Source organism: Hydractinia symbiolongicarpus, chromosome 3 (assembly GCF_029227915.1).
Source record: "Hydractinia symbiolongicarpus strain clone_291-10 chromosome 3, HSymV2.1, whole genome shotgun sequence".
Lineage (NCBI taxonomy): Eukaryota > Metazoa > Cnidaria > Hydrozoa > Anthoathecata > Hydractiniidae > Hydractinia > Hydractinia symbiolongicarpus.
This window is the reverse complement of record NC_079877.1, coordinates 10,433,449-10,721,806: the sequence shown is the minus strand read 5'-3', so window position 1 is coordinate 10,721,806 and position 288,358 is coordinate 10,433,449. Positions and strand designations below refer to the sequence as shown.

Sequence of the window (288,358 nt, the reverse complement as noted above, 5' to 3'; positions counted from 1 at the left end):
CTACCATCCTCCTTGGAGTAGACTCAATTGTCAATGACATGCATTTTGGCTCGAACGATACTCTGAAAAATTGCACATCGTATATCTTTCCCCCTCTGGATCCATCATGACAGAGCGTAGGGAACTGAAAGATCTTGGTGTCATATTATCAACCAACTGCTCCTTTCATTCCCACATATTGAAAGTAGTAAATGACAGTAAAATCATGATGTCTTTCATTTTAAGAACTTTTTACATCAGAACGAAGGATCACCTTCTGACTGTGTGGAAATCTCTGGTTCTTCCTCTGATAGAGTATTGTTCAGTCCTACGGAGTCCACATAAAGTTGGAGAGATACAGATGATGGAGCATTCCAATGGTTCTATATACAAAAAATCAGAAACTTGACCAATCACAACTATTGGAAAGCATTGATGGAACTGAAATTGTATTCATTGGAGCGTAGAAGGGATACCGAATAATTTATATTTGGAAAATCATGGTACAGTTGGTACCAAATGTCAATCTGAAAATCCAAAGCTATCATCATCCTCGGCATGGGCAGAAAGCAAAACTGGTCCATACAGTAGGGTGGCAGAGTTCAGTTTACCAATCCATGGAATAAAGCTCTTTAATATTCTCCTCAAATCCATCCGTAATATGTCTTGTTGCACATTGGACCTCTGTAAAGACAGCCTTGATAAATATCTATTCCAGATACCAGATGAACCACAGCTGGTAGGATACACCACATTAAGACGGGCTGATTCAAACTCGATTATACACATAAACACATTGGTGTAAACTGGATGTCCAATCCAATGGAGGACTGACACACAATTGCTAATCCTGAAAACTTTCTTCGAAAGCCTACAAGAAGGTACAACAAGGTACAAGGTATGCATGCACACAGGCACACAGGCAAGAAATATAGAGAACAGACCACAACGATCGAAGAAATCAAGTTAAAAAAGCAACTTACTTTTTGAAATAATTAAAACCTGATCTTATAAAGAGAAAATGATAGTTAGGAAAAACCATCCCAGCTCTTGTTAGATCGTTTATGATTATACCACAGTACCAATGCTGTATCTTGGTACTCTATGGGAACTTACTAAGATAGAAAAAGCATAGAATTTTTGTTAACAAGAATTGTGTGAGTCTAGCATGTTATCCTAGTGGCATTAATGGTACTACATCAAAGCTGGTATTACATTGCTCCAGCACATAACTTTGACACACGTCATAATAGCTGATTTACTACGAATGGTACCACAAACAACTTGTCCAAAGTCCAAGAATTTGTTTTTGATACAATAAATATATGGTTAGTAAAGTTAAGTCAACAAACTTGAGGGGATGTTTTGTATTTTGAGAATAATTTAGTAAGCCTTCCAGAAAGTGTGAGAATTTTTAGAAGAACCCTTGGAATTATATTAAAAAGTTGGTCTGAGCGTTTGCGACTTATCAGCACCCATGTTCTGTAGAATAATCTGCAATTCTTTGTGTTTGATGGAAGGAATATTGTTAGCTAGTGTATACCATCCTTATTACGTAAATGTCTAAAGCAAATAGGACGTTGTGACCAATACATTTTTTGTCCATGTGCAATTAATTGTCCGTTTCACTTGCATTTGCAAAGTTGTTTTAAGAAGATCGGTTATAGTCATAGTTATGGCTTATAGTTTGTTTAGGGGTCATCTACAAAATTCGTAGCAATTCGTATCAAAAAAATTCGTATATGCTATACGAATTTTCTTTTGCCATACAGTAATTAAATTCGAGTTTTAAATTAAATTCGTATGAGTTTTAAATTAAATTCGTATGAGTTTAAAAAAATTCGTATGAGTTTTAAATTAAATTCGTATAAGTTTTAAATTAAATTCGTATAAGTTAAATTCGTACGGGTTTAACAAAAAATTCATATGAGATTTTAATTAGATGCGTATGGTTTTTAAAAAAAGAAAATTGTTTGACATTGTATTAAATTCATATATGAGTTTCAAAATAAAATATTTTTTTAGATCGCATTTTAAAAGTTTAAAAACGAAAAATGGCGATAGAAATGTTTTTTAGATCGCATTGTAAAAGTTTAAAAACGAAAAACGGCGATAGAAATGTTTTTTTAGATCGCATTTTAAAAGTTTAAAAACGAAATATAATTGGTATGAAAATTCGTATAAAAGAGAATATAATTCGAATGACAATTCGTATGAAAGAGAATATAATTCGTATGACAATTCGTATGAAAATCGTATAAAATTCGTATTAGATTTTTTAAGAACCGTATAACTATTTAACACTATACGAATTGTATAAGATTTTTATATGAATTAAAAGCAATTAAATTCGTATATATTCGTATAAAATATCATACGAAATTTGTAGACGACCCCTTATATGATCACCAAATCAGATTGGTATGCTAGATGTATGTAGTTCACGTGTTATTAAGACTAATTATTGTTATTAAGTTTTTAATTCTCCTGGATATTCCAATAATAATTTTGTGCCCTTTTTTCAGTAATGTTACAAATGCCAAATATGCCAATACAGCTATGTAAAATTTCTAGCCCAACCAGCTTGATGTATGGGGCCCTTTGTGAACAAATAAATGAAAGAAGCTATAGGATGAATGTTGGGTAAATCTGTGCAATTTTAGCACGAAAGACTCTTTAACTGTATACTGGTTTTGACTATTGTTTTTACTTTTCTACTCATCGTCATAAAGCTTCTGCTCCTTCAAAAAAGAGAAAAAAAATTAGAAGAGTGTTTTAACTCCAGCCAAGCAAAGATTGAAAACAAAAAAATCTCTATTCCACCAGACTTTGTAACATTTTTTTTTTTTTCCTTTTTATTTATTTTTACTTTGCCCATCTTTCTTCTTGTGAATATGTTTTAAGTGTGAATACGAGCATACACACGTTGCACAGAAATTGTTAAAAACACCGCTAGCGACCATTTAACTACACGAAGGTGATAATATTTTTAAAAATCTTTGAAGTTTTTTTCGCAATGTTCATTTTTTGTGTTAGTACTGCTAGCCTTTTCATCTTCATTTACAAAACTATAAAAGCTAGAAGGTGGAGGGTGAGTGGCTTTTAAAGACAGATGTTATATCTAAAAATGATTTTAAATTTAATTCGTAAGTGTGAACAGATTTCGAGTTATGACGTATTTTTTAGCGAATTATGGTTTCTTTTAGGAAATTTTATAATCTTTCAGAAAATATTAAACAACAATATTACAGCTTTCACGTAATTTTAGTAGAAGGTATATTTTAAAACAGTACACTTTTTCCCTTACATCTTAAGAGTCTTAAAAACTCCAAATGGTAAAAAGCTAAAAAATATTAAAGAGGACAGAAATTCTTTCTCAGGTTTGGAAGGAAGTTAATGCATAATGCCTCACTCCCATGTATTTTGTACTTTAGAGCAGGTCAAATTAGGTAGTATTATATTTTGTACATTTCTGCACCTTCTGCTTTTTAGATAATTATAAGATGGAATCCCGTGAAACGGCGTGGTCTTCTTGGGAAGAATGGCAACAAGTCCGAAAACTTTTGTATAGTTTTGATGACATAAACATGCTTAAAAATGGTGTACATATGGTAAATGCATGGAGAAGTAGATTACGTGTTGGTGCATTACCAGTGTCAGTGGAGTTAACAGCTAGTTTAATTGTATCCTATTTAGTGAGTGTCCAACATAGTGATACAGATGACCACCTACGTTTGAGCATTGCTATGGCTCTTGTTCGTTTTGTGAATGGCATAACAGATCAGCTTCAGACAGGTTTATATGCACAATCGGTGCAGTTAATAGCTGATAAAATTAACATCCCTGATTGGTTAGTAGATCTCCGACATCAAGCAACTCATTCGCAACTCCCTGGTGTAGAAGTACTGCAATCTGGTCTGATGGTTGCGCTAACGTGGCTTGATGAAAATTATTGGGAGGAGACTTCATTGATAATGGAAGAAAAGTTTAATGATCAACATGCTGGAATCAAGGAGGGTCTGGCGAATTATGTTGCACTCATACTTCATGTAAATAGTGATGAATCAAAAAAGGATGAGAACTTCAAGCTAAGAAAAAAAAATGAAAAGAAATGTGCTGATCAATTTACTGATATCTCGAAACGTCTATTAAAAAATCTCCACAATGGCAACCTTAAAATCTTTATTTCTTATTTTCTTGCTGAAGGAAACTTTGTGCCAGATCAGGATATCTTACGTTCATTGGGCATAAAATATTTTAAATTTCGTGTTGATGCCGATGATGACATTTTCTCCAAAATTGATATTCTTGTTGAATTCTGGAAGCCATTATTTGCTGTTGTGACTAAACAGTTTTCTTCATTTGTAGCTCTATTGTCAGTGGAATTGTCTTTAAAATTTAAATTAAGCAAAACCGAAGACCTCTACAATTTGTATTTGATATCAATGTACATGCTGTATAAAATAGATAAACTATCACTAAAACACTTCATGCCAAGCCTTGTAAGGTGTCCTAGTCATTTTGGGTTTCAGGTTTTAAGGGTGGTGCTAAGGGCTGAAAATAATCCAAATAAGAACTTTACTAGTTTGTTAGACGTTTTCATGCCAGTTACAGATTCGTTGCAAAGAAGTCACAGTGTTGACGAGGTAACTAAAAGGATTTATCTTGATGATAGTGCTAACTTCAAGAAGTCTTATGAAATACTTCAAAAATTAAAATCAATGCATGAAACCAAATCCAGTGGTACTTCATCAGCAAGATGGAAGATGTTAGATGAAAATGAGTTGTTAGAGTTACCACCTATGGGCGAATTTAAAGACATACAACATAAACAATATCTTGATTTGTCTAAACATCCCGTGGATTTAAATGAAAATGAGAATGTTATGGAGAATGAAAACATGGGAGTTGATTCTATAGAAAATATTTTAACAGGAGAGTCTTTAACTAAATCTATTAATCAACTTTTTACAGATGATGTTATACGAATCTCAGATTACGACAGCAGCAACTGCTCAGATGAAACAGATGAATATCGCTTGGAGAAAGAAGCATTGTGGGATGTTGATTTTAAAATTGGATATGACTCATTGGGAAAGACAGAGGAAGAGGAGCAAAGTTTGAAAAACATTTTTGCCAATATTGAGCACACAAATATTAATTTTTTCTAAACATTGTATTTTTACATTACTGATATTCTGGTTCATAGAAATGTGAATACAATGCCTTTCTTGGTAAACAAATGTTTGTGATTTTTTGTATATGTGCAGGCATCTTGTAGGTAGAATAATGATTAAGGTGCATTGGCTGTTTTTTACCAACACTGCTCCTTTAAAAAAAACATTTCACTAATTTCAGTCAAGATTAAATTTTTGGTTAATTTGATTACACTTTTTTGTTTAAAAGCATTCAGGTAAAATAGAAGATAAAATCAATATGCTTACAATTTTTAAAATTTGAGCCTAAAAACATGCTACAAATATGCTTATTTGTTGCCATGGTTGCAGATTCCATTTTTGTAGGTAGTTTAGTTCAAAGACTACATGCAAAAAGATGTTCTTTATTATGATTAACTCTGATCACTATTTTTTATGTATTTTTTGATTTGGGAAGAAATAAAAGGGAAGAATTCTTATTTTTTTCAAAAATATAAGGTTAAATATAATGTTGATAAAGAAAGAGTACACATTAAATTAGTGTGATTTTTTGTTTATATTTTGAACGCACCAAAATATGCTTGCATTGTTCCTGATGCAAAATCAAAACATGCCTTAAGAAAATTGTTTATATTTAGATATAAAAAGGAATAAAAGGTAGCAAAGATGATTTTAGTCATATCAATGCTTATTTTGTCTTTTTTGGCTGGTATTCATTGGTCGCAGTTTCACACGGAGGACTTTGTTAAGTTCGAGCCCAAACTTGTTGATGGGGTTTGTGATAAATGCAAGTTGTTTATCAATGCCATTCATCAGCTCATATCAAGTAATTCAACTCGAACAGAAGTATTGTCAGCTTTAAAAGATGGTTGTCAACTTTTACCTCCTAGTTTGAAATCTCAGGTAAGCTTATTTCTGCACCCTAAACAACGAGACATTTTTTATGAATCATCCCTAAAATAAAATACAACATAAAAGAAATGTCAGGGGGTAGCACTTGGCTTATGGTTTTTTTAATGGTGAAGTATTTTAATGTTTTAATGGAAGTGTTGAAATCGTGTTCTCAGTGAATCGGAGCTATGGCATTCCGGTTTTACAATGGTGTATTTGAGATAAAAGGTATGTATATCAAAGGTGTGTTTATGCTAATTAGTAAAAAAAAGTGAGTATTTTCTATTTCTAGTGTGTGGAGGTGGTGACAACTTACGGTGAACAATTACTCAACATATTGGATGAATTCCTCGCGGATCCTGATGTGGTATGTTCAACAATTGGCTTCTGTAACTCCACGCGTACTGCCGGGATGGACAAGAAGTATCTGAAAAAGGTGTTGGAAGAAGTATTCCGAAACTCGCAGCCACACTTACCAGCCCAGTTAAAAGGTATCAGTAACTGCGCTTTGTGTGAAATGATACTCGTGATTATCCAGGGTATATTTGAAGACACTTCCACGCAGATGTTTGTGAAAGAAGAAATTGGAAAGCTTTGTGCATTGTTGCCAACACCTGCAGATGTTTCTGAATGTCACAAGGCAGTGGATTTGCTGGAACCGAAAGTCTATGAGTACATTGTGAGGACATACTTCGCGCCAATGAAATTTTGTCCCGGCATTGGTTTGTGCTAGAACGTAGGAGGGTGTTTTTAGTGTAACTTCTACAACTTTACCTTTTTAATTAAAAAGCTCGCGTAATTGCAGATCACTACCTGACTATTTGACATAAACTGAGGCGATCCAAACTGCCCGCCCAGGCGAGATGTTTTGTTTTTTGAATTTGTGATTGGTTGACTCCATTCATATAATATTACTTTGCCGATAAAAAAGCATTGCACATTGCGAGTCGAAACACAAGAAAAGCAATCATTTTCACATTTCGTGTTGTCAAAAATATGTCAGTAGTTTCTGTATTAATTGATTTCGTTAAATCAAAAACAAAAATAGAAAGAAAAAAAGGATTTGAATTAACAATTTAAAATACTCACAAAGAAAATCTCAAGAATAATTTCAATTTTCCTTTGCTGGTTTGTTTATGCCTTGGAACTGTCATTTAAAAAAATAATGGACATTTTATTTCAACCTGGCAAGGTTTTCTCCCGCTTGACTTTTCCTGTAGAATATTTTTTTTTCTTCAAACAAATTAAATAACCGAGCAAACCCGCTCTAAAATCATGCTCTAAAAAACTTTTGACTCGCACGCTCTTCTTGAACGAAAACGTAATTTTGAGAAATTTTTAATTGTTATGGTTGATACTTATTTATTACGTCACAATCTTAACGACGACGAAAAATTAATCTTCTTTTCTGATCCAATTTGCTCCTCCCAGCTATCATTGTGTTCACATTCCTACTTTATTGTTGTATAGATATAATTTATGTCTACTTTCACACGACGTTGTCAGCAAAAATATGATAAATTTATAATTGTAAAATGTTTTTTGAATTGATGTTCTTTTCTAATATATAGAAATATTTAATTATGGCATTTTTGATGCAACATGCACTATTCGACTAAACGCAAGATTATGAGAATGTATTCTCGTTTAATCCCTAGACTCTGCACCTGTATTTCAAACAACCCGAAATTTCCAAAAGGAGAGGTTAGAAATATCCATTCTTTTTTTTCACTGACAATTTTTCGTCTTTGAGCCCAATTTCTTGACACCTGCTGTCTCAACTTGAGCTTTCCTAGATGGAAAATATTTTTTTGTATGATTCCGTCTTTCTTATATCTCAAAGTTGAATGACCATTAGTTTTTACTTTGTCCCCGCCATTTTGCGTCCCTCTGAGTCTAAGGGTTGAGCAGGTTTGGGTTTCCCATTAGAAAAGTATTGCTCGTGGCCATGTCACTTTAAGACTGCCTTACTATCATTCTCAGGAGTCAGTCTAACCTCTTAATAAAGTTTTTTTGATAGAATTTGACAAACAGCCGCATAGTAAGAATTCACGATCGCTCGAGGATATTCAGTTACCGAACGACGCAACGTGACGTGACGTGAGGGTTTGTATGTCGTGCTTTAAAAAGGGACAAGCAGCATTGTATGTTTTTATTGATTCATTTTAAACTTAGTTTTAATTTTTAGTTAGGTTTAGTCCTTTATAGGTTTTGAAGGACTAAAATATTTCTTTTGTGTTTAAAGAAATATTTACTAGATAGGTCTTAACCATTTTCTTATTATTTATTCATATATTTGCAATGTTAGGGTCTAAACGATAAAATAAAATAAAATATAAATGTTATCCTCTATTTAGTCTACATTCACATGTATTTAGTCTCGTTTGTTATTTGTTTAAGTATGTTTTGTCATAAAATCTCAAAAAAAACTGCTGTCAAATCACTCGCAAGACTAAAAAATTTGCTTTAGCGAGACAGGACAATACAGGAAAAAAACATGTTTTATATTTATTTAGCAACCTCTTCTCCAGGATCTCTTTTGCAAGATGCTACTCTAGACCCAAAGCAGGAGGGTTAATAAGCAGAGGATTCCGGGAGGGAAGGGGGAGTGGAATAAGGAGGGGGAGCGGTTGTTCGGGACCTTAGAGTATTGTATTTTCAAGTAGGAGATTTCATCAATACCTACATATAAATAATATTTTTTTTCAGAAACGTGGAAAATGTTTCCAAAGTATAATGAAGATGTAATTTTCTAACCATGCTGATAAAACATGATCTTGTACTTTTTTAGATTTATAACACAAGGGGAAAGTGCTTTATCCTCCAATAAAAAAGGGTTAAATGCCCTGGGTTTAAGAGTAATTTTATACTCGTATAGATCAATTTGTGTAGCTGCAGATTTAATCCTGTTTCGTAAAATTTCTCAAAAAAACATTGTAAAACTGAGCTGGGATGCGTGTGTCGGGTCAAGCAGAAGCTATCGTAAATTTTAGGAGGAAGACCATTATTCGAGAAGAAGCACACTAATTACGGGGCTTAATGATAAGACAATTAGAGTCTTCTACTTGCTCCGGTCAACTGTATCTGTAACTTGTAATATCTTATATTGAAGAAGAACTACTTGGTTCATCACTAACACACTGCCAAGCACTGAGCGGGATTCGATCCGCGGTCCCCAGAACTGGGAGCCGCAGACAAACCCACTACGCTACGTGCGGCAATATGTTAGTGATGGACTCAGATAGTTTATCCGGATGGTGTGTATACATATAGGTGAATATTTATCATAGCACATACGTATTTCATTCTCAACAGAGAATGGTTCACCCTGATCAGACCTCTGATCATGACGGGCGAGTATAATGCGTGTAAGTCATATTGAAGAAGAACTACTTGGTTCATCACTAACACACTGCCAAGCAGGGGTAAACTTACGGTACTTTTTGCCAAAAAAAGTGAACCCGCGCCGCGGGATACAAGGGTCAGTTTTTTAATTTTTTTTAAAATTTAACCTGCAAAGACAACCCGCAAATAATACCACAAATGCTGGGCAAACTGTGATGGACGAACGAAAAAACAAAACAAAAACAACCACACAAAAATGAGAAAGAAATCGTGAAGTCAGAAGTGTTGTTGTCTTATTCATTTCTAGGAAAATACCTTATTTTGTTTGTTGTTTTAGGCAGAATTTTCTAGGCCTCTCACCTCAACAAAAACTAACTTTTTTATATCGCAAGAGGGGGACCACACACACATGGCAACAGAGACAGCTAAAAGTCAAAGAAATGTTCACATTATTTTTTATATTCATGTACTTATGAAGCTACTAAAACTTTGTGTTGTGTTGATTTTGTGCAGAATCTGTGTCAAAAGTAAACAGAACCTTGGGTGTCATTAAACAAACGTTTGAATGCAAAACCAAAAGCAACTTGTGTATTATATATATACAAATCCCTAGTGAGACCTCATGTTGAATACAGCATACAATCATGGAGACCATCTCCTAAACACGATGTTGATAACATAGAAAAGGTCCAGAGAAGATTTACCAAGATGATCACAGGTATTGGTACTTTTAAAGAAAATCTTCAGGATTGGCAGTTGTGTGCCATTCCTCCATTGAAATGAACATCCAGTTTACACCAATGTGTGCATATGTACAATCAAGTTTGAATCTGCCCGTCTTAACGTGGTGTATCTTACCAGTTGTGGTTCATCTGGTATCTGGAATGGATATTTATTTTGTGGCGCCCTAGATTAGTGGTTATAGCTCTCGTACTCTGTGCGCGGGAGACCAGGGTTCGATTCCTTTTGACGTCGATTCAAAATGAGCGAGTGAATGTTACCATAGTCCCAGGTTAACCCAAGCCATGTGAGGGAAATTGGGGATATGGCACACTGTGTGGGCTGTTGGATGTTGTCGGGAGTTGTCTAGTAGAGTGCGGGCCCTAATTGGGTCTGCGTAGCTCTAAATGAGCAATAAATACTCTAGGACTCTCCATCTAAGCCATATCCCTATATATCTATCTATCTATCTATCTATCTATGGATCACACACAAGTTTCGCTTTCCACCCATTCCGAGGATGATGATAGCTTTGGATTTTCAGATTGACATTTTGTACCAACTGTTCCATGATTTTCCAAATATAAATTATTCGGTACCTTTTCCTTCTAAGCTCCATTGAATACAATTTCAGTTCCTTTAATGCTTTCCAATAGTTGTGATTGGTCAAGTTTCGGATTTTTCTTATATAGGACCATTGCAATGCCTCTATCATCTGTATCTCTCCAACTTTATGTCAACTTCATAGGACTAAATAAATAGAGAAAGAACCAGAGATTTCCACATGGTCATAAGGTGATCCTTGGTTCTGATGTAAAAAGTTCTTAAAATGAAAGACATCATGTTTTTACTGTCATTTACTACTTTCAATATGTGGGAATGAAAGGAGCAGTTGGTGGATAATATGACACCAAGATTTTCAGATCCCTACGCTCTGTGATGATGGATCCAGAGGGGGAAAGATACGATGTGCAATATTTCAGGGTATCGTTCGTGCCAAAATGCATGACCTCAAACTTTACATCATTAAATTTCATGTTTGCATCTTCTGCCCATTTATAAATTTTCTAAAGGTCACTTTGCAACTTGCCCTTGGTAACCCTTGTATCATCGGCAAATGACTGTACAATACTGTCACTGACATTTGAGTCTATATCTCCAAGGAGGATGATAGGGATAAGTGGTCGAAGCACACTACCTTGGGGTACGCCTGGAATAACAGCAACAGGATGTGATTCCATGCCATTGACAATGACTGATTGGGTGTGGTTTGTCAGGAAAGTTTTAATAAAGTTAAATAATTTTCCTTTGATTCCAAGTTTTTCAATTTTTTTGAGGTAAAATCCACTTTGTCAAAGGCTTTTGCAGAGTCAAGGTATACAATGTCACAATTTAGTTTTCCATCAACAAAGTGTATCACATTATCAAAGTGGTCTGAGAGTTGGCTTAGACATGACGGGCCAGAACGAAAACCATGTTGATTTTTGTTTAGTAGCTTGTTTTTTTCAAAGTAGCAGGTAATATGATTTCGGACGACTTTTTCGATAATTTTAATAATATGAGATGTCAAGGCTACTGGGAAGTAATGGGAGGCATCAGATTTCTTTCCCCTTTGAAATCAGAGGTGATTAGTGAGTTTGAAATTTGAGGAATTTCACAACAGTCCATACACTTTTGCCATAACAGAAGAAGTGGTGCAGATAGCGACGTTTTACACTTTTTCAGAAAAAGAAGCCATCCGTGCCTGCTGCAGAGTTGTTGGAGAGTTCATCGATTGCATTGATAAAGTGTTTTTGAGAGAAGTGGAGTTCTGGAATTTCTGATGTAGGTTGAGGTAGGTTGATTGTTATGTCTTCTACATGGCTCACTGAATACTCTTTGATATTGACAGGAAAGGATTTCAGCCATGTCTCTGCTCTGATGTGTTAATTTGTTGCTTTGATCCATAAGCAGTCCAATTTTTGTTTTTATTTTTGAAATCTTTTTGCATATGAATAAAACTATTTAGGAAGCTGTTTTTTCTTTTTGTAGATTGCCATTTAAATTTAGATTTTTGTAAAAAAATTTTAATTTCAAGGAATTCCACGACTAGTTTTTCCTTTTTTTGCAGGTGAAGTGGTATTGTTCAATATTTTGTGGATTCATTTTCTCCTTCTTGTGACATTTCGGCAGTATCTTTAATGTTGGTTTAATCTGATTGACTTTGATTGTTTTTGCAGATTTGCTTGGGACTATTTCAGAAGACATATCATAACATATAGCATAAAGAATAGATAGTATTTCATTCACATCTTTTTTCGAAGTTCATTATGCCAATCATATTTGTGAAGATTGTTGTTTTTCCCAGTCTATATCTTCTTTAAAATTAGTAAGTGACGTGAAAAATGTTAGGCACTCTTCAGGAGGTGTTTGCTTGCTTTGTTTTACTGTGAAGAGAGTTACAGTCCTGCTTGAATGTAACTTTACATGTTTGCAAGTTTTATGACCTCATGTAACGATCTCATGTCTACATAAAGAACGTTCAGATATCTTTTGTTTATACACTAACCTAATTGCTTTTTATTGTTATCGTCTTGTGCGAGTCAGAACAATAAAATTTGATGAATCCTTTTGTTGTAACATGTAACAGGCATGTTATTGTTTAAAAGTTTTAAAGATCACAAAGGCTATTGAAATATTATTTTAAAAAAATGAACAAAAATAACACGTTAAAAGCATTTCTATCGCCACTTTTCATTCTTACATTTTTAAAACACGATCTAACAAAGCTTTTCTATCACCGTTTTATGTTCTTAAACTTTTATAATGCAATCTATAAAGCATTTCTAACGCCGTTTTTTGTTCTTAAACTTTAAAATGCGATCTAAAAAGCATTTTTATCACTGTTTTATGTTCTTTAACTTTTATAATGCAATCTAACGAAACATAAATCTTTGTTAAATTTTATTTTCTTTTGTTGATCTCTTGACGACTATAGCAATTAAATACAACAATGGGACACACGCATATCACATGAGCTAATTAAATTTCGCGAACAAGACATGAACTCTATTGTTTTCAACATGCAAAAAAAGCTCATGTATTTAACAATAGGTTAACTATAACAACGAAAGTTCTGACGCTACTGAAAGCTCATGTGAAGGTGATAACTATCGCATACATGTAAAGTTACATTCGAGCGGTACTGTAGTACTTCAACAAAGCTATGATGAGATATAGTGAGTAGTGTGGAAATAATTTGATAATCAAAAGACATGTCAATGTTGTTCAAGAATACCAGATCAAGAGTGTTACCATCTTTGTGCGTCGGTTTCGTGATAATTTGATTCGACATGAAGTCACAGCAAAATTCGTTGAGATATTTGATCATGATTTTCTCCTCTGTATTGGCTCCTGTTAATAAAGTTCCACTGGGCCAGGCAGTAAGGTGTAGACTGAAATCCCCGCCAAAAATTATTTCGGGGAGAGTCGCATTCTGAATACCAAGAATGCTAGTTGCAAGTCTGTTTAATGCAGCCTTAAAATCAGATGGAGTTGATGGGTGATCGTGGGTTTTGTCATCAGGTTGGCGGTATAAAACAGCAAGGGCAAAATAGACATAACAATTGGATTCTGAGGAATATGTAAAAGCTCCTCAAGCTAGATCATCTTGAACAAAGATTGCCACACCACCAGATTGACGGCCATTCTTTGGTCATCCACCATATAAATAAAGACATAAACACTGTAATTTGATGTCTCTGGAAATGAGGGGATTAAGACCTGACCTCATAGAAGTATTTAAAATAATGAATGGGTATAAAAATTTGAACCTGAATGACTTTTTTGAACCGTGTGAGAATCCACTGACAAGGGGACACTCTAAAAAGATATGGAAGCCTCATAGTAGACTGAATAAAAGAAAATTTTTATTTGTTCCTCTGGCTATTAATGAATGGAACATTCTACCAGAGAAAGCAGTGTCTGCTGCTTCAATAAACAATTTTAAAAACTTTATGCAACCACATTTCGAGACTGTTAAGGGCTTTATACAAGTCAAAGAAGACTGCCTGCCCCGGGTCTAAAATGAGCACTATCAATAAGACTCTGCTAATTGACAAAGAAAGTGTCAGTCTGAATCTTTTTTCAAGCAGTTCCTATTCTGCAAAACACTTTAACATTCTTCTAACCAGCCACTGTAGCGTATTAATAAAGCAAAAAAACTTTGTTTTCTATAATTCTAATGCCACCTTTGCAACACTTACATATAAGCTGAATACTAGTTCTTTTAAGCTTCCTGTTGTACTCCAACTGCAAGGTCATCACTGTCTTTATTGCTACTAATCATGACTTAACACTTCGCTGCATTCACTTTATCCTTCTTTTCGGATCTTTTTTCCCCTTCTCAAACTTCTCAGCTAATTGTTCCATTACATACTACTTTCTTAAGCTCTATAATTACCTCTTTTTCTTTCAAACTTGCCCTCATATATTTTTCACAAATACTTTTTTGGGAGAAATTTTGGTGAGAGAAAATTGTTATGGTTGGTGTACTACAATTAATTTTTTATCTGACATTAATTTGTTTAAAAAAATATGGATTTGACATGATTTATTCTACTTTCTTAAGTATTTTATATATATTTATTTATTTGTATTTGCATAGATTTTAAAATTTAATTTTTGTCCTTGGTCTGTCTTAACCTTTTGGTTGACAACCCCATATCTTAGGATCTGCATGTCAGTTTTCAATTGAATTCAATTGAATAATAGTATTGGGCATATATGTTTGTGGAAATCATAACTTCTCAATAATATCTAATATTTTATAATATCTATGTATTTTTCTGCAAGTAAGACCATACTACAAAATCTGATTTTTTTACTCATTTGTATCATTATTATAATAGTTGAAATCTGTGTCAAAAAATCCTTTAGATTATGCAAGCATTTACAGTGAAATATTTTCACAACATCATAGTAAAACGATTTTTCAGAGATTTGTTGAGCAATTACTTTCAATGCATGTAACTAGAAACACTGATCAAGAAAATGTATAAAGATAACGTTTTTTTTTTACTCTTTATATTTAACTCATTTATTATAGAGTTATTTACCAAAGAAATTTAATCATTTTAGCTTTTGCAATTAATAGTGATTGGCAAGGAAATATTTAATTCAATGAAAGTTAAACCTGTATATAATAAAGCAAGTTAAACAGCAGTATAAATTAACAGTGAAAACATGGTGAAAATTAATTTTATAATAGTTAAGTTACAGTGTGTTTATTCACACCTGTAGTGAACTTCATATCTCTCATTTCCATGTCTTTTTATCATAGGCTTATAAATAATAAATGCATATGAATATGTATCCAGTATCAACTCTTAAATTAATAAACGCAATTTAAGACTTTAAAAATTTAATGTATATTTAATATTTCCTTTCTTTTTCTAAGTTACTAGCTGAAAAAGAATTGTGCTTTTTTCTTAAATTAAATATTGAATCTTTTTTTTTTTTTTGCTTAAAATAAATAAATAAAGAAAAAAAATATGAAATGATACATAGTATTTTAAACTATGTAATAATGTGTTTATTAGTATGAATGCATATATGTTTCAATATGTAGCAAAAGCCTGTTATTACACATTGATACCATGAGACTTTCAGTTAACAGTTTATTCAAAATTGATCTTTTCAATGAAGGTGTCGACACTTACATAATTCAGTAATTTTGTAGTCAGATTGGTTAATGTGTTTATCCAGTCTAAATGCCATACATTAAAGTAGGTGTTACGAGCAAATAACACAAATACATTTTATGACTTTGTGGTCATAAAAATCTAACCGTACAAACTTTCATTTAGCTATAATCTTTTTTTCTAACTTTTTATGTTTCTTAAAAAAAGTTTAATATTTATTTACTGTATATATTTAGCTAACAATCTAATATAATTTGAAATGTCTACCAGTATCAGTATTGCATAGTATGAATGACCAAAATGGATTTCCGTTGCTTTGCAATATTTGGAATGGTTTTATTGTTCAGCTTCAATGTGTGCTGTAATACTTGCGTTGACCACCGAAAAATATTTGTAAACAAAACAGGTGTTATAACAGATGGAGAAACGAAATACAAACATATTGCGAGATGTGAATGGCTGATAAAGGGTACACTGTTTATGTTTTCTGTATAAATATGTGTGTGTAGCAGGTTGTTGTGTTTCTTTTTTGTTACAAACATTGGAAATTTGTTGCAGCATACAGGGCAATGCCACCACATTTGCTGCTGATTTCGTAGTTTATATGCTTTGCAGTGATAAAAAAAAATGTTGGAAAATTAAAAAAGTTTGTGTATTACAAATGATAATTAATCGACTAAATTCCATTACAAATAATTTGTTTGAGTGAAGCACTAAGTAAAATTAGTTATTTAAAAGGATATCGAATGTGTTTTTGCAGAAAGAAAATGTCCCTCTAGGCTCATCATAATACCACCTCTGTCATTCTTCTATTTTTTTTAATGTTGCCAAAGACTACAATTGATTGCTGTTCTTTTTTGTAATATAAAGATCTATTATTTGGTAGGCTAAAATTTATATTACTTTGCATCATTAAATACATATATTTGGGAGAATATGTCTACACAAAAATACAATCATGGTTGAAACAGTAATCGTCACTTTGGTGTATATAATTATAAATAAGAACCCAAAATAGATTTGGCAAGGTTGACTTTCTTAAAAAACAAAAATGCCTTAACAATAATAAATTTCTGCAAAAGGCTTATTTTTGTAAGGGGGTGTTTTTTTTGATTTTGTGTAGATTAAAGATTTGTAAAAATGTTGAAAATACAGTTTTCTGTAAATTTCACAAATTTTAAATTGTGAAATTTTTTGTTATATGACATTTCTTGGCATTCATTATTTTTATTTCACAATAATGGTAAAAAGTCATAAATTACCGCTGCAATTCTTATTTTATCTTTTTTAAATCAGATTCACCTTTTTAATAAATGAAGTTCACTTGTCGTGAAATACTAAAAAACACTCCATTAAACACACATTTATAGAATCTTTGGATGTCATTGTTTTTTAATTGTTTTTAAATTCAGGTGAAGATGATGAGACTGTTACGGTTAACATATCTAAGTTTCACATGGAATGTGGATACGACTATCTTTACATTCATGATGGCTCATCTCGTTCTGACAAACTCCTTGCAAGGATAAATGGACAGCATTCTAATATAATAATTTCCTCAACTGGACCAATGGTATGTTATTTCATATTCTGCTAGATTGTTTTAACAATCCCACTTTTTTTAGTTACTCAGAACAACACTAATACATTTTTCAAATTTTTTTGTAAGTGTTTGACAACTGTACTTATTTACGGCTACTTAAATTGAAGAAAGTTTTATAATCTCAAACCTGAATTATTGTAGGATGATAACATAGTAGGAGCAGAAAGGTTAGTGTTTTAAAAGCATGCGAAGGTCACACCTCAGAAATGTAATGGTAAACTCAACATAAGTGTCCCCGTAGTACTTTAGAAAGAAAATCGTTATTGTATTACATGTCTTTAATACTGTCAAAGTGGTGAAACAGTAATATTGATAAATTTGAGGACATTTTTATGTTGACATAAAATAAGAATCTTTAACATTTTTAGATGTATTTCATTTTGTATTCTGATGGTCACGTGGACGATCATGGCTTTTCTCTTAGCTACAAAATTACTAAATGCCCAAGAGACTGCTCTAATTCCGGTTCCTGTAAAGATGGTGTCTGCATTTGTTTCGGCACCAATTATGGGTCATTTTGTCAATATAATGGATGTCCTAACCGAGATCTGACTAGTGGAAACTGCAATGTCGTGAGTAATTGTATTTTTAATCACTGCAAGTGATCTAACTATATAGGTTGAAGGGAAACAGGTCCAAATACATTATAACTTCATATTCTCTGTCAAATTTCCTATTTATTGCCTAATATGTAATTTAAGTTTCTTTATGCCAGCACATATCTGCAGACACAATAACAAGGCAAGCAGGCTAATAGCATTTTTCTGTAGCCAACTTTTTATCAACACGAAATAAAGTTGAATTAGGAAGGCAGTTTTAAATCATAATTTTTCTTTTGCAGACGAAGAAGAAGTACACATGCAGTCCTGGCTTTTATGGAGAAGCATGCTCAATATCCTCAAAACCTAACACTGGCCTAAATGTGTGGGATTATGTATCCAGCGGGTCTGAATTTTTTATTTCACGAGCAAGCCATGTTGCTGGATATATACCATCTTGGAATGTACTGTTAGCACATGGAGGTAAAAATTGTTTACCTTTTTAAACCTTCTGTTATTTTGTTATTCAATATGTTCTTTATGTTTTATGGTGGATTTTTATAATTAAATTTTTTGTGGTTACTGCAGGTTATTCACTAAATGGATTACTTGATGATCTTGTCATGTTTAACTTTTCCACAAACACTTGGACTGTCATCCAAGTTAATGAGGACAAACCAGTAAGTCTGACGATATGTTTTTTGTGTAGTTTTATAACCCTAAGCTCTTTCCTTGATTGTTATGTTTGCTATTATGCATGCATGGAGCAAACATGGAGGCTCTTTAAATTGCAGCTGCCAGGCTTAGGGAATTTTTTTATGAATAGAAATTGTGTTATTAAAACCAAATATTTTATTAAGCAATGCAGAAACTGAATTGAGATGATTTAGGTAAGAAATAATAAAATAATGAGCTCGAATTTCTGAAAAATTTTGTTAACTAATATGTGTATTAAACATTGTTGTACTCTGAATTATTACAAGCTTTATAATCTGACTACTTTAGTACTGGACTTCTATCTCTTAGAGTGCAAGATCAGGTCACTCAAGCGTTGTTTATGAAAACTCACTGATCATATATGGTGGCGTTCTTGCTAATGAGTCTCTGTCTAATGAACTTTGGTGTTTTAACAATTTGTCTCTTTCCAAGTGGACTTTGTTAAGTAAAGACCCTAACATACCTGGTCTTGAAGGACATACGGCAACCCTTGTTGGTTCAATAGTTTACATCTTTGGCGGTAAGAACTTTGTTTGCCATCATAAACATTGTTACCCTTGTTAATCAGAATGTCATATATTAATTTATTTTACCAGCAGAAATAAGGAAGGGGAGAGATTGCTTGAGTTTGGAATGGCAACGGACATGGTGGTTTGTAACACATCATATAGTAAAGACAGAGTAGGCTGATAACATATGAGTCAGGTGGCTGTGAGACACAGATAGATTACTTCCTGGTTAGAAAGTCAGACAAGAAAGTGGTGAAGGACGTGAAAGTTATATCGGGGGAAGAGTGTGTTTCCCAGCAAAGATTGCTGGTTTGTGATATTATCTTGAAGAGTGTTAAAGAAGCCAAGGGAAAGTGCAGGCCCCGTCGTAAAGTCTGGAAGCTGAAGGAAGAGATTGTAGCAAGACAATTTAGTGCAAAAGTTCAGCAGTTAGCCCGCAATGGTCAGTGTGATAGTGACAATGTTGAAAATACTTGGACTACTTTGAAGAATTGTCTTCTAGAAACTTCTGATGATACCTGTGGGTGTACAAAAGGACCAGCTAGACATAGACCTGGTGGTGGAGTAATGAGGTCGACCAGTGTATAAAGGAAAAGAGGAAACTTTGGAAAGAGTGGAAGTCAGGTGGTAGTAAAAATATTTACTTAGAAGCAAAGCGTTGTGCTCGTACAGCAATGTATAAGGCAAAAGGATTTGCAGATGTGTTAAGAAGGGAAGACCAGCGCAATGAGGTATTCAAGAAGGCAAAGCAAATGAAGAAGACCAATCAAGATGTTGTAGGTGGGAAGTGTATACGTAATGATGAAGGTGTTTTGGCTAGCACAGAGGAGGAGAAAAGGGTAGCTTGGAAGAATTATTATCAGAAGTTGCTTAACACTGAGTTTGATGAGGATAATTTGTCTGATGATGATGTTGTAGAAGGGCCAGCCATGCAGATCAAGACAGAATGGATAGTGGCTATTAGGAAATTGAAGATTGGCAAGGCTGCAGGAGTATCAGGTATTGTCAGAGATGGTAAAAGCATCTGGATATATTGGAGTTGACCTTATTACAAGTTTTGCTAATCGGATTATAAAGGATGGTGCTATTCTGAGTGAGTGGCAGTCGAGTGTAATAGTGAATTGTTTCAAGAGCAAGGGTGATGCATTAGAAAGAGGTAACTATAGAGGCTTGAAGTTGGTTGATCAAGAGTGACTGATAAGTTACTTAGAGAAAAGAATTGATATAGTTAAGATGCAATTTGCTTTTGTTCCAAGGCGTGGCACTACAGATGCAATATTTTTACTCAGACAGCTTCAGGAAAAGTATTTATGAAAGAGAAAAAATCTCTATTTTGCCTTTTTAGATTTAGAAAAAGCTTTTGATAGAGTGCCATGTAAAGTTATTTGGTGGCCTATGAGAAAATTAGGTGTGGATGAGTGGCTAGTTACGATGCTACAGTCTATGTACAGCAATGCTAGAAGTCGTGTCAGGATTAACGATTCACTTAGTGATGAATTTAGTGTAAATGTTGGTGTACATCAGGGTTCTGTACTTAGTTCTTTGTGGTTTGTTCTAGTCTTAGAAGCGCTGTCGATGGAGTTCAGAACATGTTGTCCATGGGAGTTATTGTATGCAGATGATTTCGTTCTCATAGCAGAGTCGATGGAAGAATTAGTTGAAAAGTTTGAGAAGTGGAAGAAAGGACTAGAAGAGAAAGGGCTAAGGGTGAACACAGCAAAGTCTAAATTCATGATTAGTAGCATTGCAGCCAAGTGTGACCTTGTAGTTGGAAAGTGGCCTTGTGGAGTTTGCACGAAAGGGGTTGGTAGTAACTCAATTTTTTGTCAGACTTGCAAGCATTGGGTACATAAGAAGTGCAGTAGTATTGGTGCAAGGTTAAGAGCTGACATTCAGTTTGTATGCAAGCGTTACAAAGGTGAGATTATAAAGAATGAAGTATTTCCAGCTTTAATGATGTACAACAGTGGCTTGTTAGAGATAGTTGAGAACTTCTGTTACTTAGGTGATATGTTGGGCAGTGAATTAAAGATGTTATCCAGATAAGAAAATTGAATTAGCTGGGGCACTTGGAAAGATTGGAGGGGGATAATTGGGTAAGAAAGTGTAGAGACTTGATAGTACCTGGGGCAAAGCCCAAAAGGCAGACAAAGAAAGACTTGGTAGGAGGTTATAAGGACAAACTTGATACAAAGGAAGTTGAGTTTAGATTTAAGACAGTCTAGATCAGATTGGAAAAGGGTCATTAATATACCCTGTCCAACCCATGCTAGCATGGAAAACGGACGTTAAGCCGAGAATGATGATAGTTGTACTTTACCAACACATTTGCACGAAAATACTTTAAGGGTCAATATAACAGAGCAAATTTTTTCTTTTGTAGGAAGAATGGATGGGGATCTCGTATCATCTCAAATGCTAGCATTTAATTTATCTTCCAATCAGTGGTTACATTTGCCACTACCAACCTACGCAAAAGAATTTGATCTTCGATTGCATAGTCATACTGCCTGTTACTATGAACAGTTGCATGTTATTATTGTTTTTGGAGGATTTCATTTAACGTCAATACGGTATGTAATAGGACACTATTATTTTGCTTCTAATAATGTCTTCTAAGAAATTGAAAATTATTTAATTTATTGGGCATTGTAGAGAAATAACATACCCTACAAACCAGATGTTGATGTATGATATTGCAGCAAATGCATGGACAAGATTGCACACTATTGGATCCAATCTACCACCACCAATTGCACTTCATACAGCTGTTATTACTGGTGATTATATGATCATACATGGTGAGTAATCTTTTGTATTTCCTTTTTTGCATTTATTACTTACCATGTGAAAAGCATTAGGAATTTGCTTCATATTTTCAAGCTTTGTTGGACATTATTATTAGTATACTTTTAAGGCTTAAAATAAATGCTATGTGACTTTTTTAAACTTTTGTACATATAAAGGTATTTGATAATACCGGTATAAAATTTTCAAAAGTAGTCAGTATATTGTCCTATTTGCTAAAATACAGGACACTAGTTGCTGCTAATAAAATTATTGACTAATGTGATTGCCATTTGTATGCCTTGAAATAAAATAAAATCCTGACTGACTGACTGACTGACAACCGACTTAGTTGTTGTTGAAACCCTAACATGTATTTTTTCAGGAGTTATTTTTTTAAATTTGTTTTAGGTGGTTGGATTAAAGCAGAAAAAAAATGTGGTACCTCCAAAAAGCTATATTTTTACAATTTAAAATGCCAAACTTGGGTTTCTGAAAAAGTCTTAACTTCTGGCCATTTGCCAAACAGTATCGCAGCTCCTCGCTATTCTCATTCAGCAGTAAAAAAAGACAATCAAACGTTATTGTTTTTGGGTGGTTATGACAGAATAAATGTTCTGGCTGATCTAATTTCGTACAAAGTTCCGAAAACCATTGTTTACATAAACGAAACAACGAGCATGATAGTTTACGGTCAGCATTGCAGTTTATATGAAAATTTAGGTAAGTATTTTCTCTGTATTTAATAAAGTTATCGATCCTTATTTTTTTTTAAAGCAGTTGCTTTGTGTTGTGACATAAAATAGTGCGTATAAATGCACCGTTGACTCTCATTATCTCACATATCCGCTCTCTTCATCTAAAATTCCAGCTATCTCAAACTCCACTATGTAAACTCAAATTAATTTTTGTTCCATGGTTGTTATCTCAAACTTTTTAGATAATGCCACTCTGTAATTTGACATGCCTAACTTTTCCCTAACTGCCTAACTTTTCTTAACAGAAAAATGTTTGGAAGATCCTGCTTGTATTTACTGCGATGAAGACATTGGGTATTGCTACCCAAATACTCCAACTACTTCATACTCCTGTCCAATCTCTTCGCAAACAACATCCTCTGAATGCATTGGTATTTGTCAACATATGTCAACATGTATAGCTTGTGCAGCACAGCCAAGTTGCAAGTGGTGTCCCCTTAACATGAAATGTTTTAATAAATATACCGCTCTGTCAAGTTGCTCACAAAATATTGAGGGCTGGTGGGGAGGCAAGTCTATGAACTTTCTTGATAATGTGACACAATGCCAGGTTGAGGATAAACCACCAGGTTTAACATACGTTATTTATCAGAAATCAGAAAATATGGATTACCCTGATGACGTTGGGATTGTATTTAGTACATCTTTTAGTAATAGAATTGTAGTAAAACAGAAGATTATGTTTCATGGTTTTGTGTATCCTTACTTCAGATTCAGCAGAACATATGATACAAACTTTATAATGACTTTAAATGGGAAAAATATTCACATAAATTTAAATATATCAATTGAAAACTGGAACAGGTTGCAGGTAATTTTTATTTGAATTGTTAATGCAAGATGTCAATAGGCTTTGAATGTTGGCTCATCTGTATTGCTTGTCATCACAACACACTAGTTTCTTTAGCTTTATTCCCTCATTTTGTTTCTTACTAAATATTTGATACAAACCAGCTATAAAACATGAAGAGAATAGAATTCATTTGATATAATTTTACAAAACATTTTTTCAGAGGCGTGTGGCAGTTCTTCCCTATAGTATTGACTGGAAATCAATTAAAGTGGATAATGGACAAATTTTCCCTGTTGTTAGTGGAGATGAAAGAAAGAAATTACTCTGGTATTACTTAAAGTTAGAAGGGGATGCATCCTCGCCGCCTCAATTTGAGTTACGGTGGAATCATTCTGATATTACCAGCTTGAGTGAATATGTAAGCTTGCATGTTTTATTTTTGCTTGTTTCTTAGTTTTTTTCTTTTTTTGTTAAGTTGCATTCAGTTTACTTTTATGATTTTACATTTTTTCTGCTCACAAATAAATTTTCATAGTTTATCACAAAGAGCTATCTGCAACCCTTTTACGATGGTAACTGCAGCAAGCGAGGTTCCTGTGCTAGTTGTATGATTGATTCATCCTGTGGATGGTGTCCAGTAACCAATAAATGTATGTTACGAACTGACTGGAACATGTGCAAAACAAAGACATTGTCCCAAGTTTATTTGATAAGAACATATTCTGAATGCGCTATATGTAGCCATCACATGACATGTAATTTTTGTTTGCAGGTAATATTTGTAGACTTTTTGTGTGAATTATATAAAAGTTGTATCATCTAATTAGTGTATGCATGTTGCAATTTGTTACATGCAGGGTGTTTAGCAAATTATTACTAAAATTCAAATGTCTAGTTCTCCTTATGTAACATCTTCTAATTAAAAAAAAAAATGTTATTGTTGTTTTTATTTGCGTTTTGTATAGGATCAATTCTGTTCATGGTACTCAACTAAATGTGGCAGAAAAAATCTTACTGGGAAGCCTGTTGAGAAAATTGCAGATTGTCCTATATCTTGTGAGAAGTAAGTTTTTTGTTTCAACCTAGTATTTATTAAGAAATCTATATATAACCAAGTGATTTAAATTTTTTTCCAATTCTGATGAACCTTTTTTGTGCGTTTAAGACATACAATGGGAATTCCAATAGTTATTCTGATACAAGAACGCAAGCCCTTTTGCAATAGCCTCTACTGAGTTTGACAATGGGGAACACAGATTTTTCCTTACGGAAGAAAAAGAAGTATTCCTATTTCTTCTTATACATTTCTGAAAAGTAATTCAATTTCATAATTTTGGTTTTTTTTTAGTATTGACTATTTTTTTTTTTTTAATATTTTTATTATTCTTAGATAAAAAAAACATGTTTACTGGGACATTTAAGTTTGTTAAGCTAACCAGTCTCTTAATACAAGAATGTCAGACTTATTACTAGTTTTCTTTATTTTATAGACGCAAGAGTGAAATGGAGTGTGTTGGTGGAATGGAGTCTCAAGGGTGCATGTGGTGTACAGAGAAACAAGTTTGCATTCCGTATTCACAGTTTGGACCAAAAAATCATTTTGGTCAATGTCATGGTTTTCACACCGAGTATGATAATTCATTTTTGTTTTGTTAAAGTTTAAAGAAGTTTATAAATTCCAAGGATGTATAAATGATCAACAGAATGTCCAAATTATTATTTAAAACACTGTAGTTAGCACAATTGGTTAATAGTTTCTTCATCCTTCAACACATGATAATACATGCTAGCTCATTAAGGATTTTCTTTAAATAAATTGATAAATAGTATTATTTTAGCTAAAAAGAAATAAATGGATATTTATTTTTCATTTTTAAAGCTGAAAGCAACACAATGCTATAATGAAATGTACTAGAAAAGGGAGATAGATAGTTTTTTAAAAAAAGAGAATCATGAAAATGCGCACACAATTATTTAAAAAAAACATTTCCTAAGCATATGCAGCACCAAATTATTTCCTATGAGCATGGAGGATGAGCAATCCATAATAGAGCAATGCTATGTTTTGAATTAAACCACTTTTCATGTTGTTTATAAATGTTCCTATCCAACATAAAAATAATGAACCTATTATCTGGTAATTTTAAATTAAATATAAAAGAATTTTATTTCCTGCTTCTAAAATTCATTTCCAACGAAGAATACCCCCACTACTGTACATTAATTGAAATATTTGACGGGTATGATTATTATCTTTACTTATAGAAAGAAACAGATGCCGAAAGAATGCACACAGTTCCGATCATGCTCAACCTGCTTAGATCATTATAAATGTGGTTGGTGCTATGATCGAAGTGATCCTAGAAATGGAAGGTATACATTTTATTCTATCTGTTTTCTTTTGTTATTCAATATTCCTATCTTTATTTCTTTAAGGCAAGATAGGCAATACATCTCTTAAACAAGCTTGTACTTTGAAGCATTTTAATAGGCCTCACTACCGATAACAGGAAAGTCAGAGTTCAACTCCCCTGACACAATAAGCCATTTAAGGTGGAATTCTGTGAGATACAACTAGCGGCATTTTTTCGTGCTGTATGATTTTTTTAAGAAGTAATTTACAAATTTATTTTATTGGATTTCAAAAATGTAAACTAAATTAATTAAAAGATCAAGAGAAGTTTTAGTAACTTTGTCAAATTGTCTTGAAACAATAGTTTAACATAATCAAACCAAAAAAGTAATGAGAACAAAGTAATATGTCAGTTTATAAACAAATCAGTGTACACAACAGAATCTTAAGGTAACCACAGACATGATCTAATGGAAAAAAGGTGGAATTCTAAAGGTAGTAAGCACAAACAACACAGTCCCCGAATTTAAGTTACATGCACACTGAACTTGTCAATGGTCTTGCCTAATTTTTGCCTAATTTTTCAAGCCTTTATGGGCCACGAGGTGTGTTGTTCCATAATACAAAAATTGTGGAAAGTCCACCACCCCTGCCAAATAAAACGTTTGCCGCATACTGCCAGCAGGATACTGGAGAAGCAATGATATTTGGCTATATATAGGGAAATAGCCTAAACAGGGAATTTTCCAGAAATATTGTGTCCAAGGTTGTATTTTTTCGACAAGATTGTATTTTTTGTACAAGATTTAAATTAGGTTTTAATAATCTTATTTTTAGCTGTTTTAGTGGAGATTTTTCAGGGCCAGAAGTCAACTGCTCCTTGGTATTTTACTACGCCAGTGTGCCATTTAATGCCAGGTACGATGTTTGGGATGTGGAAGATTGGCAAATCTTTTAGCATCTACTTTTACCATTGCTACAGTTTATGATTTTGAGGAGAATAAATTTTGATTATTTTGTATGCCATTATAATATAAATATACAATATAACATTTTACAGGTTCTAAACTACAAAATTAAATTCCAAAAATTGATATTTTTTAAATTTCAAGTTTTAAGGTTGTGTTTTCATTGTACTTATTTGCTAGTTATTGTGTTGTTTTTAGCTCTTTATTGGCTACCGTTTTTTTTAATTTCCCAATGTAAGAAATTTACAGTTGTCAATTAATTACAGTGAAACCATGCCACACTGCCACAGGGTCAATCAGTTCCTCAGTTTCTTGAATCTGATTAAATTGTGTCCAGTTGATCATGTTGATCATTCAGTTGGAGAGTGGTCTTGTTAGTTCGATATTCATTATTTCTTTTTTTCATTTATTTATTTTTTGTTTAATTAATTTACTTTTCTAGTAATTCATCATGGGCTTATAATAGATGTCCAGATGTTAATGAGTGTGCATTGGGGTTGGCTAAATGTGCTCAAAATTCTACTTGTTTGAACGTTTATGGAAGTTATCAATGCCCGTGTGATGATGGGTTTGAAGGTGATGGTAAAAAACTGTGTGAAAAGACGTAAGTTTTACAAAATATATTTCTGCTCTGTGTTTATTTTTGTATCGATCTTTTTATTACTTTTTCTTATATTTCTTAGGTGTTGGCCAAAGTGTGATCATGGCACATGCAATATGACAACATATCAGTGCAAATGTGACTTAGGTTGGAAGGGCGATAATTGTTCGATAGATTGTGGCTGTAATGGACATAGTAGTTGCGTCAATCAAACTGGTGTGTGTGACAAGTGTCAAGGTATACAAGTATTTTCAATGTTGTTACGAAATATAATGACAAATGAACAGAATTGGATTTACACTTTAACTCCTCAACAATAAAAAATAAATATAAATAGAGTGTTTTATTAGTATAACATAATTGTGTTTTTAACGTGTTCTTATTTTTAAAGAAAAGCTTTCAAAATACGTGTTTATAAAGTTTAGTATCAACCCTTTTATTTTTCACAGTATTATATGTTTAACACCTGCTGGTTAACATTAGAAAAGTATTTTTCTCAGCATCTCATACGTTGTAGTAAAGAAGATATATAGTTTAAATCTACCTGAGTTAATCATCTTTTTTTACCAATCAAAAATTGTTAACAATATTTCAGAGGATTTAAAACAGTATTGTGTTATAAAATTTCTTTTTCGCACTGTTTACCGGCAGTAAGTATAAAGGATTACTTGTTTATTATCAACAGATTACACAACTGGTGAACATTGTGAGTTTTGTGTGAATGGATCATTTGGAAACGCCACCACATTGCAGGGCTGTAAAAAGTGTGACTGTCATGGTCACGGTGATCCATCATTGAATTATTGCAATGCAATTGATGGCGCATGCTTTTGTCTAAACAACACCCGTGGAAACGATTGTTCCACCTGTCTTCCTGGATTTATTGGTGATCCAAAGCGGTAATTCCTCTAGCTTTTTTAAATGTCAGCTTATGTTGCAGCTTATTTTAAAAATTTAAATCTCTGTAATATCTGTACATTTTATTTACTGCAAAATGTTTATAACTTATATATAGTGGAATTTGTTTCTTGCCATGTGAACGAGCTAACCTCATAACGAACGAAACATCCGGTTATTTGAGCCCTTACAACTATGGAGGTACTGTCTATTCAACTTGCTTGTGGGTGATCTCCACTGTTAATACAACCACACATGGCTTGATATATGAAAAGCATGCAACCACAAAGAACATCCTTTTTAAAATAACTAAAATTGATGCTTCTTGTTATGATTCAATGCTGAGCATCTACGACAGTGTGCCACCAAATCCTCGCACATTGGATGTAATATTAAAGTCTCCTTACAAAAGTAAGGGCAAAGTTTGTGGAGTTAAGAAAGACTTGTATTTTCGTTCTGAAACAGGAACTCTAAGTGTATGGTATAAGGGGAAATCTTCAAAGCTTGACATTAGCCAAAAGTTTGAATCATCAGGCTTTCTAGCTACCTATGCTATATTAAGTTGCCCAGATCAATGTCCTTTACCATACATATGCAAATTAACTGCTAATGGAGACATATGTACCTGTGCAGATGGTTGGTTTGGAGTGAAGTGTGAGCATGAAAAATGTCCAAAGAATTGTAGCCAGAGCATTGGCCAAGGTGTATGCGACCAGGTATGCTAGTTGTTAATTTTTTGTTTCGATGAGCAAATGCATCATTATGTAAAAAAAATCTCCATAAATGAAAAAAATTATAAAATGTTTTTTCTGTATTTGCATACATTTCTCATTCCAGAAAACATTTCAATGTTCTTGTGAAGCTGGTTTTACTGGTAAAGATTGTGGGGAGTTGACAAACAACAAGTATGTAATGACACATGTACATGGTGTATCAATTGGACTGAAAAATGTGGAAATTGAACGTTTTGCTGCCACTATGACTTATTACAAAAACGCACTATATGTGTTCGGTGGTGTTGGGAGCAGCGATAACGTTGTGCTTCAGTTTGACACAATCCTAAACAAGTGGTTAAAATTAGATGTTGTTGGATCTGTCCAACCTTCATCAAGATATCTGGCATGCTCATTTTTGTACAAGGTATAGTGTGAATTTGCAGCCCAAATGTCAAACATGCTCATAAAATACCATCCTAAAAGAAGCCTAGAATTGTGATATTTAAGCTCAATTATCCTTTTATTTTGTTTATTATTTTGCCCCTTTGTACTACCTGTCAATATTTTTTTAGGATGCTATTTATTTATTTGGTGGAGTGACTAATGAGGGTGTCACAGATGAGCTTTGGAGATTGGATATGCTGACAAAATCATGGTCCTATCTGAATGTAAGAAATAAGAAATGTTTGTTGCTATTGTGTTTTCCATTCAGGGTTTTAAATACAATGCAAAATGGTTCAATGGAAAACTTTGTCATGAAGATAGGATTGTCACTCTGAAGTGGCTGGAATACTACACTTTTAAAAAGTTTGTTAGAAAAAATGAAAAATATTTTTCTATGGATTATTGTTTTCCTTTAGTTTAACATAGGTTAAAATTGAAGAAAAGTTTGTAAATTGTGTTGGTCTGTTCATTGGTCTGTTTGTGGTGTTTTTCATTTTTTTATTCATTCCCCAAAGATTAGTGTAGCCTTTTTTAAATGTTTTATCGAAGCAGCGAATATTAGGTTGACTATAAAAGCATAATTTAATTTTATAACAAGCGCACAAGACATCAACCGCAGCACATAAATTGCATCGTTTTTAGCTCTAGATTTCTCTGTCTCAGGACCAACCAATCTTGCGAGCCCTTTGTTTATAACAGATTTACAACAATGTCATGGTGTTTGTACATTATGATTGCTTAAGCTTCCATTTGCAGGAATAATTGACTGATTTCTTTTTATTTACATCTCCCTTAACTCCCTCCATTTTTTAGACCACTGTCAAGAATCTTCCCAGGATAGCAGGACATTCTTGCACATTGATTGATGACACTGTGTTTCTGATTGGAGGTTACCATCCCTTGGATGGCTTGCACGAGTATATAACTAAAATTAACATGGACACTTTGATAGATGACGAATTAAAGTTTGATGAACTGGAACCAGCAGGTATATATATCTTGTACTCAGTTTTTTAACCAATTTCTTTTTTCAGGTCAAAAAATAGTAGTATGGTACATTTGTTTTAACTGGTTCATGTAACTATATAAACCGAATATATCAGTAATATCATTTTCTGGCCTGTCTTGTGATCGATGTGAGAAAAATGTACTGAAAATTGTGATACCATATTTGGTATTAAATTTTACTGGCTCCCACAACAATCTGAGCAAAAGATTTTGTATAGTTATTTGTCATAAATTTACTTCTTATTCTTTTTGCAAGGTATGTATGGTCATGTAGCAGTCTACGACATTGCAACAAAGAAAATATACATTCATGGTGGAATGGCTCTTTCTAATGATAAAATTCAGCCATCTAACCGAATGTTTGTGTTTGATCCTTTCAACATAAACTGGAATATACTTGATCAGATGCTGAATGAAGGGGTATTAATTGATATTATTTTTTTGTGATTATTGAATAAATATTTCAGAAGAAAGTTTTACCTTGTTCAGTGAGTTGAGGATCATTGGACGGATTTCTTCCATGTTTTTGAAATATTTACCAATAATATTTTATCCTTGAAAAGACAGCAGTTGCATTCGCTTAGTGTAAAAATGCTTATCAAAAAATTTGTTTAAAAAAAAGGCATATGTGCGCAAAAAAATGGTTTTATGTTTTTGCATTTCTGTAGTTTACCGTTATTTTTTATCAGGCTTTTCAAGTATGGAACATTTTTTACGATATATGAATAATAATTCTTAATAAGTTAGGCCTTGATAAAACTTTGCAGAATATATATATCAAAAAAGAAATTGATTGGTAGGAAAAAATGTGCTGACGTACGATTTTTAGTATGACGCTACCATATTCCGAAAACATGTGTTTTACTGCCAATTATTAAATCATATTGTTTGTGGATAATTTCTTTCCATAATTTATCCTTACTCTGTAAGAAACAAAAAAATTGTTGTAACAGAAGACTTTTATTTAGGTGCCAGCATTAGTCGGTCATACTGTGCAAATGATCAATGATACTGCATATGTATTTGGTGGCTACTACAATGACTTTAACAAAGATCTTTATGCATGGAGAATCAGTTGCAATCACTGGACGAAAATTGATAAGCAAGGTAAACAGTGGTAGAGTGTTTTACTAAGGAACTAATATGTTGACGTCAACCAACTAACGTAAGACTTCTCTGCAATGTCTACTGGAATAGTACTAACACACTATATCAGGTTATTAAAGAAACCAACACTAACTTTTCTGTAGCCGTTGTTAATGATATTTGATTGATATTTAGATTGGTCGGGCAATGGAGACTCTAACTTAATGTTTAGTTCCTCTACTCGAGTAAACAAGACAATATATTTGTATGGCGGATTTAATGATCACATATCATCTCAAGTAGTTACCGTCAATGTAGCAAGAGATCTATGCAATCGTCATGTGACAAGAATTGAATGTTTGTCTCAAAGAATATGCAACTGGTGTCAGGACCCAATAACCAACAAGTCGTCTTGTTACGAAACAACTGCACCCTCTTATTGCAGTCTCAACACATCAATTGTTGAGAATGGTGTCTCGTGCACATATTCCGTTCAGAAAGAAAGAGCTTGTGGTACATTCTCTTCTTGTTTGTCCTGTCTAGCAACTCACCCAACTGGACGTCAAACCTGCAAGTGGTGTATATGCACACAATCTTGCATGCCATTAAACTCCCTGTGTAGTTGCACAAACCCTGTGAAAACAAGATTGAACGAATGCATTAATTTCTATTGTAACACAGCTACATGCAGAAACTGTAACAGTGATTGTATATGGACATCCTATTTCGTTACATTGTCCGAAACTATGGTTGATCATTTAAGACTCGGCTCCTCTACGTACAATTGCTTTCCCAAATCACTCATCAAACAGCTAAAGTCAGAAAAAGATCAAAACAATGTGAGGAATGATGCTGCATCTTGCAAACCAACATGTAGTACTCACCAGTCTTGTTCAGAATGCCTCAAAGGGACAGGTATGTAGGAAAGCAGAAGTTGTATCAATAAATAAAATCACTTTTGTTGATCAGACTGAGTTTTACGTAGCACTCAAAGGCAATCAGTTTTGTCATTTTTTTGTTGTTGTTTTTTTTCTGCATGAGATCTTCATTGTCATTAAAACCTTTTCAAACGTACACGTTCCCTGTTTAAAATGTCTTGTGGATTTTGAGAAATCTTATTATAATCAATAAATACAGGTGACTTTGCTGGCACTCCTTCGTGTTTGTGGAGCGAAAAATTATCTCAATGTTTATCCCATACATCACTCGCTGTCATGTGCACCTTTGGTAGATGCGGGCAACTCTACGTACCAAGTATGCGAGAACAGTGCCCCAAAGCATGTTCAATGTTTGACCGCTGTTCAGCTTGTGTGAAAGAAAACCATTGTGGCTGGTGTGCAGAAAACGATCAAGGGAAGGGAACTTGTATGTCTGGTGAATACTCAGGTATGCTGGTGTTAAAGATTGAAATGTAGACAATTTTAGCTGTAAGGTCAAAAAATTATTTAGAAGTTTTTTTAGCAGAACAAGCAAAACTCGGATGTATGTTCTTATATATGTATATATTATTCTATGAAAAAAAATACACTTTGGAATCTTCTGCTATACAGCTGGCTTAAATTTCTTTTACATTAGACTGGAAATAAAAAGGGGACAAAATAGCACAATTTCAGAGCGTTTGGAAGCAAAGGGAAAAAACTATATCTTAATCGAACAAAAAACTATGACTACGAGCTCACAAATAAAGTCTGAAAAATCAGGGAGTATCTAGAAAAAAAATTTTTTTCTCCAAATCAGTCGAAAAAAAAGATTGTATTGGGATGGGATAACTATCAGTGAAGCGTTTCTGTGACTATGAACCCTTAGCCTCCAGCTTAAATTGTCAATTATAATATCATCAATTCTCTCTTAACCGATTCGAGATTACTTTGATACTCTCAAAGCAGAAACATGTGTCAAAGTCAAGAAGAATACTGTCTGCTGCACATCTGAAAGTCAGGGAAAAGCCGAAAATTTGACACCTCGTTTTTTGGTAGTGGTTTTAGAAAAAAAGTTCTATGAACCCCTAACATTGTTAAGTTCATTCTTAATATATATTCATCGAGTGATCATGTGCATACTTTTCAGGACTCCTGTAAGTTTCCTATATCTTTACTACTAAACTACTATTTCTTAGCGCCCTGTAAATTATGATACAAAGCAAAAAATTGACTAACTTTTCTTGTGAAATTTACAATAATACTGCCTGGAGGACGTACAAAACGCACAGTTGTGAAGAGACGAAACCTGTCACATTCAGCAAATGAATCAACTTTTATCAAACATAAACTATTTTGAAAAACTACGTTTAACTAAAGTGAACAAAAATTTTTAAAACTTCTCTCACATAGCTGGTAACTATTTTAAAACCATTTTCTCTTTTAGAGCCATATTCAGAGAAGTGCGGTGTATCTCTAACGAGTATAAACGAACCTCAAGTGATTATTTCAAATTCATCTTCCAAATATACTTGGGCGTATGCTCTGTGTCCATTAGAGAATGAATGTTTAAACGGGCATCATGATTGTGGAGAATATGAAGATTGCACAGATCTACCTAATAGATTTTCATGCACGTGTAAACCGGGCTATAACTCAACTAGTATTAATGGGTACGTTGTGTCTTTCAACCTTCATTTTTTATTATTTTTAGGACGTGTGTGGAAAAACTTACATGAGTGACCATTTATTTCTCCTTGCGTCTTTAAAGTTTGGATATTTTCGTTTAGTGTTTAGAAAAAAGAGAATAAGTTCAAAGAAATTTGAATTATTTAATTGCGATGCAATTATTTTTTAACGCACTTTCTTGGGAAGAAAAATCAGAAATAGTCTGAGTTTTATATTGTTGGGTTTTTTTAATAAAAAAACATGTTCCTTGTCTGTCTAAACTTTCTATGCTCAAATTTTCGTCGACACTATTTACCCTAACTTATGTCACCTCGAAATTTTGAGAGGCTCATCAAGAGTTGTTGACATCTAATTATTTGTTGTTTTTTAGTCACCAGCTACTTGCCTTTTAAGTTGTTTTAGCATTTTCTAAATCGATGATGAAATTTTAATGTAGCTAGGTATATTTTCGAAAATTTGAGACCGATAAGTTTGCAGTGAACTAGATACGATGTTAAAATGTCAGGTAAAATATCAGGAATATCATTAATTACTTTCAAATACTCATTTTCCCTGTTCGTTTTTTTAATGTGCTTGTGTCAGGTTTTTCTTTTTAGAGATAAACCGAGGTGCAAATCAAATTATACATAACCAGCCAAAATTGTCGAGTAATGTCAAAAAATAATGATTTTTTATTGCCACCATGTAATACTGGATCCTACCATTGTCCCTGAACTTGGGCAACAAATAATGTTTATGGTCCTTGGCATCCTTAAACTTACATACATGGTTTTTTTTCTTTAGAAAAGAACAATGTCTGCCTGTCTGTAACGATGGTTGTGTGAATGGCAAGTGTATCGCACCAAACAATTGCACCTGTTCATTTGGATGGACAGGAAAGAATTGTAGTACGTCGTGTGAATGCAACCAACATAGTCATTGTGATGATCCGAACATTTGTTTAAAGTGTCTGAATAATACTCAGGTACTGAATGGTGTAGTTGATATAGATATGATCGTTTAGCAGTTTTCACACGCGGGTTGCCATTCCTTTCTATTATTACGTGTTTTTACTCAGGATAGCTTTTGAAACTGTTATCAATGAGGGTCCTGCGAAAGGGTGTCCTAATGCATTTAAATCTCCCATTTGAGCTACGAAAGGCGTGCAATCACAACAATCGCTCAACTAGACAACCACCTAAAATATCAATGTTATTCTCGTGCTAACCGTTAGCAGAAGGGAGCGATTTACACTTTTTAAGGTCTTTGGCATTGGTCGGCCAGAGTTTGAAATTATAACCTTCTACACTAGAAGCGAATGTTCTACCATAAGGCCACCAGTCCATTTACGTAAACACGATTACATTATTTCTTCAGAGCTCAGAAGTTTTATCTACGATATCAACTTTGAAAATTTTATGCAACTCTTTTACAGGCAGGTTAGTAAAACATGCAATTTGTTTTTTTAGGGCAAATCATGCGAAGAATGCAAACCCCTCTATGTTGGAAACTCAACAAACGGTGGAGTATGCACCCCATGCTTGAAAATATGTGAAAATAACGCAGCCGTATGCATAACGAGGGCTGAGAATGTTTCTTTTTCACAAGAAGTCAAAGAGAACACGACGCTATTAGTATGTTTATTTTTCTGTCTTTACATGACACCCAGTAAAAGAACTTTAGAGATTATGCAGTGCCTTTATATTACCCTCCCTTTAACACCAACCCACCCCTTCTTTTCTGACCATTACAAACTTGATTTTCATTAATTTGAAAAATCACCTAGTTGAAAGCATTTCAAGAAATATTTAATGCTAAAATATTACCTCGTTAAGTACAAAAATAAATTCTGACAAACGAAATGTCTAAAAATATTAACGTGCGAAATTTTAAACATCTAAAATGACCCCTTTTTTGAATTTATAAATGAAAATAACGTCTTTGTCTTTGGCATCGCCATTTTGTTGTTTATTAGAAGGGTACATGGCAAAGTAATAAGAAGCATAAGTACAGAGATTCATTGTTCGAATTTTACTTCAACTTAGTGTAATTTGATAACGTCCCGCATGTTATTTAATCGTCACTTTTTATTAACACTTCGACGTCACACATGCAGTTTTTTTTAGTCCCCTTCTCCTCTTTATTCCAACCCTATGTTTCTTACAAAATGTAATGAATTTTCCTAAATAATCTCAATATTTAGAAAGAGCGACTCAAATTCGGACCTAAAGATTCGTCGGATGCGGTGTGCTTAGATTGTCGTGACAACAGCGAGGGAAAATTATGTGACACTTGTGTTGATGGTTATTTTCGTACTATTCTCAAACATTGCATTAAGTAAGCTCATCCTTCACCATGTTTTGTTTGTTTGTAGTTTGTACACACGAAATAACGAATACGACGCGGGCGAAGTTTTGTGAATTTCTCACGGGATAACAAGTGGACCATCGATTGTGACTGTGACAAAATTGTGACTGAATCGGGTGTTGTTGTGTTTGATGATGTAACTGTTCTGACGTGTGTTTGTCTCTTCTCGTTCTAATAGATGTATGTGTAATGGTCATGCATTCACGTGTAACAAGACGACAGGAACGGGGTGCGATTGCAAACAAAACACTATTTCCGACTTTACTTGCAAGAAAAATTGTTATCAACATCAGGTATTGGCTGCAAATTTTTACTTGGTTGTTGCTGTTTTGTCTAGCATTGTTTGTTTTCTCTGAACTTTAATGACTGGGTATCTAAACCTAAAAATTTTAAGAATATAATAGGTGCGATAGCTGATAGTATTTCTAGAATAGATAGAAGTTTCGGAAACTGTGCTTAGTTCTTCTAGTGTGTGGACAGAGAGGAGTGTATAGGGTGTGTCTTGTTGCCCAACAGCATCGACACCCACTTGACACCCACCTGTGATTATATTTTCAGTGTACAAAGTGTGCTCCAAAGTTTGATGGCGAGCCAATTCAAAATTATCAGTGCTACTTGAAAGTGGCTTCTCCGTTTGAAAAAGCAGTCTTGTCACCAGAGAAGACCGACTTCTTTGTTGTCTCTCCCGATTATAAAAATGTCGACATTCGGTTGATTATTGATGTTCTAGTTGGAGACATGGACATTTACCTTACTGACTCCAAAAAGATATTCAAAGTTGATGTAAGCAAGACGAATTTAACCCACGTGTTACGGGTTGAACCTGTACCTTCCTTTCGAAGAAGACGCTCTCTGGATAACATACGTCGCATTCAAGCTTCAAAGGATCTTGTCATCACTTACACTGAGTACGGCGGGGGCGTGTTACATGTTAGTGGCGTCAAAAAACGCCTCATAGTAACGGTGCGCCACAACGCCCATAACTTGAGTAACAAACGTTTCTACATCGCTTTGTCGGCGATCAATAAAACTACAAATTCACAAGCTTTAATTTACTACCGTCAAGACTTACCTAGAATTAACTTGCTTTTATTTTTTCTCGTACTGACTGTCATCCTGTTATTAATATTATCCGGTTTTATACTTGGTTGGAAAATACGTGCTGATTACGCCCAACAACGCGTCATGCAGCAACAACGCATTCAGATGGACACAATGGCTAGAAGGCCGTTGGCAATGTATAAACTAAGATGCGAACGTAACGAAGACGTAGAAACTTTAAGGAGGCGGAAGCGAAGGAATAGATATAAACTTCCGCATATAACGCCCTTGGCGGTACAAAATACAGAGGACGGTCACGCTGCTATAGTCACCAGCATGATCCAATTTCCAGGGAATGAATTATCACCGTGGAATATCCATCTTGCTAGCGGCTTGTGTTTTGCACAAAATCAACACTTAGTACATGTCCGGACTGTCAATCAGGGAATACAAGGCAGGCCTGTCAATACGCGAATACTTAACACTTTAACGTGAATATTCTGATTTCTTTCTACTAAATTTTATTATATGTTTTTACTGTATTTTGTCGCTTTTATTAATCTGGTTGTTGCTGAATTTTTTTTATTATTTTCTTTTTTATTGACGCAGTTTATTACGAAATGTGATTTTATTCTTTATATCGAAACGAATGTGTTTATAGGTTCTAATGTTGGTGAGTGACGATCAGTTTGGTAGGGACATGCTGTTTAAGTTGTAAGAAAATCTTAACATCGTTTTTTCTGGAAGAATCAGGCCATCTTTATAGATGGTCTCAAAGCTTACCTCTCATTTAAAAACAAGTTGATTTCATACGAAAGAACTCTAAAAGCTGTCTCTGAATATTTTTTTTTGGAAATATCTTGATTTGTTTTCCAGATATAGGGCTTAATCATTTCTCTAGTTTTATGAAATTATGACATCATCAAGTAGTCGAAAAAATTAGTTAATTCTACCAATCATGATTGTAATTGCTAAATATAAAAATTGATGTAAAATGTTTTAAAATCGAACTGAGTGGCTAAACACACACCTTATTCAGGAAACTTGGTGACGTAACGCATAATTAGTGACACTTGGAAGTCCTAAACGATATGCAAATTTCTAGACAACTTTTAAGCGTATTTCGTATAAAATCGACTTGTTTCAAAGAGGTATGCTTTAAACACTTAGAAAATGAACCTTTTTTAAAAAAGTAACAAGAAGCCCTGGGGGCTCTAAGAATTTCCGCGCGCTACCAAAATATTTGATGAAAACCTGCTAATTCGTTGTGTTATTGTGCCAAACATTCGAAGGGGCTTGGTGCATGAACCTCTGAAGATAAAGCCCATCAGTGACATTATATCTTACAACAAACGCAAACAAAACGAAACGTGTCATAATAAACTCACATTTTAAAAGAAATTGCTAACAAAAAATACAGCCTATCATTCAAGGTTGAAAGTCTTGCGATTGAGACGTTTATGGTCTTAAACGGTATTAGTTGACAAAAAATCAAAATTTTGATGTAACCATCATTTTCAGCATACTTTTTTTATTAACTGTGTCAATTTTTGTCGAAAATAAAGCAGTTTTAATTTTTGGATAAATTTTGGCCTGAAATGACATTTAGGTGACAAAAAATCAAACTTTTGTACCATCATCATTTTCAGCATACTTTATTTGTTAACCGTGCCAGATTTAGCCGAAAATGAAGTGGTTTTAATTTTTGGACCAATTTTGGTCTAAAATGGCATTTAGGTGACAAAAATCAAAATTTTGATGTCACCATTATGTTTAGCATACTTTTTTTGTTAACTTTGCTAATTTTTGTTGGAAATGAAGTAGTTTTAATTTTTGGACCAATTTTGGCCTAAAATGGCATTTAGGTGACAAAAATCAAAATTTTGATGTCACCATTATGTCAGCATACTTTTTTTGTTAACTTTGCAAATTTTTGTTGAAAATGAAGTATTTTTAATTTTTGGACCAATTTTGGCCTAAAATGACATTTAAGGTGGCAAAAAACCGAAATTTTGATGTCACCATCATGTTCACCATACTTTTTTTGTTAATTGTGCCAAAATTTGTCAAAAATAAAGTAGTTTTAATTTTTGGACCAATTTTGGCCTAAAATGACATTTAGGTAACAAGAAATCAAAATTTTGATGTCACCATCATGTTCAGCATACTTTATTTGTTAACTGTTCCAAATTTTGTTGAAAATAAAGTAGTTCTAATTTTTGGACCAATTTTGGCCTAAAATGACATTTAGGTGACAAAACTCAAAATTATTATGCCACCATTATGTTCAGCATACTTTTTTTGTTAACTGTGCCAAATTTTGTCGAAAACAAATACCAATTTTGGCCTGAAGCGTCAATACTAGACTTCCCAGTAGTTAAGGAGCTTGGGTACGAAGTTTACATCTGTGACGGACCAACGTGAAATCCCAGGGTCGATTTTTTCTCAAAAAATGCTCCGAAAGAAAAAACGACGGTTTTAAAGAATTTCCTACGCCTTCGGGCGCGGAAATTCAACAAAAAGTGGTTCTTAATTATCATGCCTTTAGAAGAGCTGTTTTCACTTTTTTGCTTGCAGAAGAAATATATATATATATGCTTATATATGTACAAAAAATTTTTTATCCGTCCTCTAGAATTTGTTAGAAGCAAAAACATTTTTTTTTAAAAAATTTTGTAATATAAATATAGAGCCGTGAGGTGTGTCTCTCACTGAGGGACTTTTATATACGAAAATTTCTTTGCAGGACAGATGTATAAATTGTAAATTAAGAATGTAAAAAAAGAGAAATAATAAGCTTGATATTGTTTTTCTTCTTTTCTCTTGTGAACACTCGATTACGCGTTCCTCTTTCATTATCCCCTCCTCTTTAATAAGCGCTTAAAGATTGTAATGGCGCACTGTCGAGAGATGCTTACTCAAGTTTGGAAAAGTGACTATATTCAATAAGAAGGCACTTCCCCTCCTGCCTAAAAAGAACAGAACCAAAAACAGAACAATTTTGCAAGACTTCAAAGTTTGCTAGTCTGTCTATTTATATGTCTCTTGTTCTATGTGTAGTCTAATACTTACTCCATTCGTTTGGCGGTCGCCTGATACGTCGCGGATACGTTTTCCGAAAAACTTCCTTGGTCGTCGTATGTTCTTGTTGTTGTAATGGTGGAATTGTTTGGGGTTGTTCGACTTCAAGGTCAGTACGGTCTCCGCCATGGTTTCCTTCATCTTCTTCCTCCTCTTCAAAGTCAATATCAGTCGGTTGTTCCTTGGTTTCCTCCGGGATTTTCTTAACATGCGATATATTTCGGGAAAGTTGGCACTTTGTCCTTTGATTCTGGGCGTTGATCATCGTACCTCTTGTGTCGGTGACTCGGTATGGAATTGGGTTATATGGCGGTGTAAGTTTATTTTTCCTCTTTTGTTTAACGAGTACGCAATCTCCCACTTGTAACTCCCTGTGTCTCGCTTGATTGCGATTGTCTCGATACCTTTTCGAGCGTTTTTTTGATTTTTGATCGTTGTGAGTAAGTTTTTCATCCATAAACTCGTCTATACTGGAATCTGCCGGAGGTATGTTTGTAGCAACGTGAGGAGTTACTCGGTAAGCCATGAGAAACGCTTCAACCTCTTCAATATACGGTTTATGTTCGACGTGTGCCGTACATATAATTTTCATTAGAGGTAGCATAAGTCGTTCAATTTCATTGTTAGCTTGTGGACATAACGGGGTCACCCTTCTATGTTTGATCCCTTTTATTTTCATGTATCGTTTGATTTCATTTGACCGAAAAGGTGGTCCATTGTCAGTAATTATTGTTTCTAGATAACCAAACTTTGTAAAGGCTGTATTTAGAATTGAGATGAGATTTTTTGCAGATGTTCTTGGTGTGATTGATACGAGCGGGTATCTCGAACGTTGATCGATCATTGCTAGTGCATACTTTCCGTCCGGCAATGGTCCTAGGTAGTCCATGTTTATGATTTGCCAAACTTTTAGTGGAATCTATGTTAACTGTAAAGGCACATACCGTGTTTTCTTGGAGACTGCTTGACAAGGTATACAACAATCTATTTCCTGAGCTACTAGGCTGTCCATGCCAAAGAAAAATATTTTGCTACGCAGTAGGGCTTTGGTTTTTGATAAGCCCCGGTGACCTTGATGTGCATGTTTAATGGCAAGGTTCTGGTAACATCTTGGTAACACTATGCGATTGTCTTTAAGGATGAAGCTCTGCTCTGAGTTCACAGTCAGTGTATCTTTGATTTTTCTGTATTGTTTCAGCGATCGTACTTCTTCAGTATCCAACATTTGGTCTAGTCAGCCAACCGGCTTGTGTAGCAGGCAAGCCAGCTAAAGCCATACTATGTCTATATCTGGCGGTAATGTAACATAGTTACAGTCTAAGGGAAGGAAAAGTCATTAGGATGGAATTCCGAGGGACATTGAAACTTTCTGTCACTTACTTTCTTTTTCTCTGTTATGTGATAAAGATCCTATTTAAGGAAGAAAATATCTAATCAAGCGAGGCGAAATTGACCCTTTTGTACATCCAAACTGGTGTAAGGCATGTTTTTCTTTCCTTTCTTTTTTCTTTTATTTCTTTTCTTTGTTTTTTTTCGTTTTGTAATCTTTTTTCAAGTTTGCCTACAAAAATATTTTTACTAAACAAAGACACACACACAAAACGCAATTCTAGGAATTACACCTTGTTAGCAAGCAGTACCAATAGAAACAGAAGATGTGATTTTCAATAACAGATTAACAACGACAATTTTAACAACTGTTTTTAAACAATAAATGAAAAATAAAAATAAAAATAAATGAAAGGGAAAAATAAAAATAAATTAAAATTTAAAAATAAATAAAAAGAAAAAAAAGAACAGTAAAAAAACGGTTTATATTCATAAAGGGCATTCATCATATCAGTTCTGTGTTTTTTTTGGTCGTGTATTTTTTATTGCAAACGCGCGATGTTTATCTAATCTATCATACACCCTTTATTTAAAGCTCAAAAGATTTATCAGTAACCCCCGTGATTAACCATAGTTACTAAAATTATAAATAGAAAATAAAAATTATAGTTATTATATAAGAAATGAATACGATTTTTAAAATCTATCAATAACTAAATAATTAATTTTGAAATATTAATTTATTAAATAATTTGGATTCTTGTTAGTTTGAGTAAAGTCAGAAAATGTGAAGTAAAGTTTTACAGTTACGAAGGCGTTTTATGTAGTGTTATTTTTGTCCGCTACCTCAAATCTGCATGTAGCCGTAGGCTAACTTAGCAGAAACGTTTCTGTTGTAAGTATACTTTTTTCACACAATGTGAATGACTTCTTTTCTTTGAAATAAGCGGATGTTGAAACATTGAATACTTAAAACAAGTCTATCACTGTTGTTAGCCTCTATAGCTGAATAGGGTAAAAAGCAATCTCGTCCCCAGAGCTTCTTTTTCCCGTTCTGATATGCGCGCTCGGCCACATATCAGAAAGCGAAAAAGAAGCCCTGGGAACGAGATTAAGTAAAAAGAAAAATTTGTGAAGCACGGCATTAAACAATAAATTGGCGCCACATTTCCAATTTAATGGGTCTAATACTTATTTATTTATTTTTTTATTTATTTTTGGTAGACGAAATAAAAAAGTTGATTTGTCATGTTATACTTTAAAAGTCGATCCCCAGGGCCCGTTACAGCTATCTTCAACCTCGTCCCCAGCGTCATGTGACCCCTGAGCCGTTATTACGGAGTGGCCGCCGCTATCACCTTCTCAACAAGGCAAAATGCCCTGGGAACGAGGTTGAGCTATCTTTATCAATTTTCGAAGTATTCAGAAAGTGTATAGTATACGCCATACATGTCGGGTCCCGTGTGCAGAGAAATATGTCTTGTTTTACTGAGAATCGCGCCCCGTTGATTTTGTTTGTTGTTTACACCGCACTTAAACAAAACAAATCACATTCATAGTCGCGCGGGACAGGCAAAAAATACAATTGCTTACAATTTAAATTTATTTGTTATTACATTGATACAAGGGTAAGAGTTAGTAAGTATATTTTGTTATGTTACTAAAATGACACAACTATAGCTAGCTAGTTAGATGCAAAGCAGAACTGATTTTTTTGCGACGTAATGTTTTAATTTTGTGCTAAGAAAATGCGCACTTATTTCAATGTCAGGAGGGTTTTTCAAAATTTTGGCTGGCTGTCTCACAACACATAGTTTCAAAATTTACTTCTGTTTCAGGCTGTCTATCGTGCCAAGTTGGTCCTTATATCGCCACCTTTAAAAATAAACAAAGGATCTATTGAAAAAACTATTTTCAAAATGCAAACCAAAACAAAAAACATTCTTATTTGAGTAATTTTAGAGTGCTCAATTTAAGCATGTCTTGTTCTAAGTGGATTGCTTCTTGCGCTCCCAAAATTAGACTATTCAATTAAAAATAAGTAATATGCATCATAAACAGTAGGAAAAAGAGCTTTGAGATGGAGTTGAATCATGAAGTTAGATGTTCCCTGCATCTGTTTATACCAAAACAACAATCCATAGACAAAATATTAGCTGGAATCACACATATTTTTTTCAAGTAGTGATACTAGGAAAGTGGTGATAAAAGGGTGGTATATATTTATGCTATGTTGGAAATTTGTGCAAATTTAAAAATATTATTATGTCATGAACAAGCAAATTTGTTCTAGGCTACGTTTCGGCAGCTACAGCTGCCATCTAATGATAAAAAACATATGTGGCTATTTATTAGGTTGAGATCACATTAATTGAAGTAATTTACTTTTCTGGAGACCTGATTGATATTAAATTGTTTAAAACTTTTCCTTTTTCTAAAAGTTTTTCTATATTGTAAAAAAAAGCTAACTAGAAGATGTAATTATCCCAAAACATAAATAAAATTATTCTAGGACAATGGCAGGAGACATACCACAATTTATTCTTAAGTATTCCCTTACTTTATATATTCAGAATTTGTTTACTTACATCACACAAGTTAGTAATTTCCTAAGCAGAAGTTTTTATCTAAACTGGTATGGTGGACCTTAAAGGAGAATTGAGGTCAAAATTGACTTTTTTGATTTTTTGCTATAATTTTATTCATACCATAAAAATAAAAATGCTCCCAAAAAATTATACAATTTTATCAATTTTTGAGGGAGATATGAGATTACAAAGTCATTCAATGATGACGTCACAAGTGCGAGAGCGGCTGAAGCGCACAAAACACAAAGTTGAATGTTTATATTGAAAAAGTGCAGCATGACAAAAGGATGCCTGAAACGCAGAAATATTTAGTATATTTGCTTAGATTTGTCTATCAATTAACATTTGTTATTTTTATTTGTATATTTTTAATATATCTTCTGAGTCAAGGCATTTGGGTTTTTTTTACTAACTCGAGCGAATAAATTAAGAAAGAATAAATATCTGTCACTTGTTTGTTTTTAAAAATTATCTGCCTTTCAGACCTAATAATAATTTAATTAAGCATAAAGAAACTATGTCGTTGTCTGAGGACGCCATCGCTGAATGAATGTCTAAACCTGCGGCTTGAAACTGTCTCAAACTAGTGACGACACATTTTTAATGATGTGACTTTGAAAAACTGCTAATTTACAGCTACATATAAACTTTTAAGAATTTTTATGTGCACTAATACATTCAGGAAGATAAAACGCTCATTTTAAGCTAAGGTTATGTTTTGACCTCAATTCTCCTTAAAACATTGCAAGAACCAAGACTTACAAATATCATTGTGATTGATTTTAATAATGTGGTAATTAAAGCTGTCACAACTTTCTTATTGCATTTCCTGTCTATCATTTTTTCTGTATTGTCTTGCTCAGCTGAGTAAAGAGATAAAAACAAGATTCAGGGCACTGGACTAATGCCTATAAAGCAATTGGTCAGTATTTTATTAAAATAGCACTGATAATATCACTGATGCTATGATGTACACAAAACATTTTGGGCTTTATAAATATTTTTGGATAATATGCGAAAGGAAAAAACAAGAATAACTTTTTGAAATGATGAACTTTTTCATGCATTTCAAACTGAGGTATGACTTAATTTACTCTTTAATAAGTTAGACATTGCAAAATGTTATCTAAATTCTATTTGCTATTTTAAGTGCTATTTAAGCTGAAAAATCTCATACAATTGATCAAATTTTGGTTTGAGCTATTGAGAACTGCCATTAAATAACCAGGATATCTGTATAAAGATATATATAGCCTTTTTTGCTGAGGTTAAGCATGGCTGTACAGATTTTTTCAAGTGGTGTCAACAATATTTTTTTTAGCAAAAGTATCAATATGGATGAGCATAGACGATTGCGCTCTTTGCTTCAATATGAGTAAGTTTTAACATTTGTATAATTCTCTTGTTGGTTGGAAAGAGATTTCTAGCCTATGCCTAAATATTACTGAAATTGAAAAATTTAAGCAACAAATTTATGCTCTGTAAATTATATGAATTGAGTATGAATTTTGTCTAATTTGTAAGTAAAATGCAACAAAAATAATAGCATTGCATTGTGGTGCAGTTTTACTCTGTACTTTTACTGTGTTCTTCATTAATAACAATTGAGATCTTGACTCCAAAGTAATGTAATAATTAAAACCATAAAACTTTTAAAGAAAATCATAAAAAAAATTCATTTAGAAATAAAACTTGTTGTGTTTAGAGTTGGAAAGAATAAAAGTAACATCGTAATAAAGGAGCTCGACAGGTAAACGGTTAAACAATTAAATATTAAACTTAAAAATAAGGAGGGACACAAAGAGAGAGAAAGTTAACTTTAATTTCTGGATTTTTAAAAATTAAAAAGTATCTCGATTTATTTTACGACTTTGAAAGTAGACACATATTTAGAATTAAGCAAGTATAATTTTTAATGTAACTAATAAAAACAAGTTTTTCTTTTAAAATTATATATACAATCAAAAAATTTTGTGTTGTTAACAGTGAGGAAAGATTAAGAAGAGTGGCAAAGTCCATTTATTTCGTTTAAGCGTCCTTCTCAATTTTAAATAAGTGCCCAATGCATTTACAGTAATTCTACTTATTCAAAAAGATGCAGTGAATTCACAGTCTCAAATTTCTGATCCTTTTCTAAGTTTGTGTTATTCAGTTTTAGTTTTAAAATGTTTCTTATATGGAATGACGCGATTCTTTTAATCATGCATTTTTCCTATGAAAAACAAAAATATGGTTCAATAAGATAATTTTCGTTTTTTAATCTAATCTCCTTTTTTATGTGTAGTTTTTTTAATGTAAAGACTAAGATATTAGAATATATAAAGGATATTGAAATAAATACAAATGTCAATTGCTAAATCATTTTAATTTTACATTTCCCAAACTTCCCAGATTTTTTTTTATAGAAAGTCTAAAAAACAATATGTAAATTGTTATAAATTAAAAAAACACACAATACTGTTAAGATTCAATCATTTAATTACACATTTAATAAATGTTCAACCCACTTTTAAGAATAATTAATGTGGAAGTTGTATGTAAAAAATAGATTTGTTCCAGCCTTTAAAGAATGATATCAACTCTAAATCATCTGATAGAAGGCTTAAGGTTTTATGTCCTTGTTTTGTCAATGATTTTTCTATATAGAAATGTGAAGCATATGAAACAGTCATCTGATAATATGGAAAAGGAAAACTTAGATATGGAGAAAAAATTAACCTCCTTAAAAGAAAGACTAATAAAAGATAGAGAAGAACAAACGTAAGTAAACCTAACTTATGATGTATAAAGTTGCTGACGATATTCCTTTTGTTGATTTAATATTGTTCAACATGCAAATTAGCCATTATAGCCATTTCTTGATTCAGAAGAAAATCTGTATTTTACAATATTCTCGTATTCTTCCAAATTTTAAGTTACCTAAGTAAAATTTTAAAATTTGTATGTATTTTGCGGATTAGCGTTGTTTCCAGTGCTAAACAAAAAAGATAGGTTGGAATGTAGACAAAATATATAAAAAAACATATACATTATTAAGGATAATTATTCTGTATCTAATGCAACATATTTTCACAGGAAAAACAACAATTTCAGATTTGTGGAAGTAACTTCACGTTTTAGCGTAAATATTTTGTCTATGAGCAGAAGGTTCTTCGACATAGATTGTCACCTATTGATATTTTTGAAAACTGATGATAAGATATGTAAGATAACATGGATTTATAAGACAACAAATTTATAATACACATACCTACATTTCCTGAAATTCTTCTGCTTTTTTGTTGGCACATTAGCTTGAGTTGAAAATTTTAATTTTAATGTTTACTGTGGCCTAGCCTTAAGCTGCATGTTTTTACACAGTGAACCTTGCACACTTCTTTGTTTAAATACAGTATACTACTGGCCGCCACAATATTTTGTTTTTGTCAGTTATAATTATACTGTATTTTTTATTTTATTTTTCTTCTTATTAAACGAATATTTATACTGGATATACATGTCAACTAAAAGCTGCTATAAATATGTGTCAAGTTGAAATATATAAAAAGAAATTGAAATACAAATATATATACATAAATAATAAAACCATCAAAAACCTTAAAAAATATCTTCCAAAAAATGTTCGTCATTCTTCCAAAAGCTGCTCTCACCTGTTGCATTGCAATTTTTACTGTAAAATGTGCAATTTTGGTGATCCTGTATGATTAAAAATAATTATATACCCCATTCTTTAGACTTTATACCTCTGACTTTTTATTAAAACATGAAATGCAATGAAAATAGCACTAAATACATTTCTTACGTCTAGCGTTGTAAATGTGTGACATTTTGTGTCCTATGCATAAATATTGCTGTTATTAAAATATCAGTTGGAATTATTCTTCGTTATTGAAAAAAATCTTTCTTAGGAAAATGATGTGTATGAAACAATTACTCACAACTAATGTGCATAATGTGGAACCGTTACATCAATGTATCTTCTGCTGTTATTAACAGAATATAAAAAGTTGGTACAGGGTTGCCGCTGTGGAAACAAAAGCTCGAAAAATGTATTCTAATAATTTCTTTTCTCAGAAATCTGAAAATATTATTTTAATAAGGGTTGTTGTTTTGCGTTTTTTAAAAATGACATACATTGGAATGCGCTTTCGCAGGGTCAGTGTTAGATATATAATACTGGTATATACTATATATTAATAATAGCAGCCTATTGCACTAAGATATAACCAAAGAGATACCTTGTTCTTACAAATTTGACGTGCATTTAATTTGGCGATGGAAAGATTTCATTTTTTATGTTGCTTACAAATTTTATCATAAAAGTTTAGAGGACAAAAAGGATAAAAAATGATTTTTTAAACAAGAACATGCTTTATATCAAAACAAAGAAAAACTATGTAAACAAATATTGTATATAATGGTGTTATCAAGTAATATGTATTACAACCTAGTTTTTAAAAACGACAACGTTCTGAAGTACTCATATTTTTGTCTATGAAAGAGTTATATTTTTATGCAAGACGAGAAAAAAAAATTTGGCAAGCATTTAATTTGGCAATGGGTGAAAAAAATAAAATTTGGCGAGCACTTAATTTGGCTAATTTCAGACCAAAATCGCCAAGTTTAGTGCTCGCCAAAATTTGTACGAATAAGGTATTGAAAATTTAGAGTGGTAATATAAAGTTATTGTTCTTCATTAGTAAATCTACTTCTGACGTATATTTGGATTTATTGTTGACAATATTCCATTTTATGCACATTCAGCAGAAATTGGAATTACTTTTTAAATAACTTGGTTCAAATACATCACTAATTTCAGCCAATTAAGGGTGTAAAATAGTACATTTTTTAGCTGAAAAAGCTAAAAAAAAAATTTAAAAATAGTTGAAATCCTGTTTAAATCAAGATAGAGATCCAAATGACTGAGGTTTTTACTATGCTGAATCTATACTATACAATATTTTCACTATATAACAAATTTAATCATGCATAAAAAGAATTTCTGATTTGTGTATAACTAAAGGCACAATGTTTTAAGGTCAAATTCTGCTCAGATTTACAAAGACAAGGAAGTATGACACTTAGCTGCGCCTGGCAAGCAAAAAAGACACACCATAGAAATTCATAATGGCTGTGCAATATGCTTAGCATATATTAGAGAGATTTTCCATTCTGAGTCTGTATAAACCTGTGGTCTTTCAAAACATTTTCCAGTTTCCGGAAAAAAATTGTTGTGGATGATTGCCCCAGTCGAAACATAAGCTAAAATACGAGCTGTGAACTTGTATTTTTTAAAAAAAAATTGACTAGAAAACTAATTCTATCACTGTAAAAGTATCTAGGGACAAACAAAGTGTTAAATTTATAATAAAAGGTATATCTGTATAGCCAGGAATTATTTTCATTCCTTTCTTTCTTAAAACTAAAAAAAAAAACAGTCGGTACTTCGCTTTCACATCGTTTGCTTTTTACAAAGAGAATAGAATAACAGTGATAAATAAAATCTATTGATTTTGTTGAACTGACAAAATTTATTATAATGTTTTGGCGATGAAAGTTTTCTTTAAGATTATTATATATGCTAGCATGGCAAATCATAAACTCATTCACCTGCCCTCTTTTCAAATTGTCAAGGAGGACCAACAAAGATATATTGATAAGATATTAATGGACTTTGGACAACTTTACCTCAGTATAAATAAAATGTTTCTTCATCCGTACGTTGAAGTGTTACGTTTTATCATGCACCTCTCCCCCACTGAAACTTTTAGCATTAAGATTGTTAATGTGACTTCTTTTTTTAGGAAAATGATTGGTCCAAGATGGAGATCTAGTCAACAGTTGAAACGGAAGCCCGAAAAACAAAATGTAACGCCTCTTTTATTCTTTGTTAGCCTCACTTTATTTCCAATCCTTTTTTTTTGTTGGTTAAGCCATGAATAATAACGCCCTTGGAACATGTCAATTCGGTTTATGCACCACTAAGCTAAGTACAAAAATGTCACCTTTAATTTTTTTTTTCGAACTTTAGGAATCACTGATAGTCTTTTGCAAAGATGGCTCTTCATATGCAGGAAGCAAACAAAATAGAACCCTCTTTCGTTTTTTTCCTTCCTTTTCTTCTTAAGAAGAGCACCTAGGGAAAACAACAAATGATTTTATCAAAGAAATTTACTTTCTACTCACAACAAAAACTTTGTTTACAAAAAAAATTTATATATTGGGAATTTTACTTTGATTTACAAAATGTGTGAAGTATTGAAATATATTTTTGTTATAGAGATTACGAGGAGGGATTAAAGTTTTGACGGATCAACCAGTCGGTGTGTATTTTCATTTATGATCTTAAACACTTCAGAATATTAGCGTTTTTTTATTCCAAAATCGCACAAAAAATAGGATTTTCTCTCCCTAATACTAATAAATTGGGTGTTGACACCCGATACGCGTCGGAAAACTTAGTTTTGCAATGATCTATCTGTGAATTTGTTTTTTGTGCCCAAAGTTTAGTGTACCCTATTGCGATTTAGTAAACTAGTAACAATTTATTCGGACTTGCCAGCTTCTATTAATCTAACTTCTGATCATTTTATATATTCTCCAATAATGTGATATTTTAATTTCAAAAGAATTGTTTGGAAATTGCTGCCTAACTTACAAAGCTCACAGTTGATTGGTTCTTTCATGTTGTTCTCTGTTGTTCGTTGGTGTTCATCTCCAACGCAGAGTCTAAATTTGATTTAAACATAAAACCTGTGTATTAATTCTTTCACTTGTTATTGTTATCTCTATTGCGAAAAAACTTTTTTAGAAAACTACAAAGCTTCGTCTAGAACATCGAAAACATCTGACTTTCGTTTGTGTGGTCAATGCGAGAATCGGAAGGCGAAAGTAGTACGTTTTTATCTCGTATCTTTCTCAAGTTAGTAAGGAAATATTAAACCCTCCTCTATTTATCTGACTACTGAGAGAGGACCTACTCGCTGTACTCGCTATCTTGTTGTGGACAATGCATACTAAATGCTATAATTTCTGCCATAAATTATCAGAAAAGCAAAAAAATGTCCCTCTATCCCTTTTGGTGATGACTTTTACAAGTCTTTTTCTCAAACAACATTTCCTGGAGCAAGGAGAGGAAAGGGGGACATAAACTACAAGATATGCAACCTTGGAGTTCTCCCAGGCTCTTGTCTCTTTTCTATAACGGGACGGCGAGACGTGTTTCTCGCCGTGCCGATATCAAAAAGAAGAAAGCCCTGGGATCGAGGTTGCACGATAGGGGCGTTGTGTGGATATAGCAGGGAATTGCAGCTTTCTATGTTTTCTTTTTTTTATTAGGAGTGCAACGAATGCGCAGAATTGTACTGTTCACTTTGTTATAAGCAATTCCACAGCAAAGGTGCTTTACGAAAACACACGTGGAAATCTTTGGAACAGGTAATATTGGGTACATTGGGTGATGCATGCTAACTTATTAGGACCTAGTTTAGGAATGATTGTAACATGAAAAAGTGCATTGAAAAATGTTAAACGTCAATCTGACGTCAGAGGAAAAGGTTAATGCTGTGACGTTAATCTGAAGTCAGAGGGAGTGGGTAAAACCTGTATTGTCAATTTGACGTCAAAGGATGGGGTAAATCCTGTGAAAGGGGTAAATCCTGCGACGTCAATTTGACTTCAGAGGGAGGTGGTAAATCCTGTGATGGTTAAATATTTATACCCTAAAACATCGATTTTTAGAGATTAAATAGAATAAAAAAGTATTTTGAATGCCTTTCCGAAGGTAAAAAAACAATTGGATTCTTTAAATGCAGTTTATATGTCGCTCATATAGTCTAGGCTCGATTATCCCAAATATACTTTTATGTTTGTTAATAAATTCGTGCACATTTGTTCAAGGAGGAATGAGCGAAGCCAAATAAGATGGAAGTTGCGGTACCCTAAAAATATGTTTTTAAGTTTGTTTTTTATTTCTTCTAAGTTTGCAATAGCAAAATGTAAAAATAATTGTAATTTAAGAGATTAAAAATACTAAAATAAGTTAGTTTTTAAATTTTCATGTTTAAAGCAGTGGAATGGATCAAATCTAAACGTCATTTCTCGATTTGTGACTCATATACGAAATAGAAAGTTAAACTTGGATCCAGTTTTCAAAATGTGCGCATTTGTTGTTGCCAGTTTTTTTTAAAAGGTATTTTAAGATTGTTAAGTAAAGAAAGTAATAAGGGTTGCATAAGAACATAATAAGAACAATTTAAGCCTCAATTTCTTCGCAAGAAAGCTCACCATCCTTGGCTAAAATAGCGAGGGTTGCATAAAAACACGTGTAATTTATTTTCGGTGATTAATTATTATCTGAGGTGATATGTTTTGTTTAAAGCGTTTTTTTGTAGTTTTAAGACGCACGGTAGCAATGTTTGTTGATTTCGGGAGTGAGACGTTTTTAAAGTGTTGGGGTAATTAGAGTAAACTCTACCAAACTAAAAAACCACATTTAAGCTGATATTTAACCCTTACATTACCAACCTCCGTCGCATAGTTGTTACAAAGCGGTTAAATCTAGGCGGTTTAATGACTGTTAACTTTTTTATCTTTTTAGAATACAAAAGCGCACTTGATCAAATCTCAGCATAGGTAGGTTCATCAAAGATTTTGGAAATATGTATCCATTTCTAGCCAGGAGATCCAGTATAATATTTTTTACCACCAGGAAATTGGAATAGTTAAGGTGGGAAAAATTACGCTGGGTCTCAAATGATTTTTATCCGCTCAGAATACTGACCGCGCATTTTGATTAGTTAATTCCATTGTTTTTTGCTCACGTGGTCAATGCGCGAATGGCCTCACTCACCAAACAAATATGATATTTTTTTTTTATTTAACAGGTTAAGATGTGGCCACGCCAACTTTCGTTCATTGGGTGATTGTAATTCGGGGTTTGCTATGAGGTAGATTGGGATTTTAGGGATTTGCTCTGACATTTATTTGCGTCTAAGCTTTTGTTTAAGAGAAACTGAATTTGATGTCCTTGAAGCTTACTTAACTAAACTAATTTTATGACGTATTACTTATGTAAAATGGTGGACTAGTTCTTGCAGGAAGCACTGATAAAACAACTGTTCAGGTATCCCAAGAGGGAAAACAAATGTAAATAGAGAATTCTATAAAATAGTGCATTCTATAAGCTTCATAAAATCTAATTTAGTGTTGCCTTTACAAGATCAGTTTTCTTATGTTTTTCAGTCCAACCTCCAATACATGCAAAGATTCTGATGATGTAACGGTATGTTTGTTAAGAGTTTTAACTCGCCTTTTGTTATAAAAATTATTTCGAGTTAAAGTGTAAAAAGCGTTGATCAAAGAATAAACGAGGCCATTTAAATTTATAATTCTGCAGACAGCGTGGAAGACAATGATTTAGAGAAATCTTCGACCTTTTAAGCTTTTTTTTGCCAAATTCTTTATATATTAACTAGTCGTTAACCCGTGGAAAATCCACGGGTTCGCCCGTCCTTTTTATACCGCATTGCGTGCTTCTCGCTGTTGTGCAGCTAAGCTACCATTTTGCGTGACAGACAGACAGACAGACAGACAGACAGACGTATACGGGTATTAGTAAAACCATTTTAAAATGGTGACCAAAATTGGGTCACCGACTAGTATTGTGAAAGTATACATAGTAATTAACCCTAACACATGTGTCATATTTTATATTACAATTACAATACAATTACAATTTATATTAAAATAAATTTTCAAACAGAACCTTATGTTTCCATGCTAACCTTTCTATTTTTTCGACTGTGCTAATGTATTAAGGCCGGTTCACACTTCATTCGCCGTAGTCGCACGAATAAGCGACCATGCTTCTGCACATGCACAAAATCTATTTTTAGTATATTACGTAATTTTTGCTCATTCGCCAGCATTCGTCGCAGTAGTTGAATCTTGTTCAACTATCACGGCGAATGAGTATTATCGACCAATCAGATGCCGTATTTTTTGCTGAGTTGCAAAAATCAAAATCAAAATTGCAGTTAAAAATAAAAACTTACGGGGACAAAAATGGAGCAGCAGCAAACAATTAATTACATTAATAGCCTTTAGCTTTTAAGGATACACTTCATCAGGAGACTGTGGTTGGAATTACTAATGGCTCTCATGAAGATAAGAATGAATCTAAGTAACTCCTCCAATTTGGAGGGTGTCATCCTAAAGTGGCGAAAAAATAGCTCTCTATCAAATAATTTAAGATCCTGAACCAGGAGATGATATTCTCCTTTTATTTTTCTCTCCTTGTAGGTTTGACGAACCCAGAATCTTCTTTTAGCTACGCGAGTAGTTTTACGTTTCACCCGCCTTCGCAACAAAAGCAATAAAATAATTTGCCTTGCTGTAAGAGCCATATTTGTTTTAGTTGAAACGATTTTTAATTTAAGGCGCTAATTATGAAAGCATTCTTCCGTTCACAGCGAATAGACTTTTTAAAAATCTCCCTATTCGAGCGACCAGAGCGAATGACTGTGAACCAGCCTTTAAATTGCTAATATAATATTATGTTGATAGAATATTTGTTGCCTCCTTAAAAATATTTATCATGGACGAAATATGGAAAACTATCAAATTATAAATCTCTCTCTATATCAATAATACGCGTATTTTGCTTAAAATGGCAGTTGAATCGCTACTTTGTGCTAAGATTGCACGAAATAACGATGTGCGACGGGCGATAATCTAAGGACCGGAATATGTACGACATGCGATAATCAAAGGACTGGACTATATGCGACAAGCGGGCTAGCTTTTCTTATAAGATTGCAAAGGCGATTTGTAGTTTAAGTTAAATTAATTTAAAAAAATACTGACATGCTTTGTTTTTATTTAGTTGATACTCGTCAGTGGCAAACCTGCTCCCCAGACTCCTAAACCTCCGCCGTTAACTTCAAGTAGATACACGCCTGTGAAAAGAACGTCATCAGAGCTTTCCTACAAGCAGATATCTCCTGATTCTTCTCTCTTCGATCAAGATCAAGCCATTCAAAAGTGGAGAAAAGACTGTTACGTTGCAGCTAGTTCGGGTTGTCAACCAAACTCAACACCAAAACAAAGTGGTTTGAATAATGATGAAAGGAAAGGTAAGATGGAAAAAACTAGCCCTGGCAGAATTAGCACTGTTGCTGGCAATGCATGGTGGGAAGGTACTTATGATGAAGAAGCGAATGCTGCATCGTTTAAAGATGCTTTGAATGAATGGCGAAGAGGAGAAAAGGAATTGAGCGTAAATTCAGCAACAGAGAGAGGTGTGTGATAAATAAAGCTTATGGAACTTTATTTGTTTATTTTACATAATAGTTAAGATTTTTAAAACTCCGTAACATACGTGGGAAATGTTAAAACACGCTAGGTTCTTGTTTTAATTGCCGAGGTGGGTGTAACGCTTTGTGTTTGCGTTCTAGAAACTTCAACACGTTCAACAAGTGTTGGGACAGAAGAAAAAGTGCCGAATGGAAGCAGAAAAGTCGACATTAAGTTTACGTCAAAGTCGACATTGTCCTACATGGATCGAATTATTATGAAGAGATACAGAAAAAATCCAGATACTTGTTTTGCAACTGTGAATGGTCACTTCTCTCTTGGTATGGCATCTTCTCCTGGTATGAAATCCTCTCGCACGCCTTCACCAAAAGAAACAACAATAGAACCAATTGGCTTAACTCCTAAGAATAATTCGTTGAAACACCGTATTTCATCTGTGACTCCTAGTTCTAATAATATCGCTATTAACCCTTTACAAGAAGAATGTTTTGGAGGTGTAGAATCCGACGCGATTCCGATTATAACTCCTGCTCCATCGGATTGTGATATAAAGAAGAACGATCAGCTAAAGCCTACTACTATTTGTGTTAACATTGTTGAGTTAAACTGTTGCGAGCAGGCTGATAATGTCTCCAAACCTCTCTTACCTATGATAACGCATGAACGTGTTACTAATGAAGTTCAACAAAAAGAAAATTCGTACCCAGAGGAGAAGAAGGAGAGAGAATATGTGGACATCTCTTGGAGACCACCACCCAGACATCAGAATATGGATGATTATTTCATGTTAGGAATTACAAGAACGTCTTTGAACAAGAACTCTGGTGGTATTGTAGAAATGCAACGCAAGGAAGAAAATGTTCTCGTAGACGGGAACAAGCTTATTACAGCTGGTAGTGTTTGGAGTCGTGAGAGCAGTTACCCCTCCGTCCCTGGAAGCAGCAGTAGGGAGGATGAAACGAAATTAGATGAAGAGATATCATCGTGCAGGGAGGAACGTATGTATTCGTACGGACAGCTACCTACCCTCACCGTAGGTTCGTACGACTTTGTTCATGCTCCTCCACCACCTGTGAAAGGAGACAACTATCATAAGGTCCATCGAGCGTCCACTTCATTTAGTTTAAGCGCCCAACCTGTTGATCCATGGGTAGACAGCGACGCTTCACTTCCAGGTTCAAGACGCCCTTCTCATCTGAGTACGTTCACTCCTTCTCGAAAAACGTCGAGAGAGTTTGACGAAAAACCTATTGTTGAATTCGAAGAAGAATTAAAAGCTGGTCTTGAAGACATTATTAGTTCAAGACAGGAACAGGATGGAAGAGAAGACTTTCAAGCAATTGACATGTTAGCTGATCAGGTGTCAATCATGTATGGTGACAACGACGATGACAGCATTGAGGATAATGACGAAGGATCTGGACTGACAACACCAGACAGTCTCTGCAATGAAAATCATTGAAACATTTTGCATTGAAAGATTACTAAAATGTACAAAATGCGAGCCTTGACCTTTGAAATTTTTAAACAGCACTCACACTAAACGTTTTGTATTACTGACATCGATGGGAGAGACAACTTCATGTCAACTTCATGACAACGGACATCTCATAGCTTGAGTAACAATTTATCACCATGTCAGTGAGGTCTCGAAATTTCGTCTACTTTTCTTTTCTCCCTAATCTTTGTCTGCTAGACATTGTTTTTAGAAACTCTATAAGTAACTTTAGGCCCGGATTTTGGAAAAGTTAAGAAACCTTTTAAAAATTTAAACAGGCTGAACTATCTGGGCTTGAAGGGTGTAAAAAACGATGCGTGGCTATTTTTTAAACCTCCTAGCAAATATGTCCGTGATTTGAACACGCAGTAAAAACAAAAACATTTGAGGCTAAATTATAAGAACCTCAATTCCAATGAAAGATGTAGAGCTTCGAATACTTCTGTTTCTCTTTTTTGAGACGAGATATCACTCGGCTTTTTATTAATAGTTTCTTATAAAACATTCGTTGTTCTGAGATGTGTTTTTTATATCTACTTCCATTTTTTTATAGTCTTATATTTCAAATTCGAATTTTCAATAAAAATGCGTTTTATTTCAAAGAGATTGCTTAGAACGTTTTTTTGACACAAAACTTTTATAGCGACAGGTTTAAGATGAAAAAAAGGCCAAACCATGACATTGCAATTTCTCACAACTTAGGGTCTGAATAAACGAGACAGTGAGAAAGAGACAGAAAGTCTATGTCAACTATATTTATTATAATTATTATTATTATTGTCATTTATCATTCATCATTATACAGATTAATAATTTCAGAATATTTACAGTTCTGTTATTAATTTGCGACCTGTATTGAAGAAAGTCTGTTGTTAAATTCTGTAAAACCGTTTAAGAGATACTTGTGTTTATTTCGTATGTTTGAATATGTAAATTATTAAAGTTATTGTACAGAAGTTAATTGAAGTTTAATATATATCTTTATTTGTGACATGGTACTTGTTAGGAAATCTCAAGTCACCTTTACTTGGAATCTAAAACGTTCATTACGTTGGTAAAATAATTTCTTTTCCACAGAGCTGCAAGACGCAGTTATATAATGTCAAACATATTCGTAAACTCGTACAGCTCATCGCCAGCGTAATGTATCCAGTCTTAGCCAGTATTTTGATTTCCTCAAGGTCGAAAACTTTCGCGAGAAAAAATCCCGCAGAATTCTGGGCATCAACAATCTCAGAGAGACCACTTAATCTCTTTTATTACCTTCTTCGCATTCATCGCTCCTTTTACCGTTATTTAGGCGTTCAAAAGAGGAGAGGAGGAGATGTGTCACCCTCCATTTCAAGGCTTTGTACGAAGAGCTGTTATTCTTGTAACATGTACCCCGTGCCGTATACCAAATTCGACGTGCAAACTGTTTGTCAAATATACAAAAAGAGACAACTGGTTCTGGGATTGAGGTTGCGTTTAAAGCTAAAAAAATAATAAAACAGTATGTCGCACTGTGCTGCAAATTTAGTTCTGCAAGCCAAAAATGGCACGCTACTAACACTTATTTTAGGATGCTAGAAAAATCAAAGAAAAAATAGGAAAACAGTTTCGCGGCTTTTTGGTTCTAAAGCAAACATTTGTGAAAAAAGTCCGAAATGAAACTTTCTGTTATCGGTTATGGCGTGGCAAGTCGGAGAACGTCACTGGATAAAAAAAGAGAAAATAACTAACGTAAATACTTTAATTGTGGTAGAATTTTTTCGTTTTTCTCTTAACAAATACTTTCCTAAATGATTATACATTAACTTATTACATAAGTTAAATCTTCCAACTAATGTCTGTTAATTTCGGCTGAGATGTTCTAACTTGAACGCTCGAAAATGTCATTTAATGGATTATCTGCTTTATAATAGAAGTGTGTTATGAAAAAGATTAATCGAGGATGTTTTCGCCATGGACGCGCGGGTTGAAAAATGTGCTACGCATAATCTATTCCGCGCTTCTTATTCGGTAAATTACCACGTGTTGATCGCTGCCATCTTTTCAGCTCCGATCAAAACAAACTTTCTTTTACGACCGGGGAAAGAAATACCCAAGCCTTGGTAAGTCAACTATTTGCATCTCTTTATTTCTAACCAATATGATCAAGAAAATTTAAATTCTCAGTTATTTATGGTTATTCTATGACTCTTTCGTCTGACTTTAGCTATATTTTGTCTCTAAGTTGATAACAAAACAAAATATTTAGTCAGAGTATCATGATAATTTACTGCCTATAACTATATTTAGCTGTAGAAAGACTATTATTACTGTTATTAACCCGTAGTTATGGCAAGATAGTCGCCAACCTTTACAAAACATTAGATTTTGTGAGGAAAAAACAAAGTTTTTTTACCTGGTTTTGTGGTTGATTGATTGATTTCCTGGCCAGTTTAGGATGGGTGCAGACAAGTAAACAGTTTTCTTATTGTAACCCTCTGAAAAAATATAACCAAGAATAACTGTTGAAAACATAAATAGTTTTGCCTGCTTAAAATAGCTATAAGACAGGGGTAAATTCAATAAACAAACCAAACAAGGGTGCCTATAAGCAGCATATGGCGTAAAAATTGTGGGCTTTTTCGGGAAAGATCGGCGTTTTGAAAAAAATTAAAGTATTCGCCCGAAAAACCTGCATAGTCCCACACAATGCCCAAAAAAAAGGAAAACAATCAAAGAATCACAACAATGATTAAAAAAACTATAAAAATTAAAATTAACTTATTATGTTAGCGAAAGAGGGTGCTGATAAGCCGCAAACGCCCGCATATATAAGAGCGAGTTCGGGCGATTTTTCGAATTAAATTGACGGTCAAAATGCAACACCTTGTAACATAAACATGGCGGACGACAGTTGAAAGAACGCGCTTGAAGGGAAAGGAGGTAATAAAGTTTATATATAAGTTATTTATCAAGTAAGTCTTATCAAAAGCCATAAAAACAGTTCTTTTAATATATATAGTTATAACTCATATATAGTTCATTTTAATTTTTATACTTTTTTTAATAATTCTTCGAGAGTCGTTTATGGTGAATCTTTTTTTCCGGGCATTTTTCGGGACTATGCGGGCTTTTTCGGACGAGTACCTGAATTTTTTTAAAATGCCGAAGACGCCCGCACTTTTTACGGCGTATGCGGCTTATCGGCACCCTCGTGTTAGCGAAGTTCTTGAAACACTGTATTTGATGGTTTCTGATAAGATTTACTGGATAAAGAACTTATGTATAAACTTTAAAAAAAATCCTTTCTCTTCAAGCGCCTACTTCCAACTGTTGCCGCATGGTATGTTACAAGAAATTGCATTTCGGGAATGCTCCGGGCGAGTTCGGAAAGTGCGGGCGGTTTTAGGAGAACAACCGCCAATTTTATTTAAAAAGTTATGCGAACTCACCCTTTTATATGTGGCTTATCGGCACCCTCTTCAAACCAAATGCGAGAGAACTCATAAATTATATAAGCCTTAAATTTAGTAGGACCACATAAGACAAATTAGCTATGAGGCTCAGGGAGATCACATATGAGTTTCCCATCAGAACAACTTTATAAAACCACGCAGTACATTTCATTATGTATTGTTCATCATCAATTTGCAATAGGTATACATTCTTTACATGTCAAGCAACATGGCATGCAACCAGAATTTAATTCCGTGGTGTAGTCTTAATAAAAATAAAAAAAACACAATGACTGACGTTTAAAAGATATTGTGAATATAACAAGAAAAGATGTAAATTCCATTCACATCTCCTGCCTAACTTTCAAATTTTTAAGAAAAGAAGGTCAAAAAGGAACCTGAATTGTTTTTTGTAACTATCGATTTTTCTTAAAAGCAAGGTGAAAGAAAATAAGTTCTTCAAGCACGAGTATGCCTTCCTTATCATTCCCACAACCTTAGAACTTTTCCTCAATATTTTCTAGAGATGGCCAATGCAAACATTTAGTGAATTTTTTTTATTTAGAGTTTCTATATGACATATATAAAAAACAGAAATATAATTAACTTTTATAACTAATTAATGAATCTTGTTGCATCAGATTTTTACCTATGTGTCTTTATTTAATTTTTAAACTTTCAAAAGACTTTACAAGCTTCATTTTCATTTTTTTTTTCTCTTTCAGGTTGAGGAAAATGGCCCAACCTGTAAGGTAAGTCTGCTTTCATAGTTTTGTTAAAAGTTTATTACACTTGAATCTTGGTTTGTAAAATGCAAAAATTACCCTTTTATTATATTGATTTGAGTCTAAAGCTGGATTTCTACTCAACAACAACAACAAAAAAATGGAACAAGACAAAAATACCTAAATTTGAGGCCCATTTGCTCATTTTTTATAATTTTTCTTTTCTGTTCCAGTCCACAAGAAAAAGTTGAAAATCACAATTGTGTATTCCAATCCGTAGTTTTTGATTGGAAATTCACCTTGTCAAATTTTTTTGTACCCAAGAGTGCTAGACAACACATTATTTGATTTGTTCACCAATGATGTTTTAAACCGTTTACCCGTTCGAAAAAAACATGTGAACAGCATACCAAAACACTGAGGTGAATTAAATATAATGACCTTCTAAGAGAAAGAGTGCCATACCTGATAGAAAAGCAAAAAAATCAAATTGAGGTTTTTGTCACTTAACATGTTGGTCATAAATAGTGCAAGGGATCAATCTTCGGGTTATGAGAGTTGGTTCTACATGTAGAAGTTATAAAATTTAAAACATTGGATTTTAAAGATAATTTATACTTTTGTAACACTAAAATTTATTAATTTAGGTTATACAGTAAGGGAATCTTCCTTGGATACCAACGTGGATTACGAAATCAAACTGAGTCAACTTCGCTATTGCGAATTGAAGGAGTAAACAGCAAACAAGAAACAGAATTTTATTTGGGCAAAAGAGTGGCTTTTGTTTACAGAGTATCCAAAAAGTCTGTTGCAAAAGGAGAAAGAAAGGCCAGCAAAATTCGAGTAATCTGGGGTAAAGTAACACGTCCTCATGGCAGCCGCGGCACAGTTCGGGCCAAGTTTAGACACAACTTACCACCCAAAGCTATTGGCGGTTCTGTTAAAGTGGTATTTAATTTTTTTTTACTTTTTTAAATTCTTAGTTTAAAACTAATGGTTTATTGATGTGTTGATTTTATTCACCAGTGATGTTTTAAACCGTTTACCCGTTCGAATATACATGTGAACAACATACCAAAACACTGAGGTGAATTTAAAACTATTTCTTATTTTACCATTCTGCTGAACACAGAGCTAACCTTACGGTGTTATAAGACACGGTTTCTTGGCTCGAAGTTGGGCTTTGATTACTGACTAAAGGCCTTGATGAGATGCGATTTCATGTGTTTTTGTTGCATATAATAGACTTGTCATGTATGCAGCAAAATACATGCAACAATATTTTAAATTTATGTAAAAAGGGAGAAATTTCTGGTTATTTTTTTTATATGCCTTGCTGGAACACATGTATATCTTCAGAAAAGAAAGATCTGCCAATACGCTTATTAATACATTAAAAAATTGTGTAATTTTATTTACAATCTTTTTCACATTTTTTTTACGACAAAAAAAAATTTACAAGTAAATACAGGTTCATATTTTTGTTACAAAAATGTTAAGAACAATTTTGACACATCTACCTATATCAGAGTTGTTTGTTTTGTTGTTATTTTATACTTTATACTTATGAGATTAATTTGATTTCTTGCAACAATTTTTGTTGTTGATTTTGCTGCATTGCTTAGAAAATATACCCTGTGCCACAGTGAAACTTTGCCACCTGAAATGCAAAAATCTCATATAGCATAAGATTGACTCTGAGGTTTCTTTTTACAGCTTATTTTCTTAATTCTTATGTAGGAAATGTGTTACCTTTCCTTCCCTGTAAAAAATAATGTTTAGAAATATGGGTGTGTGCGATCACTTGCGTCTCCTGGAATTCTTTGGGGCTTTAAAATTCTTCATTGCTCATATGTTTAACATATGTTTATACCTGACCATTAAGTACATTAAATTTTTTTGACCAAGTTCAAGTTTCACAAAATCTTGACGATTGATTTCTCATTTCTGTTATGAGAGGTATTTTTCTAATCATCCTTAACTTTGTTCTCATTTTGTTTTTAATTTTCACTTATAAAAATATATCTTATAAAAAAATAAATATGTATAATTTAATCACCGATGATGTTTTAACCGTTTACCCGTTCGAATATATATGAGAACAACATACCAAAACGCTGAGGTGATGATTAAATTTGTCAAAACGTGTGCTAGCAGCTTCAGAACAGGAGCCCAACCACACAACATGAGGTTTAAATGCTAGAAAAGCTTTTTCCTTTAATTTTTTATCAAAAAAAAACATTTCAATTTTTTTTTAATAAACAATGTCAAATTTAAACAATCGCACCCAAAATTGCCTTAATTGCTAAAGAATTTGTTTGGGGTGACTAAGTGTTAAATAATAGTATAAAAGGAATAAATACAAAATACAATAAATAAATACAAAAATAAAAGTTCACCTGTATAAATGTAGCCACATAAGCAATGACTAACCAATTTTTGTGTTTATTTCTAAATAGCTGTTTAAAAAAGGTGTATGTGTGAAACAGGCTTTTCTGCGCAAACAAAGTTTCGGCACTGGTTCTAGCGCAAAATAAGCATAAAAGAAAAAATATCACCAATGATGTTTTTAACCGTTTACCCGTTCGAAAAGACATGAGAACACCATACATACTTACTGAGGTGATATGCTGTAAGTGGTGCATAATCAGAATTGCGTGTGCAATCATATAACAAAATTAATTTAAATGTAAAGAGGATTCGCAACCGACAGACCATAAGGACCTTATCAGAAAGATTAGAAAGGCACACCAGGAGATGTATTAGTGCTTCCATAAAACTATAAGTCGACACTCAACTGCTTTTTACTTATGACAAGCAAATGATCCAATCAATGAGTTGCACAATAGCTTAACTCAAATTCAAAAAACGCATGCATTATCATGATAAGCGGAACTCTAACTTTTGCACTATAAGTTTTCTGGAAGATAATATTGTTAAAATAAAAATTTACAAACTATAATCAACTATAACAGTTTTTCCGAAAATGCAGTAATACACTACGAGGAGCTTCTTAAATTTTTATTCGGAATATATTATGTTCTAGAAGACTTTGTGTACGCCGGTTTACACGATTAACCTGTTCATGTGTTGAAAATAAGATCTCACAATCGCTAGTTTGTTTTTTCCCTTAGTGATTTTTGTCAATGTTCTCCATGTTTGCTTTGACAGGTAGAAGGCACGCTTAATTAATGATCATAAAACGTAAATACGGTTGTCGTACTTTGTTCTTAATGAAAAAAATGAATATCACCAATGATGTTTTTACCGTTTACCCGTTCGAAAAATACATGAGAACACCATACATATTTACTGAGGTGATTGCTGTAAGCAGACCATAATCGGAACTGTTTTGTGTGCGGTCATGTGAAAAGTTTTCCCCACAGTTCTGTTTTTTACAGTTCAATAGTTGTTTACATTCTCGTAGAAATTAGTAGAAGAAAGCGTACCCTTGTACCCTTAAAAGTAAAATAACTCGTGTTTAATGTTCATATCATTTTTGTTTAGATGCTGTATCCATCAAGAGTGTAAATTGGTTGAAATAAAAAAAATAAATACAAAAACGCATTGTCATGCTTGCTCGTGTTACCTAGATGCGAAATTGTGCAAAATGCGGAATAAAAAATGTCATCAATTTATCCGATGTCTAAAGTAAATCGCGGAATAAAGTTCCCTGCTTAAAATTGCAAATTTTCTGTTTTTAAATGCGCAGATCAGAAATTAAATACATTGTGACACTTGCGTGCCTATCTTTTTCTTTTTACGCCAAATTGTGCGAAAGGATTTTGTTGGTTTAGTTTTGGACGATGGTTGAAATACGCCCAAAAATTGACCATTCGGTGTCATTTTAGCGACTCAGGCTTTTATTACCTTCACAAAGAACTTTTAAACGTGGGCCACGGTGTTTTTTTCATTGGCATGCAATTCGATTTCGTTGCATAAAACAAATTGGTGCGCCGCATATGTAACAAAATGCATGCAACAACGTTACATGCATACTATTACTATTATTATTATTATTATTAATGATGTCCTCTTCATTTCCAATTGGTACAGTTAATAATAAGGGTCCTGCGAAGGGGTCCTAATTCATTACCTATATATTTAACGCTTCCATTTAGGCTACGGAAGTCGTGAAAACATAATCGTTCTACTAGACATCTGTTTAAGACATATTCCTATGTTAAACTTTAAGCAGAATGGATCCTAACAACTTCTGCACTGCAAGCGAAGGCTCTACTATCAATGTGTGTACTGGAAACACATACTGCTAGCTATATAAGTCAGTGTACTGCTTATTAAGGTTTGAAGCAATTCCTCTTAGGCATTCCAAGACGTAGGGAGCGTCGCAGGTCTTCATCTAATAACTTTAACGTCTTGAGGCTTCTTAAGATTGAATCGCAGAGGCGAAGTCAGCTATTTATTTAAAAACATTTCAAAAGAAGCATCTGTAATCAACTTTGGTTCTTTTCAGAAAGTATACGGGCTTAGGCATCAGGCAACAAATCCTGGCGACAATGTTGTTTTTGTAATGCAAGACCCTGCTTTGAATGTTTCGCATTTTTGCAATCCTTATTTGCAGCGTCACGGCTAAAAGCCCTCAATTTAAGTGACTTCAAATCACTTCTGGACTTAGGCAAGATAAAACGTATTGATATTTGCAACACACGACGATTCCATAGCATGTGAGTAGGCTCTTGACGAACGCGATATGTGTCAGAAGTTCAAATAAAAGTCGCAAAAACATTTTTTTATTCACCGGAACAGATTCGTGCTTCGTACTTAACCTATATTTGTTTTTATGCTCTTTCGGTTTTTATGCATTAAATCTCCTGTCTTCCTGACAACTTCGTCCCCAGGTTTTTTTTGCCTTTTTGACATTGAGGCGGGCAGCGAAATTACAAGTAAGCCGTCAAGTACGCGCTTGGCATAGGCAACAAACCCTGGGGACGAGGATGGTCTTCCTGATATTTCAACATCCTGGCTTTATTCCTTAGATCAAAGTACATCTCGCATAGGGAATGAGTGTAAATCGGGATGGCCGGTCAATTTTCATATATCTATGTAAATTTGAAAATGTAAACTTCATCAATGACATATCGTAATGCTTCGATTAAACACCCCCTTCTTTTCAACGTCCCCTCAATTATTTAACGCCTCCTTCTTTTTAAGGCTCCCTCGATTAAACGCTCCTTTAAATAGACCTGTAAAAGCTTAATGTCCACTAAAAAGCGAAAGAAATCAACGTCAATTTTTTTGTCGCAAAAGCTAAGTGTGTGCTAAAAATATATGTCTACCGCTAAAAAATTAATTCTTGTTTGTTGGGCACATAATTTAAATCAAAATTATACTTGAAATTATACAAAAATATACGTGAAATTCTGTTTTAAAACGCTTGACATCAAAGAAAAGCCGTTATAAACAGATTAAAATTTGAATGAATCTGTTGTTTTAAGCATCAACTCTGCGTAAAAGGTATGTATGGTATGGTAGCGAAAAAGAAAGTTGACAGAAGAAGATAGACAGGACGAAAAAAAGCTTGCAGGCTGTGTTAGAAATTTTTTTTCTTTTTACGACAAAAACTGCCCCCAGTGTAAGATTGTCTTGTCACTTCGATTCAAACAGGATAAATGATTTAATTTTTACATATCAAATGTTCAGTTTGTAACAAATCCAGCCAATCAGCATACCACAACAACATAAAACACACCTGCAACTTGTCACAACACACCTATGTTGTCCGTAGGCGCTGCAAGCCATAAGCGCAACTCTTGAGCTTTGCCGTCCCCAACCCGGCTAACTAATTGGTCTGTATGCAAAACCCGAGATCTAATCGTCTCCCAGTCCAAGTGAGAAGGGTTTTATATTCCCAGCCGGCGTAAGTCCTTATTTATTGTATGCAAATGAAAACACATGGAGTGAATAAACAGACAGTGGCCGCTCAAGAACCTTACCATCCCAAAACAGAGGCAAACATTTTGAAGGATGCCTGACAAATGTCAGAGTAACAATTTCCAGGTCTTTCCAATTTTTTTACGTCGTTTTTTGTTGCATTGCACGCGTAAAATTGCACCGTGCTTATTTTTCTATTTTTTCAATGTAATGTTTTACATAATAGTAATAGTAATAGTAATAGTAATAGTAATAGTAATAGTAATAGTAATAATAATAATAATAATCGTGCAAGATATCAAAAAGTGTGGTGGCGAATCAACGAAGTACACCGTATGATCGTACACAGGGCATTCTACACTGAAACATTTCAGTATCGGAACACACCGAGTCTACACTGTAATGTGCTATCCGCTTTTGCTATCTTTAATCAGAAAACGCGAATTTATTGATCCTTTTAATAAATTTATATATTCATCCAATATAGGGCAAGACGTTTGGAAAAGAAAATGAAACCGCTTTTCGCCCACCATTGCACTGAAAATCAAAAAAACACAATACACATGCGTGAGAGCTTCCAGGCATTCGTGTTGTTTATTAACACAAATGGATATCGTCGAAAATGACTGCTTTGTCACCAAAATATGTTGTGCCCTTGTTGTCCTATGATTGAGACATTTTTTGCGCAGATTTGATCCAGTGGCCCAGGAAATACCGTACCAGCTGCTCACGTCTGATAAAGACACATTAATCTGCCTAAATGCTGTCGGAGCAGGGTACTTCAGTTGGCGATCGGGACAATACCTTATTATCGCTGCAGTGTAATTAAACTTCAAAGTAAAAATAAACTGTAGTGTCCTATTCTCCTCGGCGAACTGAGAGTTTGTTCATGGACTATTTTTCCGATTTCATTTTGTGCATATGTTTTAGTGTTTAGCAGATACGCAAATACACACTTTTAAAGAGCGAGAATTTTTGAGCGTCCAAAAATACAAAACCAAAACGCAGATGCGAAGGTACATTGTTGGAAGTGAGGCTGCAATCCAATCGATGAGGAAATCAATTGAAAGTGAATGAGCTGAGGCGGTGATACTAGTAGATGCCGCTAATGCTTTCAATAACATTAATCGGAAAGCTCTTATTCTCAATTTGCAAATATTGTGTACGGAGTTCTCAAATTATGTCGTCAATTGTTATCGTGTGCCTGCCAGATTGTTTGTCATTCGTAGAATTGAACTCCGCTCTAATGAAGGGACCACTCAAGGAGACCCAATTGGCATGGCAGTTGATGCTATGTGAATTACACCACTCCTTAACATCATGTTGTCAACAATTGCTGATGCTCCAGATTAAATGGCAGCATTTGCGGATGATATTACATCAACAGGAAAATTGCGATCATTGAAGCAATGGTGGACCAATATTACAACAATCGGTCCACACTTTGGATACTTTCCCCAGCCAATGAAATCATGGCTAATTGTAAAAGAGGAACACTTTGATTTTGCCAAAACAGTGTTTGAAGGCACAAATTTACAAATAGCCAAAGATGGTGAGAGACATTATTGGCGCCGTTATTGGAAGTAAAACAGGCATATGCATGTTATGTGAGGTGGCTTTAAGCATCGCTACTCATACTTCATTCGAACGATACCTCAAATGGAAGATTACCTCCAACCAATTGAAGATATTTTGAGACATCAATTTATTCCAGCCATCACTGGTGGGAAAGTTATAAACGACACAGAAAGAGATCTTCTGTCCCTCCCGCCTCGGATGGGCGGCCTTAGTCTTAAAAATGTCTGTGAAATTGCACCGATCGAGGACGAGAATTCAAAGCAGTTTACATTTAAACTTCAGAATCAGATACTTGGCACCACTGAAACTGGCACCACTAAAACTTGACCCTTCCTCGATTACCCACTGAATGTATCTGTGGAAGCAGTTTTGATGTTTCACATGCGCTGTCCTGTAAGAAAGGAGGGTTTGTGACATTAAGACATAATGAGATTCGCGACATAACAGCAAAGCTAATTGATGAGGTATGTGTCAATGTTCGAAGCTAACCAAGCTTGATGGCTCTAGATGGAGAGCAGTTTCAATATCGTACTGCCAATCGCAGCAGAGAAGCACGTTTGGACATCACTGGACTCCTGGGCAAAGAGCATTTTTCGATATAAGGGTCTTTGACCTAAGTGCTCGAAGATACAGGGGTCTGGAGCTCAGCAAGTGCTTTAAAAGGAATGAAGACGAAAAGAAACGCCATTATAACGAGAGAGTAAACACCGTGGAATATGGGACCTTCAGTCCCCTTGTCTTCTCAACAAATGGAGGAATAAGTCGCGAGTGTGGAGCGTTTTACAAACGACTATCAGAGATGATTGCTGAAAAGCGGGATGTCACAGTTGAACAATCGACCAACTTCATAAGGTCGAAGATCTCATTCAGTTTGTTAACATCAACTTTACTATGCATCAGAGGCGCACGCTCATTGTGGGGTAGGGAACCTGCAACAATCAATGACATTGAACTCTCCAATTCTCGTTCAAGGATTGTAGGCAGCGATTAATCAATAATCTATTCTGTGAAGGGATTTTAAAATTCAAAAACAATCAAAACACTCGAACAATCAGAATAAATAGACAGTAGTATTAAGAAGAAAAAATTGTAAATAATAAATTTTAGTTAACATTAGTTATGTGTACGATAAAAAAAAAAAAAAAAAAAATGAAACTCAAAAAAAAAAGATGCGAAGATACGGTGCGTCGTATCTGCGTTGTAGTTTTATTTAAAACCTTAAGATATTCTGTACGTATTCTAAAATTTAACTGGAAAAATTAGATTGTCCTATAAGGGTCGAAGGTGAGGTGGTGAATGCTCAACACTATAGTTCGGAAAAATTCATTCTAACACAGTAACATTTAGAAATAGGCCTTTCTAAGCCAATCACCTTCAAAACATATTCTCTGTAAATAAATTATGCACTTTTATACATAGCCAAAAAGTAAACATTTTTAAATTGCAAATTTAAAAGAAATATTTTGTGGGAAAGCCTCGCTATACATTGTCTAAGACTCAAGTAAGTATATTGTCAAGCCAAGGCTCACTCAGTTTACTCAATTTACACTTTTAAGCGCTTTTTTTAGAGTTGTTGTGTTTTGTTATGCCATTGCATTGCAACTTTCGAAGGGGATTTCGAACGATCGAATTTCCGTAGCAACCGTTAAAACCAAGTGGGAAAACAATGTGCATAATCAGGGTTGATACAAATTGTTTTTCCGTTTAAATGGGTCGCTAGAGTGATGAGCAAAGCGGTGACGATGGGACCTTCACGGTTTCAACAGTGGTCTCACTACTTTTTACTTGTACTTCTATTTACCTCTTTTGTACAAGTTACAGGTAATCTACATAATATATAAAATATCTAGGCGTGAAAATTTTTGCGGGAAATTGTTATTTGATGCTATTACCAAGTCTACTTTTAACTTGCTGGAACCCATGCAGGATCCCAAACAAGTCTGCAAAACAAGCCTTTAGAAATTGTTTTATTTAGGCCAATCACTGAGAATCGTACCTGCAAGTAAGACTGCGTTACAAACAAAAGTTGCAGCAAATTTTGCATTTAACCCAAAACTAGAAGTAGAAATCGTTGACGGAGGGGGAAGCAGAATTACGTCTGGAGAATATTCTAACCTGGTAAGTTAGTCAGTGAAATATTCATAACCCATGCAAGTTGATAGGCAGCTTTCACTTTCTATTTCCCCGCTGGCCTGGCCAGCCATGGCAAATACTAAACACGCTGCCCAGACAACTGTCAAAATTGGAGAACTCAGTACGGTAACGTAATATTTATATTCAATCTCAGTTTAAAATCGATTGATTAATCTTAAATGTAGCTATTGGAAAATTCCTAGAGAAAATTGTAGTAAATTTTTGACCAGCTAGCTTATTTTTAAAATTAAAAAATCACTTTTAGTTGTAGCACAGCACCAACTTTTTTTTTATCTTGAAACTGAATGGGAACTTACTAAGGTAGAAGAAACAGAATTTATATGATGATATTCCTTGGTCTATGGACAGGACTGCATGGGCCAAACATTCCTTTTCTTGTGGCAGGAGTGTTTTAGTGATATGACTATTCAATTTATAGAAGGGTAGAATCGAAATGAAACGAAATGATGTATATCTCAGCAACTAACAGTTAATACAGGATGTATGTCATACAATAACCATATAAAAATGGGTCATTCTGTGGCTATTGGGGTGTTAGCTGCTCCGGAAACTAACACATTAGTAAAAACTCTCTGGGTAAAAGCCACCGTGGACGACACAAAAACATTAAACAGGCACAAGACATAGCACAGGACTAAGCATGACAAAGACAGACACAAATGTGGCAAAAATAATAAAATGTAGGGCTTGGCTTTTAGGACTTGTTGCGTGAGATAAAAAACAAATTAAAAAATGGAAAAACTCTTTGAATTTCTATCCAAGAACTAATAGAACATCAAGGTACCTAATAGTGACACTAGGAAATAAGTGTTTTCCACCTATTCTTAGTTTGATATGCTGAATAATAGGTTTAATGGGATGTCTAAAAAGAATGTATTCAGTTTTGCAGGCATTTAATGAATTTTTATTGGCATTCAACCAATGCCAGAGAGATTTTAAATCCAAATTGACTTTTTTGGTGAGTGGTTCTAGTGACTCATTAAAATGCAGTAGGTTTCTATCATCAGCAAAGTGAGTTATTGATAGCATAGCTTAGGTCGTCAATATAAAGTTAAAAAAGTAATGGTCCTAGCACTGATCCTTGTCGAACCCTGTGTCTAATAAATTCAACAGAAGAACAACCAACTACAGTGACAAACTGACGCCTACCCTTTAGATAGGTCTTAAATAGGGAATGAGCATTGCCACGAATTCCATAGTGTTTAAGTTTATCAAGTAAGATATTATGGTCAACTGTATCGAAGGCTTTCTAAAGGTCAATAAAAACTCCACAAGCATAATCTCCTTTATCTAATGCATCAACAATTTTTTGACACATATTTAGAAGGGCATGGGATGTAGAGTAGTTACGTCTGAAGTCAAACTGGTGCGTAAAAAGAATTTTTTGTAAAGTAAGAAAATGGTAAACACGTTTATGAATCAGTTTTTTGAACACTTTATCAATGTTGAAAGATATTGGGGCAGTAGTTGTTACAGTCTAGTTTGCTGCCTTTTTTGTGTACTGGTAGAACCATGGCAACTTTGAGTCTCTCAGGATAAATGCTGCAAATTCTACCACAAATAAACTCAGTTTAAAATTGAGGAAAGGGTGAAATCACCCAAATGATTTTCAGCTTATCAGTATCATTGTATGTTTTTTGTATGGATTTAATGGTATTTTCCCAACTTTTTTGGTATAGCTTAGATATATTTAATAGATTCTTACCATTAGTTTTTTTTATACATGCTACATACAGAAAGTGAATTTCGCAATCAATTTTTACAACCGCTTTCACAAATGTTCCATAAAAATCTATATTATATTACCCGTATACGTCTGTCTGTCATGAAAAATAGTACGGCAATAGCGAGACACACACAATGCTGTATAAAAAGATCAGGTAAACAGGCCACCAACTAGTTAAAAAAAATTACTACTAAGCACACAATTAGGCAGCCATTTAGAGTTTTTTTAGTGGATAAAAAAATCTCAGTCTGTTGTTTCATTGCAGGATTGCTTTTATTGTAAGTAAGAGTTTATTTGCTGATAAAATAACTAATTACAAAAACAAAATGTTCTATTGGAAAAGGAACTTTAGATAGACAAATTGCTAAAAAAAACAAGCTGGAGACCGTCACACTAGTTAAATAACTAATCTAAGGAGATGGCCACCATTATATATTTATAATTTTTCATTTTAAATAAGTAAATATAAATTCTTTGTTTATTTTCTTTAAGAAAATTAACTATACACTGTAACTGGGTTTTTTATCCGCTTGCAAAAAGTAAAAAAGGTACTAAGTTAGTTAGGAATATTTATTGAGGAGGGAATTTTTTCAGAGTGATTTGATTTTAGATATTGATAGTGAAGAAAGGTCTTGTCTAGGGAAAAGAGATTGAAAAAAGTTTCAGGCTAGTATACATTGATATAAAGTAGAATTGGTACCAAAAGAAAAAGTTCTAACAAGGGGTTTGTCTAAAAGTTTAATAGAAGATCCTCTGGTAATGTAAGTATCCGGGGGAAACCCTAGACTGAAAAGACTATTTATATCAGGTGGAGAGATTTTGTTTAGGATTTGGTAAACTAGAGTTACATTATAGATTTTGGTGGTTTTAAAAATATCAAGAAGAGTTGCTTTAGTAGAGGTTTAGAGGGTTGATTGAAGTCAGCGAAGGTGATGAGTCTGACAGCTATTTTTTGAAGTTTAAAGATTCAATCAGTATGGATGTTATGGGTTAGACATCAAACTTCGGAAGAATAAGAAGCGTGAGAAAAAATAAAAAGTAGTATACAGAGAGGAGTATCTTTAAGGGAACATAGTGACAGAGTTTGGAAATTACTCCATTACTTCTGGAAAGTTTTTATAGCTAAGTTTTTTATATGAAATGACCAATTTAAGTGAGAGTCGGTAATAACCCCAAGATACTTAACACAAGTGGAAAAGGATAGGTGGTTTGTGGTCAATTTGAAATTTTATTTGGATTTTTAAGATTCATTAAGCACAATTTACCCTAAATTATATATGTCTATCTGCAAAGGTATTGCACATGCCATTATAGGTTATTTTATTCTCACAAATTTTTTTCTGTATATAACTTCTAGACTGTGTCGGCTGTATTATCCAATTCTTCATTATGTCTGTCCACGGATTCAAGCTTTATGTTATCCCAAGGCTATGGAGTATTTCCTGGATCTGTGTGTGAAGTAGTTGATTATGCAATATCCTTGTCATTTCAAGCAAACTCAAGCTCAGGGGTTATTTCATCTGATTCGACTAATACCTTTCAAGTAACAGGTCAGTTTATGTATGTTCTTTTTTGTTTGATTTGTTGTATGCATATTTTCACACAGGAGCAACTGGTTAACTTTAGCAAGAAAATGGAAAGAATCAGAAATTTTATAAATTACGAAATTTGGGATAAATTTCATTTCCTTGGGGATTCCATCCTAATGACTGACTCTTTCTGCTCTACGACTGTAACTATGTTACATTAGGGCCAGAGATAAGTATAGCATTGTTGTAACTTGCTTGCCTACCACACAAGCTGGTTAGCATCAGTAGGTGGCACCAAATGGGCTGACAGCACTGCATTTAAAGTGCGACGGAGTGGGGACTTGAACCTGAAACCTTATGGTTATACACAAGTCAAATGCGCTACCACTACACCATCTCCACTTTTATTATACACAAGTAGTTGATTTTTTTTTTTCAGTCTTACACGCTTTGCATATGAATTGTAAGTTTTCTCACACATTTTTAACAGGTGGAAGAAAAAATCTTAAAAATGTTTTTCTCATAATTTTTTTTCGTAATGGCATGAAATCTTTTTGATAAATTCCTATCATTTTGTCAAAACACAACACAGTAAGTGATGTTGTGTTGCAGATACCCATGGCTATGAGTGTTTGTTTTTTCTAGCATTAAAAAAAATAGCATTTCCTAATACTGAATTTTTAGCAAGGTAGATTGGTAAATATATCAAAAGGAAAAAATCAATCAAAAGCTATCAAAGTGCAAAGTGTATTTTTTAGTTTTTTAGTTAATTTTTCTCCTTTTTTAGGAATTCCTTATAGTAAATTTATTATCATCAGATAGAGATTTTTCATCTTTCACAACAAGTATTTTTTAAAAGAAAAATATCTGGTGTGTTGGAAATATTTTAAATAAACCAATTGTGTGTCAAAATGGGTTACCATATCATATCATTGAAAGGTTAACACCCATTTTTCATGCTAGCATAGGTTGGACAGGGTATATTAATGGGTTTCCATTCTGACCCAGACTGTGTTAGTTCTAAACTCAAATTTGTTGCTGCCAGTAATAAAAGGTTTATGTAAATAAAGTTAGTAAAAATGTCAGACCTTCCTTTAGAATGAGCCTGATGTACATAAATTTTTGACAATTTAGGAGAGATACATTTAGCCATGTTTAATCAAGATCATTATTTTTGGAATGGCCGCTTCGAACAATTTATTCGTGATGCAATACAGGATGTTAATGAAGGCTGGTTTCTACACCCATTTAGGCAACCATTTCCAGGTAAACACTGCATTGCTTTATGTTTCCAATGTTGAAATGTTTTAAATGCCTTTAGCAAATATAATGTTGGAGATAGTGTACTGTAAAATTTTTACAATATTTTCCTATTTCAGGGTACTATAGGTATGTGGATAGGTTGTAGAAAAACATTAGGTGGTAGAGAACTTCACCATTAGAATTTTTATGCCCTACAATATGCAACACATCAGCATTCACTTGCTTAAGATCTAATTGTAATTTACCTCACGTCACTTCGCTTGCATTGTAGGCCGCACAGTATCTTTAAAGACTTATTATATGCCGGAATTTACTTCTGCTGCTGCCATAAAATCCTACCATGAAATGAAAGAGTATCATGCTGTAAGTAAGTTTGTTGCATGCAACTAATGTTGTTGTGTGTGCAACAACATTAGGTGAAGAAGATAGGTGTGATCTGCTTGGTAGTCTGCCTTGGCAACATTTAAGATCGATGTACACAATTATGTAGTCAGTCAATTTGCATACATGTGGGATTGTTATTTAAATATGCCTAATCTTTCTTTCTGTAGTTTTATTGTGTTTTAACTATTCTTTATGCATAAAAAAATAAACACCAGTAAAGTAAATACAATGTACTTAAACTTGCATATATTGTTGCACTTTTAAAAATTCTGTAGATATGTCTTAGAACAGATATACAATCCTGTAAAATTAACACAGATGGTTAGACTGAAAAGTTTCTGCCTAAATTACTTTTCTTTTAAAATTTGATATGGTTAGCTTGCCAAACACCTGTTTTGTGTATTTCTAGTCTAATCCAGAAAAAAGAGCCCATGCTGTAATTGGATTCAACAGTAACAACATCGCAAAAATCATGCTTCCATTAATGGCAATTGAAGATCAATCAGTGTTGTCATTCAGAGGGGATTCATCGTCAGAATTTTCAGACAAGGTAAAATGATGGGAACAGAAAGGCAATGTGACATATTAAATATGGAAATGACAAAAAGTTAACACTGGCTTTCTATATCCTGCTAAAGCTATTTAAATTCAAAAAGTTTGTTTTTTATTATTTTATAGCTTAAAACAGAAATTTAGGGAGCAATTGATATATGGATATTTTGTGAAAAAATGAGTTTCTTATGTTATTTTTTCCTGTTCTACATTTATAAAAGCTGGAATTGACCTTGATAAATTGATTTTGGACTTAATTGCATCTTTATAGGACATTCGTTTGTTCATTTATTTCAGTTTCGGCACTACAATAGGGAAAATAAATATTAATCATTGCAGTGTTTTTAGATATTGTGCATTCCTTACGAAAAAAAAAAATCTTCTGTGGAAAGCCAATTTCTTTCCTGGTTCCATATTTTCCATCACAGACAACTTTTTGTATTAATAACAGCTTCCAGTTGTATAATCTTTCTAATGTACTGTATTATGGTTGATGTTATTAAACAGATATGTTCTATTACAACAAAGCCAACTTAATAAAAATTAATGCTATTACTTTTTTGTTTAGTCATTATACCCAACTTTCAATCGAATCATATATTCTGATGAAATTATGGAATATGGTTTTCTACTTTATCTAAAGGAGAGAAATTGGTACAAAATTGTAAGTGCCTGTCCTTACACTGTCTTTTGTTACTAAATTTTGTTTTTTAAATAATTTCTAACTTTTAAATAAATCAAAAATCCAAAACTAATCTAGATCATCTTTGCAGTCTTAAATTTTGGTGATTTTTTTTTCATGCAAACCTTTTTACCTGCAAAAAAACAAGTTCCAAGCACCTACTTGTTTTTATTATGGTAGGAAATAGGGGTTGGAATGTGAAACTAAAGAAATATAAAAGCACTAAAAAACAAATTGAGTTCCTTCTTCTAGACTTGCCTTGTATACCAAGAAGGGGTTTATGTACTTTATATTCACTGTGTAAATGTGTATGTACATTCATTACTTTTCTATTGTTTGTTTTTTTAAAACATTGAAAAAGCTTGACGGTGAATGAATGAGAATGATGAATAAAAATTTTGTATCTTTTCTTAGCTTGTTATAACCGGCTACGATACTAAATTTACTTCCAAGTTTTACACTTCAGCAAAAGATTTAGGGATTGAAATAGTTAAAGAGGTAAGTATATAGTGTTCATTTTTTTTTTAATTTTTTTTAATTTTGGATTGTTATTCTATACTTGATATTTGTTTTTCTTACTATAGTTTGTTGTACCTCCTGTCGCAGATGCAAATCTTGAGCCTGTTGATAATTTAAAACAAGTATTTAATGATATTAAAGTTTCTGGCATAAAAGTGATTGTAAACGTTGCAAGAGGGCACTCTGGAACATATTTGTACACAGAGGCCATAAGGTGAATATTTTGTTTATTTTTCAAAATGACCAGTTTTGACCAGTATGTACCAGTTTGAACAAGTTAGTCTGAAATGAGTGTTTGGATATGATAACAACTATGTCTTACTACAATATAACCACCATTCGCAAAAATCTATACACCGGATTAAATCAAATTTTTTGGATGTGCTGTAACAGAGAGAAAAAGCAGTTCTATTATCAGAATATACAAAAACCTTTCTGCTTTCCAGAAAGGGAAAACGACTAAAACACATTCTTCTTTTTTGCGAAGTGATATTTCAAAGGGTAAATATAATAATTCCAATTGTTTTCCATGCTGATTTTTGCAACTGTTCAGGCATAGGTATATAAAATAATATTGAGAAGAAAGAAATATCGTTTAATTTAACCTTTTGCTTTCTTTAAATGAATGGTTATGCAAACTTTTTGCACAAATGGTTGAAAATTAGAACATATAAGGTATATTTCTCATTATTAAGGCCCAATATTTTGATTTTGTTTTTTCCACAGACATGGAGTTACATGTATAGATGGATATCAATGGGTTGGCTTCAATAATATGAATGATTTTCCTGTTAAAAATTTACCAGATGGCTGTCATACCAGTGTAAGAGCAATATGCCGTTTCCTCTAAATTAAATTTTGGAAAAGCTTAACTTAAAGTTCGACATTTATACGTGTTTTGTTGATGGTACCAGAAGTGTGACACATAGGATCAATGGTTTTTAATCATATTTTATATTTTTATTTTCTAGCTAGATGCGCTGTGTAATTTACGTTTTAAAGGCATGACGTTTAACGAGCCATTATACCTTGTTGATGGATGGGGTACAAGAGAATGGGATTATGTGTGGACCAGAAACTTTAGGCTGGAGGAGGAAGATTCTCTTAGCCAGGCTCGAGATATGCCTTTCTTTGATATTGCTGGTGTATGTATCATAATTTTTATTTTTATTTTGATTTTTTTTTGTTTTTTTTCAACATCCTAAATTATCCATGAGAGACTATCCATGAGTATCAAGCTTTTTTGTCCTCTTTGTTTTCCTATTGTTTAAAAAGCACAATGGTTTTCTGTTGCTAATGAAATGTGCTGCTTTTAAATCTGTAATTGTTTTGGAAGGTTGATGATTTAAAGGAAAATAATTAGTCTCTTGTTTATAGTTACCCCTCATATCAGTTTGTTATGGAGAAAAAATATTTTAATTTTCTGAAGGATTTTTAAGCGATTGACTAATACAAAAAGTTGATAAAAGTAGTACCTTTTGTGCACATATAATATTATTCACAGTTAATCCTAAATGTTACTATGTAACATTCAGGGTTACCGTTACCATGAAACATTAAGGTTTAACTGGGTAAACAACCCGAACAAACTGTTCAAAATACCATTGTATAAAGCGGAAATATTGCTGTAAGCCATTACAAAACTATTAAACACATAAAATAGCGATAAGGGCATATATTAAAAACCAAAATACAAGATATTCAAGGTAACTTTTACAATGTCTTGTTTTCATTGAGTCAAACCATTTTCCAAATTCGATTAACCCTAAAAAAAGTCAATGTCACTGTATTGAAAAAGTAGTTATTTAGATTTGCCATTAAAAGCAAACTTGATGTTGAAAACATTTTTGATTTTATATTTAGCTAAACAACCTTTAATACCTTAAAATAAATGTATTTTCTAGAAAGGTGCTGAATTTGGTCTAGCCCAGGATGTTGTAGTGACATATGTTCTTGCTATGGAGCGTATGATTGCTGAAAAAAGAACAATAAGTGGTTCCTCTTTGGCATTAGAAATCAGACAGAATGTAAGTATACTTTTAAATCTGCTAGTGAAAAAGATGTCCATGTTTTACATGGCTAGCCTCACAAATATTGAGTTATATATACCCTGTTTATTATTTCCAGGAGGGACCATGGCTTCGATGGACAGTGCTAGAGTATTAAATGCTTATTTTGAACTATGCAGACCCTGCAACATCCAACAACCCACAGGTTGCACCATCTCCCCAATTTCCCTCACATAGCTTGCCTTAACCCAGGGCTGTAGTGACATTCACTCGCCCATATTGAATCGCAACCAAAGGGAATCAAACACTGATCTCCCACACAAAGTGCCAGAGTTAAAACCACTAAGCAGCACCATAATTGGTTACTACATCTGTTTTGTGAGTTATTTGCAGTGATAAATAGCAAATACAAAATAAGTTGTATATTTAAAATTTATCTCTTAGACTGTGCTACAATTTCTGTTTTTCTTGTGTCTATTTTTCTGTAACAATTTCTAGTTTTTTTTAATAAATAATAGGTAATTTTGAGTTTCATAGAAACACTTAAAGGGATAATTTCTTTTTTCTACTGGCTAAATTATTGAATTTATTACTATGTGTGATGCTCTCTAGGAACACCAAACATTTTTTGTCGTTTTTTCCATAGATATAGGCAATTACTTAAAACCACCCCTAAAATCTCTACGACATCCTTATATTCAGGAAAATATAATAACTTTTCTGAGGATTATCCTTAGAACTTAACACTTACAACACAACATTATTTTTCAAAGGGAAATCTTTTCATAGGGACTATGTAAAAAATGGAAAATATGTTATAACTTTTATTTGGCTGTCAGAAACTGTAAACAAAATGTAGAAATTCACTCCAGAACTAACATAATTGAATTTGAAGCAGATAGTGGTATTTTGAACAAGTTTCAGGAGCCCTAGACCGAATAGATCAAGTTCTCATGTTCAGTTTTTTGTGTTTTCTATTTTGATAACATTTTGATATCAAATTATTGATTCCATTGCCTTGCAAAATTTTACCATTTGTAACAAGGATTAAGGCTTTAGTTAATTGCTATTGGGGCATGAAAGGGATTTTAGAAGACAAAAAACCTTTAAAAAAAATTGAAAAATATGAAGAAAAAGATTTGTTTGATAAGAATTTTTTTGCTTAAAAGTTAAAAATATTTATACTAAATTGAAAAACAATACTGTTTTTATAATAAAAACTCATATTTGTGGTAAAGTTACGAGAGTGGGTTCACACGAAGCATTAAAGTTGGAAAAATTTGTTCTAAAGTGACGAACACAAGGTTGTATGAAGCTAAAACATTGCTGTATTTTGTTCTAAGAAGACAAAAAACTACCCTAGAAAGAAGTTTATGAAATTCATTTTTTCTGAAAATATGAATTGATATGATTTCAAGATAGAAGTAGTGAATTTTCATCGAGTGAAGTTTTGAAAGACACAAAATAAAACTTGTCAAAAAATATTTGACCACAGACATTTGGTCGGTTACCTTAGTGGAAAACAAACTCAAAAAGCATGTATGCTATATAATAAGCTTTTTAAGAGTGTGTATATTCTAGTCTTGTTTTTTACAAACTAGTCTCTAATAAAAAACCCTTGGTACAACCTTCATGAGTTTAAAAGATTGTATTAAATTTTTGAAACAACTTAAGATATCCAGTTTTTCTAATCTTTTTGTTGACATGTTTTGTATGTACTTTAGACCAACTATCATGGCTTTACTAGTCAAGTTGCTTTGGATAACTCAACTGGAGATAGACTAAACTACCATGGTATGTTTGAAATAGTTCCATAAAAACTATGTAAAATTAAAAGTAAATTTTTTTTCCCTATTTACCCATAATGTTGTATGAAAAATATGGGGTCAGTGATTAAATTATGGCCAACCTAGATATGACAATAATATAATTGATCTGATATTCCTACATAGCACAATATTATTTCCACAGTATTATTGCCCGGGAAAAAATAGGCAAAAAAACAAGGGAAAAGAGAAGAGCCATTTGAATTTTGATGACATCAGCAAGGACCATCCAGACTCAAAATGTTTTTTTTAGAAATTTGTTTACTTGTTGCCTCTATTACGTAGAACTTGAATAGCTGATTAAAATAATGTATAGGATCATATTTTCTCTCACATAGCTTGTGTCTCAGGCAGCCCCTAGTTACCCACATGGGAGATAACCTCAGTTATTTCCAGCTGTTGTGAAGGTATAAGGCCATAAACATAAAGTGCAATGCAATGGCTTTGCTAATTTAAAAGTGCTATTAAGGCAGTTTAAATGCATTGATATCAACATAAATAAGACATAAGTAAGACAGTCTTTGTATTATTATATAAGATAGTTTGTGAACTAAAATTAGCCAATTCAAAATATATGGTATCTGAAAAATGTACTGAGCACTTTTCCTATTATACATCAACCAAAAGTTTTATGTGTGTAACTTATTTAGACCCTTAATCACGAAAATCACTAAAATCACAAAAAAATAGTGGGAACTTAAGAAGAAAATTCACAATGCTTGCCATTAAGTGTAACTTAACCCTATTCGGTCCGGGGGGGGGGGGGGGGGGGGGGCAGATTCCGCCCCCCCTGACGGTTTTTTTTTAATAACTCCTGATTGCTTTCTTATATGGCTATGATACTTACTGAGTTTCCACATTTATCTATTAGACACCTGCATGCTAAATTTTTAGGTCCCATACCTTTCAGAGGCTTTGATATTGGCCATTACTCGAAACTACCCCTAAAATCTCTATGAAATCCTTATAATGGGGAAAATATAATAAATCCTGTTAGGATTATCCTTAGAACTTGAAACTTGCAGCACAACTTTGTTTCATCAAGAAGAATCATTTTGAATAATTTTGACACATGATTAATCCGATTTCTCGATTTTGTCGGATTTTACCCGAAAATCGGAAAAAAACGGATTTTCGGGCACTTTTTGGCAATTTTTTATTCGATCCATGTAAAAACCGGAAGATATGTTAAAAAAATTTTATTTAGCTTTCAGAAACTTCAAACAGAATGTAAAAATTCCCTCTAGAACTAAAAGTAATTATATTTTAAGCAGATAGTGGCATTTTTAACAATTTTCAAGCTTCTGATGACGTCACAGAAAATGTGCTGACGTAAGCAAATATTTATTGCCGCCATTTTGTTCCTTTTATGACGTACTATAAGTGTGCCAAGTTTGATTCAATTTGAACAATCCTATGAAAAGTTATTGAGGGGGGGGGCGGAATCCCCCCCTCCCGGTCATAGTATGTTCGAAAAACCCCAGACCGAATAGGGTTAAATTTATCCAGTGTCCAAAATTTTGGATTTTATTTTATAGTTTTTATATTATATTTTATAGTTAAAGATTTTTAAAAACTAATATCTTAAACTCTCAGAACCTGCTCCATTCTTACAGCTATATAAGGTCATAAACAAAGTGGTTTTGAACAGTTATATTGGTATAACTGTTCAGGTAAATGACTGTAGTCCATTATTTTAGTGAGAACTGGCATTATGTGGCCCAATCTTCAAAAACATGCTCTTGAAGTTGGCGTTGACATTGAGGAGGGTTTTATTGAACCATGGAGTTGGGAAACTGTCATTGTATGTATCTTGTAATTTGTATGTTATATAGTTTTATTTCTTTTGATTTCTATAAGTAAGAGGAATTGTAAGGTTTGCTTTGAGAAGGTTATGAAGACACAGAAGTTGATGAAGAAACATTTTCTGAAATATAGGTCATAAGAACTTTGACACATAGTATCATTTATTTCAAATGTTTAAGGAAGTGCTTAAAAGAGGAAGTGCTTAAAAGAATGAGTGCTTGTTTCTAAAAACAATCAAATATATTTACTATTAACAAACAAGTCTTTAAGCAGTATTGAAAAAATTGTTTTGGGGGTACGTGGGGTTTTATTAAGAATGTTTGGTGTTTATTAAAAGTAATATGATGCACTTACTTTTTAGTTGGAGATCTTGTGCTAAATTAACACTCCACTTTTAAACTTTGATATTGACATATATTCTTTAGTACTTGTGTCTTGGGGCTCTCTGCCAGACAACATTTTGTTCTGAAAGTTCTGAAGAATGCAAATTTTTCTAATAAACAAGGTGTCATTGTTTGTTTGCCCTAATTTTTGACAAAGCCTTCCATTATGTTTTTATTGTGTTCCAAACCAGTGGTAAAAATGCTTAACTAGAATATGAATCTGACTAAATATGAATCCAAGTTGAAATTGTTACACCTCGCTAAAATGTAACCAACATTAATGAAAAAGTAAAATTAAACCTGATGTAATCAGAATTTCTTTATTAGTCCGTGTCGACAAACACAATTTATATGGTGAGCGACATGCAAACAACGACAATCATTGAACGCAAAACTGATGGTGGTAAAGAAGCTAGAACCATTGCTTATGATTACAACGATTTTGGTGTTTTAACTGGTTACATCGAACTACCAGACAAATACAAGAATGTGAGAACGTGAGTTGTTTTTTCCCTTCCGGAAGTTAATATTATTCTGATTTTATTGAACTTTATTGTTGGAATTTTTTTTGCATATAATGATGTTTTTATGTTACAGTTTTAAGGCTTATAAAGGCTGGTTCCAGTACGAAGATCAACGACAGACAACATTAAACTGGGATTACTATGCTGCACCCGTTCCTATTGCAGATGAGATGGAAACAAAAACAGAACTGGTCCCTGCTTCATATTATTGCTCAGATGGATGTGGCGGTAACATTCTGGACCTGGGAAACATTCACATTTTTGAGAACGGTGTTTGTGTTAAGCAAGATACTTGCCAGTGAGTATAGTTGTTTCGGAGGCTAAAAATTTGGGAACTTTCTTAAATAAAAAATTTCTGTTTTAAAAAACAGGTGCTCAGTTTCACCAACTACTGGCTTAGAGGTCTGGTCTGGTCCACAATGTGAGATGGCTGTCTGTAGTGCTGGATGTCAAAAGGGTGTTTGTGTTGCGTAAGTACCTTGATTGTTACCTTCTTGCAACCTGTAAATAATTACAATACGTTTTGCAATTAAGTGGAATTTTTAGCCACATGCCACACTTCATGTTGTATAAAAACACATTTTCTTTTTTTTGTTTGTTGCGTTTATGTTCTGCTTTTTTAACTGTTATCATTGAAATTATTTACCCAGGATAGCCACTTCAGTTCCTATTGGTACTGCTATTAATGAAGGTCCTGCCAAGCGGGTTTTAGTGCATTTAAACCTCCCATTTCAGTTCTGAAAGTCGTGTAAGCACAGAATTGCTCAACTAGACAACCCCCTGAGATATCAAACCTATTCTCATGCTTAGCGCTAAGCAGAAACGATAGATTCACACTTTTATAGTCTCTGGCATGACTCGGCTGGGGGTTAAACCCAGGACCTTCCGCATTTTATTTTTTACTTTACTTCCTTTTTACTTTAACTTAAAAATGTTATATGACAAAGTGATATGATAAAGCTTTTGTAGTTATTTTGGATGCACCTTCTACTACTGTCACTTCGAAAAACATGTCAACTTTAAAAAAATCTGAAGCAACTTTTTTGAATGGTCCTAAATATCATGTCTGCATTTTTTATTTTTGAATATCTGAATGGGTCATTGAAGGATTTTGTGCATGTTAAGCGTTTGGTAATAGGACTAAGATTAAGATTGTCTGCATAGTGCATAAATTTTAAAGTTTTTTAAGAAGAAAAGTTTTTTTTAAAGTTTAATTTTTGTCGAGAGGGTTATATAAAAATCTAATGATACATTGTGATATTTTATAGACCAGATAACTGTACTTGCTTGGATGGATGGAGTGGTGTCGATTGTTCAAGTGCTATATGTTCAAGGTATGTTATTGCAGGGTTACAAACGACCTGGAAAGCCAGAAAAAGCTGGAAAGGTTACGGAAATTTAAAACTGACTCAGAAAGTCAAGGAAGTTATTAAATTTTTTAAAAGTCACGGAAAAGTTTAGGAATAATGTTATGTAAAAGTCAGGGAGATTGGCTGGACTACCTTATTTTAAAGCCTTGTTTTAAGCACCCCTGTGTGGGGTGACGATTTACATGTTGTGCAAATAATATATTGCGATTGTATAGTAATTGCATTAACCTTTGTGCATTTAAAATACCTCTTTAAATTGCCTTCGCAACGTGATACTATCATATCAATGTTTCGCGGTACCTTTTTTTAACATTTTATAGATTATATATATACACCAAACCCTTTAAAATCCCTATAAACACCAAACCCTAAAAATATGAAACTTTATAGTTTGGCCACTGTGTCATACATTAGTTTTGCCACTGCACTGAAGTTGCACTGAAGTTGCAAAGAAACCTTTGCTAAATAAACATGTAATGTAAAAATATAAAGTCGCAAAGAATACCTCCTCCACCCATTATATCTTTTGTTCGTTAAACCTTTTTTAGTTGCACATCAGGTGGTCAATGTATATCACCAGAAACATGTGTTTGCAACACTAACCGATTTGGTCCAGGCTGTGCTGGCACGTGTACTTGTGTTAACGGAGAATGTAATGGAGGTGAGTTGGTGAACAAACATTTGTAGTGAAGTTGAATGTGTGTTTAACGCATGGTTTGTAGGTTAAATGCAACTAAATGTTTGTCAAATTGTGGCTTTTCATTCTGTCAAATTATGCTGTATTGTTATGTGGAAGTTTGGTTTCCTTTTTCAATATGTTGAGATACCAGCTACAGCGTCAGAGGTGTCACTTACAATAAATCATATACCAGAGTGGTCACACCCACCGCGCTCTCAAATAACTGATAAATATGGACTTTCCTAACATCTCGCTAGACTCAAAATTTGGACCAAAATATTAATTCCTTCTAAAATCTATTAAACAATTTTTAACCCAGGACATGCATTTTTTAGAAGTAGGTCATTTTCCCGTTTAAAAAATTAATAAACTAGTATGTATATTAGGAGGGCTTGATTTTTTGTTGCTGTACGTTTTCTAAATGTGGTCAAAATTCTCCTAAAATATTAGTGTGCGCTCACCTCTTAAAAAATGGAGACCCTCCTAAAATTGGACCCAAAATGTTGGTTTTTCCTAAATTATCTAAATAGTATCTTTTTGTTATTGTGTTTTATATGTCACAACAACTTGAGCATGTGTTTACCTTGCAACAGAACTGGTGAATTATATTTCATAATTGCTGCAAGCCTCTCTGATATTAAAAAGGAAAGGCTTAATTATTGGTAACTCTTTTTTTCCTTCTAAAATCTTGTTAAAATTTCCCATAATACGGGATTTTAGTGTTTCCTAAAGTATCATTGAGATTTTTACCTAAGAATGAAAGCATGCATTTTTGCGTTGGTAACAAGTCCATTATCTAACCTTCACTAACATAATACCGTGATTTATAAGTAGTTTAAAGTTGGTGGTTATATGTAGGATTGGCTGGTGATGGGACATGTACCACATGTGACTCTGGTTATATCGGTGGAAACTGTGACATCTCCTTGGTGGCTTTGATTCTTCCTACTATGACTGGTTTCATAGTGCTGGTTGTTGGGTTGTACTTTTTAGTGAAATATTTTATTAACAGGTACAACAAGTATATCTTTTTTAAGCCTACTATTATAATTTTAAAGTCATTTAAGACTATCCTCTGTATAGCCTGTCTAATCCATGTTTGATTCCTGGATAAGGTTTCGTTTTCCAACGTTAATAAATGTGTTAAAATTATTATATTCGCCATTTGTGTTTTTAGAGCGAAACTAAAGGCTGCATTGTACAATAATGATTGGATGGTCAACTGGAATGATTTGAAACGACATGATGAAGCTACTGGGCGAAGTAGCATGTTCTTGTCTGCTATGTCAATGAATAACACAAATCGTGAAAGGTAGGGTCGATACTCAGCCTAATGGTGCCTGATACTACATAAACATAATTTCGAACTTATTGATCATTTCGAAAATACTGTTTTAAAAACTTTCTCCTTCGTAAGTCCACTTTATTGTCTTGCAAATATTAAAGTTTCTGATTTTGGCAAAAAAATATTCAAGTTAAGTGTATTCCTTTTTCCAGGAAGCAAATTAACACAGGCTCATGGGAAGGAATGGACGTACATTACCAGGTAATTATAGTTCTGAGTTGTTAAACTTATACGCAGAAATTAAAAGTCTTGAAGTGTAAATAAATAAAGTGCAAGCTAGCAATTTGGACAAATCTTGAGAATTATTTTATTATTGCTTGCCTTTATTTCACAAAATAAATGCTAACAGGGTGCATGTTGGCTGTTTTAAGTAAGAGACATAATCCAGCTTCCAATTTAAATGATTTAAAGTTGTAACAGTAATCCATTCTTTTTTTTTGTTGCTTTTAGAAATTAACTAAAGATTCTCTAAATGTGACTGATTCAATTCGACTTGAAGTGAAGAAAATGAGAGACATGAGACACATCAACATTGCAATGTTTGTTGGATGTTGTGTGGACGCACCCAATATTTGTATTTTAACAGAACTGCAACCCAAAGTATGATTTTATTATTGTACACAGGAAATAAGAGGTCGTTTACATAAGACGGAAATGAAATTGAGACGAAGTGATATTCCACACTGCAGTAGACTGTTTGAAAGTTGTTCCATAATGAGTCAATTCTTTTGTTTGTGATTTTTAAACATATACACTAATTAAAAACCACATTTTATCATAAAGTGTTGACATAGAAATTTTGCACCAGTTTTAAAATTTCACTCCAGTTAATTTGACCGAAGTGAAATGACACCTGAAATGTGTTTCACCTTGCTCAAAAAGAAAAAAAGCGCTAATATTAACAGTCCTTGGAAATCTACCGTGAACCAGTTTGAGTACTTTTCGCTTCACATGTAGCCTATATAACCTCTTAATGCGTAGCTACTTTTAATTTAGAAAGGAAATGATTGTTATAAAGGGTTTGCAATAACTTGTTTAAATTTAACCATATCAATGAAGTGATATGGCATTAGTGTATTTTTATAAACTTATCTACTACTCTAGGGGAGTCTCGATGACATTCTGACAAATGAAGACATCAAATTGCCTTGGAATTTCAGATTTGCCATACTGAAGGTATATTGGTACTTTTCTGTCTGATGAAGAGATCTTATTTACAGTGGCACAGTTGTTGTTATAAAGAGAAATTACCTCTTTCAGTTCTATGCCACGTTGCTTATTGAGAGGCGATAAGAATAATGATACCGTTCTTTGTTTACACTGTGGTTGTTTTTTAATAGAAAGAAATACGATCTTTGTTCTGTTTAGGGTGTCTGCGCTGGTTTAGATTATCTTCATAAAAGTGAAATTAAATCCCATGGTCGATTGAAATCAACGAACTGCTTGATTGATAACAGATGGACAGTGAAACTTACTGGTAAATTTGTTCTAATTTGTTTATATCTTTGTTTCTTTGGATGTCTATTCTTTTATAATATACCCTAAGTTGATTAATTTTCTTTCAGAAGTGCTAATTTTTAGATGCGTAGGTTAGGTAAGCAGGGTTTACTTTTTTAACACGTCTGGGCTGCACAAAAAAATTGTCGTCAAAATTTTGAACAATGACCATGCTAGCGTCAGCAACAATTAGCACATTTTAGAGTTTGGATGTAACCAAATAACATGGATTCCTTAGTCCACTGTGAACATTGATAAGTGAACAACAGTTTAAACCGCGTGGGCATCCTTCTGGCATCAAATTTCGAAATTTGTCACCTTGTTTCACTATATTTTATCGGTGGTATTTTATTTGCTTATTTGTTATGCTTTATATTTTCTTCACGTTCTTCTTTCTTCGTCTTCCAGGATTTGGCTTACATGAACTCAAATCAGGCCAGACCGATGTTGGTGTTTTCGACCCTCATTCAAACAAAGACATTGATCCTACCAAAGCGAACTATGGGTACTATATATTTACATTTTTATTGACAAGAAAAAAAGAGATATAAACAAAAATACATTTTTTTTTGACCCATGTTGTTATTTAAACAAACCAAGCAATGGTGTCTGTTTATCATCACCTTACGTTTTAGCTCACTATTATGGACGGCTCCTGAAATTTTAAGAACTGGTGTATACCACATTGATCACGTGGGACGCGGTACTGTTGAAGGAGATATATACAGGTGTGTATAGCAACATTGTGTTAGGAGTTTAAAAAATGTTTTGTTTTGTTAACCCTATTAGTCCCAGAGGGAGGGTCACATTTTTTGTAACAACTACTAAAGCATATAGTTTCGGGGGTTAAAATTTTGGTGATTTTTTTCATTTTTAGTTAGTTTCAGAATAGTGAAATAGTTTTTCTTATGAAGTCACGTGTGTTGACATGGAGAGTCGTTGATTAACATTTATTAAATTATTTTTTTAAAATAAATTTGTTCGACCCTTTTTGGCCTTTTTTCAGGTTCAAAAATACGTCTTGAACTAAATGACGTCATCCAAATTTGTATCCCTTTGTCCTTTAGAGTGCCAAGTTTTGGTACAATACGATGTTTTATTCATTTCTTGTGGAGGGAGACCTTTTTATTACCACAGACCCGCGGCTCTCCACGTATTAAAAACAGTTTAGCTGTACATAATTGATCAGTTGTTGTTGTTTTTAATGTTTTTTTTAATGTTTTTTTTGTCTCTTCTTATTATCTTCTTGTTTTACCTTTTAGTTTGGGTTTGATTATAAGCGAGATGTGCACAAGAGATTTTCCCTTTGCTGACGTCATGCTTGAGAAAGAAGAAATTGTGGCTTTGATTTGTGGAAGCAAAGAGGAATCCATTATCAGGGTATGGGGTCCGTTTTTTTGTTTGTGTGCACCATCATGTGAACATGATTTCTCGATGTTAAGTAATCTCTCATACGACTGGAAAAATTTGTTTTAGGTATGGAACGACTACATTGCTAAGTTGAATGTCGAACAAGGAGGATGGGTGCGGCCTTGTATCAAGGATAAAGAATGGCCTAGCAAGTACGAGAAAAGAAAGGCTTTAAAGAAGGTACTTCACTAACGTTTCTATCAAGCCCTCTATTTTTAACCATGCAAGAAAAGCAGCAATACCTTTGTTTTCTCCTTTTATATTTTATTTCATAACACACATTTCCCGAATTTCATGAATAATTATGACGTCATTCTAAATTTTAGGCTCTATGCTTTTTAAATAAGGATATACAGATAGAATAAATTATCCTGACTAAACTGAAGTTTTTAAAGCAATATAATATTCTAGATGGATTTTATTTAGATTTAAAGAAAATAAATATTTTGACCGTAAGTTTCAGGTCGCGATTGTGGCATTTAACGAACAGATATATCTACGAAATTAGGTGTTTTGTTCTACCTATTAGGGATGAGAATCATTTTTAGTATTAACCTCTTTAATTGAGTTTGACATAATTAGGAAATTCGGGAAAGGTCTATTGTGACCATTAATGGTCTTGTGAAAAAAAACGCATGATGTTTAGTTAAAACACATAGCTCCATACAGCTTCAACTAATGATGTGTATTAATGATAAGTAGGAATAAGTGCGGCAGTAACGCATTTCTTCATTCCGTCATACGTAAACAAATATAGAAAAGAACTTACCTTTGTAAACGCTCGATTCGAGAAATGAAGAGAAATATAACTCGCGAAAATTTCCTTTCGCGACAATTACTTTTCTGAAGATAAATTATTTGTTGGATTAATATTTGTGCATGTTGTGTGCGCATTTTAGTGTGGCCTTGTGATTGACTTTAACATAACAAACTCCTACGGAACTGAAGTAATATACAGCAACATTGGTTAGGAGCCGAAATTAAGTTGTTCTTTTTGTCTTCATTGGCGGTGTCAGCCATGTATTAGGTTGACAGATACTAGAGTTTTTAAGAACGCGGTTTTGTGTGCCTGTTTAGTTGATGGAGTCGAGCTGGCATGAAGACCCTGTCCACCGTCCTACTTTGCACGAGATAAAGAAAGAACTTGAACGTATTGAACCACAGCGGGGTGAACTGATGGACCATCTTGTCACCATGCTGGAGAAGTATTCAGGCAACTTGGAAGACATTGTCGCTAAAAGAACAAAACAACTGCAGAAGGAAAAACAGAAGACAGAAGACTTGGTGTCTCGTAAGTCATTTGAAACTTGTGAGGTGTTATCGCTTTTAACTCAAAGTGAATGTCTTTAAATATTTCATATTGCCAGTTTAGTAGTCAATTTTTAGTGCGTTTGTCATTTGTTAATTTGTCATCTCGCACGCAGTTAAAGAAGCATTTTTTTTAAAGAAACTTCAGGTGAACTTCCAAAGAGCAGCATTTTTGCACCGTTGCGATTTAATTGCCCGGACGATTTACTTGTGCATGCGCAATAGACAAACGCCGCAATAGACAAAAAAGCTCCTTCGAAAAGTTGAATAAATTCAACTTTGTGAGGGAGCTTTTCATCGATAGCCAATCAGATCAGTTGAAAATAAAATGATTTTACCACCCTTTACATCGAACAAAACAAAATAGCATATGAACTTAATAGAAATCACAAAAGTGATAAAATCGCCGTCCCAAAAATCTCCGTCACATTTTGCGCAAAAATCTGCTCTATGGAAATCCACCTTTGCCAACAAGTGCATTATTAGTCTTTCGTAGCTTTAAGGCTTTTAAGTCTCAAGTGTTCATGTTTTATTAAGTAAGCTTTCTAGATTAATCTAGCGTTAATTTTTCACGATGGATAGTTGAACATAACATTACCACAATGTTTGTTATTTTATCATACTTTATTAGACAGTCCGTTTTTTCGGAAAATTTAACACAAACTTTTCACAAGTGAGAAAAGACTGATTGATCGAAAATTTTAGGGAAGATGGCGAAAATTTATCTTATTAAAAAACAACAACAGAAGTTGAGAAGAAATTTCGTAGGTCCTCTGACGTTTTCTTCTAATATTTCAGGTTTACTTCCCAAGTCTGTTGCAGAAGAATTGAAACAAGGCCGACGTGTAGCTCCTGAAAACTTCGAATCAGTTACAATTTATTTCAGGTAGATCAATTCTTTCCAGGTAAAACATTTAAATCAGAAGATACTAAATCGAAGAACTTCGAAACGAGAAGGGTAGATTTGTTCTATTAGGCAAAGGGTTTGTATATTCTGGTCTGTAATTTACACATAACGCATTGATTACCGGTCTCTATAATAATAGCCGTTGTCTGTTTGTTTGTTTGTCTGTCTGTTGCGGAAACTCGAAATGCGATATATTAAAGACAGGCGACCCCCTGAGTTTTTTCCAAGTTGATGAGTTATTATAACTCATTTTGTTATCAGTGACATCGTTGGATTTACATCAATTGCCAAAGCCAGCACGCCATTACAAGTGGTTGCATTATTGAATGATATGTACACTTCGTTTGATTCCATCGCTGCTAACTATGATGTTTATAAGGTTGAAACGATTGGTGATGCTTGTAAGTAAACTTTTTCTTGTAAGAAACCTTTTAGGGACATCTGTTTTTTGCCTTAAAAGTTTAAAGGATTGAATCTCATTACGTATAGGCTGTTCTTGACAAAACGCGAATTAAAGAATCCTGAATTTTGTGATGTGTAAATCTAGCTAAAATTCAAGAATTGTGCAAAAGTTGCTCGCATAAATTTCTGCACTTCAAGTATTGTTTATATTTTTGATTAAACGGGAAAGCAACAAACGCAACATGACTTCTATACCGGCCCTAGGTACTCCATCCTAACGGTTGGCTTTTACTCCCTTCCCACTGTTGTTACATTACCAGTAGAGGTTTATAGCTCTAAGTTGACTGACAAAACTACACTTGAAGTTTGCTGAGCGAGGATTCGAATCTGAAACGACCACAAGCCGAAGGCGTTACTGCTATACTACTCTTTTTAATAAATGAAGAAAGGAAATTCAAGACCTAGAACTGCAATCGGAGTAAAAAGGCCGTATCAATTTATATGACGTATACGGATTTGCGTTGTCCATTTTTTTATTTTTTTTTTTGAAACCATTTTTTGCACCCAACTTAGCAATATTGGGTTTTACTCTTTATTTATTAGACATGATTGTGTCTGGTTTACCAACAAGAAACGGAGATAAGCATGCAGGAGAAATTTGTACGACAGCTTTGGATCTGATGAGCGCTATTGGAGACTTTGAAATCGCACATATGAAAGACACCAAGTTAAGACTGCGAGCAGGCGTTCATACTGGTAAATATTTATTGCTTTTCGCTGTATTTAAACGGAACTAGCCGGGTTTCAGGGCGCTTGTTGGTAAGAGTTCGCTTCGTAATTGCGAGGTATGTGGTCAAGTCTACATGGTGGACACGATACCCACATAGATAGAGTGCTTCGAACACTAAAGTAATTCTATACTGGTCCATGTTCAGAAGAAATAATTATAATTAGTAAACATTTTTTTTCTTTTTAATTGACAGGTAATGTGGTGGCTGGAGTTGTGGGATTGAAGATGCCTCGTTATTGTTTATTTGGTGACAGTGTAAACGTGGCTTCCAAGATGGAATCTGGTGGAAAACGTAAGATGTTTTTCTAATGCGATGTCTTGAGAAATTTTAACGGTTGAGGAGGAATAAGAATTCTCGAAAAGAGTGAGTTAGTAATACCTTCCCTTTCTTTACATTTAGCCTTGCGTGTCCACATTAGTCAACAAACCTACACCATCTTGTCAAGATTGGGTGGTTACAAATGCGAGTACAGACACGAAGTGGAAGTGAAAGGTTTAGGAATCATTAAAACATACTGGCTAAACGGAAAAGATGGCTACACCAAACCTCTTCCAGAGCCTAGTGAAGAAGATTAAAGCAAGTTTTTTCTTTTTGTGTTATTTTTTAATATAATTGTATATATTTTAAATTGTTTCTTTAATTTATTTAAATTGTTAATAAATATTTATTTAATCAGATCTTTTTCTGCATTCAACATAGCCACAGATCACCCTGACGTTTTTTTAAGGAATGCGCCATTTAGACTCGGCTGCAGTGTTGTCTACGACTGTGCTAATTTCAGCTAATGAGCTTGTTTTTTTTAGTGTAAAAAAGATTGTATTTCGCAGGAATTTTTTTCTGCGAATCATACAGATTTGGACTTTTTTCGCTGGAATCTCTGCGGTTGCTTAAGTTGCAAAAAGTTGTTTTTGAGATTTAACGGAAAGCTGTTTGTTTTTAAGACATATCCCTAATAATTTGATTTTACGTATAAACGACTTTAGCATTTAATCTATATCAGTTGCGACAAGCCTTTTAACGACCAATCAAAAACCTAAAAAAAAAACATTGTCATTATTTGACGTTTTTAGAATTAAGGCTAGTTCCGAGACACATCCGGGTTTTTTATCGTTATAATTCGAGATAAAAAAGCAATGCTCAATTTCAAGTAACAGATTTCAATACGTGGTGGTAGTTAAGATATTCACGCTAGGCTCAAACGACCTTGTTCCAAAATTTTTTGAAACTTGCCACAGCTTGCTATCACACTTCATGGAATCCACATCCAACATGCGGGATAAGGGACTGTTTATACGAAGTCGGAACTGACTCGGCAAACCAAGCGTGGTTATTTGTTGGTTTGTTTTTTTAACTTGTGTTCATGTTAAAAAAATCATCTCGGTGCGCGGCAAGCTTACAAAATAACTTTCATAACAATAGGGATTGATTACGCGAGCATAAAAAAACACAATTCGCTTAGGCAGCCAACTCGGCTACGTTTTAAAAAAATCCAACCTCGTCCCCAGGATCTTGTGGCCCCTAAGCCGTTATTTCGGACAACTTCATTCACAAGGCAAAACGCCCTGGTAACGAGGTTGAAAAAAATCATTTGGTTTTGCTCCCGGGAAATTACAGACTTGGCATGGCGATTGGATCTTGCCATCTTGAAGGTAAAAGTGAGAACGCGTAGCCTTTTGTAAAAGCAACAGTTAAAATGGCTATTTTAAGAGGCAGAAAAGGAAACAAGGGAAAGGAAACAATTTGTAATATTTACTTAGTAAAAAACTTTCGTAGGTCAATATAACGCGTAGGGTTGTATATGGTAAAAATAAACCTTTTATTATGAAAATAAAAGACAAGGATAAACCTAGGAGTAAAACAAAACCTTATGGCGTTGTGAGCAACCTTATTATATTGAGGTTTAAAACTATAGTAATATATCTACAAGCTATGAATAAAGTTAAAAATCGGTCATACACGTAAAAATGCGAAGCTTTTAAACCAACGTTTCGGATGTTTTTATGTACCTCGCACATACGGAATAATATGCAACGTAACGAACGTTTCATTCTACCAGAATTTTGCCCTTTTCGCTTGCAATTTAAAAACTGGGTTGCAAAATATCTCCGGATAAAATAATAAAAAAACAAACTAAAATATCAGTTAAAGTCTAGCTGGACTAAACGGAGGAAAACTACCAGGGCTTTGTTTATCTTGTGTACCGTCCGAAGATATAACCATATTTTTAAAATAGCCTATATTTTTTGCCGCCTTTTGCTCTTGAAACAACGGTGGCGAAGCCGTTCTCCTTCTTTCCTCCTTCTCTCTCATCTTTTGCATTTTTTTCATATCCTTCTGTAATTTAGCCTGTTCCCTAACCTGCTTTTTATACATCTTTTCACGTTCCATAAAATATTGCCTACTGTTCATAGCATTTTGCGGAGCCTCCGATTGCGGCTGATAACGCCAATCACTTGCGATCTCAGGAGAATTCCAACTGGGTTCGTAAAACTTACTTGGTGTAATCGCTGATGGGTGATGCGAGCCATGGTAATAATTGTGGGGATATCTCATGCCTGACCAATGTCGTGGTGGATACGGCTGAGAGGAAAAAGATTGACCAGAGTGTGGCACACGATCTGTAGGCGGATAAGGGTAGGATGCTCTTGGTCGCATTGGTAAGTTCATAGATGAAGATTGATTATGGTACGGTCGATAAGGTTGATGCGATGCGGTCGATGGGCTAGCATACGGATTCATGCCAGGATGGCGGCTTATTGGCATACGCACATTGATTTCTGGTGACATTGTGGAATGAATCGTTTCTGCCACATTTGATGTCGAGTTGACCGAGGAGCTATCGTTGCAGTCGAAATGACCTCTCAATGGCAGCATAGGTGGTGGGCGCGGAGTTGAACTTGTTGTGACAGCGTTAATGCTGGCTGAAGTATGGGAAGACAATACATTTGCATTGTCAGGAGGTAAACAATTGTTACCATCAAGTGGATTTTCACTGCAACTTTGGGCACTGGAATCATTCGGAAGTGATTTTGTAGTTGGTGTTGTTCCTAAAGTTTGACTCTCCAAAGCTTTCACATCAGGTTTATTTGTTTCATTAGTATCGCTCTTTTCAACTTTTTGTTGACAACTTTCATCTCCAACGTCTTTCTCAGGATTACAACAGTCGTCTTTTTTATTATCTATTACGTCCCCCTTATTTTCCTTCTTTTTTAGTTCATCCTCCTTTTTCTCATCCTCCCCCTCTTCTTTACTACCCTCCTCTCCGTTTTCTTCTATCTCCTCCTCTTTTTCGTCACTTTCATCGTCATATGGTACATCTTCGTCCTCATCATCCGAATCGATCACGTTCTGTTTCTTTTTAATATTAAACTTTTTAGCACGCAAACGAGGTCGTTGAGGCGTTTCCAGGTTATCAGTTTCGGCGCTATCGGACGCACTGACCATTTCATCCTCCTCTACCACTTCTTCACCGGTATCTTCTTCTTTCCATTCGTCTGTGTCTTTATCATTTTCTGTAACGTTTGTATCACTTTCATCTGAATAATTTTCCGCGTATCTGGCTACCTTCGTCAAACGGGTTCGTCTTCTTGAACGACGCGGTCCAAAACCGTCGTCGCTATCGCTTAAGATGTCTTCGTTCCCACTACCGCCGCCGTTGTCATAACGACGTCTTACACCACGAGAATTTTTATCTTGATTTCTTTTACTTCGCCTCAGATACTTATTGCGATGTCTTTCTTCCATTTCGTCGTAATCATCATCAACAAGGAAATCTCTCATATCATCGCGTCGATCAACATCAGAATCACTCATTTCATAGTTTGATCCACTGGAATATTCATCGTCATCGCTATTTAAGTCGTTCAGTTTTTTCCTTTTGCCAAGAACCCTAAGAAAGCGACAAAAGAACTCCTTAGGAAAACAAGACGTTGCTAAGGGAGATCTAGTCATAAAGCGATACTTCAGTAATAGTTTGACAAAAAACTCCCTAAAAATGTTATAGATTAACACAAATGCAGCGGTGCAAGGTCAAGTGCAATGGAACATTAATTCGGTTTGATTCAATCAACAACGAGTTTACGACTAGTCTTGTTACGTTGTATCTTTAACCAGCCTTCTGAAAAACTTAGCCCTAGGGAAAGGGAAGACAGCACAAAGAGCTCTACGCACTGCGTTTATTTTGCTACAAAGTAATACACAATTTTCGTTGAAAATAATAAAGACAACAACAACAGCAACATAAAGAAAGTTGAAGAAAACGATTCACGCAACGGCTGTGTACCTTTTTGAGCGGCGTTCTCCATCGTGGTGGTGTTGTCGTTCTGCGGCTCCATCTCCGTGCTGTCCGTTATCTTTTTTTTTGTAGGTCGAAACTGCTTCAGATATCATTTGATCGTAATCAGTGAAATTGTAATCCACTTTTCTGGCTGCTCTTCGTCGTCCGAGGCCTTCGTCACTTGACTGAATAAAAAATTGGCATCATATAAGTAACAAGTACGGCTAGCCTCACAGCGTAGTAAAAAACTTCCATGTCATACAACTTATCAAACTTGACAACATATTAGGCTTAAAATATTTTCAATCTTTACCTGTTCCAGTATGTTGGCTGCTCGTATACCGTAAAAATCCAACCTAGAAGATATCCATACAATGTCATTTTACTGTATATATTTTTAAGGGGATTAAAAATTACGTACGGAAGTACTTTTTGAATGCCCTTTTCTACCTGCCATAATATGATGTAACAAATGGCGCAGATTTTCAGTGGGTTTCAGACCACTTGTTTCGAAATGCGATATTTCGTTTGCTGAAGGACACATCGCAATTTGTCATACCTTTTAGATTTCCGCTCTTTTGCACGTATCTTTCCACGTAGGTCCGCAAGTTTCGCTTGCAGTTTTTCGATCAGTTTCATCTACAAAATAAATAATTACTTCAATCAATTATATTTAAATTTCCGTATCGTCAAAACTTTTTCCGCTTCGTGCCGTAAATAAAGAAACATTTTCCCCACAAAAGTTTCTGACCATTTCGACTGGGATTTAAATCATGTCAGCAACCGAAATAATGTGTTCAGATTATCATATCAGAAACATTACGCCGGTAAAATGGGCTGGCTAAATTTGTACCTTCAACAACTTGTGATAGACAAAAATAAAAAATTAATAAAAAATCAGGCTAAATTTTCCTTTTTTGTGCATGCTTAGTTCTTTCAATTGCAGAAAAGCACATGTTTTTTGTACATTAATAACAACAAATTTTATCTTATTTTTTAAAATATTTGATGAAATTCATAATTTATGCATTAGAAACTATAAATAAATATCTGCAAAACTTAATTAAAAAGTACACATTTTTCATGTAACTAATATTCAGCCCGGAACAAAAAAACTTAATGTGATAGCTAGCTGATGACTGCCCAATAAATCGATCCAGACCGGCTAAAGGGGCTCGTGTGATTAGACCCTTAAGGAACAATAGAGTAAACTATAACCATCAAAGATTATTGCAATCTACTTGTGCATATGTAACTTTAACTTTAGTTAAAACCGAACTTTTGAAGCCCTTTTTGGAGTAGCCTGGTAACCACTTCTTGTGTTTCTCAAACAATTTAACTACAATCACCCACATAAATATTGAGACTTCTCGATTTTTAACAAAAAAAAATCACAAACTCGCACCACAAGTCTTCTCAAACTCGACGTACTGCCTCCAGGCTCACGGAAAAGTTCACTAAAACGAAGCCTTACAGAGCTGCTATAGCCTAACTATAGCTTTTTACATGTTTAAACCGTCTCAGTTGGAAAAATAGATATTTGCGTCAACGGCCATTTCTGGTTTTTTGATAGAATTTCTAGTTTGTCTCAAAGATTATGTGGATGGTTGTAGGTTTTTATATTATGTTGTATTTTTAAAATTTCATTCTCTTTTTTTATTTGTTTCCAAACGCTAGGAGGGATAAGAGTAGTTGACAAACCTGTTGACAGAATGGACAATACCAGTCACCTTCTGGAATGATCATAACAGGCGGTCGTAAGCACAACGTGTGATACGCTGCGTCACATCCATCGCAGAGAAGAACCTAATATTCAGACGTAAGAAGATTTTAACATGGCCTTTAAAGTATTCATAATTAACATTAAACGCACTTATTTTCGCGAGCATATTTCGAAAAAAAACTCTCAGGAGACCGACGAAAAATTTGTTGCAATAACTGAAGGGACCGAAAAAAAAGTTCGAGACAGCAATGTCCGAGGTAACGGGTATATGGGACATAACTTTGTCGGACAAAATTTTACGTCAGCCAAAATTTGCGTCACCTCCAGAAATTCTCATCCTTTTTGTCCGACGAAAAATTTTGTCCATTTCGGATTTTTTTATTTCTAATTAAAATTCCATCAGCTAATATTAGTGTAAATAAAGCTGCTAAAACCTTTATTCAAAGTTTGTACAATAACTGGTTTTCAAATCAAGTGACAATTCAGTTGAAACAAGGCATTGATCTTGCAGATGTAAAGATTTCCTTTGAGTTTTCAGATTTAAAACCATTGCATGCATCCTGGATCGTTCAACTTTACCACTAATTTTTTGTTATTCTAAAAATCGTATCATTTTTCAATTCCGTAAAGACAACACTGTGTTCAATACTAGAGTGTAGTAGGAATAATTAACCCCCCCCCCCACCCACCCAATTTATACCTTAAATAATTTTGACACTTGAAAACACTATAAAACGAAAAAATCGAACTTACAAAAAAATGAACTTACCAAATCGCATTGCTTGTTGGCGTAACAGCGCGCACATCCGTCATCCTCTTCGCTCGAAGATTCCGATTCGGACATAACGATGTCCTCTAAAAAGAATTATTATAAATCATAAGTTGTGATAAGTATTAAAAACTTTCTGTTAGATATAACAACAGCAAACATTAATACAAATTGAAAAATAATATAAAGTCATGCTTTCAATGCTCTTTTTTAATACATTTAATTTGATCTATTTAAATCTAAAATTCAATGCGTTTTACTGGTTAAAAATATTACTGAAGTTATTACTTGAAAATTTTACAGAAAGAAAACTAAAAGATTTGGCGAACTTTAAGAAAATCTATATTATAATGCCCGTATACGTCTGTCTGTCTGTCTGTCTGTCACGCAAAATGGTAGCTTAGCTGCGCAATAGCGAGAAGCACGCGATGCGGTATAAAAAGGACGGGCGAACGCGTGGATTTTCTACGGGCTAACGACTAGTTAAATCTAATACTTGTATATATTACACTATCAAAAATTTTAAAAACGAGTAATACTTTAGAGCAGAACTTTTTGTTATACGGTTCGCAAACAACAATATCAAAAATTTTAACATTTTACGAATTATAAAATTCACAATTTCGCGAAAATTCATACTGCGTCTCTGGTGTACCTTTTTTTTGTTTCGAACGTCTCGTTTTTCCTTTCGTTTTCTTTTCTTGTTCTTTTTTTTTCTGTTCCATCTCTTGTCGTCTAAGCTCTCTTTCGTTCCTTCTTTTATCACGCTCCTCCTCCTTCTTGGCCCGTCTCTCTTTAACTTTTTCAGCTGCAATATCTTTCGGATTGACTTCTGTTTGTTGCTTTAGTTGAGATATGTAAACATCCAAATCATCCAGAGTGCTAATAAATAAAATAGATCACAATGTGAATACGTATTTTTCTTGATCAAGAATTTTAGCATATTTTCGCATACAAACAGGTTCAGGTCTGAATACCACAGGTTTTAACCATCCAGTTTCAGTTTATTGTAACATTTTCAACATACCCTGCTCTGATTTTCCAAGTATTTCCCGATACATCATCTTCTTCCCCAGCGTACACTCGGATGTCAAAATCTCTATCCTAGTGAACAAAATGCTTATAAATCACTACGTTGAGATGTTTCTGAGCAAACAAGTGCCCTTCTTTCAATGCATTCTACCACAGAATTCTATAATATGAAATCTTCAGCATGTATAAAATCTTTCATTTGAAGATGAGAAATATTTCATTGTGTTAATGTTTTCTTCAAAATTAAACTTTTCGCTGATAATCCCTATGATAAATTATGAATTTGGTAGTGTAGGATTTTTAATAGCTTTATTGTGAGTGCTGACATGAACACGAAGACCTTTAAACGCATACGAATATAAAATTGCATTATAAATGGTTTCAACAAACTGTAGAGATTGTATTAATAAAACCTATCACTTAACAAAATTTTTTTTTACGCGCCATACTTCGTGCAGCCAGATATTTAATCCTTCTTGCTCATATCCAAATGGCATCAATCGAAGTGATGTAGCAGGATCTATTTTGAATGCTTCTTGTAAACTGGTTCGAAATTTTGCATTCTCGTCAAATTGCACCTCACAGAGGCTCTATGAAAATAACATAAGCATTTAATTATCAAAACATTTGAATATAAAGGAAAAAATAGATTTCTTTTACTTTCTTATCAGGTTGTAATTTAAAATTAATAATCCAAATTTGCCTGATTTCCCAGGATTTCAACTAAAAAAATTTCTGGGTATATAACTGTAAATTATTTGACAATTTTTTGCACAGATACTTCTAATTTTTAAAATACTATGGAATGAAAAACAACGTTAATATACATATTTTTTAACATTTTTAATAATTTTCACCCTTATAAAGTTTTTCAGGCAAACCTCTTTATGTCATTTTTTTGAACAACATCCAACTTACCTTCAGAATTGTCAATCTCTGAGCACTGCTCAATATATGATATCCAAATTGTTCTAGGTCCCAAGCACAGCTTAGATCAATTAGCTGCGTGAACTAAACAGCATAAAAAATCTTGTATTACAGGTTCCTGACTGAAAATATGTTAAAAAGAACATTAATAAGGTGAATACAAAAATAATAAAATAAATAATACAAAAAAATTGAAACTAACAAAATCACCTTTAGTATTGTTCTTGCTAATCGATCGGCTTGACCGCTTGCAAGTGAAGAAAAACGGGATGATTTGTTAAGTCGTCGAAATAGTTTAATATGCAAAAGTTCCAAGATACCTTGATCATCTAAATAATGCGACCAGTAACATACAGTGAAAGACCGTTATTAACAGAAATTTCATTTTTGTCTGAGAGCAATAAAGTAGATAGATATTTTACATATTAGACATATTTTACATGGCTAGCCTTGCAAATATCAAGGAATATACCCTGTCTATTATTTCCAGGAGGGACATGACTTCGATGGGGAGTCCTAAAGTATTTAATGCTCATTTCGAGCTACGCAGACCCAATTAGGGTATTCGCTCCACCAGACTTGCAACATCCAATGGCCCACACAGTGCGTAATCTTTCCTATTTCCCTCACATGGTTTGGGTTAACCCAGGGTTATGGTAACATTCACTCGCCCCTACTAAATCCCCGCCAAGGGGAATAGAACCACAATCTCTCGTAGAAAGTGCGAGAGTAATAACCACTAATTTGTGGTGCCACAAGTGTGACTGTTTAATTGAATGGTCTAAAAAATTTAGCATACCCTTCTTTGCTAATTCTTTTGTAGAGTCAATAGATTGTTCTAAATCATTTATGCTAACGTATGGTAAGTCCAAAAATATGCCAAACATGTCCAAGAATGAATACACTACCGCAAAATCTGGAATTTGAGAAGTCCTTCCAGAGTATTTATCAATAAAAACATTTTCAGTCACTATTTCTTCTTCTTCTTCTTCTTCTTCGATTTTTTCATTAGATATATTGTCTTTTATATTTTCACTAGTGCCATCATTCTTGAGTTTATCATCATTAATTTTTACAGTTTCTGTGATGTCATCCTTATTGTCATTCTCAATCTGACCTTCATTCACTATGTCAAACTCACTTTCAGTCATCATGTCAACATCCTTTTTGGGTTCATCATTCTTTTTTTCATTATTTATATCTTGCTCAGTATTTTGTTGATCCGTCATTTTCTTTTTCTTTAGTAAGAATAAAATATCATCTTTAAATAATACAATAGAGTTAATTAAGTTGTACAACAAATTTTTTTGTCAGACTATGAACTGAAGTGTGATTCTTGGTTTTGACAGCAAAGTTAAGAAGTATGCATATAAGCTTTTCCTTGTAACCCTGACTTCTGTCTGTTAATAATTCTGAACGTGTGCTTGCATATTTAGCATAAAGAAAAAGTTCACACTTCCATCATCTTTCTGCATACTCAGTTCACACGTTTTCATAACACCTACGAAAATCTTTACAAACAAATATCTCGTTAGTAAATTTTTGCATACATGCCTTTACGTTTGTGGTCTCTTTTTCAGAAAGCTTCCTATTGGCTCATTAAAATTTTCGGTAATGGAAAGCTGAATAAATTATGCACAAAAGGTTCCCAGATTTTTTTGTATAAATTACTGATTAGCGAATTATGACGACAGAAAGAAAAAATATGCATTTTTTGAATGATTATATATAATTACAAATAATTTCATAACAACGTTGTTACAAAAAAAGAAAAAAACGGGAACCTTTTTGAATTTAATTTATGCTGAATATAATAGTGCAAAAACGAGAAGTCTGTGACCACGCGTTCGGAAAAAGAAGCCATTTTAAAACGTACGGCGAAAAAAAAAGGTGTGAGTTTAATTCATTATATTTTCTTTTTGGAAAATTAACATCTCACAAAAATAATACCATCAAAAAAGTCTTTCATCAAACATTCAGAAACAAAAAAAAAATAAGAAAAAATATAAAAGTATTGATAAATTTTAAACGTTTTTCTGAGACTACTCATCAAGTGAGTTTTTTTCCTTTACAGTAACTTTAAGCACTTTTTTGAACATTTAACTTGTAAAACGTTTCACATTATATAAACGCACATTACCGTATTTTCCGGTATATAACACGCACATCGTATAACCCGCAGCTCAGCTTTTTTAGGGACTTATGAACTAGATGCTATCAGATAGCCGCACCTTCGTATAACCTGCATAAAATTTCAATCAATGTGTTTTACTAACCCGCACCTTTTCATAACCCGCATCATGTTAAGAAAAAAATTCAGCACATTTTTACTTACCCCAATCATTTTATAATCATGTGCGTGTGATCTGTTTCTTCATGCTGGAGACAAGTGGGGGACGTTTAAACTCGTGAACCCCAAACACGAGAACCAAGTGTCTGAACTAGCGACTCTCTTATTCTTATCTTCTTTGTCTCCGATTGGCGAAATAATAATGAATTAAAATTAATTTGACAAATCGATCTTATGCTAATGCCGGCAGTACCAAATCGGACAATGCTGTTTTCTTTTAATTTGTAAACATTAGTTTCAGCCAATAATAACTCTTCCTGCGATTGAACAAACAAACAAATAAAAAGCCATTCTATCAGGTTATAAACCTAAAGTAAAATCTCTGTTTTTTATGTATATTTAAGTTTTTTTGGCATAAAAATAAACAACATAATAACTATCACAGATTGTCTGTAACAGTGATGTATGGAACATGATTTTCTAATGTTTATAGAATTTTGTTATCTATTTATATCTCAGCAATCACAGTGTGCATGATAAAATGAATGGCAGCAATAAGGAAGAGATAGTTGCGTGTGTCTAATTAATTGTATTTTATATTTATTTTTCATATTTTTAGTGGCCACCTGTTGCTTGAAGGTACTGAAGATAAAAAAGAAAATTATTATGTATATTTTAATTTTAACACTTTTCAAAATTTTTAACAGGAATTAATAATGAAGTCCTGGGCACTAGGTTGTGAAATACGTGTCAATTAAACTTAAAAATGATACCTGCTATATTGCTTTATTGCTAATAGCAAATCATTTCAATGTGATTGCAAAGATATAAATAGATTAGAATTAAATTCAATACAAAAAATGATCTCCAGAATTGTGTTTCAGAGAGAGCTTGTAATAGTAACAATGGCAAGCAAAAGAAAGTTAAAGAAAGCAATTTCACTGTGTAAAAAAATTAAATCACGTAGTTGAAGATTACGTAGATATAGGATCGTGCATGCAGTTATATTAATGTACGCATTTTATCCCATGGGTACTATTTTCTTCATTGAATGTATAAACTTTAAATTTTACAATAAATGACAAAAATATAAAACTTATCACATAACCCCCACCACAATATAACCCGCACCAACGATGGAAGTTGTAAAATACGGTATACACTCAACACGTTGTCACTACTGATACACAATGGCTTTGTATTTAAAGTTGCTCTTTCAGCACAATAACCCCTCCCTCCCTAACTAAAAAGAAGAGCACTTTTTTGCTTTCATAACACAAATATATATACACAACATTATTTCAAACTTTTGTCTGCTAAATATTGTCCACTTGTTTAGTTTTACTATACTTGCAATTTATACAAGCTCTGGAAACATTGCACAACTATAAATGGTAATCTTACCTACAAATATCTGTTATAAAACAGATTTCATATATTTACTGAACTTGGAACTTGGAAAGAATGGAGGAGGATAATTGGGTAAGAAAGTGTAGAGACTTGATAGTTCCTGGGGCAAAGCCCAGAGGCAGACCGAGAAAGACTTGGCAAGAGGTTATAAGGACAGACTTGATAGAGAGGAAGTTGAGTTTAGATCTAACACAGTCTAGATCAGATTGGAAGAGGGTCATTAATATACCCCGTCCAACCCATGCTAGCATGGAAAACGGACGTTAAGCCGAGAATGATGATGATGATGATGATAATAAATCCAATTTTGAAGTTGGATTTCAATTGTAGTACTTATGCTGGTTTGGTCTGTTTTTTCTTTTCTTTATTACACCTGCCATTTAACAAAGAACTAAAAAAAAATTGTAAGCAGTGTGTATAATTAAAAATCCAGAATGCGTGTTTTTAATCGTAATAAGTTATTCTGGTTAGAGGATCATGGAGCACAAAATATTTGAAGTTTTTGCAAAACATTTGCCTTACATTTACCTATTCAAGATATAATATATATTTAACTTAGAATAAATTTTATATCTGCAAGGGTTTTCTTGTGTGTGAAGATCTCAGAGAATGTACTTCAAAGTGAATCAAAAACGAACTGAGCAATGTTTGAAAATCATTGTTTTTGAGGCTTACTCAATTTTTATTGTCACTAATACTTCCTACCAACCCTGTTCAAAGAGGACTAAAAATCAATAATCTATTTTAATGGCTTTTTATAAAATATTTCTCTAGGAGAGTTTCAATATAAATTGCCTACTTTTTCCCTTAATGTGCCACAAGGAATGGCCTTTGGTCGTTCTTAAACAAACCCACCCACCCAGTGCTCCAAAAACAGCAACCCATGGCAATTAAAAAAAGCCAAAATACATTATTGAATCATCAAAATAAAAATGTTGAATGCTTGCTTTAGGTTAAAGAGGACTTTTAATATTTAGATGTTTGGTTCACAATTTAATTATATAGATAATATATAATACAGTGCAGTACTATCCAAACCATTATTTAGCATAACCAGGAGACCATAGCAGAGTTAGAAAAATGTGAGGCCACCTTTACACCGAATCGGTGACAATTTAGAGATGTATGTAAAAATAAAGGTACATCAACTATAGGTAAAAAAATGGCTTCTGTCGTTTTTCTTGCTTGCTACATTGCTTTCTCGCAATAAAAATTTGAGACGGCTTTATAATTATGTGAAATTGGAATTTTAAACACTTATCTTGAAAATTTTGGCCACAGAGGAAACTACCACCAGAAAAAAACCCATCCAAAAAATCAATTCAGGTGCTTTTTTATATCATGCATTTTTGAAAAATCAACTACTATAAATTTAGGGTAGTTCGCTCTATAAGTGGTCCAACATTCAGGCCTCCTATACATTTATTATATAAACGTCACAATTTTTTAAATACCTTAATGTTATAGAAAGAGGAATCACAACACATCTAGAGAGTGTGAAAAGTCATTTGTCCTGCGAAACTTTTGCCTTACTGCGCATCTATTTTAAGCCGAGGGAACGAAGGGACTCAGAAATGGATATGAGAAGGAAACAAGAGATTTTACTTTGCTCTTAGCGGTCATTTAATCTTATATTTTATAGCAACAATACCTATGTTCGTAAATTCTTAAAAGAGAAATATTCTCTACTAAAAACGATAAACAATCTATAAATTTAACTGCACAATAAAGTCGAAAACTTCTTGCTTTGAATTAATCTTGTCTTTGGCCGCCATGTTTTATCATTGTTTGATTGACATTTATCGTGATCATTCACCCTCCTTCGTAGATATCACACTACTCAATGCAACACTGTTTTGCTCATACGCTCTCTGTTTACCTTAACTTGTTGTCATACATGCAAATGGTACACGTATGTTTTTTGTTACAAATGACTTTAACCCTTAGTTTTTAATTCTCACTCAATTTTAGCTTGAATTTATTACGTAACTTTTTATTATCCGCAAAATTAGCTAAAAAACCCGTCAGCGACATTTAACAATGGTCAACCTCATGCGATAAAATAGTTTAATTATTAGAGACATAGATAAGAGATTTCTTTCGTTTTTAAATGAGTTCAAAATTGTCATACTTGTCTAAAATCTAATAGGGGACCGTGTACGTTATTTCAAGTACGCGGCTCCTTTATTAGATTGTCTCGTGCAAATTACATACATAACCTACGTGTTTTTTATAAGAAACACGATAGCAACTACTAATTCGTCAATTATAGTACTATAGAAAGCATTTTTAAGAGAAGAAACAGTAAAAATAAAAAAAAACTTGTATTTTGTATTATTGTACCCCGGGGGTTGTTCCGTGTTTCGCTGTTCAGCGTTTTACAGCGAGCCGACAGAAATGACTGAGTCATCAAAAATTGATCAAAACAAATATGGAGCATGGAGAAGAAGTGAGGGCGCTAATAGCGCGAAAAAACTTGATTGAAGAAGAAATTCGTGACCTACAAGATGTCTTACGCTCAGTATGTACCCTTTTTTATCAAACCTTTTCGCATTACTTAGTCGTTGTTTTTTATACTTTTGTGATTTTATAAGCGCTAGCTTTAACAGTGCGCCGTAGATTAGTGGTTATTGTGGCGCCGTAGATATTAGGTGGTTATAGCTCTCGTACTCTGTGCGGGAGACCAGGGTGGCGAGTGAATGTTACCATAGCCTTGGGTTAACCCAAGCCATGTGAGGGAAATTGGGGAGATGACATACTGTGTGGGCCGTTGGATGTTGCCGGGAGTTGTCTCTAGTAGAGTGCGGGCCCTAATTGGGTCTGCGTAGCTCAAAATGAGCATTAAATACTCTAGGTCTTTCCATCTAAGCCATCATGGCCACTCCTGGAAATAATAGGGAAATAATACGGTATAATCCCTCAATATTTGTGAGGCTAGCCATGTACAATATGCACATCTACCGATGGCTAAAGAGCAAAATTTTCCCTGTGTCGTGTTCATGCATGTTAGCAACTTATATTATTTTGTCCCATTTGTGTTACCCTCCAACATTTGCCTCAGAAATTGGTGAGTAAATAAATGAACATGAATTAGGAAATAATAACCAAAAGTAAGTAAACAAACTCCCTCCATTGCAAAGCCCATATCAAAAAGGATAAAGGTGTAGCTACCCAGCTAACTTTTCTTTAGTAAGAATAAAATATCATCTTTAAATAATACAATAGAGTTAATTAAGTTGTACAACAAATTTTTTTGTCAGACTATGAACTGAAGTGTGATTCTTGGTTTTGACAGCAAAGTTAAGAAGTATGCATATAAGCTTTTCCTTGTAACCCTGACTTCTGTCTGTTAATAATTCTGAACGTGTGCTTGCATATTTAGCATAAAGAAAAAGTTCACACTTCCATCATCTTTCTGCATACTCAGTTCACACGTTTTCATAACACCTACGAAAATCTTTACAAACAAATATCTCGTTAGTAAATTTTTGCATACATGCCTTTACGTTTGTGGTCTCTTTTTCAGAAAGCTTCCTATTGGCTCATTAAAATTTTCGGTAATGGAAAGCTGAATAAATTATGCACAAAAGGTTCCCAGATTTTTTTGTATAAATTACTGATTAGCGAATTATGACGACAGAAAGAAAAAATATGCATTTTTTGAATGATTATATATAATTACAAATAATTTCATAACAACGTTGTTACAAAAAAAGAAAAAAACGGGAACCTTTTTGAATTTAATTTATGCTGAATATAATAGTGCAAAAACGAGAAGTCTGTGACCACGCGTTCGGAAAAAGAAGCCATTTTAAAACGTACGGCGAAAAAAAAAGGTGTGAGTTTAATTCATTATATTTTCTTTTTGGAAAATTAACATCTCACAAAAATAATACCATCAAAAAAGTCTTTCATCAAACATTCAGAAACAAAAAAAAAATAAGAAAAAATATAAAAGTATTGATAAATTTTAAACGTTTTTCTGAGACTACTCATCAAGTGAGTTTTTTTCCTTTACAGTAACTTTAAGCACTTTTTTGAACATTTAACTTGTAAAACGTTTCACATTATATAAACGCACATTACCGTATTTTCCGGTATATAACACGCACATCGTATAACCCGCAGCTCAGCTTTTTTAGGGACTTATGAACTAGATGCTATCAGATAGCCGCACCTTCGTATAACCTGCATAAAATTTCAATCAATGTGTTTTACTAACCCGCACCTTTTCATAACCCGCATCATGTTAAGAAAAAAATTCAGCACATTTTTACTTACCCCAATCATTTTATAATCATGTGCGTGTGATCTGTTTCTTCATGCTGGAGACAAGTGGGGGACGTTTAAACTCGTGAACCCCAAACACGAGAACCAAGTGTCTGAACTAGCGACTCTCTTATTCTTATCTTCTTTGTCTCCGATTGGCGAAATAATAATGAATTAAAATTAATTTGACAAATCGATCTTATGCTAATGCCGGCAGTACCAAATCGGACAATGCTGTTTTCTTTTAATTTGTAAACATTAGTTTCAGCCAATAATAACTCTTCCTGCGATTGAACAAACAAACAAATAAAAAGCCATTCTATCAGGTTATAAACCTAAAGTAAAATCTCTGTTTTTTATGTATATTTAAGTTTTTTTGGCATAAAAATAAACAACATAATAACTATCACAGATTGTCTGTAACAGTGATGTATGGAACATGATTTTCTAATGTTTATAGAATTTTGTTATCTATTTATATCTCAGCAATCACAGTGTGCATGATAAAATGAATGGCAGCAATAAGGAAGAGATAGTTGCGTGTGTCTAATTAATTGTATTTTATATTTATTTTTCATATTTTTAGTGGCCACCTGTTGCTTGAAGGTACTGAAGATAAAAAAGAAAATTATTATGTATATTTTAATTTTAACACTTTTCAAAATTTTTAACAGGAATTAATAATGAAGTCCTGGGCACTAGGTTGTGAAATACGTGTCAATTAAACTTAAAAATGATACCTGCTATATTGCTTTATTGCTAATAGCAAATCATTTCAATGTGATTGCAAAGATATAAATAGATTAGAATTAAATTCAATACAAAAAATGATCTCCAGAATTGTGTTTCAGAGAGAGCTTGTAATAGTAACAATGGCAAGCAAAAGAAAGTTAAAGAAAGCAATTTCACTGTGTAAAAAAATTAAATCACGTAGTTGAAGATTACGTAGATATAGGATCGTGCATGCAGTTATATTAATGTACGCATTTTATCCCATGGGTACTATTTTCTTCATTGAATGTATAAACTTTAAATTTTACAATAAATGACAAAAATATAAAACTTATCACATAACCCCCACCACAATATAACCCGCACCAACGATGGAAGTTGTAAAATACGGTATACACTCAACACGTTGTCACTACTGATACACAATGGCTTTGTATTTAAAGTTGCTCTTTCAGCACAATAACCCCTCCCTCCCTAACTAAAAAGAAGAGCACTTTTTTGCTTTCATAACACAAATATATATACACAACATTATTTCAAACTTTTGTCTGCTAAATATTGTCCACTTGTTTAGTTTTACTATACTTGCAATTTATACAAGCTCTGGAAACATTGCACAACTATAAATGGTAATCTTACCTACAAATATCTGTTATAAAACAGATTTCATATATTTACTGAACTTGGAACTTGGAAAGAATGGAGGAGGATAATTGGGTAAGAAAGTGTAGAGACTTGATAGTTCCTGGGGCAAAGCCCAGAGGCAGACCGAGAAAGACTTGGCAAGAGGTTATAAGGACAGACTTGATAGAGAGGAAGTTGAGTTTAGATCTAACACAGTCTAGATCAGATTGGAAGAGGGTCATTAATATACCCCGTCCAACCCATGCTAGCATGGAAAACGGACGTTAAGCCGAGAATGATGATGATGATGATGATAATAAATCCAATTTTGAAGTTGGATTTCAATTGTAGTACTTATGCTGGTTTGGTCTGTTTTTTCTTTTCTTTATTACACCTGCCATTTAACAAAGAACTAAAAAAAAATTGTAAGCAGTGTGTATAATTAAAAATCCAGAATGCGTGTTTTTAATCGTAATAAGTTATTCTGGTTAGAGGATCATGGAGCACAAAATATTTGAAGTTTTTGCAAAACATTTGCCTTACATTTACCTATTCAAGATATAATATATATTTAACTTAGAATAAATTTTATATCTGCAAGGGTTTTCTTGTGTGTGAAGATCTCAGAGAATGTACTTCAAAGTGAATCAAAAACGAACTGAGCAATGTTTGAAAATCATTGTTTTTGAGGCTTACTCAATTTTTATTGTCACTAATACTTCCTACCAACCCTGTTCAAAGAGGACTAAAAATCAATAATCTATTTTAATGGCTTTTTATAAAATATTTCTCTAGGAGAGTTTCAATATAAATTGCCTACTTTTTCCCTTAATGTGCCACAAGGAATGGCCTTTGGTCGTTCTTAAACAAACCCACCCACCCAGTGCTCCAAAAACAGCAACCCATGGCAATTAAAAAAAGCCAAAATACATTATTGAATCATCAAAATAAAAATGTTGAATGCTTGCTTTAGGTTAAAGAGGACTTTTAATATTTAGATGTTTGGTTCACAATTTAATTATATAGATAATATATAATACAGTGCAGTACTATCCAAACCATTATTTAGCATAACCAGGAGACCATAGCAGAGTTAGAAAAATGTGAGGCCACCTTTACACCGAATCGGTGACAATTTAGAGATGTATGTAAAAATAAAGGTACATCAACTATAGGTAAAAAAATGGCTTCTGTCGTTTTTCTTGCTTGCTACATTGCTTTCTCGCAATAAAAATTTGAGACGGCTTTATAATTATGTGAAATTGGAATTTTAAACACTTATCTTGAAAATTTTGGCCACAGAGGAAACTACCACCAGAAAAAAACCCATCCAAAAAATCAATTCAGGTGCTTTTTTATATCATGCATTTTTGAAAAATCAACTACTATAAATTTAGGGTAGTTCGCTCTATAAGTGGTCCAACATTCAGGCCTCCTATACATTTATTATATAAACGTCACAATTTTTTAAATACCTTAATGTTATAGAAAGAGGAATCACAACACATCTAGAGAGTGTGAAAAGTCATTTGTCCTGCGAAACTTTTGCCTTACTGCGCATCTATTTTAAGCCGAGGGAACGAAGGGACTCAGAAATGGATATGAGAAGGAAACAAGAGATTTTACTTTGCTCTTAGCGGTCATTTAATCTTATATTTTATAGCAACAATACCTATGTTCGTAAATTCTTAAAAGAGAAATATTCTCTACTAAAAACGATAAACAATCTATAAATTTAACTGCACAATAAAGTCGAAAACTTCTTGCTTTGAATTAATCTTGTCTTTGGCCGCCATGTTTTATCATTGTTTGATTGACATTTATCGTGATCATTCACCCTCCTTCGTAGATATCACACTACTCAATGCAACACTGTTTTGCTCATACGCTCTCTGTTTACCTTAACTTGTTGTCATACATGCAAATGGTACACGTATGTTTTTTGTTACAAATGACTTTAACCCTTAGTTTTTAATTCTCACTCAATTTTAGCTTGAATTTATTACGTAACTTTTTATTATCCGCAAAATTAGCTAAAAAACCCGTCAGCGACATTTAACAATGGTCAACCTCATGCGATAAAATAGTTTAATTATTAGAGACATAGATAAGAGATTTCTTTCGTTTTTAAATGAGTTCAAAATTGTCATACTTGTCTAAAATCTAATAGGGGACCGTGTACGTTATTTCAAGTACGCGGCTCCTTTATTAGATTGTCTCGTGCAAATTACATACATAACCTACGTGTTTTTTATAAGAAACACGATAGCAACTACTAATTCGTCAATTATAGTACTATAGAAAGCATTTTTAAGAGAAGAAACAGTAAAAATAAAAAAAAACTTGTATTTTGTATTATTGTACCCCGGGGGTTGTTCCGTGTTTCGCTGTTCAGCGTTTTACAGCGAGCCGACAGAAATGACTGAGTCATCAAAAATTGATCAAAACAAATATGGAGCATGGAGAAGAAGTGAGGGCGCTAATAGCGCGAAAAAACTTGATTGAAGAAGAAATTCGTGACCTACAAGATGTCTTACGCTCAGTATGTACCCTTTTTTATCAAACCTTTTCGCATTACTTAGTCGTTGTTTTTTATACTTTTGTGATTTTATAAGCGCTAGCTTTAACAGTGCGCCGTAGATTAGTGGTTATTGTGGCGCCGTAGATATTAGGTGGTTATAGCTCTCGTACTCTGTGCGGGAGACCAGGGTGGCGAGTGAATGTTACCATAGCCTTGGGTTAACCCAAGCCATGTGAGGGAAATTGGGGAGATGACATACTGTGTGGGCCGTTGGATGTTGCCGGGAGTTGTCTCTAGTAGAGTGCGGGCCCTAATTGGGTCTGCGTAGCTCAAAATGAGCATTAAATACTCTAGGTCTTTCCATCTAAGCCATCATGGCCACTCCTGGAAATAATAGGGAAATAATACGGTATAATCCCTCAATATTTGTGAGGCTAGCCATGTACAATATGCACATCTACCGATGGCTAAAGAGCAAAATTTTCCCTGTGTCGTGTTCATGCATGTTAGCAACTTATATTATTTTGTCCCATTTGTGTTACCCTCCAACATTTGCCTCAGAAATTGGTGAGTAAATAAATGAACATGAATTAGGAAATAATAACCAAAAGTAAGTAAACAAACTCCCTCCATTGCAAAGCCCATATCAAAAAGGATAAAGGTGTAGCTACCCAGCTAACTTATTTGGCAATTCGGTTCAGCTTTCTTGCCATAGTGATTATTGACATTTTGCTTAATTTACGAATCGAATTTGTACTACATCCGTCATTTTTAAAATTTCGCTGGGTGAAAACAAAGCTAGTTGTAGGGAGGAGAATGCTAAAAAATGTGAAAGTGGAAGAAAAATTAGCTAATGGAAGGTAACCACAATAAAAATTTGTCAGGAAATGATGCTTAGGAGCTTTCGAAAAACATTTTTAGGCCCCGTTAGCAGGATATCGTCGCTAAGATTCGGCCCCTTCCCCCCTCTTTTAGAGTATTTCTGTCCGTGAAATACACACATTCGGATAAATCTTGGAAGACTCAGGGGCGTGTTTTGTAGATAAAAGTTATCGGAATTGATGACAAGAGGAATTATGCTCATGAATGACAAAGAATTTTCAGGCCAGGAACAAATTTTTGAAATTTCTAAATCCTTGATGAATTTTTTTTTCAAACTTCAGACACCCTCTCCCCCTTAGCAGTAATATCCCGCTAACAGAGCCCAAAAAATATTTTTGAAGGCACCTTGGCGATCTAAGTTTTTCTGCAAAAAATTATCTTTGCTCAAACTTCCTAACATTGTTCTTGAAACTCCAAAATGTGTCTACCTCTGCACTCTCTTCACATTAAATACGGAAACTTTTCACCTCCAAAAAATTTATGACGTCAAACCGAATTGCTGAATAGCTTCCACTTATCCTGTTAATACTATGTTTAAAATTAGTAATTTAACATTTGTTAAGCAAAATTTAAAATACTAAAGCAAATATAAAACCACATTTTCTTATGCGTACATCTTCTTTGTCAAAAGCCGCCATATTGTGTTTTTTCTTTCAATTACACCCAGTTTGACGTTATCTTCTGGATGGCAAAAAAGGTCCTTTGAACATGTTGCTGCAAAACCCATTAAAACTCAGAGAAAGAGAAGAAGAGTAAATTATTACAATTAAGTTTAATTTTGTGATTAAATAAATAAATAAATAAATATAAAATGTCTTCTTGCGCTATACTTTTTTTCAATAAAAATGATGGAATTAGCACTAGAAAACATTCTTTTATCAGCTTTCCAAACAGGTAAGAAACAATGAGCTACCTGGAGTCATCAACAGAGTTAATACTCTTCCAAAACCAATTTAGATATTAGATGAACACTTTTTATCAGATAAAGCTTCTTCCCAAGCTAATATTTTGCACCTTTAGTGACAAATATCCTGTTAACATTTTGATAACTTTTTTTAAGTGGGAGGTAAGCTTTAAAACCACCAAAAAATGCTGCTAAAATTTGTTTTTGGTCACACAGTGGAAATGTCGTTTTTTTCCAATCACTAATCACTGACAACAAATATTGCACAGCAAAAAGAAGTTGTTGTTTTTGTTTATTGTTGGGATTTAATTTCCATATTTTGACATTTTAGCATGATTGTGATATGACAAATCCTTTGGTGGATACAGACGGTTACCCTCTACCAGAAGTAGATATTATTACAGTACGAAAAACACGAGTTAAAATTATATGTACGTTTCAATAAATGTTAGTACATTAACTACAATAATGAATGTTGCACAATCCATTTAAAACCACAATATTTTGTGTTTAAAAGATATCGATTTTATTTTTTGTGTTAATATGTGTTGTTAGTCTTTTATGTTATTACCAAAATTAATCGTTATTCTTGCCATTTACACTTTAAGTATTTGCAGATTTTCGAAGTATTCAAAAATCTGCAAATTTCAATAATATTTATTATGCTGTAGAAGAGCGCAACCCCAAACTGCAATATGTTGCTAAATGCATGATAATGCCTAGATTGGCGTTTATTTGCCAATTTCGAGGATTTATTATCATGATAAATGGGTGAAAAAGGAACGAGATACAAAAGAATTGTATAATTTGATTTTACTCTAACGTGTTATGTATGTAATTCAGTTTAATTGTATTGTTATAATAATAATATAATAATAAATATATAGTAATAATTTAGGTTGAGGGTTTTTAGATTAAATTTTAGACCTTCAAAATGATCTTAAATCATTGATGGACGAAATAGAAAAAGGTTTACACGAAATCCATGCGAAAGCACGCACGAAGAAAGAACAACCAGATCACTTGACAGAAAAACACACAGAAGTTTTACCAGGTTGGCTTGTACACTTATTAAGTCTTTATCAACGAGATGATTTCCAGACACAAAAAGTTTTAATATTTTTAAGTGAAAGTGTTTTTATTTTAGAACAAAAACCATTTTTGCTAGTAGACGCTGTTACTGATGGCTCACCTGCTGCGAAAGCGGTAAGGTAATCTTTTAAGTGAGGTTTTTCCCAGCTTTACATATTGTCTTAGTTCTCCTTATATTTTTTTATGGACACTCTTACTCTGCAAACAATTGATTTTTTGCATTTAAACACAAAAATTATTTAGAAAAACGCCCATCAAAATTGTTATTGTTCACCTAGATATGTTCATACAAGGCAAATTGTTTGCCTTCAAAGTATTTCCTCATTCTTAAAGCATTTATAATATACCATTTATCTGTTCCAGCCAAATTGTTTAAAGTTTTAGTAATTTTCTGATAACAATAATTTTGACTAAAATGAAATAAAAGTAGCTTCAAGTACGTTAAAGCCCAAAAATTCCAGTGAAAAAAACTTTTTTGTTTAACAGACAAGTCTATGACTATTAGATAACTATTTTTTTGCCAGCGTAAAAGTCCAATTTTTATGCAATAGCCTAAATTAAATGTAATTTTGGATGTATCAGTTGCTTTACTACAAACCTTTTGTATTTAAGGGCTTGAAAGTCAACGATCTTGTGACCCGTTTTGGTTCTGTGAATATATCGAACTTTTCTGGTTTACAAATGATAGGATCGTTGGTTCAGAATAGTAAAAGCGTGAGTGTTTTGTTTACACAACCTTGGTAATAGGTTACAAATATGACAACTGATCCACTTCTGGCTAATCGTAATTGTTTGTTTTAGAAAGAGCTCATTGTTAATATAAAAAGAGGCGAAGCCGAAAAAATTGTAAAATTAGTACCTGACACATGGGAAGGTGGTGGCCTATTAGGGTATGTATATGTAATACAAGCTACTTTTCGTGCAGAAACATTTGCGGGCAGATTCGCAATTTAGCTCAATTCGCGAAAGTTTATGTTGCAAAATAGTTTAAGGAGATCCATTTGCGGAAAATTATTATAAAGCGAAAATTTTTTCCATTTAAATCGCGAAAGTTATTTTTTTTTAATCTAAGCGACAAGTTTGATCATATAATTAGTGGAAACGTTCGCAAGGGTATATGAAAATCTAACTTAATTAAAATATTCATTTGACGTTCAATAGGGAGGCGCTTATTAGAGGGCGTCGCTAATTCGCTTATTAGAGGGCGTCGCTAGCCTTAATTATGCTGCTGATCTGCGTGTAGTTGTAGAATTTCAGTGCCCAAAATTTGACTTCTGCAGAAGAAGTCAAATTTTGGGCACTTCACTATTTTTTACACAAACATACAAACATTCTAAAATTTAAATAATCACCCCCAAAATATTGCTAAGAGTGAATAAGTGAGAATTATTATGCTGAAAGAAATAATTTTCAATGGTTGGGCAATAATTTTGAAAAAGCTTAATTGCGAAACTTCATATCCTTAAATAGGCTATTCGTAAAACAAAATATTTATAAAAAAATTCCTACATCACTTTCATCTTTATTGTTTAAAGTTTTGTGTAATACATCATGTGATGTTGAAGAATTCAGGATTTCAGGACCTTCCTAAACTTATAGTGATCCTATGTCTATTCCGAAAGTTAATTCTCGTATAAAAATCATTAAATGATCATTTTCGAAAGTTATTCTTCGGGGAAAATTTTTAAATTGTTTATTTGCGAGAGTTATGTTCTTTTGTTTTGCGATTTTTTCATTCTTTAAAATAGATAAAAAAAAATATAGTTCGCCTATATATACCCAGATAAAAGAACAATTTTCTGGTTTTTCTAAAGAAAATAAACAATAAAGCCAATTATCTAACGTTTTTAGAAAGGTGTATTTATCATTTTTTTAGTCAGTTACAAAGTCTAGACTTTTTGTTTTTTCAAAAGGTGGCAAAAATTTTTGCAAAGAAAATAACTTTAATCATGCCTAAAGATAAAAAATTCACAAATTGCGTTCATATAGAGAAAAACTGCCCACCTAGCCGAGATCCCGGTACCAGTATGCCTAGATCTCGATTGGGCGGGCTGGGTTTTTTTTACATATGAACGCAAAGCATTTTTTACAAGAAATAAAAAGTAAGATCTCGGACAAACGAGTCACCTAATTTGCCGGACTATTTTTTCCATATTAACACCCCGTTAGCTTTTCTTAAGAAACACAAGTTTAAGAAACATGTGGTTCAAAATAGATGATTTTTAAAAAACATCGGGGATTCTCTTTCCTTTCTTTACTAATATCCAAATTAAACACTCTTTATTGTTACATCGCATAACAGCAAATGGTGGTTTAAATAACTTTTTTTCGTCTTATTAAATCATTTTTTACAAAATCTTTTTTGCTTACATTTAATTTTTAGCACCATGGTTATTTCTTCGCACATTAAGCTGCGAGCAAGATATGCTTAAAAGGGGCGCAAAATTTGATTGCACAAAACATATTTTTGTAATACATACATTTATTTTGTATCAATCGTAAGGAATCCGCGGGAATTATATGTGCTGAACCTGGATGTATAAAAAGAAGATGCGGATGATAATTTTTTTAATACAAATTTATTATTTTTAGATGCAATGTAGTTCCCATAAAGAAATAACACATACGATGATCAATAGAAGTTACATCAGACAAACAAAGCGACATCAAACTTGAACAAACAAATTCGTTATCCAAATTCTTGCATTTTAAACATCCTTGTTATTTATTAACTACAAGATACGAATGTAAAATTCCAGTTACCAAAGTGTTGTGCTCGTTTCACCCTTTCACTATCAGATATTTTTCACTATCAGATATTTTTCAGGATTCTATTTGTATTTGTAAATATCTTCGCTTTATGATTATTAATTTTTGAATTGGGCACCGTTTTAACAATAAAAATTAAACGGGCTGTAAAATCTGTGGAACCTCTGCAAGGCTAGTTTGATAAAACGCTAGCAGCGCTACCTCTATCGTATTTTTTTCAAAAGTTTTACAATAGTTGCATGGTCATTATCCCTGTCATTATCCCTGAAATTTCACGCGGTAATTACAACGGGTTTTTTATTTTTAACCACACTTCTCCTTAGCAAACAACAATTCCTTTTTAAATATCCCTTTTGCTTAAACATTAAATTAGATTCATTTAAATGTGTTTTTTAAATGTTCTAAGTGAAACATCTCACAAGAATACATTATTTTCTTCATTCTTTCAATTCTAATAATTTAATAGCAGACGTTTGGTCTGCAACAAACAAAAACATTTTATCATTCAAGATTGCAGAGTTTAAAAAGTTGATTTTTGAATTCGCATTATATTGAGTAATCAGATGAGATGCAATTTCTTGTTCTGTCAACACTCTGTTTACTGGTAAAGTCTGTTTTTTCGGCATTTCTTGTGGAAATGACCATAAATTAACAATTCCATCGTTTCCGCCTGATGCAAGTATTGATGTAGAGGCTTGATCAGCACGACTGAGGTAATGAACCCAAGAGACACCAAGAGTTGAATGGTGATTTATCAATATACTTGGGGCTATAACTCGCTTTCCTTTTAGAATATTAAAAACCTGCAGAGTTCCATTCCCTAAAACAAAAAAAGATGTTATCACTAACTTAAGAAAAAATTCTGAAAAAGTTGTTAGCTACAATTACTTTAAAAAACATTATATACCCAATCCAGTTGCAAGATTTTTACCATTTTCATTTATATCCATTGAGTGCACGAATGGTGGATTAAACATGTACACAGAGTTATCCCCCATTCCTTCCAATATAGTTTGAGTATTGACAGCTTGTAATATTTTTACTCTCCTGTAGTCCCATATAAACAATTGCGAGTCTAAGCCTCCTGTAACAATTTCATTTGGTCTGTTAGGAAAATAACATATTGATGAACATATATTGGTATGTTTGTTTCTTAAAGTTCTGAACAGTTGGTTTGTCTTAAGATCGAACATTTTGATTTCTCCAGCATCATCACAGGATGTTAACAACCCAGTTTGAAATTTGATTTGATTTATGTCGTCGCTATTTTCAGAGAACATATTAACAGAACTCTCTAATGAAACTCTTTTGTCAAATGAATAAATCGACCTATCACAACTCACAAAAAATAGATTGGGATCATCATCGCAACAACAAACGGATGGGATTTCTTTCTTCCTAAATTGTATCAATTCCCTAGTTCTCTCTTTTGTTAACACGTTTATATTTGATATGTAACATCCATTCTCATTGCCTACGAGGACTTCAGTTGTGGAAATAACTTGAACACAAAAATTACTGCTCTGAACATCAAAGAAATCAGGGCATTCCAGAGTTGCAGAAACACACAGCTCGTGTGTTTGTTTTTCGTGCGCCATTTTAAAATGGATCCATGTCAGAATATTTTAAAATTTTTAATAGGGCAATATTACTACAGATTTCGTGCGATTGATATTATGAAGATATAATGGCGCTAGGATAAACTTCGAGTTATCTCATCGTGGCTGGCCAAGAACGAAGAAACTAGCTACGTTTTTTTAGTACTCTTCCATTCCCTAAATCCAAACTGCACAACAATTTGAGACGTAATTTTCGCAAGAAATTTAGTAAGACCCAGTTTTATTACGATGGCTCCTATGGCTCACTTCTCTTCTCAATAAAAACACTTCTCTTAGTCAAAACACTTCTCTTCTGTATAACAACACTTCTCTTCTGTATAAAAAACTTCTTTACTTTGATACCCTTCTCTTCCGTTCGAAACACTTCTCTTCCATGTGCGAAACACTTCTCTTCCAAGAAAATTTCCCAGACTGAATATGGTCCTTAATATATGAATTTATCCAGATTTTTGTTTATGAATAATTGGCACATACCGGGCCCTGCGCATAGGAAATTTTGGACCAGTAAAGTTTGCATAAATTCTTACGGGGGCATATTAACGTTTCTACAAAATTAGATTTTTCGCGGGAAAAACTTTGCGAAATTTCAAGCTATATTCTTATATGGTCCCAGAAGCGTAATACAAGATTGCTTTTTTTTATCTAGTTTCCACTAACTTTGAACTTTTATAATTGTGATTTGGCAAAACTAGAACGTTTTGCGTGTTACAATTGACCCTTATCCCGGAATAAACATTGATTGTGATGACTGTTAGGAACAGAACTCGTGGTTTACAAAAACCAAAATATTTATTTTTGCAGCAATTAGCATTGATGTTTGTTGGGAAAAGAACTCGTGGTTTTCAAAAAACAAGATATTTATTTCTAAAATCCAAGCATTTTACATTGTTACAGGTACATATATCTTTCTACTGCACAAATCAAGGCGATACAATAATCAACAGCTTCATGAGCTGTATCTGGCTTAAGTTTGGAGAAACCCTCCATTGGAAGAACTGTTTCCGCAAATTCAATACATTCAGGCTCATTATCGTGATCTGGTACAGATAGTTCGCTAAACTCTTCTAGCTCAAGACTTGCAACCATATAATTCTGGAACAAAGTACAATGTATCAGGCCTTCAACAGGGAGCAGTAGCACCTTTGCTTGGTGCTAGCAGATGTTGATTCCAACGAATCGCAAATTTATTAAGGTTCTTTCTGATCAAATCCATAAAGCAGTAGCGTACACATTCAGCAATGAGTGCATCACCAGCATCTAAAAATCCTAACTCTGCAAGTTCTCTAAAAAATAACCTCCACCAACTTGGTCTGTCTTTTGAAAGTTGTGACCAAAAAGATTCGATTCTTTGATTAGCTGTTGATGTACCAACAAGAAAACTGCCAGTGCCAGCATATTCGTCATTATGCTGAGATCTTAATGCAATCTCAACAGCTTCCAAAATACAGTCTTCAGTACCATCATCAGACCTTATTCTTGTTAAAATATGTCACATGGCGAGGGGACTGGTCCCATGTAATAAACCTCACAAAAGGTTAAAACTACGGACCAATGATGTAAAATTGCGGACCAGATTTTAGAATTCAAGTTGTAAAGAGCCACATGCAGAGAAGTGTTAGGTGAAGAGAAGTGTCAAAATACTGAAGAGAAGTGTCAAAGTACAGAAGAGAAGTGTTTCGTTATATAGAAGAGAAGTGTTTTTAATATGGAAGAGAAGTGAGCCGTAGGGGCCATCGTAGTATTATACCCTAACGCTTTTTGGCAGTAGAGTTGCATTTTTTTTTTTTTAGTATTTCAAAGTTAGCTTTATTAGTAGCTACCTAGCAGTTAAACAGGCCATTCCTTAAGACGAGTGCGATCGCATGCGCACTCGCCCGCACACTCGTAAAAAGATTTCAGAGTGCTTTTTATCGCACTTGTGGTTAATATGTTCTACCAATGGTTTTACAAAATTCTGCTGACTTAGTTAAAAGAACTACGTAGACATAATCTCTTTTGCCTGGCCCCTTCGTTGTTGGTAACCAGGTCTTACACAAGAAATCCAGCCATGCGGTTCTTAACTAATGCGGAGGTGCACGCCGACAGAGCACGGATAAAGCAAGTCTGCAAAACTGCACTTACAGGCGGAACAGACATTTTATCATGGATTTAATTGTAAATAATTAATATTAGTTCAAATTTAATTGGGTTTTGTCTTTATGCCGCAAGTGCTATTTAAACAATTTTAAAAAAGAAACCCAAGTTAAGCATATTTTTGCCTATTTGCTTGTGATGACCCGAAAAATAAACATTTTCTTTATGAAAATGACAGTATAGTCATGCGTACTATTTCGGACATGTCAAAAAGGAAGTTAAGATTGAGAGAGTCGCTATACCACTGGACGCTCGATCATCGTGTTTGGGGTTCAAGATTCAGAACGTCCCCCCTACTTTTCTGCCACAAAATAAATGCGCAACAAAGATTAACCTCGGAGCCCATATCGCACGCGTAACATCTTTTGCACATGCGTTTTACACACACACACACACACAGCTACTAAAATATTCCTGAAAATGACTGTCTACGGTGATGTTTTCATGATAAACGAGAGCATAGGAAGCAAAAACATCGCCACAGATCGTTTAACAAATAAAAATAAGATGATAAGAAGGTGAAACATCGCCATCGCCATCAATTCCTCTTGACTCTTGACACTATATGTCAACTATGGTGAGTGGTTATTGTAACAGATGGCCCAGGGACTTCTTTTTACTGAACCATATGGCCACTGGCTTCTTTTAAACATTTTGACAACGACCTCTTGACGTCACTGGAGACACGCCTTTCCTTCTGTTACCCCAATTAACATGTGTTCAACTTTTAGTTTAGCACCATCAAATTTTCAAAGAAGGGCTTAAGACTATGAGGTTGTCTACAAATTTTGTATGGGTCAAATTTTGTTTAAAAGCATTAAAACACAATTGTAAGAAACTTACACAATGCTTTATTTTGTTCTAAAATTAAAAACACAATCGTGTAAAGTTTAAACAAAGCCATATTTTCTTCCAAGATTATCAAAATGCAATAATGGACAGCTTATATAATGCCATATTTTTTTAAAGTCATTAAAACACAATTGTAAATGCCTTGCTTAGGCGTATTCCTTTTTTTAAAGAATTTGTACCATACAAAAAATTATGTAGAACATTTTGAGATGATTCCTGATATAAAAATTTGTTATATATGTTTTTAAAAAAACTCATACAAACTTTGAAAACATATATATGAATCTGATTTGATTCCTATATTTTTTTCCTATAATAAAATTAGGGACTGTGTCAAAGTGTACTTCAGTTTTTCGTATAATACAAATGCTAGAAACTACTTCCTTTAGTTAAACGAAAGCCATATGAAGTGCCTTGTATGCTAAATTATATATACAGGAAAATTATTGCTATTGGATAATATTTATTGTATACTGCAAAACATAGTATATATATCAACTTTTGTTATTTATAGTTTTATATAATAGAATTGAACTTAGAAATGAATCCATTAACGTAAGTAGTTTGTTCTTCTATTAATATAAACTTTATTGTTTAAATATGAGTATCCGTTCATATTAGACATTTTTATGTATAATTTTTTGCATGTATCTACCTGTTTACCAGGAAAGAAAAATGCTTTCACCTGTGCTGGGTGGGGGGACTGATTCAGCCTCCCCCGTTCAACTTTCTCCTTATTTTTCATAACTTTTAAAGGGCTTATCACAGTTATATCTTAATATTTTGTTACTTTTCCTAAACTTTTCCTTAGCTTTATTTTTGCAGAAGTTTTTTAAAGCAATTATACAAATATTCTACAAATCTCAAATGTAAGCTAATATTTACCCAGCTTAGCAAATACAGAAGGTCTGTATAACACTTGTGATATGTTCAAAGTCTCTACACTTTCTTACCCAATCATCCTCCTCAATCATTACCAAGTATACCAACTAACTCAAGCTTCTTATCTGGATTTAATGCCCCAAAAGGCTTAGCCTGCTTCTTAGCTTATCTGGACTCTTTTTGTGTCCCAAACCGGTGTTACATTTCTACCTTGCCAATCTCATATCATTCCTTTCCAGACCATGAAGATCTTCCTGCTTCACTGCAAATTAAATATTTACCCTTGTTCTGTGAACTTTTTAGTGTTATTCACATTTTGGTTGTATGCAAAGATTGTATTTACCATGGTTAAATTGAATAAATTCTGCATCCAGCGATATAATTGTTTTCATGTGCTTTGCACAATCAAGACCCTAACCCTAACCCTCAGTACCATACAACACAACACTTCTTACACAGACCTTATTCGACCTAACTTTTACCTAAATCAACAAAACTGCTGGTCAACAAAGGAAGAACTCTTCAAATTTTTTCCAAGCAAAAGGTACTAAAACAATTTATCAAGTTGGTCTGCAACAATGTTTTCATGTGTTACCAAAAAGTTGACTTTCTGTAAAAAGGTTGAGTCTACAAGTCTATTTTTTTCTGTTATTATATATATTATGCAACATTACAAACATACTAATCGGTGGCCGTGGGTAAATCCACAGGTTCGCTTGTCCTTTATTTGCTGCATTTTATGTCTTTTACTACAGTGGTTAATGGTAAACAAACATATACAGGTATTACAATATTGATTTATGCCTACCATTCTGAGACTGTAACAAAAATTATACAAAGTTAACATGTTTTATCTTAAAATGAAAAAAAAGTAAGGGATGTCCACAAATTTCGTTCTAATTTGTCTCATTATAAATCGTCTCATAAATTTGTTTTATTCGTCTTGACTTTTTCATATGAGACAATTTTTTGTGATAGATTTGTTGTGTCTTACTGTCTTAATTCGTCTCAAATCGTCTTCTTGTAGTCACAAACTTGTCTGATAATATCATTTTAAAATAAAGTTGTCTCCGAATTGTCTCTTTTCGTCTATGAATTTTCTAATTCATCTCAAGTTGTCCCAATTCATTTCTGCTACAATAAGTTTGTCTCAAAAGTTCAAAAATATTTTTGAACATTCTTACAATTTATGTAATGTGAGTTTAACATGAAACTTAAAATTTCACTTCTGTTTGAAAAAAAATCTTAGCCAGGAGACGCATCGTGATTTTTTCTGTGAAAAAGAAATTCCAGTATTCCAGCTAAACTGCTGTGGCACAGCTTCAGATTAAAAGTTTATGATGCCAGAGTTGATTTTAAATACCAGTCTAGCTGAAATGGTCTGCTTAGTAAAAGTCCTCGTTTTTTTAAGTCATTGTACCCAAAACATCCAACGGTTTGTAGTAAAGTACCAGTTTTGTTTATATGATGTTAAATGATTTATAATTCGGTATTTTTACACATTTACAAACAGGTGACTAAATCAAAACAAAATCTTTTCTCTTTATTGTAATGTCTACCTGTCAATGATTACACACCTTATCAAAACTAATAAACAAGAAAAAATTTAAAAATCAAAATAGCAAAAATGCTAAAGACACATGTTTTTATTTTATAATTACTGAACTTTTACTGGACAAATAAAAACCAAGTATGTTGTTGAAAAGCGAAACAAATCGCAAAAATATTACTATTGGTATTGCTGGGGTTAATTTGCTATTTGGATAAAGGGAAGTTGTGGTCATTATAAATAGGTGCCTTGTCTTCCATGCAATAAGGTCTGATTTTAGCCTTTCTACTCCTTGCTGAAATGCCAACATCGACTGTCTTTATTATCAACCGTCAAGGAGACTGTGTTTTTCTTACACAATTGTGCTACCTCGTTAGCTAGGTTAATCTGAGCACACGTAAAGTGGAAATCTTTGTGGAGTCTTTTTTTCCAGTGTTGTGCTTGAGTGGAACACGTGCATCATACAACAATTTGTGTCGCTTGCCCGAGATGGTTTTTTTGTATTCTCGACTTCATTAGATAATGCACTGCAGTTTTACTACATTTAAACTGAGTGTGCTTTTTACGTGAGAAAGTATGTCTTTTTTAACTTACACCATTACACTGTCCCTATGCCTCAAATGGGCCTCTGTGTGTGTAAAAGTAAAGTTTGATGAATTGTTATCATTGTGCAACATCTCTTAAAAAATCGTAGTCTGTTAGTATGTTAAGCAAATAAACAATAATAATGGTTAAAGGAGGATCAATGTATTAATGGATCAATGATTATTTCTTTTGTTTTTATTATTTTCATTAAAATTAAACCAAATATTGAACTGACCTAAATGAAGCGTAAAGGGAAAAGGCTTAAAGGTTTTAAAAAAACTGATGTAAATTTTAATACATGGGAAATAGGTTGCTCAACTGAACGTCTAAACAAATGGCTGTCCAATTTTTTTTTTTCTTAATGTAATTTTTTTTGTCTAAAAATAATCTTTATCAGCAAAGATAATCATTTACGTTATTTAATGCGGCTTTTGGAATATTTGTGAATCTTGTTGTTGGTAGCAATTTTTTTAAAAGATTTTTGCATCATCAAAATTTGTATTTATGAAAAAAAAATAAGTATATATATATAATTATAATTGTTTTTTTCTTATGACCACTGTCCAATTACAAGATAAATTGAGCAATATATATTTTTTTGTTTTCAAGGTCGTTGCTGAAACTTTTACAACAAGATAACCCCATTGTAAAATTTCTTTAAGCTTCATCTTTATCATTATCGGGCAAAGAATATTCTGTGAAAAACCAATCTAGATTGTTGTTGCTATCTGAAATATCTGAAACATCTGCAATATGTGACTACATAGCTAAAACCACTTGAAAAATTGCCAGCTTACATAACCTTCCGTGTTTAAGAAACCACAGCGTCTTAATTTGTCTCAATTTGCTTCCTTGAATTGACCGTAGCGTCTGATTTGGTCTCAACTCGTCTCCTTGATTTGAATTTGTCGTAATTCATCTCACAATATTTTATACCACTTTTTTCTTTCGGGGACGAATTGACAAAGAATCGTCTGCTGATAGAACAAATAAATTTTTTTTTAACTTTTTTGTCTTAACATCGTCTCATTAATGGGATGGAATTAATAGACGATCCCTAATGTGCATGGGTTGGAAATTGTGGTTGTGTACCTGCAGTTTTTATGAGTAATTCTGTTACAATTTTTTATGGAATATGTGGGAAATGTTGTTGTAAACTGGTATAATAAATTTCAAGGTCTTAAAAGTATATAATGGATAATTGAAGTAACAGACAGTCATTGATGTTGAATGTCCATCACTATTAAAGAATAAGAATAGTTGACCAAAATTTTTAAGATTTGGCTAAAGCAGACAACTAACTGATTAACTATGGTCACTTTGGATTTAAACTTTATTATCACTGGCTGGTGTAACTTTTTTTAATTTTAAATTGATAATTATTTTTTTGTACTAGTTTAGCTGCTAATTTCAAGGAATAACTAAAAAACTGCAATGACCACCTTTTTTGTCTAAGTTTCTAGTTATGCCTTGATTTTTCGTTTTAGGCATGATATTTGGTAAATTGTCTGTTTATTATTAGAAATTATTAGAAATAGGCAAGCAGCATCACTTGGCCAGTACTTCACAGCTAAAGTTATACTTAGTTGTAGGCCAAGTATAAGCAACGTTAAACATACACTGGCTGCATTTCCACAACTGCATTTATCGAACACTCTGCTCCATGACCTAGAAAGGCCTGAAATATGGTGGAATTATGGCAAAAATTATCATCCTTCAAGATTTTTTATCTAACCAAATAACCTATAAGATCCTAAGTCTGCTGTTTACATTATTATTTCCTGAGTTGTAGGCTTGTTTTTAAACATATAGGAATATGTAATGATGAGCATAGTATATGGTTTGCTTTATTCTTTCTCATAAATAGTTAGCATTTCTTTATTTATTTTAGAAACGTTCGAAATGTGACAAAGTTAAATGAACAAGACATAAAGAATGGTAGATTTGATCACAATCTAACATGGCATGCACAGTATAAAGACAGTGCTTATATTTTTGTTGGTAATGAGAGCTATTCTTTTTGCAAGCTGTTGAATAAGACAACACATTTATATATCTAATGGACTAAGGAACAGCGTAGACTGCTGTGTCTGGCTGTTCGCTTACTATCAAAATTGTGTGGAAGCCCAAATAACTCTGATTAAAATTTGTATCATTTTTTCGGCTTCAATCACAATTTTAATACATGGTATTTAATTCAAACATGTTAAGTATAGATTGATTGATTATTGATTGAGAAAAAACACTTTTTGCCCTTTTAAAAGCTTTTTTAAAAGTTTTTTGTAACTACTGTTAAAAACAATCAATGGCTAATCACTGTATGAAAAAATTGTCTCCGGGTGACTGCTGAACAATTAAACTTTGAAAACCTTAAAATAATTCAAGGTAAAAACCTTGTAATATGTGATATAGGAATAAAAACATTTTTCTACACATTGCCTTTTTTTAAGATGTTGGGTTTACATTATGATAAAGTTTGAAAACCTTGTTTTTTTCTCAAAGAGACACATGATAAGCTGCATCATGAAAATATTTGAAACCCTGTGCTTTTTTACACATATTTATTTTTTATTTTGTAGGAGGACTTCCGTATGATTTAACTGAGGGTGATGTCCTTTGTGTTTTTTCCCAGTAAGTATAATTTTGTAAATGCAAAATCAAAATTAAACTTTTATAACTGTTTTTGAGCCAACTTGGACCAACAATAGTGTCCTAAGAAGATCTGTGGTCATTTCTTTTTTTTTTCTTTGAGAATGAAGTATTTCTAGCTTTAATGATGTACAACAGTGGCTTGTTAGAGTTAGTTGAGAATTTCTGGATAGGTTCTGCTTGGAAAAAAGTTCAGAGAGTTACTTCCTTTGTTGACTAGCAGAGTCTTGTCGATTGAGGTAAAAGGTAGGTTATATGAGGCCTGTGTAAGAAGTGTTATGTTGTACAATAGTGAGACATGGGCACTGAAGCAGGAAGATCTTGACCGTTTAGAAAGGAATGTGAGAATGGTTAAGTGGATGTGTAACGCCAGTCTGAGAGACAGAAAGGGTTCAGATGAGCTAAGAAGCAGGCTAAGTATCCGTAGAATTAAAGATGTTATCCAGATAAGAAGATTGAATTGGCTGGGGCACTTGGAAAGAATGTAGGTGGATAATTGGGTAAGAAAGTGTAGAGACTTGATAGTTCCTGGGGCAAAGCCCAGAGGCAGACCGAGAAAGACTTGGCAGGAGGTTTAAGGACAGACTTGATACAGAGGAAGTTGAGTTTAGATCTAACACAGTCTAGATCAGATTGGAAGAAGGTCATTAATATACCTTGTCCAACCCATGCTAGCATGGAAAACGGATGTTAAGCCCAGAATGATGATGATGACGATGATGATTCTGAAGAAAAAAAAATTGGAAAGTTATGTTTATGACATTAAAAAATGAAGTTAATGGTAAAGTTAAGTTGATGTGTATAATCAGCTACTAAATATTACAACAACTAAAGTCTGTTAAAACAAAAAGGATATTTGCCTAATTTTAGTGCTAAAATTTTAGTGTATAAGTGTTGCTTAGTAAGCTAATTTCAAGACTTTACATATTTCTGTCAGGGCAAAACAGATTCCATATGCACACTTACATCTCTACATGATCACATATATTTTTTAGGTATGGAGAGATTGTTAACATTAATCTTGTTCGTGATAAGAAAACTGGAAAATTCAAAGGATATGGATTTCTCTGTTACGAAGATCAGCGAAGCACGATATTAGCTGTTGATAATTTTAATGGCATAAAGGTTTGTTTTGTTGGCTATGTTCTTCTGTTTAATTTAACATTTGCAAAAAATAACGAGGCTTGCTCAAGCACAATCTGTTCTGAGATGTTGCAGCATGACAGAATGCATTTTACTGAAGAAGCTTTAGGAAATGCTCTGCCTATAACTTAGTGGCTGTTTTTTGAGTTTGAAAGTTACACTGATAGTCAGTCAACTGTGAACAAAGAGCAGAAAAGCTTTGTTTTAAAACATTGCTATAACATCATTTTAATTTGCTCTAATTAGTTCTACACTGGTGTGGATACATTGTTGATATTTTTGGATTTTCTTTGATATACAGTTTTCAAAAATTTCAGAAGCAAAATTTTAAAAATTTCAGAAGCAAAATTTCAATTTGTCTCCGTTTTTATGTTGTTTTTGATCCGTTCTAAAGATCATTTAAATTCTGATTAAAAAAACTAAAAGCATGTTAAATTGTTAGTTTTAGATTGATGGCACTTGTGAACTTTTTTTGCATTTAAAAATTTGATGTCTTAAACTTTGATTAGCGCTGTGCTTTCTCCTCATTTCGGAGCACTTTAAATCCCTTGGTATATAAAAAGTATTTCAAAAAAACAACTGAAAGAGCAGTCCTGAAAATCTGTCCAAGTCCAGGGATTTCTTTTTGCAGAGATGATAAAACAATTTTTTATTTACCATATTTTCCGGTATAAAACCCACACATCGTATAATCCACAGCTCAGCTTTTTTAGGGAGTTATAAACTAGATGCTATCAGATAGCCGGCACCTTCGTATAACTCGCATAAAATTTCAAGCAATGTGTTTTACTAACCCGCACCTTTGCATAGCCCGCATCATGCTAAGAAGAAAATTCAGCGTATTTTTAATTACCCTAATCATTTTATAACCATGTGCGTGTGTTCTGTTTTTTCATGCTAGAGACAAGTGGGGGACGTTTAAACTTGTGAACCCCAGACACAAGAACCGAGTGTCTGAACTAGCGACTCTTTTAGTCTTAACTTCCTTGTCTCCGATTGCCGAAATAATAATGAATTAAAATTAATTTGACAAGTCGATCTTCTGCTAATGCCGAGAGTACTAAATCAGACAATGCTGTTTTCTTTTTATTTGGAGACATTAGTTTCAGCCAATGCTCTCCTGCCAATAATCTCCAGAATTGTGTTTCAGAGAGAGCTCGTAATATTAGCAATGGCAAGCAATAGAAAGTTAAAGAAAGCAATTTCACTGTGTAAAAAAAATTAAATCACGTAGTTGAAGTAAGATTACGTAGGTATAGGATCGCGCATGCAGTTATATTAATGTACGCATTTTATCCTGTTGGTACTATTTTCTTTATTGAATGTATAAACTTTAAATATAAAACTTATCACATAACCCGCACTAACGGTGGAAGTCGTAAAAATCAACTTATAACCTGCGGGTTATATACCAGAAAATACAGTATTCAAGTTAGCAGAGTTTTGAGCACATTGTGGTAGATCATCTGCCTAATGATTTTTAAAATTTAAAAAAGTCTACTTTAGCAACTACTATGATAATCATACGAAAATGTTTATAATCAATTTCTTGAACTAATATACTCTTATATTGTAGCTGGGTGGAAGAACGATTCGTGTTGATCACGTAGGAGAGTATCGTGTTCCAAAGGGCGATGAAAAAGACGAAAGTGGGAAATATAAAGACAAAATAGAAACTGGTTGTGCTCCAAGAACTCCGTCACCTGAGCCAAGTGATGATGAGCCTTCACTTGTTTATAAACCTGAGAAAAAGAAGAAAAAGAAGGACAAGGATAAGAAGAAAAAGAAAAAGAAAAAAAAGTCTGAATCACTCCAAGAAGAGTCTGACTCTGATACTGATACTAAATATAAAAATAAAGTTCAAAAAAGCGAAAAGGAGAGGTCTCATAGAGATGACAGCTATAGCGGAAAACATATTGAGAGACAGGACAAAAATGAAAAGAAAAGAATTGCAGAATATGATCCACATATTAGAAAGGATAGATATTCTGATGACAATGATTATCATAAACGTGACAAATATGACCATAGTAGGCATCGAGTGAAAGATAATAGAGAAAGACACTCATCTTTGTACCGTAAAAAAAGACGATCTAGAAGTAACAGTTTAGACAGGAGTAGAAGATAATTTGTTTGTCTACAAAATAAATTTGTAGTGTTTTTTAATAAATATCATGTTTTTTCTATTTCTGTAGAAAATTGATAATAAACTTAGAAAACTTTAAATGGCATGTTTATCTGATAAGTTATGTATTAAATAAATGAGTATAACTTGTAGCAGTATAACTCTAAAGTAATCATAAAATAAGGGTATTTTTAACTGCTATAAATAAATAAATAATACCATTTTTCTGCAGTTTATTTTACTTGAAATACTTCAATTGTGATTTCAAGTTTTTATTATTTTTTTTTCAGCCTGTGCTGTAAATTATTACATATAAATATTTTTCTCTTTATTTGGCTCTTAATTTATGAAAATTAAAACGACTGATATGGAAAACTAGTTTGAATTGGATTGTTTTGTATCTGGCCACGACTATTAGATTCCATTCTGACTGTTTTTTACCTGCATTTGGCCAGTTTGGAAGGTGAGGTAGGCCAACTTCCAAAGTGTTTCCTCTATACATCTTATTTAACAACCAATAAAACCTCTACGTTATCATCTTTACCATAATCAAGATTAGAATATAACACCAGTGTCTATGCCTTTCATGTTTTTTATTTCAATTTTTGGTCACATCGGCAAGTAAACGACGACATAAACCTTTATGAACTCTATGAACTCAGTTGAAACTTTGTCTACATTTGCTTGCACACAAATTATGTTATTAGAGCTGCAGTGAAGAATTAGACACTCATTTTTATATGTATTTCTTGTCCTGAGCAAACAATTTTTATTTTCGAAGTACATATTTTTTTCTGAAAGTTACACAGGCATGTATTTTTGGAAATGTAACAAGAAATTTGTATTAAAAGTAGATCACAATCATACAAAATGTAATTTTTTATTTATGTATTTTGCAACATTGAAATGTGATTTTTCTGTAAAATGACTATGCAGAATATGAATATGTACTGTTTTAAGTTTATAAAATATAGGACATACAAGACAAAATTGGTGTATTGGTGCAATCCATTTCCATGCTTACTTTACACATGTTTTGATATTTATATTTATATTATTTATTTTATCTGTTTCCGGGTATTTTTTAACAGACTTTAGTTGTTGTAATATTTAGTAGCTGATTATACACATCAACTTAACTTTACCATTAACTTCATTTTTTAATGTCATAAACATAACTTTCCAATTTTTTTTTCTTCAGAATCATCATCGTCTTCATCATCATTCTCGGCTTAACGTTCGTTTTCCATGCTAGCATGGGTTGGACGGGGTATATTAATGACCCTCTTACAATCTGATCTAGACTGTGTTAGATCTAAACTCAACTTCCTCTGTACCAAGTCTGTCCTTATAACCTCGTGCCAAGTCTTTCTCAGTCTGCCTCTGTACTTTGTATTTAATTATTTTTAATTGCTTATCTAATGTAGTGATCATAAAATTAAATCCTAAAAAAAGCAACATGGCAGACTCACCAGTTGAAAGTGCTCGAGCGAAAGGAAAAACTGTTGTCAAGCCAATTGTCTTTGGGAATGAGTCGAAATACTTTGGTAAAAAAAGAGAAAATGATGGTCACACACACACATGGACTGTTTATGTTAAACCCTACTTAGAAAATGAAGACATGTCTGCTTATGTGAAAAAGGTAAAATATATAAAGAAAAAACTAGCTAAGAACGATTAAATTTGTGTTTAAATAAACAGCATGAATTGGAATTGTGCTTAATTAGGCAGAGTGATAAACTTCTGAGATAAAGTTTACTTGATGCATTTATTGGATAATGTGGAAATTTAATTTACCTGTATGTTATCACTTAAAAGTTGAGGGTTTTTTCTCCATTTTTGTCACTTTGCCTCTTAAAGGAACTCGAGTAATCAGCATTACACACTCATTCAAAAGAGATGCTTATTTATAAATTTTGCCTTGAGGACTACACAAGAGACATTAAATCATGCAAAATCTCTCGATTTTTGCCATTGATGTGCTGATGTGCTTGTATTGACATGTTATAAAAAATTGTTAAAAAATTGTTGTCCTGAATAAAAGTGGTAATTAAACGTGTAATGTTATGCTTTGTTAAGAACAGGATAGAAATTGTTATGTCATTGGTATGTAGAAACCAGGTCATATTTACCAATGTGCTAAATAAGTTGGATAGAAGTGTGTGAAAATATCTTCACTTCCTTCTTGGTTTCTATCTGCTATTACTTTGTAGAGAACCTTTTTTTGATGTTTTTGAAATGAAGCCACAAAACCCAAATATGACACTGGAAGTTTGAACACCATCTCTAACACATTTCTGCTGTGTGTATCATTTCTTTATAAAGCAGCATGATTTACATTGGATCGAATTACACTCCCTCTGTTACTACGTGAGAAAAGAGCCAAGCTCGTTAAGTATTGAAAAAAAAACATATTTTTGTTATGACAAACAACAGAACTCGACACTAACAAATTGTTTCATACTTAGGTTCAGTTTAAACTGCATGAAAGTTACACTGATGCAATGAGGACAGTGACAAAGCCTCCGTACGAAATAACCGAGACCGGATGGGGAGAGTTTGAAATAATTATAAAGATTTATTTCATCGATAGTGCTGAAAGACCAGTGAGTAAATGAGTAAATCTACCATAAGATCTAGTATTTGTGTAAACCACAATGCATCAATTTAAGCAATTTGTTTTATAAAATGTAAAGATTTATGGAGGTCTGTCAAACGTATTATCGAGAGAAGTGTATGGTTTCTAGTTACAATAATGTTTACCATGATAGCAAAGTTGAAAGAAAAGTTCTTAATGAAAATATTTGAATGTGTTATGTATATTGTTTGTGTTGCATCTTCTTGAGGAACTTTATTGGTTAGTATTTTACTTTACCAATTTTAAATGTTCAGTAACTATAGTGTTGATTAAGTTATGTTGTTCCTTCATGAAGGTTACACTCTATCATCTTTTAAAGTTGTTCTCCAATCCATTGATTGCAAACCAGCCTCATGTAGGCTCGCAAGGTCAACTGGTGTCTGAGTACTACGACGAAATCATATTTCAAGACCCAAGTATATACTTGTATCGGCAATTGACTTGTGGAAAAACTACTTCTAACCGCAAACAGGAAACCGATTGGAAGGGGAAAGAAATCAAGACTCTGTTGTCAATTAAACAAGCTAAGAAAAGAGTGGCTGAAGAAATCGCACAAATGAACGAGCGATTGAAAAAACAAAAAAATGCTATACAAAAAATTAAAGAAGAAATAATTAAAGTTGAAAAGTGATTTTAAATAATTTATCAATATTTATTAGAATGTACAGATTGTTTTGTAAATATTAATTTTTTTTTTATATATTTCTTTTTAACTTCATATTGGTCTACTTTTCATCTAGCGATTGAGTGATCCTTGTTATTATTTTAAGTAAAATTTTACAACAATTTTCTCACATAAGGAGTACTGACGTTTCATTTTGTTCTTGTGTGTCATGAAGAGCTTTTAGATTATGATTTTAAGTTCAATCAGCTTCTGTTTATGTTTGCTTTAAACCTATTACTTTACCATATACCATGTACTAAAACGAAAAATTCCTTTTAAGTTGTATTGAAAGTACCAATATTGAGGGATGTGTAAAACTATAATGTATAATGCTGTTTAAATATCCTGCACCTAGTTAGCCATTGAAGAAATACATTTTTTCTTTGTAATTTTTTTCACACCTTCTGCAGCTTGTTGTGGTAACATCTATTTTTTTACTTCAGAGGACAGTGCAATGATACTAATAAAAACAATACTGACCTTCCTTCTTTTGGCCAATGTTGTATTCACACAGAACAATTCCACAACCGGCACTACATCAAAAATGAACACAACAACAACAACAATGAATCTAATAACATCAACCCCAACAGCAACAACGCGGAACAGAACAAATTCAACAACAACAACAACAACAGCAACAAAACAGAACACAACAAATACAACAACAACAACAACAGCAATACAGAACACAACAAATTCAAATTCAAAAACAACAATCGCAGCAGCAACAACACAGAATACAACAAATACAACAACATCAACAACAACAACAACAGCTACAACAACACAGAACACAGCAAATTCAACAACAATACCAGCAACTGCAGCAGCAACAACAAAGAACACAACAAATTCAAATTCAACAATAACAACAACAGCAACAACAACAGAGAACACAACAAATTCAACAATAACAACAACAGAGAACACAACAAATTCAACAACAACAGCAGCAGCAACAACAACCCGGAACACAACAAATTCAACAACAACAACAGCAGATAAAACAACAAATCCAGCAGTGAAAACGACAACATATACTCCAGGTAGGTTTCACATTTATATATTTGTATTGAAAAAACCATGGTAGTAAAACACCTGTCTGTTTTTATTGACCTTCCTTTTTCTCCCTAATGTCTGCATGGCAATAACCAACACCCTATATTTTAATTTTGTAATGGACGTCACTCTCCTTTCCAACTTTTCCCAAAGGCACTAGCGTACGAAAATCTTTTTTTTAGGCTGATGACCCCCAAGAATTTTTAAAGTCGCGATTCCCTGACATGATGACCGAGCGTCTAAGTTGATTCCTCTCTCAACGTTAGGCTTGTCTGTGATAGAAAGTTCAACGTTAGGCTTGTCTGTGATAGAAAGTAAAACATAAAAACAACATGAAAGCAACTAGCATCCACAATTTCCTTAAATAATATTGTTTTTATGTAATTCAGCCTTTTTGCCTGTTTTTTTTAGCAGAACAAAAATGGATATGGAAAAGGGTTTTGATAATCGCTTGCATGAATATGTTTACAAATAATAATAGCCATATTCTGTCGGTCTCTGCGCAAGATGGCATCTCAAGTAGCGAGACATACGAAACGCAGTATATAAAGGATGGGCGACCCCGTGGATTTTTCACGGGTTAACGACTAATTTACAAATAATACTATAAACGTTACATTTAAGATCAATCCATTTTTGGGTTTTGCCTTCTAAGTTTGCTTTAAAACATTAAAGCCTAAAATAGACGACTAAATGTTTTTACCTATGTATAATAGACTCTTCGGAAATAACTTCAAAAATCACGTAATTCAAAAATCAATTAAAAAGGTTGAAAAATTCATGTGTGGCTGTATTGTCATTTAGATTCACATCATTATTTAAAAGATTATTTTTCATATGCACTGTGTAATCAGGACAAAAAAACATATTTGGTTTCTGCGCCAGACCGAATAGCTTGTTAAATGCACTTCTCAACGTGTTCTCAACAACCTTTTTGAAGTATCTGTTTTTCTGTTGCAGGTACTACCGATGGAAAGTGTGTCAATGTTGAGCGTAACTTTTGTCAAAATGGCGGAGTTTGTAAAGGAAAGAAGGATTCATCCAATAAAATCACATCGATCTGTTAGTAAGTATATCATCATTACTGCGCATGCGTCATATAAGGCTGAAAATTTTTTAGCAGCTGTCCAAAAATGGTGTTGAAATATTTTTGAGTTTTATATGTGGGATATATACAATCTTCCATACATTATATTGAGACAGGGTGACAATGTTCAAAATTTGTCCCTACAAAGAAATTATAAAGGCTATTTCTGTTAAAGGGAAGTCAAGGTATAACATGATGCTGGTCTTATATAATAGAGCTTAAAAAAGTTAGTTAACAAATCTTTTTAAATTTCTTAAAAAGCTCTTTTTGTTTTCAAGATATTCACATTTTACAGAATTTCAGATTTAATTATGCTGACTGTCATCAGTAATTTTAGATATAGGTGAATATATATAACAAATGTATTATACACACCATCCGGATAAACTATCTGAGTTCATCGCTACCATATTGCCGCACGTAGTGTAGTGGGTTCGTCTGCGGCTCCCAGTTCTGGGGACCGCGGATCGAATCCCGCTCACTGCTTGGCAGTATGTTAGTGATGAACAAAGTAGTTCTTCTTCAATATAGTAATTTTAGACCTGTTAAAGGATATGCATTCAAACTTTAACAATGCATAGATATTTTAAAGGTGAATTGTTTGACATAAATTTTTTTTGCCAAAATGACACTCTTTTGCTCGTCCCAGGCCTCTCAATTTTTTGCTGACGACTACATAACTCGGGATCTGCATGTCGGTTTGTAATCAAATTTTGTGAGTAAAAATATAAGGCTTACCTATACAGGGTATACCTCCATGGTTCAAGCAATTTGAGTTTATAGTAAACTTGTTAATGTTACGATCATATTTGGTTAGATTCCAACTATCACAGTGTTCTAATTGTTGTTAACGTCAGTGAGGCCATTTTTCTTAAACTTTGGGCGGGCGCGGATTATCATGTGAAGCGGACATGTAAGAAAGTGCAAATAGCGCAATTTGAACGCTGCTTTCATAACCTAAGCCTTTGACAAAGTAGCAATTTTCCGCGATGAAGTGCGATTGTGAGAGTTGTAGATTTGCATTGAACTTGCTATTTTTGATTTGTTTTTTAATTCCGCCATTAATGTTTATGTTTAGTTGTCGTGGAGGTTACTATGGTGATAGATGTCAGCTGTCATCTGATGACGATGAAAGAAAATGGCAATGTAAGCATTTATTGTACTTACTAGTTGTTCAATGTGACTAGTTGTGGATCTATTTACACCGTGTGTTCTTCAGTTTTTCTTTTTTGTTCTGTAAAGTAACTTAAAGTTGAGTGTAATTTTCTGGTAACTCGTGGCCAGACTGTTTAGGGAGCTCAAAGCTATTAGTGTCATACAACCATCTTAATGATTTTTTCCCATACATTTTAATCAACATGAGCAAGAAACAGCTAGCTGCCCTTGCTTATAAGCATAACCGTCCCACCTAAGTGACTGCAACACTATTTTTTATACCTCTTCCCCCTCCTCTCAAAAAAGGCCTAGGCGAGAGTGACGATTTGTCGTATGAACAGATTGCCACAAGGCGTCAGTCCGAGCTAAGCTGTCACTTAAAAAAAAGAATATGAAATGAATCATGCACACAGTCTTTGAAGTTTACAAAACTTCTATTTTAAACTTGCATGGGCGATTTCATCCATTTTTTCTCTTTTTTTTGATAGTGTAAGTATGTTCTACAATTTTATACAAGTAACTATTTGCGCGTATTATAGATAAAGAAGTTCTTTAGTTCGATTTTAACGCGTTGGCGCGCAAAGTAAGTGGTGTACACACAAAAACGGCATGACGTTGGAGGGGGGTTAATTGAAGCGAGCTGTTTCAAGCATGTTAATATCACTCATGAGTTTTGTGCTTTATTTTGTATTGATATCAACTTTCAGATCTGTCTTGTGATGCAACTGATTTCATTAAAGATGTCAACATAATGAACTGATGACGTCAGCAACATTATTATGAAACTATTTTGAATATTGTTGTGTTGTTTCTTGCTAGCTAGCTTTTTTTATTGTTGTCATGGCAATACGTGACATATTAAACCCATGTGTTGATGTTGGGGGCCTACTAAGAAAGTCACCGCTCATTCGTCTCCTGGTTCCTATTTTAATGTTGCGTACGTATCTTTTGAAGAACTTTCTGAACTCGTCGTTGAAGAAGTAGTAGACGATACTGTTTAAGAACGAATTCAAATAAACCAGCGCAGAAATGACAAAAATGAAGGTCTGTGTGACCAGGTATGCGTGACGTATGCTCAAATATTCCGCTACAATGGCGGGAATCCAACAAACGTAATACACGACGACTAAAGAAACGAGCAATCGCGTGTTTTTTTTCTCCGTCTTCTTTAAATGTTTAAATTCTTCATTGACAGCGCTTTTGCTAAATCGTGCTTGCGCTTTGTGTATTTGCTGTTGAGCGGTCTTTAGAATGCAAAAGTATATCACGCCAAACAAAACAAGCGGGATGACGTCACACACGCACATATAGATTAAGTACTCGTCTTTCAGTGTTGTGGCATATTTGCACAAGTGATCGTGAGCATGTCTAATGGCGGCGTCTTGTAGAGCGATTTCTGAGAAGATGGGTATAAATGAAACGCTTGTGAAAAAACACCATAATGCTAAAAGAATGATGGCGCATCGTTTAAATGTGACAATATTGTCGTATTCCATTGGTTTAGCTAGGAAGATTAATTTTTCAATACTGAGAGCTAGCAAATTAAAACTGCTCGCTGATAAGTTCCAAATGTTCACCGAGATGGAGAGCTTGCACCATTCAACGGTTTGCGACCACGTGGTTAGGAACACTTCGTTTAATCTAAGCGGTATCAAAATGGCACCAACGAATAAATCTGCGATGCTGAGAGAAAAGATGAACAGCTTTGTGGTTTTCTGAAATTTCTTTACTTTCCGCAATGCTGTTAATATTAAAACATTTCCAGTAATTATAAGAACGGATAGAACTGACAGTATAACGACCTGCACGTATTTGACTTCTGTATTGGCTTCTTCATAGCTTTCCTGATATGATTGGTTGGTGTAGTTCTCCATGGCTGTGATTATTTTCCAGTTTACTGCAACGTAAACTTTTTAAACATTTTTTTCTGCTTCCTTAGTTTTTCACTTTCCGCAGTAAACTATTCTGTCTTCTTTTACTAAAATTTATTTCGAAATAGTATCAAGTATTTTTGTTTAAATGTTTCAAAGTTACTGTTCTGATATAAAAGCCTAAATTATTTTCAGCTACGTTTTTTAGTACTCTTTCCTACGCTTTCTTTCTTTATGTTTGTTTGTTTATTTTAAATTAAATAAATTATATATAAAAAAAATGATTGTTCGAAACATATAACAAGCTTCGTTATGATGTAATTCGCTTTTTCCATTTTTTTAATGCTTTCAAATCTTTTGAGATGATTTGTTTATTGTTTCGAAAAAAAAATCATGTTTTGATATATGCTAATCAAATTTAATAAAGAAAAATAAAATTAGTTTATATAAAGTAAAAGAAAATAAATTAAGGTCACATCGGGTGTTATTTCCCACATGTAGGTTTCATAGATGGCGAACGTGCCTCTTTGCGTTTAAAATTGATGATAAATGTCATGTTTTTTTTGGGACATTTCTCTTTGTTATTGCTTTAAATCTTAATGGTTATCTTTCTGAGAGAAGAATTTTTTGAACAAAATTGCGCAAGTAAGGACAGAATTTTTTAAAGGGATAGACCGCGGAGCTTACTCTCTGGAAATATGTTAAAATAGGCCTTTCGCGAAAGTTTATTCGCTGGAAATGTTTTTATCGTCATGTCTTTTGGAGTTTACCTTGTTTCAGGAAATTAACGGGGTACAAAAGTAACAATCGCGAAATTAACGATAAAGAAGTTACCGCGAATACCTGTAACAATTCAGCTCAACACACCTTTCCCGTATTTCATAAATTATAATAATTATGACGTCATCCAAAAGTTCATATGGGTTCTATGCTCTTTAAATAAGGTTATTCACATAAAATATCCAGTTATCATGACAAAACTGATGTTTTTAGAGCAATATAATATTCTAGTTGGATTTTATTTTAATGAAAGAATATTTTAAAAACGAGGTTATTTTTAGAAAGCTCGGCTGATTGAAGGATTTGACCGTAACTTTCAGCACGCAGTTAAGGCACTTAAGGAAAATATATATACACGAAATTAGGTAATTTGTTCTACCTTTTGATAAGGAACTTAGGAATGAGAATCATTTTTAGCATCGACCTCTTTAACTAAGTTTGGCATAATAAGGAAATTCGGGAAAGGTCTACGCGAATCAGGAAATGTTTATCTTTGTTTTGAGAATGGGCTCGTTGACAATTTTTTTACATCCATGAGAGAACCAACCGTATCGGAACGATACAGACCTTTTTTTGCGGAAATCAATAGACCTTTCCTGACCAAACTTTATTAAAAAAAGTCGATGCTAAATGAAAACTAAAAGGTTTTCTAATGATAACTTCATCTTCAAAATAATTATTTTTTTAAATTAAAATAAAATCCAACCAGAATATTATATTGATGTAAAAACTTTAGTTTGTCATGATCATTTGATATTCTACCTGAATGTCCTTATAGAACATAAAACCATTATGAAATTTTGGATGACGTCATAATTATTATAATTTATGAAATTCGGGAAAGGTACATTAAGAGAAAATATACTTTAATAAGGGACATTTAATTAAGTTTTTAAAATTCATGTCAATTTTGTGCCCTGTTGATTTGGTGGAATATTTTTTTGTTTTTTCCATTACTTTTATCCATATTGCTTAAGATGTCGTAAATTACTTGCTAATCTACTCAATTGACCCCAAATCATTTTTTTATCGTTGCATACATTTTTATGCGTAAAAGTTAATTCTCGCAAAAAAATAAAAAAAATGGAGGAACCATTCGCTAAAGTTATTCGTTGAAATCTATTTTTTTCTGTCGAAAATTTCGTTCCCCCCCAAAAAATAAGTTAATTTGTTAAACCTGTTTAAAAGTCTTCGGTAGAATTATCGAATATATATTGCATTGCTTTCACTGTCCCTTTATTTTTGGCTGTATACTGTCTGTCTTTCCGTTAAACATGGTTGCGCGTAGCTCAACGCGTTTGCTGATTTTTCCACTGAAATATTCTTGCAAAAGACCTACGCGAACGCGAGAAGATTTATGCGCGATAAAGTTATTACGCGCGTAAAATTATTTATAAGCAAGAAACAGGCGGAAAAACATCTCTATCTCACATCAGCTGTGTCACTCCTCACATCCGCTGTGTCACTCCTCACATCCTCTGTGTCACTCCTCACATCCGCGGTGTCACTCCTCACATCCTCTGTGTCACTCCTCACATCCGCTGTGTCACTCCTCACATCCGCTGTGTCACTCCTCACATCCGCTGTGTCACTCCTCACATCCTCTGTGTCACTCCTCACATCCGCTGTGTCACTCCTCACATCCTCTGTGTCACTCCTCACATCCGCTGTGTCACTCCTCACATCCTCTGTGTCACTCCTCACATCCTCTGTGTCACTCCTCACATCCGCTGTGTCACTCCTCACATCCTCTGTGTCACTCCTCACATCCGCTGTGTCACTCCTCACATCCGCTGTGTCACTCCTCACATCCTCTGTGTCACTCCTCACATCCGCTGTGTCACTCCTCACATCCTCTGTGTCACTCCTCACATCCGCTGTGTCACTCCTCACATCCTCTGTGTCACTCCTCACATCCGCTGTGTCACTCCTCACATCCGCTGTGTCACTCATAGAATAACTATTTTTATCGTTGGTCTAAAGACGTGACCTTGAAGTCTTCAAACACTTCCATCCTCTCCCTGTCTCAAATTTAAAAAAGCCTCAAAACTTACAGACAAAAAAGAATCATTAGGTGAAACATCGCGTGTAGTGTAAAATCAACTTAAATTTAAAGAATTATAAAATAAATAAATAAATAAATGTAATTGGTTTGCTGAAAAGAGAAAGCTCTCTCAAATTAACGAAATTTGAAACTAGCTGTTTCTTGTCTCTTATATTTTAATATATTTTTACATGCATTTCTTAAAAAATTGTTTTTGCCTAGATTTAAACAAAATGGGCAAAAGTTTAACCCTAATTTCGCGAGTTTTTCTCCTCGTATTTTCTTCAAAGTAGGCTTCCACTTTCAAACCAGGTATGAACATCTTGAAGTATATGCTGGCTATTATTTAACTTTAAATGTATGTAAAAGGGATGAAAAAATCATAAATATACAACTACAGTAGACACCCGTTATGGGAAAAATAGGAATTCGGATATAATTTCTCAAAATTCTTTACCAAAGACTGTCTAAGAATTTGTTACATCATTTAAAATGTCTTTTTTTTGTTACAGTTTTAGATTAGGTGCGCAAAAGTTCGAATTAGCGAGCGTTAGTCCGGGGACCAAAAAAGCTGTTTGAATTAGCAAATGTTCGAATTCCCAAAAAAACTGTTAGAATTAGGCAAATGTTCGACTTTATTAGACCAAGCTCAAGAGACCGAAAAATATGTTCGAAATAAAAAAAATCTTCATAGGATGTGTGCTGTACATTTTTGCATTCTGTTAATAACCTTTTTTTCTGAAATTTTATTTTTTCCTATTTTTATTTTATTTTATCTTATCTCATCTTATCTTATCTTCTTTTATCTCATCTCATCTTATGTTATGTTATCCTATGTTATCTCTTTTTATCTTATCTTGTATGTAATCTCTTCTTATCTTATCTCTTATGTTATCTCTTCTTATCTTATCTCTTATGTTATCTCTTCTTATCTTATCTCTTATGTTATCGTATCTTATCTTATATATATTATATAGTTATCGTTATATAGTTATATAGTTAGCTATCCTTTATAATGTGAGATAGGATGATATCCGCGAGCTTGCGTGTGTAGCACGTGTGAATATATATTTTTGTTAAACAAGTTTTGCTTTATAAAACTTTGTGCATAGACCGCTGGCGTAATGCTGACACGAATTTTGCGAAGGCGGCCGTGATTTAACGAACACGGGCTCACTAAAAGGAACCACACTGTAATCAGATGTGATAGAGTAAGAACAAAATGTCTAGAATTACTAAGAATTTTTTTAACTAGTGAACATTCATTTTTTGACAATAAGATAACTTCAATTTCGTAATGCATTTTTTCTATCATTTTGTTGAAATATATAATTTACCAACATTCGGAAGAACACAAAATCAATCCAGGCTAGAAAAGTGTACAAAAATAAGCACATCCAGCCTGAGCTGAAATTTAGACGTTAGTGAAGTTTCCACTTCTGAAAACATCTAGGCTACTAAAAGCGGCTTGAATACCATTAGCATTCATTAAGGAAACAAAAGCTTTTTTTGATCTCAATATTGTGGCATTTTATTGCGAACAGTTAAATTGCGGCGAGATCGTTCTACGATCTATCACCCTACGTTCTATCACCCTCCTCGGAGAATGTAAGACACGAGGAACACTAATAATCCCTAGCGTATCAACCACACCGCACCCCTTGACACACTTTTAACTTTTCTTCTGGTCTTGTTTTTAGTGTACAAACAACTTGCGTACGCCCTGGGTGGTACGACAGGATTCTTGTTAATAGTCATTGCTTTTATGATTTCCTGTAGAAATAAAGAACTGCGGAAGGGAAGTGCGTAAGTAGATACATATTTTTTACTAAGTTACGCAACCTGAAAAAATAAATTTAAAACCCGTAAAAATGTTTCCCTGTAATCCTGTTTTTGTTTAACCGAACTGGATGAATAAATAAGTGAATAAATGAATGAATGAATGAATAAATGAATGAATGAATGAATAAATGAATGAATGAATGAATGAATGAATAAATGAATGAATGAATGAATGAACAAAAACAAAATATTATACCCGGGGTAGTTTCTATGAAAACCATTTTGTTATTGCCAGACATTTCCTAATTTGGGATTCTCTGTACAAAAAAATCTAAATGAAAGAAAAGAGATTTTATTGCGAGAAAGATTATATGCTTATAAATATGTCTCTTGTGTATGTATGAATTATTTATTCTCGTTCTTGTTTCCGCCATTTTTAAAAATATACTTTGATGCATCGACAGCTGGTTTTAAAAATGGATGACTAACATCGTGGAAAGGGATGAAATTTTTAAAAAAATTTTTGAACCACCCCATCTCAACCCCCATGTAACTATGGTAACAAACCTAGCACTGCCCACCCCCATATTTCGTTACATTTACAAGACCCCTTTCCGACGAACCAATACTATTTTTTTCATGTTTCATACGCCCTGAAGTAATGATAGTTATTGTAGGACTGTCAATTTGACACATAGATTCTATAACCTTTTGAATAATTGTATAAACAAATTCTGCAGATTATTGTAGCCTAAACTCTCATGAGGAGATTTTAAAGGATAGATTCGTCTTAAATCGGAAGATTAAAACGGTTATAATCCGGCTTTTAGTTTACATCAACAATTCTCGTAATTTGTGTGTTCGAAATAGCTGCGCGCAGCTTGATTTCAGCACCTTACCAGAGTAATCTCTACGAAATAAATTTATTTAAAAGTCGCATTTCTAGCCAAAAAGGAACAAAACGAAAACTTCTGTATTTCCCGCGGACAAATTCACCACCCTACCTGTTACCTCTTGATTAATTGCTCCCAAACAATTTCCGCCTAGGATAACTCACCTAGATAATGAACCGCGGGATAAATACGACCTAGGTCAATGCATACTGTATATTTAGCAGTTATTCTAGGCAGAAATAAGCCTCTGAGTGAGAAATTACTCGTGAATATTAGAAGGGGTTAATTGTCCGGGAATAGGGACAAATATTCAGGTTAAAATGTATTATAGTTTTAGTTCACAGAATAATTATGCAGTTATCTATTTTAAAGGGTTTTAAGCTACTCGAAAGAACTCGATGACTTCACGATTGCAAACAAACGCGCCAGTGCCGTTATATCGAATCCGAACACTCACAAACTCGATATGTATTCAAATGGAAGCGTAGAGAAATCGAACTTGGAATATTAAACGACCGACTCGATTCAACTAGGTAATAAAACTACTGAGGAAATTAATTTTTTTCTGTCGGAGTGGGTAACTTCTTCTTCTTCTGTCACGACTAAAAGAGATAGTAAACAAGAAAAGATATAAAATGTAAATAAATTTAATAAGAGTTTTTAAGAAATAAATTTTTAATATTCAAAGTAGTTTTTAGATGTATAGTACAGATCGATTATATTTTATTTTTGGTTTTACCCGCATGAATATTCGTGATATCTGCTTTAGAAAGGTTTCTCACTTTATTTTTAAAACCAACCCGTGTCTAGCTTACAGAGTTTCTTTTCATTCTAAAATTAGTTTTAAAAGTTAACATATTTTTAAATTAAGGTTTTTTATGAGTTTAGCCATGTTTAGGTAATCAGACATGTTTTTTAAAGTCCTGCTTTAAAGATGTAACTTTGTTCTGTTTTAATATATTTTATTGACATTTTTAAAAGAAAGTTTCAGATACGGCAGCTATATTTTTTCTTTTCGGCGAAGTCCCTCATAACAAAATTATATATTTTTTCTTATTGTTTATTCAAAGGAGTGTAAATTTAAGGCCCTCCCTTTAATGCTGTAGGTTTTGTAATTTCCATCGCTTGCGTTTTTTTTTCTCGTGAGCGGACGCGGTAGCAAGATAATTTTCGTTTGTTTCATAAAAGATAGCACAAGTCATAAAAACCACGCCCTACACTGAACCAGAGGAAGATTTTGAATGTTCTTATTTTTTGCCTTTTACAGTCAAAAAAATGTTCAAATGTTAAACAGTAAATCATATGCAAAGTCATTTTATAAATCGATATTTTAACCATAGCCTAGAATGCTCCCCTTTTAATGTTTTCTTCTGATTTTAAAAGAGAGATGCAAATAAAAAAAGTGATTTCATCCGAGATCTCTATTAGAAATGATTTACTTATCGGGTGGTTAATTTCGCAGATTACGAAAAGCATTTTTGCATAGACTTAGTTTGTCTCTTTTGCTCCAACATTTGCTTCCATTTTTACTTTTTTCGACGATTTTATATACAAAGTGTACATTAAACATGAAATAATACATAGAATAATTTCAACCTTGTCTCCAGGGCTTTTTATGTTTTTTAAATGATGGGTGGTTAATCACCTTAGGATGAGAAGCGTTTTTTAGCGTGAGCGTCAATGGATGATTTGCACGAGATTTTATCAAACCGTCATTTGAAGTGTAGCATTGATTGCGCAATAGTCCGAGGTGGTGATTTTTCTCGATAAATATAGTTACGTCATGTGTATTCGTCGACTTCTAAATTCTAACACAACGTACCATCTTTACGGGATCGGCTTCCGAAAAGAGCGCTTAGTAATGTTGGGGGTAACGCGTTATATTTCTTTACAAAGGAAGTGCAGAAGCTACTGTTCTAACAGAATAAAAAAGCTGTCCTGTATGCAAACGGCAGGTCCTGATTTTAAACGCTTATTGCGTTTAAGAACATCCCAGATGAAAATAGAATTTTCTAAAAACGTATACTCTTCAAATCCTTGTAAATAAAATAATTAGTTTTAACAACCCTGTTTAAGAAGCGCACCAAGATATAGGGGAAAATACGCCTAGGGGGCATTGAACGGTTGGCGCGCGAGCGCAAGTATAGCTTTTTAACCTCTTAAAAGCTTTTGCATTATCCGGCCTAGTGGAATTATTCTCGGTTTCCCAGATTCGAATGATAATTTTTGCTTGGCGAGCCCACAAATACAGCACACTGACAGACACAGACAGTTCATTGAGAAATGTGTGGACTGTAACTATATGTCCCAATGGAATTAATTTGAGACAATCTTTGGGAACATAAATATATTGTGTAATCTTTCACCGAAAGGTAGAAGCTTAAAGATTACTTTGAAATTAACCTGGTTTTACTGTAATTTGAAAGTTCATTTATTAATTTTTAAAGCTAGTAAAGCTCTAGCTAGCTATAGCTAGCTTTTTTATAATAGTTGTTATACATCTGTATTAAGTATCCATTGCTTAAAAGTTGTTCGTGAGATGAAGATTTATGCACATGTGTGAAATCAGTTTGAATTATTCAAATTTCTTAAAATGTCTTGAGTACTACTGTTCATGGCAGAAACAATCGATGGCCTCACCAGATGACAATTTAATAGATTTTTCGGGTGGAGAAAACCAGCATAATGAAACTACCTCAACAGATGCTACATCTATGACACCACAAGTTACTTTAAATCTGCCAATTACAACTAACTATGATATAAGTGCTCCTGATGCTCCAATGAACACTAGTCACGTTCCATTATCTGTAACTTTAAAACCCCCTGGAAAGGCTAATAAAAGTTTGTTTGAAATAACACGTGTTGAAAGTCATGGTGAAAGTGTAGGGGGAGATGATTCTGAACTTGATGATACATTATCAGAGACTCACGATTCCAGTTCAACTTCAGTTTTAGATTCTATAATGAAGCATAATGAAGCAGAAGCTTTAAAAGCAGAGAAAACAGATATATCCAGCACACATAAGCCACTTTCTGTGAATGTAGAAGGCTCACAAAACATCACCACTTCAACACAATCATCTTCATCATCAACCCCTGTAATTAATTCACAAAGTCATCATTCTGAAGCACCTTCCAGATTTCGCATTGTAAAAATATCTAAATCAAAGCCATATGATAAAGGAAAATGGTTTGTTAACGATTTTTCAGACTCTCAAAGACAAAATGAACCTGGTGAAAATCCAGCTTCACCAATGGTTAGGAGAACTAGGCATGTTACTGAAAGTGGCGGTGAGCAGAAGGTTGATAGGTCTAAGACAGTTACCTCACCAACTGAACCTGCTAAAACAAAATCCTCAGAATTTCTAATTCACCAGTCAATGCAAACCCAGTCTAGAGGATCTAGTTACAGTACAACTGTGACTGATAGAAGATCTTCAGTAGAAAGGTATATTATAATACTAGTATACGTCTGTCTGTCACACAAAATAGCAATCGTAGTTATTGAGAAACACAAAAAGGCGGTAAATAAAAGACGGGCAAACCTGTGGACTTTTTTATGGGCCACCGACTAGTGTATATATATTTAGCAAAATATATTTCACAATTTAATGAATTCTCATAGAAATTAAAAAGTACACTAATTACTGAACTGTTAGGGAGAAAAGTGGAACAAAAAGTTAGAACAGATATTTTATGTTCTATCTAAATATAAAAAGTTTGTTTATCATTTTACCATGTTCAGTATTTTGCCAGTAACATTGCTGTACTATGCTTGGATAAAATTCAAGTTTTTTCGTGATGTGTTTTCAATAAGTAAAAGTAATTTGTGCAATCAAAAAACACTTATTTAGGCAAATGCAGCATGTTTCAATACTTTCAGAAATAAGCATATATGTTATAAGTTATAGAAACTTTGTGGATGGTTTTAAAGTAATAATTAGAAAGAAACAAGAGCCAAGAGTTCTAGTGCATGGTTAGCCAACAACCTGAGTTATAACTTTTTAGGGGTACTTTGAACTTTTGTCTAAGCCACGCTAAGTGGAATTAATCTGTGTGATAATTTTTTTAAATAAAATTATTTGCAAGAGTTCAAAAAATTGATAGGTAAATAAAAGTGATAATAATTGTTAGAAATAGATTTTAAAAAAAATTTCATTAGATTTAATTTTCCTAGATTTTATTGAATAGCGAGCTACTTAATAATTTTGTCAAAACTCATTTTGAAAGTTCATGTAATTGACAAAAACTAATGAAATTTACAAAATTTTGCAAAAGTTAATTCTCCTAGGTATGCAATATTCCTTTGCAAAATATAGTTTCTGTAATCTAAATAAATCTGTGACACGATGGTTGTATGGACTTTTCTTTGACACACTATTTTACCTACATGTTAAATTTTTCATCAATAGACTCCACTCCTCTGAAGAAAAAAACATTTCTTCTCTTTTTATTAAAATATATGCGTTTTACACTCTTCTGTAGATAGTTTTTTATATTTAAATGGCGGCAGATAAGAAAGAGAGAAACACAGCCAAAAACAGGACCTATCGAGCAAAGCATCTTCCTTAGATATAGTCCTTAATAATGTTCTTTATGTCTCACATTTTAAACATAAAGAATATTAAAAGTATTTTTTGCATAATTAAGAATTATTATCAGAGTAATAGAATAATGAGTTCTTTGTGACTAACCATGCGCAATGTTGCATATTTGCAAAAGAAAAGATTGTGGAATTAAATTGTGTAAGGTTTTTGTATAATACATGAAAAGAATTTGCGAACGGGCATGGGTATTATGTTTGATAAATCCAGTGACTTCTTCAACTTTTATTGGGGATTGTAATGAAAAAAAAAATGTTTAAAAAATTTATACTTAACATGCTAACATTCATGTACAAGTCTTGAAAGATTATACATTTTTGTTGCCAGGTGGTTAATAAGTTGTTGCTATGGAGATATATGGGTCCTGAGGATAAAATTCAGACTAGATTTGAAGGAAATATCGATCCAGCGAAATGATATTCCAAAACTTGTTTAATTAAAAAATTTGTATTGTCACAGCACAAATCACAAACACAGGCAACATGAAACAAACAAAGAAGTTAACAAATTTGTTTTGTAATGCATCCTTTGTTGTATTTTTTGTTTATGTTGCATTTTAGCACTAGTATTGGTGAGCAGTCCACAACAAATGCAACTGTGACCGTCGGTACACTGGAAAATTCTCTGGTAAGTTTGTAAATGATTTTTTTGTTTTAAAATGTTACATTCAGGCTTTAAAAAAATTAGGAAACTTGTGAGGCAAACTTGCAGTCTTTACTCGACTAACATATATGGTGCCTTAGGTTAGTGGTTATAACTCTTGCACTTTGTGCTGAAGACTAGGGTTCAATATGGGCAAGTAAATTTTACCATTGCCCCGGATTAACCGAAGCTATTTGAGGAACATTTGGGAGGTGGGAGCCTATAGGCTGCTGGACGTTGCAGGGAGTTGTCTGGTAGAGAGCGGACCCTAAAGTGGTCTGCATACCTCCAAATGAGAATTAAGTACTCTAGGACTCCCCATCTAACCCATGACTAGTTCTGAAAATAATAGTCATGTTTTAATACTACTATGGTGCATTTCAGATTTTTTTGTGTCTGTTGAGTTTATGAACGTGATCTAAAGGAATAGTGTATAAGAATTCAGTACGATAAGAAAAATTATTATTTATTATTATTATTTATGTTTATACAGGATTTGCATGTCAGTATATAAAACACTGTTATAAATATGCGTCCTGAAAAATAAGAAAAGAAAATGTATTTTATATATACCGCCAATATTGTAATAAATTTTTGGGTTGTCTCTTTGGGAACAACTGAGTAAACTTAAGAGACTTTCTCTCTCTGATAGTTGTCGTTGGTTGCTTACGTGGCACTTCATACATATTCCTATTTGCTCCTTTACAGTTACTTTAAGATCCTTGCATTTCCTTACATTCATCATAAGCAAAATTAAACACAGGTTCTGTATAACTTATCTCAGCTATTATAAAGCATGTTTTTTCAGATGGAAACTTAATATATATATTATATATATACCATTAGTGTAACTTCAGACAAGGTCAGGATAAAACAAAAGGAATTTCTCTGAACTCTGTAACAATCCCTCCAAACTGCAATTCATTTTCTGTACCTTTGTAAGAGGGTGGCAGGGAGGGTGAAAATTAGGTAAGGGAAAGTCGGAGGTGGGAGGTGGTCTATTTGTTTTCTGAAAAGGAATCGTTCGATACTGTGTTTGGTCAATTTCAGCAAGTAGTTGCTTGTAACGATGGCTATTAATAAAAATAAGCACTACCTGATCTTGTTAGATTGACCTCTTTGTTTTATTGTAAAGGTATTTATTAGAAATACAATCAAGTTTCTCACGTTAGCATAGAGTGTGTTTTTTGGTTAAGAGGGAGTCTCACAGGTATGGTGGTGGGGTAGGAAAGTATTTTAAAAAGAAACTTAAGTGAACAAGGGGGTGGAGGTTGAAATATAATAAATATTTGGGCGTCATACTTTTTGAATGACCCCTAACCTAAATTCTGTAATAGTTTAGAATTGTGTTGCGTTTTTGTGCAGCATGTATATTAAAGAATCATTCTGTCAAATAGCATTGTGGGAAGAGATGGGGATCAAAAATATTAAAAATCTCCTAGTGGTTGCCGTCTTAGTAAAATTGTGAACTTTAGTAAAATTCAACTTTCATTATTTTAGAGCCTTGTTTTCTTCAGGATGGCAATCTTCACTTTTTGTGGGGACATTTTATGGACATGCACGGACAATTTGTGACACATTGGCATAATGTATTCACTAAAAAATACAAAAACAAATTTTTATCTATGTCTTATGTTCATAAGTACTTCACTAAAAAATATAAATGTAGATCGCTCTTCATGAATTTTTTTATATAAATTTTAATTACTTTTTTGAACTTAGTTTTTGATCTTCATGGAGTCTTACATTTATCTTTATGACAAATGTTTGTGGAAATTTTGTAACAAATATGGAAATCAATAATGCTCCTTAATGAGGTAATTAACTCCAATTAAGAAAGTCTTAATGCCATCCTTAGAAGTAATTGACATTTGTACATCTTAACAAGTTGTAAAAATTGAAGAGAAAAAAATTTATAAATAACAGTGAAGTATGAAAAATATATGATGTAAAAAATTATCCACCAACTGAATAGACCTTTTCTAAATTTCCTAATTATGCCAATCTCGATTAAAGAGGTTGGTACTGATTCTCATCCCTGAGTTTATTTTCAACAGGTAGAACAAATTGCCTAATTTCGTGAATATTTCTGTTCGTTAAGTGCCTCAATTGCTAAAAGAAATTTACGGTCAAAAAGCTTCCTATAGACGAAATTTTTAAGAATAGCCTTGTTTTCAAAATAAATTATTTTCTTTAGATTTAAATAAAATCCAGCCAGAATATTGTATTGCTCTAAAAATTTCAGTTTTGTCATGATAATTTGATATTTTATCTAATCTCTTTATTTAAAGAGCTTAGAATATACAATTTCGGAGACCTCTTAATTATTATAATTTATGAAACTCAGGAAAGGTGTATTATGACTGTATTTTTCTTAAAACTCACTACAATAATAAAAAGTTGTTTGTGAAAAGGTCCAACAGATCTAACATGTGCTTTTTATATATAAGATTCGCTAAATTAAAACAAAAGCTCACTTTAATCGCTAAGCATGACGTACTCAGTACTGCGCGGTCGTACGTCTTCAAAATGGCGGCGATTCTAGCAAACGTATTGGTCGAAGTCACGAAATGACGTCATGGTATGCTGCAGTACCTTAAAAATAATTTTGAACAACGCGAGCGAAAGCGCTCTTAAATATTGTGCAATATTATTTTTTCACTTTGTTGCGTCGTGCGCCTTCAACCGGCGTGCTAAAGAAATTTGAACTGTATTTTCGGCTTTAGAAAGCTTTACGATGCAATTTGAATTAAATGGATTTATTAACTTTTTTATTTATTCAATGGAACTTATCATTCGTAATTTTGGTAACGACTGCCATATTTGTTTTCATTGGTAAAGTTTTCATTAAAAAATTACATGTATCGGATATGTTTTAATGCTGTTGTTGAAAGCTACATATTTTTTATATTCAGCCGAAAAATATAGGTGTTCAAACAAAATTGTCATTTTCGTGAAACTCTGTTCACACCGGGCTAAGTTTTTATAAAAGGACTTAAAAATTTCTATTCTTAATACTCTGGAATCCACCGTGCATGAATAATTTACGATATTTTTCGCGTTTGTTTTAGGGACAAATTCAGTCTATAACAGAGTCGATGGTCAGTGCGGTAAATGACGAAGTTCGGAAGCTGAAAGACAATTTAACAGTCTTGCAGACTGAAAATAATCATTTAAAAGACGAAAACGAAAAACTGAAAAAGAGGCTGGCTGCTGCGGAAGAAAAGTTAATTGCGCTTGATAAAGGTTGATTTACACGGTGAAAAAATAGAATTATTTTTTAAAGAAATGCTGATTCACAATAGTATCAATAATATATTTGGCGCGATTTACCGATCAATTTTTATCTGCAGCATTGTCGGAGCGGAAGCCTTAAAACTCCGGTTAGGTTCCGCTTGGCTTGACCAATAATGAGGCAATTGTACCGAAATTGGAAACATAAATATATTAAATTTGAATTTTATTATAAATAAACATCTGAATTGAAATGATTTCCAGCCGAGTGCTATTTTTTATATATTAAAAAATGTTATAGGTTTCTTTCTATTTCGTTAAGCAAGTTCTTCCCAACGCGCGCTGTTCTTGTCAACTCACTGCAACTATATATGACTTTTTAAAATATTTGTGGAAGTAAACAAATTTGCAATTTGACAAGAAGGCGTGTCGTTTTTTTTAGAATTTGCTCAAATTTTAAAATACGCTATGGGAGTTTCAAATAAACAGTTTTTATTTTTGCCTTATGTTTTATGAAGAAAAAGACGTAAAAAAGAATGTATTTTCCCTTATGAATTGAATGTTGTCTAAATACAGTGAATCCTCCCTATAATGCACACATCTCTCAGGAAAGGATGAAATGACGGAAAACTGTCAAACCTTTATGTAGCGGATTGTCCATAGCGGACGTCTGTCCATAGCGTACGCCTATCCAAAGCGGACGTCTGTCTATAGCGGACGTCTGCCTATAGCGGACGCCGTTTTAAGGTTCCAATTTGTCGACCTCTAAAACTGACCTCTCTGTAGCGTAGTCGTCCACTTTATCTATTAGTCTCATGTTATTTTTTGGCGTCCTCTTCTAAACGGAGCCTCTTAGCAAACTTTACGTTTGATTTTACTATACCCTCACATCTCAGAGCAGGTTTTTGAGTCAATATAAGCTTATTTGTAATGAACCACCATGTAGCGAACATCTTTCTATAGGGGACACTTGTGAGTCTGCTGTAGACAGGTTTCACTGTACTTTGCAAGTTTCCGTGAAGCACCGGTTTGCGGTCAGTAGGGACAAGCAATTTAGTTACAAAATCACGGTAGAATCTCTATATAACAGACACTAACAGATCTTCAAAAAAAAAGTATCTGCTATAAGGTTTTGTTACATAGGGATAATCCAATAGTGAAGTGAAATAACCCGCAGGCTGTTGGATAAAAGAAGGAGCTAATTGCAGGAGCCTAAAAGACGTAAACTCAAAAAATAAAATAATAACTTAAAGAAAAACATAAACAAGGAAGAAAATATTTTATAAAAATAAAAATAGACAATCTACAAAAATTTGTTTTATTGACCCGTTGTTTGGTGTCTCCGCTGTAGATAGAGGTCAATTCGAGGGAAGCCTGGGACCTTAAAACGACGTTCGCTATAGTGGCCGCTGCACGGATGTTTCGTTAAGAGAGGTTGACTATAAGGGATGTCCGCTGTTAGAGGGTTTCACGTTATTGTGTGTACGACGATTTGTTTCCGTGGACACGATCTATTGGGATCTTGCAAAGCTTGCGTTTAAGAAGTTAAACGCATTGGATTATTAACTTGCGGCAAATGATACACATTCTGATTTTAGACCAAAATTTTCTGATTTAGTTTAATATTCGGGAGAGTTTTTTTGATATTTTAGCAAATTCAAAGTGTAGTAAAAGTATAGAATCATCTGCTTTTTTAGACCCAGCTTTGGTATCAGGTGTTCCCGTAGTCACGCAAAGTGAAAAACAACTTAAATTTATTTTGACCAACTTCCCTGTACAAACGGACACGGCGTGTTATTAAATTACCATATAGAAAAACCACACATTTTTAATCGTGCGTATTTAATAATATACAACTAATAATACAGAATAAAAATAACAAGAAAAACAACACCGGTCCGCGAATTCGAATGTTATCATCAAAACATTCGATTCCTGGACCGATTCTTTTTAGCTTTTGGTTTCTGCTCGATTCAAACATTTTTAAACTTTCTGGTAATCTGAATTAGCGAATGGAGCGTATAGTTAAAAAAACAAAGAGCTTGTTTTACAATTTATTGTAAAAATCACGTGTTTGACACAAGTTTACAATTTTAACAACATCCGTTTACACCAACTCAAAGTCTTTCCACCATATTTACTCTATTCGTCATTTTCGCCACAGGATTAGCCATTAAACCTTAGGAATTAGGCGAGTTGACTAAAACAGCAGAATTAATTTTCAACGAATGACAATCAGATTACTAATATTTTAAACCAATAAAATTCGGTAAGCTTTTGAAAGGTCACAAAATCAAGATGCGTAAAAGATCTCAAGCACAACTGTTTCGCGCAATAATCAGCCTTATTTCAAGTCATAACAAAAAGTCTGGTTTATTAGAGAGGCAAAGATTATAGAGTATATACGGTATCCAGTACCCCTACCGTAAAACAGTCCGTGATACCGGTAGTTGAAGACTCAAATACAAATTAGGCAACACAGTTCACAGTGGAATTACTAACAGTTGCGGGGAAAAGTATTTTCCGATTTAAAAAAAGAAAAAAGCTCGCTTATTCAGATGTTTTCTCATGTAAATAAACAGAAAGCTCTTCCAAAGCAAAAAGCGCCGTGTAAACATGGAATAAATACCCAAAAAACAAAACAACTTTTAGTATAAAAATGTTACGCAATAAATCAATGAGAAATATTTACTACCAACCTCGTTCCCAGGAAAAATTATTAAAACTGCAGACACGGTAGCAATTATTTTGTACTAAAAACCTGATCCTTTTTTTAAAAATAATCTATATGCCTGAAGCCGCTTTCCATTTTAATTGGTTGTTAAAGAAGCTCATTCGCAGAAAATATTGCAAAAATTTCAATTGCAGAAAATTGCAAAAAGTCCATCTGAAACACTTGGATATAAGGTCGTTGCGACAAAAATTCGACAACGTCCAAATACTAAATGCTAGGATATACGGATAAACCATGGAAAGCGGCCTTAATGAAGATTTATAGCGCTGCTTACATCAGTACATTTTCTGCGGAAAGTATAAATCAAAATTTACACCAAAGTAAACTGCAAAACACATCGAAAATTTTAAAACATACAAAAAAAAAACACGTAAAAAAAAACTCAAATATTCTTTTACAATAAAAAATGTGTAGCAATTCTTGTACCTTGCTTTTGCTTGATTAACCAGATGGTAATATATTTTGCTTGATTAACCAGATGATATATTTTGCTTAATTAACCAGATGGTGTTATATTTTGCTTAATTAATCAGATGGTGTTATATTTTGCATTCAATTAAGCCTTTTTACAGCGGACTACATGTATTTTTAACCATTTTTTTTTAGTTTAACATTAGTACCCGATTAAAGGCCCAAATATGTCCAAAATGTTTGTATGTCGAGGGCATGCTAATTATTTTCAGCCAATATACACTGATGTGCTTATGAAACACGTGTGCGACGTTCGATATGGCACGGTAACATGGTAGACTGGCTGTCACAAAAATCAAAGCTAAGTTAGTAACGCAGACTGTCTGCAGCGTTTTTAGGTAGATTATCCTAATTTCCCAAAAAAAATTTTATCCTTCTTTCCTGACGCTCTTTTACTTTTTCTGAGCAAGCTTGGAGTCAGAAATTTAACTATTTGATCATGTGCAGCAATACTGGTCGTATTAGTCATGCAGAAGCCTTCACTCATATTTTTTCAGAACTTTCAGAAAACGTGCCTGATTTTTTTATGACCAGACACCACGTTATCGTTTGCGCCTTTTTGTGCATCAACCGGATTATATAATCAAGGTAAAGAGGATACAAGCACTGCTATGTTACTTCTTACGAAGACACGTTTACTATAAAAAAGAAAATAATTAAATAAAGGGAATTGAAGAAAATATATATACATGTACGCGTTATTCTTTTTAAAGCCATTTTTCACTTCCGATTCCGATGACGAAGTGAAGCCGCATCTTTTTTAAGACACCACCAACGGTTCGTCATCTGAAAATCGATTGATCATCGGTGCATCTTCTCCTGTAAACAAAATTGCCAAAAGATGAGTAAGCCACAGGGAGCTGTTTTAAAGTGAATAAACGACAGAGTAAGTGCAGAAAAGAAGCTATTTTTGCGATAATTTCTGCAAATGGATACGCAGTAAGAGCAATCTTCAGGGAATTGCAGAAAATAAATAAGTTGCACGTTATTTCTTTAGTATGAAGTAATGACATTTACTTGGACGGGGGTTATTTCTGTGATTACAGGTGAGATTATAATTGGCGTTTATTGATTGCAGAACGGTCGACTTTGAAATTAGCTCACAGACAAAAAAAAATATTGCCTAAGGAGAAATGAGAAGAAATTTTTATACTAATGCGTTTTTTTTTGAGAAAGCGTAAATAAAAATTAAGGTTTTGCAACAATACTTCGTCGCCAAACCTGAAGACATTTAAATTACAGTGGCAATCAAAATTCTTCGAAAGCGGACTAAATGACAATCAAATAACAATCAAAATACATGGTCTAACTTACCTTGACGAAATCCAACGACCATATTATCATCGTCATCATCAAAATCATCCTCGTGGCGGGAGTAATTTCCGCGAGCAGCGAATGCCAGAAAGCTATGCTGCAAGCGACGGTACTTGTAACCCATCAGGAGTAAGCCAAGGAATAACGCTAACAAAACAAACGCGACAGGGATAGCCCAAACGAGGGTGTTAGACTTTTTCTTTTCAGCTTGACTTTTGCCTTGTTGGACGGAAAAGAGATTTTTGCCATCGTATCGAATCAGAAATGTTTCCGACTGTCTAACCAATATAGCTTCTCCCCCGTACGTCAAAACAATTGTGCATTTATATGTGCCAGCTTTTATGTTCTTGTCTGCCAGTTGTTGGTTCGCGTAATGCATTACACCGTTCGTATTAATTCCCACGTTGATTACACCTTCATTGCAAAATAACTAAAGACACAAAAATATGGAAAATATCTACACGCGCTACTTCTATAAAAAGTAACGTCCCAAAAACAACATACCCGTCGACCCTGCAACACGTAGCCCTGTCTAAGACAGGAAGCTTCATCTTCCTCCCATATGATTGCGTGTCTGCTGACTACAACACCGGTTGGCTCATCAGGAATGCCACCTCTTAAAGTCACTCTGTCGGTAGACACGTATAACCAATTAGCCGGCATGACGTTATTATGCATAAGCGCTACTGCGAACATATACTCGGAACATGATGGCAGCTTTCCAATCACGTAAGATAAAGTGGATAAACCTACGCGGATGTATTTTACTTGTCGTGTGCTCTCTCTCCTGCAAGTAAACAAAAGCAGCAGTTAGCAACGTATGCACATTTTATTACCTTATCAATACAAAAAACGGTCATTTATTTATTTATTTGTTTATTTATTTATAAATATTTATTTATATTTACTTATTTATTTATTTATATTTACTTATTTATTTATATTTACTTATTTATTTATATTTACTTATTTATTTATTTATTTATTTATAAAAAATATTTATACAGGCAGTTATCAACGTGTGTTCTGTTGTTTAAAAATCAATATATATGTATAAATATAAAACTATAAAATAATAAAAAACATTAGTAGGCAAAATCAAATGAAAAGATCGAAAAATCACATACAAAAGCTTTCAAAGAACAGAATGAACAGTATAAAAGATCAGTATAAATGCGAACAACTTACGCCCATCCAAAGAGTGTTTTGGACTAAAACTATACGAACTATTTAAAGAGATATTAACAGAGGGCTTTAATCTACACTTTTGAAGTCAGGCGTTGTATTTTACAGTATCACATCAAAAGCGGTTAGTACATGATATAGCCTCATTACTGATAATTTTGAAGTAGTGTGCAACAAGCCACTTTGAAGCTAATCAACATAGAGAAACGCAAAAGCAATCACTCTATAAAACTTACATATAAGCTATGATGTAGCCTGCAGCTTTCGATAAGCTGACATCAGCATGTTGCCACGTCAACCAAACTGCAGAACCATTTATGACCTTGGATCGTAACGAATTGACCCGCGCTGTTGCCTCTGAAAAAAAAGAGTTCAATTTTCTTAAAACCCATACAAACCCTGAAAGTTTTAATTTAAATTGCCTGTTTATTTGACGATGATAGCTGTCATTTTTACCATTGTACTCGTGGAAAATTATAGAGATTTTTGCCAGTTTTCCACGCTGGAAAAAACATGGAACCATCACCAACATGTTTTTCTATCAGCAATTGAACTGACGTACCTTCTGGCTTCTTGGAAAGGAATAAATGAGAGGCTTAGCAAGCTGCCTTATTATTGGTCCATTTTGAGGCCCAGACCTTTACAGCTGGGCTGTTTACATAAAGTTTACACCTGTTTAAGAAAAGCTACCTGTACGTTTCAAAAATATACTGATTCACACATAAGATTTGCATTGATCAGCAATAGGTCTGCACCAAAGCTTAGGTCACAATTCATGTAACCTTTGCACGAACAGGCTCCGGTAGTACTTGTTTACAAACATAAGACGGACTTACTGCACTGTTTAGTTTCGTCTGAATAATCCAAACAATCAGTTTTGCCATCACACAACACTTTGTGCAGGTAGCATTGACCCAGTTTTGTGCAATTAAAACCAAATGGTGCTGGAAGACACTCATCTAAAATAAGCATAGTAGTTACAGCGTTTACGTTTTTCTATTCTAAACTTTTTCGACTTTTCAAGAAACTTCATATTTTTTGAACAAGATGTGTCTGATTGAATCATTTCAAATAAAAATTGATTATGGTTGCAACTTGCTTTTGACCATTAATTTTTGATTTGATCTAATAACAGAGAAGGCGTCTCAGTTATTCAGATGTTGGAGTAAGAGAACCGCAGATAACATTTTTATAAGATAAAACAAACCATAATACACAATGCTCCAGTATATTAACAAAAGGAAGATATTTGACACATTTAGATAATTCCAGATAAGACCAGTTTTTACTGAATTTTTGCTGAACCCTAGGAAAGTATCCAAAATTTCCAAATTTGCTTTGTTAGGCATAATGTACACATAACAAATACATCAAACTCTTACTTTCATTTCCACAACCTTTCTCGTCTTCTTTAGAATAGCAGTCCACGTTACCGTCGCATTTTTTACCTAATGGTATGCATTCCCCTGATCTACACCAGAACTCGTCCTTTTTGCAACCTAAAACAGAAGTAATAAACAACTGCTTAGGTAATGACATTCATGCTTACACACTATCAAATGTTAAAACATCGAAGGCCTTCAAACTATAGCATAAGCACAATGTTTGTATGAAGAGAAAAAGCAATGTCTTTTCTTTAATTAAAAAGTAATTATATGTCTCTAACTTCTGTTGCTTGGGACATTGACAAATTACAATATTGTACAGTAGTTCAAAAAAAAAGTTTTTTGAAGGGTGGAAATCATAAATTTTAAAATGTTTTCACCAAAAAGAAAACTGTTTTTAGCGAAGAGATCTTAATAAAGAGAAAAGTGATTTTCGGAAAATTAAAAGTGTTTCCGGTAAATTAAAAGTGTTTCCGGTAAATTAACAATGTTTCCGGTAAATTAACAATGTTTCCAATAAATTAAAAGTGTTTCCGGTAAATTAAAAGTGTTTCCGGTAAATTAAAAGTGTTTCCGGTAAATTAAAAGGGTTTCCGGTAAATTAAAAGGGTTTCCGGTAAATTAAAAGTGTTTCCGGTAAATTACAAGTGTTTCCGGTTGCAAAGAACAATGAAAGCTATAAGGGCAATTGAATTTATCAGCTCTTAAACATAATATGGTAACATGTTAAGAGTGCGTGGTTTGGACTTTTACCTGGATATGTTGTTTGTTGTAGAATTTCTTATATAAAACAATAATTGAATTTATCTAGTTTCAAACGGTTCATAAATATCAGATGATCTACTTTCTTTCATACATATCCAACAAAGACTGCAAACGTGGTTCTTAGATACTAACTGAACTCCGCCTACCTGGCTTCTGAGTCGGCTTAGTCTTCGGACTAGTCTTTGGACAACCTTTCTCGTCTGATCCATCTTTGCAATATCGACTGCCATCACATCGAGATTCATTGTTGTAACAACCACTACGATCTTTACACGCCATGAAGGGAGGGGGACAATAAAATTTGGTTGAAAACGTCCTCCGAGTAGTAACAGGACCTATTCAGAAAATATAGACATGATAAATTTTTTTATTTATATAAGGCAGTTAAATAGTACCGGCTACAAAAAATTCAACTGGTATGTTAACAAAAAGCTTAAGCATATTCAAGCCAAGGTTAGGAACAAAAGGAGAAAAACTTCTGTTTATCCGTCTCATTCATTAAAAATTGTCATTAGCATATAAAACCTAAGAACATTAAATATACATACAACCCTTCTCATCTGACCAATCATCGCAGTCTTTGTATCCATTACATCTGTACTGGCCGAAAATACATTTTTGATCTAATAAACACTTGAATTCTCCCTTAGCACAAGTTACAGCTAAAATGTAGAGCAAATGTAAAGCAAACACAAGAGCTAGCATACGGCACGTTACCATAACACAGTTTGACAAAAAGTGAAATATATACACACGTTATCTATCATTTATATGTTTTTGTTAAAGTAGTACTTCTTACTGATTAAAACTTTAAAACTACAAATAAAAATGGATAAGTTTTACTTGTGAGATGGTTTAAACTTCACCCACAAAAACAGACCAAAAACTAAAGAACAAATGAACGAATGAATAAATTTCTATGTTTTGACCAGCCTCTGCTTTTAGGTAAACACGAGTTAAACGATTTTAAAAATAAATGTGTCTTAAACAAGTTTTGTCTTTGTCTTTTGAGAATTTTCCCTAACAACCTCCCCCTTCTAAATCCACATCAGGTTTTGTGAATACATATCTTTTTGTTTCTCTGATATAAAAAAATTAATTAAAATTCTTCATGACTTACAACTACAATTTTTTTCATCAGAATAATCACCACAGTCATTAATACTATCGCACTTGTTCTTTAAAGGGATGCAGTGTCCATCAAAATGACATTTGAATTCCTTACTGCTGCAAGGTTTTGCTACAAACAATAATATTTAATCTTATTTTCTGTTACAGCAAAATGAATAAATGAATAAACGAATAAATGAATAAATGAAATCAATCAATCAATCAATAAATAAATAAATAAATAAATAAAAACAACAAACCAGTTGAATACGGTCGGTGTGACGAACGTGATGTTGTTGGTAGAGTTGTATGTCCACAATCTTGCTCATCAGACCAATCAGAGCAGTCGTTATCACCGTCACATTTCCACGACTTTGATATGCAACGACCATTTCGACATTTAAATTGTCGTGATCCGCACGTAACTAGAGCAGAATAAGTGTAACCGTTTCCACAGAAAGCTTTTTCAAATGAGTTTTTATCACTTGTTTTTATCACTTTAAATTATCATTAACCTTTCCCTAAGACTACAATTATTCAAAAAATGTAACTAGAATAACATAGCATGGACTGAAGATCAAGCGAAGTCGATTCAAATAAAAACTCTTTTAATTAAACTCATCAACTTACGAGTTCCTGACGCTGGGAAATTAAAAGTAAACAAAACTTTTTTTCTTTTTCCCTTACTTCAAATGGGTGGCATAACTAGCTTGTTTAAAAACCAACCTATTACATTATAACACATCTTGGCTACAACCAATCGTATCATAACATACTTTAGCTACAACCAATCGTATCATAACATATTTTGACTACAGTCAATCAAATCATAACATATCTTGGCTACAACCAATCCTATCATAACACACTTTGGCTACAACCAATTGTATCGTAACATATTTCGGCTACAGTCAATCATATCATAACATACCTTGGCTGCACTGCGATTCATCACTGTGATCTCCACAATCATTATCACCATCACACTTCCATGACTTTAGTATACAACGTTTGTTGGCACAAGTAAACTGATCAACACGACAAGTTGTTACGGCTAAAATTTTAAATAAAAACCCTCAAAATATTTATCACAAAGTATTAGATAACCACAAAACAATAGTATTAATTGGAATGATAATATACCACAATCGTTTTCGTCAGACCCATCTGAGCAATCTTTATCTTTGTCACACTTCCAGTGTCTTGGAACACACTCTCCACTGCCACACTGAAATTGGTAAGCATTGCAGCTTTGACCAGTTTCTAAATAAAAAAAAGAAACAACAACGTTAGAAATCTTCGACTCTGTCATATGCTTTTGCATATTTAAAGCATATGACAGAGTCGAAGATTTTTGGTGTATTTGAGGTGTATGTATTGAGGCTTTAGATATGTAAAAAAGTTTATTTTTAGGCTTTTTAGATATGCAATGTTTACTCAGTTAGGTTTCAGATATGCGAAAAAGAGAGGTGGATTTCATGAGGTAGAAATGTTTAAACTGTATAAATAGCCCATGCAATAACCCAAGGGAGGTTCCTTTACATTTGTGTCCATTTAAACTTTAAGATGGTTTTCAAGTTCTTTAGCTAGCCGTGGCGTATTTTTCAGAATAAAATATATGAAAATCAACTTCTGAAAAGTAAAACTGTTGACTTCATAAAAAGTACTTAGGCCACTGGATTGAGCTTAAAAATGGACGAAAAATATCATATGTTCAATTTACTTTATTAATTACAGTTAATATATATATATATATATATATATTATTTATAATTTTTTATTTTATTTTTTTATTAAGCATGCTAAAATTCGTTTTTTCCCAGCACATCAATCTCACATTTTACTTTAATCACAAAGTTAAAAGTGTTTTAATTGATTAAAAATATTCAAATTATTTGGAAACTCAAAACAGTGTAAAAGCTGAAACACACGATCTGTTTAAACGGAAGGTGAAAGCCTGACGGATAACCTGTAGGGAAACTTTGTGAAAGATTTCTTTTCTACACGTAATGCGTTTAGGCGTACTTGCTTCAAAAGTCTTTGAATCGTGGCAAGCAAAATGAAAAAACGTGCCGCTACAGTTACTGCCTCCGCAATTATCATAGCCAACATTTTTTTAAAAAAGAAAAGGAAGAGATCCATATGGGTAAAACCTTGGCTAAAACAAAGGGAAAATCTTGGTGTAACATCCACATTTCTACGTGAATTTCATACATAAGATCAGTTTAAAGACGAAAAGTTTTTGAGAAGAGTCTAAATGTTTTTGATGAAGTGCTTAGTTCTGGCATAAAGCTTTTTCTCGTCTCTGTCTTCATAGGACGCCAATGTTACATCCCACAGACCATGTTAGTTCGTGCCATTTCTCAACAAAATCCTTTTTAAATTCTCTTTCTTCGCTTTCGCCATTTTCTCTTGTTTTTCTGGATTGTTATTTATTGTATTTTTACTACTATCTTGTTTTCAACTGTATTTTGCATAATATTTCGAGAGTGATACATGATGTCAACCACAATCTGTTTTGACCTATGACTCACTCGTTAGGTTTAAACCTTCCGTTTAAATGCATCGTGTATTTCCGCCTGAAGTCTGAGATTGCTAAAAACATTAAGTCATTTTTCCTTTCAGAACGAAGCAAACAATACAGAAAATTGTTAACACTGGAAAAGATTTTTACAATGTATCTGCTGTAAAAAAAAAAATAAAAAAAAATCTGACAACCCAGCTATGTTTTCGAATAAAAAATTGAATAATTTAAGTGGAAATTTGCGTTAATTATGTTAATTATGTAGACGCATTGTATGTAATTATGTAGACGCAAAATTAACATGTAGGTTTATTCGGTCATGTATGTTTAAATACTCAGATAGACTAACGGTAACAACTTACTAGGCTTGCATTCTCCATCATCACCTAATACTTCGTTTGCACTTTTACACTTACAAGTATTGTTCGCCTTTACCAAGTTATCAGGGCATTCACAAGTGTAATATGGAGCAGTTTCTTTTGGTAAGCAGAAGAACTGACAGGCAGGATTTGGACATTTGTAATTGCTTCCACGTGCCGCTAAAAAAATTATGCTAATAAAATAAACACAAATGAAATGATGTATTTCCAAATTTCAATATTGTGCAAGCATAGGCGAAGTTTTGCTGGGAAGCAAAAGGGAAGTGGGGGTTGCGACAGAGTGTAACTTAGCAACTACCCAAAAAAGTCGATCTTTTCCTAACTTTAAATACATGTGACATATAAATTATTTAAGATATGAACTGTAGATAGTCCAGTAAATGAAAGGGAAGAACCATGCATACTAGGGGTACAAACTCTGACCTTCGCTAACATTCTCTAAACATAATATTAGAAAATTGGTCTTTTTCTTCTAAAATGTCTTGTAGAAGTGTATCTTAAAGATCAAAACAACGAAACTTAACCTGCTTACTACTTTTCACCTGAAAAGCCACTTTGCCAAAAAAAATAATTTTACTACTTGATAGAGCTTATAGAAAGAATGCCAAAATGATTATTTGTTAAATTTACTTGCTCCTTGCATTGTCTATAAAATGTCGAAAAAAACGACTTCTTCTGATTTATTCAAAAACACGAAAGGAGTTAGAGATGATAGAAAGCAGTTTGAGAAATGGTACATGTTTTACTAATCTTTGCTATACAAAAAAAATAAAGACCAACATTCTTCAAATTTAAATGGGTTCTTTTTTTCAACTGCTAGACTTGTTGTAAAAGCTCTGTAAACATTTTACATTTCAGTTGAGTGAACAACATTGCTCTTTATAACCATCCTAACCACTAACAGATACATCAACTTAAAAAAATTGTCACCTTGACGTTTTGGATTAAAAGCCTTTACATCCATCACATTGTAAACATATGGGATAACACGTGAATATCCATTGCCTGAGCTTTTTAACATTCTCGTTATGGCTCTTGTACTCCAGTCAATCCAATAAATATAATTCCCATATACTGTGATAGCATACGGACGACTTACTCCATATGAACGCAAAACCTGGAACATTATTCACAATATGTTTCAAATTTTAATACTGTTTAAACACATGAAAAAAATTATTGTTCTTTCTACTTTTAAAATTTCTTCCAGTTTAAAACTTTAAGCATTCTAAATGATACAATAGATTATAATGGAAATTTTTAGGTCCACAAAAACATATTGTAATCTATCAACCTAATTTAAAAAGAAAGAAATTTACAAAACCTTTCTATTGTTCCCAGTGATGGTGATTCTTTCAATACGATCCACCCCAGCATCAACCCAATAAACATAATTCTCTTCATAATCCACTGTTATTCCGTTAGGCCATTTTATAGTGCTGGTAACAAGATTGGTTATGGCAGAACCATCCATGTTAGCCTTAGCAATTTTTGGATTAATGCCCCAGTCTGTCCAAAACATTAATCTACAGAACAGTAATATTTCAAATTAGTTTAAATTAATTCCCTTAGAATAACAAAAGAACACGTAAAAATTTAAAAATGACAGGAAGTTGCAGATAAAAAATTTTGTATAAAATATAGAAATACACCAACATGTTTAAACAATAAAACTTAATAAAAATAATTTTCTATACCCTTTTGCAGGATGAACAGCCATAGCTCTTGGCTTTCCAAGTACGCTACTACCAATTAAAATCTTTCGGTGCTTTCCTGTAGTATTGATTATCCCGATTTCTGCTGAGCCAGAGTCACAGAAATATAAGTTGTGCCCCATCCAATCGTAAGCCAGGGATTCGATATGAATTCTACTTTCATTAAACCCAAGCAGCGTGGTGACGTTTCCTGTTAAAAAAATAACGGTAGTTCAATGTAAAAACTAGGTTATATAACAACTTTAACCTGATGATATCTGTCCATGTTATTGATCATATCTCTGAACTCCCGAAAACAGTTTTACAGGTTCTTCAAGGAATTCAGAGAAATTTCAAAAATAAAAGATGAAGCCTAGATATTTTCACAAGTTCTTTTCAATATAGCCAAAATTACAAGTGGAAAAAATTCTATAGAAAAAAATTTGAATTCATAAAAACAAACCGTTTGTTAAATCCATTTTAGTAATGGTATCTACATTTATATCAGCATAAAACAGTATATTATTTAAATAGTCCATGTCCATCGCAATTACATTTCGTAGACCATTGAGCTCAAATGTTATGGACTCTGCTGTTTTGAGGTCATAACGAACTATACTTCTTCGTCTTGAATAAAACAGAACATCATCAGCTTCTACAACAAAGATAAAAGATATAAGTAAAAAAACACGATAATAGAATTTATACAACTTGCAACAAATATGGCTAATATAGGCAAAGTGCTAATTATTTGAATAAAACATTAAGAAAAAACGTTTCTATGCAGACAAGAAAAAAAACATACTTTTAATAGGACAGATATGTATTTGTGGAGAGTAGTCCAAACCAAAACTACCAAAACAAGAATCACCAGGTATTTTTCGATAGCTAAAAATGTATAAAAAATGTAAAAGCCATTGTTTGTGTAAAAGGAGGAATTACTTCACTGCACAATGGTAACTCCATTGATATATTTGCAATGTTACAAGCTGCAAGAATTACTATATTGAGCACTCTACCTACCCAGATGAGGTATTGTAAGTCTTTCCTGGTGTACACCATGGTGGAACAGTAGAAGAGCCAGAGCTACCAGATTTGACACATTTTGTTCGGAACCAATCAATCCATTGCTCCTCATAACCATAATCACTAAATAATAGGTTTTTTGTAATGTTAGATGGAAAGTTCTTAAAAATAAAATGATTTAGAATAAGATAAAAATAATCCTGAACAAATATACTGCGTCAAAAAATATTTGACGTTTCACATAATCACAACAACAACAAACTTTTTTGCCGAAGACTATACTAATGTTTCGATCTACAACGAAATCATCATAGTAAATTACAAAAACAGGTCAAAGCTTTGAGCATTAAACAATTACAAGTGAAAAACTTAGGTTGCTTGTTAATTCAAACCTAAGTCATCTAACTTTCTAAATTTATCATTTGTTTATTTTTTAAATCAAATCTCAGATTTCTAATAAAAAGCGTGATTATTTTATTTGACAAAAGGTATAGACATGTAAATATCTTTTACATTGCACATACAAAAAAATGACTTTGCAGATTATGAAGCCCTCAAGAAACTCATCCCTTTTTATGGCATTGCCTAATGTGAAACCAAAAAAGGTTTTGTCTATAATAATACAACAAAATAATAAAATAGATTTTTTTCTTACCACATGAAATCCTCTCTTGTGCATAAGCATGGAGCAGATGATATTGCACGGTCATAATTATAGCCATTATAACAACGTTTTGTAGGGTCTCGACGCTCAAAAACTTGTTTTTTGCCCAGCAGACAATGTTCAGAATCATTTCTTTGGTCAGTTACTTCCCACTGTTTATAATCCGTATTTTTATTACACGACGGGCCTACAGCATTAGAAAACCTTAGTAAGTATGCAGTTAGGTGGTAGTGGTACAGGTCTGTTTTGCAAAACACTTGAGTAATTAATTAAAGTTGCTCGCTTGTTGGAAAACAGAAGGCAATTATCTATATCTTAAAGTGTATTATCTTGAAAAAAAGCAAATTATAAGTATATATATAGTAGTAATTACATGGTGCAAATTGAGATTAAATTTTAATGAAAAATTTATAAAAGCGAAAAAATTTTCGCCATATAGATTAGGGATAAAAAATTAAGAGTGATAAATTGCCTTCTGCACAAAGTTATCACAAGCTTAATTCCAATGGTTCAAAATGATTTTAAAATGGAAAAAAGAATCACAATAATTATATTTTATTTATGATTGTTACAAGTCAATTATTTAAAGGTTCAAAAGGTTAGAAAATAATAATAATAAAAAACTACAGAAGTTAAACTTCATTTATTGTTGTTTATTTAGATGACAATATGCTTAAGTTCACAAAATAATTAAGGGCTAAATTAGATTTTTGCAGTTACTTAATGGTACTTATTTTAGCTACATTACCAAAAGGTTTCTCCTTGATAATAATTTAAGGCTTAATTCCCACAAATAGAAGAAATACTTTGTTTTATTTCATAAAGAAAGAAAATGATTACTCTCACCAAGTACAGCAGACATGTTAACTTGAATAAGCACCCAAGAATGTGCGCCAGAGTATGAACCAAACAATGTAAATACTGTTGTTTTCTCGCCAGGTTCAGTCAATAATCCATAAATTCTCATCGGAGAACTGCTGAATTGGTAGTATGACCAACTGTTTCCTTCATTCCAACTATATCTGTATAATTAAAAGGGTTACATGATAAGTTTTTAGGCACTAGTCTAGTAGTGAACAAGAAAAGAAACTCTGCAATTTAATTTCTACACTTAAAACTGCAATCTTTTTTACTTTAAACTAATGTTAACATTTATTTGTTTTTAAAATAGATACTATAATCAAAAAACTGTTTATTTAACTAAAGTTCCTCCGTTTAGAAAATCACTATCAAGTTTAAAGGTTTTTCTCACACTGATATTTCTAGTTGTTCACCTACTACCGTAAGAATAACTGAACAAAAAACTGTTTACTCTGGATAGAAGAACCTAAAACTATGTTCAAACATCTTTTCTCTGCAATGAAGAAGCAGTCAAAAGCAACTTTTAGTTTAACACATACCTCAAATATCGAGCAAAACCATACTTCTCCACAGCTACAATTACACCACCGTGATCAACAAATCCATAATAATAGTTGCCAGAAAAAGCCTAAAACAGAACCAGCATATTTATTATTATTAAAGTTAACATAGATTGTGTACTTTATTATAAGTGCATTAAACGCTATGAACATGTTTTAGCACAAGTTGCAGACAAAAACATCATCTTCGCACCTAGTAAAAGTAAGGAGTTAAAAAAAAAACAATGTAACATTGCTTTTTAATACAAAGAAAGTTATGAAGAAAAGGCTATATAAGTAAAAGTAAAAATAGTGTGCACAAAAAAGATAAAAAAATTTAAAAATTAAAAATAACCTTTTTCCATGTTAAGCCAGCATCACGGGAGAAATACAGACTAGGTTTGTTGTTCAAATTTTGACCTGCATTACCTGAGATACATACAATAAACAAAAGACATGCATAATGAAATATAAAACATTGACAACACATTTTTAAAATAGTTTTTGAAAAAAAACATAACATAATTGAAATAATTTTTGTTATATATTCACTAAACATACCTGTTGCAAAAATAAAACCAGGAGCAGATGCTTTTGAGTAGATAGGTGTAAAACGAGTGTAAGTATGTAACCCATATTCTTGCGATAAATGAAGAGAGCAACCAGCCTGTAAATAATATAGTTTGAAGGGGTTTTTTTTCCAGTCACAATCTGTGCAGTCTTACAATTTTACACTTAACTTTTACGGATTTGATTTTTTTTTAAAAGGGGATATATGTGAATGATCTTGAAGAAGTTAATACACATCTTTATTTATCAAGAATTCAATGCTCAATTTATTGTTTTTTAAATTAAATTATTTTTTAAGTTCTGATGATTAAATTAAAATGTAACAAAAAGTAAATGTAAAATTCTTTATGCAAGTTTAGACTAGACCTAGTAATCTACATTTGCGGTTGCCTCAGTGGGTATTTCAACGGCAAACTGTTTAGTCAAGTTTTAATGTAATTCTTTTCCAATTTTCATTAGATATAATTCCAGGGACTATACTTAATAAAACGCAATAAAAATAGCGAATATAACAAATTAAAACAGCACCCAAGTAATTGTACATTGACTGTGAATGTGATCATGTACATAACCTTAAACATGGCCTTTAATAAAATCTGTAACTGTTGCACAACAAAAAATTCGAATAGCATCTTTTGAGCCATTTGGTTGCGCAACATGTGTTTCGTGATACACAGTACTCCTATAATGATTTTACACTTTACACCAAAACTGCAGAGATATTTCTTTGTTTTAATATTTCCATTATTCTAATCATATTCAGCAAATTGAATTTTTAAGAGCAGTGTGACAACCTTAAGGTAAAGGTGCAAATAAGATTAAAACCAAATGCTTTTGAATGCTAATCAAATTTTAAAATGTCTGACACTTAATTTTCTATTATTTTTTTTTTTTAATTCAACAAAATTAATGTTGTGATATGAATATACTGCCACAATACAAACACCCACAAATCAGAAGGATCAGGAACTATATAAAAATTATCTTTTTGTATTAATGAATTTTTTTATGTATGCGAAAAAAGATTATCTATTAAATTTGTTTTTTTTTTTGCACTGTAAGGTAAAAAAAGTTTTAGTCAACATTTTTTTAATAACTAGTTTGGGTGACTACAAATATAAATATTTTTAAGTCCAGCCTTATGCCCAAAAACATACTTTTTTTTTCTTATCCTCTCTTTAAGAAAAGTCGATTATACAAACCTTTATGCTGCAGTTGGACTCCGGTGCCGGTATCAATGACCATTCTCCACCTTTATCAAATGTAATCATACTGCGAAGATGTCTTTGCCCTGGTGGACCCTTTGTTAGGTTAGTGGCAATGTATACCCCAGAAATACCTTCAACTCGATGAAGATCAACAAAATCATGTGTAAAATAACGATATCTAAAAAAACAAATTATGAAAATGCACTTTTAATCTTTTTCAGGGAAAACTGTTAAGGCAATGCAATTGCTGGATCAAAACAACTGTGGAATAAATATTTATCCTGAACTTTAACTCTTTTTAAAATTTGATCTAAACCACCTTTTTTGATGAATTTTGGCTTCTGCATTGGCAATTGTTGCATCACAACACGAATTAAGGAGCGGTTAAACAGGTGTTTTAAATTATGAACAACTAGATTTGTCACAAATTAAACCAATTACCTTGATGGATTGTTATCCGATTTCTTGAAATATAAAATTCCAGGCAATGACAAGGTGTATACCAGGCCTGCTCGATCTGAAATGTACAGATTGGCTCTACCATTATGATTTACCGCTACCATTGTTTCATTCTCGGTAGCATCTGCAATTATGAAGCTCTAAATACACATCATTTTAACAAAATTAAAATAATACAAAACCATTACATCCATTTTTAGTTTTGGTTCAGCTTTTAATAAGCAAGCTATAAAATATACAATGATATTTCAACAAATATACAGAACACTGGTTTAAAAAATCAGAAAGGCGAAACTCAACGATTCTCATTTAATACACAAATATAATTCAGCCTTTCCAATCCAATTTATTTAGAACCTGCAAAAATTGTTGACAATAAATGACATCTGCCTACTCTACATCAGAAAGCTTGTATTTCGCAATTTCTATTTTGTCTTGTGACATACATAGGAAAAATATTTTTTTAATATTATGTCCAATTTAAAAAAAAACAGGATTTTTTGTGATGTGTTACCATACATCTTTAATATCCTTCTCAGTAAAATCTAACAATTAGGGTTTCAAGTTCTCTTCTACATTTCCTAATATTTTATCTTCTACAGCTAAGTATTTAGAAAAAATAAAGAGACGAAGGAGAATCGAAGATTCCATTACATTGTGGTTTTATTTTAATACACTGTCAAATACTATAAAGTTAGATATTCGTTACATAAAGCATACATTATAATCATTAATGGCAAAGGATTTCAAATGAAAAACGAAGACCACAAATACACACCGTAGTATTGGTCTGATGCGGAAACGTTGTGTTTTTAAAACTCCCTCGATTAACAGATACATACAAGTTCTTTATGCCATCAATGGAACTCTAAATAAAAATATGAACCACAACAGCTATTTTGAAGGAAAATAAAAGTACTGACTATGGCATATTTAATTACAAAGAACTTACAGCTGTTCTTAATTATTGATCTGCATATCATTGTGTCATTTAAAATCAACAAAAAATACAAGTCAGGTTTACTTTGTTCATAACCATAAAAATGTAAACTGTAAAAATTAGATTAAGCCACTATTTAAGTGTTTAAAAGTTTAAAAAGTTAAAGGTGGATGTCAACATGTTTTATGATGAAATATTTGTCCAAGAACATTGTTGTTGCAACTGGCTTAATTTACTTTACGTTCTTTGATTTTATTTATACAAAGTCATCCTTTTAAGAATTTGTGTCTGTCTGTCTGTCTGTCTGTCTGTCTGTCTGTCTGTCTGTCTGTCTGTCTGTCTGTCTGTCTGTCTGTCTGTCTGTCTGTCTGTCTGCCTGTCTGCCCGCCCGCCCGCCTACCCGCCCATCTCTCTCTGTCATTTTGCTAGAAATAGTTTTATTACTAAAAAATATTTAATTAAATGTAAAAAAAAAACACAAAGAAATGTCAGAAAAAATGATCTGTAAACATCAATGGTTTCCAAATTAGAAAAACTTACGTTTTTAGTTATAAACATGTACTGGTTAACCAATTCAAAATCAACAACATGGTAGGCCACTGTAGAGGAATATGAATAGTAGCGCCAAGGTGATGCTTTTTGAACAATGTTACCATAGTCTAAAATAAATAAACAATAAGTTTATTCTTATTATATACATCAACCATTTTAATTTAGAGTAAAATTACATACGCTGTCTTAATGTTATTCATGAAAATCAGAAAATTTTAAACTTTTGTTCAAAGAATATTATCTTAACTGTACACAAATATTATACCAAAATCTTTGTTACTGAAACAAGGGTAGAATTTTCTCTATTTAGCACCTCGAAGGCTTGCAAAAACTTAAAATGTTTAATGAAGCGTATTAAGCAGAGTTTTGATTATTGATTTATTTTACTATTTTTCCAATTAAAACTTATCTGAAATACAAAAAAAAATTAACAGAATTATGAGTTAGAGGTAATGAGTAGTTAATAAAAAGATATCGTTTTTTAAAAAAAATTTGGCATAAACACATTTCTGTAGTATGGAATACATGTTTACACAATTTCTTAAAAAAAATGATTCTTTTTTATTTTGACTAGAGATTACCCAAAGTATACAATTACTTACAATACCACCGCTCTCTGAGAAAATAAAAATATGAACCATAATCATGTGGTGGGTTGTAAGACCTAAACACAGAGAGCATTTATTAAAACTTTGGGGTCATTGCAATCTGTCTGTTCTTAACTTTTGTTGATACAAATGACATACCAGTAATAACTTTTAACATTCTGTGATTTTGATCTCCAGTATCGACCATTATTTGTAGATGCATAGAGCTACAACAGAAAAAAATATTAAATGAAAAAAGCAAAACAGCCTAGGAAAGTTATGAACTATTAGCTATTATGATGCACAATTGAAATTATTATTAGCACTTACTACAAGTATATTTGCTTGCTGCTTAGGGGTCATCTACAAATTTCGTATGACATTTTATACGAAATTAGATGAATTTAATTCCTTATAATTCGTATAAAAATCGTATACAATTCGTGTAGTGTTAATTAGTTATGCGATTTTTAAAAAATCCTATACGAACTTTATACAATTTCCATACGAAGTGTGGTACGAATTATATTCTTACCTAAACGAATATTCATACGAATTATTAAAATATTTCAATACCAACGCCGTTCCTATTACTTCAAATGATCAGAACTTAGAAACAAACGCTGTTTGTGCGAATGTACTTATAAACAAAATGATTTAAACTTATATATAATGTAAAATTAAATAATTATCTCTCGCTGCTTTTCGTGCTTAAAATTTTAAAACACGATCTAGCGAAGCATTTCTATTGCCATTCTTCGTTTTTAAATTTTTAAAAACACGATCTAAAAAAGTATTTCTATCGCAGCTTTTCGTTCTTAAAATTGAGAAATGCAATCTAACGAATCATTTCTAATGCCAATCTTCGTTTTTAAAATTTGAAAACGCGATCTAAAAAAGGATTCCTATCGGCGCTTTTCGTTCTTAAATAAACCAAGAATCTTTAGTTTATTACGCACAAGTTAAGGACTTACAAGATTCACAAGATAATTAATAAGAACAAAAGATAAACAACTACCGCCTCTGAGAAAAAGGTGTGAAACTTAAGCGTACGAGTACACTCTGAACTGTGCTGTATGTATATAAGATATTTTTTTCTTACCCATGCGAATTAAATGAAAAAACCATACACATTGAATTATAAAAACTCAAACAATTTTTTTTAAAAAAACTCATATACGAATTTAATAAAATCTCAAACAAAGTTTTTTTTTTCAAAAAAACATACGCATCTAATTAAAAACTCATGAATTTTTGTTTTAATTTAAAACTCATACGAATTTAACTCATACGAATTTCTTTAAACTCATACAAATTTTTTTAAACTCATACGAATTTAATTTAAAACTCATACAAATTTTTAAAACTCATACGAATTTCTTTAAACTCATACAAATTTTTTTAAACTCATACGAATATAATTTAAAACTCATACAAATTTTTAAAACTCATACGAATTTAATTTAAAACTCATACAAATCTTATACGATTTTGGAAAACTTTCATACGAATTAAATTACTGTATGGTAAAAGAAAATTCGTATAGCATATACAAATTTTTTTAATACGAATTGCTACGAATTTTGTAGATGACCCCTTATCAAATGTTTAATTTTTATATCTATATTATAATACCTGTATACGCCTGTCTGTGATGCAAAATACCGCAAGTGGCTAGAAGCACGTAATGCATACCACATTACGTGCTTCTAGCCACTTAAGGGCGAAAAAACATAAGATTTTTTCATGGGTCATCGACTAGTTTTGTACATTACCACAAACTGCAATAATGTATTTCTTTTTTTTTTCATATTCTTAACTGCAAAAAACTCTTATTTTTTTATTACAGTTTTATTTGAACTGTGAAATAAATATATTTTTTATATGATATTTTTTTTAAACTTATTTCATAGTAGAAACGTTTTTGAATCTTTGAATTTTTTAAGCGCCAACTTTGTTGTTGCCAACAAGCAGTTCCTAGTCAAAAAAGATAAAACTTGATACAATATATTGCTGTCTTTATTATCGAATAAGGCTAATTAGTAAATAAATAAATAAATAGGCTAATTTCTTCCTTTTTTCTCTTTTATTTCCTTTTTTTCCCTTTTCTTTTCCTTTTTAATAGTTTTTGTTTCATGTTATCTCATGCTTAGCACAAAATAAGAATTCTTATTTCGAAAACGCAGCTAAATGTCAAAATTATTTAATCATCAGTTTACATTATTTTATGACACAAGATGAATTATTTTTGGATATTCTGAGCTGACATTCTTTCACATATTTTTGTCTAACAGAAGCATATTAAAAGTTTTTTGTGTAAATGCAAGAAGGAATATTGGAAAGTTAGATAATAAGATATTTACTTTTATAAGCATTTTTTCAACCAAATTTTTATATTTATTTTAACAAATGGTTAAATCATTTGAGTTACATCTTAAATATTAAATCTAAGGAATTTTCCCTGAAAATAAAACGTCATTGCTGAGGATTTTTCATAACTCTTGCTAATGCAAGAAAAAATTCTAACGTATAGGCAAGGTTTTTTGTTGTGATGGTCTTGTACAAATTGTTGTTTGGAGAACACTGTTGTAAATCAAGCTTAAAATCAACCTTCTGGCATTTAAATCTATTGTCTTGGATAAACAAAACTTTGCATGTTTGCTTTGAATAAAAAAATATGTTTAAATTTAAAAACACTTTTAATGATAACCTGTTCAGGCCTTCTTTTTGTGTAATGGTCAATAAATTGAATAAATATCTAGCAACATTTTGTTTTGTATATATTAAAGGAACATTCTTGTAAAATTAATTAACCATAATTGACAAACAAGTTATCCCACTTGTTCTTAAAAATTACAGGGAACATCTGCGTGAGAATATTGACCTTCTAAGACCACAAATAAAATTTGCGAAAATAACACAAGAGCGACATCAAATTTTCATGCATGCTTTCAATGAAAGGCTTCACTACTCAACGCATGTAAAACATCGCTTCATAACATTATCAACAGTCCATACTTTTCACAAAAACATAAAAAATGTGTCAAAAAAGTGTCATAAATGTTAAAACCACTATTCACAATATTAATTTTACAGGTTTATGTTTTAAATCTTGTAGGAAACAACATAAAAGTAAGAAGAAGAACATAAAAATAGATATACATCATACCCGATTGTATCCTATGTCTTTTTCATAAGCCAGCATATAATACGAGTAAGCTGGATGATACTTGATTTCAGTTGGATGGAAATAAGTCCGTACTCTTCTGATTGTCTTGCATTCATCAGTTGAATAGAAAATGTATTTATGAAACTTTGCAACAAATACATACTTCTTGTTATTAGCTTTGCTTGAGAAAAAATCAGTAATGACCGCTATGCTTCCATTGTACATAGTAAAATTACTTGTGTAGTTTGTGTAAGTGACACCATAATCTCTCGAAACATAGAAATAACTTGGTTTCAGGGGTGACAACATGGATGATGGGTCTTTCATAAGAACCATGATGGATGAGCTATTTTTACCAGACCAGTGTACCTCAGCAACATAATGGGAATCATTGAAAGAATACTAAAATAAATTATAATAAATAAAAAATTTAGAGACTTGAAGAGAACAAAATGTATACAAACTAAATAATCCCATGGCTGGACACGATAAAAGGAATTTGTGATTAATACAATCTTGTGTACAAAATTTTATTGCAAACCAACGTGCAAATTCCAAGTTACAGGCAATATGAATGTAAAGATGGAGACATTTCTTTTGTGAAGTTGATTATTAGTTTAGGTTGAAAAAACATTATGAGTGCGTGTGCATGCACAAAAAAATTGAGAACTTTTTTAAACATTGGAAATAGATCTATTCCTTAATCATAATCACCAAGAACTATAACCCACAAATATTTTTAATTTTCCACTCCCAAATTTTGGTTGAAAATTATAATACAGGGGAGAGTCACATATCAATATGCACATGCTTGATGTCTATCATTAAGAATTTTATCCTCATTACCTCCTTCCCCGTTTTACATCACTAACAGTAAAATCATAATCACCCGATAAATGTATACAAAGTATTTCCTTTCTTATCAAAGAAATAATCGAAATATTTTGGTTAGTAAAAACATGAGTCAGCAAGTTTACAAATTCCCAGAAAAAGACTCATTAGTGAGAAGTTGTTTTATGAAAACAAGTTTACTTTTGCAGATTGAAAAATCATTGAGAAAAACCCAACAACAGACTATAAAACATTTTTGCAAGGATTACAAGGCACAAAAATATTTTTGATGGTGGCAAATAAATTATGGAAATAAATTATTTTGTGAATCCAAAGTTGTTGTTAGCACTAACGTTTAACAATTTACTCAGAGGTGTTCAAAACACTTTACATAGAAAATCTTTTCAACATCTGGCTGTTTATATCTAGCTGTATTTCGCTTTACAAAATCACTCTATCATCATTGATTTTCTGAATCATTGTGTTCTGGGTATAGCATTGGGTCTGCAGCATCCAGGTGACTTGAAGAATCAAGATTAGAAACAGTCAACAGAAACAGACAATGATTTTTACAGAGATTTTGTTTAGATGGTATATTTTTATACACATACTGTTGTTATATAAAAAAATGATATTTATTGGTTACAGAGCATGGCAGTCAAAGATACCTCCCTCCCAAAAACATCAATACAAAACATTAAGAGCATGTTAATATGTGGCCCACCCCTATGCTAGTGTCAAGCCATTTAAGCTTGTCAACATTTAAGTTAAACTTACCTAAAACGTTATATGCCTATACTACGATGCTGTTTTTTTACTTTTAAATTCATACCGCATAACTTTACTCTCACTTGGATAAAACTACTTGATTCACCCTTCCCACATTGCAGAAACTAATCATCCCCTGAAGACCCAAGTAAGTTCGCCATACTATTTTCTACATGTCTTTTATTGTGTTAATTGATTAGATTTGAATAATATTATGCCCTTACAGTACCGCTTAAATGTAACTTTACATGTACGCGAAGTTTTACGTTGTGTAACGATCTCATGTCTACATTAAGAACCTTTGTATATCTTTTTTTCACACATGAACTTAATTGCTTTCTATTGTTATCGTTGTGCGCGAGTCATAACAATAAGACTTGATGAATCTTTTTGTGCTTACATGTTCATGCATGCTATTGTTTAAAAGGGTTAATGATCACGGACGCTATATTGAAAGTTGAACATGCGTAAAGCGTTAAAGATTTCGTGTTTTATGTACAATCAAATTTATGCGAAGAATGTAAAATCAAAGCGAATATACTAAAACTTTTTATAATAGCTTTGTAAATTGCGCATTGCTACCTGTTTTTTTTATTTCTATTTTGAGAACACCGTTTCGATACTCATATGCCTTGATTTTTGTGCATGGGGCTAAAAATAGTAGTTTTGAATACTAGTTTCGATCGATCAAATTAAACTTAATTGACGAAGAATAAAATAAAGTAATTTGCCATTTTCGTGAATCCAAAGTTTTATTAATTTTTGTTGCGTTGCGTTTTGCTGCATCGCCGTAGATCGTTTAAAATGAAGGAAACAGCATCATAGAAAGCGAAAACATCGGCGTAGATTGTTTAAAAATCATGAAAACAGGATACTAGCAAGCAAAAACATCGCCATAGATTGTTTAAAATGACGGAAACAGCATTGTAGAAAGCGAAAAGATCGCCGTAGATTGTTTAAAAATCATGAAAACGGGATTATAGAAATGATCGCGTGGGGTCATTGTTTATTAGCGAGGCAATTATTTTCTTAAAAAACAAAAGCTATCGCAATGTTATTGTTGTGTGTAACTATTCATGTGAGTTTTGTGTCCCAGGTAGATTACATTCAGACTGTACTGTATGTTGTACGGTAGTGAGACATGGGCAGTGAAGCAGGAAGATCTTGACCGTTTAGAAAGGAATGATGTGAGAATGGTTAGGTGGATGTTCAGATGAGCTAAGAAGCAGGCTCAGTATCCGTAGAATTAAAGATGTTATTCAGATAAGAAGATTGAATTGGTTGGGGTACTTGGAAAGAATGGAGTTGGGTAAGAAAGTGTAGAGACTTGATAGTTCCTGGGGCAAAGCCCAGAGGCAGACCAAGAAAGACTTGGCAGAAGGTTATAAGGACAGACTTGATACAGAGGAAGTTAAGTTTAGATCTAACACAGTCTAGATCAGATTGGAAGAGGGTCATTAATATACCCCGTCCAACCCATGCTAGCCAATAATAATGATGAATGATGATGATGATGGTGGAGACAGTCCCTAAATAAAACACAACATTTAGGTTTGTGGAAAGACAATAAAATTGCGTGCAAAAACACCAGATTCTATCAAAGTATCATAATAAATCGCATGTAAAAACAAAAGATAATATGTTGCCGTTCATGAGTAGAAACAATAAAAACTTAAAGTTTTGTTACATTTTTTTTTTTTTCTGTTGATCCTTTGACGGCTGTAGCAATTAAATACAAAATGAGTTACGAGAAGTTTACATGAGCTAATTAAAGTTTGCATGTGAGACATAACTCTATTGTTTTCAACATGCAAAAATAGCTCAGGTATTTAACAATACGTTAACAATAAAAACGAAAGTTCTGACGCTACTGAAGGTTCATGTAAAGGTGATAATTAGCGTGCACATGTAAAGTTACATTTAAACGGTACTGTATGTTACTCGTCAAGACTTTTGGGATACAATGCTCAATTTCCTGCTGTTAATAAACTGTTAATGAACACTCCTGTCACTTAAAAAAGCATGTTTAGCCAACGCAATTTTTGTTTTGATAGACAACCTCTGTGTTGTTCTCACATAATGAGTTCCGATAGGGTTCTAAGATAAATCACTGATGCTTTACTAACAACCAAATATTTTTTTTAGTTTTAAAAATAAAATTGTCTAATGGGGCCACAAAGCTTTTTCACAGTAAATCGGCAATCTTGTTTAAAAAGCATGTAATTTTTAAAATGGATGCAGGATCTTTTTTAAAAAAACGACAAGCTAGCCCAAAAAGCCGGTTTTGTGCCGTTTCCGGCAAGTTGGCACCCTCCTCAAACACCGATACCACCTGACATTAGCTATCCAGTCAGCATGAAATTTTGTACCTTGCCAGCAGCTAGGTACATGAAAAATACTTACAGCTGTTCTATGAGGATAATTTCCATAACTTGCACTTCTTATAAAGCGACGAAAACTTTGTGCAATAGCGTTTTTTCCAGAGTTCTTAAAATCATCATCCCTGTTTAACTCAATGGTAAACTTTTCTCTATTTCCATCGCTCCAGTTGTTTTTGAAATTTTTACTGACCGATAATGAACATATGCATACCCTTGTAAGTGTTAGCAAGGTAAGAGCGAAAATATAAAATTGAAAGAGCTTGCCGAAATGCATTTTTAGCAATGTCATTCCTTATCCCTGTTTCACTTCACTTCCCCCATTTCATTTGTGCCGATGGTCATTCCGTGAACTCGAATTATTTGCACTCTCCGTCGTAGATATGAAATACTAGGGGTTGTTATGGCTAAAAATGTATGGTACTCACTATTTTACTTTTTAGCAAAGTTTTATTCATCATATATTCATAGAAAAACGTGATAAGGTCTATTTTTAGGAGAAAAAAATATTCTTTAAACATATTCAGGTCATAAAATTTAGTTTGGAATAGCGAGTCCAGCTCTCCAACACATAGCTTGTCCGAAGCGTTTAAATAATTCATCACCACCATCACATGAACAGAATTGCTGACAACTTCGTCCTCTAGCGGATATATTTCCTTTTGCATTTACACTAACCTAGAAAGAAACAATCTTCTACAGCGGAAAGAATATAATTTAAACGTTTTCGGTCGGAAACAACAAATTTTACCCTCTTTTATCCTCTTTTACTGACACAAGTTATTTGGGGCCATATGGCCTCAGAGCAGGACTAAAACTTTCTAAAAACGAAAGAATTATAAAAACGAAGATTACAGGCCGATGTTCAACGTTATGAGAAACTATTTGGAACACATTACTTCAATTTTAATAGGACACTAACTTTATCCCTGCGGGTCTTTTTGTATTTTTATATCGGTCTAGGCGAAAACTAAGCGAAAACTATTACTACTGCGTATATTTCTAAAAAAAACTTTCCACAGGACGTTGCACAAGTTTCTTATCAGCTGCTTTCGTATCAACAATGTAGTATTGAAATCCTGTGTCATTATTTTCTTTTTAAAAAATCAATTGGAGGATTGGGAAGAAGGTTGTGCAAACAGACATGAAAAACTCTCGTTATATAACTTAGTTAAGACGCAAGAGAAAGAAAAATTTATGTCCATACCTCGTTCCCAGAGGACAAGAAACAATGAGAACGAATAGTAAAACTTTCATCACATTTCTCTACTTATTTATGAAAGCGAGATTTTTTTTTATCTTTAAGTATCACAAGTTAAATTTAGTGGCACAATATTTGTAACTGAGTGCAAGTATTTCGCAGAAAGAATGTTAAAACAAATTATTAAAAGGAAATATATTTTTCACAGTAAGCACACGCTAAGTGGTTTGGTGCAATGAAGCATGGGTTCTCCCGCGCAATCAGGAACCAACCTTGTTCCTAGGATGTTCTATCGAGTATTGACTTTTCCATAAAGTTGGTGCTCAAGATTCGTTAATTTTTCATACAAAGCTGCTCTAAGTAACGTGAAATCACGAAGCAAATAGAAAAGGCAGAAATGCTTTGAAAGGTAGGTTATTTCTGACATCTTTAGCGCGAATGAGTCCTGAAGCCTGTTCGTAACCCGTAAGAAAATACAGTACATCAAAAGTACTGGGAACTAACTGGCATTATGCACGACAACAAACACCGCAAAAAAGAGAACAACACGGAAATAGCAAAACGGAAGCGTAAAAAAGCAAAAGGGGTCATGTTTTTTCAACCCAAACAGACAAGTAGAGAATTTTGTTTTGTAAACTAACCAAGCACAGATCAAATATAAGTATATTTACAAAACCGCAAGTATCAAAATTCTAAGCATCTTTACAATTTCTAAACAATAACATTATTTAATAACAAACCATCAATAGACAGTTGTTAAAAACATCTTAAAACCATATTATAAGTCTTCTTTTCTACAACCTGGAATAAATGTATACATCTTACCAAAATGTATAATTCAAAGGGAATACAATTAAAAAAAGAGGAGGTGAAACGCCCTTAAGCGTAAATTGGTGTTAGTAGCAAATAGCGTGAAAATGCGCCATACAGGGCGTTGCGAAGTTTTCCTAGAAAACAGGTTTTACAATCCTGTTCCCAAGGAAGAAGATCAGTTACTAGAAATCCACGACTAACACTTTAAATTACCTAAAATATAACATAAAAAGCACCACACCACCACCCACCTGCCACCCTTGCGTTTAAAAACAACAAAATAAACCTCTGGTGTAACACAACCTTTATAACAAAGTAAATTTGGACTAATCCTTGTTTGAGAAACGGATTTAGAAACTTTTCAATATAACGTCTGCAATAACAAACATTGCAAAATATAAAAACTTTCATAAAATGTAATATTTACAAATAAAAAACACCAATGACGTATTAAACAACTTCGTCTCCATGACTTCTTGATAATAACAACCTTACAGTGCGATTCGATATTTCCAAAAACCTTACTAATTAAGAATTTGATGAAAAGCCAAATGTTAAAAATAATTTTATACTCAACCATATTTTCATGATTCATTTTTCACAAAAAAAATACACGCTCCATCCACATTCTTTGTAGTTGTATGGCGTATCTTGGTATGAGAATGTTTGAACAGAGATTATTCGCGTGGTATAGAATGGTATGCAGTGCAATATTTCGTGAACGCACTTGACTTACATCGCGTTTTTGCGTGAAATCCTGAACTGCTGACTGCTGTAAATGTTGTTTTTTTCATTTTTAAAATTCATTCCGTTGAGGTAAATGGTACAGATGCTACGTTGTCGTATGACATTTCGAAGACACTGCAGTCATGTCTTTTTTCTCCATTTTTACAAGCTGCGCTATGAGTGATTTTTGTCCGGATATTTCTTGATGTAACCTGTCACGAATTTGAAGCTCTTTCACCAGCGTGTAGGATGTTTCTAAAAAACATTCAAAACATTACACGTGACAAGGCGTATAATTGGAATTACACGCTTATCGTCCTTGGCGATTCCATCCTAACAATTGGCTCTTCCTTTTCTCTGACTGTAACTATGTTACATTCCTGCCAAAGATCGGATAGCATTACTCTAACTTGCTTGCCTGTCACACAAGCCGGTTAGCGGGTAGTAGATGCCACACAAACGGGCTGACAAAACTACATTTAAAATGCGCCGAAGTGGGACTCGAACTCGAAACCTTATGATTATAAACAAAATGCGCTACCACTACACCATTTCCGCATAAAAACAATTTCTAATTCTCTCAAGCTAACTGTTTTTACTTACGATCGATATTCGCGCGATTGTTCATGAACGCAGTATAATAGAGCTAAATCAGCAACAAAAAACCTTAATTTTCTTATATAAACATAAATGTCACATAATTTAGGAAGAAATTAAGGGAGAAAAAAATCCATAAGAACAAAATAAGTCTAACTCTGGCGTAGTGTTCTTACTATTTAGAACAGCCAGCCTTTTATAAAACAGCGTATAAAAGCCATTTTATACAGGGATAAAAGCCGATATTCGTGCGATTGTTCATGAACGCAATATTATAGAGCTGAACCAGCAAAATTTTGCCAAAATCCGCAAAAATTAATTCTTTTAATTACTTTTAAAAATTTTCATCCGATCTGTTCACTTTGCTTTACGTTTAAGGGCCTCTTTAGCTTGACGATCCATGTAGAAATTTTTTTGATATTTTTAGTGACGATATTTGATCTTACATTCATTACAGCTTAGTATTCTTTTTTTGATATTTTGATGAAAAATGGAGAGATGATATTCCATAAATCGGATGTTTTTCATACACTTTTCATATACTAAATTCGGTTTTTCCCAACTTTCGATTTACCAAATTACTTGCATCCGCAAAAAAATTTCCGCAATATCTCTTTTGAGGTCGCTATCCGCAAAAATTTATTTCGCAAAATATGCCATTTTTGCGGAATCTCATCCGCAAAAATAAATTCTGTTAAATCTCTTCCGCAAATAATTTCTACCCTTAAGGTAATTTGAAGAATTTGAAAGAAAAAAATTCATAAAAACAAAACAAGGCTTTATTCTGGCGTTGTGTTCTCCTTATTAAGAGGAGTAGTATTTTTATAAAAACGTTCCTACCAGTAGCTATTTTATCCAACTGCGACAGCAAGTCTTTCAAATCAGCGCTACCCATAGCTGACACTAAGAAGAAGAAAAAAATACACAACTCAGAGGATACACAGTAGTGGTGTCCATCGGACTTTAATACAAAATTTAGATGCTGTTTCCTAATATTTTAAAATATTAATTTTTCAGCACGGTAAAGTTGGCTCAAATGGGTCAACAATTTACATGATAGCGAAGTTTATATTTAAACGTGTAGCTAGAACTCTCTAAATCTTTCTTATTTCGAATATTCTCTCGAACAACAACGTATCCCGAACAAATAGATAGGATATATGGAAAGAATTCCTATATTTCTCTCAAATTTTTTTATCAAAAGATACGTTTTTTTGCGAGTTAGCGATAAAGAGAGCTACTATATTGCTCAAACTAATTAATTTTGAAAATAGCTGCCGATGGGTTCAAATTATTCAGCGCAACACGAGACAACATTGAAGTGAAGAAAAAGAAGAATTTTGGCTTACAAAAAATTCATATTTTTATTTATTTTATCATGATATCGCTTTAATCTGGACGAAGGGTAACAAAGGGTAATCTGTTTTAAAGAAATTAATGGAAACGGTTAAACCTCTGAAATTTTAGCGTGGATTTAATCAGCGGTTGATTTCATAAAATCCGTCACTCTTGCTAAATTCTTCCACACAGAAATATTTTCCAGCTAAAGTTGTCGGAATGCAAGGTTTCCATGAACCGCCTATTCATTCTATTAAGGTTCAAATCCAAAAACAAAATTGAAAACTACAACACTTAACTTAAAGGTGAAAAATTGGTAACCAAAATTGTCAATGTGATGTTTATATTCCCGCCTGCTTTGTCAACATGGCTTTTTTAATATATTGTCTGCTGTTATGATTGGATAGAAAGATTTGAATTTAAATTTCTTAATTCTCAAAAAAATCCTAACTTCAGGACGATTTCAGGAGGTTTTTGATAAAAAATTATAAACGTTATCTCATTTTTTTATCATTTTTCAGAAATTCTAAGACCATGGCCCCCATAATGTTAGGTAATACAGATATTGATAAACCATAAGAGATTTTTTTATTAATGCAACAGCCTATAACTCGTTTATATGCCGATACTACTGCTGAATTAAAAAATTCTGCCGAGAGGCGCTATCGCATGAGAAAAACCAGCCCAGCAAAGCAGGCTGACTCGGTTAGCCAAGATCTCATCTTCATTAACAAACTCTCACAAAACATAACTTGCCATTGCATGAGAAACAAATTTTAGATATTGCCTTAATCCCAGCTAAATGAGATAAAGAATTCCATGCGATAGCTCCAGCCAGGCAACCTTGGTTGATTTTTTTATTTTCTATGTATATTAATAACAAAAATATTAAAGAAAAAACTTTTAATAATAGTTTAAAACAATAAATAATATATAGACAAAACTTATTGTAAAGTGCAAAATTTTTATACAACCATTTTTCAGCCCAGTCAAAGAAAACTTCATGTTATAGCCAGCTGATTCCAGCCTGATAGCAACTAGATTTTTTAATCAAACAGTTGCTTTGCATATCCATATAAATTTTTTGAGCTGCCGAAAAGGTCATACAGACAATGATATGAATGCTAACTAACTATAATCACATTAATGGAAAGCTTTTCTTGTTTGTTGAAAAATACACTACACTACAAATTAATTTAGGTAGAAAAGTATTGCAATGGAAAAGTCATTTATGCCAAGATGGCATCTCCATAAATAAGTTCCAATTTTACTTACGTTGCTCCTTACTTTTAGGTTTGTAAGATACTTCACGTAAATCTTGAGACGATTCAAAGACATCATCAACATTAACATGCTCCATAAAAGTGTTTGGTTCAATTAGATTCTCATTCTTAATATGATTCTCTGTCTTTTGATGCAAAATTGTTCTTTCTCTTATATTAGGACTGTTATTTCTTTTGGAGTAGTCTAAATTCCTTTGAATTATATCTGCCCATTTGTTTAAACATATCTGATGGGCTTTTGTTAGTGTGCCGCAGTGTTTTTCATGGGAACCTTCAAATTGCGTAAACTCATCACTTAAAATAACATTAACAATTTTCTCATCGGTAACCTGGTGACAAATATCACATTCTTCAAATTCATCTTCCAAGTCTATTGATACAAATCCTTCCTCGTCATCAATCTCGCAAAACATTTGTTTATGTGTTAGGACCTATAAAGAAGCAATACATTCCATCAAAATATCAGACAAGCTTGGAATCAAAAATTGAATTGCAATCAACTTTTTTCCACAGGAGCACCCGCTTCGTTCTACATTGAGTAAATTCTATCTGCACATTCTTTTTCTAGCCATCCATAAATATCTGTGTCACTTTTGTGCCATTTTATCATAAATACTTTTTCTTTTATGTATATATATATATGTATAATGTTTCATGTTTGACACAATTGGAAACACTTTATTATTGGCTAATAGGTCAATTCCAATGTGTTTTATGTGTCACACATGTGTCACGTAAAATTTCACACATATGTATATATGTCATAATGAAAAAAAATTACGCAAATAATTATGTTTTCCCTGTTTTATCCTAATTTCCTGATTTTAGAAATGTTACTATTACTGCATTACAAGCATGGATATGTTTCCTTTATTTGATTTAAAATATTTAATGAAACATTTAGAAAAAGTGTACCATACTGGCTTGTGCTTTAACCCTATTCCTGTTGGGCTAGTTGGACTCAATTTTGGTGGCTGATTTGCTGCGAATTCAATCTGTAATTTCTAAAGTTGCTATTCAATTGACATATAGATTCCACAAATGTTTTGGAATACTAAATTCTTTGCTTTTATTGTAATATAAAATTCTATTTTTAGTATTTCATTGGGAGTTCAGCTTTAAAGAAAAATGATTTTGTTAAAGGATTCCTTGAGATAAAGCCCTTGATTACTTAACGGGTTGTCAGCAAAAAATTAAGAGGCCTGGTACAAGCAACCAAGTGTTAATTTGGCAAAAAATACGTTAATCAATTCACCTTTATAATATCTATGCATTGATAAAGTTTGAATGCACATCCCTTATAGTATAAAATTACTGATGACAGAAAATGTCAAAATTTGCTATTGTTTAAACATAATTTATGCAGCATAATTAAATCTGAAATTCTTTAAATGTGAATATCTTCAGAACAAAAAGAGCTTTTTAAAAAAGTTTAAAAAGACTTGTTAACCAACTTTTTAGGCTCTAAATATAAGTCCAACATCATTTTATATCTCAGGTTTCCTTTAAAGGAGTTGAAGTCATAATTACATGCAACCCAAGATATCAGAAGTCTCACTATCATCTTGACTGAACTGAAAGTATATATATATATAATATAGATTAGTGTTTAGCCTGAAAAATACACCATATTTTGAAAAGAAAGCAAGGCAAAGCCTTTTAAAGTCGAGATCTAGAAAGTGTTTATATTGTAGGTTTTAGATACGACTTACTGCAAAAAGCAGAACAGCAGAACACGTAACACCAGAACAACCTGGAACTATGGAACTAGTGGTCCGGAACACCTGAACTCCGTAACAAGCAATCAGGAACAAAAATAAAATACATGTTTTTTAGTGTTTCTTTTCTTAAAATTGCTGTCAGCAATATAATTGGTGATTTAGCAGTTGCTATCGTGTTTCTTATAACTTATAACTTTGGTGCCGTAGATTAGTGGTTATAGCTCTTGTAGTCTGTGCGGGAGACAGGGGTTCGATTCCTCTTGACGGCGATTCAACATGGTCAAGTGAATGTTACCATAGTCCCGGGTTAACCCAAGCCATGTGAGGGAGATTGGGGAGTTGGCACACTGTGTGAACCTTTGGATGTTGCAGGGAGTTGTCTAGTAGAGCGCGAGCCCTACTAATTGGGTCTGCGTACTCAAAATGAGCATTAAATATACTCTAAGACTCTCCATCTAAGCCATGGCCCCTCCTGGAAATAATAGACAGGGTATATCCCTCAATATTTGTGAGGCTAGCTATGTAAAATATGCACATCTATCTATTTATCTACCAGATCTACCAATATGGTCTTTAGTAGACCAACATCGGTAGTCGTTTTAGAACTGTGACTTCTTCTTTGACTTGTGTAGAGGCCTCTTACAAACTTGAAATAGTGTTAAATAAGCCTTTTAAAAAGTTTTATTTAAATGATTTCTCTGGTAAACTGTTCCATTCATTAATAACCTGAGGAACAAATGAAAATTTTCTTTCATTCAGCCTGTTATCATATCTTTTTTGAGTGCCCTTTCATCAGTGAATTCTCACTCAGTTCAAAGAAGTCATTTGGGTTTAAATTTTCATACCTATTCATTGTTTTAAACACCATCAGGTCAGCTCTTAATCTCCTCATTTCCAGAGACATCAAATTACATTGTTTAAGTCTTTCTTTGTATGGTGGATGACAATACCTGTAATCATCATTGTAAATCATCTCTGCATATTTTCTATGTTGTCAATGTCCTTTTGCAGAAATAGTCTCTCTGATTATATGCTGTATTCAAAATGAGACTCACTAGGGATTTGTATAATTTACACAAGTTGCGTTTGCTTTTCCATTCAAATGTTTGTTTGATGACACCCAAGGTTCTGTTGATTTGAATACAGCAAAAATAAGTATGTATGTACTTTACCATGACAATCTGTACATGAAATAACGATTTTCAATTATTGGATTTTAGACAAGTGTAACACTGTGCACTGTGTGCATGTATGACAACAACAACAACAACAACTTGTCTTAGAAACAAAAAGGAACTGGGGACAAAGTCGTGTGTGCACTAAAATTGTTGTATATACATGAACACGCTTGGTAACTTATGTAGCGTGTATAAACTTAGTGCACATAAAATCTTAATTTGCAAAGCCCTGACAGCTGTGACCTTTAAGAAAAGAAAAGCTGAGCAACCCCTTAAAACTCTGCCATTTTTGTAACCTTAAATTGAATTTTCTTTACCATAAAAAGTTGCATTGGTGGCTTGCTGTTAATTCATTGCACACGTTTTAATACAGTGGCCCCCATTCTAGTGGCCCCCAGTGGAAACAATCCACTAACTATAGGTTTTTGTGATTTTCTGGGCTGGCCACTTTAAATATTTATTATTATTATTATTATTATTATTATTATACAGTCTGTCTTGGTAAGTACACCTTCTTTTTGTCTACACATTACAACCTGGTTCCCAGGACATTCTTGCTTGTTTATATTAGATATAACTTGCATGAGCAGCCCTCAAAATTAGCTTCGGCAATCAGCAATTATCGTCGCAATTGCTGGCGCAGGTTTTATTTCACGACAGCAAAAAACTACCAAGGCTGTTCAGATCCACTTGCTTAATATGTTGTCCGATTTTTTGACTAAACAGGCTACTAATGTTAAATAAATTGTCTATTGTTAATTAGTTTTTTAGGTTGATGCTCGCAACTTTAAAGCACTGCCTTCTACAGACATTATTGGGAACGATAAAAACCATCAATTTAATACAGTGGCCGAAATCGTCCAAAAAAAAATCTATTTTATTCTGTTTAAAAGTTTCTTTTTCTAAAAATTCATCCAATTAATTCTTCTGTGTTAAAATAATTCACAAGTTTTGCTTAGTTACATACCAAGGTTGAAGTAAAAAATAATTACACTAGATACTGTTAATATTTAAATAATATTTTTAAAATTGTAGATGCTTTACTCTCTCATGTCAGCAAATTATTGCTTAGGGATTGCCGCTGCAAACGACTGTGTAAATTGCCAACGGGTTTTTGGGCAATTTCAAAAGCTGTATGTGATGTTAAAAGCAGAAAAACACTGGAAATGAGGTTATCCATGTTTTTAAGCGTGACGTTATGTTTACTTTTCAGTGGTAAGGCCGCCATCAAAAATATGTTATGTTTGCGTCCTAAAGACCCCGCAAAAATGAGTCGGCCGGTCGGTCAGGCATTTTTTTTTCTCCCAGGATTTTCAGATGGGGGCAAAATTCTTTCTCAGGGCCAAAAAACAGTATAGCACCCCTCGACATTGTATGCAGACCCTTTTTTCGCCACCCTGTAAACCCTAGTACCCTAAAGAAATTAATTTTTACAAGAATTAATTTTCGCGAGTTTTTGTCAATTTGGGGAAAATTACTCACGATATTTTTTCAAATATATCTCGTTTGGGTCAAAAAGTTTTTTCCAGGTTTTTACCGACTTACCGACTCGGGTTTTTTAAAAATGAGTCGGTCAGAGGACACGAACATAACATATTTTTGATGGCAACCTCCTCTAGCTAAGCTCCTTGGCTCTGGCATTTAAAAATGTAAACACTAGAATTCATTTATAAACAAACATAATGGGAAACTTACTGTAACAAGTTTGCTACTGTTTGGCCTATTTGTTTACTAATCTTGCATGATGGAGACAGGAGGGAGATTAAGGAATACACCTTTACAATAATTCTGGAAAACTAACACTCCATCGCAGCTTATTTAGCGATCGGAGGAGGTAAACATCACACTTTTATAAGAGTTTATTAATGAGAAAAGGCGTTTTTTCGAGATAACTTTTCTTGCCGCGTTTTGTTTTTAATGAAAAGTACACATAAGTTGTATCTTATTATTATTAACGTTTCCTGGACATTTGAAAGAAATTGATATGACGGAAGGTAAAAAAACTGGAGAAAACACGCTTTCGTCTTTAACATACTCTCATAAAAACACGATTTTTACCTCCTTTTTTCCGATAATGTAAAACGAGGGAGAGCCGTAGGAACGCATGTACAATTGAATTATCGTAAAGGTGTATTGCATCATAAGCTGGCTAGATCAAACATGCTTAGCCGGCTACGGCTCAAATTGGAATACATCTTTTCACAGTTTAAGTTTTTTGCTCTTTTCTGTATTTAAAAAAAGAAAGTAAACAGATTGTCACCATGGTTAACTGAAACTGTGGTGAACTCGTGTAATGAGGGTAAGTTGATACCCAAATCGAAATTATTATACCAACATTGCCTCCAATTTGTATAATGATCGCCGCACGGATTTATTGACTCGTTATGGGTCAACAGAATCAAAAACTGGGAAAACTTTCCATATCAATAAGATGATAAATTTATTTTTAAGACATTTATAATTAATTCTACGTATAATGTTTTAATTAAAATTGTTATATAATTTCACATAATGATACATTGTTAATTTTAATATCATTTCAGTTAATATATACACTGTTTAGACAAAAAATACACCCCCCTAACTAAAAATAACTTTTTGTTAATTGTTTATATACCACTATCCAGCAGACGCAGGCATCAAATATATCTTGCCGTTCTTTGAACGAGACGTGACGTGAGTAAGCTAAATGTAGGTTTCATTTTCAAACTCTTTTTTGTTTGTTTGTTTTTTGTTTGTTTTATTTTCTGTTTCTTTTTTTGCATTTACAAAGTTAATTTTATCAAAGAATCTGTGTGGCCGTAGCTAGCTTTATACAGAAAACATAATGAGATTTGCTTCTTGCGTATATAATATCTATAGCTAGCTAGCCAGCTAAGCTGGATGGAAAAGACGGCTAGCTAAAGCTTTAGTCTGAAGCAGATAGCTGTAATGGGCATTCAATTTCTTGCTAATTGATTTTTGTCACAAAAAATAGTAAAAAACTTTAAATAAAATACAATTTGCTACACAACTTTCTATACTAAAAGGTTGCTAATAGACCATATTTGCCACAGGTGTTTTAGACTTCCTTTTGCTTTTTCAAATAAGTTCATCTGTTTGCCTAAAAAATGTTTTTTGTCAAGTTATGTGCATGACCTTTGGGGTACAAGACCTAATGTCTAGCCATTAATAAACCAAAGTGTCTGCTGCACTGCACTGGTACAATACTGGTTATGCATATTGACAAATACTGAAAAGGAAAGTAAATAAAGCATTACTCAAAATGATGATAAAAACTTTAGATATTCAATTTAAGAGGTTTTTGCAAAATACATGTTTATTTCCTTGACCAGAGCTGTACTTTTCGCAGGTAAAGATAGTTTTTACTGAAGAATTTTAAATTTCTTTCATGATATCTTGATAAGCATACATTTGTTGTTGGGGAAAAGTTAAAAGAAAAAAAAATGTCTGTGTTAGGTATAGATAAAGTGTGAAAATGAAAAAAACTAACAAAAATAAGAAAACTCGAGCTTCAGTATATATATACTATGCAATAAAATATCCTTGCGTTAATGACAGTAGAAAATTCAAAGAAAGAGGCCTGTAATTAGGTACGGGCGCAGCAGGCACTTTTTTTATTCTTATATTTAAGTTGTAAGTGGCTGAGTTTTCAAGTTAAATGCCTTGTCTGCAGTTTGACTTTTGAGAACTGTATAAGATAAAATTAATATCTAGAATAAAACTTGAAAGATATTCTTATGGAATTGATGGTTCACTGATTTTGACTTCAATGCAAAAATGATGACATCATCCATCGAAAGGGAATGTTGACATAAAGCATTAATTTATTCTTGATAAAAATTGGTTTTTGGCCACAAAAATACTAATTTTTGGTCATTTAAAATTTTGCTCATCTTAGAGTTTTCAATTCAAATTTTCAATCAATTTATTCTAATTTATATATAGTTTTATGGATTTCTTTTAATTTGTTTTTTTCAATTTTTTTCCAAATTTTTACTTTTAGATTTTTTAAATTTAGGATTACGCAGCTTTTGCCCACTAAGATTATGTTAATGGCTAAAGCTAGTCTATTTGTTCATTTACTCTTGTTTTGGAAATTAAAAATATGTATATGCACTATCGCAACAAGGTTTTAATATTAATTTGATGATTATCAAGTTGAACGTGCAGAATAACCAATTACAAGTTGTTTGGTCAATGGCACAAAGGCTGCATATCTTTCCTAATATAAATACAATTTAAAAAACATAACACAAGTTCTTGGATCATACACAGTTATAGAGGTTTCAGTTTGTTATTTCTCAATTCAAACTTGTAAGATGAGTTGAGCTAAGCTGATTTTTTTAATAACCTGCAAATGTGAAAAATTATTTTGATAGGTGTTGGCACCTTTAAAGCTTTCAAACATTATCATGTTTATTTTATTTGTTTAAGCAGGCTTTCTTAGTTTTTTTTAAATATAATAGGTTTGATTTGCAGTTTGAAAAAGCTTTAACATTGGGCATTTTAGATTGGGTGTGTGGGTTAAAACAAAGGTGCCCAATAGAATTTTGTAGAAAATCAGAATCATCCACTAAGGTTTCACGGGGTGAACAAGACATTTTGTGTGGTAACCATATAGAACATTATAACTGTCATATGTATTGATCAAGATAAAACTGCTGGCCACATTGGTTGGATGAGCTGGTTTTGGATCTTAAGATTTTCTGAACTCCATAACTTCCTTTTTAACAAAAGTGGTAGAAATGGCCTTATCATAGAAAGTGAATGACCAAAAAAAACTGGCTACACTTAAGCAAGAAATACATCTGTTATTACTGAGAAATCTACACTTAAACATATACTGACAAATATGATAAGATCTAAGTAAATCAAATTCCATATTTTCTATCACTAAAACTTGTCTTATTTCATTACTTGTCTTATTTCTCACTTTAAAAAGTCTTCTCAAACCGACTAAACTCAGGGCAGATTTGGAAAACCTTTTTGGGCATTATTTGCAGATTTTCGACAACTTCTGGCATGAGTGATATGTAAATAATTCTTAATTTTAGTATTCAGACTTTATAGTAACGAAGAACAAAATAATTGACAAATAAAAATTAAAGAATGTTGGTTTAGTGTTATTTTTTTGTTGTTTGAGGCGTTTTCAACTGTTTGTAATATAATAGAAATATATGGGTGTGACTTTTGGTAAGCATCACAACAGTAACCTTTTGGATGTAACTACTCAAATCTGCTGTGGATATTTTATTATATGTTTTCCCTGTAGCTATAAGTAAAAAATGTTTTTTTAGAAACAAAATCAATAGAAAATGAGTAATTTGAATAAAGAAGAGTTGGATACGCTAATAAATACATGTTTAATTGCAAAGGAGTTCTCTTATTCGCCTTACAGTAAATTCCGCGTTGGTGCTGCCTTACTTTGTCAAGATGGTAAAGTTGTTAAAGGGTGCAATGTGGAAAATGTGAGCTATGGATTAGCAATTTGTGCTGAAAGAACTGCATATACTAAAGCCATAAGTGAAGGTAGCCGTTCGTTCAGAGCAATAGCAGTCTGTACTGATGTCAAAGATCAATTTGTGTATCCCTGTGGAGCGTGTCGTCAGTTTATGTCCGAATTTGGAGATGTGGAAGTTATTCTAGTTGATAACGATAGAAATTACAAACGCTGTTTTTTGAAAGAACTTCTGCCAAACAGCTTTGATAGCCATGCATTGACGAAGGGGCAACAAAATAATACCAGTTAATACAGTTATGTGATATGAGGTTATGATGTTATAAGAGGCTGTAAGCATTATTTAATTTGGTAGTTTTTATGTAATGGTGGTTATTTAAAGTAGGTTAGTGATTTTAGTTTTAACTTTCGTATATATTTGTATAATCTTGAACTTTCGTGGAAAATTAGTTACCTTGAGGAAACTAATTTCTTTATGAAATTTTAAATTTTTTACCGCTTTGTACTAAATACTGAAGCCAGTGGTACTGACAAAGTCATTTTTTAGATACAAATTTTTGAAACCTAAGACTTCACACTTTCTATTAAATCGTTAGTCAAAATCTGTTCGATTCGCCAAAATAAATGCAACATTTTTTTGACTTGCGGAAATTAGTTCCATTAAGGAATTTTAATCTCTGCATGTCGATATCATCATTAACAAAGCGTCTAATGAGACATTGTTTTACCATTTACCCCATTTTATTATACAGAAGTCCCAAACATTTTTTTATATTTAAATTAATTTTGACGGATCTTTAATTAATTATATCAGAGAAAATGTTCAATACATTGTTAGTGTTCAGTTTTGTATAAATTTTTACAGCAATAAATGTTGCAGTAATCTTCATGCATGCACAGTCAGTAACGAACAATGAAAACAGTTCCAGTGATGATATCATGTGACATTTCTTTAACAAGTGTTCTGAAAAAATAAGCACTTATACTCACTACTCCTAGTTGATAAATTATTAAATTTATTATCAAATATAATACAAGATTAATTAAGTTATTATATGCAAAAAAACGTGGCTACTTAAAGATTGTTCTGTAGGTTAAATGTTGCTATTTCTGTAAAAAAAAACTGTTTTTCTTCGTTTTCGTAACAACTGAAGAATTTTGTAATGAATTTTTGTGACCTAAAAAGTAGCAGGTGTTTATTACGAAAACTTTTCTTTTCTTTTATGTATAGTTTTTGATAATTTCTTTAGCTTTAAAAAGTTTCTATAAAATCTGTTTGTTTTTTGTTCATTATTTAATTTAATTCATGAAATTTTTAAAACTTTTCTTTCGCACAATCCTTTCAAATAAAAAAAAGCTTCTTACGAGTATTGCATATCTTTCAAAACTAAAAATTTGATAAACTTTACATTTTTGCGAATCAATTGTTGACGCATCAGCTTTTCACGAAAATTTGTCGTGCCCAAAAGTTTCACGAATTCAGATGGACAAAAAATTTCTTTAAAAATTTTTCTTGGTTGTGTCTTATTTCTTTTTAAGATCTGAAACTTCTAATTTGGCACTTGGTCTTCGTAAACCACCTTAATAGTGATAGTAAAATAGAATATTTCTAAAATAGTATGCACAATCGTACCGAAAAATTATAGAAAATGTGCGAAAAACCCTTTTGTTTGCAAATTATATTAGCAAATTTTAACTGAACGGTTCCTATTTTTAAAATAGATTATGTTAACCGAACATCGATCAGAGATAAAACCTGTTCTGTGAGAAGAAACTAAGTGTAAAAGTTGTTGTAATTATAAAGTTCTAAACTCGGTGTAAACTTTGCAGGCTAGGCCTGGGTGTGGTCTCGCTTATAGGGTAATATCTCTCCCAACAAAATCTAACTGGCTCTCCTTTCGGCGTTCGTAAATTTAATTCGCGACATTTATCACAGTGAAATTTACTGTGTCCCTTGGGAATTGATTTAGCGTGGCGTAATATATCGCTTTCGTCCTGATATTTTTGATTTCTGTCGTACTGGTTATTAGGACTTCGTTTTGACAAATCGTCGTCAATTTGAGTGGCGTAATCGTCGTAACGAGAGTTTGAGTCGCCGACTGTTGTGTATGTAATTTGCGAAAACCCGCCCAAACTGTCGGTAGACATGGCGCTTAATCTGTGTGTCGGGTCACGTGACGTTTGTTTATTTCGACGTTGAACTTCTCCGTGTAATTTTGTGTCTCGATAACTCCGATTTTGATGCTCCACACTAGACAGTGCTTCAGAAGATTTGTATATTTTCTTTCTCTGTATATTTTCATCTTGTTTTTTCATATTTCGCGGCATTGTGTTAGCTCGTTGCCAATCTTCATGGCTCATTTGATTTTTATTGTGATGACGTAATTCCTGTTTGTCTTGATGACTCCATGATGAATGTCGCACATAGTCTCCTTTACCTCCTGTTTCGTATGTGTTACGCGACTTCTGCTTTTCTTGCGATACTCCCGAGGACGCATGTTTGACAGCTTTTGAAAACATCGCATTTGCTTCTTTTTCGGTAATAAAGCTATTCTTTACACTGACAGATGAAGCATCCTGGATCACACTTCTCACACCTTTGTCTCTGCCAGATCGTTCTATTGGGATGCCATCCATCGTGATCACGCTCTTTGCAGAAGATTGGCTTGCACTTTTATGTAGAGATCTTTCACTGTCTATATTTCGCTCTTCTTGACCTGGTAAAAAGTTGGTAATATCTCATATTTTGAGCAATATCTCACATTTTGAGCAATGTCAAATTTGGCAAGTAAAGTTTTATTAGGAATCAATTACAATGAACTACGAATCGTTGATATAGCAAACATCTGAATTTTTCGAACTAAGTTTTTTCCCTTCTCCTTAAGAAACCCTTATATAATCTTTCGACAATAACGACCTCTCTGTTTTTGAACCTTTTTGTGTCCCTTCGGGGTTGAGTGTGCTAGCTTTATCCTACACATTTTTTTCCTAATCATACGGTTTTAAATACTAACCTCGAGCATTCTTTTGAAGATGTTTTTGTCTTGCTCTTTCCATTCTATTAACTTGATCCATGTCTTGTTCAGTCAAACTTTTGTAAGACTGAGAGTTTTGCTTATTTATTTTTGCGTACAGTTCATCCTCTCGATGTTTTTTATTTGCGAGTGTTGGCGTGAGAGTTAGTTTAATCGATTCATCTGCACGTAGGTTTTGAACGTGTTTCTGTTGGCTGTTTTTGTTCCTATAGTAATAATAGAATACAGTAGTTGATAGTTCGTGGAAAAATCCGCGGGATTTCACCCTTTAATACATTTTTCGCTCACAAACAGAAGTACAGCAAGCAATATAATATAACCTCTTTTAGCTGTTACGTAAATGGCCTTTTCTGTGCTATATTCTCGCCTAATATGTTTATTTTTCATATAACAAATATTGGACACAAGGCAACATTTCTATTGCACTAACTTCCGTAGACCAAGAATATTTTGCGCGAATTCATTTTGCATAAATTCAAATTCCTTCACAAAACAACGTAAACATAGTATAATTAAGCTGTGTTGCAAAACAAATTTAAGGAGGAAGTAATTATTAAAATGTTGTTTTGTGTATGCACGAAAAATAGTACAGATAAGATAGAAATAATAGCTACGTACAAAAAAGTAAGAACAGCATAAGTCAGTCTTTCCAAACGAAAACTAAAGTAAATTACCTATAGTCAAACTCCAAGCTTCGTTCATCATTTAAATTTGTTTGACTCTTCGACATAACGGTTTTTCCTTGCACTCTTGCTGGTTTAGACGAGTCGGTCAAATAACCTCTGTCCAACTCGAACATCCTCTTTGGTTTTACTGGAGCTTTTTGTTGTGAGGGTAAAGTGTTACTTCTGTGTGTAGATGTCATCACCTTTTCTGTGTGATACTTGATGGTTTCTGTGTTTCTTCGTTCTTCGTATTGGTGTCGTTGTTGTTGTTTTTGTTGTTGTTGTTTTTGTTGTTGCATTTGTTGTTGTTGCAATTGTTGGTGTCTCAGCAGAAGTTGTTTTTGTTCTTGTTGTTGTTGTTGTTGCTGATGAAGCAATTGTTGTTGCTTGAGCTGGTGCTCATACTCTTTTTGTTGCCTTTGTTGTTCCTGCAGTAATTGTTGTTGCCTTTGTTTGTCCTGCAGTAATTGTTGTTGTTTTTGTTTGTCCTGCAGTAATTGTTGTTGTTTTTGTTGTTCTTGTTGCAATAACTGTTGTTTCCTAAGCTCTTCTTCTCTTCGTTTTTGTTGTTGTTGTTGCTGCTGTGCTACCAATATGTCATTAGCTGGTGAATGTCGTACATTATCTTTGAATTCCATTCTGCGAACGCCTATTGATAATTTTTTATTAAGAATGAAAATGACACGTGACAAAAAAGGCTTTACTTAATTATCAAATTTGAAAAAATGAAAATAAACATACTTCCTATTTTGTTTGTCATTGCTTGCTCTTGTCTAGATCGCATTGCTTCGGCCAACATATCACTGGCATCAAACGCATTTCCATCGCGATATGTCTCACTTCGTATAGGATTATCCCTATTTTTCGTCGGTTGCTTCCTGCGTGGTTTTCTCTCATCAACTTCAGAGCTGCTATCTTCGTAGTTGTCACTCATTCGTCTCCTTCTCTCCCTACTCAACCTTCTTTCTCCACTTTTAACTCTCCTTCGTCGGGTAGGCGACATGCTATCATCTTGATTCTGTTTCACTGTACGAACATTTTGCTTGTCGTTTATTAGCCTTGTAATCTCTTGTTGTCTCTCCACAGATATGTTTCTGTTATCGACTGTTATTTCCACAGCATAGCGTTGATTCTTTTGTACTATGGTGTCTTTCCTATCGCTAGAAAAGTTGTTTCGTTGTTTATTGTAACTTTGCACGTAGTCTGTGTATTCTCTGTTTCTTCTATTTGGGGAGCGCCCTCGTTCTCTTTTTTGTGTTCTGTTCTGCCTTTGTTCACCAGTTGGCGACGCCCCTCTACTAATCGGTCTATCCTTCTGGGCGTGTTTAAAGGACGCAGATCGATCCAACGAGTTAGTAAAGTTTCTATCCAGTGATCTATGTGATCTCGGATCCGCTGAGCGAGATCGTCCACCGGCTGATCGTGATCTGTTTCTTCTTCTTCGATTGTCATTTTCAAACTGTTCTTCTTTATCAAGTTCTTCCATTGAAGAGCGCTTTAGTTGGTGGATGTCAGGTGTCTTTAACGCCCAGTCTGACCGTTGCTCCCTCTTACGTCTTATTCTTGCCTCGATTTGTTTTTGTTTTGCTTTGGTTGCGTCTTCTTCCTCTTCGTTGCTTCGATGTCCAATCCTTTCTGATCTTCCACCTCGATCCTGTGTTGCAAATTCTCCATCTGAACGAGAACGTTCACTCTTTTCTCTCTCTCTTCTGCTAATTTCACTTGATTTCAACACGTAGGTGTCAGTACTGCTTGGTCTGGAGGATGTTGAATTCTTATCTGACTTGTGTCCATTCTGTAATTCAGATTGACTACTTAAAGATCCATTTGGTCTTCTTGGATTTTGTAGGTCCTCTTGGCTACTGGTAACAATGTCAATAGAGTCATTGTCATTCATCAAGTCCACAGGCATCGCAGATTCCACTTGTATTTCTGACGCAACACTTATTTCATCCTCATTAACCATTTGGCTTTTTTGTTGTTCTACATTTTCATGCATGTCTATCTCATCCTTCTTTAATTCTCTTAAATTTCCATTCTCATCTTTGATATAGATAACTCTCTCTGATATTCTCTCTTTCTCCGACTTTATAATTGTATTTGTCGTATCCTGCGTGACAGTGTTTGGTTGTTGTGGTGGTGCCATGTAAATTGGTTGTGGGTGCACATGAACCGGTGGTGGCGGTTGACGATTCATATTATCCAATTCCTTGATTTGATTTCGAAGACTTTCTAGTTCGCCTTTCAATTCGTCAGTGTATAATTCTACTTTCCTCTCTTGATCTTTGTTGGCAAGGTCTCTCATTTGATTTCTGATATTTTCCAACTCGGATTTGATCTCATCATTGTAAGGGCTTGTAATGAATTTTTGTTTGTCTTCTAGTAACCCTAGTTGACTTCTTAAATGCTGTAATTCAGCCTTTAACTTTTTGTTTTCTGCAGAATCAGAAGCGTGTTCCCTTTTCAAGTGGTCGATATCTTGCATGTCGTGCTTGAGTCGTTCCAACTCCGACTTTAACCTTTGATTTTCATGCTCATTGATGAAACATTCTCTCTTTGCTCGTTCTAAATCGATGAGTTGGTTTTGAAGATTTTCCAACTGTCCTTTAGACCTTTCTTTCTCTTCATTCAGCATGATCTTTTCTTGTTTCAAAGCCCCCAAAACTTGTAGCTGCTTCTTCAATTCATCTATTTCGTTCTTCATTATTTCATTCTGTTGTCTTTCGATGTTTTTTTCGTTTTCTTTCATTTCATTTGTACTCTCCAGATCCTTTATCCTATTTTCCAAAGTTTCTAGGTCAAACTTTAGTTGGTCATTTTCCCCTTCTAATGCTCTGGTCTCGTCTTTGTATCTGTCAATCTCAAATCTTGTTCGTTCAATTTCTTGGCTCGCTTTTTCAATTTCTTTTCTGTACAATTCTTCTAAGTCTTTTGTGTTTGCTGAAAGCATCTGCTTTTCTTTCGCGACGGTAACCAACTCCTCGTCAATGTTTTTCCTTTGTCTTAATTCGTTTTCAAGACGTTCGTTTCTCTGTTGGAGTTCACCTATGTCTTTCTTTAAATTAGAATTTTCTTTTCTTAAAGCTTCCAGCTCTCTTTTCAAGTTCTCATTTAATTGTCGTAATTGTTCAACTTCACTTATTAGCTGTTGGTGTTTTTCTTCCATGTCGTCTCGATAATTTCTGTAAGCATCTTCAAGATTTCGAAACTTCTCATGCATGCTTTTTTTGTAATCTTCCATCTCAAGATCTTTAACATTTAATTTTTCTTCGTAAACCAACTGCATCTTCTTGTATTCTTGAATCTCATTTAAAAAGGTAATCTTATCCTTCTTTGTCAAATCCATTCTTGACTTTATTTCGTCGTTCTCTTCGCGGAGATTTGAGTTTTCTTCTCTCAATGGAACCAAAGTTTGCTTCAGCTCTTGTACTTTACCATTAATCTCTTTAATCGCTCTATTTGCTGCTTCTAAGCTCTGTCTCAGAATGTGATTATTATGAGCAAGCTGCATTTTTTCTTTACCAGTTTTCTCAAGCTTATCTCGGACTTCTTGTACTTCATCTTCCCATTTCTTCTTCTGTTCTTGCAGCATGTTGATAATGCTCATTAATTTGTTATATTCTCGATAACTCAGCTCAGCGTCAATGGTATAAACATACTTAAACGTGTTGGATTCGTGAACACTCGAAGTCGAAGTAAATGCAGACAGAACCTTACCCTGGCTTCCAAATGTTGTGAAAGGCGCATATGAGAAATCACCGTCGCGGCTACTTTCCCCATATGCTCGATTTTTCGCTAAGCTAGGGGATCCACTTGTATAGAATGGCGTCTTCAATTTTCGTGGATCTTCTTCATCATCTGATTGAGGCCTGTGAAACTTTTTCGGTGACCATTCAGGTGGAAACTTTTTATTTTGATTACCTGGAGAGCTACCATATTTGTTTTCATAGCTACCATATTTATTTTCAGGCGGCCCATCTGGATGGTCGTAATTATTATTGATATCATAGTATCTCGCATCATCCTGGCTTTCACTTCGACGATGCTCCTCGTAAGCTCTTCTCGAGTTGGGCTTCCATTCAAACCTCTCGTGGTCGTCCACGATAGTGTTAGCGGAGTGAATAATGTTTCTTGGCGGTTCATCATCGTAGTATTTGACAAACGTTTGGGAAGAATACCCACTGTCCACATTTTTCAAAGGTTGATCAGTCCAAACTGGATCGCCTCTTTTGGCAGGTGGCACGTATGCAATCTTGGACTTTTGTTTTCCCTGACTGGCAGCAGTTGATTGCAACAATCTACTTGATACTTTGGTTTTGATAACTCTTTTCTTTGGTGTTCCAGACACGTTTGTTAAGCTGTTATTTCTTTTTATGCCTTTCTTTTTCATTTCCTCTCTTTTCTCCAAGAATTCGTCTCTGGACATTTCTGGCATGGAGGAGTGTCGCTCTAAACCGAGTCCGGTTTCCTGTAGACTTCTACGGTACATGTTTATCTCTTCTTCTTCTTCTTCGAATTGATCAGAGTGATATTCTACTTCGGTACTCGAAGCAAATCTTTTTATTGAAACTATATTTCGGATTTTATCTTCTAATATCAACTGCTTGATAAAATCCTTCAGTATTTCTATACCTTGATCGATTAAATCAGTAGGAAGATCCGAGGAGAAACGTGATAAGACAATTTCTCTTCGTTGGCGCTTCTCGTGGAGAACAACTTCTCTTGTGAATTGTTCTTCCCTTAATTTTTTTTCTAATCCCTGCTGTGTGAGCTGTGTTTCTGATTGGACGGTTTTCTCACGTGGTTTTCTGTCAACAGGTATGCTTTGAATATCCTCCAATAAATTATCACAACTTTTTTGAAACTCTTGCACTTGTGTTTGCAGATCTTGAGTTGACTGGAGTTCCGAATCGGGTTCCCTTTTTTCAAGATGCCCGATGTCAAGTGCACTGATTTTATTTGGCTTATTTAGAAAAACAACGTCTTCAGCTTGTGATACAGATTCAGTCGTAACACTTTCTGTGTTTAAAATAACTTTTTCTTCTTCCTTTACCTCTCTTTCCTCTTCTTTTTCCTCTTCTTTTTCCTCTTGGTTTCTGATCAATTTTTTTCCATCTCCAATGAGTCCATTGACTTCTGGTTTATTGTCAAGTAACTCCTCACCCTCTTGCTTATTAACAACGCTGACACTTGTTGTTGTGCTTTCGCTATGACTTATTGTCTCAGTTTCTTCTTTCGTGCTTGAACGTACAGATTTGATATAGATATTCTTTGTTGATCTTTTTCGTTCTAGCTTTGGTTTCTCTTCTTCAGTTTTCCTCAGATCAGGTGTTGATTTTGACTTAAGTGTCTCTTCTTTAAATAAATTTTCAGTGGATTGTAAAACAGTGCGATTGTTATTATGTGATAAATTTGGTACACTCTTGTTACGTTTTAAGTTCTCGTCGCCCCAAGGATTATTTGGACGTCCTACGACTGTAAAAATACCTGGATCTAAATCATCTTTTGATTTCGGTATACTTTCATGAAAAGAACCTCTCCTTTTGCGACGGAAATCCGCAGATTTAGACCTTTTCTCTTGTTTTACTCGTCGCTTTAAAACCCTGGGTTCATCACCTGTTGGGGGTCTCTGAATGGATCTGTCTCTATGCTTGCGGCTACTGCTGGAAGCTGCAGATGCAGGACGCTCGAGATAATCCGATAAAGCTGCAGACAGCCGTCCACTGCCAGCTGATGACGGACGACTTGATTCTAACGATTGCCGACTGGATAACGTAGAGCGTCGTGTGCTAGCAGCCGATGACGTTGAACGTCTACTGCTTTTTACTACCGAGGTTGTTTCTGTGATTTGTTGCTTCCCTTAAAAGAAGAAAAAAATCATGCTGTTTAACATACTTCCTAATTTAATGACATGTCATTATAATTGATGCAACTTAATCCTTTCTAAGGAAGTCATGATCTATGCTTGAAGTTAATTATAGATAACATTTTCAGATGAATTAAAACTGACACGAGAAACAAGTCTCTACTTTCAACTTATCTAATACAGTACGAGTTTTTAAGAGTGACATTAAAATTAAACAAAATATTTTTTACGTTCATAAAATAACGTTGCTAAACATACTTTTCTTGTTTCTATTGCTCGTTGCTATTGGCAACTTAAATAATCAGATAATTTTTTATCCCAGATATTTAGTATTTTAAAATAGTTGCTTTAGAGCAGACAATTTTTTTTTAAGTAAAATAAAATAAAACTTCTTCTAAATATCTGTACGTCTTAATCGGTGAAATATTTTAGTTGGAAAATTTGCAGTTGTTGAAATTAAGAGATGATGATGCAATGAAAAAAATTCCACAACTTATATAGTGCAAAAAATACAATTATTAAATGACATTAAAAGTACACAAAAATTAAATCACGCCATATTCCAAAAATGAAGCAAGAAAAACAAACAAACAAACAAACGAAGAAGACTAATTGGATCACAAGCTAAATTCTAGATTACGGTAATTGCACGTGTTCCCTTGCATATACGTTTCCATTTTAAAAATGTCTAAGGAGTCAATGTTTCCATAAAATAGAATGATAAATCACAGAAGAAAATAAATATAACTAATAAAAACAATCAAACAAACAAAATATTTTTAACTAAAACATAGACAACAACAGCGAGTCTTCAAATCCTGAAAATTAAATATTTATAAGGATTTATATAACTTGAAAGTTTATATGCGAACTGTACATCAATGTTGTTTATACTTGCCCTTCTGCAGTGAGGACGAAATCCATTTAAAAATACACTTAAAAACAGACATTTAATGAAAATAAAAAAAAACTCCAACAGAAATAAAGTTACCTTTGGAGAATTGTCAGAATGCATCTTATTAAATCTTATTAATTCTATTACAAATTTGGATTTATTCTACGACAATACAATATACAAAAGCATTGAAAACTTTTAAAAACTAAAAATATATAACCGATTATCTGTTCGCAGCAAGGTATTTTTGAAATGCTCACAAAACAACTCAATAGATATTTCATAGTATAAGCGACTAGCTCATGGTCGCATTATCTAAGCAAAATATTTAGCACAGTAGTGCAGGTTTTCTTGTTATTGTTTAACCATGGAAATATTTTTTTTTCATAAAAAAAAACTGAAGTGTCATAGGTGAAATAAAGATTAGATTATAGTCGTTGTTGTTAAATGGAATGCGATGATAGAGTGCTAAAGAATGCACATGCGCTGTGCATGAAGAATAGAACATTATATTCTATTGGCAAGGGTATTTTTTTGAATGAGTGAACGTAATTAGTTGTGTATTCGTGGGAGAGTTTTATTCATTCTATTTAATGAGAAGAATAGTATGGAGTGTATGCTAATTAAAAAAATCCTCTCTTAGTTACATCAACGAGGTTTTAAACCTCGGGTACGACAAAACACTGTTCTTATCTACTAATTTTGCAGCGTCTCTTAAATGGCAGCGACGACGAAAACGACAACAACAGGTTAACAAACTGTAACAAATATACTTCGCTTGACAGTAAATAAGGGAGAAAGATTGTCTGCCTAATTACGCAGCAATGAAACAGGAAGACTCCAACTAAGCAATTAATGTTGTCAAACGTTTGATAATCAACTTTTTTTAAAAAAAATATTATTAAAAGAAAGTTGTTAGGCGTGCAAGCTGGAATTATTGCAGTGTTTTTTGTGAATAAAATAAACAACTTTTAAAACTATTGGTATCTATCTAAAAACTAATCTCTCTTCCCCTAAGAAAAGTCTTCCTATAAACCCTTCATAAAAGTCTGCAAAAAATGACCATTTTTTGTAGCTTCTTCAATAGATTTTTCGTGACTTATATGATCCCTACACAACGTATTCACCAGACATCAATGGTTAAATAGTAACTCTATTTTTTAGTAACAAAAGTAAATGTCAACCTAGTATCCTCCTAGAGTCCACGGATATTATTAATTTGTATATAGGTAAGTTAGTTATTAAAGTTTAGCAGACAAGAAAAGCATGTGGAGTGTTTTATACAGGAGGGTAATGGTTGCTAGGTGTGAGAGTTCTGTCGTGTAATAGCATTGAACATTCTCTGTTGGCACTCTCTTGATCCAAACGTTACTTCAATAAAACAATGCACTGTTCTATGATAATCGAATCAATACAACATACAGAATTTAAATTTTGTCAAGGACATATACAAAATAAGGGATAAACAATATTTAATAAATAATAATTGAAATAACTAATGGTCCTGAAAAGCTTTTTAACATTTTATCAGAGAGTAAGTTACTCTCAAACGAACTTTTGTTAATCTTTAATCTAGGACATAAAATGTTGCATGGGAAGGCGGAATGCTATAGGAACCACAAGCAATCTAGAAATATCTTTCAAAAAACACGCATCCTGAACTTGCGAGTGTTCACTTTTCACTTTGGATTTTAGATTTTGGATTTTAGATTATTTGGTTAGCTCCAAAATCTTGGAAAGTATTAACTTTTGCTGAATTCGATACACGCAAAATCCTCGATCTTTTGCACGTTTCGGGTTCGTGAAGGGGATTGTTCCACAGCGGACATTGTGGAAATTGCAGATAGCGTATTTTCGACTTTGCTTACTTTGCCTACACAGCAGCCAAAGTAAACCTTTGCAGCTTGCCGAGAGTGGAATACTAGCCAATTGATGCTGTTTAGCCATTTCGAGAAATAGCCAAAAACAACTTTAAAATATCAGGTCCGGAATTGTTGACTGGGCAAGATATGAATTGGTGAACGGGTAGAATCTTGCCCTAACTGAGTATCCTCAAGATGCTTAAGAAAAAAAATCGGAAGGTTTGTCCAAAATTATTAACATCCGGATGTCGTGGGTACAAATGTTTCGCAAAGATGTTTGCGGCTCATAAAGATTGAGCCTAGATAGTGGGCTGCAAAATCTGTTCAAATTATAAAAGAAAAATAATTATTTTCCTAAAAATTTGATTTGACCGTCGAACGAATTGTAAATGACCAGAATCTTGGCTTGTGTGTTTTCTGTAATTTTAAGACTCTGTTCAGTAAAACTCATTAGCCCGTAAAGAATTTATTGCATTTTGCCCATTGCTACTCACAATTACCATTCTGGCTTATACACATACACACAGACAGACAACCACAGGGTTGTTTGTCCTTTATATATCGCATTTCGTGTTTCCGTACCAGACAGACAAACAGACAGACGACGGCTATAATTTTAATAAATATACGGTTCACCTGCCTTTTTATTGCATTTTGTGTTTCGCGCTACTTGCGGTCTTATTTTGACGCGCGAATAGACATACAACGCCTATTATTATTAGGAGACCAGTAGCAGCAAACGACGATTAAATTTTGATGCGGTGGTTTAGCATAATTCAGTTTTGGTCGACAGGCAGACAGACGACAACAACAGACAGACGACAACAACAGAGAAACGACAACAACAGACAAACGACAACAACAGACGAACGACAACAGATAGACGACAACAGATAAACGACGGCTATTATTACAGAGACTAGTCGTTAACCCGTGGCGAATCTACGGTGTCGTCCGTCTTTAAATCAACGCTATATCGTATGCCCGCTGCACGACACTATTCTTGTGGACAGACAGACAAAATACAGCTGTTATTACAGAGACTAGTCAATGACCCGTGGAAAAAACCACTGGTTCGTACGTCAAAAAATTATCAATTCTGTGGGGGACCCGGAATGAAGTTGTGCGCAGCTATTATGAACACACAGAATATATTGCATTTGCTATTAGCTATTTCGTGTGTCTGTAGCACGGTTAAAAAATGGCTCAGAGAAAGACAGGCAATAGCTATTATTAATGTCCATCTTCCAAAGGATTCATCAAAGCATTTTTCTACACACACCACTATACGCCCAACACTAAACGCCCACGCCCACCCACACACACACCTGAAGTAAACAGTCTTAAAACTTTAATTATTTAGAGAATTTACTCTACCGTTATAATATAAAGATTAATACATGCATAACAAAGACTATGATAACGTTTATCCAATAATTCAATCTTTATATTTAAATTCTAGAAGATCTAATTTAAATCAGTCAAAATTGATAGCTGAGTAATCCAAACCTAACTATTATTTCATTTACTGCAATCTTTATTAAATTTTAACTGCAGTTGATTAAGTTAGTTGATAAAAATAAAAACAATATGAGAGAATGATTTTACAAGAATATATAACATATGCTTAAAAATATGCACGCATTTGCTTGTGTATAAAATGTCATGCAATTTATTTGAAAACGGTGGAAAATATATTTTGGCCTTGGTGGCTAATGTCAACATGTTTATTGAGAAAAAGACAATGTTGGTTTAGCAGAAAAATACAGCTAAAGGCGGGAATTTACTTGGTGCTAATTGGCCAAGAAATTGAGACGAAAGTAGAAGTGCTTCATAATTTTGGACAATTAACACCGATCGATTCTCTCGATTTAGTTATTTGCGTTTTAGTGGAAAACCGGCTTAAGACATGCAAATATCAAATGAAATCTTTCTTTAATCAACTCATCTCGAATACGAAACTTCAATGCATTTTTTTCTATTTTTTTTGTACTCATTACAAAAGAAATTATTCAGTTTGTAAATTAAACGCATGAATCCTATATAATGACAGAATTTTATGACTTCTCTAGATTCAAAAAAATCTTAGAAAAAACAAATTGAATTTTAGGACCAAATGAAAAAATTAGCGACGTTGGCATGCCAATGAAGATTTCAAAAGTGAACGCGCACGACTTTGGAATCAATTGAAACTGCATTTCTACTTTTTCAAAAACAAACAAATAAGGTTTGAAATATGGAAATAATATGACAGTAACTTAGTTAGCTCGTATACTATAAACTCGCACAAATATCGCGACAACTCAATCGCTATATAACCATAGCCCGGATGGACAAAAGTAAACAAGAGGCAACAACAATTGGAAAGATGGTCAAGAATAAAATAACTAAATACATTTGGAACGGAATGGAAACTCACCCCACATCTCTGCTAGGACCGTCATCTCTATGAACTTCAGAAGCAGATCAATTTTTTTCCCATTTTTGTATAAGCTATTACTGCTATTTTACACAAATCAGCATTAAAAAATGTTTTCAAAGCGACTTTTTGTTTTGATTTTAAAAGCCGACTCTTGTAATAGTTTAAACAGAATAGATTATAATGCTATCAAAAGATAATAGCAAATAATATGGCCACATAAGAAACTAAGCATTTTGTATAAAAAGGAACAAAATGGTTTTGAAATTTCTCCTTAGCGTCCTATATATAAGTATTTTTTTCTTGATCTAAGAACTAAGTTACGTTGGCCATTTAAAGTCAAATAAAAGCAAAAAAAAAAACAACAAAATACGACGTAACAGACATATTGCAGTTTTTTCCATGTTCAAACAAAACAACACGTAGTAAAAAGATCCGTGGTCAAACGTTGTCAGTTCTACATACATATGTAATTGTAGTTGGTACCTTACTGACAATTGTTGAGTCAAATTTCAAATTAGAAATATTATAATAGTGTTTTTTTAGCTGTTATATTTGCCATGCAACTGGCTTGACTAAATTACTTACCACTGCTTAGAAAATTTTTTACTAGACTATATGTTGAACGTGTGTAGCAGAATCACAAAAGAAGCAAACATGGCAAAGAATGGTAAATGTTTAAAATCATGGTTAAACAAAAAAAAAATATCAGAAAACTAGTGAAAACGTTGCCATTGTTTTAATGAGGGGTATAATTGTTTCAAAAGAAGAAAGCTACAAAGCAAACTCGTTCCCAATTTTTTTCTTCTTTTTTTATATTGAGTAGCTTGAGATGTAGTTTGTCTTGTGAGCAAGAATTCATAAGTTGACAACAGGTCCGTACTTACAACTTCACGTCGGATTTCACGGAAATTATGCTACAAAAATAAAAATTTCACTCACTTTTGTGACTACCTTGACAAGTGCTTTCCAACCAATATCTTAACACCAACAAACATTGGAGTGGTCAATTTGACCGGCGTGCGATCATTAGTTTGATACACCAATCTCTCATTCACAGGGCTTCTTCGCTTTCATAAAAAAATGGCTTGGGCAAAAGACTGCTATATTTTTCTCACAAGAAAGTTTCATTTGCTTTCAACGCAGTTTTAAATTTTGTTTTAGTAGTGGAAAATCAGACCGTGAGTACTAACGTATTTTTTAGCCGTTTAGCAACCTTTTACCCATGCCTCCTTGTTTTTTTTATCAGAAAGTTGTATGTCTGGATTATATATTCGTGAGTGATTTAATAGTGTTGACCCAAAGATTATCTTTTCATATTCTGTTCGCAATGATATATTACCTTTAATAATAACTTTAAATACAATGATAAATTATTCCCACGGAGGTATTATCGGCTAGCAACTAATCGTTTAAATTTTTACAATTAAAATCTCTTCTTTTTGTTTTGAGGAGTATTATCTGTAACTCAGCTGATTGTATGCATATAACTACATAAAGTGTATATTATTAGCAGAGCATCTATTATTTCTACGCCAAAACACATTTTTATGCCATATATTTTAAAACGTTAAAGCATTTTTTAAATAGGCTAACAAACAGCACAAACGGGGTCGTCAGTTTTAAAATACACGCTATTCCATGTGCCAGCTGCACAACACTTTTTGCGCACACGGACAGACAAAAATACTTACTCAAATTTACCGAAGTGTATCGATTAGTGAAAGTTTTAAAGGCGAAACATAGTTCTCCTTAAATTCGTGAAAGTTAATTTTCGCGAAATGCAAAGGTTTTTGCGATATTATCTGCACTTAATATAAGCCATTGCAGTCACTATAAAAATTATCCACCTTGTTTTTAGGTCATTGTTTTCGCGACCTGTATTAAAAGTATCAGCAATGGGAGACAACAACGCGTAATATCAAACATAAATTTCCAATTAAAATACATCTTTTGCTCCGGTGTGAAAATCCTATATGGACTCTAACATTTCTACTAAAACATAACACATTTTCACCAGAACCTCTTTAACAGAGATTTAGAGTGAGCTTCCTGAGCCTGGCAACATTCATATCTTGACAAAGAGTTTCTTGTTGGGTTTTGTCTGGTGAATTTTGTTTGATACAAAAAAGGTGGTTAAAGCGATCTGATGGGCCTTAAAATTTATGCCATATTTTGTTGCGTTTAATTACACTACGCTCGAGACTCCTCGCTAATAAAACTTTGCTGCTAAATAGCGCTATTTTTGAAACACCTTTTTGATAACAGCGTGGTTCAAGCGAGACAAGTAAGAAATTCGAACTGTCCATATCTGTACCGTGTTTTCTTTTTTTATTTCGCTGTCGGTGAGGTAAGAGAAATACACTATAAATTATGAGTGAAATATTATTAAAAATATTACAAAATATGAAAAGAAGTCAAAAAGGGCAAGCCTTCAATTTCTGGAAAACACTTGTTGCCTTTTCTCGTAAATAATCCCGTTAAAGTTTTCACTAACATACTTTTATAATTATCGCCTTTTTCTCTGGAGCTGCATTTAGCTAAATTGGACTGTATTTCACATCACATACACTGAGGAAACATAAACAGTCCAAATGGTCTCGACATTTTTTGTCATACCATTCGATGGCGCGTGTCTAAACACTGAGTTGAAAATATGATCAAGACAAACGGGACATTGAGACAAATAATAACGCTGAAGTTGACTCAGTAAAAAAAACATGACAAAAAAATTGTCAACAACTTAAACACACCCTTCTATTAACGCCCCTGCATAAACGCCTCCCTTTTTCATGATTCTTTTCGACATTGACAGAAACCAACTCTAACAGACCTTTGAAGTGCTGATTATCCAAATATGATGTAAATAATGACTTTGACCGATCATCGTTTTTAAAACTCAAATGAAATATCGGAAGAGAAGCTTTTAATGTGAGTACCGGTTACAATGTTTATGATGGTGTATATATTATGTAAAAAAATATGCAAGAAAAAATACAACATTTTATTAAATGCTTATCTCTTTCAAGCCGTATAGACTTCCCATATAAAAATTGTAAAATATCATTAAGCCGTTCGTGTGTTTATTTAAAGCATTACGGTCAAACTCGAACCAAGCAAGTAACATAAGACACGGTACATAATCTATAATTACTAAAATATGTACCATGAAACTAAAGCGATAGTATTATTATAACACTGCACACAATAACACGAAATACAAACTAACTTATCACAAAAAGGCTTTTCATAAAACGAAAATTATACGCCAAATGTGAATCCAATGTTTACAATTTACCACAAATGACAGTTTGTCTGTGCGTATCAAGAGATAATTATCAAAAACAAAGCAATGTATAGTTAGGGTTTCCAAAAATAAAAAAATGAGCTTTCGGTACCAAGTTATAATGAAAAGAGAAATAACTTTTTTACCGTTTTGTGGGCCCTGCAACCATAGCAAGATCAGCGATTCGTTGGACATGATTTTTTATTAGGAGTAGCATGCAAACGAATTAGATGATCTTTTGAGATATTTAAAGAGCTTATGATACATTGTTATATGTAATTGCTTGCAAACCCAGAAGATCAAAATAATTAGCTACGATTACACTAACAAATATACACAATCTAGAATTGTTTACTGAAAGAAAACGCTTTCGTATGTTAGGCCATAGATTACAAAATGTTTGTCACTGATAATGCTAGTTACGAGTACCCAAGTATAAGTCCATGTGTTAATTAATAGGGTGTGCGACTTTGTTTGTTGATTTTTTTTAAATTAACGCCCAACCTTTTATTAGCGCCCCACCCCTACTAGTTAGGGAGAAATGGGCCACATAAGAAATAAGGTTGTAACTTAAAGGGCTAAGTAAAGCACAAGAAGACCTTATTGGGCGGTATTTATATTTAAATGATATAGCAGGTGTTAGGAACATTTCTGATGGAGTATATACCTCCCCTTCCAATACTATTTAATATATAATAAAATAAAAATAAAAAAATGAAATCTGATGCTCTTAAAAAATGAGACAGGGTTTGCTTCAATGAGAAAAACACAATTTTTATATTTTCTTTAGTTAACACAACCTCGTTTTCAGGGCTTTTTTTCTCTCTCATCGGTGCTGTGCTTATGTTCGTGTCTCCATTCGAGATGCAAAAAGAGACAACAGGTCCTGTGATCGAGGTTGGCTTTTTTGGCTATTATGCTTACTAAATATGTCCTCATCTATTGGTCATCATCTAAAAATTTTTAGATTGTTCTTGAAGTGATGTAATTGGTTATTTATATAAACAAATTCATTTTCTTATAAATTTCACAAGGCCTCCAAGGTAAAAAGAAAAACTGTGAAAATAGGTTTATACAAGCAATTTTATGAGGGAAAACCAGATAAAACTAACAGGGTGCACTTTAGAAAGAGTAATTTAAAAATAATTTCTTTGCCCCTTTCACACTCAACTTGAGAATCGCTCTCGCCCTAAGGATGAAATATTATATTAGCACTCCCCTGTAGAACTGCGTCCCACGTACAAATTTTGTGCTGATAAGAGTAACATTAAATAGATTACCAGGGGGCACGAATGAGAAGATATACAACGCTTTCCTGGTACATTTTTGCCCTATAACTCATCTTGCAGTGTCATTCATTGAAATGTCGACATTTTCTGCTCCTCCTTTCTGACACAATGGTAGGCTTTACAACATTTTTCTATCACACACGACATATATGTTACACAAGATCGATTTTTAAAGCATAAAAAACGTTCATTTATTTTTTTTTCGAAAAAAATAACAGCGAGTACTAGGCCATGTACTAGCTGTCAAAATGGGAAGACGATACCGACACGATATTGATACGATAGTGACACGATACTGACACAACACTGATACGATACTCCTGCGATACTAATGCGATACTGATGCGATACTAATACGATACTGATGCGATATTGATGCGATACTAATACGATATTGATACGATACTGATGTATTTTCATACATTTCAAGTTTTTATGAATATAATGTTCCTGTACTTGACATAAAAAAAAAATAAAAAAGCTGATTTACTTTTAGTGTTTTGGTATGGTCCCACCTCAAAACGTACGAATGTCGGCGCTTATTACGGACAATTTTCGTTGTACTAAATATAGAAACGTTTTCGGAGTTTTAATTGGCTTTTTAAAAAGATATCTGTAGCTCCAGGAGCTTCCAAAAGTCCCAAGATACAGACGCTACAAACAGAATAAAATTATTATAGGAACATCCAGATACTAAAAGCTGGGAGTAGATAATTCCTTAATAATAGAAACTTGTCATTAAATATAATTTGAAGTATTTTTCGGGAAAAATGACTTCATCCCGCCACTTTGTTATCACTTTACACAAACCGATTTTTATCATGTGTCAAAAAGTAAAAATATAAATCCAAATTTTGATAGTTCTACTTCAAGACGTCTAATTTAAAGCACAAATTCGAGTAGGGCCTAGCTATAATAATAATCAGTGAAAAAGTTCAGCTGAAATTTTTTTGAAAGAACAGATCCTAGTCAATACATGTGAGCGTTTAATTACGATGAGAAAATTCATAGTTTATAGTTTGTAGTCTCCGGATTCTATGTGTATGGGGGTAACGGACATGCAGTAGACTTTCTGTATCTCAAACGTTCTCAATCACAAATATGTCGCTTCCTGAAACATTTTTTTTGATTTTTTGCCGGATTCTCTTCTCCTTACATCCTTACTTTATCGCAAACTTTTTCCTTTATGAATAAATTGCCGTGCGAGTTCCAATAACCTTTTTTAACAAGTTCAAAAGCAAGTCCCGGCAATATTATTGATTAGTAAAAAAATCAGAACAAAATTTAGTTCGAAAGAAGTCCTACATGTGTACGGGAATTTGGTGTGGATGGATCTCAGACGCTTTTGTGTGGAATATCTTTCTACTTTCAACAAATAGCTTGGTCCTTTACTGGATTTTCTCGAATCTCGAACCTTTCTCCATTTGTATAAATTGACCGACAGTTTGAGAATTTCTGATAGGGAGAGACTGTTGTATTAAAGATACAAACTTGCCACAAAAGTAATAGTTTTCGCACTAAAGTTTTTTATACAGCAGACACGAAACAAACAGTTTCATTTGATTTTTTATGTTTATCATGGACCACTGATTCTTCTTTTTGCCATTTTATCACAAACAGCATCAGTATAGAACCAAACACAAATGGCAAGCCACTAAAGAGAAACATTGATGCAGGCGGACACAGCTTATGATCATTGATGAAACCTGAAACAATAAAAGAGTTTACATGTAGTGGTATCCTTTTCTCTTGTTGTAGTGGCCAAGCTACTATAGTCGTTTTAAGAGAGAAAATATTTTTTTTCCTCAATAATATTTAATTTTTATAAGATATATTGCGTTAGTAAATAAAGTCCTATTTTTCATACAAGATCTGTGGGACTAAATAAATATAACATAAATATAATGAGATGATAGCATGAGAAGGCTAAAAATAAAATATTATGTATACGTAAAAATAAAATTAAAATACTGGTAAAAAAAGTTGATACATAAAAGAGACTTTCGAATGTTTACAAATTGGGATTTTTGAAATCCTCGCAATTTTGTACCAAACAGCATAACTTCCGTTTTTCCTTTTAATATTTATAATCAATTCGTTTTGTTCCATCCAAGGCGAAATTACAGCTATTCTTCTGTCAGAGCACCCTCGTATCCTTTGCGTACATTACCATTTCACATTTTTTAAACAAAGAAATAACATTAAAATGCTTTAGAAATAAGTGGCCCTATAATGGAGCATTGGGGTACTCCACAGTACACTGGTTGAGCATGAGATAATAGTCTTTTATAGCATCCTATTAAGCATCTATTAAAACGATAATCTGTGAACCATGATTCTTCATTACCAACAATTACATAGTTTGTCCAACATTGACCAGTGGATGGTGTTATCAAACACTTCCCTAAGGTCTATAGACACAGCTCTAGTAAGTTTGGGCGTGTCCATTGCTCGATGAATATCAACAAGAAATTTGATAGCGCCTGATTCTGTTCTCCTCTTTTTTCTAAAAACATATTGATTTGAAGACAAAGGATTACTCGCCTCTAAGTGTTCAATAAGCTGGTAGTATTTATCGTTTTAACAGTTTAGAAATTATCAACAACTCTGAGAATGATCGGTAGTGATTGCTGTTGGATTTTTCGCTGTCTACATAAATCGGCGTAACTTTTTCTTTTTTTAACTCAGTTGGTGTAAGTCCTGATTGTAAAGAGATATTTATCAGATGCGCTATGAAAGGAGCTAGTTCGTGGCAATTGTCCTTGACAATACAAGTCAGAATTTCGTCAACATCAGCAGTTTTCTTTCTCTTCAGGAGTTTTAGTTGTTTCTTGATTTCCGGCACTGAATCGTACAAAAATTTGCTTGTACCTTATCAAAAATTAAATAATAGATATGCTTATTCGGGATTTTTAATTTTATTCTTCTTAAATAAGAGGTAGTAATTATGATATTATAGATTAGTAAGGGTTTAACCTGAGTATGTAAATTGCAACCAAGATGTAAATGTTAGTTTTAATGGTAAGTTTGTTGTTTGAGCAGAGTTCATTGTCTAACATATATTTTCAGCAGAGTTTCAAAAATATATGGCAAAAAAGCCATGTTAGAGCGAATGAAATGCGTTTTTCAAACCCTTTTATTAAAAAAAACTAGTAATAAATATTGTATTATATTACCTATAATTGGAGGACCTAACGCTATAGGCAACCCAATGATTGTTAACATGATTCCATAACCTTGTGCAAAATTTTGCAGACCAACGATTTTCAAGGTAAAAAGACTAAGCAATCCGATAAACGAACCATCTAAGAGTCCATAAATTACAACATAGCCAGCCAACATCCAAAAGTTTGTAAAAAAGTATGCAGCTAGTGAGACGATCCCACTGAAACACATAGATACTTGGTATACCCATAAAATACACTTGCGATGGTAACTGATGAACTTGCCATAAAGCAGTCTGCCACATATACTGCTGATTGACCAAATGGAAATTAAATAACTTGATGAGGTGGATGAAATTCCTAAATGCTCTGCATAGTTGACCTGCAAGAACAAAAATTATGCATTCAGTGTTATAGTGGTGTGATAGATTTAATATAATTATCCGGATTTTTGACTTCGTGTGCTTTTAGCCTCAGAGCATGCTTGGAACATGCTTGAAATGTTGAGTTACTTTGTTTATGCTCTAACCACAGCATAGTAACAAATTTCAGGAACATTTAAGATTTCGATCATGTTCAAAAAGATTTTTTGACATTCAGAATATATGTGCATCTGAAATATGTAATTGTAGAATTCGATTTTTCTGGAATGCTTCAAATGTTTTCTTTCTGAACTTCAGGATTATGCCACTGAAGTTCAGACTGAGATTATTCTTCACTTATGCTTAATGTTTAGAGATTTCCAAGCTTCAGTGTGCTTATAGATGTCGCATTTATAAAAAAGAGGGTACCTTCATAAAAGTTAGGAGTGACATTCCCATCATTAGAGAGCTCACAAAAAGAAAAAACGGGAAGGAGTATCCGTGTGCATAATTTTTCATGGTAGATCGCATATAAAAAAACGCGCCAAAATTTGATTCCAAAGAATAATGAGTAAATCAAAACAAATATGGTACTTTCAATGAGACTGACAATATAAAATAAAACAAACGAACGTCGAACTAAAATTTAGTTTTTTGAGTGCTTAGTGGTATGTCCACGTTGTACCCACAACCTTAAATATGGCTTTTTTGGGTCCAAAGGAGAAGAGCAATTTCGATTTGAAGGGCTTTTCTTGGACTGCAAAGGCGCATTGAATAATAATAATATCGATTCCCTCCTAATTTTCTAACTGCATTTGTTAATTAAGTTATAATTTAAAAGAACTTTTTTTTAAATTTGACCCCACCCTTAGCATAAGTATCTCTTATAAAAACATGACCAACCAAAACTGCTTTTTGAAGTGAGGAAAGGGGACCAACACCCCTGCACCCCTGTCCAGGCTATTACGACCCTGAGGTAATGTCACTATTAATCAACCCAATACTCTGGCAGGACAAAACATACCAAATGGATAACTGGAATATAATAGGTGAAATTTGTAACCATCATGACAAGTAGAAACATCAGAAAACGTCTATTGCGGCATAATTGAAAATTCGTTTGTAAAACGTTCTTCTTTTTCTCTTCTGAAAGTTTACATCGTTTCAGTAACACGCTGTCTTGCTCAGAGTCATATCTCTCGACATTTTTATCGTCCAAGAACTTATAAGAAAGTGAGCATAACAAAGTCACTATTAAGTAAAAAATTCCAGCTGATTTAATTGTTTCACGTAGCCCATTTGTTTGAATTACATAATCTATAACAGGCGATAATACAACCCCACCCAATGTGTCGGACGCAGCGGCGATACCAGTTGCAACAGTTTGATATTTGCAAAACCACTTAGTGATCATAACAAAACAGGGAGTGTACAAAAAACTTGAACCAACGCCAAATAACACACCATAGACGAAATACAGAAAAACAAATTCTTTTACTATGGATGTTAATATTAGTCCGGCACCACTCAGTAGGGAACCAATGATACATGTTGTTGTCACACTTGTCCATTCACATGTTTTGATCGCTGCAAAGGATGATAAGAAGAGCAGTCCAGATGATAACGAGCCAACGCTGGCTAAAACGAAAAAAAAAAGAAGACAAGTGTGTTTTTTTGTTGGGGAATTTTTCTGCAAATCTCAGGAAAGACACAATTTTCAATGCGTTTAATCAACTATGTTATAACATTCCAGTAGGCCCGGCTAGTAGTTAATAGAAAAAGAGATGGTTTTGAAAATGCAGCGATATCAAAGCGTACACAAGGTGTTGTTGAAGCGGTGACGTGAAAACTAGGCTGCACATTTTAAGAAAAGACATGTTAGAAGGTAGTGAAGCAAACAGTGTAGATTACTTTGTTTGAATAATTATTTTGAATTTTATTTTGAATATTTTAAGAGATAAAAAAAGTAAGCTACAGATTTTTTAAATGTAATACCATTAATACCATAAAGCGGCGATGGTATAGTGGTAGCGCATTCGACTTGTAATCATAAGGTTTCAGGTTCGAATCCCCATTCCGGCGCACTTTAAATGCAGTGCTGTCAGCCCATTTGGTGCCATCTATTAACTGCTGACCAGCTTGTGTGGCAGGCAAGCACGTTAGAGAAATGCTAATCGTATCTCTAGTGGTAATGTAACATAGTTACAGTCGGAGGGGAGAAAGAGCCAACCGTTAGGATGGAACCCCCGAGGACGTTAAAATTTCCCGTTACTTACTTACTATTTAGCCTCTTTTAGTAGCAATTAAAATGTTTGTCAGTAACTACAAAGCACCCTATACATATACATATGTTCTGTAAGCGCGTTTCCCAAAAATGTGGGTGTTTTTTAGATCAATTCAGAAAGTCTCACTTTCAAATCATTTTTCGGCTTAGCTAAAACTATAAACTTTATTCTCTGTTAGGGTCGATGAATGGAAATGTGCACTCTGAACGTCAATCCAACGTTAGAGAAGAAGGAGAGGGGAGGGAGCGGTGGGGGTTGAGTGGTGGAATTGTTTTGAATTTAGTAGAACATCAATTTTTTGAAGAATAGAAAATGTTTTCAACTGATTTGTCGGCTACCTGCTGTACAGGAAAGTATTTTCAATTGCTTGTGATTTTAGAACTTAGCAATCATTCAGATTTTATATATCCCTCATTTAATTTATTTTTCCTTATCAGCACACACTTACAAATTCGTCGTGTTTATTAACCTCGTCACAGGGCTTTCTACGTTTAATAATAATAAGTCCTGGGGACGAGATTGGTCGCTTATGGGATGACTATAACTCTAACAATGCAACAAGTTGCTTCTAACACAGCTTTTCTTAAAAGTGTAACCGGTTCACGAAATTTAATAAGTTGATCCAGTCATTTTCCTTTCGTCACTCTTTTTAAAACTTTGCGCTTGATAATTTCAAAATTTCGCTTGCTTATTTGTTCCACAACAAGCCACACAACAATTTCACAAGACAAAAAATCTGTGACTCTCACGTGCTATCGAATGTCGGTATTCTTTGATCTTTGCTTAATTATTGAATAAAATCAAAATATTTTGATTAAACTAAACTAAACTATTTTTTTGCTTCTGGGAAAAATTTTTCAAAAATTTTCGGTACAATATGCTATTAACTATTCTGTTAAGTATTGTATTTTTTAGTAAATTTGATGTATTATTTGTCGAATACATTCTGAAAGGCCTTTATAAATATTTTGATTACAGCTGCGTTTTTTTTATACATAAAAGTTTACCAAGATAAAATGTTTTGCTTATTCTTAAATTGCTTAGAATGGAATTGAAGAATGGAAGAGCGCATCCTATGGACTTTAGAAGGCTGACGCTTGTAATTTTAGGGATTAAACTCTCATGGACCAAAACCAATCGCCAATTTTTGTCTACGCCGCGTTGAAAGAATTAAGTAGAGGATAAAGATTTAAAAGTAAAACTGCTTTTTAAATTATTTAACCTAAGAATTTAATAATGGGAGTTATTTTAGACTAGTAAGGTTGATAATGTCTAAAATGGACGTTCCCTTTGCAATGTCTTTTATATCCTTCCTTAAAAATTACCTTGATGTCATACATTTACATTTGATATCATCTATACCTGTTTTACTCTCCTCTTGCTTAAATTCTCTCAACAAGCATGGATACAGTACACCAAATGTATAATGCACACCAAAAACAAGGAAAAGGATTACTGAAGAGCAGAATAACATCACCCAACACCGTCCACTATCTGATGAATGACTTCCCTTGATGATTCTACTGTTATTCATTCTTTTCTAAAGTTTTGCCTAAAAAGAGACACACAAAATTAATTTTTCAACGGTAGATTGCAAATATGTCTAAAATTATGATAGAAATATAATTATATTTTCTCATAACGGTTGTTTGTCTCCTGTCTATGTGCAAGTAATAGACTAATTATTTATTGTATTTTTAATTTGATATAAAAACACAAAGTCGCAGTTATGTATAGGAATTAAGACAACTACTTTACTTGCTCAGACATCCTGTATACGGTCACGTAATACTGTGTGACATACATTGTCTCTCATAATAAGCATCCTGTGATTTTGCAATGTATCAGCAATCGATATTTCTAAATACTTCTCTTTATATTCATCAACTAGTAAAGGCAATTTGAGTTTGATCAAACAATTCGTGTAGTTGGCTTGTTATTTTGGCATTATATATCCCTTTTCTTCTGGAATACTGAATCTCATTTATTTGTATTGAAGTTAGAATTATAAAAGTAAAATTTTGAAGCATTTTAAGCATTGATTTTTTATACCCACTGAGCGACACGTTAGAGAAGCAAAATAGTAAGATCACACACAGAGTCTCGGAGTCACTCTCTTAGTTCAAATGTCACGTGGCATCATTCTCGGCTAAAGACTTCCTTTCTTCTCACTAGAAAACTCATACAGAAATAATTTTAATTGAACAAAAGCTACATACATGTCTACCTACAACCTAGCACAAAATACTTGTGCAGAAGAGGGATGAAAAAATATTTGTGAAAAAGGGGGTAAATTTCTAAGACGAGTGACTACTGATGCATTTTGAATATAACAGACACACATTACCAACTTGTCTAGCTTGACATATCAAACGTTTTCCGCAAAACTTGGGACTTTCTAAAGCAGAATGAGAAATAATTATTATATATTTCAGGCCTGTTGATATCGATACAATCTTTTTATTTACTGTTTCAATAAGCTGAAAACGTTATACGCCTCGGTCTTATTCCTGGAATGTTGTTAATCAAGTGAGAAATTCTCCCCACAATATATCGTCTTTCTTACCCAAAGAAAAACTTTTCGAGTGTACCTTGGTTTTATAGTTTTACTGAATGGCTGCCAATAAATAAATATACAAAAATGTTTTGATTGGTGCGTAGGTTGTAATTATTTTTTTCAAATTGGTATTTGTGAAACATCCGCTTAACTGCGTCACTGTAAAACTGCTGTAATGACATATATACGTGACAATTTTTTATTAGGATCCTTTGTTTACATTCCCCCTCCCATTACGTCAATTCCTGAAATTCGAATTATAAGATTTTATAGGCGTCTACAACTAAGGTAAAAGAGTAATTTGTAATGGGCAAAATCAAAAAACACTTTTAAAAGGCCATGCATTTAGTTTTTTTTTTTATTTATCGGAATATTTATACAGGCTATGTACATTTCAGTTTTAAAAAACTGCTATAAATATGTGTCCTGTTTAAAATATAAAAGTAATGATTTAAAAAAATAAATTATATATAAAATATGCTCTAAAATTACTATAGATATGTTAAAAAGTAGAAACTATTCAAAAGAAAAATATTTATATAATAGACAGAGAAGATAATAAACATACCCAAACAGACTATATCCAAACAAATGTGAGAGAGAAGGGTAAATTTACTAAGTATATATTAAAAATAGAAAACTATAAATGATAAGTCTGCGCACATGTATAATATAATATGTTTTTCAAAATAAATAGTTAGATAGATTGAAACGAATGTGAGAAAATAAAATGTTGAAAACTAATACGAGACCAAAAAAGAAAATTAAGAACCACCGTAAAAAATATTAGCTAAATAATAATCTAAAATACGAAATCTTTGATCTTTTGATTAAATTCATTCACTGTTGTCGCTTTTCGTATATCTAGTGGCAAACTGTTATATATTTTCGCTCCTATATAACAAAAAATGCATTTCTCCACTGTTTTACAAGCATGTTGCAAAATAACAGTGTAAGTTGATTTGATGTTTGCGTTTTTGGCTATCTGTTTTGCACGGCTGTCCAGGGAATTCAATTTATTTATTTCGGTTGAGAAGTTCAACTTTATGATACTGTTGAAAACTACCAGTGGTATAATCATAGTGTTGTAAATTGTTGTGGCAGTATTATTGTCCATGTTCTTTCTCAGATTTTGTAACAAACGTAAACGAGAAGAAGCTTTTTTATATGTTTTGTTGAAGTTATCTGATAGAGTTAGAGTTGGATCAATTGTAGAACCAAGATACTTGTAGCGCTTCGTTACGTTAATATCAACTGTACCAAATTTAATATTCGGTTTGTGTGGTATAGATGATAATTTTTTTCCACTACCGATATATTTTTAAGTTCATTATTCAAAGCATTTTCAATATCCTGTACGGACTTGTGTGCAACATACAACACGGTGTCATCATTCTCCAGGTACTCCATCAATTGTGTATGTACAGCTTGTTAAAGGATTTTTGAGGCAATCGGTAGAATCGAAATTGGACGATAGTTGTCAACTTTGGTAGATGGTCCCGACTTGTGTATTGGTGTAACAGTAGCGTGTTTCCATTCTGTAGGTACGTCTGCTGTACTCAGTGACAAGTTGATTATGAAACATAGCGGTTGTGATAATTCATTACCACTATCTTTCATCAAAGCTGGTGGAAGGTTATCAATACCAGTTGCCTTGTGGCGTTTTAAGTTCTTAATTAATTTTCTACGAAAGACTTGGAAACATATTTAAAATCAAACCTTTGTGTCGTTATTGGTTCGACTTTTTTTGTTTGGCGCCAAATGAAATCTTTCATGAAAATGGATTTCTTTGTTAAAGTCATTGCAACATTTGAAAAGAAATTGCTTAGTAAGTTAGATTTTTGAACAGGAGTGTCAGCTTTAACACAACCGTCTTCAAGAAAGTGTGATCTACAGGACGTTCCTTTGGATTTGCAAGGCATGATATTTTTTATTGTCTGCCAAAACTTCCTTGGTTTATCTGAATTTTCTTCTAAAAGCTTTTTGTTGGAATTAAACTTAGCCATGTTCACAGCATTTGTGCACTTGTTTCGCAGTTTTTTGTAGGCGGTCCAGTCACAGGCTTTATTGGTTTTCCGAGCATAACGTAGTGCTTTGTCCCTGTCAGTCATTAATACACGGATATCAGTTGTCATCCAAGGGCATAAACGACCCTTCACACGTTTATCAATTACTGGTGCATGTTTGTTGAAAATGTTTGTAAGCTTATCTTTAAAAAACGACCATGCAGTGTTTACGTTTGTACATAAGTATAAAGGCTCCCAGTTTATATTACGCAACTCTTCGCACATTTTAACGTGGTCATAATTTAAAAAGTTTGTGCATTTTATATTCTTAGGTTTAATTTTCTCAGAGTTTATTTTTCGTACGTAGCCAACCATATCATGATCTCCTATGCTAGTTGGTATGACGTCATGCGATGGAATGTTTGTTCGATGCGTTGTAAAATGGTGTCAATTAACGTTCTAGAGTCGTTGGTAATTCTTGTTGCTTTTATAACAATTTGTTCAAAACCAAAATGAACAAAAACGTCTTTAACATTTGCGTCTCCAAGGATTGTAACTTCTTTTAATTCACTAATCACTATATCAAGCATATCGTTTAATAGCGAGCTAAAGTTTGATGGTAGATATTTAGATCCAACCGGGGGTCTGTATAACGATCCTACAAGAAAACTCTTTCCAATTTTCAAAAAAATTTCAATCCAAATACATTCAACTTTCTCGTTTTCTGGCTCTTCTCTACGTACCCACTTTACTCTTTCAAAAATATACATTCCGACGCCACCATAAGTACCCTTCTTTCTGTTGCGATTTATAAATGTGTACCCCGGCAGACGGTAAAGTTCACAATTTTCGTTGAATGTATCAGTGTTTATGTGTGTTTCTGATAATGTAAGAATATCAATCTCTTTAAAATCGCATAACAAAGTTTTTACTCCATCTATATTTGCAAGTAATCCTCTAACATTTTGGTGGAAAACTTTTAGACCTCTCTGACCAAGTAATTTCGACAGGTCCGGCAATCTTCCTTCGGGTCCAGGTTGAGTTTCGATATCTCCAGAAAGTAAAAGAATGATCACCAAAAAGCGATCGTTTGTTCGTAATTTTTTATGTTTACTTGTGTACTGTAAATTCCACATCGTTTTAACATAATCTTGTGTTAGTGATATTCCTACATTATTGTAAACATCTGTGCTACAATGACTCCTTTTCCAAACAATGCAACAAAATATAATCGTCAAAAGCAAACGAACAGACCAAGATACGTCCGATCGGTATACCATCTTGTACGTTCCGTGGCGCGTCATAAGCTAATACAACATAAAAAAATACACAGCTTCATTCCTCCTCGACGTTTTTATCAAGCATTCGCCTGTCGAATTCTTCACATATTCATTCCAACTTCCATCATACGGTCATCTGTTGATTTTCTCATAGAATTTATGTAGAATAATACTTTGATTGGTACTCGAAGGCTATTTTTGTTTACAAGTTGTTGTTCGGCGAACATTTTTTTGTTTGCGGCATTTTGTTATTTCTCAATCAACCATTATTTTGAAAGATCTATAAAAATGATTTAGTACGTTGCTGCCGTGTGTTAGCAACACATGGATAAAGCATTGCGCTCTCCTTTAAAGTACCACTTGCGAATCATATTTAGTACAGTCTTGTCCCCCGTGTGACTGTAGTCTCCGTGCCGTTCATGTTAAAAACACATATAAGAGGAAGTGTTTTGAGTTCTGTGTTGTATCATTAGTGTTAAGTTATTGATGGTTTCTGTGGGGTGTGGTTTGTAAAAAATAATTTCGTAAGTTTGTGTACATTGGTTTTTTTATTTTTCATTCTACTGTTCTACTGTGTTCATAGTTCTTGTTTTTATGATGGTCTATGTTTCTATCGCCCGGTGTCTTGTATTTATTTAGCCTATGTCTATGCGAACTTCGGGTGAATCAACTGCGAGATTGTTCTGTTTTCATGCTGAATGATCCATCCATAATAATAATAATATATACATATATATATTTATTAGGAATAACTAGTTGCTTGGAGATAACCATCCATCATAGATTCTCTACTGCATGCGTAGAAATGTATAAGAAACGGTGGTTTTGATTTCTCACATATAAAAGTGTTGAGCAAGTTGTTCTACAATAGTTTGCTGTACGATTTGTACAGCAAGAAAGCAAGAAAATGCTTATTGTATTTTTTTATGTATTTTCAACAAATTTAAGCTGTCTATTGTAAAAACAACAACAACAACAACAACAGCAACAACAGCAACAACAAAAACAACAATAAAAACAACAGCAACAAGAAGAAGTCTGCTTTGCACTTACAACATTCCTGTTGATTCATCAACTGGTTGGTTATAATCATTTCTGTTTCCTGCTGATAATATCTCTAATTACATGGTCTACTATCGCCTAAAATACCTGCAGCTCCTTCAGAATTTATTTGCCAGGAGCTTCCAATCTGGTTTGTTGGGACAAATGTTGAATTCTTGTTATCTGTTGTCTTTGTTGAACCTTCTTGTTATTAGGAGAAATTATATTTTTGTATCCACTGCTGCTGATGATGAATTTCTCGTAATGTTTATGGTCGGGTTTAAGTAACTCGGAGAAATTATTGGCCGAGGATTTAATTCGGTGGCGAATTTAATTGGCAGGACATTTTAGTTAAAATTCCTTACTTTCTCGCCTTTTTTCCTGCTGATAAAGTATTTTTTGTAAAAATATAAACAGTGGAATCTTACCTCTTAACTAATTTTCAGAACATTCTCATACGACGCAAAGTATTGCAAATAGACAGCTTACGTTTAATTCTGAAACAAATCAGTTAAAAAAACTCAAGAGGAAAAAATAATTTTAAGTTGACATTATGTTTTTTATTTTTGAAATCAATAGAAGCTTTGAGGTTGGATAGTCAATTCAAGCTAGAAATTAAATGTTAATGTGTCGCTGTCATTTACTGATATTTTAAATTATTTATTTTCAAAAACTTCTATATTGTATAATTTGTAGTGTTACGAAACAGTTTAAACTATCAGTGTTGTTCGATCAAAAGAATACAAGCAGTATGAACTACTCCAGGAGTACGTCTTAACAACTTTTAAACGAAATTACAGTACACGCGAATCGGTCGAGGGAATGTGCAAGTTTTTACAACTTTTGCCATGCTTTTTTCATCCGCTACTACAGGAACAGGAAAATCATGTTTGAGGTAGGGGTTGGGACTAGGAGACGGGTGGTGGTAGTGTACTGTCCACTCTAGTGTCCAGAAGTAATTTTAAAGAATGGACTGATAAGAGGTCATTCGAAAATCAATAAGTGTACGTTATTGCTACAGACCGATACAGTAAATTGTTTATCCTGTTAAATCAAATTTAAGCGCAAAAGTCAAAAACTGTCCGTAAGAGAGAACACAAACATATTTACAGAAAGTAAAAGATCTCTTATAATAATACGAAGCTGCCGTGTGTTTGTCTGTAACTTTTGCAAAGACGATATTTCTTGTTTCGCTTGTTTACCGACAAACTATTACTTGGATGGTTTACTTGGATAAACTTGGAGGGGCAATCAGTAAAAAGACTTTCATGGAAGCGTTTGTGGAAAAGAAAGTATTGAAATGGTGTGATGAATTGAGGTTATTATCACATATAGCCAAAACACAACCTCGTTCAGCCTACGCTACCTTCTGTCATGGTCTTAAACATAAATGCGTTTATGTGATGAGAACTCTACCAACAATTTCGAATCTATTGAAGCCACTTGATGATGCCATTGATAATTTCATAAAACATCTTTTTGGCGATTATTCCTCAATGCGCAGGGACAGTTACTGTTTTCTCTACCTCCAAAAAAAAAGTTCAAGAAAGCAAAGTTGCTAGAAGCATCCCTATAAATTGGATCATCTATTTGGCTCACATCATTGCCATTGAAAGAATATGAAATAAGGAATCCCTCTCCAAATATTACCAACAGTGTGCGTTTGTGGTGCTGCTTTCAACGTAGAGCATGCTTTTACGTGCCCAAGAGGCGGGTTTGTCAGCAGCCGACACAATGATATTACAGATATCACTGATGAAATTCTTAACGAGACCTGCAAAGAAGAGCAAAAAGAACCAATTTTGCAGCCACTAACTGGTGAATCTTTTCGGAAATTATCAACGCTGACTGGATATGATGTGCGTGCTGATGTGTCACCGAGAGGGTTTTGGATTCGGGGGCAAATGGCACTCGCTGATGTGAGGGTGTTTAACCCATTAGCCAAATGCCACCAAACTCTAGATGCCGTTCACAGAAAGAACGAGAACGAGAAGAAAAGGCATTATAATGAGAGAATCATTAATGTGGAATTCGGTTTATTCACTCCACTTGTGTTTTCATGTTACGGTGGAATGTCTCGTGAATGCAGCAGGTTTTTCTCTCGTGCTGCAGAACTACTGTCCAATAAGAGAAAACAACCAAAATCTCTAGTGAGCTGCTGGTTGAAGACAAAACTGAACTTTTCACTAATTAAAGCTTGTGTGACGTGTATACGAGGATCAGGTGCTTCATATAACCCAGTTTTCTCGGAGAGTACAGATATCAAACTAGCCGCGCTCGATTCAAGAACCAACAATGAATGAACATTGTAATGTAAACTTTTTGTGTTAACTTGTTATGCTTTTACGTTTAACGTCGATGTTTTAAATGTTTTAAGTATGTATTACAGTGCGCTGCAACAAAAAAACAAAAAAACAACAAAAAAACTAGCTATTTGTTGCCGTTACTACATTATTGTGACGTCAATAGCTGAATTATCATTATTGCATTGCATTTTTATGTTTAAGGCTTAATAACTTGGAAACAGGTGGAAATAATTGACGTCGTCTCCTGCGAGGGTAACTAGGGACCAACTGAGACCAATTTTAAGCCGATTTTCGAAAGCTTTTTGAACTCATCCGTTTCGAACCCAACGAATTGATGACGATATCAAAAAACATTTAAACCCTAATATTTCCATAAAAGGTCGTCGAAAGCGCATGATCCTATGCAATATTTTGATCAACGTATAGGAAACGTGTAAACAAAACTCCAAAATAATGTTTAAATAATAATGTGTGTATTAACGGGACTTTGGCGATGTCATAAAAATTCAAATAACGGATCCTTTTTATTTCTCGTCTGCCTAAGTGAATCCTTCCACAGGCTTTATCGGGAATAACACATAAGTAGAATGCTGGGGAACATAATGGTAGGACGTAGAATGCTGGGAAGTAGTAACTTTATTTCCTTAATAAATTAAAACTCATAAAATTCCGTAACTGACTTTTGCGGGTTGTTGCTTTTCCTTCACTTTAATAACAATTGAAGTAATAATTTCGAACGCTGACACATACATTACGCATAGACAAAATCTATATGTAATTTCACCCATGCAAACATTAAGTCGCTGATAACCATTCCCATAACGTGACATTGAAATTATCATCATCCCTGATTTTTATCAGGGATGTTACAGTACAAAACTCGTGATTTGTATGAATTAAAAAATAGGGCGTGGGAGGGCAAGCTAGCTAGCTCTACAAAGCTCTACAAATAAAAAGGAAATTTCTCCTAGCAGTTCTGCAATTTTGACTGGGTTTTTGTTTAAACAGACAGTTAGTTCTTGTTTTAGCCTGTTTATGTCAGCCAAAGTGGCGGGAAATATATATATATTTAAAAAAAAAGACGGATTTTGCAACACATCTTATACATGTACTAAAAGCCTCACCTTTTTGTGCGACACGGTTTACCTGCACATTTCCATGCCTGCACTTAAGCGCTGAACATGACGTTCAACGTTTGGTCAACCAGCTATTTTAAAAAAACACCAGTATTCTAAGTGTGTGTGCAGAAGAAAAAGTCGTACTGCGGATACATTCGAAACAGCAAATGCGATAAAATTTTACATACTTTCTTGTGCTCGCTCGCGCGTAGTAAACCAATCCCCAATCCTAACTTTCATTAAAAACAAATCAGAATGTTTTTAGTGACCTCGACGTGCTAACAGTTAGGGACAAAGGACTTTTTTTTTTCTGAATTATTTACCTTTATGTAGGTATTAATATGAATAATTAAGAACATTTTTTAAGCAACATATAATTCTTAAACAAACAAGATTTTGTCTTTTTTTTATGAACATTGCAATTTTATGGCACTTGGGAATATTCCAGACAACCTTCCACTCTCTACAAAACGAGGACTTTTAACTTTGGGATTATTTTATTTAATTTTGATAAGTTCACAATCGTTAAAATTAAAAGTCTAAGATATCATAACGGTAAGCTATTAATATTTGCAGCAAATTAAATTTCACTACGCACTTCAAGAGCGCAGCCCCGCTAAAGGATTAAGCGTACCCTTGGCCAATTTGTCAAAATGAAAAACGCAATAACTAAAAGAGGAAAAAGATTTTGGACTTGAAAGTTGTTATTTGGTGTTTTTAGAGCAATGTATATAATGAAATCGATAAATGTTTGGGTTTAAATTAGCTATACTTTCGTAGTTAATATACTTTCCAGACAACCTTCTACTCTCTACAAAATTGGAAACATTGCAAAAAATTCAAAATTCAACTACAGTAAAAATATTAAGTAATGAGTTTAGCTGCACATTACGATTTAATAAACACATTTAAATAATTTGTAAAACTGCCAACAGACAACCTAATGCACTGACAAGGTTGCTTCCTTACTTTCAAAGTTCGAAATTTCAAAGTTTAATGAATGCTTTTATAACATCTCAGTTTGACTATTTTCTACTTTTGTGGATGTTTTGCAGACGAGAATGAAGTGGAATAAATAAGATACACCAATCGGCATCACCACTATAACAGCTATGATCAATCACACAATGCATTATTATGTTTGTTTTAAAGTATTAAATCGGTGGACTATATGCATTTTATCGCTAAGTTGAAAGAAACGTATAAATCATTATTCGAAGTATGCGGACGCTACTGTAACAGGAAGAAAAACAGCTGCAAACCCTGGAAACAAAAATTTGTGGATAATAATAAGTTAAACATATGAAAAGGTGTTGAAAATAAAAAGAATAAAATAATGCTATCGAAAATCCCAAAATTAAAAATTTACATTATTGAAAAAAATAACAATGCAATAACAGATTTTAATTAAAAAAATTAAAATGTGACGTCACAGAAATTATCTACTCCAAAAACTAAGAAATTACTAGCACGAATGTCTACGTAGAAATCTGGCTTTTCCTGTTTCACAAATACCTTTATTGTAAAGATAAGTATCACAAAAATAAATAAAAAATATAGCTAACTATATCCAACCGACCAAAAAGAAAAATAATCAAATACATTGCGAGACTAAATTGTCAAAAATGTTTGGAGGGAGAAGATTTACTCACATTTACTCTTTTATAGAACTTCAATGTCCTTGACTTATAATTAATTCTATGCTCTATATCCTTCTTTAATCATCATTATACTAGATAAGATCTGACGTCGCGCGAATGTTGCCCTGTATTTTCACCGTTTTTGGTTGGTCACTGCCATTTTTTTACGAAATATGCTATGTCAAGAGAAAGACAAAATACAATGAGATAATTTGTAGTCGTTAAATGATTAATCCTATTTAAACTGGCATCATTTGAGGTTAAATATTTCAGCAGCAAGCTTTAAAAGAGTACATCATATTTCTGAAAACTGAATAAAATGTTTGGCATCAAACATAGAACTTGTTTTATTTGGACCCAATCTGGCATGTTTTAATAATCAGATTTTCATTTAATGGTTTCTGCACTTGTATCATTGCCAAAATTTATATGCTTGCAAAAATGGCTTATCGGAGTCTCCGAAGATGCCTAAGTTTAGACATTCAGGAACTATAGTGATAGGTCAATTTTTTTATTTTACACTGGACTAAAATTGCACCATACAAAGATTTCAGTCCTTGTTTAAAGTTTTAATGAAACTGCAGAACATAACGAAAAACACAATTTGTTTATTCCACCGATATTAAAATCGCCATGAAGACTAATAACTTTGGGATTATTTTGTATAATTTTATGAAGTTCACAATCGTTAAAATTAAAAGTCTAAGATATCGTAGCTGTAAGCTATTAAATATTTGCAGGAAATTCAATTTCACCGCGCACTTTAAAAAAAAAATTAGCGGACCCTTGGTCAATTTGTAAAAATTAAAAGAGCAATAACTATAATACGAAAAATATTTCGGACTTGAAAGTTGTTATATAGTACTTTAGAGCAATATATATAATGAAGCAGGTAAGATTTTTCGAATTCGTTATAATCCCGGTGTTACAAATTTTAAGCATTTAAAGGATAGCGATGAAAGGTTTTGCAGACTTTGAATAAATATTTAAGAAATAGGTACGATTTCTTTTTATCAATGTAATGTGATTGAAGACTTTAACCATGCTAAACAAAATTTCACAGCAACCGAGGCTGTCATTTTACTTTTAGGTCATTTGTTGATTACACCTCGTGTTGGCACATTTTGTTGTTGTTGATTTAAAATAGAATTAATTATACACGAGAACACAGTTAATCATGAATTTTAGTTTTTAAAGGATATAAGAATTAAAACGACCAAAAAAGGCATTAAGGTAACCTATGAAAGGTCAAGCATTACTTCGTTATTGGTAAAAGACTTGGTGAATAATATTGTAACCACTACCGGACGTTTAATATATTTTTGTTAGGAATAAAAATAAAGGCTGTCAAAATTGACATATCTGAAACAATATCTTGGAATTGTTAAATGTGTTTACCCACTTTATCAAATTACAATGCCATCATAATACACTTAGAAATCAACCTAGCTACATTACTGGAGCAACAAACATTGCAAACTATCAATTCCGCGGGTTGCTTGCTGGCTAAATAAGTATTTTCACTTTTATCACATGCATTGCAGGGTGTTAGCTATGGTAATTAAATCATAACACAAAAATTATGTTGGTCTATGTAGCCGCGTAGATGGGATAGCTAGGCAGTTAAAATAATAAAATAAATATATTTAAAATTCGTATAATATTTCTTAAAGATTCACGATTGATATTAATTATCGTTAGTACGAAAGTGCCAGTATCTGTATATTCATTTAAACAAAAAAGTAATGTTTCGGATTACCACAAAGCTTATCTAAGAACAACCCAAAAAGCGTCAATTTGAATCAACACTTTAAGAAGAAGTATTTTTCCCATTCAGATATTTGTTTTTCTCTCACAAAATACTTTTTTAAGAAAACTAATGAGAAACATTTTGTTCAGAGCTAGATCCATGTTAAGAATTCCCATACAAAAATGCAACAAAAGGTGTCGGCAACATTCGCAATAGCTTCAGTTTTATAGTTAATGGGTTAAAGTCGGTACGAATGGTTCCTTGAAACTTATTTTAATTGCGAGTGGTCGTTTGAAAAAGTCTTTGGTATCAACATTAGGAATAGATTAAATATAACTCCTTCAAATACACTCTTTGTTTCCTTTTCTTCATGAAGAAGACATATAAAGAAATAACATGCTGCACAATGAAATCGTTTGCACCTTTAAAAACTGAAATGTTTTCAAAACTTACACGAAATACTTCCAATTAATTTGAGGTCTGAAATGAACTAAAATGAACTAAAATGAACTGAAATGTTAAAGTTAAAGAACTACTATGCAAATGCTATAGTATTATTTCTCATTCCAACTTTACGAAATTTTATTTTTCTCCAATCGTCTGTTCTCAGTACACATACAATAGGGTCTGCTAGGCGATTAATGCCTGTCATAAGATGAGCCCACGGTATAACGTAACTTTCAAGAATCGCTCTGTAACGGGAGAATTTGGAATATACTCCAATAACAGTAATAGGTGTGAAACTGACAAAGAATGAGCATATAAAAATCACTGTTGTAGCAACTGCATGTTTATCTCGACTTCGTACGTTTGGATTTTGTTTAACGTACAAATAGACCGTTATTTGCACCAAAACAACTAAACAAAACAAGGGAATTAAAGATACCCCAGAGAGGATTCTATAAACATCCCAATACTGAGGTCCGCAACACTTGCAAATAATGGGAAGAGGAACCCAAACTATCCAAGCTCCAGCAAGTATCTTTGAAATAGTGTTTTTCTCTCTTCGTGTTGCATGTGTAAGTGGTTTCATAATTGCTAAGTAGATTTCCACTAATATTGCCGTTATAGCACATAACGACATGGTAGAAAAGGCGAAGCCAGTACTTTCTATTACATCTTGCATGAGACAGAGTTTATCAAAAGTCTTGTTTAGAAATACGCTCCTTGTTACAACCAGAGTTAATCCATGTAGAAAATCTGAAAACGACAAAAGCGCATATAATATGTTCATGCTACGACGTTTTTCTGGTTTTGTTATATATATGAATAAAAACATTCCATTTGCGAGTGAAACTAGTACAGCAAATATAAATGCTGCTGTATGGTAAGCAAAGAAAATATTTCTCACGTCGTTTCGAGATAATATTTTGTAATCATTGCAAATGTAAATATTTTTGGAGGTGTTAGATTCCATTGCAGTCATCAATATGATTGATGACCAAACTTTTGATCTTGTATTTCTTTAAACAGAAAAAAACACAAGGAAATCTTTATTAGAAAAATAGCACTAAGAAGCAGGTGAGTGGCTGGAAAAGAACTTGTGATTAAAAAAGAAGATTTATTTGATTAAGTGCCATTGTAATCTGAAGCGGGAAGTAAACACGACAAGGGCGATTACAACAAAATTTGTTGGATCTATAGTCCTTTAAATAATATTTTGACATATGGGCAAGTTTGCTTCACCTTGCGTAACCAGATCTAGGGCTACAAAAACGTTGTTATTGTAGATTTGTAGGTGATCTAAGGAGCACGATTTGTAAAACAACTTTTAAAAATAAAACACATTTTTTTAATTTTAACATGTTTCAACAATTCTAATTGTCGTTATCAGGTTAGAAGGTTTTAAAGTTTTGATGAATATAAACTTAAAATATTTACAGGTCTTAGAGGCTGTTAATATAAGACGAGCTGGTCCGTTTAACCGGGCTAACACAGCGGGCTGGTATTTTTTTTACGTGTATATGAGGTGAGCTGGCCCAAGTTAGGTGGGCTGAACAGTATACAAATGTTTGCTTATATATTTTACATCGCGTTCTAAAGTAAATCTAAATTACAAGGATTCTTCAAAGAAATGTAATCCAGCAGAATGTTAAAAATAATGCTTTTTGTGAAAACAAAGATAAATACACAACAATAAAATTATGTTATTATTATGCTATTATATATTTATTGATAGTCTTGTTGTATTATGACTATGATTAATTGTTCTTCATGCATATAATTTAACAGTATTTTCGCCAATAATTTATATTTTAGAAATCGACAAGAAGCCAAACCTTCTTTTGTCATTTCCATGCAGAAAATACAAATAAGATAATTTGCCATGCACACAATTTTTAAGAGTCAGCTCGTTTAGCCAGCCTTGTGTGTTCATATGGAAAAATTCCATGATGTCTGCCTAAGGTATCGCTAGATACAAACAAAATTTTTATTGAATAATGTCATTATGTCATTATGTCATGTTACCTGTCATCGACTGGCAATCATCGAAATCTTCTTTGGCTATTTATTGCTTGGGAAGATCGAAATTGGCCAAGCAGATTACAGTAGCTAAAGAATTAAGTTTTCATGGACGTAGGTGGAAACATTTTTAAATTAAAGAAAAGTTTGTAATCAATCTGATTAGAATCTTTCTTTTTTCTAAAAAGACTCTGATTTCCGTTATGTTTGTCTAGAATCCATTGGCACGTTTTTGCTCATGCACAAATCTTAATAAAGTTGTTTTGTATCTAGCATTTTAATAAACTACAGCATTACCAGTGCTAGCCGTTTTATTCTGCTCTGTTCTGGTTTTAAATTAGTAAATTTGCTTTTAACATACCTAACATTATTGTTTCGTTTAATGTTATCTTAACTATACAGAGATTTACTATTTGCAACCTGAGTATGTTGCTATACCTTAAAGAAAAATGCACTCTTTACAAAGTTGTCAAATAACATGTGGAAATAAGTGACTTGTTCTTTCACTATCTAGCAGGGTGGTGAGAAGCAGCCCCACCAGCGCGCTAGTTCGCTACCTAAATTGGTGTATTTGATTTGCTCTGTTAAGCTTCTTATGAAGCTGCGTAGGGTCCTGCTACAAAATATAACTCGTTTTTATCCTGGTTAATATTATTGTTCTTTTTATATTAAAAAAATGATTCTCTTAAGAATCCAATTGCGTAATTGTCGGAGTTAAAATTTGCCACAAAAATGTAGTTGGAACATTTGTAGTGAGTGTAGGACACTTATGCATTAATTCTAACACGTGAGTAAAACTGAGCAAAGTAGGACAGTTAAAATTACAGGGTTACTCTGTATAATTTTCGTCCAAGGATAATTACTTTTTAATTTAGAAACTATTAGTTATTGTCAATTTTAGATTTTTTTATAATTGGTAATAACTCAAACTTTGCTTTGCTTCTTTATTATTTGCGTGCATGATATACAGTAGCAATTGCTTAGCTTGAATTTTTGAGAGACGCGAAAATTTATTTAACTTGTGGACAGTTCGGCCAGATAGAATGTGTAAGTTTTTAATTAGTCACCTGAAGCAGCTGCAGGTCGGAACGTAAGTTAAGGACTTTTCAGATTAATTTGTAAAAAAATTCAGGTCGTTTTTGGAGCAAAAAAATCCCCAAGATTTATCGACTATTGATGGTTAAATATGAGCATGTGCTGGACCGCCCACTTATCTGGGTAGTACTGTTGTAAGAAAAATAACAAATGTTTGTAACTTTCTTAGGGAAATATTAACGGGGATTCAAGAAAACATGAAAATAATTTGAAAAAGTAATATTTCGTGGTACTTAGTATTCCATCAAGGGGAACACTACTGTTCATGGAAAAGAGACAAATGTCTGGCCTGGAAACAAAATTTGTGAATATGAATTATTAATAAAAGGACAATGCAATAACAGATTTAATTTAAAAATTAAAAACAAAACGTCAAAGAGACCGTCTTCTTTAAAAATTGATTCAAAAGATTGATGGCAAACAATATACTAACACGAATGTCTACTTGTTGTCGTGTTGAAGAACCAAAAATGCCATTTTTCTAATTTTGCAATAAATTTGGGTTTCTCAGCAATTACTGACGATATCAACTTAACTTTTGACAAATTTACTTAATATAAACAAAAATTGTTTTCACATAAAACAAACGAGTTTTAATGGCGTTAGTGAGATAAATATGACGTCATACTTGTATGAAAGTCTCCTATTTTAACGATAACGTAACAAGATCCCTTTTTTAAAAAATATTGAACTTCATACATGAAACTTAGTACAAAAATATGGTATTAATGATATAACTACGTCATTCGGAAGATAAATGACGTCCAAAATTTAGGAAGTAATTGTTTAGTTTTAAAAGCATAAACTTAAGTATGAACTTTGATACCTTCGATATTTGACAATAACTTAAAATATAAATCTTTCAATTTTGTTCTAAATGGTGCAAAAATTGTAAAGGTAATTTTTCAAGTGAAAAATATATATTTCTATTTGAAAATACAATTAACTATATCTAACCGACCAAAAAGAGAAATAGTCAAATATACGTTAATAAAACTGCGAGAGTAAATTGTCAAATACATTTGAAGGGAGAACTCACATTTAATCTTTTATAGAACTTCAATATTCCGGACTCCTAATTTATTTATAAATATGCTCTAAACCCTTCTCAAATCTTTTGGAACGACAAGAACTACAAACATGTAGAAGCTCTTTTAATTTATCTTTCGAGATGAGGTCTGACGCTGCACGCCGCATATAGCCCCGTTTTTCATCATTTTTTATTTTTACGAAACAAGCTACGTCAAGAGACACACAAAGTGCCATCAGTTAAATTGTATTCGTATTATGATTAATCCTATTATTACCGGCATCAATCCAGGTTAAATATTTCGGCGGTAAATTCTAAAAGCGCACACCCTATTTCTCTAGAGAAATAGGGTGTATGCAATTCAAACTTATTTCAATTATCAGATTTGCCTTTAATGGTTACTGCAGTCGAATCTTTGTCAAATTTTATATACTTGTAAAAATGGCCCCGAAGATGCCTATGATGATAGGTAAAATTTATATCGCTCAATTTCATCAAACTGGTCTAAATTCATATCATAACAAAATTTTAAGTCCTTTCTTTAATTTTTAAAAATAATTTAAAACTTAACCATATTCGGTCCGGGGGGGGGGGGGGGGAGGCGGATTCCGCCCACCCCCCAGACGGTTTTTTTTAATAATTCCTGATTGCTTTCTTAAATGGCTATGGTACTTACTGAGTTTCAACATTTATCTATTACACACCTGCATGCTAAATATTTAGGTCCCATACCTTTCAGAGGCTTTGATATTGGCCATTACTCGAAACTACCCCTAAAATCTCTATGAAATCCTTATTATTATTATTATTATTATTATTATTATTATTATTATTATTATTACTATTATTATTATTATTATTATTATTATTATTATTATTATTATTATTATTAAACAATATTTATACAGGATTTTTTACACTTCAGTAAAATGAACTACTGCTATCATCGTGTGTCCTGTCAGTAAAAATATATAAAAGAAAAAAAAATATAAGCAAAAACTATTATCTACTAAATAACCACTCATGAGTTAGCTAAGAAATTAATATAAAACGCATGTACGTACCAAGAAAAAAGAAAAAGAGAAAAAAGAAAAATGTGAAATTAGAATGCGCAAAAGTTAGAAACAGAAGCTACTTAAATAATTACTAAAAACATATAAAACATATTTTAAAAGCGAATATTTACATAAAATGTTGATAAACTAATTTTTTGAACTGAAATAAGTTATCGCAACAACGTATTTTTAATGGTAAGTCATTGTATAATGCTGCACCAAGATATTTGAAGGATCTTTTTCCGAACTCCAATTTTATACGTGGTAATTTCATTAACATTTTTCGATTCCGTGTGTTAATTGAATGCTCGTTGATAACAAAATAATTATTGAAATTTTCGCAGACAGTGCTCGTCAGACAGCTTTTTTTTATAATGGGGAAAATATAATAACTCCTGTTAGGATTATCCTTAGAACTTGAAACTTGCAACACAACTTTATTTCATCAAGAAGAATCATTTTGAATAATTTTGACACGTGACTAATCCAATTTCCCGATTTTGTCGGATTTTACCCGAAAATCGGAAAAAACGGATTTTCGGGCAATTTTTGGCAATTTTTTATCCGATCCATGTAAAAACCGGAAGATATGTTAAAAAAATTTTAACGAATAAGATAAAAACATTGTGGCTTCACGATAAAATACCAATATTAGGACCAACAATGAGTATGTTTATTATTTTTTATTGACAATATATTTCGGATAAACATTATCCATCATCAGGTCTAAAAGCAAATAAATAATGTTAAAAACAGTTAAAAACAAGTATAAAATTATTCAACATATCATACATAAACTACACCTCACACTACAACAAATCAAATTTACAAGAAAATCTAAAAACAAAACGAGTTTAGAAGAGAGTAAGGTAATTAAATTTTTATTACCAATGCTCTGCTTCTATATTCGTCTTTTGTATTTAAAACCGGTTTGATGTAATTGATCATTAACGCCTCAAGAGTCATTAAATGATAAACGTTCCGTGTTGATGAACATAAAATTGATACATTTTCCATTGTTAAAAGATTATTGCAATCGTCGAAATGCTTTCCCACCGGACCAGTTCTTTTATGTTCCTTAAGTCGTTTGATTAAATGTCGGCTCGTCTGTCCGACATAGCACGAGTTGCATCGTGGACATTCTATTTTGTATACCAAACAACTTTTGAAACATTTTTCAATTACAGGTTTCAATGGAGGCAAATAACTTTTCAACTTTTTCAATGTGAAAATAATTTTACACGGAATATTCAACCCTCTAATAGAAGTTTCAAATTTCTCCGAAACTCGCCCACGATATTGAATGAAAATCATCTTCTCTTCAGACTCTTCTTTCTCGTCTTCTTCATCAGGATTCTCGTTATCATTATTTTCCATAATCTTAGATATCGTACTTTTAATTATCGGGTCATAGAAAGCTTTCGGATATTGATTTTTCTCAAGAACAGTTTTACCTTTTTCTAGACTTTGGTGAAAATTCGACCATGTGCTACACGCTCGATGTATTCGATGAACTAGGCCGGATACGACTGACCGTTTATATTTCCGTGGTGCCAGTGAATGAAAGTTCATCGTCAGGCCTGTATCGGTAGCTTTCGTGTACCATGTCGATGATAAATTGTTATTTGAACGAATAATTAACATATCCAGAAAAGGTATAGACGTATTCTTCCCTTCTTTTTCAATGGTAAATTTGAGTGACGGATGCAGGTCGTTAATTTGTAGAAGTTTTTCGTCTTTTAACAATGGAAAATGTATCAATTTTATGTTCATCAACACGGAACGTTTATCATTTAATGACTCTTGAGGCGTTAATGATCAATTACATCAAACCGGTTTTAAATACAAAAGACGAATATAGAAGCAGAGCATTGGTAATAAAAATTTAATTACCTTACTCTCTTCTAAACTCGTTTTGTTTTTAGATTTTCTTGTAAATTTGATTTGTTGTAGTGTGAGGCGTAGTTTATGTATGATATGTTGAATAATTTTATACTTGTTTTTAACTGTTTTTAACATTATTTATTTGCTTTTAGACCTGATGATGGATAATGTTTATCCGAAATATATTGTCAATAAAAAATAATAAACATACTCATTGTTGGTCCTAATATTGGTATTATAAAAAAATTTTATTTAGCTTTCAGAAACTTCAAACAGAATGTAAAAATTCGCTCTAGAACAAAAGTAATTATATTTTAAGCAGATAGTCATTTTTAACAATTTTCAAGCTTCTGATGACGTCACAGAAAATGTGCTGACGCAAGCAAAAATTTATTGCCACCATATTGTTCCTTTTATGACGTACTATAAGTGTGCCAAGTTTGATTCAATTTGAACAATCCTATGAAAAGTTATTAGGCGGGGCAGAATCCGCCCCCCGGTCATAGTATGTTTGAAAAACCCCGGACCGAATAGGGTTAAACGAAAAATACGTTTTCTCATTTCGCCGATAATAAAATCGGCGCAAGTCTTTACTAAGTATGGTATGATTAATATAATTTTGATAAATTCGAAACTTGTTAAATACTTTTAAATGTTTACGAGAACTAATTTTTGACACAGTTAGGAAGTTCCACTATTGTTTAAAATACCTCCTTAATCCGAATACAAGCATGAGTGTGTATATATGCTGAAAGGGATATAGACCACTTTCCGCGTGATGTAGTTGCTTTGATTTTTTGTGAGAACAATAGTCACTGTTAAGCTGCCCAGTGAAGTGGGCTATAAGAAAACTTACTCTTTACTGAGATAAATACCATACTCTTTACTGAGATAAAATTGAAATAAAGAATTGAATATTTCCATTTTTATCATAGTTCCTCAGTTTCTGAATTTAGGGACAACGATACAAATGTTTTGAAAGTACATAAATTTTGACAAAGATGCATGTGTAGAAACCAAAATGGGCAATTCTCATGATAAAATTGTCAGATAGTGTATAAATAAAAATGTGTGCCATGCCGGATTGGTGCAATCAAGTTTCTTATTTTCTTACATCACAGAAATCTATTCTGTCAATAAAAACTTGCCAAATCTCAGTTCAAATGGGCCATTTTTTCTCCAAGTTTTAATATATATATTCTTTTTCTTAAATAAATTCATTAATATAAGTAAAAAATTGATAAAGTTTTGCAAACCAGGTCCCCAGAAATATATATATGTGTGGGATTTATTCTTACGCATCTGATTTTTAACAAATATGTTGCTATGGCATTGGGAAGGGGAATAAAGTTTTTAATAATATCCTAATTTGCAAACATTGTAAACGTGCTAATAGCTAAATGTAAACAAAGCACCAAGCTAAAATACAAAAGGATAGCTGTTATCAGCACGTCTGCACTAGGTTTTCATCAGCTACTACGTACTAAACATATTGAAAAACTTGTTTTAGATAGTTTGGCTAGCTAAAAAACTAGCTTAAGGACAGGGCGGCTCTTTTATTATTTCAGAAGTCTACTATTCTTTCTTAATGTACAACGCAGCACCAAGACTTAGTCAGTTATGTTTTAATAAATCTAAAAAAGTAACACTAAAAAGTTTTTCATAAATTTTGGTAACTTTATAAAGTTTTGTTTCCAAAACTTCATAAAGCTAAGTAATTAAACTTTTCATTACATGTATGGTAGTGTGTTAACTATGATAATTCAAGATAACAATACAAAAAGACATCTTGATCCATATATCTATGTAGATAGGGTAGCTAGGTAGATAGGGTAGCTAGGTACGAATCAACTCTTTAAATATTAATTTCTCTCTCACAAGATACATTTTTTAAGAAAACTAATGAAAAACGTTTTGTTTGGGGTTAGATCCATGTTAGGAATTTTTATACACAAGTGCGACAAAAAGTGTCAACGACATTCACAGTAGTTTTAGTTAATAGGTTAAAGCAAGGAGATACATCTAACCAATGTCCCTTTAAATTCTATTCAAAGTTCTTTTGTTTACGCGCTCCTTTTAAACCCATCTTTTGCACTGTTTTTTCCTGTATTTTTACTTGCCAAGACGAGTGTTTTAACGACAAAGCAAAACTTTTAAAACACATTAAAAACTATAACGAACATAAATAAAATACATGGCTCTGTAGAACTATAAGAATTAATGCTGGTAAAGCTTAATTTCTTTACTTGCAAAACGATCAGCTGGTAACTGGACCTTGTATTGTGTAAATTATTGCCTGAGATATGTTATAATTTTGTAGATATTTCTGTATGTTCCCTCCCAGCCCAGCTTCAGCTAAAATCTTAAGAAAGCTTTTAAATGATATTACTGCAGAAGGGGTTGCAAATTGGTACATATTTTCTTCTTCAAAGTTACTGAATTTTTTATATAGAATCGGGGTTCGATGGCTATTGTTTCTTTTCTAATTATGCGTTTGTTTCGTTGGGTGATGATTTACATTTATCTTTTGCGTTTTTATTTTTTGAGAGCGTTTTTTTATTTTTGTTTTACCACATTTTCCCAAAAACAAATCTCATATTCGGCTGATTTTCTGCATATACCACTAGAAATGCCGGAAGCCGAGAAGGTACACTGAAAAAAGAAATCGAAATCAAGAAAAGAATATTAAAATTGAGAAAAGAATAAATCAGAAGTAAAAAAAAATAAAGCATAAATATCGGAGAAAAAGAAAAAGGTTTGAGAAGAAAATTAAGAAAGAAAATGTATTAACTAATTTCGGTTGACGTGTTATTTTGTACCAAAACATTGATTGCAGATAAAAATGGCGTACTGTGTAGCGTGTGGATCTGAAGTCAAAACAGAGCACACATTTTGTGGGAAATGTGGCGCTAGAACTTCAGAAAACGATACATCTTGTACTCCATCGAATACGATGCTTTTAAATAGTTTTGCCGAGAGTCAAGAAAAATACAGACAGAGCTTCTTTAAGCCTGGTACAAAAATGAAACATAGTATATCATCAACAAAAACATCTGTAGCAGCACAACCATCATCTGCATCTATGATGGGAACAAATAATAAGCAAAAGAACAGTTTAGAATAATAAAAAAATCATCGGCGATTATTAATGTAGGCATAGCCATGTGGGATGAGTACGGAGTGATGAGAGTTGTTCGTGGTCGAAAACTTCCTCTAAAAGTAATAGAAGCATCATCTGGAACAGAAATTTTACTTGCTGCCATCGAAAAACATGGCAACCACAATCAAGAATTTTGTGCCATAGAAGATTGGGTTTTGCTCTATCCAGACTTTCAATAAGTCATATGTATGCCTGGTAAAGTGTTTCTTTTAAATTAAATGACTACAAGGAAGACCTTTGTAAACCATATTCCCAAATTTTATTTTACCTGTGTTTGTCATCACAGTTTTATCATAATGGCAAAAAAAGTGACAAAATCAATTAGATCAATGTTGAAAATACGTCCACCAGAGTTGATAATGGTTACAATTTTTTGACAACAATTGACGATGTAGATGATCCATTCGGTTTACTTAATGATGGACACAATTGCAGTTCTATCCCTTCAACTGAGTATAACAGTACACACAGTGCATTTCCTACATTTGATAACAACATCAATTCAATTGAAAATTATATTGACAATGGACCATCTTTAACAGACAAACTTGAAAACTTGCAGGTATCTCTAAAAATAGTTGGAACTGTGGAGCTTTCAGTGAGGCGGAGAAAAATTTGGCTTGACACATTAGAGAAATTACAACGTTTATATCGTGAAGGTGTTAAAACGTTTACAATTACATTCATTGGTGAAGAAGCAAAAGATGGTGATGGGCCACTTAAAGAGTTCTTTGCAGCACTTTTTGATGATGTGAAAAATATTTATTGCAATCACGTGATAATGGCTCAACATTCCTGCATGACATCGAGAAATTACAAAAAGGTCATTTCAAATTATTTGGTAACCTAGTGTTATTGGCACTTATCATGGGTTGTGCTGAACCAGGGTATTTATGCCTCGTGTTGTATCGAAGCTCTTGGATGGTGGTACAGAAGTTTTCAAAATCAATGACGTCCTCGATATTGACATTCAACAACAACTTAAGAATATATTAGCAGCCACAGACAATGCTGTCTTCAAGACAGCTATACAGCTTTTTCCTGACAGACACGATTTAGGATTTACAAAAGTCAATGTGAATTTAGAAGATAAGTCATTACTTGTTGACAACATCATCAGACACTGCTGTTTATCCAGTTTTGCAGAAGAAATTGCCTCATTTTTTAAGTGGGTTGGATATTCTTGGAATGTTAACAACTTTAAAAACACGTTACAAAGAAAGTGAAATCGAATTTGCTATTTCCAAATCATGTCAATCCTCAGATGTATTGAAAATTTATACTACAGTAGAATACACGAGTAATACAGAAGATAAATCACTACGTGAAACAGAAAAAGACATATGTTACAACTGGACAATTTTTTTAGTAATTTTAGAAGACAAGGGATCAAAAAAGGCAAAATTATTTGTCTATACGAAGAAGGGCATGAGTCAAACAAAGAGCATGTACTCACTTTAAGTGATGTTGTTCAATTTTGTACTGGTTCAAAGTTTGTTTTGTCATGAATGTATGGAAAAGTGAAAATATCTTTTAATCATGTCAATGATGAGCAGTTTGGGAAATGTGTCAATGTAAGCACATGCTTAATGATCCTGACATTCCCAGTAACACCAAGATACTTGGAGAATTTTACTGAAAGTTTTTGTACAGATATCTGGTCTTCACTTGGATTTGGACAAAGTATATCTGTACGAATTTTTGAAGGTTTTATTGCATTTTTAATTTATGATAAGTTATATAATCAAGGAGGAATGAGAATTTTGAATTTATAATTAAGGGGTGAGAATAACTTCTCTATGTGTTAGTTAATTCTCTTGAATCCACGAACACCTAAATACATGAACTCATAATTTTTACTACTCTTTCTCCCTGATGCATATGAATTAGACGATTATTTTTTGTTTATTCACTTTTTCAACACCATGCCATGCTAGTTGCATTTTGTTATATTCTATTGGTGCAACCTAAATTCCCAAGTGAAAAAAAGTCTTCACAAGAAACAGCATATTGTACTTTTTATGCTTGATATAAATTTTGTTAATGTTCATATACAGACTCTTTTCATACTACTTATGTTTGACTGCACGCCAGTATCATTCGGCTTACATGAGAAATAGGCTTGTTTAAACTGGCCTAAAATTCGTCAATATAAATATATTTTTGGCTACATCATATACTACTATGTTATATTTCTATGGATGAAAATTATGTTATTAGTTTCAAATGTCTCTTTTCTATGTTCATAGTTTATACACAAAGTTTTGTTATCTGTTCGAACATACCCTGACCATTGTGCCAATGCTTTGGTGGATATTCCATGTTCTCTGATTGTACTACATATTTAAAATATTCAAGAAGTTCAGTATCGGCCTCTGTCGTAGCGTTCCTGCCTTCTGAAATTACATCTCTTTGCGATATTAAGTAATGTATATGATCTTCTGACACAAAGCGTTTTTGGTCATTAGCATTAACTGTAGTTGGCAAGTAAAATAAGATATCTGGAATTCCACTCACACTGTCGTGGCGGGACTTTCGTATAAAGTGGGTATTCCATTGGTAGCGAACCTGGTCTAGTTGAGATTGTAATAAATCAAAAAACACAAACCAAACACATTCCTCATGAATGTGATTCTCCGGCAATAATACTCCTTTCTCTAACATATTCTTAAAAAAAATTATTATCCAACTTGTGAAAGATCGTCGATAGAAGGACCACCAATTTTGGATCCTTTGATTGCACAGCGATGGCCCATATCTGTGTGCGTTAGCGTCTTGTGTTAAGTAACACTGAATATCAGCCATAACACCGTTTTCGGTACCACAATCTCTTTGAACTAAAAGTGGACAAAACCCCAACTCTTTTACTATTTCTAAGAACAAGTGAGCAGGTACTAGTCGGTTGTTATTGCTCCTGGAAACTTTCCACCATAAAACTTTTCGCGAGAAACCATCTATACAAAGGTGGATAGGTAGACCATATGGTTTCAGTTTATCATACCCATCCACATGCCAGCAATTGTTAGCACCGGCTGATGTGTATTCTCTACGGCGTAGACGACGCGAAACCTTTCGTTCAGTACCATCCGGATCTAACTCTCTTAGCAGTTGCATCACGGTTTTACGTGTAGCATTATGCCAAATGAACATCGAAGTGAATGCCAAAACCCTCGGTATCCTTTCACTGCAGCTGGACCTTGTAGTTGTTGTTCAATTATACTACGTAAAACTGCATCGTTAACGTCTCCTAAGACTTCGTAATCGTCATTTCAGTGTTCTCGTTAACATTAATGTGCTATGATATATTTTTAAAAACAGAACGATTGCATTGTATGGGAAATGCTTCTCAAAGTAATAAACTATCAATTCTAGAGATAGGAAAAGGCGGATCCTAGGACAGCGATTAATATTCTGTGCCACTCCACGTCAATTTATAGATCATCCACGTCAAATCAACGATAGAAGAGTCCATAAAATCCATGTGCACTTTACCACTTTACGTCAAATAAGCGGGCATGCTCTATAATATCTGTCCAAAAACCCCCTCCCCGGCCGTGTCCCCCTGGCCCCCTACCCACCCTCCCCTGTCGTGTCCTATAAATTATGGCTATATGTGTCTATAATGTCCTCTTGCCAGTGTGGTAATACCATCAATGATAATAAAACATAAATAAATAACAACACGCAAGCAGTTTTTGTTATCTTGTAAAACCATCTGTCAATCAAACGCTTATAACAATAGGATTTTACATACCAGAAAGTTGTTTACATAAGAAAAAAGTCAAAACGAAAGTAGCCGTTGCTAAGGATATTTGGTATGTAAGGAATGCATTGTTTCTCTATTGTTATTCTGGCTTGATTGACATTTAATTGACGTCATTCTTTATCTAAACAAATACCATATGAAATAACCTGTTGTCATAACAAACACAAGAGCGATCTTCCCATCTTCGTGTGTAGGAGGAGTATCTTTGTGGTAAGGTGCAGTAATGTGTTTATCTGTAGTATCCACGTGGTGTACGGTAATGTGTTTATCAGGATGATCAGGATGGATATCAGGATGATTGGGTGTTACTGGTTTCTTTTTAGTTATCTTGTGTGATTCAGTAGCATTGACCTTTCGATTAATACCAATGGTAAGTTCCTCACCAGATATCAAAATCTTGTTGTTGTAACCCACCACACCGGTCTTAATTCTGAGATTCATGTCACTTGGTATCATATAAATACCACGCCCAACGGAATAATCAACCTTACTTGAAGCGTAGTTTAGAGTATCCTGATAACGCTTAATGTCCTCCTGAATATCAACCCTACGGTTAACAATGTCTTCAAGGTTATTCATAAAAACTCTTTGGGCGGTCAGAGCACTTGAATCATTACCAAGGATGGAGGAGCGTGCCGAGGCCTGAGAACTAAGAACTAGATAGGCATAGGCTCTAACACTGCTAGAGATCTTCACAAGGCCCGTTTTTGTAAATCCATCGGATTTTTCCACAATCCACCGCGTCATGGAGTCGTTAGTGAAATAACTCAACCCGGGAGTTGGATAGTCTTTACGTCTTTTTTGATATGAACTGAAAAAGTACCGACCTCTGTATTTCATGGGGTTGGAATCAACATCATACTCACCACAGATTTTTAGAAATTCCTCATTTGAATAGGGATTATCATATTGATTAAAACTATTCTCAAAGGGTAGAGGTGTCTGCAGGCGCTTAATGATTCGTCTAATGTGATAATACACATGAAAACGATATATCGACCTGACCATAGATCTACCATCCTTCAGGTGTTCGGAACTTACCCCACAGGCACTTGAAGCGCACCAAGTGGCAAAATTTAGCTAGGTTTGCCATAGTCTAAAAGGTTGCTCATTCCAAATTCTCATACGTTGCGCGTTCTGAGCAAGTTCATAATTGGTAAAAATATTAGGAAAGGAAGCGGGGAAAGAACCACTTTCAGACACAATAATAGCCTGTTTGTACAGATCCCTAGCGCTCAATATTTGAAGATCCAGACCTCCATTTGGTTTATATGTCGCATTCGGGTTATATCTGAAAATGTCATCCATTCTTTGATTTAAATATATTCACAATCTCTAATATAATAATGTATATCACAATAAAGGACGTAAATAGCGAGAAGAAAATCTATTTGTATCAACCGATAGACAACTCACATGGTACAAAGGAGGTTGCGATCGTGGAGACATTTTCAGACAATGTCACATATGTAGCTACAGCTCCAATAGATATACCCTTGGCTGATGGAGTTACCACGGTTAGGTTACCACAGGGTCGGCACTACACGGGGAGGGAGTTGAATTCAATCGTGAGAGGTGATGTAAAATCAACACCACTAGCTAGAAACTCTAAGTTGGGTAAAATATTCAATCTAGGGGATATAACGGAACTACATTTTAATCTTAATGAATTGGATAATTCATTAAATCTTAAAGATGGTGAATATAGCAACAACCTGATGACATATCATATATCCGAGTATGGTGGTGATTTTACATATATTGAACCGAAAAATCCGCAATATAAGAAACTAAAGAAAGGTTTACTTCAATCACTTACCATGAGAGTCACAGGTCAGGATGGTAAGGTGCTATGGGGTGGTATGAAGACAACAGTTACCTTACACATAAGAAATACGGCGGACAGATGATACCGTAGCATTAACCGAATTAAAGTAAAATAAAATAAAAAGTAATATGGAATAGCATGGAATACGGGAAAAAGTTAAACCCAGAACGTTCACTTAGAACCGCACATGGCGTAAAAGGAACGCATCAAAAAGTAATTGTCACTCACAACCCAAGTGAGATTGATCAGAACCAGTTACTCCTGATTAGGTTCCCTAATTTAGGTAACGATGATGTCATTGTTCCGGGTACTTCGAAAATAAGTTTCGACATTGATCTCGAGTCAAAAGCTGACACGAAGAGAACATTGGTCTCTAACATAGGGAGGGCAATTGTTAAAAAGCTAGCTATCAAGTTCGAGGGTACCGAGATTCTGAGCATTGATGACTTTGATCTTTTCGGGTGCTACAGAGATTTATGGCTGACAAAGCATGAGAAGGGGAACTCAATCAGACAGGGTATCATATCCGATGATGGTTGCACGGAAAATTGCATGAAACTGAGAGTTGGAGCCGCGGATAAAGATACATCGGAGGTAGCGGACAAAGCAATCTATGATGCGTATAAAAACAAGTTTACCATACCTCTGGATTTTGAAATGTTGGATAGCACGATCCCATATTATCAGGCCGGATTAGGTAATAGGCTGTGTTATGAGATAACATTCAACAATTATGACAGGGTAGTATTATCAACACCTACCAAACCTTCGGGTTCCGCCATGGCACCGGCGCCGGATGCTAAATACAAAATCTCCAACATATCTCTGGAATATGAGATTGTGACACAACCGACACTTGCCAGATTCATCTCAAATGAATATGAAAACATGGCCGTGCTCTATGACAGATTCTTGAGACATAGACAAATTAGGGTGGATAAGTCAGACACAACGTGGAATTGGTCGTTCAATACACCATGCAAGTCCCTGAAGGGTATATTGGTTCTGTTTGAGGAAGAGCAAGCTTACAAACGAGATACCGGTAAGTTCTACAATCCTAAGATCAAAAAGGTATCCGCTATAGTTGAGGGTAAGCCTAACCAACTTTTCGCTCAGGGGATGCAACCGCTTGAGCATTATGGTGAAATTTGCAAGTATTTTGCGGAGGGCAAACAAAGGGATGGCAACGCCGGTGAAATACAAAAACATTTGCAACTACATGATGTGAAGGTCGCGGACTACCTAACCACGAAATATGCTCTATGGCTGGATTTCAGAACCATAGATGAAAACTCACTGCACGGGACCGGCCGACGGATTGAAAATGCGAGCGAGGGCATCACACTGCAAGTTGAAAAGACGGTTGAGGCAGCGGGATCCTTAAACGCTTACATATATCTAATCATGGATGCTCAATTAAATATTCAAAACGGTGAAATTATGGATGTACTATATTAAGATGGACTACATGAAAGATCCCCACACGGCACTATTCGTCGGTCCAACCGGCTGCGGAAAATCCAAACGCGTAGTAACGCTACTAGAGAGTGAATACTTTGATCACTTCGATTTCATTGTGATTATATGTCCAACATTAAGATGGAACAAGACATATATGTGTCGAAAATGGTTCTGGAGGGATAGATATGTGATTCTAATTGAGCCCATGGGCTTGTTGTATGAATGGATCCAAAAGATGACGGATTTATTCGCAGGATACAAAACATTATTCCTGATCGACGATATCATCGCGGATGAGAAACTGGACAAAAAGAGGCAACCATTGCTGGAGCTGGCCATCAGCGGTCGGCATCGAAACCACACCATGTGGCTACTCACACAATCATACACCGCGATACCGAAGAACTTACGAAGGCTGGCAAAAATGTTATATGTGTGGTATCCGAAGGACAGACATGATCTCGCAACTATCCACGAAGAGAATGATGTCATTGAATCATCGGAGATCCAGAAGGTTAAGGAAAGGCTAAAAGATGGCAAATATACACATTTAGTCATGAGGATGGAACATCCAAGAACCCACGTGATTTGCTAGATTGGAAGTTTTTTGTTACAAGACCCTTGTAACAAATCTATAGGAAAACTACAGTACTATCCTATAATGATAGAATATATAAATTTCATATTACTGGTGATAGCTGTAGTGCTATTGCTGGTATTGGTTAGTTTCTGTCTTTTTTGTATTAAAAAATACCTATCGCTATTGAAAATGGCTGAAACCGCAATTGACAACCTAATTTTTATCGAGGACCAGGATGATGGTAAGAGACAGAAATTGCTCGAGTGCGTGCTGACAGGAAATAGCAAGTTATATCTTGGTAAGATGTATACGGAGGAGCAAATTCAAAAGCTCAAGAATGATGAGGTGGATAAACTGTTCACCATATACGAGGCTAAACTGTCCGGTCAAATGGTAAAGTCTCTAGGGGAGTCAATAATCCACATGTACTCCCTGGGTGCCTGTACAGCCCTGGGTATAAAAAATCAAAAAGCTCTGAGTGATGACCTGGAGAATGATCCATTCCTAAACTCGGCACTCCAAAGGTTCACATGTGATCTATATTATAAGTTCGGATCACTACTATCACCAATCAGTGTAGGTTTAATAACAGGTAGGCATTATATCGCGGGAAAAAATTTAAACAATATCGATACGGATACTAAAGATGTCGGATACTCCAGTTCAGGTGACAACGAAGAACCCTAAAAAGGTTGAGGCTGGTAAGAGGCTGGCTGAATACAACCGTAAAAATAGGGAAGAATATAAAAGATTGCTCATGGCTCAGACGGAGGCACAGTCGGCACCTCAGACACAAACCCGGCCGGCACCTCAGACACAGTTGGAGGATCCTAAGGACATTGTCATTGAGGATTCCGTGACAGATGGCCCTAAACACGGTGGAGTGAACTACACAATAATGGGTGGTGGTGGGGTGATAGTACTTGTCTTAATTGGTGCTTATTTCGTCTATAAAAATAAGGACAAAAATATTAAGGTGAAGGGTACCCCACCAAGTAACTCAGGTAATAAAAAAACTATGAGAATAAGTAAACTTGAAATGGAATAAAGGGATAATATCGCGATACTATAATCTCGAAGTATATATAAGACATGGATAAGAAAAGTATAGTCAACGATATTTATAAGGCATCGGTCGTATGCGTTTTCGCTGTAGGCTATTCAATGCTCGGGAAAAAGGTATTAAAAATGACAACACCCTCAATTCAGAAGTTTGACCTGGAAGATACCGGAAAGCTTGTAGCCATAGTCGCCGCAAGTGAAATGTCAAGAGAATATCTAGTTAAGCAAAAAATTATACCTGAAACTATAAATATATAATGTTGCGAATACTGGAATGGTTGGTCTGGGTTTTATATCGACGTAAGAAAGTTGAGAGTATTTTACCCAAGGTGGAATACACGGAGGTGGATACGGATGTCATAGACTCCGAAGCTATCGTATTAAAATAACGACACTAAAATATACTGTAGTAGTATATGAAACATGGCTTCAATTGCAATGATGTTGGGAGGTGCCTTCGCGAACGCTTTGGCTTTCACCGGATCAAGCTACCTCTTTTCAAGTTTATCCAAGGATAGGATAGATAAGGAACGGAAGCGGCATGATCTGGCCATAGAACAACTGCAGAAGGCTCAGGTTATATGGCAACGTAAAAGACAAGAGAGGGTTGACTTTATCAATAAGCAGCTCAGACTTGAGAAGAAGGCCGAGGGTAAATTCACAGAGCTGGATGATGCGATGCGTGAATATAGAAAAGTGTTTGGAGGGTCAACTCTCACGGATATTCCACGCGAACCTGTATTGAGCGACTTTTATACACCCAACAACGGCCAACATGAACGGGAATTGGCATTTATCGCACTAAGCATGATTGGTGTCGGGGGCGCCGTGTGGTATTTCGAAAAATAGTACGATACCGCAGGTATTATGTTACATGTGTCATGTAACATATATTCCGGATCCGCTAACGCTTTGTAACCATGTAGGTGTATATCAGACCTCCGATTCCAACTATCAAAGCCCAAAGGTTTTGACTCAACCAACCAACGGCTTCCTTTGCTCTATTTAGGATCCACGATACGATGGATCCAATTATACCCGGTAGTGATGCGGCTGCGGCACTGGCTAATCTACCCAGGAGAGATCCTAGCGCACTCAGCTTGTTCTTTATCCATTCCCTCGCACCACCTTCGGTTTTTTCATGATTTTTTGTATTACCGGTGGATGACCCCCCACCCCCTGGTGTCAAAGCTTCTACTAGAAGGCCGATAACCATACCAAATGCCGTTAGTACACTGACGATGGTGATACCCTGCTCACGGAATAGAGTTCGTATCTTTTCACCCAATGTTGTATCTTTGCTAAGTACCTTGGCGATTGTCTCCTTGATGCTTTTTATTTGACTGTTAAGTTTACCCTTGAGGATATTGATACCATCCTGGTTAGCCTCCAACATATCGTTTAGCTTTTCCAACTCCTTGGCCACCTTCTCCCTCTGTTCATCTGTGTACGACGGATGTTCCAACTGCTTCAACTTCATTTCTTCCTTACGTATCTTGTTCTCGATATCTACCTTTTTAGTGGTCGCGAGTTGGAGACTCCCCCGAATTTTTTGCACGGAACTATCCAATCCACGAATATCACCCGCGGGATATTCACCTCTCAGTGTACCATCATCGACCAGCGAGACCAGGTCCTCCGCACTGTTCACCAAATCTCCAGACATAGTTTCTAATTCTATATCGGTCGCATTCTCTATTTTATCAGGTGACGGTAATCTCTCTTCTATTTTGTTTAGCCTAGCGGCCTGTCGGGGGGTTATACTACCTTTCGGTATATCAAACCCCAAACTGCGCAGCCTTTTCTTGCCTAATAGATCTGCAATGGTACCGGTGGACCTTAGAGATCCACCATGTGTCAGCGGTCTGTTATCACCCTTGTAGTATAGTTCACCACCACGAATCTCAAACAGATCGGTATGTATCACACTCGGGTCCTCGTTTGGATATTTAGTTAGTAGCACCTCATAGAGTGATTTAACCCGTTCACTAGTAACTCTAGCGCGTTGAGAGGAGCCTTCACCGAATGATGTCTCCTTTTCATCGGGTGTATGTATCTGTACCCGTGTGCGTTCCTTCGGTACCAGGGGCGTGGTTTCATCGGGACCCTCGTCGGTTTGACCATGGTCACCAAACGGATCAATATCAATGTCCGCCATTATTTTATTTAGAGGATAGTTTTTTCTTAAGATAATAGAAATGGCAGAGCATTCTAGTCCTGTGGAAGCGTTTAAAACAGATATATCCAATTCCCAACTTGAGGAGCTGCTGAAATTACGAGATAAGTTCTATGATAGGATAGACAAATACGGCGGATCTCTGACCATATTGGCGCTTATGGAGGGTATATCCGAAACCGTGGCCGTTACCAGCTCGATAGCGACCGCAGCGACCATTATTAGAAAAGGCCGCGCAGTTTGGGGTTCGGGTATGTGTCTATTAAGCTCTGCTTCCTGTGCGGTTACCACCGAATATGTTAAGATATATCGGGAGAAACTTAACAAAATCAGAGCCTCATATCGCGTTGTACAAAATGCCATCGATGTGTTCGATAAAACGCTACCAAACTTTTCATCATACATCAGTAGAGCCGATTTTGAAAGTTTGTGTGATACATATCACAGAACTCTCAAGGATCTGGATAAACTAGATATAGGTTATTTAGAGTAAAGTTTTTTTATTTGTAGTAACCAATGGCAGAGATTTATCCGAAGCTACCCACGGCTCCTGAGTATTCGAGCGAGCAAGACAAGTTTAACACAAATACAGTTAATTCCCAACTTGAGGAGTTGATAAAATTAAAAAACAAATTCAACACAAAGTATGAGAAATACAACAAGGCATTACACCGATTAGTGCTTTTAAATGCCGGCGCGGGCACCCTAACCATTGCCTCCGGTATCGGTTCAATAGTAACGGGCGCTACCCTTATTGGAATCCCCGTTTCTGTCGGATTGGGTGGTGTGGCCCTATCTGGCTCTATTTCCACCGGAATTATCACAGCCATGATTAAAATATATCAGAGCAAACTTGACAAAGTCATGAAATTATATGATGTTGCGACGTCTGCCATCGCCGTGTTTGAAAACTCCTTCTCGCGGGCCCTGAATAATGATGACATTAGTCACATTGAATTTCAAACCCTGTGCGGTATATACTACGAAGCTCTGGATAAAATTACGAAAACCGACAGAAAGATGGAGAGCGAAACGCGCAACCAGTTTGAAAAAAGTTTAATGGCCGAGGTCCAAAGCCTCAGAAAGACGGTAAATCAGGAACAAGGTTAGTGATATGTGCATGTACGCCGCTCGCATATTTCGTGTGCTATTTGAAAAATTAATATTTGAAAGTAAGGCGGTTTGTGACATTATGTGGCGCGATCGTCCCGAGCCATAGCGGCCCTATCTGCCGACCGCCCTGTGTGATCCCCGGCATCATCTTTTCCAGATACAGGTAAAGATACTTTTTATGTATCGTCCCCCTTTTTCACCAACCTTGCACATAATCAGGAGGTAATTCTGTATCTTCAGGTATTACCATCAATTCCTCTTTTACAAAAGCCCGTCCGGGTCCGTCTTGAACATAGTACATTACACGGTTACCGGGTTGCGCTATTACCTCACGCAATCTATATGTGTTTTTCGACCATATTCTATCGGTTGCCCGTCTCCGCCCATCATCATGCTCTTCACCAGGTTGTAGTAGATATCTATACAGGCCATCTTTAGGTAATTCTACTTCAGGTGGATAATTCTCTCGTTTAGCAAGAGGCACCTCTTTCATTATAATAGCATCTTTTGGTTTCATACCAATCATCTGCGTCTTTGTATCGTTTAGCCTATCAATCAGTTTATACAGATGCTTAACCCATGTAGATGATACCTTTTCCGAATCATTCAGTTCTTGAGCATCTTGTATTTTGAATAAATTTTCGGCAAGTATCTTGTTCAACGCCTCAACAAAAGCTGTGTGCGTATGCTTATATTTTGTAGTCGCCCTTTTAATTTCAACCTTATGCTTCTCCAACAGCTTTGATACATCTGCTTTGAATTCTGAACCGTTATCACATTGGAAAGTTTTCGGATAAGTTAATGGTCCTGCCTTGTAGATGTCCTCAATCATAGCGGCAACCTCTTTGGCTTTCTTACTCCTCAAAGGTCGGGCTACTTTGTATCTGAAAGCAGCATCGATTCCCGACAAAATGTACTTATATTTATTACCATACAGTATGTCACCGGGCATGTACAATAAATCGAATTGATGTAAATCATTAGGGGTGGTAACTTCATAATGTGGTCTTTCAACATGTTTTGGAGCGGGTAAATGTACTTGCCAAAATGCTTGTTTTGATAGCCACTTCTTAATCTCCTTTGGCTTGAAACCGAATCCTCTTAAATTCTGAACAGCCTTTTGTCCTTTCCATAAATTTTGAGGTTGATAGTAAGTCTCTTGAAGTTTAGAGTTTGACATGTTTTATTTATGCACACCTTTATTTATCTCCTTTTTGTTATCATGTGGTACGATAAAAGTGCTTAAATGTATTTTTACTGATTATATATAAAGATGTCTGACGTGGCTACTCAAACTGATCTACATTGTGATACCACCGATGGTGGTGTACCCGACTACAAATTAATGAAACTCAAAGAGTTGCGAGAGGTTGCTAAATCCCGTGGAATTAAGTATATTTATGGAATGAATAAAGCTAAATTGCGTGAGGTGATTGCGAGGAATGATATTGATCCATCCTACACCATCGACCTAGATAGCAAAAAAGAATGGTATGGATACTGTTCCAACTGGAGGGTAAACAACAGAGAAGCATATCTAAGATCTCAAAAACGTTATAACGACAAGAGATCCAAGTGATTGGGTATTTTTTTTGTTACTCGTCTGAGTAACAAATGTTGGTGGGTGGGTACCCATGGTGTACCGGTAACGGCCATCGAGGTGCTGGTGGGTGGGTACCCATGGTCTATCGATGTATGTGTGTTTTAGCGTGTTTTACTACAATTTTAGCATGGTGGTTGCCCAACAAACTAGGACACTCACGACCCTTCAACACGGTTTACGATTTTTAAAACCGTCTTAAAGATTACAGATCGTATATCGTACACAAGCATGACATCGAGAAATACAGTTGATAACAAACCATCCACCTGCGAAATGGACTGGATATTATTCCGAAGATTTTTCTACGACGAAGATATCGTGGATCCTAAATATCCCAGAGTACCCATAAGGCAGGTTGAGTTCAAAACCTACATCGTCAATAATAGAACGATTGATGATGTAAGATATATAGCTAAAAAACTCGAACTCGAACTGAGTGATGAGTATGTTGATGATGATGATGAGGATTATGATGAGGATGTTGACATTACAAACTATTTGACATGGTATGTTGTGTCAACATCCGTTGATGATCCCAATGAATCACGGGCTGAAGTATCTATTGGCTATGTACCTATTGTTGCGAATAGACATATGAATAGACATCGATTGGGTGGATTTTATAGTAAAAAATGGTTCGAAGATGAGGGCTATGATATCCATGTAGAGGGCTATGGTGAGGCCCACGATAAGGATGGGAATATCGAATACATTACATATGATGAGGATGTGGTGAATAGAATATATGGTGATGATTCTGATGATGAGGATGATGAGGATGATGAGGATGATAACAAATGTTGTTGCTAGTTTTACTTCGGCCAAAAATATTGATTGAACAACCCGGATTGTTTTTTTGTTACTCACGCGAGTAACAAATGTTATGAATCTTTTTTTGGTTTCACGATTGTATAAAACTATATTAAAGGTCCACATAAAGTATATCACAACCCGATATGACTTCGAGAAATACAGTTTCCGAATTAAGAGCTCTCGCTAGAGAACGCGGCCTACGTGGCTACTCAAGGCTCAGAAAGGCCGATCTGATCGAATTATTGACACCCACTACCGTGTCAGCACCGGTACCCGTGCCGAGACCCACCAGACCAGTACCAGTGCTGAGACCAAATAGACCAATACCGATGCCTAGACCAGTACCAGCACCGAGACCAAATAGACCCATACTGATGCTTAGATCCGTACCAGCACAAGACATAGAGTTGTTTGAAGAGCAAGAAATGATTAAAACCAGACCAATTGTGAAAAGTAAGTTGATTGAATGGAGAGACTGGTTAATAAATCATGTACCTAGGGCTATTAAGGAGAAAGCGAGTAAAGCTTTCAAAACCATGAAGGATAAGATCATGGGTTTGTATAAAAAGGGAAGTGGAGAGGAAGAGGTGGAGGAGGAGGAGGTGAAGGAGGAGAAAGAGGAGGAAAACCCCTATAACCCCATTGAAGAAGCTTTTGTAGGTTCATACAAACGTTTCAAAATAAACTCGGATGGTGGGAAGAATGTCAGGGTCTTTCTCGAAAAGGTCGAGCACGTCGTAAATAGGTTGATGAGTGACGTGCTCAGGCAGAAGAAGTCGCTGAAGACTCAGGCGACCTTGTGGTTGAAGTGGGTAAGGGAGGACACCAGCTCGGCTGATGCCCCGTGTGTATATGTCAATAAAGCTTTCAATAGCTATATGGAGATACTGCACGCCCACGATGACATTTCTGATGTTTTCAATCGGATGCGTAATAAGATAATCGAGCAGATTGAGAACCCTGCTCTACCCGCCAGCGGATTCACAATCGAAAGGATCCTACATATGCATGTGGACTTTCACAAACTAAAATTAACTAGAGGTAGTTCTTACTTGCCGCTACCTAAGAATTTCAGTGGAAAGTTCTCCGTGATTAACCCTCATAACGAGGATGAAGAATGCTTCAAATGGGCCGTTTTAGCTGCCTTATATCATGATAAGATAGATAATCATCCTGAACGAATCTCAATCCTTAAGAAGTTTGAAGACAAGTGCAATTGGGATGGTCTATCTTTCCCAATGGCGCTAAATAAAATAGATTTGTTTGAGAGAAGGAACCCTGATATCGCCGTGCATGTTTTGACAAAAGATGACATAGAGGGTGTCTATATGTGTCGAAAGTCGAAGCATCTGGATCGTAAGGAGACGGTTGTTTTGTTTTTACTGTGTGAGGGGGATAAGAGGCATTATATCGCTGTTAAGAACCTGAGCGGTGTCCTGAGTAAGGTCAACTCAAAGCATAAAAATAAAGAGTATTATTGTTTGAATTGTCTCTCTGGTTTTCCAAGCGAACAGAAAAGGGATGAGCACTTTGAGTATTGTAAGAATAACGATGCTGTTAATATTCAACTACCTAGTGAGGGTAGCACCTTAACCTTCACCCACGGTCAATACCAGCTCAAAGCCCCATTCATCATGTATGCTGATTTCGAAGCTTTTACAAAACCTGAAGAGATAGAGTGTGGATCGTCCACCGAGAAAGTTGGTAAACATATCCCCACCGGATTCTGTTGTTATAGTAAATATGCTCATGGTGAAGTTTTGGACCCTCTGAAGCTTTACCGTGGTGATGACTGTGTTCCGCGATTTGTGGATCATGTGGTTTCCGAGGCGAAAAGGTTATACAACATGTTTCCACAACTTGGTATGCAAGATCTAACCGATGAAGAACTTGATGGATATGAAAATTCCACCAACTGCCACATCTGTATGAGAGAATTTGGTGATGATGACATCAAGGTTAGGGATCACTGTCATTTTACCGGAAAGTTTCGTGGATCGGCACACATGGAATGTAATCTCCGTTACAAGGTGCCTAATTATATTCCGGTTGTCTTCCATAATCTGAGTGGATATGATTCACATCTATTTATCAAAGAGCTTGCGAAGAAGTATGGAGAAGGTGGTATGAGTGTAATCGCTGAAAATAAAGAGAAATATATCTCTTTCTCGCAAAAATGGTGAGACCAAAGACAAAAAGATAAAGCTGAGATTCATCGATTCATTTAGATTTATGTCAAGAGGATTAGGTTCCTTAGCTGACAATCTATCCGATGATCAGTGTAAAAACCTTAGAAAATTCTTCAATGATGAGCAATTCAACATAATGAGAAGGAAGGGTGTATACCCATATGAGTATGTTGATTCATTCGATAGGTTTAATGAAACCTGGCTTCCTTTGAAAGATGACTTTTATAGCAAGTTGAACATGAATGGTATCAGCGATGCTGATTATGCGCATGCCCAGAAGGTGTGGAAGGACATGAAAGTTGAAAATATGGGCGTTTATCATGATATCTATCTCAAGACGGATGTTCTGCTTCTGAGTGATGTGTTTGAGACATTCAGAGAGACATGTTTGAGAAACTATAAACTAGATCCCGCTCATTTTTACACGGCCCCCGGATTAGCTTGGCAGGCATGCCTGAAAAAGACAGATGTTGAGCTGGATTTGTTGTCAGATATGGATATGTTACTGTTAGTGGAGATGGGTATTAGGGGTGGTCTCTGTCAAGCCGTTCACAGACACGCGAAGGCAAATAATCCATATATGGGTGATATGTATAATACTTCAGAAGATACAACCTATCTACAGTATCTTGATGCTAACAATCTGTATGGATGGGCCATGATACAGAAGATGCCCACCGGAGGGTTTGAGTGGGATGATTCCGGTAAATTTACACCCGAACTCATTTCAGAGTTGGCTGTTGAAAACGGTGAAAAGGGGTACATGCTTGAGGTTGATGTTAGATATCCACATGATCTTCATGACGCACATAACGATCTTCCTTTCATGCCCGAGAGGAAGGTTATCAATGGTGTCGAGAAGCTGACACCGTGTCTTTCGGACAAGAGGAACTATGTGATTCATATCCGTGCGCTTGCTCAAGCTTTGAATCACGGTCTTGTTCTGGATAAGGTTCATAGGGTACTGAGGTTTGATCAGAGCGCATGGTTGAAACCTTACATCGACTTCAATACACCGCTGCGCACGGAATCGAAGAATGACTTTGAAAAGGATTTCTTCAAGCTGATGAACAATTCTGTCTTTGGTAAGACAATGGAGAATCAGCGAAGACAGAAGGATATACGTTTGGCCACCAACCAAAAGAATTATGAGAAAATGGTGATGAAGCCAAACTTCAGGGGTGCAATCCGTTTCTCGGAAACACTGATGGGGATAGAGATGTACAAGATCAAGATCAAAATGAACAAACCGATCTACCTCGGCCCCACAATCCTCCATCTATCCAAGATGGTTATGTATGAGTTCCACCATGATTACATGAGACCTAAATATGGTGATGATGTGAAGCTTTGCTACATGGATACGGATTCATTCGTTTACCACATAAAAACAGACGACTTTTACAAAGATATCGCGAACGATGTGCCTGCGAGATTTGACACATCTGGGTATGATAAGGAAGATGGTAGACCTCTACCATTAGGTTTGAATAAAAAGATCATTGGGTTGATGAAGGACGAGTTGGGTGGTAAGGTGATGACTGAGTTCATAGCCCTAAGAGCTAAGACCTACGCATACAAACAGCTATGTGGTAGGGAGGGTAAGAGATGTAAGGGGGTGAAGAAATGTGTGGTGAGGGAGACCATAGGTTTCGATGACTATAAGAGATGCCTGTTTGAGGGTGAGAACATTTACAGAACCCAAATGACCTTTCGATCGATTAAGCATGATGTTCACACGGTGAAAAAAAATAAACTGGCGCTCAATGCGGATGATGATAAACGCATAATTTTGGAAGATGGTATTACCACACTGGCAAGAGGACATTATAGACACATATAGCCATAATTTATAGGACACGACAGGGGAGGGTGGGTAGGGGGCCAGGGGGACACGGCCGGGGAGGGGGGTTTTGGACAGATATTATAGAGCATGCCCGCTTATTTGACGTAAAGTGGTAAAGTGCACATGGATTTTATGGACTCTTCTATCGTTGATTTGACGTGGATGATCTATAAATTGACGTGGAGTGGCACAGAATATTAATCGCTGTCCTAGGATCCGCCTTTTCCTATCTCTATTCTCGCTCATCTGCTGGACTGTCTGAGGTAGTATGTAAGTCTTTCGTGATCCACATTGAGTACAAAATAATAAATCGTCAGATAACTGCCTACATGCTCTAATCATTTAATTTTACTTTTAATTATTTTTATTCCATTTTTTATTGTTTTTTCTTTTCTTGATTGGTGAATTTTGTTTTTTCGATTTCGATTTTATTTTCTCGATCGGAATTGTTTTTATTGTTTATAAAGAAATTTAGTTTTCAATTCAAATTTTCTCTCTGGAATTCGAATTCTATTTTTGAGATTTGAATTTTCTTTTCTCGATCGAAAATTTTTTTCTCCCTTTAGACTTTCTTTTCGGTGTCCCCTCTCGTCTTCCGTAAATAACAATGAGCAACGATTACTTTTATAATTTACACGCGAGAAAAATTTTATTTACAAAATTGAATTTAAAAACAATGCAGCAACCTGCAGATTGGCAACGGATAGTTTTAAGAGAAACTACTGAGATGTATCTCCTTCTTTCTTTAAACTTCCTTGGCTAAATTCAGCACGAATTGTACTCAAATCTAGCTGTGAGTGGTGTCGTTAAAAAGCTTTGTAAGCAGGGTCTTTAATATAAACATCAGAATGAAATATTATTCCCTTAAATACACTCTTCGTTTCCTTTTTTCACGAACAATGCGACTAAATAAATAACACGCCGTACAATGAAATCGTTCGTGCGTTTGTGAAAATGAAGGGTTCTCATAACTTGCACTATATACTTCTAATTACTTTGAGGTCTAACTAAAGTGAAGCTGAAATGTGAAAGTTAAAGAACTACATTGTAGATTCTACAGTATTACTTGTCCTTCTAACTTTACGAAGTATTATTTTTCTCCATTCGGCTGTTCTCAATACACATACAATAGGATCTGCCAGGCAATTGATGCCTGTCATCAGATAAGCCCACGGTAAAATGTAACTTTCAAGAATCGCTCTGTGACGGAAAAATTTGGAATATATTCCAATAACCGCAATAGGTATGAAACTGACAAAGAATGAGCATGTAAAAATCACTGTTGTGACAACTGCATGTTTATCTCGACTTCGTACGTGCGGATTTCGTTTCACGTACAAATAAACTGTTGTTTGTACGAAAACAATGAAACAGAGCAGGAGAATTATAAATACCCAAGAAAGTATTGAATAAACATCCCAGAACTGAGGTACGTAGTGCTTGCAAATGATGGGAAGAGGAATGCATACAATCCAAGAACTAGCAAGTATTTTCGAAATAGTGTTTTTGTCTCTTCGTGTTGCATGTGTGAGTGGTTTCATAATTGCTAAGTAGATTTCCACTAATATTGCCGCTATAGCACATAACGACATGGTACAAAAAGCGAAGCCAATACTATCCATTGCATCTTGCACATGACAGAGTTTATCAAAAGTCTTATTTAGAAACACGCTTATTGTTACAGCCACAAATAATCCATATAGAAAATCCGAAAACGACAAAAGCGCATAAAATGTTTTCATGCTACGGCGCTTTTTCGATTTTGTTATAAATATGAATAAAAACGTTCCATTTGCGAGTGAAACTAGTGCTGCAAATATAAATGCTGTTACATGAAAAGCAAAGAAAATATTTCTCACGTCGTTTCGAGATAATATTTTGTAGTTGTTGCAAATGTAAATATTTTCTGAGGTGTCAGGTTCCATTGCAGTCACGGATATGATTGATGATAAATTTTTAAAATTGCTTTTAACGTAATTCCTCGAACAGAAAAAACAAACAAGAAATTTTAATTAAAAAAATAACACTAAGACACTGGCGAGAGGCTGGATAAGTATTTATAATTAAAGAAAAGATTTATTTGTTTAAGTAAAATTGTAGTATGAAACGGGAAATAATTACATCTCTTTTGTTGAATCTATAATCCTGGAGATAATCTTTTGACAGATGGCCAAGTTTAGTTTACTTTGCCTAAAGAGATTGAGGGCTGCAAAATATGGAGATGCACGATTTCTAAAACTGCTTTAAAAAATAAAACACATTTTTTTAATTTTATCGTTTCGATAATTTTATCATCATCAGGTTACAATGTTTTTGATATTGATATTATATATTGAAAACATTTAAAGGTCCAAGGGGCTGTTCATATAAGACGGTTAACCAGGCTGCTCGGTTAGGCGGGCTGAAGAAAATCATGACCGTTTGTTTATATATTTTACATGGCGTTCTAAAGTAAATTACAGTTGAAAGGATTCTTTAAAAAAAAGTAATCCATGAGTATGCTAACAAATAATGCTCATTTTGTGAAGACAACGATAGATACACAACCATAATTTGATAATAATGTTGTTTATATGAAATTTTTTTACATATTTAATCATAGTCTTGTTTTCTTATGATTATGATGCATTGTTTTCCATGGATATAATATAGAATTATTTTCACCAATAGTTAATAAGCTTACATAAATTGACTTAAAGGTAAACCTCATTTTTTATCATTTCCGTCCAGAAAATGCAAATAAAATAAGTTTATTATGCACAAAAATGAAAGAAACAGCTCGGTCAACTAGGCTTGTGTGTGCATATGGAAGAATTAGATGCCACCTTCCTGAGACTCCGGTAGAAACAACCGACATTTTTATTGAATAATATAGATACTATTATTATGTCATGTTACCTGTCATAGACTGGCAATCATCGAAATCTTCTTTGGCTATTTACTACTCGGGAAGATCGAACTTTTTAAGGACCTAGACGGAATTATTTTATTAGAAAATGGAAAGATTCTAATCAGTCTGAATAGAATCTTTCGTTTTTCTAAAAAACTTCGCTCTCCGTTCCGGTAAACTACAGCATAACCAGAACTGTCCGGTTTATTCTGCTCTGTTGAAGGTTTTAACCTACATAATATTATTGTATCGTTTATTTTTATCTCACCCATACAGACTTTTACAATTAGCAACCTGAGTATGTGGCTATACCTTGAGGTAACACGCGTCATTTACAACCTTGTCAAATAACTTAGAAAGTAGCCGACAGGTTCTCTCACTATCCAGCAGGGAGGTGAGAAGCAGCCTTATTAGCGTGCTAGTTAGCTACCTAAATTGCAGCATTTGTACTGCTCTGCTTAGCTTCTTATGAAGTTGGTATATTCTTGCTCCAAGGTATAATTGCTTGTTATCCTGGATAATACTCTTCTTCTTTTCATTTTAAATAGTTGATTTTGAGACCTATTGAGTAACTAGGGGTAAAGTTTGTCACACAAAATTAACTGAGGCGTTTGTGGTGAGTGTAGGACACTTATTCATTTACTCTAAAACCTAAGTAAACTTGACACAGTAGGACAGTTAAAAGTACTGCGTTACTCTATACAGTTTTCGTTACAGGATATTGACTTTTTGTTTTCTGTTTAATTGTTGTTATTTTTTTATTTTCTTTATAATCGGTAATAACTCAAGCTTAACTTTGCATTGCTTCTCTATTATTTGCGTGCATGATGTACGGTAACCATTGCTTAGCTTAAATTTTTGAGGGAATCGAAAATTTATTTAACTTGTGGAGAGTTTGGCCAAATAGAATATGCAAGTTTTCAATTAGACACTTGAAGCAGTTGCAGGTCGGAGGGCATAATAAGGACCTTGCAGTTCAATTTGTCAAAAATTGCAGTTCGTTTTTGGAGCAAAAAAACACACAAGATTTTTCGACTATCGATGGTTAAATATGAGCATGTGCTGGACCGCTATTCGCCCACTTATCTGGGTAGTACTGTTGTAAAAAAAATAACAAATGTTTGTAACTTTCTTAGGGAAATATTAACGCAGATTCAAGAAAACATGAAAATAATTTGAAAAAGTAATATTTCGTGGTACTTAGTATTCCATTAAGGGGAACACTACTGTTCATGGAAAAGAGACAAATTTCTGGCCTGGAAACAAAATTTGTGAATATTAAAAACGTGCTGAAAATAAGAAAGGTGTTACATCAAGTAAAAGCTATAGCTCCCAAAATGAGAATATGAATTATTAATAAAAGGACAATGCAATAACAGATTTAATTTAAAAATTAAAAACAAAACGTCAAAGAAACCGTCTTCTTTAAAAATTGATTCAAAAGATTGATGGCAAAGAATATACTAACACGAATGTCTACTTGTTGTTGTGTTGAAGAACTAAAAATGCCATTTTTCTAATTTTGCAATAAATTTGAGTTTCTCAGCAATTACTGACGATATCGGCTTAACTTTTGACTTATTTACTTAATATAAACAAAAATTGTTTTCATATAACAGAAATGAGTTTTAATGGCGTTAGTGAGATAAATATGACGTCATACTTGCATGAAAGTTTCCTATTTTAACGATAAGGTAACAAGATCCTTTTTTTTAAAAAAATATAGAACTTCATACATTTAACTTATGATATTAATGATATAACCACGTCATTCGGAAGATAAATGACGTCCAAAATTTAGGAAGTAATTGTTTAGTTTTAAAAGCGTAAACTTAATTATTACCCCACTGTTGAGTATTTTCGAATGTTTACGTTTATTCGAACGTTCTCGGAAAATTTGATTGGTTTTTTTTTCACGTGACCAGTCTAAATGACGCCGTATTAACCGACATCAAAACAAAACAAAAACAAAACAAGAAAGTTAATTTTAAATGTCAAACATCTTGAGCTCAAATAATAACCAACTTGACGTACATAACCAATCGACAGCTCTTAATACTTCCAGTTCCACGCAGTCTTCAACCCTCTCTTCATTTTTTTCCGGAGGAAATTTTAACAATTGTACATTTAATTTTAATACGAACACTCCACCAGCGAAACGACAAAGAATTGAATTTTAAAACTGTTTTGAAAATATTCTATTTTTAAAAGTTGTATTGCATTGTTTATTTTTGAACGAGTTGTGGATCGAATGTCTGTGTACGTTTGAAATATAAAGAAAGTTACATGGTTTCCACCTAAGCCTTGTTTTTGTTAAAGACCCCTGGACACTAAAACCTTTTTTTCATTAATGGTTATGAAATAATCAGTGGGGTAATAAATGACTTATTAACCTTATTAGCCTGTTTATACGGGAAAATATAGACCTCTGTCTCTCGCATGGACCTCACTGCTTTCGGTCCATGACGTCATGACCTCGGTCTATATTTTCCCGTATAGACCGGCTAAACGGTTAATAAGCCATTAGTATAAACTTTGATACCTTCGATATTTGACAATATCTCAAAATATAAATCTTTCAATTTTGTTCTAAATGGTGCAAAAATTGTAAAGGTAATTTTTCAAGTGAAAAATATATATTTCTATTTGAAAATACAATTAACTATATCTAACCGACCAAAAAGAGAAAAAGTCAAATATACGTTAATAAAACTGCGAGAGTAAATTGTCAAATACGTTTGAAGGGAGAAGTCACATTTACTCTTTTATAGAAATTCAATATTCTGGACTTCTAATTTATTTATAAATATGCTCTAAACCCTTCTCAAATCTTTTGGAATGACAAGAACTTCAAAAAATGAAGAAGCTCTATTAATTTATCTTACGAGATGAGGTCTGACGCTGCACGCCGCATGTAGCCCTGTTTTTCATCATTTTTTATTTTTACGAAACAAGCTCATTGTTAAGCTGTCCAGTGAAGTGGAAAAATATGAAAAATATGTGCCATGACAGATTGGTGCAATCCAGTTTCTCAATTTCTTACATCAAAGAAATCTATTCTGTCAATAAAAAACTTGCCAAATCTCAGTTCAAATAGGCCAAGTTTTATTATATATATTCTTTTTCTTAAATAAATTAAGTAAATATTTGATAAAGTTTTGCAAACCAGGTCATATACATATGTGTAGGATTTATTCTTACACATCTGATTTTAAACAAATATGTTGTTATAGCATTGGGAAGGGGAATAAAGTTTTTAATCCTATCCTAATTTGCCAACATTGAAAACGTGCTAATAGTTTAATGTAAACAAAGCACCAAGTTAAAATACATAATGATAGCTGTTATCATCACGTCTGCAGTAGGTTTTCATCAGCTACTACGTACTAAACATATTGACAACCTTGTTTTAGATAGCTTAGCTAGCTACAAACACTTGCTAAAAGACAGGACTGCTCTTTTATTATTTCAGCAGTCTACAATTTTTTCTTAATGTACAACGCAGCACCAAGACTGAGTCAGTTATGTTTTAATAAATCTAACAAAGTAACACCAAAAAGTTTTTCATAAATTTTGGTAGCTTTATAAAGTTTTATTTCCAAAACTTCATAAAGCTAAGTATTTAAACTTTCCATTACATGTATGGTAGTGTGTTAACTATGATAATTTAAGATAACAATAAAAAAAGACATCTTGGTCCATATACCTAGGTAGATAGGGTAGCTAGGTAGATAGGGTAGCTAGGTACGAATCAACTCTTTAAATATTTTCTCTCTCACAAGATACATTTTTTAAGAAAACTAATGAAAAAAGTTTTGTTTGGGGTTACATCCATGTTAGAAATTCTTATACAAAAGTGCGACAAAAAGTGTCAACGACATTCACAGTAGTTTTAGTTAATAGGTTAAAGCAAGGAGATACATCTAACCAATGTCCCTTTAAATTCTATTCAAAGTTCTTTTGTTTACGCGCTCCTTTTAAACCCATCCTTTGCACTGTTTTTTCCTGTATTTTTACTTGCCGAGACGAGTGTTTTAACGACAAAGCAGAACTTTTAAAACACATTAAAAACTATAACGAACATAAATAAAACATATGACTCTGTAGAACTATAAGAATTAATTCTGGTAAAGCTTAATTTCTTTACTTGCAAAATGATTCAGCGGGTATTTGGACCTTGTATTGTGTAAATTATTGCCTGAGATATGTTATAATTTTGTAGATATTTCTGTATGTTTCCTCCCAGCCCAGCTTCAGCTAAAATCTTAAGAAAGCTTTTAAATGATATTACTGCAGAAGGGGTTGCAAATTGGTACATATTTTCTTCTTCAAAGTTACTGAATTTTTTATATAGAATCGGGGTTCGATGGCTATTGTTTCTTTTCTAATTATGCGTTTGTTTACATTTATCTTTTGCGTTTTTATTTTCTGAGAGCGTTTTTTTATTTTTATTTTACCACATTTTCCCAAAAATAAATCTCATATTCGGCTGATTTTCTGCATATACCACTAGAAATGCCGGAAGCCGAGAAGGTACACTAAAAAAAGAAATCGAAATCAAGAAAAGAATATTAAAATTGAGTAAAAAAAAATAAAGCATAAATATCGGAGAAAAAGAAAAAGGTTTGAAAAGAAAATTAAGAAAGAAAATGTATTAACTAACTTCGGTTGACGTGTTATTTTGTACCAAAACATCGATTGCAGATAAGAATGGCGTACTGTGTAGTGTGTGGATCTGAAGTCAAAACAGAGCACAATTTTTGTGGGAAATGTGGCGCTAGAACTTCAGAAAACGATACATCTTGTACTCCATCGAATACGATGCTTTTAAATAGTTTTGCCGAGAGTCGAGAAAAGTACAGACAGAGCTTCTTTAAGCCTGGTACAAAAATGAGACATAGTATATCATCAACAAAAACATCTGTAGCAGCACAACCATCATCTGCATCTATGATGGGAACAAATAATAAGCAAAAGAACAGTTTAAAAGAATAAAAAAACCCGGTAATTATTAATGTGGGTATAGCCATGCGGGATGAGTACGGAGAGATGAGAGTTGTTCGTGGTCGAAGACTTCCTCTAAAAGTATTAGAAGCATAATCTGGAGCATACTTGCTGCCATCGAAAAACACGGCAACCACAATCAAGAATTTTGTGCTATAGAAGATTGGGCTTTGCTCTATCCAGACTTTCAAGAAGTCATATGTATACCTGGTAAAAGTGTTTCTTTTAAATTAAATGACTACAAGGAAGACCTTTGTAAACCATATTCCCAAATTTTATTTTACCTGTGTTTGCCATCACAATTTTATTATAATAGCAAAATAAGTGATAAAATCGATTACATCAATGTTGAAGATACGTCCACCAGAATTGATAATGGTTACAATTTTTTGAAAACAATTGACAATGTAGATGATCCATTCGGTTTACTTAATGATTGACACAGTTGCAGTTCCATCCCTTCAACAGAGTATAGCAGTACACACAGTGCATGCACTGGATAACAACATCTATTCAATTGAAAACTATATTGACAATGAACCATCTTTAACAGACAAACTTGAAAACTTGCAGGCATCTCTAAAAATAGTTGGAACTGTGGAGCTTTCAGGCGGAGAAAAATTTGGCTTGACACATTAGAGAAATTACAATGTTCATATCGTGAAGGTGTTAAACCGTTTACAATTTTATTCATTGGTGACGAAGCACAAGATGGTGATGGGCCACTTAAAGAGTTCTTTGCAGCACTTTTTGATGATGTGAAAAAATGTTTATTGCAATCAGGCAACATTCCTGCATGACTTTGAGAAATTACAAAAAGGTCATTTCAAATTATTTGGTAACCTAGTGTCATTAGCACTTATCATGGGTTCTGCTGGACCAAGGTATTTTTTCCCTTGTGTTGCATCGAAGCTCTTGGATGGTGGTACAAAAGTTTTCAAAATCGATGACGTCCTCGATATTGACATTCAACAAAAACTTGAAAATATATTAGCTGCCATGCTGCCTTCAAGACAGCTATACAGCTTTTCCCGGCGAGATACGATTTAGGAGTTACAAAAGTCAAAAGTTTAGAAGATAAGTCATTATTTATTGACAACATTATCAGACACTGCAGTTTAGCCAGTTTTGCAGATGAAATTGCCTCATTTTTAAGTGGGTTTTATATTCTTGGCATGCTAACAGTTTTAAAAACACATTACAAAGAAAGTGAAATCGTACTTGCTATTTCCAAATCATGTCAATCCTCAGATGTATTGAAAATTTACACTACAGTAGAATACACAAGTAATACAGAAGATAAATCACTACGTGAAGCAGAAGAAAACATATGTTACAACTGAACAAACTTTTCAGAAATTTTAGAGCACGAGGGATCGAAAAAAGTCAAAATTATTTGTCTGAACGAAGAAAAGGCAGAGTCATACAAAGAGCATGTAATTACTTTAAGTGATGTTGTTCAATTTTGTACTGGTTCAAAGTTTGTTTTGTCATGAATGTATGGAAAAGTGAAAATATCTTTTAATCATGTCAATGATGAGCAGTTTGGGAAATGTGTCAATGTAAGCACATGCTTAATGATCCTGACATTCCCAGTAACATCAAGATACTTGGAGAATTTTACTGAAAGTTTTTGTACAGAAATCTGGTCTTCACTTGGATTTGGACAAAGTATATCTGTACGAATTTTTGAAGGTTTTATTGCATTTTTAATTTATGATAAGTTATATAATCAAGGAGGAATAAGAATTTTGAATTTATAATTAAGGGATAAGAATAACTTTTCTATGTGTTAGTTAATTCTCTTGAATACACGAACACCTAAATACACGAACTCATAATTTTTACTACTCTTTCTCCCTGATGCATATGAATTAGTCGATTATTTTTTGTTTGTTCACTTTATCAACACCATGTCATGCTAGTTGCATTTTGTTATATTCTATTGGTGCAACCTAAATTCCCAAGTGAAAAAAGTCTTCACAAGAAACAGCATATTGTACTTTTTATGTTTGACATAAATTTTGTTAATGTTCATATACAGACTCTTTTCATACTACTTATGTTTGACTGCACGCCAGTATCATTCGGATTACATGAGAAATAGGCTTGTTTAAACTGGCTTAAAATTTGTCAACATAAATATATTTTGGCTACATCATATGCTACTGTTATATTTCTATAAAAGAATATTATGTTATTAGTTTCAAATGTCTCTTTTCTATGTTCATAGTTTATACACAAAGTTTTGTTATCTGATCGAACATACCCTGACCATTGTGCCAATTATTTGGTGGATATTCCATGTTCTCTGATTGTACTACATATTTAAAATATTCGAAAAGTTCAGTATCGGCCTCTGTCATAGCGTTCCTGCCTTCTGAAGTTACATCTCTTTGCGATATTAAGATCGAAAGAAAGATCGTCGATAGAAGGACCACCAATTTTGGATCCTTTGATTGCACAGCAATGGCCCATATCTGTGTGCGTTAGCGTCTTGTGTTAAGTAACACTGCATATCAGCCATAACACCGTTTTCGGTACCACAATCTGTTTGAACTAAAAGTGGACAAAACCACAACTCTTTTACTATTTCTAAGAACAAGTGAGCAGGTACTAGTGGGTTGTTATTGCTCCTGGAAACTTTCCACCATAAAACTTTTCGCGAGAAACCATCTATACAAAGGTGGATGGGTAGACCATATGGTTTCAGTTTATCATACCCATCCACATACCAGCAATTGTTAGCACCGGGTGATGTGTATTCTCTACGGCGTAGACGACGCGATCTTCTTCGTTCAGTACCATACGGATCTAACTCTCTTAGCAGTTGCATCACGGTGTTACGTGTAGCCATTATGCCAAATGAACATCGAAGTGAATGCCAAAACCCTCGGTATCCTTTCACTGCAGCTGGACCTTGTGGTTGTTGTTCAATTATACTACGTAAAACTGCATTGTTAACATTATTACGTCTCCTAAGACTTCGTAATCGTCATTTCAGTGTTCTCGTTGACATTAATGTGCTATGACATATTTTTAAAAACAGAACGATTGCATTCTATGGGAAATGCTTCTCAAAGTTATAAACTATCAATTCTCGCTCATCTGCTGTAGCTGGAGAACTGTCTGAGGTAGTACATAAGTCTTTCGTGATCCACATTGAGTACAAAATAATAAATCGTCAGATGACTGCGTACAGTGCCATGCTCTAATCATTTAATTTTACTTATAAATATTTTTATTCCATTTCTTATTGTTTTTTCTTTTCTTGATTGTTGATTTTTTTTTTCGATTTCGATTTTATTTTCTCGATCGGAATTTTTTTATTGTTTATAAAGAAATTTAGTTTTCAATTCAAATTTTCTTTCTGGAATTTGAATTCTATTTTTGAGATTTGAATTTTTTTTTCTTGATCCAAATTCGCTGTTCTCCCTTTAGACTTTCTTTTCGGTGTCCCCTCTTGGCTTCCGTAAATAACAATGAGCAACTATTACTTTTATAATTTACGCACGAGAAAAATTTTATTTACAAAATTGAATTTAAAAACAATGCAGCAACCTGCAGATAGGCAACGGATAGTTTTAAGAGAAATTACTAAGATGTGTCTCCTTCTCTTTTTAAACTTCCTTGGCTAAAGTCAGCACGAATTGTTCTTCAAAACTCAATAGCTGCGAGTGGTTTCGTTAAACAGCTCTGTAAGCAGGGTCTTTAATATAAACATCAGAGTTAAATCTTATTCCTTTAAATACACTCTTCGTTTCCTTTTTTTCACGAACAATACGACTAAATAAATAACACGCCGTACAATGAAATCGTTCGTGCGTTTGTGAAAATGAAGGGTTTTCATAACTTGCACTATATACTTCTAATTATTTTGAGGTGTAACTAAAGTGAAGCTGAAATGTGAAAGTTAAAGAACTACATTGTAGATTCTACAGTATTACTTGTCCTTCTAACTTTATGAAGTATTATTTTTCTCCATTCGGCTGTTCTCAGTACACATACAATAGGATCTGCCAGGCAATTGATGCCTGTCATCAGATAAGCCCACGGTAAAATGTAACTTTCAAGAATCGCTCTGTGACGGGAAAATTTGGAATATATTCCAATAACCGCAATAGGTATGAAACTGACAAAGAATGAGCATGTAAAAATCACTGTTGTGACAACTGCATGTTTATCTCGACTTCGTACGTGCGGATTTCGTTTCACGTACAAATAAACTGTTGTTTGTACCAAAACAATGAAACAGAGCAGGAGAATTATAAATATCCAAGAAAGTATTGAATAAACATCCCAGAACTGACGTACGTAGTGCTTGCAAATGATGGGAAGAGGAATGCATACAATCCAAGAACTAGCAAGTATTTTCGAAATAGTGTTTTTGTCTCTTCGTGTTGCATGTGTGAGTGGTTTCATAATTGCCAAGTAGATTTCCACTAATATTGCCGCTATAGCACATAACGACATGGTACAAAAAGCGAAGCCAATACTATCCATTACATCTTGCACATGACAGAGTTTATCAAAAGTCCTATTTAGAAACACGCTCATTGTTACAGCCACAAATAATCCATATAGAAAATCTGAAAACGACAAAAGCGCATATAATGTTTTCATGCTACGGCGCTTTTTCGATTTTGTTATAAATATGAAGAGAAACGTTCCATTTGCGAGTAAAACTAGTGCTGCAAATGTAAATGCTGTTACATGAAAAGCAAAGAAAATAATTCTCACGTCGTTTCGAGATAATATTTTGTAGTTGTTGCAAATGTAAATATTTTCTGAGGTGTCAGGTTCCATTGCAGTCACGGATATGATTGATGATAAATTTTTAAAATTGCTTTGAACGTAATTCCTCGAACAGAAAAAACAAACAAGAAATTTTAATTAAAAAAATAACACTAAGACACTGGCGAGAGGCTGGATAAGTATTTATAATTAAAGAAAAGATTTATTTGTTTAAGTAAAATTGTAGTATGAAACGGGAAATAATTACATCTCTTTTGTTGAATCTATAATCCTGGAGTTTAGTTTACTTTGCCTAAAAAGATTGAGGGCTGCAAAACTGTTTTAAAAAATAAAACACATTTTTTTAATTTTAACGTTTCGATAATTTTATCATCATCAGGTTACAATGTTTTAAAGTTTTGAAAACATTTAAAGGTCCAAGGGGCTGTTCATATAAGACGGTTAACCAAGCTGCTCGGTTAGGCGGGCTGAAGAAAATCATGACCGTTTGTTTATATATTTTACATGGCGTTCTAAAGTAAATTACAGTTGAAAGGATTCTTTAAAGAAAGTAATCCATGAGTTTGCTAACAAATAATGCTCATTTTGTGAAGACAACGATAGATGCACAACCATAATTTAATAATAATGTTGTTTATATGAAATTTTTTTACATATTTAATCATAGTCTTGTTTTCTTATCATTATGATGTCCATGGACATAATATAGAATTATTTTCACCAATAGTTAATAAGCTTACATAAATTGACTTAAAGGTAAACCTCATTTTTTATCATTTCCGTCCAGAAAATGCAAATAAAATAATTATATTATACACAAAAATGAAAGAAACAGCTCGGTCAACTAGGCTTGTGTGTGCATATGGAAGAATTAGATGCCACCTTCCTGAGATCTCGGTAGAAACAACCGACATTTTTATTGAATAATATAGATACTATTATTATGTCATGTTATCTGTCATAGACTGGCAATCATCGAAATCTTCTTTGGCTATTTACTACTCGGGAAGATCGAAATTAGGCAAACAGATTACAGTTGTTGAAGAAACTAACTTTTTAAGGACCTAGACGGAATTATTTTATTAGAAAATGGAAAGATTCTAATCAGTCTGAATAGAATCTTTCGTTTTTCTAAAAAACTTCGCTCTCCGTTCCGGTAAACTACAGCATAACCAGAACTGGCCGGTTTATTCTGCTCTGATGAAGGTTTTAACCTACGTAATATTATTGTATCGTTTATTTTTATCTCAGCCATACAGACTTTTACAATTAGCAATCTAAGTATGTGGCTACACCTTGAAGTAACACGCGTCATTTACAACCTTGTCAAATAACTTAGAAAGTAGCCGACAGGTTCTCTCACTATCCAGCAGGGAAGTGAGAAGCAGCCTTATTAGCGTGCTAGTTAGCTATCTAAATTGCCGCATTTGTACTGCTCTGCTTAGCTTCTTATGAAGCTGGGTATTCTTGCTCCAAGGTATAATTGCTTGTTATCCGAGATAATACTCTTCTTTTTTCATTTTTAAATAGTTGATTTTGATACCCATTGAGTAACTAGGGCTAAAGTTTGTCACACAAAATTAACTGGGCGTTTGTAGTGAGTGTAGGACACTTATTCATTTACTCTAAAACCTAAGTAAACTTGACACAGTAGGACAGTTAAAAGTACTGCGTTACTCTATATAGTTTTCGTTACAGGATATTGTCTTTTTGTTTTCTGTTTAAATTGTTGTTATTTTTTTATTTTCTTTATAATTGGTAATAACTCAAGCTTGACTTTGCTTTGCTTCTTTATTGTTTGCGTGCATGATGTACGGTAATTATTGCTTTGCTTGAATTTTTGAGGGGATCGAAAATTTTTTTCACTTGTGAAGAGTTTGGCCAAATATAATGTGCAAGTTTTCAATTAGACACTTGAAGCAGTTGCAGGTCGGAGTGTATAATAAGGACCTTGCAGATCAATTTGCCAAAAATTGCAGTTCGTTTTTGGAGCAAAAAAACACACAAGATTTATCGACTTTGGATGATTAAATATGAGCATGTGCTGAACTGCTATTCGCTCACTTATCTCGGTAATACTGTCGTTGGAAAAGAGACAAATGTCTGGCCTGGAAACAAAATTTGTGGATATTAAAAACGTTCTGAAGATAAGAAAGATGTTACCACAAGTAAAAGCTATAGCTTCCAAAATGAGAATATTAATTATTAATAAAAGGACAATGCAATAACAGATTTAATTTAAAAATTAAAAACAAAACGTCAAACAAACCGTCTTCTTTAAAAATTGATTCAAAAGATTGATGGCAAACAATATACTAACACGAATGTCTACTTGTTGTCGTGTTGAAGAACTAAAAATGCCATTTTTCTAATTTTGCAACAAATTTGAGTTTCTCAGCAATTACTGACGATATCGGCCTAACTTTTGACTTATTTACTTAATATAAACAAAAATTGTTTTCATATAACACAAATGAGTTTTGATGGCGTTATTGAGATAAGTATGACGTTATACTTGCATGAAAGTTTCCTATTTTAACGATAAGGTAACAAGATCCCTTTTTTAAAAAATATTGAACTTCATACATGAAACTTAGTACAAAAATATGGTATTATTGATATAACTACGTCATTCGGAAGATAAATGACGTCCAAAATTTAGGAAATAAATGTTTAGTTTTAAAAGCATAAACTTAAGTATGAACTTTGATACCTTCGGTATTTGACAATAACTTAAAATATAAATCTTTCAATTTTGTTCTAAATGGTGCAAAAATTGTTAAGGTGATTTTTTCAAGTGAAAAATATATATTTCTTTGAAAATACAATTAACTATATCTAACTGACCAAAAAGAGAAATAGTCAAATATACGTTAATAAAACTGCGAGAGTAAATTGTCAAATACGTTTGAAGGGAAAACTCACATTCAATCTTTTATAGAACTTCAATATTCTGGACTTCTAAAAACCCTTCTCAAATCTTTTGGAACGACAAAAACTTCAAAAAATGAAGAAGCCCTTTTAATTTATCTTACGAGATAAGGTCTGACGCTGCACCCCGCATATAGCCCTGTTTTTCATCATTTTTTATTTTTACGAAACAAGCTACGTCAAGAGATACACAAAATACCATGAGTTAAATTGTATTCGTATTATGATTAATCCTATTATTACCGGCATCAATCCAGGTTAAATATTTCGGCAGTAAATTCTAAAAGCACACATCCTATTTCTCTAGAGAAATAGGGTGTATGCAATTCCAACTTATTTCAATTATCAGATTTGCCTTTAATGGTTACTGCAGTCGAATCTTTGTCAAATTTTATATACTTGTAAAATGGCCCCAATGTAGTTAACTGCAATTATTAGCTTGTTTTTGATTGGTTAATTTTTATGAATTTCAATCCTCTGCAATTATATAAATACATGCTCAACATCATTTTACTTTGCCCGATGATGGGAGAAGTATCTCCCAAAACGTCGCCTGCTAAACTATCATGTTCAAGAAATGATAAACTTTCCACAGTAACGATAAGAATGTTTTGAAAGTATATAAATTTTGAGAAAGATACATGTGTAAAAACCAAAATGGGCAATTCTCATTATAAAAATGTCAGATAGGGTCCAAATAAAAATATGTGCCATGCCGGATTGGTGCAATCAAGTTTTTTATTTTCTTACATCAAAGAAATCTACTCTGTCAATAAAAAACTTGCCAAATCTCAGTTCAAATGGGCCATTTTTTCTCCAAGTTTTAATATATATATTCTTTTTCTTAAATAAATTCATTAATATAAGTAAAAAATTGATAAAGTTTTGCAAACCGAGTCCCCAGAAATATACATATTTGTAGGATTTATTCTTACGCATCTGATTTTTAACAAATATGTTGCTATGGCATTGGGAAGGGGAAGAAAGTTTTTAATAATATCCTAATTTGCAAACATTGTAAACGTGCTAATAGCTAAATGTAAACAAAGCACCAAGCTAAAATACAAAAGGATAGCTGTTATCATCACGTCTGCACTAGGTTTTCATCAGCTACTACGTACTAAACATATTGAAAAACTTGTTTTAGATAGTTTGGCTAGCTAAAAAACTAGCTTAAGGACAGGGCTGCTCTTTTATTATTTCAGGAGTCTACTATTTTTTCTTAATGTACAACGCAGCACCAAGACTTAGTCAGTTATGTTTTAATAAATCTAAAAAAGTAACACTAAAAAGTTTTTCATAAATTTTGCTGGCTTTATAAAGTTTTGTTTCCAAAACTTCATAAAGCTAAGTATTTAAACTTTACATTACATGTATGTGTGTTAACTATGATAATCCAAGATAACAATACAAAAAGATATCATGGTCCATATACCTAGGTAGTTAGGGTAGCTAGGTAGATAGGGTAGCTAGGTACGAATCAACTCTTTAAATATTAATTTCTCTCTCACAAAGTACATTTTTTAAGAAAACTAATGAAAAAAGTTTTGTTTGAGGTTAGATCCATGTTAGGAATTCTTATACTGGTATTTGGACCTTGTATTGTAGAAATTATTGCCTGAGATATGATATAATTTTGTAGATATTTCTGTATGTTCCCTCCCAGCCCAGCGTCAGCTAAAATCTTAAGAAAGCTTTTAAAAGATATTCCTGCAGAAAGGGGAATATTTTCTTCTTCAAAGTTACTGAATTTCTTAAATAGAATCGGGGTTCGATGACTATTGTTTCTTTTCTAATTATGCGTTGGTTTCGTTGGGTGATAATTTACATTATTTTCTGCATTTTTATTTTCTGAGGGCGTTTTTTTATTTTTATTTTACCATAATTTCCAAAAAATATCTCTCATATTCGGCTGATTTTCTGCATATCCCACTAGAAATGCTTAAAAATTGTGACTTTAAACGATAAAATTAAGAAAAAAATGTGTTTTTACAGCTAGGGTTATTATTTATTACTAGTCGTTAGCTCGTGAAAAATCCACGGGTTCGTCCGTCCTTTTTATACCACATTGCGTGGTTCTCGCTATTGCGCAGCTAAACTACCATTTTGAGACAGACAGACAGACAGACAGACAGACAGACAGACAGACAGACAGACAGACAGACAGACAGACAGACAGACAGACAGACAGACAGACAGACAGACAGACAGACAGACAGACAGACAGACAGACAGACAGACAGACAGACAGACAGACAGACAGACAGACAGACAGACAGACAGACAGACAGACAGACAGACAGACAGACAGACAGACAGACAGACAGACAGACAGACAGACAGACAGACAGACAGACAGACAGACAGACAGACAGACAGACAGACAGACAGACAGACAGACAGACAGACAGACAGACAGACAGACAGACAGACAGACAGACAGACAGACAGACAGACAGACAGACAGACAGACAGACAGACAGACAGACAGACAGACAGACAGACAGACAGACAGACAGACAGACAGACAGACAGACAGACAGACAGACAGACAGACAGACAGACAGACAGACAGACAGACAGACAGACAGACAGACAGACAGACAGACAGACAGACAGACAGACAGACAGACAGACAGACAGACAAAAATTGAGAAAAGAATAAATCAGAAGTAAAAAAAAAGAAAGCATAAACATCGGAGAAAAAGAAAAAGGTTTGAGAAGAAAATTAAGAAAGAAAATGTATTATTAATTAATTTCGGTTGACGTGTTATTTTGTACCAAAACATTGATTGCAGATAAAAGTTACGTACTGTGTAGCGTGTGGATCTGAAGTCAAAACAAAGCACACATTTTGTGGGAAATGTGGCGCTAGAACATCAGAAAACGATACATCTTGTACTTCATCGGATACGATGCCTTTAAATAGTTTTGCCGAGAGTCGAGAAAAATACAGACAGACCTTCTTCAAGCCTGGTACAAAAAAGAGACATAGTATATCATTAACAACAAGATCTCTGGCAGCAAAACCATCATCTGCTTCTATGATGTGAACAAATAATAAGCAAAAAAACAGTTTAAAATAATAAAAAAATCGGCGATTATTAATGTAGGCATAGCCATGTGGGATAAGTACGGAGTGATGAGAGTTGTTCGTGGTCGAAAACTTCCTCTAAAAGTAATAGAAGCATCATCTGGAACAGAAATTTTACTTGCTGCCATCGAAAAACATGGCAACCACAATCAAAAATTTTGTGCCATAGAAGATTGGGTTTTGCTCTATCCAGACTTTCAATAAGTCATATGTATGCCTGGTAAAAGGGTTTCTTTTAAATTAAATGAATACAAGGAAGACCTTTGTATACCATATTCCCAAATTTTATTTTACCTGTGTTTGTCATCACAGTTTTATCATAATGGCAAAAAAAGTGATAAAATCGATTAGATCAATGTTGAAAATACGTCCACCAGAGTTGATAATGGTTACAATTTTTTGACAACAATTGACGATGTAGATGATCCATTCTGTTTACTTAATGATGGACACAGTTGCAGTTCTATCCCTTCAACTGAGTATAACAGTACACACAGTGCATTTCCTACATTTGATAACAACATCAATTCAATTGAAAATTATATTGACAATGGACCATCTTTAACAGACAAACTTGAAAACTTGCAGGTATCTCTAAAAATAGTTGGAACTGTGGAGCTTTCAGTGAGGCGGAGAAAAATTTGGCTTGACACATTAGAGAAATTACAACGTTTATATCGTGAAGGTGTTAAAACGTTTACAATTACATTCATTGGTGAAGAAGCACAAGATGGTGATGGGCCACTTAAAGAGTTCTTTGCAGCACTTTTTGATGATGTGAAAAATATTTATTGCAATCACGTGATAATGGCTCAACATTCCTGCATGACATCGAGAAATTACAAAAAGGTCATTTCAAATTATTTGGTAACCTAGTGTTATTGGCACTTATCATGGGTTGTGCTGAACCAAGGTATTTATGCCTTGTGTTGTATCGAAGCTCTGGGATGGTGGTACAGAAGTTTTCAAATTCAATGACGTCCTCGATATTGACATTCAACAACAACTTAAAAATATATTAGCAGCCACAGACAATGCTGTCTTCAAGACAGCTATACAGCTTTTTCCAGAGAGACACGATTTAGGATTTACAAAAGTCAATGTAAATTTAGAAGATAAGTCATTACTTGTTGACAACATCATCAGACACTGATGTTTATCCAGTTTTGCAGAAGAAATTGCCTCATTTTTTAAGTGGGTTGGATATTCTTGGAATGTTAACAACTTTAAAAACACGTTACAAAGAAAGTGAAATCGAATTTGCTATTTCCAAATCATGTCAATCCTCAGATGTATTGAAAATTTATACTACAGTAGAATACACGAGTAATACAGAAGATAAATCACTACGTGAAACAGAAAAAGACATATGTTACAACTGTACAATTTTTTTAGTAATTTTAGAGGACGAGGGATCAAAAAAGGCAAAATTATTTGTCTGAACGAAGAAGGGCATGAGTCAAACAAAGAGCATGTAATCACTTTAAGTGATGTTGTTCAATTTTGTACTGGTTCAAAGTTTGTTTTGTCATCAATGTATGGAAAAGGGAAAGTATCTTTTAATCATGTCAATGATGAGCAGTTTGGGAATTGTGTCAATGTAAGCACATACTTAATGATCCTGACATTCCCAGTAACACCAAGATACTTGGAAAATTTTACTGAAAGTTTTTGTACAGATATCTGCTCTTCACCTGGATTTGGACAAATTTGATAACTCGTGTTTATGAAGTATATGTGTAGGAATTTTTGAAGGTTTTATTGCATTTTTAATTTATGATAAGTTATATAATCAAGGAGGAATGGGAATTTTGAATTTATAATTAAGGGGTGAGAATAACTTTTCTATGTGTTAGTTAATTCTCTTGAATACACGAACACCTAAATACACGAACTCATAATTTTTACTACTCTTTCTCCCTGATGCATATGAATTAGTCGATTATTTTTTGTTTATTCACTTTTTAAACACCATGTCATGCTAGTTGCATTTTGTTATATTCTATTGGTGCAAACGAAATTCCCAAGTGAAAAAAGTCCTCACAAGAAACAGCATATTGTACTTTTTATGTTTGACATAAATTTTGTTAATGTTCATATACAGACTATTTTCATACTACTTATGTTTGACTGCACGCGAGTATCATTCAAGTTACATGAGAAATAGGCTTGTTTAAACTGGCTTAAAATTCGTCAATATAAATATATTTTGGCTACATCATATACTACTGTTATATTTCTATAAAAGAATATTATGTTATTAGTTTCAAATGTCTCTTTTCTATGTTCATAGTTTATACACAAAGTTTTGTTATCTGATCGAACATACCCTGACCATTGTGCCAATTATTTGGTGGATATTCCATGTTCTCTGATTGTACTACATATTTAAAATATTCAAGAATTCAGTATCGACCTCTGTCATAGCGTTCCTGCCTTCTGAAATTACATCTCTTTGCGATATTAAGATCGAAAGAAAGATCGTCGATAGAAGGACCACCAATTTTGGATCCTTTGATTGCACAGCGATGGCCCATATCTGTGTGCGTTAGCGTCTTGTGTTAAGTAACACTGCATATCAGCCATAACACTGTTTTCGGTACCACAATCTCTTTGAACTAAAAGTGGACTAAACCCCAACTCTTTTACTATTTCTAAGAACAAGTGAGCAGGTACTAGTGGGTTGTTATTGGTCCTGGAAACTTTCCACCATAAAACTTTTCGCGAGAAACCATCAATACAAAGGTGGATGGGTAGACCATATGGTTTCAGTTTATCATACCCATCCACATACCAGCAATTGTTAGCACCGGGTGATGTGTATTCTCTACGGCGTAGACGAAGCGATCTTCTTCGTTCAGTACCATCCGGATCTAACTCTCTTAGCAGTTGCATTATGGTGTTACGTGTAGCCATTATGCCAAATAAACATCGAAGTGAATGCCAAAACCCTCGGTATCCTTTCACTGCAGCTGGACCTTGTAGTTGTTGTTCAATTATACTACGTAAAACTGCATCGTTAACGTCTCCTAAGACTTCGTAAT

At 33.7% G+C, this 288,358-nt stretch overlaps 23 protein-coding genes across 38 annotated transcripts; 12 read left to right on the top strand and 11 right to left on the bottom strand.

The window, feature by feature from the left end:
* The first annotated feature begins 3,433 nt into the window (after positions 1 to 3,433).
* On the top strand, positions 3,434 to 5,222 carry LOC130635662 (uncharacterized). Its single transcript, XM_057445070.1, has one exon. It carries the CDS (start codon positions 3,483 to 3,485, stop codon positions 5,148 to 5,150), a length of 1,668 nt encoding a protein of 555 aa, XP_057301053.1. The 5' UTR covers positions 3,434 to 3,482; the 3' UTR covers positions 5,151 to 5,222.
* Positions 5,223 to 5,734: 512 nt separating this feature from the next.
* LOC130635663 (prosaposin-like) lies at positions 5,735 to 7,607 on the top strand. Its single transcript, XM_057445071.1, has 2 exons — positions 5,735 to 6,038; positions 6,319 to 7,607. Exons 1-2 carry the CDS (start codon positions 5,802 to 5,804, stop codon positions 6,757 to 6,759), a joined length of 678 nt encoding a protein of 225 aa, XP_057301054.1. The 5' UTR covers positions 5,735 to 5,801; the 3' UTR covers positions 6,760 to 7,607.
* Positions 7,608 to 10,957: 3,350 nt separating this feature from the next.
* Positions 10,958 to 11,332, bottom strand: LOC130636824 (uncharacterized). Its single transcript, XM_057446673.1, has 2 exons — positions 11,182 to 11,332; positions 10,958 to 11,139 (listed from the first exon to the last, which is right to left on the bottom strand). The coding sequence occupies exons 1-2, from the start codon at positions 11,330 to 11,332 to the stop codon at positions 10,958 to 10,960; spliced, it is 333 nt and encodes a 110-aa protein (XP_057302656.1).
* A 4,659-nt stretch (positions 11,333 to 15,991) lies between these two features.
* Positions 15,992 to 40,346, top strand: LOC130635659 (multiple epidermal growth factor-like domains protein 8). The gene is made up of 33 exons (XM_057445057.1): positions 15,992 to 16,241; positions 17,185 to 17,345; positions 17,744 to 17,947; positions 18,217 to 18,397; positions 18,503 to 18,594; positions 18,941 to 19,151; positions 21,524 to 21,713; positions 21,796 to 21,941; positions 22,339 to 22,650; positions 22,931 to 23,496; positions 23,699 to 23,896; positions 24,014 to 24,250; positions 24,444 to 24,541; positions 24,969 to 25,106; positions 25,744 to 25,851; positions 26,669 to 26,749; positions 27,242 to 27,403; positions 27,483 to 27,637; positions 28,086 to 28,299; positions 28,416 to 29,013; positions 29,135 to 29,437; positions 29,586 to 29,681; positions 30,271 to 30,445; positions 30,722 to 30,885; positions 31,434 to 31,572; positions 31,747 to 32,466; positions 32,689 to 32,937; positions 33,916 to 34,141; positions 34,941 to 35,121; positions 35,606 to 35,770; positions 36,340 to 36,473; positions 36,682 to 36,796; positions 37,062 to 40,346. The coding sequence occupies exons 1-33, from the start codon at positions 16,064 to 16,066 to the stop codon at positions 38,037 to 38,039; spliced, it is 7,875 nt and encodes a 2,624-aa protein (XP_057301040.1). The 5' UTR covers positions 15,992 to 16,063; the 3' UTR covers positions 38,040 to 40,346.
* Positions 40,347 to 40,424: 78 nt separating this feature from the next.
* LOC130636823 (uncharacterized protein K02A2.6-like) lies at positions 40,425 to 41,514 on the bottom strand. The gene is made up of 2 exons (XM_057446672.1): positions 40,617 to 41,514; positions 40,425 to 40,513 (listed from the first exon to the last, which is right to left on the bottom strand). Exons 1-2 carry the CDS (start codon positions 41,512 to 41,514, stop codon positions 40,425 to 40,427), a joined length of 987 nt encoding a protein of 328 aa, XP_057302655.1.
* A 1,199-nt stretch (positions 41,515 to 42,713) lies between these two features.
* Positions 42,714 to 58,347, top strand: LOC130635660 (uncharacterized). 11 transcript variants are annotated; one of them, XM_057445061.1, is made up of 12 exons: positions 42,714 to 42,849; positions 45,864 to 45,917; positions 46,248 to 46,292; positions 47,189 to 47,302; positions 50,347 to 50,410; positions 50,823 to 50,865; positions 51,354 to 51,436; positions 51,881 to 51,979; positions 53,142 to 53,176; positions 53,786 to 53,825; positions 55,428 to 55,842; positions 55,999 to 58,347. In XM_057445061.1, the coding sequence occupies exons 2-12, from the start codon at positions 45,877 to 45,879 to the stop codon at positions 57,318 to 57,320; spliced, it is 2,301 nt and encodes a 766-aa protein (XP_057301044.1). In that variant the 5' UTR covers positions 42,714 to 42,849; positions 45,864 to 45,876; the 3' UTR covers positions 57,321 to 58,347. The 11 variants fall into 11 exon arrangements, with proteins under 11 accessions (XP_057301044.1, XP_057301048.1, XP_057301050.1 ...); XM_057445063.1 differs by lacking the exon at positions 42,714 to 42,849 and adding an exon at positions 43,404 to 43,582; XM_057445062.1 differs by lacking the exon at positions 42,714 to 42,849 and adding an exon at positions 43,404 to 43,592.
* A 938-nt stretch (positions 58,348 to 59,285) lies between these two features.
* On the top strand, positions 59,286 to 65,069 carry LOC130635658 (60S ribosomal protein L35a-like). Its single transcript, XM_057445056.1, has 4 exons — positions 59,286 to 59,449; positions 61,507 to 61,533; positions 62,154 to 62,454; positions 65,014 to 65,069. Exons 1-4 carry the CDS (start codon positions 59,301 to 59,303, stop codon positions 65,035 to 65,037), a joined length of 501 nt encoding a protein of 166 aa, XP_057301039.1. The 5' UTR covers positions 59,286 to 59,300; the 3' UTR covers positions 65,038 to 65,069.
* A 5,535-nt stretch (positions 65,070 to 70,604) lies between these two features.
* Positions 70,605 to 94,717, top strand: LOC130635645 (uncharacterized). 4 transcript variants are annotated; one of them, XM_057445037.1, is made up of 35 exons: positions 70,605 to 70,797; positions 70,952 to 71,094; positions 74,214 to 74,406; positions 75,520 to 75,651; positions 75,920 to 76,011; positions 76,442 to 76,582; positions 77,153 to 77,248; positions 77,681 to 77,764; positions 77,851 to 77,999; positions 78,512 to 78,608; positions 78,757 to 78,930; positions 79,690 to 79,812; positions 81,519 to 81,588; positions 83,321 to 83,424; positions 84,137 to 84,306; positions 84,407 to 84,631; positions 84,705 to 84,803; positions 85,602 to 85,667; positions 86,252 to 86,364; positions 87,241 to 87,394; positions 87,560 to 87,694; positions 87,880 to 87,928; positions 88,178 to 88,327; positions 88,832 to 88,903; positions 89,096 to 89,204; positions 89,633 to 89,729; positions 89,860 to 89,952; positions 90,487 to 90,604; positions 90,701 to 90,814; positions 91,712 to 91,925; positions 92,741 to 92,828; positions 93,111 to 93,250; positions 93,855 to 94,007; positions 94,235 to 94,333; positions 94,442 to 94,717. In XM_057445037.1, the coding sequence occupies exons 1-35, from the start codon at positions 70,701 to 70,703 to the stop codon at positions 94,615 to 94,617; spliced, it is 4,329 nt and encodes a 1,442-aa protein (XP_057301020.1). In that variant the 5' UTR covers positions 70,605 to 70,700; the 3' UTR covers positions 94,618 to 94,717. The 4 variants fall into 4 exon arrangements, with proteins under 4 accessions (XP_057301020.1, XP_057301023.1, XP_057301021.1 ...); XM_057445040.1 differs by lacking the exons at positions 70,605 to 70,797; positions 70,952 to 71,094 and adding an exon at positions 71,156 to 71,230; XM_057445038.1 differs by lacking the exons at positions 70,605 to 70,797; positions 70,952 to 71,094 and adding an exon at positions 71,165 to 71,235.
* A 1,198-nt stretch (positions 94,718 to 95,915) lies between these two features.
* LOC130635647 (remodeling and spacing factor 1-like) lies at positions 95,916 to 105,434 on the bottom strand. Its single transcript, XM_057445041.1, has 13 exons — positions 105,105 to 105,434; positions 103,569 to 104,007; positions 102,980 to 103,098; positions 102,761 to 102,853; positions 102,292 to 102,432; positions 101,838 to 101,914; positions 101,466 to 101,692; positions 100,811 to 100,896; positions 100,020 to 100,124; positions 98,878 to 98,957; positions 98,632 to 98,674; positions 98,325 to 98,503; positions 95,916 to 97,931 (listed from the first exon to the last, which is right to left on the bottom strand). Exons 1-13 carry the CDS (start codon positions 105,111 to 105,113, stop codon positions 96,185 to 96,187), a joined length of 3,345 nt encoding a protein of 1,114 aa, XP_057301024.1. The 5' UTR covers positions 105,114 to 105,434; the 3' UTR covers positions 95,916 to 96,184.
* Positions 105,435 to 114,478: 9,044 nt separating this feature from the next.
* Positions 114,479 to 120,260, top strand: LOC130635656 (26S proteasome non-ATPase regulatory subunit 9-like). Its single transcript, XM_057445054.1, has 7 exons — positions 114,479 to 114,636; positions 116,733 to 116,832; positions 117,327 to 117,455; positions 117,549 to 117,607; positions 118,106 to 118,207; positions 118,295 to 118,383; positions 120,086 to 120,260. The coding sequence occupies exons 1-7, from the start codon at positions 114,547 to 114,549 to the stop codon at positions 120,111 to 120,113; spliced, it is 597 nt and encodes a 198-aa protein (XP_057301037.1). The 5' UTR covers positions 114,479 to 114,546; the 3' UTR covers positions 120,114 to 120,260.
* Positions 120,261 to 120,686: 426 nt separating this feature from the next.
* LOC130635650 (WD repeat-containing protein 53 homolog) lies at positions 120,687 to 121,972 on the bottom strand. Of its 2 annotated transcripts, none has more exons than XM_057445047.1 (2): positions 121,194 to 121,972; positions 120,687 to 121,082 (listed from the first exon to the last, which is right to left on the bottom strand). In XM_057445047.1, exons 1-2 carry the CDS (start codon positions 121,858 to 121,860, stop codon positions 120,700 to 120,702), a joined length of 1,050 nt encoding a protein of 349 aa, XP_057301030.1. In that variant the 5' UTR covers positions 121,861 to 121,972; the 3' UTR covers positions 120,687 to 120,699. The 2 variants fall into 2 exon arrangements, with proteins under 2 accessions (XP_057301030.1, XP_057301028.1); XM_057445045.1 differs by having other exon boundaries at positions 121,170 to 121,950.
* Positions 121,973 to 125,209: 3,237 nt separating this feature from the next.
* On the top strand, positions 125,210 to 135,362 carry LOC130635653 (RNA-binding motif protein, X-linked 2-like). The gene is made up of 5 exons (XM_057445050.1): positions 125,210 to 125,421; positions 129,774 to 129,883; positions 130,462 to 130,513; positions 131,527 to 131,656; positions 133,251 to 135,362. Exons 1-5 carry the CDS (start codon positions 125,408 to 125,410, stop codon positions 133,800 to 133,802), a joined length of 858 nt encoding a protein of 285 aa, XP_057301033.1. The 5' UTR covers positions 125,210 to 125,407; the 3' UTR covers positions 133,803 to 135,362.
* LOC130635654 (YEATS domain-containing protein 4-like) lies at positions 135,210 to 137,877 on the top strand. The gene is made up of 3 exons (XM_057445052.1): positions 135,210 to 135,441; positions 136,268 to 136,405; positions 136,733 to 137,877. The coding sequence occupies exons 1-3, from the start codon at positions 135,259 to 135,261 to the stop codon at positions 137,066 to 137,068; spliced, it is 657 nt and encodes a 218-aa protein (XP_057301035.1). The 5' UTR covers positions 135,210 to 135,258; the 3' UTR covers positions 137,069 to 137,877.
* Positions 137,556 to 149,375, top strand: LOC130635652 (uncharacterized). The gene is made up of 5 exons (XM_057445049.1): positions 137,556 to 138,150; positions 139,124 to 139,229; positions 140,329 to 140,396; positions 146,801 to 146,906; positions 148,148 to 149,375. The coding sequence occupies exons 1-5, from the start codon at positions 137,556 to 137,558 to the stop codon at positions 148,284 to 148,286; spliced, it is 1,014 nt and encodes a 337-aa protein (XP_057301032.1). The 3' UTR covers positions 148,287 to 149,375.
* Positions 140,395 to 142,467, bottom strand: LOC130635651 (beta-1 adrenergic receptor-like). Its single transcript, XM_057445048.1, has one exon. It carries the CDS (start codon positions 142,277 to 142,279, stop codon positions 141,221 to 141,223), a length of 1,059 nt encoding a protein of 352 aa, XP_057301031.1. The 5' UTR covers positions 142,280 to 142,467; the 3' UTR covers positions 140,395 to 141,220.
* A 615-nt stretch (positions 149,376 to 149,990) lies between the features above and the next one.
* On the top strand, positions 149,991 to 156,515 carry LOC130635649 (serine-rich adhesin for platelets-like). Its single transcript, XM_057445044.1, has 3 exons — positions 149,991 to 151,226; positions 152,943 to 153,009; positions 156,096 to 156,515. The coding sequence occupies exons 1-3, from the start codon at positions 150,325 to 150,327 to the stop codon at positions 156,273 to 156,275; spliced, it is 1,149 nt and encodes a 382-aa protein (XP_057301027.1). The 5' UTR covers positions 149,991 to 150,324; the 3' UTR covers positions 156,276 to 156,515.
* A 1,568-nt stretch (positions 156,516 to 158,083) lies between these two features.
* Positions 158,084 to 225,540, bottom strand: LOC130635644 (sortilin-related receptor-like). Of its 2 annotated transcripts, XM_057445035.1 has the most exons (32): positions 184,398 to 184,726; positions 180,396 to 180,797; positions 177,386 to 177,453; positions 177,242 to 177,303; positions 176,628 to 176,746; positions 175,926 to 176,015; positions 175,130 to 175,287; positions 174,683 to 174,866; positions 173,472 to 173,577; positions 173,266 to 173,339; positions 172,911 to 172,999; positions 172,357 to 172,532; positions 171,502 to 171,697; positions 170,844 to 170,969; positions 170,626 to 170,708; positions 170,284 to 170,475; positions 169,824 to 170,031; positions 169,451 to 169,652; positions 169,057 to 169,243; positions 168,109 to 168,285; positions 166,366 to 166,485; positions 166,154 to 166,276; positions 165,483 to 165,647; positions 165,233 to 165,352; positions 164,661 to 164,774; positions 164,259 to 164,447; positions 163,345 to 163,461; positions 162,799 to 162,921; positions 162,199 to 162,319; positions 161,282 to 161,564; positions 160,778 to 161,207; positions 158,084 to 160,282 (listed from the first exon to the last, which is right to left on the bottom strand). In XM_057445035.1, exons 1-32 carry the CDS (start codon positions 184,662 to 184,664, stop codon positions 160,224 to 160,226), a joined length of 5,130 nt encoding a protein of 1,709 aa, XP_057301018.1. In that variant the 5' UTR covers positions 184,665 to 184,726; the 3' UTR covers positions 158,084 to 160,223. The 2 variants fall into 2 exon arrangements, with proteins under 2 accessions (XP_057301018.1, XP_057301019.1); XM_057445036.1 differs by lacking the exons at positions 177,386 to 177,453; positions 180,396 to 180,797; positions 184,398 to 184,726 and adding an exon at positions 225,530 to 225,540 and having other exon boundaries at positions 177,242 to 177,256.
* On the bottom strand, positions 186,566 to 198,194 carry LOC130635655 (uncharacterized). The gene is made up of 4 exons (XM_057445053.1): positions 198,190 to 198,194; positions 190,323 to 190,763; positions 188,550 to 188,612; positions 186,566 to 187,367 (listed from the first exon to the last, which is right to left on the bottom strand). The coding sequence occupies exons 2-4, from the start codon at positions 190,741 to 190,743 to the stop codon at positions 187,219 to 187,221; spliced, it is 633 nt and encodes a 210-aa protein (XP_057301036.1). The 5' UTR covers positions 190,744 to 190,763; positions 198,190 to 198,194; the 3' UTR covers positions 186,566 to 187,218.
* LOC130635657 (probable cytidine deaminase) lies at positions 195,840 to 199,577 on the top strand. The gene is made up of 2 exons (XM_057445055.1): positions 195,840 to 195,920; positions 198,530 to 199,577. Exon 2 carries the CDS (start codon positions 198,548 to 198,550, stop codon positions 198,980 to 198,982), a length of 435 nt encoding a protein of 144 aa, XP_057301038.1. The 5' UTR covers positions 195,840 to 195,920; positions 198,530 to 198,547; the 3' UTR covers positions 198,983 to 199,577.
* LOC130635643 (trichohyalin-like) lies at positions 198,879 to 213,577 on the bottom strand. Its single transcript, XM_057445034.1, has 5 exons — positions 213,433 to 213,577; positions 203,132 to 208,249; positions 202,400 to 203,039; positions 201,705 to 201,931; positions 198,879 to 201,407 (listed from the first exon to the last, which is right to left on the bottom strand). The coding sequence occupies exons 1-5, from the start codon at positions 213,455 to 213,457 to the stop codon at positions 200,497 to 200,499; spliced, it is 6,921 nt and encodes a 2,306-aa protein (XP_057301017.1). The 5' UTR covers positions 213,458 to 213,577; the 3' UTR covers positions 198,879 to 200,496.
* On the bottom strand, positions 219,499 to 231,198 carry LOC130635648 (monocarboxylate transporter 10-like). Its single transcript, XM_057445043.1, has 5 exons — positions 231,131 to 231,198; positions 225,181 to 225,370; positions 222,558 to 223,171; positions 221,184 to 221,553; positions 219,499 to 219,713 (listed from the first exon to the last, which is right to left on the bottom strand). The coding sequence occupies exons 2-5, from the start codon at positions 225,350 to 225,352 to the stop codon at positions 219,535 to 219,537; spliced, it is 1,335 nt and encodes a 444-aa protein (XP_057301026.1). The 5' UTR covers positions 225,353 to 225,370; positions 231,131 to 231,198; the 3' UTR covers positions 219,499 to 219,534.
* Positions 231,199 to 238,051: 6,853 nt separating this feature from the next.
* On the bottom strand, positions 238,052 to 238,600 carry LOC130636822 (mas-related G-protein coupled receptor member B8-like). Its single transcript, XM_057446671.1, has one exon. The coding sequence runs from the start codon at positions 238,598 to 238,600 to the stop codon at positions 238,052 to 238,054; it is 549 nt and encodes a 182-aa protein (XP_057302654.1).
* A 29,080-nt stretch (positions 238,601 to 267,680) lies between these two features.
* On the bottom strand, positions 267,681 to 268,565 carry LOC130636821 (mas-related G-protein coupled receptor member B8-like). The gene has a single exon (XM_057446670.1). It carries the CDS (start codon positions 268,563 to 268,565, stop codon positions 267,681 to 267,683), a length of 885 nt encoding a protein of 294 aa, XP_057302653.1.
* Positions 268,566 to 288,358: the final 19,793 nt, after the last annotated feature.

Coding starts and splice junctions, on each gene's coding strand:
- LOC130635662 (XM_057445070.1), top strand. CDS start 3,483: ATGGAATCCCGTGAAACGGCGTGGTCTTCTTGGGAAGAATGGCAACAA.
- LOC130635663 (XM_057445071.1), top strand. CDS start 5,802: ATGATTTTAGTCATATCAATGCTTATTTTGTCTTTTTTGGCTGGTATT. Junction 6,039..6,318: donor CTCCTAGTTTGAAATCTCAG/GTAAGCTTATTT, acceptor TTCTATTTCTAG/TGTGTGGAGGTGGTGACAAC.
- LOC130636824 (XM_057446673.1), bottom strand. CDS start 11,332: ATGGAATCACATCCTGTTGCTGTTATTCCAGGCGTACCCCAAGGTAGT. Junction 11,140..11,181: donor TGATACAAGGGTTACCAAGG/GCAAGTTGCAAA, acceptor ATAAATGGGCAG/AAGATGCAAACATGAAATTT.
- LOC130635659 (XM_057445057.1), top strand. CDS start 16,064: ATGACCAAAATGGATTTCCGTTGCTTTGCAATATTTGGAATGGTTTTA. Junction 21,714..21,795: donor TTTCATTTAACGTCAATACG/GTATGTAATAGG, acceptor TGGGCATTGTAG/AGAAATAACATACCCTACAA. Junction 36,474..36,681: donor ATTCTCAAACATTGCATTAA/GTAAGCTCATCC, acceptor TCGTTCTAATAG/ATGTATGTGTAATGGTCATG.
- LOC130636823 (XM_057446672.1), bottom strand. CDS start 41,514: ATGGACTACCTAGGACCATTGCCGGACGGAAAGTATGCACTAGCAATG. Junction 40,514..40,616: donor GCGACCGCCAAACGAATGGA/GTAAGTATTAGA, acceptor TGTTCTTTTTAG/GCAGGAGGGGAAGTGCCTTC.
- LOC130635660 (XM_057445059.1), top strand. CDS start 45,589: ATGATGAACTTTTTCATGCATTTCAAACTGAG. Junction 50,866..51,353: donor TTTGACGGATCAACCAGTCG/GTGTGTATTTTC, acceptor AAACTTTTTTAG/AAAACTACAAAGCTTCGTCT. Junction 51,980..53,141: donor CGTGGAAATCTTTGGAACAG/GTAATATTGGGT, acceptor TTATCTTTTTAG/AATACAAAAGCGCACTTGAT.
- LOC130635658 (XM_057445056.1), top strand. CDS start 59,301: ATGGACGCGCGGGTTGAAAAATGTGCTACGCATAATCTATTCCGCGCT. Junction 59,450..61,506: donor AAAGAAATACCCAAGCCTTG/GTAAGTCAACTA, acceptor TTTCTCTTTCAG/GTTGAGGAAAATGGCCCAAC. Junction 61,534..62,153: donor AAAATGGCCCAACCTGTAAG/GTAAGTCTGCTT, acceptor TTATTAATTTAG/GTTATACAGTAAGGGAATCT.
- LOC130635645 (XM_057445037.1), top strand. CDS start 70,701: ATGAGCAAAGCGGTGACGATGGGACCTTCACGGTTTCAACAGTGGTCT. Junction 76,012..76,441: donor AAATGAAAGAGTATCATGCT/GTAAGTAAGTTT, acceptor GTGTATTTCTAG/TCTAATCCAGAAAAAAGAGC. Junction 79,813..81,518: donor CATTAGAAATCAGACAGAAT/GTAAGTATACTT, acceptor TATGTACTTTAG/ACCAACTATCATGGCTTTAC.
- LOC130635647 (XM_057445041.1), bottom strand. Junction 102,854..102,979: donor TAGCAAGAACAATACTAAAG/GTGATTTTGTTA, acceptor TATGCTGTTTAG/TTCACGCAGCTAATTGATCT. Junction 100,897..101,465: donor ACGTTCGAAACAAAAAAAAG/GTACACCAGAGA, acceptor AATTCTTTTTAG/AGGACATCGTTATGTCCGAA.
- LOC130635656 (XM_057445054.1), top strand. CDS start 114,547: ATGGAGCATGGAGAAGAAGTGAGGGCGCTAATAGCGCGAAAAAACTTG. Junction 117,456..117,548: donor ACACACAGAAGTTTTACCAG/GTTGGCTTGTAC, acceptor TTTTTATTTTAG/AACAAAAACCATTTTTGCTA. Junction 117,608..118,105: donor GCTCACCTGCTGCGAAAGCG/GTAAGGTAATCT, acceptor TTTGTATTTAAG/GGCTTGAAAGTCAACGATCT.
- LOC130635650 (XM_057445045.1), bottom strand. CDS start 121,860: ATGGCGCACGAAAAACAAACACACGAGCTGTGTGTTTCTGCAACTCTG. Junction 121,083..121,169: donor AAATCTTGCAACTGGATTGG/GTATATAATGTT, acceptor TTTTTGTTTTAG/GGAATGGAACTCTGCAGGTT.
- LOC130635653 (XM_057445050.1), top strand. Junction 129,884..130,461: donor CAGTGCTTATATTTTTGTTG/GTAATGAGAGCT, acceptor TTTATTTTGTAG/GAGGACTTCCGTATGATTTA. Junction 131,657..133,250: donor ATAATTTTAATGGCATAAAG/GTTTGTTTTGTT, acceptor CTTATATTGTAG/CTGGGTGGAAGAACGATTCG.
- LOC130635654 (XM_057445052.1), top strand. CDS start 135,259: ATGGCAGACTCACCAGTTGAAAGTGCTCGAGCGAAAGGAAAAACTGTT. Junction 135,442..136,267: donor TGTCTGCTTATGTGAAAAAG/GTAAAATATATA, acceptor TTTCATACTTAG/GTTCAGTTTAAACTGCATGA. Junction 136,406..136,732: donor TCGATAGTGCTGAAAGACCA/GTGAGTAAATGA, acceptor TCCTTCATGAAG/GTTACACTCTATCATCTTTT.
- LOC130635652 (XM_057445049.1), top strand. CDS start 137,556: ATGATACTAATAAAAACAATACTGACCTTCCTTCTTTTGGCCAATGTT. Junction 138,151..139,123: donor AACGACAACATATACTCCAG/GTAGGTTTCACA, acceptor TTTCTGTTGCAG/GTACTACCGATGGAAAGTGT. Junction 140,397..146,800: donor CGATGAAAGAAAATGGCAAT/GTAAGCATTTAT, acceptor TCTTGTTTTTAG/TGTACAAACAACTTGCGTAC.
- LOC130635651 (XM_057445048.1), bottom strand. CDS start 142,279: ATGGAGAACTACACCAACCAATCATATCAGGAAAGCTATGAAGAAGCC.
- LOC130635649 (XM_057445044.1), top strand. CDS start 150,325: ATGCACATGTGTGAAATCAGTTTGAATTATTCAAATTTCTTAAAATGT. Junction 151,227..152,942: donor AGAAGATCTTCAGTAGAAAG/GTATATTATAAT, acceptor GTTGCATTTTAG/CACTAGTATTGGTGAGCAGT. Junction 153,010..156,095: donor GTACACTGGAAAATTCTCTG/GTAAGTTTGTAA, acceptor CGTTTGTTTTAG/GGACAAATTCAGTCTATAAC.
- LOC130635644 (XM_057445035.1), bottom strand. CDS start 184,664: ATGACATTGCTAAAAATGCATTTCGGCAAGCTCTTTCAATTTTATATT. Junction 170,476..170,625: donor ACATATCTGTCCTATTAAAA/GTATGTTTTTTT, acceptor TCTTTGTTGTAG/AAGCTGATGATGTTCTGTTT. Junction 165,353..165,482: donor ACACCGACCGTATTCAACTG/GTTTGTTGTTTT, acceptor TATTGTTTGTAG/CAAAACCTTGCAGCAGTAAG.
- LOC130635655 (XM_057445053.1), bottom strand. CDS start 190,743: ATGTTTTGCGAGATTGATGACGAGGAAGGATTTGTATCAATAGACTTG. Junction 188,613..190,322: donor ACCTAAAAGTAAGGAGCAAC/GTAAGTAAAATT, acceptor TCTTCTTCTTAG/TGTCAGCTATGGGTAGCGCT. Junction 187,368..188,549: donor GTTGGATAAAATAGCTACTG/GTAGGAACGTTT, acceptor AATGTTTTTTAG/AAACATCCTACACGCTGGTG.
- LOC130635657 (XM_057445055.1), top strand. CDS start 198,548: ATGAGTAATTTGAATAAAGAAGAGTTGGATACGCTAATAAATACATGT.
- LOC130635643 (XM_057445034.1), bottom strand. CDS start 213,457: ATGACGGTCCTAGCAGAGATGTGGG. Junction 203,040..203,131: donor AATGACAAACAAAATAGGAA/GTATGTTTATTT, acceptor AATTATCAATAG/GCGTTCGCAGAATGGAATTC. Junction 201,408..201,704: donor TCTTCAAAAGAATGCTCGAG/GTTAGTATTTAA, acceptor ACTTTTTACCAG/GTCAAGAAGAGCGAAATATA.
- LOC130635648 (XM_057445043.1), bottom strand. CDS start 225,352: ATGAATAACAGTAGAATCATCAAGGGAAGTCATTCATCAGATAGTGGA. Junction 223,172..225,180: donor GCAAGAGGAGAGTAAAACAG/GTATAGATGATA, acceptor TTTTCGTTTTAG/CCAGCGTTGGCTCGTTATCA. Junction 219,714..221,183: donor GTTAGGTCCTCCAATTATAG/GTAATATAATAC, acceptor TTATTGTTTCAG/GTTTCATCAATGATCATAAG.
- LOC130636822 (XM_057446671.1), bottom strand. CDS start 238,600: ATGTCGTTATGTGCTATAACGGCAATATTAGTGGAAATCTACTTAGCA.
- LOC130636821 (XM_057446670.1), bottom strand. CDS start 268,565: ATGGAACCTGACACCTCAGAAAATATTTACATTTGCAACAACTACAAA.